The sequence below is a fragment of the Cervus elaphus genome, chromosome 9, assembly GCF_910594005.1.
Source record: "Cervus elaphus chromosome 9, mCerEla1.1, whole genome shotgun sequence".
Taxonomy (NCBI): domain Eukaryota; kingdom Metazoa; phylum Chordata; class Mammalia; order Artiodactyla; family Cervidae; genus Cervus; species Cervus elaphus.
Window position 1 is genome coordinate 39177362 of NC_057823.1, and position 288358 is coordinate 39465719.

General features: G+C 39.2%; 3 protein-coding genes and 1 non-coding gene across 6 annotated transcripts in view; 2 read left to right on the top strand and 2 right to left on the bottom strand.

Annotated features, from left to right (window-relative positions):
• Positions 1 to 45987: 45987 nt before the first annotated feature.
• On the bottom strand, positions 45988 to 224927 carry COMMD10 (COMM domain containing 10). 3 transcript variants are annotated; one of them, XM_043912321.1, is made up of 7 exons: positions 224792 to 224927; positions 222767 to 222857; positions 214929 to 215039; positions 213291 to 213446; positions 195593 to 195703; positions 47893 to 47952; positions 45988 to 47166 (listed from the first exon to the last, which is right to left on the bottom strand). In XM_043912321.1, the coding sequence occupies exons 1-7, from the start codon at positions 224830 to 224832 to the stop codon at positions 47128 to 47130; spliced, it is 609 nt and encodes a 202-aa protein (XP_043768256.1). In that variant the 5' UTR covers positions 224833 to 224927; the 3' UTR covers positions 45988 to 47127. The 3 variants fall into 3 exon arrangements, with proteins under 3 accessions (XP_043768256.1, XP_043768257.1, XP_043768258.1); XM_043912322.1 differs by lacking the exons at positions 45988 to 47166; positions 47893 to 47952 and adding an exon at positions 78248 to 78301; XM_043912323.1 differs by lacking the exons at positions 45988 to 47166; positions 47893 to 47952 and adding an exon at positions 79794 to 79836.
• Positions 224928 to 225946: 1019 nt separating this feature from the next.
• On the top strand, positions 225947 to 226019 carry TRNAG-CCC. Its single transcript has one exon. It is a non-coding gene; the product is annotated as a tRNA-Gly (tRNA).
• A 50504-nt stretch (positions 226020 to 276523) lies between these two features.
• On the top strand, positions 276524 to 285823 carry ARL10 (ADP ribosylation factor like GTPase 10). Its single transcript, XM_043912325.1, has 4 exons — positions 276524 to 276818; positions 277457 to 277658; positions 280561 to 280736; positions 282381 to 285823. The coding sequence occupies exons 1-4, from the start codon at positions 276636 to 276638 to the stop codon at positions 282552 to 282554; spliced, it is 735 nt and encodes a 244-aa protein (XP_043768260.1). The 5' UTR covers positions 276524 to 276635; the 3' UTR covers positions 282555 to 285823.
• A 1846-nt stretch (positions 285824 to 287669) lies between these two features.
• NOP16 (NOP16 nucleolar protein) overlaps positions 287670 to 288358 on the bottom strand; it is a 4865-nt gene continuing 4176 nt past the window's right edge. Inside the window, exon 5 of the mRNA XM_043912327.1 lies at positions 287670 to 288109. Coding sequence (XP_043768262.1) covers positions 287966 to 288109 — 144 coding nt within the window. The 3' untranslated portion in view covers positions 287670 to 287965. The remainder of the gene's footprint in view (positions 288110 to 288358) is intronic.

A 288358-nucleotide genomic window follows, 5' to 3' on the forward strand; every position in this document is an offset into this window, starting at 1 on the left:
CCATGGGACTTTCCATAGAGCCTGATGGGAAGCAGCTCAGACTTCTCTGCTCAGGGGATGAAAGGAGTAAGCATTTACCCACAGGCTCCTTTTCCATTGGCCACGGGTGGCCCCCTGCACTAACTGCCCTGCATCTCTGGTTATCCCTGGGTGAGCACCCAATGAACTTGACATTCCCACTCCAGGAAGCCCTGGGGCAGGACACAGTCACCCTACCATGGAGCTGAGCTGGGTTGAAGCCTGAACAGACCTGGTCCCTGAAACAGCCAGGTAGCGAGTGAGGCTGAGGGGATTTGAACGAAGGCACAGGAATGTCCCCTGCACCTCTCGTATCTATTAGAGACCCTCTAAGTCCAACTGAGTCTTTATTCGAGTCTGTGACCTTTGACAGACCTTTAATGCAAGTGGGTAAGTGAAACAAGTGCTGGTCCCCTGCCCCAGCTGATCTCAAGTCCATGACTGATACTCATCATCTGTTTCTCCCACCCATTTTCCATTTTCTTCATGCTCTGGCCACACTTAGCTGTTGTAAGTTGATGGCTCTAGGCCATGACTAACACCTTTATCCCCCGTGAGGTCTGATCCTCAATGTTATGCTCTTATCAGGTCATGACTGCTGAGTTGCCTGTTCACCACAGTTGTTGGGTAAGAAAGCATTGGAAGTCACTTCCACAGATGCCCTGGCTTCAGACACAGACCTCCTGCCCTCCCTGGCCTGTGAGCTGCAGTCAAGCCTCATGGCAACGGGGCCCTAGAGTGGCACAAGAAATGTGAGAGCATCAACCTGGGGTAAAAGCTAAGAGGGGAGGAGGTGACTCTCATGAAGGTGGCTGGGGCAGGAGCAGCCAGCTGGAGGGACCCCGAATCTGGAGATGCCTGGAGAACACAGCCGTCACCACCAAGGCAAGTGATCAGGTCTGACCTCCCGACTCCTCAGAGCCCGTCAGAAGCAGACGGTGTGGATTTCAAAAGCATCCACAAGGGGACAGGCTGGGGCAGTCCCAGTTCCCCAGTCCTCTCTTTTGCCCCTCGGGCTCCCACTGACCTTACTTGTATTGGCGCCTCGCGAGTCCTTCCCGAGCCAGCATCCTAGGCTCCTCACGCTCTTTCTTGGACTGTTTGCTGGCCCCACATCATTGCCCTTGCAGAGAGCGGCCAGGATGACCCCCCAAGCAGCTCCAGCAGCCCCTAGGCAGTCAGAGGAAGGGCCAGTGTTCAGCGTGAGCCTTCCCTGCCCAGGCCCCAGGGGCTTCCCCGCTTTCCCAGAGGCAGGAGAGCATAGCCTCGGGGGTGTAGGCTCGGGGCGTGACTGCTGCCTGGGGTCTGGGCTCTGCCACTACCTAGCCGTGAGACCACGGACAAGATACTAGCTTCTCTGTTACCGACCTGGGCCCTTGGACTCTTCAATCAATAGAAATTGGTAACAGGCAGGCACACCTCTACTGGGGTCCATGCAGCAGCACGAGGAAGCGACAACAAGGAACAGGTGTTCTTGCTCGCTCCTGGAGAGGAGCTGCTTAGGCCCTTAGATACAGTAACACGGGCCAGGTCCCTGGGTGGGGCAGGAGGCGGCTAGCTTGGATGATCTGCCCACCCCCATCGTGGTGCCGTGTGCTGGGATCATGCGCAGTACCCTGCTTTTGCTTCAGGCACCTAAGAAACAGCAATTGGTTTGTGGCCTCTTTGTATCCTATTGCTCATAACTGCCCCAACTGCACATGAGTTCCTTATAGTTTCTTTAGTCCCTCATAGAGTCCCTTGGACTGCAAGGAGATCAACCCAGTCGATCCTAAAGGATATCAACCCTGAAGATTCATTGGAAGGACTAATGCTGAAACTGAATCTCCAATACTTTGGCCACTTGATGCAAAGAGCCAACTCTCTGGAAAAGACCCTGATCCTAGGAAAGATTGAAGGCAAGAGGAGAAACAGATGGCAGAGGACGAGATGATTGGATGGCATCACTGACTCAATGGACATGAGTTTGAGCAAACTCTGGGAGATAGTGAAGGACAGGGAAGCCTGGTGTGCTGCAGTGCATGGGGTTGCAAAGAGTTGGACGCCACTTAGTTAATAAACAACTCGTTTCCTTGTATGCTGCTGCTGGAGAAGACTTTGTCCAGGTGCAAGCAATTCGGTGGTGGGTCCCAGGTCCCAGCCTGTCTCTGCCTCAGTTTCCTCCTCCATAAAACAGGATGGTCATGATGATGATGATACTACTTCCTCCTAGGTTTGTATGGAATGAATGAAGTGATATGTGTGGTCTTTAGAGAGGTATGTTTTCAAGCATTTCATTTACTCTTCAGAAAAGTGTGATTTGTCACATTTTACAGAGGGAACTGAGGTTCCAAAATGAACAGGCACTTACCAGATGACACACACAAAGTAGGAACACAATTTGAAACCCAAACTGTGTGACTCTAAGGCCCTTGCTCTTTTGGGCCTCTCAAAGTCAGAGATACAGAGGAGCAGGCAGGTGGACAGGCCGAGAGCGGCCCCCGCTGTGGCTGGGCTGGCGCTGGGTCCCTGCCAGGAATGGGGATTCCAAGTGCTTCTGCTTCACTTTTACTCCTGTCAGGCGTCCTGTAACAAGACCTGGGTCGGGGGCCAAAATTCCTGCTGCAGAACCAGATGCCCAACTGCAAACCAGATGAAAGCAGAAACAGAGACACAGGTGATCTTCTCTAGCCCTTTCCTTCTCCCCTCCCAGCAAGCAAAGCCTCGTGGAACCCTGGCTGCCTGCCCAGAAGCCCGAAGCCCTGAGCAAGAAACGATGGGCCGCCTTTGGGGCCTCTGCTGAAGTCGGAGTTGCCACTCAGTTTCAGGATCACATCAAAGTCCTTCACTTGGCCTTCTGGACAGAGCCTAGATAGAAGGATGGAGGTTGTGGGATTTCTGCTATGTGCAAGGGCTTCAACCAACCACATCCTCCACGCTCTCAGACCTTGTCTTTCTCCTGAGTTTACTTTTTGCAGCCCTGTGCCAAGCAGTCAATTAACAACCCTGCTTCTGCTCCCTCCCCAGCCAAATGGGTACCAGATGCACCTCAGACAAAGTGGGGAAGAGAAACTTTACTCAGACAAATCGGCAGAGAAAACACAATTAGACAAAACAAACAGAACTGAAGAGGCGGCCGACAAGCCAAGTGCCCTAGAGCCCACCTGCAACACATTTCCAGGAGTGCCTTGAAATCAACCTCTTCCAATGAGGGCCACTGCCCAGTGAGGGGAGGCTGTGACCACAGCAAATCCAGACAGCTGCCTGACGGGGGCAGGGAAAGTGGGAAGAGGTGAGTTTACTTATTTCCACCTTAGAGTCTCCAGGAAGGAGACTCCAGGAAGCAGCCTGTGGCGGCTGTAAAAACATGAGCGCTCGCTGCCAAGAAGCGACCAGAAAGTGGGCCCAGCTCTTTCCGTATCTTGCAATCTAGACCTCCAGCTACAGCCAGGAGTTGCAGTCACTGGAACAGAGAGGGGAAAAGGCCAGGTTTGCAATTATTCTTTCTCTGGGGGGCCTGCTCACATCACAGAGCTGGAAATAGCAGCTGCCTCCCTGAAGGAGGCAGGAGGCTCCCTGACTGCCTGCTTGGAGCATCATGCAGATTTGGAGGAGCTTCTGCCAAAAGCCGAGACCCGGAGCCCCCAGTTACATGGCCCTGCCACTCCTTGGGGAGCCCCCGCTGCAGGTAGGGTTCCTTTTCCCTCCACCAACATCACAGATACTAGAGTGAGACCTGAAGAGCCACCTCTTAACCTCACAGAGCAGGACACTGCCAGAAGAGGGTGCCTGGAGCACAGTCCTTGGGACTAGACAGATCTAAGCTCAAATCCCAGTTCTGCCACTTATAAGCAGCTATGCAACCTTGAGCAAGTTGCTGAACCTCTCTGGGCTTATTTTCTCATTTGTGAACTGGAGATGTACACCTAAAGTTGCTGCGAAGATTAAATGAGGTAAGTGCATATATGATGCTAAACAGACCCCTGGCACATAGCTAGGGTTCCATCAATGGCAGCAGGTTTGCGCTGAGCTTTTTAGAAGGACCTAAACACCTATTTAAACAAGGAGGCATGAGAGGAGTGAATATGAAGAATAAATCTGTAACTGCAAGGTGTGAGATGAAAAAGCTACAGTTGAAAAAACACAGGGAAGTGTTGATAGAACTACGTCATCCACACCCTCTTATAAAGAGAGGAACAGAGCTCTGCTAGCTTATTAGCAGGAGAAGTGTTCTATTAAAAAAAAAAAAAAATCAGCCCACAGGAGAATCAACTGTGTCGCATCCACACAGCGGCCAGGATCACCCAGCTGTGGTTCTTCCCATCTCCAAAGCCTTGCCCAATCCCCGAGCTGGCTCCCCACCGCTTCTCAAGCCTCTGATTCACAAGGACTGTCTTTCCTCCTTCCTGTTCACTCTCTTCGTCACAGAGATGATGCCCCATGGAAGTGGTGGATCCCACCTGGAAAGGAAGGGTCCCACAGGAGGCTCAGTCTCAGGAGCTGGTCGTGACACCCCAAAAATCTGGTTGACATCCATGCTGGGGCTGAGGGAGGTCACAACCCCTGTCCATGCCTGACACCCCCCACACCCCTCGAGTGTGGCCAGCATCATCTGTGAACCATTCCTCTGGGTGGACCGGAGCTACAGAACTCAAGCACTCAAAGTGAGAGATAGAGGGGGCCACATTGCTGAAATCGAGGTGAACCAGGCCAAGTGCTATCACTTGTATTGGAGGATTTAATTTAACAGTCTGACAATGAACCTTGATCTGGAAAATTTGGCTTTTTCTAGGCTCCTACATGGCCCTATGGTGGTCCCACTATAGGGAATGAATGGGTTGGCTGCTTGCCAAAAAAATACCAGGAGATGCTGCTGCTGCTGCTAAGTCACTTCAGTTGTGTCCAACTCTTAGCGACCCCATGGACTGCAGCCTACCAGGCTCCTCTATCCATGGGATTTTCCAGGCAAGAGTACTAGAGTGGGGTGCGATTGCTTTCTCCGTACCAGGAGATGAATCGACAGAAACTGACAGCCAGAGACTAGCCCCTGAATAACAGAAAGGCAGCAGAGAGTTGAGTCTTCATCTTCTGTGCCCTAGGACAACATCACAGGTACTGCTCTGAACGGCAGGTGATCAGGGGCTCTTCTACATCCAGAGGGCTTAGCGGGGCAGACAGGGTACCAGTTTTGGAATCAGCAGGCCCAAGTTTGAACTTGAGGCCAACATCTTCTGTGTGGCCTAAGGAATAGGACTTAGTCTCTTTGGCTTCAGGTCCTCATGGTGCTCAACTTTCTGCAAGGAGTTAAGTAGCATGACATGTATACAGAGCCTGCTCAGGAAGAGTGAATTCCCTTCCCTTTGGTTTGAGTTCACAGATAGGATCTGGCCAGACTTACTGTGCTGTCCTTTCATTCCTCAAGACCCCTGAGCTCAAGCACTGTCCCTGATCACTCCTTTACCCTCCCACCCAACATATGCAGCCCCTGCTTCTGCCCACAATTGCCTCAGCCTGCTCCTCAATCTCCACAGCAATGGGCTGTCCAAACCACGCTCCAGCCTGACAGCGTTTCTCCTCTTCATCCATGCTGAATCACCCAAAGGCAGCTACTCAGAAATTAGGAACAAAATGTCATCTCTGGCCAGCAGCAAAATGGTCAGAGCAAGAATCTTTTTCTGCAAGAAACTGAACAGGATAGTATAAAGGAATAGCAGTCCATCTGTTAGAGATCAAACTGCTCTGAGACCCAATCTGGACTTCCTATCTCTCAGACAGGGGCTTCAGTTCAGTGGGAAAGAAAAACTGTCAGGATGAATCTGCTGGGAAATATAAAGTTGACTTTTCTGATGAACAATAGCCCAGAAGCTCTGTCTTCCTCGTTTTCTCTTTTTGCATGCTCATCCCTGAGGCCAAAGGGGAAGTCACATCCTACCATGTAGAAAAGAGTCCTGCACGGGGCAGACGTTGAGAAGGACTCCCAGGTCCTAAACCACTTTGGCCTCTAACACCTACATCACTCACCCTAAACTGACTGGGTGAAGCACAATCACAATTGTATTTGAGACTGACACATCCTTCTAAATCCTTAGGGTACTCCAGTGCCCGAGGCAGAATTTTACCAGACCTCTTGTAAAGCCTGCCACCTGTTTCATAAAAACAGCTGATGAAGATAAGCGACAGCAGGGAACAATCCTGTCCTGTCCAGGATCATGTGTCCAGTATCTGCCCCGGTGCCTGGGACCTCAGGGATGCTCAATGAATCCCCGCGAGACCGAACTCCTCTGGGCGGCTGTGGATTCAGTTGTGACACAGACAGTTCTGAGAAGAGATATCACAGGTAGACATTTTCAGTTCTGCTCCATGGGGCTTCAAATCCAGAATGACGTCCAGAAGGGATATAGAGGTAGGGAACTGAAAAAAATGCCAGCGGAAGAGAAGAGATCTCAACTACCAGAGTGTTTACTTGTTTAGAACAAGGAGAAGTGCTTGAAAGCACTACATGAAAGGAGAAACACTTCATTTTGTTCAGTTGCTCAGTTGTGTCCAATTCTTTGAGACCCCATGAAGAGCAGCACACCAGGCTTCCCTGTCCTTCACTACCACCCAGAATTTGCTCAAACTTTTGTCCACTGAGTCAGTGATGCCATCCAACCATCCCATCCTCTGTCACCCCCTCCTCCTCCTGCCTTCAATCTTTCCCAGCATCACAGTTTTTCCCAGTGAGTTGGGTTTTCACATCAAGTGGCCAAAGTATTGGAACTTCAGCTTCAGTACCAGTCCTTCCAATGAATCTTCAGGGTTGATTTTCTTTAGGATTGACTAGTTTGATCTCCTTGCTGTCATAGCTTTGTAAAAACAAATAATCATGCTTTCCACAATGGATTTTAGAGTCTTTCCATGCACACACACACAAAAAGAAAGGATGATCTCAAATTTTAGAATTTCCAGGTGAATTACTTATCAACCTAGTCTATCCCAGCCCCTCTAATCCAGCTGCTAAGAACAAAGACTAGCGGCCTGTCCCTCCCATGCAGCCAGGATGTTGCCCGCCACCATCCAGCATGGCAGCATATTGGGACCTGCCAATCCCACTGGTGAGGGAAGCCAGTTCCTACTCTTGGAAAAGCCAAGCCCAGAGGCGTAAGGGCAGTCTCCCTTCCTAATGCCAGGCATGCAGCCAGTTTCCCACCTGGCCCCCCATTCTGGTTGCTGATCAGGACTTTAATTCTTTGCTGATCCCAAGTTAGCTAGCTGGGGTTCCTACCTCTTACTAAGAGTTTCTTGTACTAGGACATGTGCTTGACAACGTGTATTGTTGTCAAATATCAATATTTGTGAGGAGTGGGTGTTACAAGGAGATTCTCCCCAGTTCAAACCACGTGGAAGGTGAAATGCCTGTTTTTAAAAGCTATGAAGTAATGCCACCCTAACTTGGCAGGGGGAGGCAGCATGTGATGAGGGGAGAAACACAAGCTACAAAGCCAAGGCATGAATACCATGTCTCAGCAATAAACTCTACAAGAAAAGTCTCCATCAAATCCCCAGTGGGAAACACGCCTGCAGAGTGAGTGGCTGCCGTTAAGGGAGCCTGGGGCCAAACTGAGACTGATGTTACACTGATTCCCATCTAGGGCAACATTTTCTAAACATACCTGACTCTAACAACCACAGCATAAATTAGTGCTAATTTTAGCCCCTAAGAGTCAACATAGATATCCAGCAAGATTTTAGTAACTAAAAATTCATAGGCATAAATTAATGCTTTCTAACATCAACGGTTCCTCTTATGTTTTTCTATGTATCATCTCAGAAAACCCTTTATTTTAAAATCCAGTTCTCTCATTTCTCCATAACTACCCACAGATAACTTGTGGCCTTGGTACTGAGAGTTCTGTGCAACATTCAAAGGCTTCTTTAGGGTTTACACCACGAAATGTAGGTGGCAAACAAAAAAAAAAAAAAAAAAGAAAGAAAATGAAAAAAAAAACCCCACCAACAAAACCCATAAAAATGAGTTTTGAAGCAACTCCAGTCAGTAGTTCAATTGCTTTGATCCCCTCCTGATCAGTGATGTGTGCTTAGTCATATCAAACTCTTTGTGACCCCATGGACTATAGCCCACCAGTCTCCTCTGTCCATGGAATTTTCCAGCAAGAATACTGGTGTGGGTTGCCATTTTCTTCTCTAAGGGATCTTCCCAACCCAGGGATTGAACCTGAGTCTCTTGCAGCTCCTGCATCAGCAGGTGAATTCTTTACCACTGTGTCACCCGGGAAGCCCATATGAAATGTAGGTGGCAAAACAAAACAAAATGAAAAAAGAAAAAACCCACCACCACCAGCAACCCAAAAAATGGGCCTTGAAGCAACTCCAGTCAGTTGCTATTCAGTTGCTTTGATCCCCTCCGGATCAGTGAGTGTCACCTGCCTCCACTCCCTGGCTTCTGATCTGTTTATCCAGCTCAGCTGTAATAGCCTAACCTCACCCTTAGACACAGCTCTCTTGCTTGCCCTGCTGCTTCCCTCTGATTTGGCAGAACAATTAGGACTTCAACTGGCTGTGGCAAAAAAGGTAAATCTTTGGAACAGAAGGGAAAGAGAGGGATGAAGCTGACCCTCAGGGCTAATGGAACAAGGGACTTGAATGCTTCCAAGTGTTTCCTTCTCCAATTCCCTCTCTGATCCCCTCTGGCGTCCAGCTCATGTTCTAAGATCAGCTTCCTTCACATGGTTGAAAATAGGCCATCAGCCACTCCCATAGTTCACATCTTTTTATCCAAAAGGGATTAAGCTCATTCTATAGCACCAATTAAAAGAAAAGAAAACCCTGGGGAAGACTTCTGAATGACTTGGTTTAGTGCTATAGTCTGAATATTTATGTCTCCACCCTCAAATTCATATGTTGAAATCTGAACCTGCAAAGGGGATGGTATTCCTAGGTGGGATGGTTGGGAGGTGCTTAAGTCCTGAGGTGGGAACCCTCAGGAATGGCATTATACTTTATACAAGAGGCTCCAGAGAGATCCCTAGCCCCTACCCTCTTGGTGTGAGGATACAACAAGAAGTCCACAGCTTGGAAGAAGCCGCTCATTCAATTACACTGGCACTCCAATCTGCTACCCTACAGAACTGGGAGAAATACATTCCTACTGTTTATAAGCTACCCATCTGTGGTGTTTTCTTACACCTGCCCAAACAGACTAAAACATTCAAAATTATGTGCCCATCTCCATGACTGCTGGGTATTATGATTGAGAGTAATATAGATGGAGCGTACGATAAGATACCCAAAGGGAAGTGTTATTCCAAAATGAAAGGAAGGGTGATTACAGTCCAAAAAAAAAAAAAAAAGTGATGTCCACTATACCTTCCTTGATGACAATCTGGTATCTCTCTCTAAATATACTTCCCAAGGCTGTTGTGGCTCCAAGTGTACCTCAGACAATTTTCATGCACCCACCCTTCCCACGCTGACAGATGACATTCTCACCATACTGTCTCAACTCATAAGAAGGATATCTTACATAAGCAGAACATTCTTTGACGTAAGTTGTGGCAATAGGTTTTGTTTTGTTTGTTTTTTGTTTTTTTGATCTGTCTCCTAAAGCAAAGAAAATAAAAGCAAAAATAAACAAATGAGACCTAATTAAATGTAAAAGCTTTTGCATAGGAAAGGAAACCATCAACAAAATGAAGAGACAACCTACTAAGCGAGAGAAAATATTTGCAAATGAGATGACCAATAAGGGGTTAATATCCAAACTATACAAACACCTCATACAATTCAACAGCAACAAAACAAAACAGCCTGATTTAAAAATGGGCAGAAGACCCAAACAGTCTTTTCTCCAAAAAAGAAATGTAGATGGTCAACAAGCACATGAAAGATGGTCAACATCGATAATCATCAGGGAAATGTAAGTCAAAACCACAATGAGATATCATCTCACACCTGTCAGAATGGTATATCATCAAAAAGGACACAAACAAGTATGAGGATGTGGAGTAAAGAGAACCTGTGTGGCTCAGCTGGTAAAGAATCTGCTTGCAATGCGGGAGACCTGGGTTCGATCCCTAGGTTGGGAAGATCCCCTGGAGAAAGGAAAGGATATCCACTCCAGTATTCTGGCCTAGAGAATTCCATGGACTGTATAGTCCATGGGGATGCAAAGAGTTGGACACGACTGAGTGACTTTCACTTTTCACTTTCACTTTGTAAACTGTTGGTGGGAATGTAGATTGGTGCACCCATTATGGAACAAAACCATTAATTTAAAAAAATACATGCATCCCAATGTTCACTGCAGCATTATTTACAACAGCCAAGATATGGAAGCAACCTAAACGTCTATCAAGAGATGAATGGTCCCAACAAGAACCTATTGTATAGCACAGGGAACTCTGCTCAATATTCTGTAATAACCTATTGGGAAAATAATTTGAGAAAGAACAGAGACATGTATATGTATAACTGAATCATTTTGCCGTACACCTGAAACTAACAAAACATTGTGAATCAAATATACTCCAAAGTAAAATGAAAAATTTTAAAGTAAAACATTTTTTAAGAGAGCTGAATGTATAAAGAAGATATGTATACACAATGGAACACTAATCAACCATGGAAAGGAATTAAATTTTGCCACTTCCAACAACATGGATGGACTTGGAGGGCATTAGGCTAAGTGAAATGAATCAGACAAAAAGACAAATACTGTATGATATCACTCATTATGTGAAGTCTTAAAATACAACAAACTAGTGAATATAACAAAAAAGGAGCAGACTCACAGATAGAACAAATTAGTGGGCACCAGTGGTAAAAGGGAAAGGGCTGAGGGGTAACAAAGGGATAGAGGATTAGGAGATACAAGCTATTCTGTATAAAATAAGCTACAAATCTTCTTCAAGAGAGGATTTTTGTTTGCTCTTGCTCATCACCAGTCTGGAACCACCTGGATCCAAGTTCAGGGCTTTATGGTTTTTTTGGATTATCCAGATGATGTTAAATCAGGCTGCAAACCTTAGAAGAAAAGAAACAGAAAGAGAAGGGAGGTGGAGGCAGGGTAAGGAAGGAAGGAAGAAAGGGACAGAGAGGTGGAGGGAGGGAGGAAGGAAGAAAAGAAAAATCAAAAGAAGAGAAGGAAGGAAACAAAGAAAGAAACTGAATAAAGAGAGAATTACTTTTAGTGCACCCTTACTCTGAGGATAAAGCCAATCAAGACACCAGCCTGATAGGTCTACATAAGAATGAGCATCACCAATGCAATGGACATGAACTTGGACAAACTCCAGGAGATGGTGGGGACAGGGAGGCCTGGCATGCTGCAGTCTGTGAGGTCACAGAGTCAAATATGACTGGGTGACAGAACAACAATAATAAGAATGAGAGTTAGACCCCCTGTCTTGAGCTGCAAAACCTTGGTTCTCACCTCCCTTCCCCTTGTCATGTGCAGTCATCAAAAGTACAGCTCAGTTAGCAGTTGTTTCCTAACATATCAGCAAATGTTCTCTGAATCAAAGTTGCTTTGAGTGAATCACTTCACTTCTTCCAAGATTTTGGCTTGGTAATTCCTCCCTATCTAGCTAGCTCCTTAGGGCTTTAAAAATTGTGATTTTCATATTTTATCTAGAGTTTTTGTTTTCCCAGCAGAAAAGCTGATTAAATTTCCTAGCTTGCCATTTCAGGAGTTTTATCTTATCTGTTAATAAAAAATACCAGATCAGAAAATAAGGAAAAGAAAATAATCTGAAATACCACCATCAGAGATATACAGCACTAAAATTATAGTAAACATCTTTTCAGAATTCTATGCATACAAACATATTCTACATAAAGATAAACAAACATTCTACATAAATATAAATCCTGTATTACTAACTAGTCTGTAACTTTTGCTCAATATAATAATTTTCTATGTTAATATAGACATATATTATCTATAATGTTTGCATAATAATATCTAACATTTATTGTGTACTTAGTATGTACATGGACTTTCAATATATTCATTTATTCAATCTCTGTCATACTTTCTAAATAGCTTTTACAGATTATGAAGCTTGTTTTGGAGATTTTTTAAACTTTTTATATACTAGGAAACTCAGGCACAGAGATATTAAATGATGTAATCAAAATCATACTAGTAGTGAAAGTGGTAGTTGCTCAGTTGTGTCCGACTCTTTACGACCGCGTGGACTATAGCCTGCCAGACTCCTCTGTTCATGGAATTCTCTAGGCAAGAATACTGAGTGGGAAATCATTCCCTTCTCCAGGGGATCTTCCTGACCCAGGGATCGAAACTGGGTGTCCTGTATTGCAGACAGATTCTTTACTGTCTGAGTTACCAGGGAAGCTCAAGTAGCAGAGCAGATTTAAACGCAGACAGCCTGATTCCAGAGCCTATGCTTGCTTATAAGAGCTACATGGTGCATACATAGTATTCCACTGTATCAGTTCAGTTCAGTCCAGTCGCTCAGTTGTGTCTGACTCTTTGTGACCCCATGGACTTCAGCATGACAGGCCTCCCTGTCCATCACCAACTCCTGGAGTTTGCTCAAACTCATGTCCATCGAGTCAGTGATGTCATCCAACCATCTCATCCTCTGTCATCCCCTTCTCCTCCTGTCTTCAATCTTTCTCAGCATCAGGGTCTTTTCCAATGAGTCAGTTCTCTGTATCACGTGGCCAAAGTATTAGAGCTTCAGCTTCAGCATCAGTCCTTCCAATGAATATTCAGGACTGACTTCCTTTAGGGCTGACTGGTTAGATCTCCTTGCAGTCCAAGGGACTCTCACAAGTCTTCTCCAACACCACAGTTCACAAGCATCAATTCTTCAGTGCTTAGCTTTCTTTACGGTCCAATTCTAACATCCATAACTTCCACTGTATGAATGCATTTAATTTATTAAACCAAGCTCCTACCAATGGATAATTAAATATTCACAGGGTGTTGTTTTTTTTTACTATTAGATAAAAATAGCTTTTAAAAAATCCTTGCCATACATCTTTTTTAAATTTAAATTTATTTATTTTTAGTTGGAGAAGAGTTGCTTCACAATATTGTGTTGGTTTCTGTCATATATCAACATCAATCAGCCATAGGTATATATGTTCCCTTCTTCTTTAAACCTCCCTCCCACCTCTCACTCCATCCCACACCTCTAGGTCATCACAGAGCACTGGGTTGAGCTCCCTGTGTGATACAGCAAATCCCCAATGGTATCTATTTTACATGTGGCAATGTGTATGTTTCAATGTACTCTCTCAATTTGTCCCACCCTCTTCTTCCCCCACTGTGTCCACAAGTCTGTTCTCTAAGTCAGCGTCTCCACTGCTGCCCTGTAGATAGGTTCATCAGGACCATCTTTCTAGATTCCATATATACATATTAATATACAATATTTTTTTCTGACTTACTTCTTTCTGTATAATAGGCTCTAGGTTCATCCGCCTCATCAGAACTGAGTCAAATGCATTCCTTGCCATACATCTTTATGTACTTATTTGTTTATGTCCTCAGAGAAAATTCCTACAAACAGAATTACCATTTCAAGGATGTATACGTTTAAAATTTTAAATTTTGGTACATACTGCCAAACTGCGTTCCATAAAGGTTTACCAATTCACAGTCCCTCCACCAGTTTATAAAATGGCCTTATGCATTGGCATCCTTTTTAGCACTGAGTGTTGTCAATATTTTCCTTCTTTGATGCTCAGAGCATTATTATTTGCATTTCTTTTCAAACGGCGCTATTGAACTCTTACCGGCTAGTGAGCTATCTGGATTTCCTTTTGCTGATTTCTTCTATTCAGCCTTGGCTTTGTCCTGCTTTTTCTCTTCATCAGTTTGTCCCATGGAAAATTCAGCTTTTTGGTTAGGTTTCCTTTCAGAATGGAAAGCAATATTTCAGGAGGCAGGGTTATTCAGAGTCTCTCCTATACTGCATTTTCTGATTAGGATGCTGCTACCTGAGTGACTAAGATGCTAATTTCAGAGCTCTTTATGCTGTGGAATCTGCTCACTTCACTTCCTTTCTCTTCTTTCTGGTCAAAGAGCCTGAGTGATTGGCAGTATCTCAGCAGCTTTTTCCCAAGCCCATCCACTCTTCTATTTACAGTGTGCAAGGCTTTAGAGACTGCAGATTTAAAGCTGTTACACTATTAAAGGTGACTAGTGCAGTCCATCTGTTGGGTTGCACCCTGCTAGCCTGCAAGCCCTGTGCCTGCCAAGCCTCAAGACCCAAGAAAGAGCCTGGAGTCAGCAACAGAGACATCAATGCTTTAACGGATGAGGGGAGCTTACATGTCTGAAACAACGTCCTGGAACAACACCCCACACCCCACCATGTGCAGCAAATAGTAGGCAGGATATGGCAGTGGTCTTGCTACCAGGGGCAGAGAGAAGTTACCAACTATAGGGGGATGTCAGGTTGGCTCATCTGTTACCAGGGAAACCAGCAGAGGAGTATACACTTTATCACCCCTTTAACAAACTATCAGATAGAGTGGAGATGGTTGTGATCAAAGATTAGAACAGTCACTAGCTAGGGCAAGCGTGTAGACATTTCCCGATTAGGCTCAATGATTTAGAGGGAAGGTCAGCCATGTGAGTAGGTGTAGGTGAAGCAGGGACTGGTCAGCAGGGGATGTACAGAGAGCAAGAGAAGAGCCATCTTGGGTGACCTGATCACACACGATCTAAGGGATATGTTACAATCAAAGAACTTCAGCTTAGCAACCAAGACAGAATTTTCAAGGTAGCCCACTCGACTTCCATCCTTCCCTCCTCACACATTTATCATTTCTTGAGCACTACAAAGACAATATACATTTCAAAACATAAATTCTTAAAATTCCATTTTCTCTCTTTTACCTCTCTTATATATTTCATATGCCCCCTACCTTGTATTTCTCTTCCAAAATTCCTCCCAACATCTTGCCTCTTCTTTCCCCCAAATCTGCATCTCTAAAGCCTAAAGAATACCTCTAAAAATGACAGAGACTGCATTGAAGAACAAGGAAAAGGAAAGAATAGAGCAGATTCCTCTTTTAGAGGAAATGGAAATGCTGGGAAATAGGGAAAAAATTATATGCAAATAATTTTTGTCCTTCCGGAAACACAAGTGCAGTGTTGAAATGTGTATCCAAGCACTTTCTAGTCCTTGCTTTCTGATATGCTGATAGGCAGGAATGACAGCTACAGGGGTGCGTTCTCAGAACAATGAAATGATCAGGTGAGATTTCCTGCCTTGGAGAAGAGCTCTCACTCTAGTGGCCGCTGTTATAGGGAACCGATACTGAGGAAACAGACAACAACATTAGCGATCTAGGAAAGGGGTCTCCCAAATTCCTGAGCTCATGGTGCTCTCAACCATGCTCTCCGGAACACTAGATCATATTTAGATATTTAGAGAGGGGAAGGGAGGAGGAAGAGAAAGAAACCATAAACAGTTAAATAATTTTCCTTATTTCCTGATTTGCAGGATCACTCAGAAACTTGAAAATTAATTACATGTCTCTAGGAGGAAGAGATCATGAAATACAGCTTAATGTTTCTTTATTTGATCACAGAACTCTTCTCTTTCTAGAACCCCTACTTTTTACAACATAATTTGGGAAGAGGGGATATATTTGTATTTTTGTTTTCATTTTTATAGATGTTTTGCAGTGCCACACATTTTATTTAGTAACAATATATAGAGTGTACAATAGGACACAAAGTATTTCTTTACATTTAAGATACTGTAAAACATTAAATATGTTTAAATTTGAATTTAATGTTTAAACTTAGAAAAATCAAACTTTTCTAAATACCCCTTTAAGTTGATGGAAAAATAATACATACTTATCACAGAAGATTTTTAGAGCACAGGTAATTACCAAGAAGATACTGAAAGTCATATCAAGGTGAGACTAAAATTCCATAGTATTGCTATCATCCAGAGATAATTCTCTTAACATACTGCCGATCTTTTCCCTGTATGTGTATGTGTATGAGTATGTGTATATGTATATAAGCATGTGAAAGTATACACATAGCTTTTCAGAAAAATTAGGGTCACCTTGTGTGAAACTGCTTTTCTATTTATAATGTTTTGACTATGCTATTAAAATTTTTCAAAACTTTATTTTAAATGGATATTCTTTCAGTTGTATCACTAGACCAAATTTATTTAACTATTTCCATATCACTGAACATCTAGGTTATTTCTAATTTTTCACTATTATAAATAACACCATGATGAGCAGCATATATATAAATCTTTGTTTTCATTTCTGCTTATTTTCTCAAGATAGATACCAAAAAGTGTAACTGCTCTATTATAGAGGAAGAACTACTTAATGATTTTGATTAATATTACCAAGTTGCTTTTGATAGGGACTATTCCAACTCAGTATCATCAACAGTATATAAAATAGTCTGTCTCACAGGATATCAGTAAGCATTTTTATAGCACTGAAATCTAAATTTTAGTTATTTATTTAATAAGAAATACTGTGAATATTACAAAATTTAAAATTTTACAAAGTTTAAAATTTTTTTAAACACAGTGAAATTTCCCTCCCACCCTTATCCTCCAAGCCATCCTCCTCCCCAGAGGCAATTGATACTTGCTGTGAACAGGAATTCGGAAGCAAATATATGTAAATACATTCACTTCTCTCTCAACATCTTGCTTATTTCAGTTAACAATCTTGCAGGGATCTCACTTCATGTTAGGACATAAAGGATGCTCTCATCTATTTTAACAGTTGCTTTACTTTTCATTGTATAAAATGTACTACATTTTAAAAAAAAACCAATTCTCTATTGACAGACGTATGTACTAATACAAAAAAAAAGTGTATGATTTCACATGTGTTCAAAAATAACCAGGCCAGGACTTCCCTAGTGGTGAAGTGGAAGGAACACATCTTCAATACCCAGTCCAGAAAGAGTCCACATGCCTCAGAGCACCTAAGCCCATGCACCACAAGGAATAAGTCTGCATTCTAGAGCCCGAGAGCCACAAAGACTGAAACGCACACACCCAAGAGCCTCACACCAAAACTACTGAAGACTTTGTGCCCAGAGCTCGTGCTGGGCATCAAAGGAAGCTACCGCAATAAGAAGCCCCTGCACCACAAAGAAGCGAAGTCCCCACTCACCACAACCAGAGAGCCTGCACACAGCAGTGAAGACCCGGTGCGACCAAAAAGTAAATTAAATAAATAATTTTTAAAAACTAGGCCAGGCACCTAGAAGTAGCATTCTTGCTTTAAAAACTATGCAGTTAATAACTTTGCTGCATTTAAATAAAATGCTTTCTGGAGACTGTGCTATTTATATTTAAAACAACAGTAGTAGGGGCTTCCCTGGGGGTCCAGTGGCTAAGACTCCTCTCCCCCAATGCAGGAGGCCCAGGTTTGATCCCTGGCCAGGGAACTAGATCCCATATAGGGCAACTAAGAGTTCGCATGCCACAACTAAGACACAGCACAGCCAAATTAAAAGAAAAAAAAAACATGAGTATGAGAGAGCCTGTTTGCCACTACTCTTACCTGGTAGTGTGTTAGTAAATGATTAACAACCGACTTTCATGGAAGGAAAAAACTCAATTTGTAGCATATGCCAATTTCCATGTTATAAAGGGTCATGGCTGATTTTAAGCTGTCAACATGAGTTCACTATAGGAGGAGTTGGGAAGAGACATCCATTATAAGCTCTTACATTGTCCTCACCCACACAGCGTGTTAGCAAACATTTCAATCTTCATCATCATCTGATGGTGAAAATTAATATTGTGCTTAATACTGAGTATACTTTTATGTATTTAAGAACATTTCTTTTTCTAGGAGCTATTTGTCTTTTATTTTTCTATTGGGTTAGGGTCCTTTTCTTATTTGTAGAAGCACTTTATATATAATGGCTATCAGTTTCTTGTATGGTAGGAGTAGCAAATATTTTCCTTGGTCTATGTACAGTTGAATTTACTTACGATGTTTCTGCCATGAAGAAATTTTTACTTTCCTATAGTTATTATATTTACCACTCTTTTCTTTAAACTCCATGAGTTGCATCAACATACTTAAGTTTTCTCTATCCTAAGATTAAAAATATAATAAAACTCATATGATTTCTTCTCATAATTTTATAATTTTATTTTTTACACATAAAATCATTGAAACCTTTTCTTTCCTCTGTTTCATTTTGGATGGCACATCATCTACATATCCATTTGGTCAAGTTGGCTGATAGTACTGTTCAACAATATCTCCTATATATTTACTGAATTTCATTTGTCTACTAGTTTTATTAACTGAAATCTTCAACTATATCTGTGTTTTTTTCTTTTTGGTTCTATCAATTTTTGTTTCATTTTTTTTTAAGGTGATTAGGTACATATACATATAAGACTGTTATTTCTTGTATTGATTCCTTGATCTTAATGTAATAGCCTTCTTCATTCCTGGAATGGTACTTGTCCTGAAGTCCACTTTGTCTTATGTTAATATAGCCACTGTAACTTTCTTGTCATTCATGTTTATATGGGATATCTTTTCTCTTTTTACTTTTAACCTATCTCTGGCTTTATATTGAAAGTCTGTTTCTTCTAAACTGTTACCAAGTTAGTTCTTATTTATTTTATAATCTGTTTTATTTCATTTCAGTGCTTAGACCACTTACATTTAATGCAATTATCAATATAACTGGCTTTATATATACAATATACCTGTTTGATTTCTATTTGTCACTTTTGTTCTTTTGTGTTTTTTTTTCCCCTGCCTTCTTTTGGATTAATTGAATAATTTTAATATTTGCTCTAAGGTTTACCATATATATCTCCAACTTACTAGTCTACCTTCACATAATATTGTACAAATCTGTATATGGTGAAAGACTCTTACAACATAGTCCTTCCATCTCCCTCTTCCTATCCTTTGTTCTCATACATTTCACTATTACATATAAGTCTCAAAGCCTACTGTTGTTATTTTTGTTTTACATAATTATACTTACAAGACAGGAAAAATTAGAAAATGTATTTCTTTTATATCTACTCACATTATTTACCATTTCCAGTGTTCTTCATGAGTCTGTGTGTGTGCTTTCAAATTTGAATCAGAAACCATTTCACTTCAGTCTGAAAAGCTTCCTTTAACAGTGCTTCTACCAGAGCAGATCTGGTAGCAATGAATTTTCTTAGTTTTTGTTTGTCTGAAATTCTGTACTTTACCTTCATCTTTTAATGATGTTTTCATTAGGTTTAGAATTCTAGGTTGACAGCTCTCTCCCTCACTTTAAAGGTATCATTTGAATGTGTTTTTGAGAAGTCTGCTGTCATATTTTATTTCTCTGTGTGTAATGAGTTTGAGTAAACTCCGGGAGTTGGTGATGGACAGGGAGGCCCGGCATGCTGCGATTCATGGGGTAGCGACTGAACTGAACTGAATGTGTATTTTTACTCCGGATGCTTTTACCTTCTTTCATTTCTTCTCTAATGGAATTCCTTCTCTAATTATTTATTCCTTCTATAATTCCTTAATTTATCTCTAATGTCCTTCTTTTCTTTATGTTAAGTTCAAGCTTCTGACCTATTCAAGCTTCTGCTCCTTCTCTTCGAAGAACTTATTTTAACATTTCTTCCACTGGCAGCAAACTCTGTCAATTTTTGTTTGTCTGACAAACGCTTTCTTTCTTCTTTTTGAAGATATTTTCACAGGACACAGAATTTTGGGTTGGTGTTTTATTTCTCTCTACACTTTAAATATTTCACTCCATTTTCTTCTTGCTCACATGGTTTCTGAGGAAAAGTTGGCTACAATTCTTATCTTTGCACCTTTATAAGTAAGATGTGTTTTTTCCCCCACTCTGCTTCAAGATTTTTTGTTTATCTTTTAAATTCTGCAGTTTGAAAATGATTTGCCTAGGTATAGTCTTTTCATTTATTTTTTTGAATGTGTGGATTTAGGGGGAGGTTTGTTTTGTTTTGCATTTATCCTGCTTGGTGCCCTGTGAACTATGGTTCTGAGACTTGGTGTCTGACATTAATTTGGGAGAAATTCTCAATCATTATTACTTCAAATATTGCTTCTGCTCCTTTCTTTTTTCTTTTGTAGCCGTCCCACAGTCTCTGGATATCGTTCTACTTTTTCGGTCATTTTTATCTTTGCCTTATGGTTTCACAATTTTCTATTCATACATCCTTAAGTTCAGAGATTTTTTATTTAGCCATGACAGTATATTAATGAGCCCATGAAAAACACTGTTCATTCATTCCATTACATGTTTTTTAATTCGATCACTTATTTTTTACTCTTACTGAGAATTTCTAGATCTCTGCTTACATTATCCACCTGTTCTTACATGTGGTCTCCTTTTTCCAAGAGAGTCCTTAGGATATTAATCATAAGTTATGTTACATTTCCAGTCCACTAATTCCAACATCCCTTCCATGTCTGAATCTGGTTCTAATGTTGCTTTGTCTCTTCAAACTGTGTTTTTTGCCTTTCACATGCCTTGCAATGTTTTGTTGAAAGCCAGACCTGCTGTACTAGGCAAAAAAGACTTCTGGTAAATAGGCCTTTAATTATGATGTGGTAAAATATGACGAAAGAGGAAGCATTCTCTAGTTCTGTGAGTAGGACTCAGTCTTCTAGTGAGCCTGTGACTGTGGACTTCACAAGGGCTTGTCAACTGTTTTCCCCTCCTAGGTGGAACAGGATGGCTAAGAGAGGCCTGGAGTTGGGAATTGTCTTAGCCCTAGGTTGGTTTAGAGGTTGTTATAAAGTCCCAATGAGTTAGGCTCTGGTGTTGGAGAAGACTCTTGAGAGTCCCTTGGACGGCAAGGAGATCCAACCAGTCCATCCTAAAGGAGATCAGTCCTGGGTGTTCATTGGAAGGACTGATGCTGAAGCTCCAATCCGTTGGCCTCCTGATACAAAGACCTGACTCTTATCAGAAAAGACCCTGATGCTGGGAAAGATTGAAGGCAGAAGGTGAAGGGGATGACAGAGGACGAGATGGTTGGATGACATCACTGACTCAATGGACATGAGTTTGAGCAGGCTCCAGCAGATGGTGGAGGACAGGGAGGCCTGGCGTGCTGCAGTCCACGGGGTAGCAAAGAGTCGGACATTATTACTGAGCAGCTGAATGACAGCAGCAAAGTTAGTCTCTGGTGAAATATTTTATCTTAAGGGCGGACTTCATTAAGAAGAGAATGTTCCGGCATATCTCAAAATGGTTACTTTTCTACTTCCCTTTCCAGAAGCACGAGGGATCTTTCTCCAATATTCACCATGAGAACCTGGCAGGGCTCCTGGAGGTAAAACTCAACTAGTGTCTGTTTCTTCTGCTTGAGGTTCATTGAGCTTCTTGGATCTGTGGGTTCAACATTTTTGTCAAATTTGAAAAGAATCTGGCCATTTCTTCAAATTTTTTTTTTTTTCCTGGCAGGTAATTAAGTTACTCTCACATTGATTTGACCCTTTTGAAGTACTTTTTGAAAGTTCTTTTAAAGCGGACTTAGAAGAGCCCTTGTTTAGAGCTCTTTTAACCCCCTTCTAAGACTTGGCCCTTTTGAGGTCTCTGCTAAATGTCAATTCAACAAGGTCTCTTTACTCTTGCTGGACATTAGTCAACATTCTTCAGTCCTGTGTGAGCTCTGGGAACTGCTTACTCTACAGTTTCCTTGTAATTATTTTACCTTAGAGGTTGTTCTTGTCTAACTCTGTGGGATGTTTTCCATTTCTCTCCTCTTACATTCATGCTTCCTTTTAATTCTTTGAACTGAACATGCACAGACTGCTAATCAACTGAAGACCCAAGAAACCCCTATGTGCGCTTCTATAGCAGTTAATCCTTCAGGGACAGAAACAGAAGCAGCTCTATCTATGTTTAATGGGGATAGAAAGAGATACAGAAATGTACCATGTTCTTGCCCTCAACTTCACATTTCTCTAAGATACAAGGAACCAAAGGCTATTTTTAATAATATTTATGTCTTGAAGATTTAGACCATATTCCTAAAAACACACCATTCAAGGCCATATCAAAGTTGCTTTATATGCAATGTCAGTTCTCTGGCCCTTACTCTATATAAAGCAAGGATTACATGGTGAAGGGGGTAGGACTTGAGCACAACAAGTGGCCCAGCTTTTTAAAGTTATATAAAACCTATTGTGGACTCTATGCCTTTGTGAAGAGGGCTTAGCTGGCTCAATTCTCATCACTGCAAGATGGGAAATAACAGTGTCCATCTCCTCTCCTTGCCTCCTATCACTCAGAACAGAAATATTCACAAGAAATATATTATTAGAAAGACCTTTGACTATATCTCCAAATGTCTTGGGTTATCCAGACCTTCTTAGGTCAAGACCAACAGCTACTCTCCTCTGATCTCTGAACAGCTCTGGTCAGGGTATATCAGGATTTTGGAAAGAGAATCCATGGCCAGAGAGACCTTAGCAACAATTCTTAGAGCTATTTTGTCTAGTAAATGGCACAGAGCCAAATCCCGATCTCCTTCCTGCTGAAGATAGAGAAACCGAGAAAATAGTATTTTATGAAATGAGATAGTGGAAAGGAAATAGATTACACATAATCACTTTAAATGTTGGTATCAGCAGAGCCGGAAAAATCTCCTGGCTAAATCCCATGGTGCAAATCTCCTAATTTTGAAGGGATTAAATCAACTGAATAATTTTGGATAGGCAGATACTGGAAGTATCCATTTTTATAGTTAAACTACTCCAGGGAAAGAAACTTAATTTTTAAGTTTCTGGCAATGAATGCAAGTAGAATTTGGTATTTTTTAAGCTGCACAATTGGGACTGTCTTTGATACAATTTACATCTCTAAAATCTCTTCATGCCAGCTGTATTAACGTTTTATTCAGAGACAAATTCATAATTTAACTATTACTACCCAGAAATCATTAGATAGTAATCTCCCATTTACCTTAGCAAAGAAGGACCCAGGCATGATTGTATCTAGTTGATATAATGATTGCCATAAAAGATTTCCTTTCCCATTTTCAACACAGGGCAAAACTCTGAGAATGATACTGATGTTTAGCAGTGGCTAGTGGCCTGTGGGGTCAGTTTCAAGCTATGAGAAGCACAAAACTTTCTCATTTCTCTTGCTTACAGCTTTTTGCCTGGTTGGCTAGAAAGAAAGTTGGCAGACAACACCGGCAGGAAGAGAAACAAAGGCTATCTCACTAAGCATATTACTAAAACTCTTCCCTTAGCAACGGCTAGCAAGGTCCTCAAAAATGCAGAACAAGCTGTGATGAGGAGCTGGGAGCTCTTTCAAGGGTGGAGACTTGGGTTTCATTTTTACTCCTGTATCCTCGGCGCCTAGTATTCTGCTGGGCAGAGCAGAAGCTCAACACATGTGATGCTTGATCAATGGCAGAACACCAGGGGCCCTCTCTCTGAGAAGACATGTGCCCTCCTTCTTTCCTTGCTGAAGTGGTGGGCAAGAAAATGGACCCAGATGGGGCTCACACTTCCTCTTCTCAAAGACATGTTTTCCCTCATATACTTGCCCTTTACCTTCATGGTCAAAATGTGAAGTCTAACTGGTTTTTACCTGTCCTCATGTCTTGTGGGATATCTCCAGAAGAGGGAACAGCCTATGATGAGGTAAGGAGACATGAGATTCTATAGAATGTTTGTGAAACTATTGTGTCTCTTTCTCTTTTCTTTCCTGTTTCGCCTGTCAAGAGTGAGTGCAGAGGTTAAAGTGAATCATAGTCCTCTGTTCGTGGCACATTATTGTAACTGGTCTGTTCAGGTTTCTCTCTGGTTTCATTTACACATTTATTACTTATTCCCATAGACTTGCTTTTAGTTTGTGACATACTAAGGCGCCTACTGTAACAGATAACCCCTGTCACAAAAGGTCACATAATTTTTTTTTTTTTTTAAGAAAATCACTTGTATAAAGACATCTGAGAGGATTATAGGGGCTAAGATTCTAGAGAAATAAGGAAGAGAAATGAACTGACCTTCTATAGCTTATTTTTCTCTGGAGGAATTTGCTGATTTTGGCCAAAGATCAAGCACCTGATTCAGGCTTTACATGAGCAGAATGAGAGAAAGGAGAAGAATTTTTGGGCAGTCTCACAGGGCTAAGAATCTGAGTGGCCTCAACACACCTCCAGTTTTTTCCAAAGACATTTGCCAAATTCTGAAGTTAGACTGACTGTGAACCAAAACGGCTAAGCAGGGCTTTAGGGTGGTCTCACAGTGATGAAGAAAAAAGAACAGAGCCCAGAAGCATGATTCGACAGATGAATGGATAAAGAAGATATGGTCCATATATATAAATACAATAGAATACTACTCAGCTGTTAAAAGAACAAAATAATGCCATCTGCAGCAACATGACTGCAACTAGAGACTGTCATACTGAGTGAAGTCAGAAAGAGAAAGACAAATACTATATGATATCACTTGTCAGTTCAGTTCAGTTCAGTCGTTCAGTCATGTCCAATTCTTTGCGACATGCCAGGCTTTCCTGTCCATCACTTATACGTAGAATCAAAACATGGCACAAATAAATCCATCTATGAAACAGAAACAAAATCACGGACATAGAGAACAGATTGGTGGTTGCCAAGGGAGCAACAGGTGGTGGGGGAGTGTTGGAATGGGAGGCTGGGATTAGCAGATGAAGCTTTTGTATATAGAATGGATAAACAAGGTTCTATTGTATAGCATAAAGAACCATATTCAATATTCCGTAATAAACCATAATGGAAAAGAATATTAAAAAAGAATATATATATATATGAATCACTGTTGTGCAGCAGAAATTAACACAACATTGTAAATCAACTATACTTCAATTTGAAAAGAAACAAACAAAAATAACAAGCCCGTCAAGCATTATGCCCCCTCATTGATGGACCAGGATATAAGATTCAGCAACTTATCTGGCAGGTACCTGACCACTAAGCAGATTCCCATGCATTCAAGTGAGGTAGAAACTCCCTGTATTTTCATGGATGTAGCTCTTTCCCACTGGCAGGCGCATCTTTTCAATTTTTCAAGCTGTAAGCAGCCTAGTTGAGGGTTCATACCTTCTCTACAATTTACTCCAATGGACGAGTATTTTCTATGCACAGCATGATGTGAAAAAAAGTTTGGGAGGCACTGAGGTAAATAATGTGTGACAGTAGTAACACTTGGTAAAAAGTTAACATTTCCTTAGAGGCTATACTGAATTTTGGTCTAGCATGCTCTGATCAGGGGAAATTCTATATTTCTTAAAAAAAAAAACAAAACCAAAAACCTGATGCTGGGAAAAACTGAAGGTAGGAGGACAAGAGGACAACAGAGAACAAGATGGTTGGATGGCATCACCGACTCAGTGGACATGAGTTTGAGAAAACTCCAGGAGATGGTGAAGGACAGGGAAGTCTGGAGTGCTGCAGTCAATGGGATCACAAAGAGTCGGACATGACTGATCAACTGAACAATGAAAAAACACTTTCTAATTAAACAATTACAATTATGTAGAAAATACTTCAATAATAGCTAATCTAATTCCTAAGGTGAGTCTATCCTGTGCCTATTCAGCCATCATAGCCATAAAGATTCAGTGGGACAGTCACTAACCCTAAAGCACAGGAACTGTTAACAGGTTCTAGAATGTTCATCCCTATAACTGAGAAAGCTTTTAATGATGAAGAATGTCACTTAAGGAGAAAGGAAATCTTAACTGTACTTCTTAAATCCTCTAGTCACACAGCCTTGTGTTTTGGACCCAAAGTGTCCTGACATTTGACTAAAAGGCCAGAAGGTGGGGAGAGTCCTTTTATCTCTGAAGCCCCAGAACAGTGTCTAGAACCATGATGTTTGCAGAATCCTTTATCAAATCATAAACAGCTGTTTGGCTTTTTTTGTCCTGGGACTCACTTCCTGGATCGTTAAGGAGGTGGCTGTTTCCAGTTTCATATTTTCAGTTATCTCACCAGCACTGACACAGAAAAGTTGTTTGCTTTTTTTTTTTCCCCTCTTTGACTCTTTACTAATGTAAAGAGTTAACAGGGGGAAAAATCATAGTGAGATTTACAGTGCTAAAGCACAACAACCAAATAACAAGCAATTGCACATATTCCTGTTCAAAACATGACCTCCTGGGCTTTGGGGGGAGGAGAGTCACACAGGCCCTTCCCATCCCACCCTGTGATTTCCACAATGCAGGGGGAGCCTGGAGACCTCATGGAGGTCCGAGAAAGGAGACACAATGTGCTACCTTCAGTCTCATTTCTCCTCCTCGTTCCCCTCACTGTTAGGAGCTGTGAAGATATTATCCGGAGCACTTTCTTCCACAATGGTGCCTTTCCAAGCTTCATATACTCAGAAGCGGTCACAGAGCATTGCTTTCTTTCTATGCCTGTTCTCCCCTGATGGCGCAAACAGTAAAGAATCTACCTGAAACGTAGGAGACACTGAAGACCTGGGTTCCATCCCTGGGTCGGGAAGATTCCCCTAGAGGAGGAAATGGCAACCCACTCCAGTATTCTTGCCTGGAGATCACATGGACAGAGGAGCCTCACAGGCTACAGGCCATGGGTCACAAAGAGTCAGACACAACTGAAGTGAGTGAGCAAACATTCTCAACTGTAGGAACTGGCTGGCCCTGTGTACCTTTTCTATGGAGAACAGGCCTCAGAGTCCTTCTGGCTGTATTCAAATGAGAGCTAATAGATAATCTTTAAAAACATTACTCTGTACCTAACTCAGCCTTCACTGACAGATTCTCGGAGGCAGTGAAATAAACCTTTATGAGGCCCCTCTGTGAGAAGTCAGTGAGGCACACATTTCCTGAACTAAGAGCTCGGGTGGATTGTGTACTTTACTGTTTTTTGTCTAAAACAGAAATTTTCAGAATGTTTTTCATTCTAAAATCCCTCTGCATTGATATTAGGCTTACTTATTTCAATGTAAATTATTAAAATTTCAGTATTTTCAGCTTCAGGATATAGAGAGCAAAAGTCCTTGAACTGGATAGCCTAGTGAAGCACCCTCTTCAGGCACAAGTTTTATTAAGGGGATTCTGCAATCAAGATACATAATATTACAGTGCATTATTTTTTTTAATTAATGCAAAAATTTTATGATAAAATATCAAAATTTAAATAAAGATAAGATCAGTAATAGTGCCATTCTGAGCTATACTGAAACCTGAAGCAAATGAAAAACTCAGCATATTTTGTTCATCATGAACATGTGAGGTCTCTTCACAATGCACAAAGACATAAAGAAATGACTGAAACCAGACTCAAGTATGACACAGATGTTGTAACTATAAGACAGGAAGTTTAAAGCATTTATGCTAGAGATGCAGATTCAATCCCTGGGTTGGGAAGATCCCTGGAGTAGGAAATGGCAACAAACTCCAGCATTGTTACCTGAAAATCCCATGGACAGAGGAGCCTGGTGGGCTACAGTCAATGAGGTAGCTGAGTCAGACACAACTGAACACACACACATGATTAATGCTGTTAGATGCCATAATAAAAAAAGGTAGATATTATACAAGATCAGATAGATAATGTCAACAGAGAAATGGAAACTATAAGAAAAAATACATGGCAATAGAAGAATAAAAAACAGAGTAACAGAGATGCAGAATGCCTCCAATAAACCCATCAGTAGATCTAAAAAAATTAGTGAATTTGAAGGTAAGTCAACAGGATTTATCCAAACTGAAACACAAAGAAACAAGACAATGGGAAAGAAAATAAAAACAAAACTAGACATCAAAGAGCTGCAAGACGCTCCTAAATGGTGCAAAATTAGAATTCCTCAAGAAGAGAACAGGTCAAAGTACTTGAAGAAATGTCAGGACTTTTCAAAATTAATGACAGACATCACACCCAGATCCAAGCAACTCAGAGAACTTCAAGCAGGATTAAAATAAAAACAGAAACCCCAAAACCTAGGCATATCAGTCAAACTTCTGAAAACCAAAGACCAAAGAGAAAATCTTAAAAGCAGCCAGAGGAAAAAAGACACACTGCCAATAAGGGAACAAAGATAAGAGTGAGAGTCAACGCTTTGTGAGTAACAGGCAAGCAAGAAGACAACAGAGTAAGATCTTAAACGGACTCACCGAGAACGCGGTCAACTCACAGTAGACTGTGAATTAAGCACTATATACTAATCCTACACAGTACATAGTGACAAACCTGGGTTTGTCCCAGAAATGTACATTTAGCTAAACATTCAAAAATCAACCAATGTAAATCAATGTAATCCATAATATCAGTAGAATAAGAAAGAAAACATACTTCCCTCTTAATAAATGCAGAAAAAGTATATGTCAAAATTGAACATTCATTCATGATAAAAATTCTCAACAAAGCACTTTCTCAGTCTCATGAATGGCATATGCCCAAAACTTAAAGCTAACATCATAGCTAATGGTTGAAAGATAAGAAACAAGGCAATGTTGTTTGTTCTCATCATTTCTAGTTAATATTATCCTGGAGCTCACAGCTAATACAATAAGAAAAAAAAAAAAAAAACAACTGTAGAGATCAGAAAGGAAGAAGTAAAACTGTCATTTTCCCCAGAGTACATGATCACATGTACAGAAAATACAAGTGAATTCTCAAAAAGCTACTAGAACTAATAAGTGAGTTTATCAAGGTTATAGAATGTGAGATTGAAATAAAAATATCAGTTGTATTCTTACATATTAGCAATGAACTATTAGAAACTGAAATACAAAAACACCATTTAATATAGGGAAAAAAAACAAAATCCAAAGGGATAATTTTAATAAAACAACTATAAAGTGTATACCTTGAAAATGACAAAACGTTGTTGAAATTTAAGAACTGAATTCACTATTGTTAAAATGTAACTTTCTTGCAAATTGATCTATAGATTAAATGCAACCTCAAAATCCACTGCTTTTTGTTTTCCTTTGAGCAATTAACAAATGCATTCCAAAATTTAGAGATAAATATAGGGAACCTAGAATACTCTAAGCAATCTTGAAAAATTATAATGAAGTTTATTTCATGATTTATTCTATAGCTACAGTTATCAAGCAGTGTGGATTTGGAGTGAGGATAAACATGTACATGGGACCAAACTGAGAGTCTAGAATAGATCATCATAATCAATGGTCAATGTGGAAAAGATATTCTTTTAAACAAATGATGCTGGCAAAACTGGATATCTATTTATAGAAGAAATGAACTTTGGCCCTTACATCATTTATCAATATTATTGAAGATGAATTATAGATTTAAACATAAACACTAAAACTATGAAACTTTTAAAAGAAAATATAGGAGAAAATGTTTGTGAATCTGAAGAAGGCAAAGATTTCTTAGGACACAGAAAGCACATACCATAATAGAAAAACATTGGTAAGGGTAGACTTTTTCAAAATTAAGCTCTCTGCTTTTGAAGGCAAGCCATGGACAGGGAGAAAATCTCTGCAATAAATATATCTGACAAAAGAATTGTTTCCAGAAAATACAAAGAGCTCTTATTCAGAAGACAACCTAATGAAAAAAGAAAAATGAGCAAAATATTTGAAAGGACAATTCTTAAAAGAAGATACATGAATGACCAACAAGCATATGAAAAATTGCTGAGTATCTTTGGTCATTATGGCAAATTAAAACCACTACATACCTAGGAAAGCTAAAATTAGAAAGACAACACCAAGTGTTGGTGAGGATGTGACTTATTAACAGTCCTCACGGATGGATGGTGGGAACGTAACATGGTACAACTATTTTGGAAAACAGCTTGGCAATTTCTTATAAACACATACTTTCCATACTGTTTGTTAGTTCGTAGGCATTTCCACGAGAAAAATGAAAACGTGTGCTCCCAAAGACGGGCATAAATATTCACAGCAGCGTTACTCATAATAACCCCAAACTGGAATTAATCCAAATCCCATCATAAGATAAACATTTTATGGCATATCCATACAATGGAATACTCTTCAGCAATAAGAAGGAACAAACTTTGGATACATACATAGATAAATCTTAAAAAAAATGCTAAATAAAATCAATAAAATAAAATTTAAAAGTAAAAAATATGCTGAATAAAAGAAGCCTGACACAAAAGAACACATACTGTATGCTTTCCATTTACATGAAATACTAGGACAGGCAAAACTAACCTACAATGACAGAAAAGAAATCAGTGGTTGTCTGGGACTGCAGAGATTAACTGCAAAGGGGTCTTTTGGGGATGATAGATATATCTGTATCTATCTGTCTCTTGACTGGAATAGTGGTTACATTGTGTACTCATTAGTCAAAATCTCTTGAACTGTACAATTAAAATGAGTGGATTTTATTGTATGTAAATCATTTGAAGGTAGGAGGAGAAGGGGATAAAGAGGATGAGATGGTTGGATTGCATCACCAACTTGATGGACATGAGTTTGAGCAAGCTCCGGGAGTTGGTGATGGACAGGGAAGCCTGTTGGCCTGCTGTGGTGCCTAGGGTCAAAAAGAGTCGGACATGACTGAGCAACTGAACTGAACTTAAGTCAAATTTCAAAAAATTTGACTAAAAATAAAAAATAAATCCTAGTTACTTTTATATTTAGTTTTCAGACAGCGGGATCTTAACATCCAAGATGATGTGTTGCATGAAACAAGCTAGGCCATCCTAAAGCCTAAGCTCTAGCCAACTGCTGGATCATAGCCTTTCTTTCAAAAACGTTAACACCCCGGGTCTAGAAGTCAACTATTTGGAATGTCTCTGTTTACAGAATCCTATCCTAACTGTTAGGAGAGGGTGATGAGGACTTGGCTAACAAAGAAGTCCCATGAAAAGCTATTGTATTCCTAGAGCTTAGCACAGTGTCTCTTGATTGAATAAATAAGACAAAAGTAAAAGAATAAAGGCATACCTCATTTTATTGTGCTTTGCTTTACTGCGCTTCACAGAAACTGCTTTTTTTTTTTTTTACAAATTGAAGGTTTGTGGAACTCTGCATTGAGCAAGTCTGTTGGCACCATTTTTCCAACAGCATTATTTTAAAATTAAGTTACTTACAGTTTTTAAAAACATAATGCAATTGCACACAATATAATACAGAACAGTGTGAACATAACTATTATATGCATTGGGAAACCAAATAATGTGTGTGCTTTGCTTTATTGTGATATTCACTTTTTTGCGCTGATCTTCAAGTTAACCTGCAGTTTCTCTGAGGGATGCTTGTATTCCCAGAGACCCCTCAGATTTCTAGGGCAGTACATATGCAAGGACTGAGAGAGTCAGGGGTGCAGAGAGGGAAGAAAAACAGTGACCCTGAAGACAGATCACCAGGCCAGCAAGTGCCTCATACTGGCTCTTAGAGCAAGCACAGGTTATGAAGTGCAAAATACAAGCATTAGCAAATCTGGGCAGTATCCTTCCTCACTGATCTCACTGGGCCAGGTCAAAAGAGCCATCCTCACTCTAGCAGATTGCGTGTCTGTGTGTGTGCGTGCGTGCACGCACTCACGCAAAGTCATGTCTAACTCTTTGTGACTCCATGGACTGTAGCATTCCAGGTTCCTCTGTCCGTGGAATTTTCCAGGCAAGAATACTGGAGCATAGCCGATTCCCTAGTGAGGGAAATTTTATTTCCTGGGTACCTGTAACTCCCAACAAAATGCAGCTCCAGCCAGAGACAACCTACAAAGTACAACTTGCATTTCACTGTTACTCCTTGCAAAAAATCTGGCCTCTCTCAGGACACTCACAGGTGGGACTGTTTTCTCTGGACCCGTGTTGTTTCTTGCTTCCCACCACAGAGGTGTATGCACATCTGAAATCAACTAACGAGCATGGGCTTCTTTTCAATGACAGCCAACAAACACAGCCTATACATGGCTTAACTCACACAGCTCTTGTTATGTCCACATTCCCCCTTGGTTCATATGTGACCCATGTGCTGATGAAATATTAATGACACACACTGTATCACATATGCCCATACACTCATTGTATTAATAGGATTCAAGCTAGAAGTCATGCTTGGGGGAAAGTATGTTAAATAAGATCTGATGGCGCTCCACCCCGCCCCGCCCCCCCCACCCCCACTTAGTAAATACCTTGGCTCCCTGGATGAACATGTGATTAGAAATAGCTAAATGTCCTGCTAAGTAAACCAACATGTCAAAGGAAAATTGTTAGGACTAGGCAGCAGATGCTGGAAAGGAGTGATGGAGAGGCTTTCTGTGGGGGTGTAAGACCACCTCAGAGAAGTCAGTGATGTTTTGAGGAGGGTAGGACACGGAACATTTGGGTTTCCCCCAAATGCTCAGGAGGCAGTGAGTTAACTGGTGGACAATTACCTGGAAAGGTATCAAACTCTAAATTGAATGTATTTGATAGTCTGCTAGTTGCGTTCCAAGAGGTAAAAGCATTAGCAGGGCAACTTCTTGGATCCTCCAAATCCAAGAAGTTAGTTGGAAGTTAGTTAGACTCTTGAACTAACCAGGTAAGGGACAATCATTTAGGGGGTATTTCCCCGCATTTCCTGAGATGGCAGTGTATATCACCACTCCTTCTCACCTGACTTGAAGAAGCAATGTGATGGAATGGCAAAGGACCATGAGACCTGCTTTCTGCTCTGGACTCTACTGAGCAGGGGCCCCATAACCTTAGGTATTTCACTTGCCTTCACAGAGCCTCACAAGTAGTTAGACCACTTGGTATTGGGTCTTTCCATGTTGCTTTTGTTCATCTCCCAGAATGTTCTTTAGCTTGCCCTCTAGTAGCAGCCATTTACTTGGCCTCCCAGTTGAAGGTCAATGCTGCTTTTTGACCTGCCCTTGGAGTGAATGCTGCTGTTCCCAAATGACATTTGATCAAGTTTATTGAACAAACGAGTGAATAATCACATGCATAAACAAATTCCTGACTCCTTCCTGCATATAATTAGCTCTCTCAGTGGACTGCTATTACTTCCATCAAAAAGGGATGTTAAAATTAACTTAAAATGTGCTACTTAATCGGTCCTTATGCAGGATCTTCTATGTGTCAGGCATCAAAATAGGTACATGCTTATAGTGATCGAAGACAGATGACAAGATCTGGCCCAAAAGAAACTTAAACTATTTCTTGGACCTTGTCTGTGACTCCACAACAACAGTTGGTGAGTATATCAATCAGCAGAGAGAAACCACATAATGATTTAAATCGGGAAAGTTTAACATAAAGAATTATCGAGTTATAATAAAACAGTAACTCTAAGATATAAGAGAGGGCTTCCCTGGTGACCCAGTCAGTAAAGAACCCACCTGCCAATGCAGGAGACCAGGGTTTGATCCCTGGGTAGGGAAGATCCCATGGAGAAGGAAATGGCAACCCACTCCAGTATTTTGGCCTGGGAAATCCCATAGACAGAGGAGCCTGGCAGGCTACAGTCCATGGTGTCGCCAAAAGTCAGACACGACTTCATGACTAAACCACCACCAAGACATCGGAGAACTTTATAGGGTACCATAGGTTTGAGGATTTAGAAAAGGCAGGGGAACCAGAGATCAAATTGCCAGCATCTGCTGGATCATAGAAAAAGCAAGAGAATTCCAGAAAAAATATCTACTTCTGCTTCATTGACTACACTAAAGTCTTTGATTGTGTGGATCACAACAAACTGGAAAATTCTTCAAGAGATGGGAATACTAGACCACCTGACCTGCCTCTTGAGAAATCTGTATTCAGGTCAACAAACAACAGTTAGAACTGGATATGGAACAACAGACTGCTTCCAAGTTGGGAAAGGAGTATATTAAGACTGTATATTGTCACCTTGTTTATTTAACTTATATGCAGAGTACATAATGCGAAATGCCAGGCTGGATGAAGCACAAGCTGGGATCAAGACTGCAGGGAGAAATATCAATAACCTCAGATATGCAGATGATACCACCCGTATGGTGAAAGTAAAGAGGAATGAAAGAGCCTCTTGATGAAAGTGAAACAGGAAAGTGAAACAGGAAAGTGAAAAAGCTGGCTCAAAACTCAGCATTCAAAAAATGAAGATCATGGCATTCGGTCCCATCACTTCATGGCAAATAGATGGGGAAAAAATGGAAACACTGACAGACTTTATTTTCTTGGACTCCAAAATCACTGCAGGTAGTGACTGCAGCCATGAAATTAAAAGATGCTTGCTCTTTGGAAGAAAAGCTATGACCAACCTAGACAGCATATTAAAAAGCAGAGACATTACTTTACCGACAAAGGTCTGTCTAGTCAAAGCTATGTTTTTTCCAGTAGTCATGTATGGATATGAAAGTTGAACCATAAAGAAAGCTGAACACCAAAGAATTGATGCTTTTGAACCGTGGTGTTGGAAAAGACTCTTAAGAGTCCCTGGGACTGCAAGGAGACCAAACCAGTCCATCCTAAAGGAAATCAGTCCTGAACATTCATTGAAAGGACCGATGTTGAAACTGAAGCCCCAATACTTTGGCCACCTGATGAGAAGAACTGACTCACTGGAAAAGACCCTGACTCTGGGAAAGATTGAAGGCAGGAGGAAAAGGGGACAACAGAGGATGAGATGGTTGGATGGCATCACCGACTCAATGGACACGAGTTTGAGCAAGCTCTGGGGGTCGGTGATGGACAGGGAAGCCTGGCGTGCTGCAGTCCAAAGGGTCACAAAGAGCCGGACACATGACTGAGCGACTGAACTGAGCTGAACTAACAGGCTGGAGGGAGAGTTCAAGGAAGGATGAACTTGGAAGGGGAGGCCCCCATCCACCTCAAGGCTAGGGTTCATACCTGGTTGGAGAAGGCGGCTGATGTCCATTGGATGGAAGAGAAATTTGTTGTAGGCCAGAGCTTGTCTACAGCCACTGGGACAGCAGGAAGCTGCCCTCTGGGAAGTAAGCTACAGCCAGTGACCATATGTGTACAGCTGGAGAATGAACACCATTGTTTGTAGGAGGCTTGGGACACGCAATGTCGGGAGGGCAAACTTAAGGGGCAGGGGGCCTTGGGTGAGTCATCGCCAGCAGACAGGTGAGGTGCAGAGGCGCTAGAGGTGAGGCTGTGGGCCAGAAGCTTAGCGATGCAGCATTTTGTTGGGAGAGCCACAGGACAGCGTTCACCAGGCGAGGCCAGGGCTGCAGGTGGCTGAAGGATTGTGTGATCTGCAGCCCTGACTGGGGCAGAGCACAGACCTCCAAAGCGCCTCACACCCATACTGGTGAGCAGCGGGTCAGCTGGTGGAACCTGCAGAAGCCTTTTCTTCCCAGCCAGTCCCTCTAGTGCCCTTCATTGAGAAAGCTGAACACAGTGCTCACAGGAAAGAAGAACTTAGAGGGATTCCAACCATTATTGCAGGGCAGGTACTAAAGGGGACATTTTGTGGTGAGAGGCAAACAGCGGTATCCAAAGAACCCCAAACCAGGTGTCAGAATTCTGAGCACAACTTGTGTAATCTTGGACTAGTGACTTAGGTGTCTCAGCTTCAGTTTATTCATCTATAAAATGGAAATACTACTCGTCCAACTGACTAAATAAGAATACTGTGAGGATCAAATAAGATGAGGGGTATGAAGGACTTTGTCAACTGTAAGGCGCTGCACATTTCCACTGGGCATGGCTGTTAACTGTATTCAGTATTTCATGTGTTGTTCCACCAAGGGGCGATATTCCCCTGGTATCAAGGCCAAAGAGATGAGACCCTGTCTTGTTTCCTTTGAACTGGCACAAAGTAAGGAGCTACCAGAACTATACCGTTTTTCTTACTGACTGACAATCACATGAAGTGAGGAGCCGAAGCTGAAGATAAAGCTGTGTCTGACCAAGCAAGGAACAACCTCAGCTCCTCAGAGTGGCCCCCACTGATATTTCCCCATCTTTCTTCCTATTGTCAGAAAGCTGCTAGAGCAGTTAGTAGGGAGAGCCTCTTTGCCCCCTCCCTGATCAGCCTCTTCGTGAGGTCCTGGGGCAATGCCTTTATGGTAGTATCAGCTCAAGGAGCTTCTAGAAAGACCTCACTTACTGGCCTATTAAATAGATGGTAGATAACTAAATACATAAATGAATGAATAAATAGGCAGAGTTGCCCAGCTAAGGTCTTGTCGGAATCCAATTTGAATATGATAATCATAGGGCCACCAAAAGCCATTTTTCATTAAATATAAGATCTTTAAAAGCACATATGCACACATGCACCCAAGCCATTGCACATTCCTTTCTCCATTACTTCCTTAAAAACATAAGTAAATGAAGAAATTAGGCATATATGCATAGCAACTGCTAATTTACTCATTTATTTATTGCATTTTTGCAGCAGAAACCTCACAGCACAGACCAGAGCTCCGTCTGGACACCATGGGCACTGCTGTCTGAGGTCTGGAGAGTCTCTCTCCGCATAAAGGGTTCGCTCCTGGTGGTCTGTGGCCCCCACCCCCGATCCTAAGACTGCTGCGGATTCACGTGGGGAGGAAGCTGGGAACAAGCTGGGAACAGCTGGAAGGGACAAAAACTGAGGAGGACCTGCTGACTGGTCTGGTTGACAACTTCCTGCCATCTGCCTCTCCTCCCCCACAATGGCAGTCCTGAAGAGGCAGAAAAAGCAAGCAAGTTAAATTATTCTGAGACATATCCTGGGACATTTCAGAGTCCCCTACAAAGGAACTGAAATGTTGCATGCTCTTTAACACTAAACATCACTAATTAGAAATTGTTGTTGTTGTTGTTCTGCCTGTAAGACATTTTGTGGATGATGTTCAGCCCAGTCAGCACTTTCATAGATGTGGGCACATCAACGGTTAATTGTCTGAGGCAGAAACAACTTGGTGTTGCAAAATCAGTTTGCTCTGCTTTTGACACACACTGGTATGGGTTAAATACTTCAGGGTGAAACTAACACACGGAATAAGTCTTTAATTCAGTCATTCCCCCACCTGAAGCAAATCCCGTGGGTTTCCTATGATGTGACTCAACCCCACTCAGAGATAACTAAACACATTAAGAAAAGGTAGCTCTGAAGTGGCTTGGACATCTGTTACTGGAGCACATAGGGTAACCTGATCAGTCAATTAATATCTCATCGTATCCTCTCCTCAGTTTCCTACTTAGCTGTGTTGCTTTGTCATCGCTTAGTCTGGAAAGAGAGGAGCCCAGTTTTCGATTGTTCTTCTTCCCTCCACGAATTCAGCAAATGGTCAAAAGACAAAATCACGTCAGGCTATCAAAGGTACATTCCATACCTCTTTAGCTTCCTAGGGAGTTGCAGAGAGAGGCTGAGGTTCAAGTCTTTAGAAACACAGAGGAAGTCGTGAGTGTTGAGGTCACTTTCCATCCTCTAGTGAACTGGTTTCACTGTTCTATTGTGGCCTTTGAAACTGACTTAGCAATGTCTCCCCTGTTTTCAGAGACATGGATATTTTATTAGGAACGTCAAGCTGGTCTTCTTCAGAGGGAGTCAGCTATTGACTTTAAAGACTTCTCTCACTCAACACCTACCTGAGAGTTAAGGTATGGACGATGCCTTTCATATTTTGGTCCATAGCTCTCTACATGTTTACCGCTGAAAAATAAGACATTTGCAAAGAAGAGTTATAAGAGACAGAGGAGAAATTGTGATTGCATTTAACGGCACACACACACACACACAGAAAGACTGATAGCAAATGAGAAACAGACAGACACTTTAGTATTACCTTTCAGAGCTTGTTCAGACTGGGTTAGAGTACATGGTTCACTCTTAAGAACCCTCCCCACCTCCCACCAGCACCTCAGGTTCAGCTCAAATTCTGGACGATCACTAGTCCCTGCCACCATACAGCACAAAACTACAGCAATGATGCTTTGTTGTGGCAGAGAAGGAAAGGCTAGGCCTTCTTTCTCCAGGTGCTGCCGGCAAGTCCAACCCAGAGTGAAAGCAGGAAGTGCAAGAGAGGACTACCACTGCACAAACATGGGCTCCGTAAACATCACCCAGGATTTTACAGTTGACCAAACAGAATGGCAAATCCTTCACTCTTAAAAGCTGTGCGGAAGCTAGAAAAGGAGACAATAGCAAAGTAGGTAGAGAAACATTCCTTTCCCTATAAAACATTCACCCTCTACCCACAAACATGTTCTGTTTGAAAACCTATACAGAGAAGCTTATGAAATAGAGGTGGCTTCTTTAGGAAAGCCTAAAATACATGTAATTCAGTCTTAGAAAGGTGATGAAATAAGGAATAATCATTTAATTATAGGAGGATTTTTTACTTCTCAAAAATATGATTCTATGGAAAGAAAACTTGACTTTTTGAGGTCCCACCTTTTCAAGTAGATACTTTTGTAACCCTAGATCCCCCAGCATAGACTACAAAGCTAAATATAAGAAATAATAAAAATGTTTTTGAGACTACAATGATTACAAATTTAACTGAATGTAAAGCCCAAAGAAAAGGGATCCAAAAGTAAAATGCATTTATGGAAATGGCATTACCTCAAGGAAAATAATCCAGGAAACTGAGACAGGAGGAGAGGTTCCCAGAAGCCAGTAGAGAAGAACCATAGCACTATAAAATCAGAACATGTGAGCAATTTCTCACTGAGCGCCTGGAGGAATAACCCTACGGACGGTGGTCACACCCTGCAGACCCACCAGCTCAGGGCACCTACCAATAATACATCTGAGTCAGTCCAGAACTTTATAAGACCGCTGACCCAAACATGCGCTCAGTCATTCAGTCGTGTCCAACTCTTTTGTGACCCCCATGGACTTTAGCCTGCCAGGCTCTTCTGTCCATGGGATTCTCCAGGCAAGAATACTGCAGTGGGTTGCCATGCCCTCCTCCAGGGGATCTTCCCGACCCAGGGACTGGACCTACATCTCCTGAGCCTCCTGCATTGCAAACATACAAGGGAAGTTAACAGCACATCTGACAGAGGGGGCCAGTCCCAGAGGCCCTCAAGCCTGCTGAGTAGGGCCTGCCTGTGTTGGGTAATTTTCAAGTCCAGAAAGTGGGTGCACCCAACCGGCTGATGATTTATCACTATTCTAGTTCTTTCAGGTCACACAAGTACGGGACATACTCTGCAGTAAGGAACGCCAACACTCTGACACAGAGAGTCCTTTCTGCCATGAGGTAGAAAAATCAGATGTTATAAATCATGACTCTTTCAAGAAGAAACTGATCCCCCTCACACTGGGATTCTACATCTAAACACACAGTCTTGGAAACAAAGGGAAAATTTTAACGGAAGTGTTACTAAACAGCTTTCTACATGGTTCTCTGCAACTTGCTTGCCTTCTGCATTATCTATGTGAACTTTTTCAGACTTCTGTTCTAAGTGATCACAAATATACAAGCTGGACAATCTGTGTTGTAAAAGGGGAGATGTCTTTCTAAAACTTTGTCACTGAACTGCCCACATTAGTGGGGAAAGCTTCTTTGTAAACAGGGTGTTCATATCTATCTTTAATCAAGACAACTTTTTCAATAGGAAACTGAAATCTGGGTAATAAGCTCACAAAATCTATACATACTTAACAAACATCTCAATGTCAGAATGTTGCTGATGTCTCTCTGGAGTGCACCATTTGACCCTGTCGCATAAATCACCTCTGAATTTCATAGGAACATAACTGTTTTTCAGACTCTGTAGCAACAGTAGCAGAAGCACGTCTAAGTCAACCTCATGACCACCACAAACCTCCTCCCAGCAGCGGGAAAACTTGCTCCAGCATTCTGGACAGGAGAAATCTGGGTCTCTAGCAGGTTATCAGGCTTTTATTCTCTTCATGTATATTTCCTGTGTGGTGAAGGAAAGGATCAGTGACTTTAGGTAACCCTCCCCAGAAGAGAAGTGGTTACTCCCCAAGCAGATTATCAATATATTTGGCTAAGGCCATTTGAAACCTAGTTGCGTAAATCTGAGGTTTATGATGGTTTTGTTTGTTTTTAAGAATTCAGATAGCGCAGTGCAAACAAGAGAGGCAGAGGGAGAAAAACTATTAGTGCGCCCCACTGGTTCGTTCAGCCAATATGTCTTCAATACCCTGGTGTTCACAGGGCTACTTACACCAGCACATAATAGAGGCTGGAGTACAAAGCAGAGCACATGGTCTGGGATGCATGAGTCACTACTCTGTCTGATCATTTGGAAAATTACTGCGCTCTGCTGCCAGAGCATATAACAGCATTCCTGAACGAGGAGAAACGCTGAACCTTCCAAAGTTGAAGTGCTACAGCAGCCTGCTTCTGGGGACAGCTTCTGGCTTTGTTTGTAGGTTGCCTGGTTGGACCTGTAGGAAGAATCTGAACCGTGGACTAGAAACAGCACAAAGAAAATCTGGTTATTCTAGAAGCAGAGAGACAGGGGAAACAACCTTGAGATATCACTGAGCTCCACACTTCCCAGCAAATCTATATTAATTAAAGATGAGAAAAACCTTATTATTGACTTTTCCTTAAACAATTCAGGAAGGATGTGTTGTATTCTTCAAAACTTCAGAAATAAATTCAACTATTAAATTTACTGTTAAATGCTTTCCCCTTCTTTCCTTTACCCAGATTCCTTTGAAGAAAAATTTATTAAAACCCAAGTCATTTATAGAATGAGATTCTCATACTCATTAAAAGACGCTAAAAATGACTGAACTCTAGTTTTACTAAGGGAACATTATTATCTATTCATTATTTTTCCAGCTTTGGAGATTAAAACCGTTTCTCTAATCCTGTAACATCCTCTTCCTTACAGATACACAGCCTGGACCTGCTTCAACTTTCTTGTCTTTGCAGACACTTCTTTTGAAATGAAAACTAATAACTTTCTATTTCAAATAAAACAAAGAAAGCAAGCAATGAGAACTCTCAGCACTCGGATTTGGATCACAGGTCTTGAGTCAGCTAGTACAACCTTATTATACTTCAGACAAAAGCAAAAGACCTTTGATAAGATTCTAGAGTATGTTTGACAGGGGTAGCTGGGAGGGAGAGGGAAGGAAGCAATGATAAAATCCTTGAAATTCTCTAAAATTATAAATGCCATTAAGCTTTACTATAAAGTCCCTCAAATTAATGTGCTCCTAATATTAGCATTAAATGAGGCTGGTGTATTGAGTAGAACTATTTGCATAATGATGACAAAAATCAAAGTTTTAGGGAAGCAAAACTGACTCATTTGAAACTTTAATTCCTGAGCAGTTTCTGACTAATGAACCTAAACAAGTCAGAACTGTCCTGGCCCTCTTCTTCAACAGTGGAAAACGGATTATGTAAAATGTCGGGGGAAATTTATAACATATACCTATGGTTTCTTAAACTTTCCAAGGGAGGGGTTCATATATCCTCCAGTAGTCCTAAGAGCTTAGTCTGAAGTTGCAGGCTGCGAGCACAAAGTTTTTTGGAAATTTCCCATTTTCTCTTTAACTTTTATATGTACTTCCTACTAGATTGTTGTTGTTTAGTTGCTAAGCTGTGTCTGACTCTTTTGTGACCCCATGGACTATAGTCCACCAGGCTTCTCTGTCCATGGGATTTCCCTTGCCAGTATTCCCAGGCAAGAGTACTGGAGTGGGTTGCCATTTCCTTCTCCAGGGGATCTTCCCGACCCAGGGATTGAACCCACTGTCTCCTGTGTTTCCTGCATTGGCAGGCAGATTCTTTACCACTATGCCACCTGGGAAGAGCATTTCCAATTATATGCTGTAAAATATTCATCTCTCTTTAAAAATATACATGCTCTAAATTACTGGCTAATTAAAATCATGGCACCCCCATTTAAGCTACCAGCTAAGATGCTGTACTAAAAAGACACCAAATAGAGTTGTTAAACAAAATACTTATCTCTCATGTAAGGGTCTGGAGGCAAAAGCTTGTCAAGGGCATATCAGCAGTACTGCCCCATAAGCACATTTGGGGACCAGCCTCCTTCCATCTTGTTGCTCATCATCCTTATCTTCTCAGTTAAAACCGTGTGTGTGACAGTCACTCAGTCATGTCCAACTCTTTGTGACCCTATGGACTGTAGCCTGTCAGGCTTTTTGGTCCATGGAATTCTCCAGGCAAGAATACTGGAGTGTGTTGCCACTCCCTTCTCCCATCAAATCTATGTTTTAGAAAGGGCAAAGAGAAGTGAAGATGAATACAATTTCCACTCACTTTTCATTGGTGTGACCTAGTCATATGGCTGCAGGAGATACAGAGCATGAAAAAACACAGAGTCTAACTGGATGGCCAAGTGGCTGGCAAAAATCAAAAGTGATGCTACAGAAATACATACTATATCTGTCTTACAAATGTATGTACCTACCAACTGCAATATTCCTCTAGGGATGCCTTAAAGATGTGTGGTATATAAGAAATCAGTCTGTAGCTGTTTCATGTAAAGAGCCAGGTAATAAATATTATGGGCTTCCCAGGTGGTTCAGTCGTAAAGAATCCACCTGCCAAGCAGGAGACATGGGTTCGATCCCTGGGTCGGGAAGATCCTTTGGACAAGGAAATGGCAACTGACTCCAGTATTCTTGCCTGGGAAACTCCATGGGCAGAGGAGGCTGGTAGGCTGTAGTTTATGGGGTCGCAAAAAGAGTCAGACACAACTTAGCAGCTAAACAACAAGTAAATATTATAGGCTTCCTGGGTACATGCTCTCTGCTACAACTACTTAACTCTACTGTTGTATTGCAAAAATGGCCATGGACTGTATGACTATATGTAAGTGAAAGAACATGACTAGTTTTAGTCATCTGTTACAACATAACAAATTACTATAACATTACAAGTTTAAATCTACATGCATTTATTATCTCACAATTACCATGGATCAGGATCAGAGTCAGGGTCCTTCATCTGGGCTCTCACAAGGCTGCAATCACAGTCAACTGGAGTATCCTCTCATCTGGAGGCTTGACTGGGAAAGAATCTACTTCCAACCCATTCTGGTTGTTGGAGGATTTATTTCCTTGTGGCTGCAAGACTGAGGGCTTAGGGCCTCAGCTTCCTGGTGGCTGCTGGCTGCCCTCAGCACCTAGAGGTCACCTGTAGTTCCTTGCCGTGCGGTTCTGTCCAGAGCCCCTCTTACAATATGGAAGCCGGTTTCTTCAAAGTCAGGAAGGGAGAAAGTCTCTAAATGAGTTTGGTATCATGAAAGAATTTTATGTAACATAACAGTCACAGGAGTGACATCCCATTACCTTTGTCATATTTTATTGGCTAGAAGCAGGTTAATAGGTGCTGCCCACACTCAAGGGGACAGGATCAGACCTAGGTATAAATATCAAAAGACAGGGATGACTGAGAGTTTGTCCACCAAAGCTGTGTTCCAATAAAACTTTATAAAAACAAGTGGTGGGCTGGATTAGGCCCACAAGGCATAGTTTACAGACACCTGGTATAATAAATAAGGTGTAGAAGTCATTGTTTAAGGTAAGAAGAGGTAAGAATTCATTGAACAGAGTTAGAGAGGAAGAATCCTCAGAGCTAGGAGAGCTATGTAGAAAGATGGCACTATCCCATACACACCTATCACCTTGTTAATAAAAAAAAATTAAGAATGGGACAGATGGGCATTATGCTTGAATCTAGTTATCATAAGATAGAGTTGTTATTAGAACACTAATTAAATTCAGAAGGGGTTTCATAGCAAGCTTTCTCCAGGTTTACTTTAATTCACACTTTACATGGAATAATTTCAACAGAAAGCCTAGTCATTTTCTTAGTGATTATGAAAGTGACAGCTAACACTTCTGTGATTATTGTAAATCAGGAATTATGCTAAATGTTTAATTTGAAATATCTCATTTAATCATCATAATAATTCCATGTAATTTAGATTATTATTATTCCCATCACAAAGATTAGGAAACTGAGCTTAAGCAAATTAAGTAACATAAAAGGCAATAAAACTAGTATATGAGTCTTAGTCTGTCCTGAGGTTCTAAACACTTAAATGTTACTTGAAGTTTAATGTGAAGTCTTTGAAGGTTTAATGCAGGGAGGTAGTGTAAGTTAACATGGTTAATGTTTGTAGTGATATAGATGGAGCCAGAGAGTCATACAAAGTGAAATGAGTCAGAAAGAGAAATATATATGCCATATATTAATGCATGTATATGGAATCTAGAAAAATGGCACAGATGAACCTATTTGCAGAGCAGGACTAGAGACACAGACATAGAGAACAGACATGTGGACACAAGGGGGAAGGGGAGAGTGAACTGAACTGACAGAATTGCACTGACATATATACTGCACAATACGCAGCGTATGTGTACAATATGAACCTTTGGGGAAGTAATTTATCAGTATGCAAAAATGGCCTTAAAATAAATATAAATTAAAAAAACAAACACAAAGAGGGATGTGTGTGCTTACATTTACATGAGACATCTGAAATGATAAAAACCAAATGTTTTCAATGAGTTAGGTGGGTACTCCTGGGGAGAGACCTTTTTTTTACACATTTAAAAAAAATAGGCAATTTTATATTTACAATAAAATTCCATTAAAAGTAAAAATAAAAAGTAAATCTTCATACTTTTGGCATAATAATCCCATTTCTAGGAATCTGTATTAATAATAAAATAATGAAAAAATGTGGTCTACAGTTTATTTATAATGATCTTCACCAGTGAGTTCTTTAGTATTTTTTTAAATTGAAAATCATCTAAATGACCAACTCTGGTAGATTGGATAATTAAATAATAATTTTCCATTCAAATGAAGGACTACTTAATGATAGTAGAGAAAGATATGTGAATAGGAAAAAAAAAAATAACCTTCAATAAAATCTACTAAAATGTCATTAATGGCCCTTTCTGAAAAATGAGAGTATATAACTTTAGGTTACTCCTTTATGATTTTTTTGGTGTTTCCCAATTTAAAAAACCAGATTTTCTAATCAAAGAATTGCAAATATTATTTGCAATACTTCTTTCTAACAAGTAATTATATTTTTATTCAATCCTCATGACAAGCATTCACATAAAACATGTTTATCTGCTAAAAAAGAAGGTTTCAGTTTCCATTTATCACTCCACCCACCTTATTTCTGTGAAAAAATAACACACAATAATCTTTGGGAATGATACCTTCTTTTTTACTTGTGTATCATAACAATGGTAGTGGCTTAAGAAGTAAAATTATCTGCAATTAAATATGCTTCAAGAATAATTATGCTCTTAGCTGGAATTAGCCGAAGGCAATGGCACCCCACTCCAGTACTCTTGCCTGGAAAATCTCATAGACAGAGGAGCCTGGTAGGCTGCAGTCCATGGGGTTGCTAAGAGTCAGACACGACTGACAGACTTCACTTTCACTTTTCACCTTCATGCATTGGAGGAGGAAATGGCAACCCCACTCCAGTGTTCTTGCCTGCAGAATCCCAGGGATGGGGGAGCCTGGTGGACTGCCGTCTATGGGGTCGCACAGAGTCGGACACGACTGAAGTGACTTAGCAGCAGCAGCAGCAGCAGCTAGAATTAGACCTCCAATTACCCATCCTTCCTTCAATGCCTTTGGTCACACTTTCCTGAACTAAACTAATGGAGAGAAAACTATTTACCACTATTTTAAGCTACAATAGGAAATTTCATTATGAAGTGTCACATTTCACTTAGATACCTACACTGGGAATTAAGTCGGCATCATACCAGTGAAAAGTCTACCTATTCATATGGTCACTGTCAGGAAGGCCTAACAAATTCAGCTTGAAATGATGGATGTCTATTTGTACATAAGAAGAAGTCTGAAAGAATATTTACCAAAATGTTTACAGCAGTCAGGTACGCTCCTCTGGGGACCAGCAGAACAGTGCATAAAAATATAAGATAGGTCCTGCAAGCTATATATATAAACAAACCCTATTACATTATAAAAGTGTCTTCTAGATATGCTATCAGTGGAAGTTTGAGTTTAACAACTTTTCAAATCAATCAACTATGGATAGCCACTATAATATTTACATTCTGAAATAATCCAAACACCTAATCCTTCTAAGCAACAACATACAAACACACATGTAAATAAATAAGGGCATAAATTCCATATACTGAACATTTATTTGGGAGACATTTAACATTTGTATTACTCAGATACCTCATATAAGGACTGTGATTTAAATCCAATGGTTCTGTTTAACCACAGGATATTTCTGGAATCAAATTCTTTCATGTGAAGTCTTATTTGAATCTCTCTGTTGTCCTCACTTTCTCTCATTTTCTCCTCCTCTCCTGTTTTCCTTCTTTCCTCCCTCCCTTGCTGTCTGTCTGTCTCCCTAGAAAAAAAATACAGTACAGACTTTTCATTCATAAAAACTTCAAGTGATTATTTTCTGCAGGCAACTATACTCATAAGTATATATAGCCATAGCATAAAATACTGTGCACTTTAGTTCAACTAATTCTAAGACATTAAAATCTCATTGATTGAAATTAATTAACATATTTACAGAAAGAGAATATAAAAATGTTTTAAAAATTTAAGGATATTCATTTAGCACTTATTACAATTATTTTTATTCATGATCTGAATCTATCTCCCATGCTATGAAATGAATTACTATTAATTTGCAGTACAAAGAAAAGCACACAAAAATGTAAACTGTTATTAAATTATTAAACTCAGAGAAAAAAATTAAAGCATGCAGAGATGCTCATTAGAGTTGACTCATAAACTAGTACTAGCTTTCTTTAAAATTTCAAAATATACTCATTATATTAAAGGAAAAAAAGGCCATAATGTATTTAATTGAACGTGGCTACTGTCTTATGTTTATTAATGTAATTAATGACATTCTGTGTTCTCAGGTACACATTATATTGTATCCACAGATCCTCCTTAATACACCAAAGTATCATCAAGTATGTAAAAAATAAACAGGTCAGGCAATAAAGCAAAAATAAGCAGTAAAAACCACATGACAGCCACTTTTGTTTCCTTTAAAACAACGTTCTTAAACAACTGCTTGCTTTTGGCACACAGAACTAGAGAATGTATATTAGAACATCGGTACTCAGAACAATGATCTTCCTCAGCTGTTATTTGTCTAAGAAGCAATAAGCCATATAATTTACAAGGAGAAAGCGACTGAATCCTTCAGAAAACACAACCTGGCAGTTAATCTTCAAAGCAAAATAAGGAGGTGGCAGAAGCGTGATAGAGAAACCAGTCTTCAGGAACATCATGTAAGGGAGTCCAGCTGCGCTTGTATGGTCTCTAGCTGTTTACAGAGACAAAAAAGAGAGAGAGAGAGTTGGTGAAGGGAGAGAAATTCATATGAAGTGTTTAGAAACACACAAACGAAGAAAAAGAATGCAACTGGTAGCTTTGCATTTTAAATCCACTCACAGAGCAATAAATATACCACTTAGAAAATTTTTCTTTTTATGTGAAGCTATTAGAATTCCAGCTTGCTATTTTCAAACCTGTAAAGAAGGATTTCTAAATACTATTGTTTAAAACGTACCTAGCTGTTTTATTTTAAATGATCACTACATAAGATTTGTAAGGGGTGGGGGGAGGGTGGTAGAGGGAACAGTGCATATTCCTGGGTTACAAAAATCAGCATTTAAAAAGAAACACGAAATATCCTCAAAGATAAATCTTCACAGGCTTGGTATGTTCCTTTTCCCTTGGGCCAAGAAATTAAAATATTTAACATTATCTAAGGGCCAGTGTGGCTAGATAATACACAGTTTATTACTTGATGCTTTACATTAAAACAACAATCCTATTGCTTTAATTAAAACCATATCCATTTTCTTCCTGATTTAGTCTGTCAGATCCTCTTCATCTCAGCAATGCTTCCTACTGTGAAACATAAGGTATTCAAGGGAAGTTTAAGGAACTCAGCTCCATAATAGGGCACTTAAAAATAAGAATTCATGAAATGGAGGAAACATTGTGAAAAACCCCCATATAGGAAATTATTGAAAAAAATACATACCTTGTTATAGAAATCAAACAATTCCTTGTGACTGAATTCCACAAGAACTTTCTGCAGGCTCTGTAAAGAAAAGAAAGGAAGGGAGAAAGAAAGAAAAAAAATTAGTTTTGTACAGTTTACACTGCATTTCTGTTCTCTCCAGCTAGCCTCAGAATATGCCATATTATTCTCTGAGTGGTTTAAAAAAGGAAAAAAAAAAAAAACTTACCTGGTCTACTCAACCCCACTGTTCCAAGGACTCAAAAAATACATTTAATAACACTCCACTGCAACAAAAGGTTTCAACTCTACAGGGGTATCTGTTCTTTAAGTTGATTCCACAAAGGTTAACAAAATACAGGCCAACAAGTGAACACTTTCATTATCTATTTTTTTCAAGACAGAGATAATACATGAGATTGTATTTCATCTTTCTCAGCAGTCCATTTGAAATCTGGTAAATACCATTACACAAAGACACTGGCGGCAGCATATCTGATTGAACTCATCCAGCCATTAATGCTGCACACCAGCACAGCTGCTGCCTCCAAGCATTAACTAACTGTTATGATCTTAACCTGCTGAGATGGTTACCTTCTTAAATGCACAGACTCAGCAAAAGTTAACAATTAACATAACAGCTTCAAAGCTGGGACTTAAACATGCTCGTTCCTTTCCCCTCACATGCAATAGAGAACTCTTTAAGGATGCTACAGATACTGAGTGATATTATGTATGTACACAGGATGGTGGAGTAGAGTGCAACATTTAACCCAACCCACCTCAATCTGCCTGGGGTTGATTTTGTAAACTGAGGAAACAAACTAGTTTCTGAAAAGTATTCCAACATGTTTATTTTACTCAGGGTACCTTTGGGAAGTGAAAATTAACAAGGAGAGAACATCAGGAATGTGTTACCTGCTCCGACCACACTGTCATGCTCATGTGATGGAACAGGCACCATGAACTGAAGAAGTGGAAAACTTGCCAACAAACATTGATTCATGTGCTTAACTGCCTACAGTCATGGCCAACATTATATTAATTCCAAGTTCCTAGGTTCACTGCTTTTTGGTTTTACTTGTTTTAATGATTTCCATTTCTATTTAGAAAACCAACATTTTTCAAACCAGGTCTTCCCTAGCTAACTTCAGGAGAGTCAGTGGGGCTCTGCTCAGAAACGGCACTTCCCTTTAGATGTAGCCCAAGCACACAGGCTCAAATTCCTTTCTTTGGTTTCTCTTACACACTCACATAAGTACTTAAGTTTTAAAATGAATGAAGACGCATACTGGCTTTAAAGCTGTATCCTTTACAAATGATTTTTTAAAAACTATGAATTTTTCAATCACATTAGAAAAAATCAGTTGATTAATTGGCACATAACATGAAACCTCCAAAGGCTGAATCAGCATTATCCAGTGATGCCATATTTCCTCCGGCAGTTAAAGAGAGATGATAAGCCAAGGTTTACCCTAGGGGAAAGCGACGCGAGTTCATTTCTTTACCCCCACAGCCAAAAGTTAGGAGAGAATGAAGACTGAATCAGCGTGTCAACAACTGATTTGCTGTAACTTAGAGGTAGCAGCCAAGCTATGCTCTTGTTTCCTCTATTTTGCTTTGCCATCTTTCAAGGTAGTATTTTCTAGTTATGTTACGCTTAGGAAAGGAAGGTAACTTAAAAAAAAATACTTCTTAAAACAACAATAGCTAAAACAATGTGTGTGTGTGCACATGAGTGTCTGTACATAGAGAGAGATGTTTATTTTTATACACATACATCCATCCATAACAGTAGACTCTAGGTACCCTTGGGAGACTGGATCCAGGACTTGCTGTGTATACCAAACTTTGTGGTTGAAGTCCCACGACTGCCCCTCCAGATCTGTGGCTCCCAATCTTAGATTCAAACAACTGCAGATGATGTAGTGCCATAGTAATTATTGAAAAAAATCCACATGTAAGTGGATTACATGTGGATTTTTTTCATCTGCACAGTTCAAACCTGTATTGTTCAAAGGTCAACTAAATTGAGCGTCTTGCCTTACTGAAATAGCCCCAAGAAGGAAAAGAACTGATACCTTGATATAAAACTCCCTGTGTTCGGCATAATTACTGGTAGCTATTACCATGATCATTTCCCATTTGACACATAATGACTTAGAGAAGACCATGAGAATATGAAAAAGTGAGGGAATGATTTTGTTTCATGTGTAGGGAGCATTAGCCTAGATTTTGAGAATCTGTGTTTACCAAAGGGGTAACCAGGGGCACTGGTTACAAGTTTTAGAGAAATAAGGATGGAGATGAGGTGTGTAGGGTAAAAAGGAAAGGTGGGTGGGGCTGGCCAGGGTCCAATTTCCCACTATGTCATGTTCTATCTAACATGGAACCCCACAGAGTCCAAGAATATTAAATGCAAATCTGACCTTTCAGGACATTATAGAAGTACTTCACTGAGAAAAAAAGTATAGATCAAACTGTTTCATTTAACAGCTTGGTAGCTTTATCTATGACTTAAAGTTTATAATGAACGATGGCCTCCCTTTTTACTCTTCCTTCAGGTCCCACAAATATTATGAGTACACCTGATCAAAATCTTTCCTGGGATTATATCATTTTTAAGAAGAAAACACACACTTGAGCTTTCCTTGAGAATATACCAGAAAGTCACAAATTTGCTTATCAAATGAGAATCAACTCTTAAATTTCATTGTTTACTCTTCAGAAAATGTACAGAACATTCAAATCATTATGTTGTACACCCAAAACTGATACTATGTTATGAAATTACATCTCAATTTTTTTTTAAAAGTCACATGGGTGATAGCATTTGGCTGGAGAGAAGAAGCAAATCATCAAGAGACCCTTAGAGACCAAATTTGATTTAGCCAGTGTGAATGATCTGAAAGCCTGGCCAGTGATGGAATGCAAGGACTGGGGGTGAGGGGCAGATAATTAGGAACAGCCTTTTTCTTGGGAGGTTTCCTGGCAGTTCCCCTAGCTGAAAGGCTACTCATGGGCAGTCTGGACTGACAGGCTTGATCTGATTTAAGAAAAAAAAAAAAGAGCGACAAGAAGTCTTGAATAGGCACTTGCCAGAAGAGGATATCCAAACAGAGAAAAACATGAAAATATATATTGAAAGGGATAAAATTATGTATAACTATCTTGCAAATTTGTCTGGAATTATTTACTAAAGCTGAATATTTATATACGTCCTATGACCCAGAAATTCAGTCCTAAATATTAATATTAAGCTCAATAGAAATATATACATTTGGGCACCATGAGATAGATAGAACCAAAACTGGAAGTAGTAAAAATCTGTTTCAACAGAAGGATATATAAGTAAATTGTAGCAGAGGAATATAATGGAATGTTATTTGGACAGGACAACAAACTACAGCCAAGTACAGTATCATGCATGACTCTGTCAAAACAATGTTGAACATTAGGAGTGGGCACAGAAGAACATGTGTGACTAATTTCATGCATAAGAAGATTCTAAAAAAACAACAGAAAAGGTTTTAGAGACACTTCGGTGGTAAACTGTAATGAAGCAACAAAAATATTATTGAAGTATCACAACATTGATCACCTCTGGGTAACTCGAAAGAGGAGGCAGTAACTGGGAGAAAGCATAGGAGAGGCTTCTCATTTCTTCTGATTATTATTATTATAAATTATTGAATTTATTTCTTGATCTTGGTGTTGGATATAAGGGTGTCTCCTTTTTTTGACAAATTACTGTGCTATTTTTCTGCATGTGTGCTATATTTTACCAATTTAAAAAAAGACGGCACTGTTATGTGTTAAATTCATGCATTTTTATTTAATAAGATTTTATTAAAGGCATAAAAAGCCTGTTCTAGGTACTACATAAATAGCAAGGAGCAATAGAAATCAAAATCCCTCACATTCTAGTTAAAGAAAGCAGACAATAAACAAGAAATGTAATAAAAACAATAACAACAACAATAATAAAACTATCACCATAATTTACAACATACATAAAGAAATGTTTGTTGATGGTAAGTGCTAGGAAGAAAAAGCAAGAAGTAATGTGTGTTTGGGGGTAGGCAGGTGGAGATTCAAGGTTAGGTGGTCAAAAAGGATCTCAGAGGGATGATAACATTGAAGATTTAAGAGAAGATTCTATCCCATGGAATAGGAGAAAATATTCATGAATCATTATCTAATATGAATATGATACCCAGAATATATAAAGAAATCCTATAAGTCAACAATAAAAAGATAAACCCCTGTGGGTGGGTCCTAATCCAACATGACTCCTGTCCTTATAAGAAGAGATGAGGATACAGACACAGAAAGGAATGACTCTATGAAGACGATGCAGGAAGCTGGCCGTCCATAAGCCAAAGAGTGAGGCCTTAGAAGAAATTAATCTTGAGGACACTTCGATCTCAAAATTCTAGCCTCCAGACCTGTAGGGAAATAAACTTCTGTTATTATAAGCCACCCAGTCTATGGTGCTGTTATGGCAGCCCTAGCAAACTAATACAGGCCCCATCATCTCTTCTGGAAGGGAAAGAAGAGAAGATCCTTAGTCTAAGAGCAATGGAAAGTCATTGGAGAATTTTAAGAATGATGTAACTGTATTTACATATTAGCAACTCACTTCAGCTTTTATTTGTAAATGGATTAGAGCTGGACAAGCTAGATGTGGAGAATCAGTTAGGAGGGTACGTTGCATTCTTCTAGGCAAAGATATTTCTTGGAGCCCCCTTTTTTTGGGGGGGTGGGCAAGAATACTGGAGTGGGTTGCCATTCCCTTCTCCAGGAGATCTTCCTGACCCAGGGATCGAACCCAGGTCTCCTGCACTGTAGGCAGACGCTTTACCATCTGAACCGCCAGTGAAGTCAATGGCAACCCACTCCAGTATGCTTGCCTGGAGAATCCCAGGGACAGAGGAGCCTAGTGGGCTGCCGTCTATGGGGTCGCACAGAGTTGGACACGACTGAAGCGACTTAGCAGCAGCAGCAGCAGCAGGCAAAGATAGTGACAGCAGCAGTGATAGAGAAAAGTGGAAAAAAAAAACAAAAGACGGTTTGGAGGTAGAAGAGATAGCGTTCAGTAACAGATCTGGGTTGGGGAAGGAGGTGAAGGAATAGGGGAGTCAGAACGACTCTCAAGTTTCCAGCAAGAGAAACTGATGGATGCAACTGAGATCAGAAACTCTATAGAGGAGAAGATTTGAAGGAAGCGAGACTCAAAAGTGCAGTTTCAGACACAGTTAGTTTGATATGTCTGTGATATTTCCCCAAAAATATGTGAAATAAGCCTGGGAAGCCAGAAAAAGAAATTAGCTAAAAGATATACACTTGGGAGTTACTGATATATTGCTATTTAAAACTGAATAAGACTGCCCAGGAGAAGAAAGCAGTATGAACAGGGAGGGCAGCCTGGGACTGACCCCTTCGGAACACCGATATTTAGGGTAGGTAGGTGTTCCATAAATGTTCAGGTTCATAGATGTTTTTTGCATGGCACGTGAAACTGGAAGTATTTATTACATGAATCCAAATAATTTAGTAAGTTGGCACACAGGCAATAAAACTGGGTGGCCTGCCTTCAATGTTCCAGTAAGACTCATTAAAGTCACTAATATTGTTAACTAAATATATACAGACTAGAAGAATAACTCTCTTTCTTCTGCTTTATATATATAAGAATGTAACCAAAAGCCCATTTAGGAAATGCATGACTTATGATGTCTAAGCTGGTCTCATGCATTAACACCAAACAGACTTTCCGCACCCTATCTGAAAACACTGCAAAGTGAAAATAAAGGTGCAAAGACTGACATTCTGCCCATTTCTGAAAAGAGAAGGAAAATGTATTTGTTCACCTATTTCCTTTATTTTTGACTTGTACTCCTATCTGTGAGTATCTAGATAATGTTGCATATACCCATTAGCAAAATTCCCATGAAAATAAAATTTATTAAGGTCTTCAGAAAGGTCTAACTTGATGGAAGCTGACAGTAAAAATATCATTTGCTTTCCCATTAGTTAGAAATTAGGAACATACACATATTTTTCAAGACAGAAATTGGTCTCATCACAAATTATCTAACAGAATAACCTGTAAATAATATAGACATAAACTAGATAAGAATTAAACCAAATTTACATTGCTTAGCTTTTAAAATTAAGTAGGACATCAGAATTAGAAACCATACAATTATATTTATACCTAGAAAATCAGGAGTAGAGGATGCCGGTAAAAGAAATACTACTAATCTCTTGTCTTAGTTAAATCTAAAAATAATTTGCTAGGTACTTAAAAGAAATTTTCTCCTTTTCAGTTACAGAAATGGACAGATATAAAATTTAAATAATATTTCAAATTCCACTGAGTGGTTTATAAAGCAAAAATCATTAGACACCACTTTTTAAATAAATATAAATTATATTCTCTATAACTATATACAGTTACAGATCACTGTAAAAATATTCCAGTGTCTCTTATTATTTGCTGACTATCTACACTATTACTGAATAGTCAGTGCATTCTACTCATATATATGAGCATTAACCATTTCTACCACCCATAATATTCAGTAATTCAATAAATATTTAAACAGTACTGATGCAGAAATGGATAAGCCATAGGAAAGGAGTACACTCTTGACCAAAGAAAGATCCTTTTCTAGGTAGGCAGCTTGTCCTTTACAACTAAGCTTCCAACTATAAGAATGTACATAGAATAGTGAGAAAGAAGGGATTCTCTATCCATTATCAGATCAATGGAATTAATCCTGGCAACAAAAGGGGTAATAGATGTTACAATTAGCTTGATTCAGAGGATGCCAGCTTGAAAAGGTGCAAGTAAAACATTCTAGGCAGAGGGAAAGAGCAAAGTTCCATTTTTCTGTAAGGTGGCTGAACTACACAATTGCCCAAGGTTCTTATCAATTCTGTGACTTAAGGATGCTGACAGGCAACCTCTATAAACAAAGTAAACTGGGGAACTGAGGTAGAGGACAACAAAACGTCAGTAATAAAAAGCTTTAACAGTAACCTAACTCAACCATCTTACTTAATAGATGAGAGAACTAGTCTCACAAAGTTGAAGTAACTCATGTAAAGTATACAGCACTGGAACTAGTCATTGTTCTTTCCACTACATTATTATGGTAACAAGATAAAATAGCACTTTTACCTGCATATCAAGCTAACTTACAGAAAAAGATTTCTCCCCATGAATTTGCACAATTATTTCCCTTCTCTAATTCATTATATACAGAAATACATAAATGCTCTACTGAGGGTAAATAAATAGTTCAATAAACATGGCTGATAAGGTGCCAAGTAAGAGATGTAAAATGTGAGGTTAAGATCTTAAATTTCTCAAAAATTTTTTCTCAGAAAACAAAAAAGCAACTCTTTGTCTCTGTTACATTTTTTTAAAAATCTATTGTGAAAATTTCACAAAGTTAACATAATTGCCATGTTTAAAATTCTAATTCCAAACATACAAACAAACAACGTTAGCCCAAAACATACAAACAATGCTAGCCCAACAAATATAATACATCATATAGAGAAACACAGCAAGAAAAATTACTACTTTCGCCTGCATATGGAGCCGATTTCTGTTGTTCCCTCAAGCCCTGTGATTCCAAAGTCTCTTCATTAAAATACTGCCCAGCCTAGCAGGATTCAAAATCTCACAGGCATTGGCCCGGCTGTTTGAGGAGGGCAGTGGGCAAACTGAAACCCCTGAGCTTGTATCAAAGTTTGATGGAAGTTATAAAAGGACAACTGCATCAAACACATGGAATCCAAGCCACGAACAGCATTTCCCTAGGGTCAAACCAACTAAATTATAACTTGTCTTCTTCCAATCTTTGCAACGTGAAGTTTGGCAAAATGCTTATCTGTTTAGGAATAATGGCAGTACATAAACAGTGAAAGCAAATTTCAAGATCGTGAGCATGGCATTCAAGACTTACACGAGCTGACCCATGACCCCACCTCAGGCCTCATCTCCTAACCTCCTCCTCATGCGCTGCATGCACCAGCAGCAGCTGTAGCATTCTGCATGCTTCAGGTCTTTGACCATGTTGTTCCCCGTCTTCTCCCAGTAATGCTCCCAATTACTCTTGGGTGTGCGTGGACACACATACATGGACAGATACCAGCTATTTCATTTGGCTAGATTCTAATACTCAGCTCAGTTGACATTGCAGCACCCTATGCATATTTCTATCTTTCCCTTTCCCTATTTTATTTTAAAGGAAATCCCAGGTGGCTCAGTAGTAAAGAACCTACCTGCCAAGGCAGGAGATGTGGGTTTGATCTCTAGGTTGTGAAGATCCCCTGGAGAAGGGAATGGCAACCCACTCCAGCAATCTTGCCTGGGAAATCCCATGGACAGAGGAGCCTGAGGAGAGGGGTCGCAAAAGAGTTGGATACAACTTAGCAACTAAAACAATTTTTTTTTAACTCTTTTACTTTGTTTTGAAGTACAGTCAATTAACAATGTTGTGACAGTTTCCGGTGGACAGCAAAGGGACTCAGCCCTACATATATATGTATCTGTTATTGCTGTTTAGTCGCTAAGTCATGTCCAACTCTTTTGCGACTCCATGGGGTGTAGCACACCAGGCTCCTCTGTCCATGGGATATCCGAGGTGAGAAAATTAGAGTGGGTTGCCATTTCCTCCTCCAGGGGATCTGACCAACCCAGGGATTGAACTCATGTCTTGTGCTTGGCAGGCATATTCTTTACCACTGAGCTACCTGGGAAGCCCACACATGTATCTATTCTCCCACAAACTCCCCTCCCATTGTATGGAATTACTTACATTTATATTGGGTTGGCCAAAAAGTTTGCTCAGATTTTTCTGTTATCTTACAGGAAAACTTTTAAGAAATTTTTGGCCAATCAAATACCATTGATGGTAGGCTGTTCAAGAGAGGGGCTTGCCTTTATTTCCATCTAACAGCTTACTACAGTACTTGATCACAGTACTTAATAACTTAATAGATGTTTATTAAGCTTAATTTTAAGAAGGGGAGGTTGCTAAATTTAAATATGTTCCCTTTCACCCACTGGGAGTGGGAAACAATATAAATGGAGAGTATCAGAATACATGGATTTTGTCTAACTGACGAAAGTATTTTCAAAGTATTCTACAGTGTTTGCCCCCTATGCTGACAGTAATTTTACAGGTCTTATAACTCTCCCATGCTCAGTAAATATGTGGACCAAGTACTACAATAATTAAATTCTATGTACTGATTCTCTAGTTAGCTTGAAAAATAACCTCTCATACTAGAAGGCCTCTTCCTCAAACAAGTGAAAGCTGAAGATATGAGGCTTTGTAAATACACACAGAGCTAAAAACACAGTAGTTGTGGCTCTCAACATAAAAATAAACTATTTTTGGCCAGAAACTTTTATTCAATATAAAAATCATGTAAAATACATATGAAATATTGTCACTAAATGTTTAATCAGGGATATATACTGCAGCTTTTAGAACATTTACTGTTATCTGTATATGCTCTCTTCATTCTGGCTAAAATATTACTTTATTCTTGTGTAGACAAAACAATACGCTTGGCAATCATATCATCACCATATTTTCTCTCCTCTTAAAAATTAACAATGTGCTATGCCTGAGCAAATCACAAACTTGGAACCAATCAAAATGTGGCTCCTATAGTATTCATTAAATATAATTTATTATGTGTATGATGATATGTCACTATGATTTTCAGCTTTGGTATTGAAATATTTAGCTGTGGTTGCTGAATATAATCGGCAAGATAAGAGGTTTTGAATGATTACATGAAGCTTCTTAAATATAGTAAGAAATTATGTTAAGAAGAGCACTGATAACAAAAAATGGAGCTTTCTTCCTGTAATAAATATTATAGGTGATGTTATCTTTTTCTGAAAATTATACTTTATTCTCATTATAAGTACTTATCTGATTACTAAAAGCATTATCACTACAGATTCAGGAGTAGCTACATTACTTAATTTCTTAAAGCATATGTTAGCATCCTAGCTGAAGGATTCCGGGTAAACTACAGATACCAAGTGGAAATCATATTATGTTTTCAATGTGTAGTTTTAAAGACTATGAGCTCAGTATCCAAGTCTGGGTTTCTCTTTTGTTCATAAAGTCACTTTACCATACCGAGAGTAAACTCACAGAAATCTGGATGGTGTGTGTACTTTCAGCAGCTACTGCACACTGCATCCTAAATTAAGCAACAATGTAATTCACAGTGCTAAAAAAAAAAAGCAATTAAAAACAAATGTTGGTTTAATTTTTTTTCCATCTCATACTGTCAGGTCAGTTGTCAAGGTTTTAAATGTACCTACATGAGCATTAATTTCACAATTTGGTTACATTTACAGTTCTTATCAGCTAATTGGAAGCTCTGTGTCTACATAATAAAAAGTGTAAGTTCAACAATTGTTTCATGTTATGAAGGGCATTGGATTCATCAAGTAAGAGGCATCTGAAAACCTATTGTTAACCTGCAGCATAATAGTAGGAAACCCCCTATTTCACCCTCAACACATGTGGGCCCAAAACCCTAAAGACAGGCAGGCACAGTAACTAATTTGATTACGAGGTTAATTTAAGGTAATAACCATCTAGAAGAAATTGTTAATTTGTAATCATGTTGATCCACTACAAGTTTTTAACTTGTAATGCTGACAGATGAAGACTGAGCTGATTTTTTCCCATCCACATTAGTTCCCTGCTAACCTAATTACCTGATTATAATTTGCAAATTCCTCTTGGAATCATCAAATGAACTAATAATGCATATTCTAAAAAAGAAATGGTTCTAACAGGCTGGTATTTTTCTATAATCCTGAGTCTATCTGGAGTTCATAAATAAGATTTTCATTTTACATTTAAAATGTAGTATCTGAGGATTATTATTATGAATTCAAAATAGATAGCACTGGGAGATTGTTCAGTCTGTACTATGGTACTTGAGTAAAGGGTGGAATGTGAGCCTAATTTTTAACTTAGGAAAAATAACAACATTGGAGAATTTAACTTAGAGTCTTTTAACAGCCTTATGGAGATGACCATACATCATTTTGTTTGTGTTCAGTCACCCAGTCAGGTCCAATTCTTTGCGACCCCATGGACTGCAGCACTCCAGGCCTCCCTGTCCCTCACCATCTCCTGGAGTTTGCCCAAGTTCATATCCATTGCATCAGTGATGCCATCCAGCCATCTCATCCTCTGACGCCCTCTTTTCCTTCTACCCTCAATCTTTCCCAGCATCAGGGACTTTTCCAATAAGTTGGCTGTTTGCTTCAGGTGACCAAAATACTGAAGCTTCAGCTTCAGCATCAGTCCTTTCAATGAGTATTCATGGTTGATTTCCTTTAAGATTGACTGGCTTGACCTCCCTGCCGTCCAAGAGGCTCTCATACACCATTGAATGCACCCATTTAAAGTGTATAATTCATTGGTTTTTAGTATATTCATAGAACTATGCAATTATCACCACAATTAATTTTAGAGCCTTTTCATCACCCCAAAAGGAAGCCATGGGCCCTTTAGCTATCATCTACCAACCCTCCCTCCTAACCCCTTGTCCCAACAGCAATCTACTCTCTGTGCCTATAAATTGCTTATTCTGGAAACGATATAAAATATAAACAGATCCCTAATGCACGCTAATATTTAAGGAACTGGCTATTAAAAAAAAAAAGAGTAGAGCTTTGCAAAAACAAAACCTGACAAATGTCTTGAGAGGTAGGATAAAAACTCAAAAAGTGCTATCATGGACCCTAAAGAAAGATAAAAGAGTTTTAAGAAGGTGCAATTCAAGTGTCAAAGACTCCCCAAACCCAACTGAGAAAAGGACTAGGAAGTTTTTATTTTAGACTCAGTGATAAGGAAGATGCTACTGACATTGGCCAAAGTATTTTTGGTGTTTTGGTAAGAAGAAGCCAACACCAGTGGATTAAAGAGGTGGATAGAAAATGAAGAATTCAAATGAACGTAAGCCAGGGGTTGGTAAACTGGAGTCCACAGGCTAAATGTGGCTTGCTGACAGTGTTTATAAATAAAGATTTATTGGAACACAGCCACACTCATTTGTTTATATATGGTCTATGTATGGTCTGTGGTTGCTTTTGTGTTTAAAAAATATTTACTATTTGGCCCTTTGCAGAAAAGATGTTTGCCAACCCCTACTGTACACAAATGCCTCAAATTATTAGCTCTACTTAACAAAAGTGACCTAATAAGCATGCATATTCCAAATTATGTCCACTACTACTAGTTTAAAAGGACCTGTTGTTTATATGTTAGTAGAAGAAAGTAAAATCAGCTGTTTTGAATAAAGCATAATTATTCATTTCAAGGATGAAATTTCAGGCCCTCTTCACTACCTTTTGATGCACTGCTGTTTTATACGAAAAGCTAGAAACAGCTACAGAGGCTGTTAGATCATCTCTTTGGAACAAACAGAATATATCACTTAGCATCTCCTATTTATATAAATTTTCAAACAACAGTAAGATCTCATATAATGCAAACTTCTTTAAGAGAAGAAAAATGTGATTTTAAAGTTGGTAGTTTTAAAATAGTAAATTGTGCCTCCAGGTTTATCCTTTTTCTAAATTTGATTAATAAAAAATGTTTTGAATGATTATTTCCAAGCATTTTAATGAATTATATATTCATATAAAGTCTATAAAAATGTCCTTGCATGTCAATTTTAAAACTCTATAGTTAATCTACAAAGAGAAATAAAAAGCCAAAGGTTTGACTCAAACATTAAAACTGGACTGTTCAGCTCTTGCCTGTTACATGTGATGTTTGCCTGAAATGACTCATAGCATAATAAAGCTATACAGTCTGGTTTAACATTTTGTATCTGTTGATGATTAGAGAAGCTATATGCCTCTGAAGCCTAGTCATTAATGTTAATGAGCTTTGTGACCTAGGCCAAGTCAATAAAACAAACCTTTAAATAACCTATTAAAAAGTTCTCAATAATAACTGTGAACCTAAAACCACTTTATATAATTTCTAGCATTTTACAGTTCTAGAAAATAAATAGGGTTTCAAAGACATTTCCTAACCTGAATGAGAAAAAAATGACAGAATGCTAAGAGTATCCATCAAATATCACTTTTTTTTTAATGACAGGTCACATAGAGCCGCTTCAAAAATCACAGATTAATGGAACGGGAATTAAGACATAGATTATTCCATAGGTGACTGGAATACAACTTAATTTAAGAACAGGTTAAATTCTGTGTAGCTCCAAAGTGATAAGGGCCTTAAGATACTGGGGCTTAAGAAGCATCACTACGAACAAAGCTAGTGGAGGTGATAAAATCCCACTTGAGCTATTGCAAATCCTGAAAGATGATGCTGTCAAAGTGCTGCATTCAATATGCCAGCAAATTTGGAAAACACAGCAGTGGCCACAGGACTGGAAAAGGTCAGTTTCCATTCCAATCTCAAAGAAAGGCAATGCCAAAGAATGTCCAAACTACTGCACAATTGCACTCATCTTACACACTACCAAAGTAATGCTCAAAATTCTCCAAGCCAGGCTTCAACAGTACATGAACCGTGTACTTACAGGTGTTCAAGGTGGAGTTAGAAAAGGTAGAGGAACCAGAGATCAAATTGCTAACATCTGGTTAGATCATCAAAAAAGCAAGAGAGTTCCAGGAAAACATCTGCTTTATTGACCACACAAAAGCCTTTGACTGTGTGGATCACAACAAACTGTGGAAAATTCTTCAAGAGATGGGAATACCAGGCAACCTTATGTGCCTCCTGAGAAATCTGTATGCTAGTCAAGAAGCAACAGTTAGAACCAGACATGAAACAACAAACTGGTTCCAAATTAGGAAAGGAGAACATCAAGGCTGTATATCGTCAGCCTGCTTATTTAACTTATATGCAGAGTACATCATGCGAAATGCCAGGCTGGATGAAGCACAAGCTGGAATCAAGACTGCAGGGAGAAATATCAATAACCTCAGATACGCAGATAACACCACCCTTACGGCAGAAAGCGAAGAAGAAATAGAGAGCCTCTTGATGAAAGTGAAAGAGGAGAGTGAAAAAGTTGGCTTAAAACTCAACATTCAGAAAACTAAGATCATGGAATCCAGTCCCATCACTTCATGGCAAATAGATGGGGAAACAATGAAAACAAAGAAAGACTTTATTTTGGGGGGCTGCAAATGGTGACTGCAGCCATGAAATTAAAAAACACTTGCTCCTTGGAAGAAAAGCTATGACCAACCTAGACAGCATAATAAAAAGTAGAGACATCACTTTGCCAACAAAGGTCCCTCTAGTCAAAGCTATGGTTTTTCCAGTAGTCACGTATGGATGTGAGAGTTGGACCATAAAGAAAACTGAGAGCCGAAGAATTGATGCTTTTGAACTGTGGTGTTAAGAAGACTCTTGAGAGTCCCTTGGACTGCAAGGAGATCCAACCAGTCCATCCTAAAGGAAATCAGTCCTGAATATTCATTGGAAGGACTGATGATGAAGCTGAAGCTCCAATACTTTGGCCACCTGATGTGAAGAACTGACTTATTTGAAAAGACCCTGATGCTGGGAAAGATTGAGGGCAGGAGGAGAAGAGGATGACAGAGGATGAGATGGCTGTATGGCATCACCGACTCAATGGATGCGAGTCTGAGCAAGCTCTGGGAGCTGGTGATGGACAGGGAGGCCTGGCGTGCTGCAGTTCATAGGGTCGCAAAGGGTCGAACATGACTGAGCAACTAAACTGAACTAAACTGAAAGTGAATATAAGTGATTTTCACTTTCAAGTCAGCTCTAACAAATATAAAATCAATAAGGCTGGTGGGATTTACCCAAGAGCTGTGAACAAAGACCGAGTTGTGCCATGTAGTTGGAAGTTAATGATTTTGTAAAAATACAGATCATTTGTGTGGAGCAATGTTATTTAAAGTGGGTTGAAACAATGGTTTAAGAGTTTCTCTTTTAGACATTTATGAAGACACTGGCTTAAATAAAAGTGTGCAGAAACTTGTAGAAGTAGCCAAGGACAATGCTGTAAATCAGAACTCTTCCAAACAGACAAAGGCTCTTTCAAGATAGCTGACTAACTGGAAAACATATTAATGGTAACAGAGCTAACTGATGTCCTTCATAAAAGATTATCTTCCATGTGGGTGGCTTAGGATTAAGAACCACATTACTGATCATGCTCTCAGTTTGGTCTTGGCTTGAAATGGAGAGCACTTACATTTATGCAGCAGGAACTAGATTTGAGATAGGTTCTGAAGTATATGAAGTACATTAGGCAGGATTAGTAATACACCTATACTTGCATTTGGGAATGCTTACCAAAATTATTATATTAAAGAAAGCAGCAGCCCTTCCCCTTTCCTTCCCATTCCACAAGCCACTACTTGGTCTAAGCACCAATTTCTCAAAAATTAGAATGCTGTATTTGCATTGCTTCTTGGCCTTTTGCTTAAGATCAAGTGTAGAATGTTGAATTTGCATAAATTTTTTCTTCAATCTCATCATTCTCTAGATCATGCTAAATACAGATGCCATATTCAGTTTTTTAAAGTGCCACTTTTATCAAGTTGCTCTTCTAATAAAAATGGTCAGCATCTCCCTCATTACCAACACTTAAAGTTCTACCTTCTTTGACTAGAAGTCAAAGCTCTCCATAAACTTCTCCCAGTATACCTTTTCCTTTCTAACTATGAAATATTTAAAATATTAAAAATCTGCAGGGACTAACAGAGCTGATATTCAAGTAACCCAACACCCAGATATAATTTAGGTTCCCACTTTGCCCATAAAAAGAGTAAATAAAGAACACAATTAAGTCTGCCATCAAGCATCTCATCTCTCTTTTTTTTTTTCATTTCTTTACCTTTAGAAGAAGGATAAAAACGGGCAGAAACAAAAATACAAAGAAGGAAATGAGAAACAAGCAAAAGACTTAAAAATGTAAAAATATAATTCTTAACTACATCAAGATTAGAAGAATGATTTTTTAAATGCCCTCTAGTTATTAACCTTAGATTAGAAAGTTGAAAATAAAGGGGAAAAATGGAAATTAATATCTTTTACCTTCACTTCAAATTTGTAATAGAGGTAAAATTAGACCTAGTATTTGGAGATGGGACTTGAATATACAGAAATGGAATAAAGAAGAGTATTCACTATTTCTCCCATTCCTGTTCCTTATTTCTCTAGGTAAAGAACTAAGACTGGCAAGACATAGATCATTAGGGGTGGAAGATCATTATCTTCTTTAATAACCTATATGTATACAAGCGAAGATGGCTTACAATCTAAGGAACCAAAATAATTGTTAAAAAGCACTTCTCAGTACATAGCACATTCATGGAAAGTTGAGAGGGAGGTGCTTATTAGGAAGAGGCTAAAATAGCTGAAAAGAATCAACATACTGTATTTAGAGGTGATTTTATAAAAAGATAAGGGACAAATCTAAAATTAAAAAGACATCATTTTATTACATAGAAATCATAAAAAGTATCATGAAAATGTCTGAAAAAAGATACTGGACAAAATTATGGTTCAGAATATTTAATTTTTTCCTAACTTAATCTAAGTAAGATGTTTTATTTGATTTACTGCCTGAAATCCAAAGGTCAACATAACCTATGAAGTAAAATGTGAAAATCATTAAGGAGAAATCACAGTCTGCATAATGACCTCAGTATAACTTGGTTCACAAAATGGGTTAGGAAATCACAAGTTTAGTGAGTGGCCCAAATTTCTCCAACTCTATCAGCCTTCCAACTGGCAAGCATGTAGGAAATCTTTCTTCCAGAAATACTATGTTCAGAGAACACTATTACACTGCTTTGAAGTACAGGATATTCACATGTGACCATTCACATGACTAAAAATGAAATTTTGTTGTGAGTAAAACTCACTTTAATGATGTACTTTAAATACTGTCAGTTTATAGAAAGAGATTTAAAGAGCATAATAGGAGGAGTTCTTTAGAAAGTAGATTTATTTCTGTTGCATCAACTCAGACCTATTTCTTCAGCTTAAGAGAGTATCTTCTAAGATAGATGTAAAACACTAAAATCTATAAAATATTTTGTACATCATTATAAAAAAAGAGATGTCAAACCTTGTCGAGATTCCATTTTGGATAATCCCTTTCCATTCAAATAGTATCCTACAGTTAAAAAAGAAAATGTAACAATTCCATTTTTAAATAATCTATAATTTGAAGGTGGTTCAGGCGGTAAAGAATCCGCCTGCAATGCGGGAGATCCTGGGTTTGATCCCTGGCTTAGGAGGATCCCCTGGAGAAGGAAAGAGCTACCACCCCAGTATTCTTGCCTGGATAATCCCAATGGACAGAGGAGCCTGATGGGCTATAGTTCATGGGGTTGCAAAAGTAGGACACAACTGAACAAACACTTTGACTTCTGACTGATATTTTGAATCTATAATTTAATACCAGAAAATTGAGTTTTCAAGTTTAAATGAAAATCTACACATTTTATTTAAGGGTCTGTGTAAGCACAAAGATTTTTTCTTTCCCATATATTCAAATTAATGTTGGCCATCTTAAGTTTTCATTTAGTTACAGAGTAAAAATTTATTTGAAATATTTGATGCAATCACTAAATATGCTCTCTGCCCATGTTTCAATGTCTCACGGCCATTCTTCTCTTCCTCCTTCAATCCATCCAATTCTGATCATGAACTTCTTTTTCTAGACTTCAGACCCTCCAAAGATTCTTCACTATTTGCAAAAGTTCAAATTTCCCAGGTTGCCACTTTAATTTTTGTATAAAGCAAGTTGAATTATCTTTTTCCTGCTCTCTCTGCAAGGATGCCATACAAACGTGCCAGTTACTACCTTTGAACACCTGTGTATTTTCTCAAACCAATGCCTTTATCCCCACTTCCCCCTTCAATAAGAATGTACTTCTCTAACTTAAACATGGCAAAATCCTGCCATTCTTCAAGGCTCAGCTGAAGCACCTCTCACATGAGGCCTTCCCCAATCTCCCAAACAAGTCTCCTTCTGAGTTCTTCCCACACTTCAGCTAGTAGTGCGGCACCTAACACATTCTACTGTGTACTGTATTTTCCCTGTGAATGTACCATCATTTTCTAGCAGGGTGAAAGTTGCTCTAGGATAGGATCTTAAGGGTGTGACCACTGGTATCAAACTGCTTGTGTTTCAAAGCCATCTTCAGAAGTCACTATCTTGAACAAATTATGAAATGCTCTCTGCCTCAGTTTCCTCATTTGTAACACGGGGGTAATAATAGCACCTACTTGACAGGGATTCAGTTCAGTTCAATTCAGTCATGTCCGACTCTTTGTGACCCCATGAACTGCAGCACGCCAGGCCTCCCTGTCCATCACCAACTCCCGGAGTTTACTCAATCTCATGTCCATTGGGTCGGTGATGCCATCCAACCATCTCATCCTCTGTCATCCCCTTCTCCTCCCACCTTCAATCTTTCCCAGCATCAGGGTCTTTTCAAATGAGTCAGCTCTTCGTATCAGGTGACCAAAGTATTAGAGTTTCAGCTTCAGCATCAGTCCTTCCAATGAATATTCAGGACTGATCTCCTTTAGGATTGACTGGTTGGATCTCCTTGCAGCCCAAGGGACTCTCAAGAGTCTTCTCTAACACCACAGTTCAAAAGCATCAATTCTTTGGCTCTCAGCTTTCTTTAGAGTCCAACTCTCACATCCATACATGACTACGGGAAAAATCATAGCTTTGACTAGATGGACCTTTGTTGGCAAAGTAATGCCTCTGCTTTTTAACATGCTGTAAAGGTTGGTCATAACTTTTCTTCCAAGGAGCAAGCGTCTTTTAATTTCACGGCCGCAGTCACCATCTGCAGTGATTTTGGAGCCCCCCAAAAAATAAACTCTGTCACTGTTTCCATTGTTTCCCCATCTGTTTGCCATGAAGTGATGGGACCAGATGCCACGATCTTAGTTTTCTGAATGTTGAGCTTTAAGCCAACTTTTTCACTCTCCTCTTTCACTTCCATAAGGGTGGTGTCATCTGGAAATCTGAGGTTATTGATATTTCTCCCGGCAATCTTGATTCCAGATTGTGCTGGACAGGGATATGAAGATGAAATACGTATTCTGTATAGAAGGACTTAGTCAGATGCCTGGCCTGGTATTCAGTAAGGAATCAATCATCCTTGTCATCACCATCACCCCATCATTTTTTATGCTCTACACGGACCTAGCCCAGGACCTTGAATATAACAAATGTTTAATAAAATGCTTATTAAATTGAATGGAATCTTTTTTGTCTTTTCAAGTCAAGTGGGAAATAAAGCCATGTGGAATATACTGATCAGGGAAAACCAAAATCTCTCTTAAATGTAACATTTTAAATGAGCAAGTATTAATAGTAGATTAATAATTAAATACTCAGAGTTATGTAAACATTGCCAAAATAAATTGCATTTCCAGTAAGGATGTAACAACCTTTAGATCTCACCTAAATGCGGGTTACAATTCTGACAGCTATTTTCATACCTGTGGGCTGTCAGAGAGAGGCCCTTTCCAGATACATTTACATATACATTAGTTGATCCTTCAAGGACTAGGATGTGAACTAAGCGGATTCACTTAGACATGGAGTTTTTTCAATCAGTATATAGTCAGCCTCTCCATTGGAAGGTTTCGATCCACAGGTTCTGCACCCGAGGGTTCAGCAAGCTGCAGATGTGGAGTCAGCAGGTACTGAGGGCACACTGTGAGACCGGAGCATCCTCAGATTTGGGAGCCGCAGGGAATCCTGCGATCAATCCCCCACTGACACTAAGAGACAACTGTACTATAATGAAGGTCGATTTCAACAGTACTATTAGAACTGCATGAAAAATCCTGACTTTCCAAGAATGATAAAAAGCCAGTAGGTAGAGAATCACATTTTAGGCAGGAGTATGTGGAGGATAGGTCTCCTTTCCCACATAACACTGAAAGTGAAAGTCATTCAGTAGTGCCCAACTCTCTGAGACTCCGTGGGCTGCAGCCTGCCAGGCTCCTCTGTCCATGGAGTTTTCCAGCAAGAATACTGGAGTGAGTAGCCATTCCCTTCTCCAGGGGATCTTCCCAACCCAGGGATCAAACCCAGGTTTTCCACATTGCAGGCAGATTCTTTACCATCTAAGCCACCAGGGAAGCCCAAGACCTATCCCTTCTCCAGGGAATCTTCCTGACCCAGGAATCGAACTGGGGTCTCCTGCATTGCAGGCAGATTCTTTACCAGCTGAGCTACACATGACACTGCTTCACACTAAAACCGCATCTTCCAGTTATTCTTAGATGTAATGTCTTCTGTATAAAGACTACCAAATAATGCAAAACTGTGTTACTGTTTTGTGAAGTAGATAAAATGTCTTGAATAGAATGAGTCTATTTAGATCTATTTTCACTGGTGACCTAATCCAGAGATTAAAACATAATGTTAGTATCAGAAATATTTTCACTATGTGTTTTCATGAATATACAAAAACAAAATGAAATGCCAAATACTCTGAATATAGTATCTTAGGTTTTCAAGACATGAACTCATGTATGGTAAGCACTATCTGTCACTTACATAGCACAGACCTGCTTTAAAGAAGTAAATATTCTTTACGATGGCAAACAAATCATTCAACCAAGCCTTAGAGTAACAGGACTGACCATGTTTTGCATTTAGATGACACATCTTTCAAGTTGCTGAAGACATTTTGCAAAATCTAACAGAAATGTTCTCTCTCCACCAAGCTAACTAGGCAAAAAAACATGCTAAGAAGAGCAAGTGAGAAATTAGCAATATGGTGCAAGGCCCAGATCCAGAAGTCATAAAGGAGATCATAATGCTGTCTCCTGTTTGCCAACAGGTGGGTCTCAAGATTGCAGGCTGCTATTTTCAAATTAAACTTTGATTTGCCTTTTACCTGGCACTGCAGCTAATGCCCTCTTCTCTCCTGATAAGACAGGAGACTGAGAAGAGTAGAAAATCAAATCTTTGCATGCTAAGTGCTATGGTGGGGGTAACAGTGATGTGTGGTGCTGCGGAATGAATAGCAACATGACAAAGCTAGATTTTAATGAAGGAATATTCTGACTAGTGAACTCTCACTAAGCAATAATTTTTTAAACTACTAAAGGGAATGAACTAGAATATTAAACAATTTTATGGCTTCAAACATACATTCAAAATTTGACCTCAATTACTGTTGAATAAATCTGCAAAATAAAACCCTTCTTCTCCCCCAGCACCACGCCCTGCATTTTAATCACCAGGATTCATCCAAGGAAAATGTATACCTGAGAAAGCAGAGCCAGAAGGATCCTAAATGGCAGCAAGTGGTTGGGACCTGAAACCGTTAATTAGATTTAGGGACCACGATATTATTAGTTAAAGGCTCTGAAGGTGGTATTTTAAACACCAGGGTATAGGCTCACACTCTGGACAAAGTCCAGCTCTCTCTACTCTTAATCGTCTCAAGGACTGTTTTAAAGTAAGTCAAATATACCCGCTGCTTAAAACATGCGTTTAATAGTCCTCAAAGAGCAAAATAAGAACTACTCACTTTCTAAAATGTGTGTGTATATAAATAAAAGCCTGCCTATATATTACTCAACTTCTATAAAAACACAGAAATTTTTAGTCATGACAGCCAACTATGAAAACTTATTTCAAGTTTTTTTCCTTGCTACATTAACTGTTCCTATTACAGTGATTAAAGAAATAACTTTCAAAGCACTGTTTATTAATTTTATACTCATTTTTAAAAAGGAAACAACGGTTCCTGATAATACATGGTACATTTTTAATATAGAAATATTGCCAAATAAAGTACAAATGGGCCTAACTTGTACCTCAAATTATTTTGGAAATAAGCACTGAAGTCATAAAAAATTATTTTCATTCAGATGGTGCAAAATGTAAAGAACAGAATTCATAGGCATTTTATCTTCAGCTCAGTAAAAGACATGGGAATGCAAAGCCAAGAATTTGATAACCAACATTTAGACAATCATCCATTTTATAATGAGTTGAGTTATACACTCTCAAATCTGAGTGTAACACTGAGAAATCTGGCCCTAAATTCAGTCTCCACAACTCTAAGAAGATCAAATCTTAACTGCTAATGATGAAATCTAAGCATAAAAATGTCTTGTTATAGTACTGGCAAATAGGAAACTGAAGAATTATGGATATGATTTTTAAAAAAAAAACCTATACAGGTCACTTCTGCATCCTTTTAGGTCTAACTTTGCACCCTTTAATGATTGCTCTCTTAAAATTTCATTTCAAAGGACAACAAAAAGAAATTTTTCCATAACTCCAAGTGGGTTGAAAACTTCATTAACTGATATTTCAACAGTTTTGAGGAATACAGAAATACTTAACATGATAGGTAAGAGTGGGAGAAATGAAATCATCAACACCTGGACTCAAACAGAAAAAGATGAGAGGAAATGCTGATGATGAAAGCAACATCTAGAAGCTGAAAGCACCAGCTCTTGAGTCAGACTGCCTGTGTTCCAGCCCTGGCTCCATCACTTGTCAGTTGAATGGCTTCACCCAAAGTAATTAATCTCTCAGTTCCTCACTTTCCTTTTCTGTGGCTGGGATTAACAAGAGTAACTAATCTCAGGATTGTAGCAATGATTATACGTCATGAAAAATGCTTGGCATAGCAAATGACACAAACTAAGTGCTCAACAAATATTACCTAAAGTTATTATAAAACTAAGGAAAAAATAATATTTCTGAAGTCAAAACACTAAGAATGACTGGCCAGAAATACCAGAAGTTGACGAGACATCAAGAAGATGCAGAATAGGAGCACTGAGTTTGCTGTAAACTATAAATAGGAACAATTTAAGTTAATAAGTGAAGATAAAAGTCAGGCACTAAAAAATCCATGCTGGTTGATAGGAATGAAGAAGCCAGAGATATGGATATATATAAAATATGTCCATATTTGTGAAAGTTAAAAATCAAAATAAAAATGAGAAAATAAAATAAAATGAGAAAAGGATACAAACAAAGAAAAGAAGAGGCCAGAGTCAAGTATTTTGGTCAATAATCAGAAAGATGACAAATAAATGCAACTAAATGAAAAAACTTCTAGTCATGATAATGTATTCTTGGAAATACTCAGCTATAGGCTATACTGATCAATTTGATAAAAGAGTTTTACTAAGATATGATAAGAGTACACTGAACATCACTCTAATCTTACTAAAATGACAAATGTTAAATAAAAGCATCACCATCCCCCTACCCCAAAAAGAATATCCTCCCAAAACTTGTAGAACCATTGATACTTGGTATTACCCTAGAAAGATTAGTAAAAACCTTAAAAGAAAATACCAATTGTCACATCAAGAGTTTCAGATTCAGTATCTCCACAGGCAAACCTCTTATTTCTGATTGTATCCAGCTTTTCTGTTCAATAAACAGTTTTGAACATTGTAATCAACTTCTTTTTAATCAAAACCAGCCATATTGACAAATTAGGCAGTACTGAGAAATGTTACTCATTATGGCAGTTTTCTTTTTAAGTATGCTTTTAATCCGTTTTGGATGCAGGTGCACTTTTAAAAGAAAAGCAACAAATTTCTACAAGTTACTGAGGTCTCTAAAGTAGGAACTGGTTTTGCTAAAAAAAAAAAAATGTAAAAGACAAAAATGAAATCATGAAATTCATATACAAAAGCAATCTTAATGATGTGTTAATAATTTCTAACTTTTAAAAGAGAACGCTACTCCACGCCTTCCTATTTTTGAAGAATTTAATGAAAAAACATTTAGTACATATACAATAAATAAAACACAACTACATAAATAAATTATTCTCTTCTAAACACTTATTAGCAAACTTTGTTTCAAAAACAATTATGAAAAATATGACATTCAAGCCCTAATTTAAAATTACATTCATTTTCTAAAAATGTAATTAGTTAAAATGAGGTTATAAAAATCAATCTTTCCATTTTAACAGGTAGTTAATTTACTTGTACAGATGGTTATTACTTTGTATGACTATTAATATAATACCTGATTTTTGTTTTTTACTGAATCTTTTCTAGGACAAAACAGTAAAGTTCTTTTATAATCCCCATTAAAGTTCCTAAGGGTTACTTCTCTTAATATTGCTAAGTTAAAATTTATCAATAAAAATGCTGACAAGCCACACGACTTTTGAAAATAACATGCCTACTTAATAAAATGGGTCAATACTGAATATATCAAAATGATCCATTTGTTACCATAATAAAAATACCACTTAATGCAAGTTCCTCTTAAATAGGATGATTAACAATAAACATTGCCCAAGAAATTACTCCAAAGTCAGTAAGCTTTGATTTGTTTTCTGGGGGTAAAAAATGAACTCATGAAGAAGGTTAATGATAAATAAATGGCTTTTATAAACTCATTAAGTACTATAAACATTCAGTACATTTTCCTTCTTTTAAAATGTTGATTAGTCTCCATTAAATAGTTTTATTTTTTCAGTCTGTCATTTTGAAATCTGTACTCTTAACAAAAAATAAGGACACATTCACCTCTTCCCCTTTCCTTCAAATTGCACACATACAAAAAATATTTTTTAAAGGAAGAAACATTGATAGTGCAGTAAAATAAGAAAGAATACCACTTACTGTAAGCCAGAAAATGAGGAAATTCTATAAACTAAAAATCAGAGATTTAATTAAAAGAAAAAAAAATCAAATCAGCAAAACTAAATCTAAAATAAGCAAAAAAGATTGTAGAGGCCCAGAGAAACATAAAGCTTGTGGCCAAACAAAAGCGTGTGTGTCTTTTCTCAAATGTGATTTCTACCTATGCAGAGTCCCAGAGTAGATGGTGGGATGAGAGAAACAAAGCAAATAAAGGCAAGCAATTTATGGGAAAACACTCCCAAACCCAGAGGTCAAAATCCTGCAACAGGAACACCCTGCTCAGCAGTGCTTCCTCCTTTCGCCCTGCAGTCACTGGATGAAGGCTTCTGTAATAAGAATCTTATTATCCCCCAGAGGGATGGAGTCTCATCTGGCTGAAGAGTATAAATACTCTCCAGGCATGAAAACAACTCCATCTATGCTTTCAACCATACATACTAATAACCAAGAATCACTAACCATTTGAAGAAAAATTAGCAACAAAGCCATTGAATTTAAAATGAGAAAATATCATTCAGGCGGAGTAGAAGAAACAGAAGAAAACTTTAAATATAGTTGGCATTCTCAGTGAAATGAAAAGACAGTACATCAACAACAACAAAATAACAGGCTATTTTGAAAAAGAGTTATACATAATTTAAAATGTGCCTGATAAAGTAATGATAAAACAAAGCCTAAAAAAAACAGACTGATAGTTTAAAGGGTTCAGCTAAAGGAAAAAATACTGCATTAGACAAGAAGGACAAGAGAGCCTCCATAACCAATGTAAAATGAAGAAAACATATAAAGAAAGAGAAATGGAAGGTAGAGTTAGACGCTCCAGTAGGTTTAGAAACTCCAGTAAAATTACCTACCAGAATGACAAAACAGAAAGAACTAGATGAAAAAGTATTCAAGAGAAATAAAGGAATCACATCCTAAGTGTACTATCAGGATGCTATGGATATAAATTTCAAAATCTTCAGTGGGGGGAATAGGCAGAAGGAAGGAGAAAATGGCTATTTACAAAAGTATAAAAATCATATTGCTATCAGAATTATTTCTAACAAAATCAGGTAACAGAAGTCAATAAAAAGTGAAAGTGAAAAGTGAAGTCGCTCAGTCGTGTCCAACTCTTTGCAACCCCGTGGACTGTAGCCTACCATGCTCCTCCGTCCATGGGATTTTCCAGGCAAGAGTACTGGAGTGGGTTGCCATTTCCTTTTCCAGAGGATCTTCCTGACCCGGGGATTGAACCTGGGTCACACATTGTAGGCAGACGTTTTACCATCTGAGCCACCAGAGAAGCCAGAAGTCAATAAAGGAGCCCTCAATTCTCAGGTGAGATTATTTATATGTAGAATTCGGTCAAGCCCTATTAGAAATCAAGCGAGAGATTAAATACACATTTTCAGTCATGCAAAGACTCAGACGTCCCTGGTGACTCAGCCAATGAAGAGTCTGCCTGCAATCCAGGAGATCTGGGTTCGATCCCTGGGTTGGGAAGATCCCCTGGAAAAGGAAATGGCAACCAACTCCAGTATTCTGGCCTGGAAAAATCCCATGGACAGAGGAGCCTGTCCTCATAGGAACTCTCCTGTGACAGAGTTCATAGAGTTGCAAAGAGTTGGACATGATTGAGCGACTTCACTTTCTTTCTTTCTAAGACTCAGACTAGCTCAAAACCTTCAGGTACAATCTAAATGAATTATTGGCATCCCTGGGTGGGCCAGTGGTTGAGAGTCCACCTGCCAGTGCGGACTCGATCCCTGCTCTGAGAAGATTCCACATGCTGTGGGGCAACTAAGCTATGTACCACAACTGCTGAGCCCATGCTCTAGAGCCTATGAGCTGCAGCTGCTGAAGCCCACGCACCCGAGAGCCGGCGCTCCACAAGAGAAGTCACCACAATGAGAAATCCACATACCACAATGAAGAGGAGCCCCCACTGTCTACAATTAGAGAAAGCCAGAGCACTGCAAATATTTATTCACTCAGCACAGCCACAAATAAATATTTTTTAATTTAAAAAAAGAATTATTAAATTATCAATTCTAGAAAACCAAACAAAAAATGAGGAACATGTAAAAATACAAGAAACTGTAATGTCCAAAAGCTGTAAAACTCAATTTACTAAATTAAATTTTGTAAAACTAAATTTAAATCATTATTGATACATAATGTTAAAAAGAAATAACAATCTGAAATTAAAGTACAAAAGTATTTTAGAATGACTGTCAGGGAGGAATATAAGCATATATATTAAGACTCCAGACATTTTTAGAAAAGAATAAGAACACAGAGTAAGAGAAAAGCTTTTGGATGTTCTCAAAATATTCCTTTTATTCATTTACACAAAGAGATGCCTGACAATAGAAAAAAGGATCTAATTTCTATGCCTTTAGATTTAATATGAATTTGCTTTTCTTCACATATACCCACACTTGTACATCAATAAGTCCTTACTGGTGAGTAAACGTCACCACTGTACTGTTCCAAAAGGTTCTAAACCCTCTTTAAAACTAATTAGACAAAAATAGTTATATATGGCTTTGAATGTCCTATATGGAATGGAACCATATAATGAAATCAGATTTATGAATTTCTAACTCAGAAAGTTTCAGTACTAATTCTTGGAAAATTACTTCCCCCAAAGTTCATATGACCACAGAAGCTTGAGTTACATTATGTTAAAACAGTCCATACATGAGAATATTCAAATTATCTCTTAAAATGTTCCAATTAGAATTGACCTGAATCTACAACAATAGTTTTCATTTTGTTCAGTAAATAAATTTGATGTCTTATTTTTCTTCCTAAGAAATTTACCTAATATTGAAAAGAACTGGTATTTACAAAAAAGAACCTGAAGACCTAAACTGACACCATGATTTCAGGCTGAGGGCCCACTGCTAAGAATGCTCATAAAAGGTAATTTTAAAGATCTAAACAAGCCTTCAACTTGCAATGTACTCATTAAGGGCAGGCCAAGTGTCAAAAGCTGTTTTGTCTTCCTTGTTTTGTTAAAATATGCCTTCTTGTGCATTTTCCTTTTGTAAATTTCAGATGAAAATAAATAAATGTTTCTACAGCACAAGGCATCTGGGAATGGGTTAATACAGGAATTAAAATATTAAATAGGAGAAAAAAGATCTTTCTACTCAGTAGACAGTAACAAGCCATATTTTCAAGTACCTATTAAGGGTCTTTACAAGATCTAAAGAACTTGTTTGTATCTTGTTTCTAAAGTCAAAATAAGATGGGGAAATGCCTATCCTCCAACTTCTTGAAACATAAAACTAAGGACCGTTAATTAAGACTTTTCAGATCTCAACTGTCGTGAGAATGCATGAGGATGGTAATTTCTCTAGCACCCAAAGTACAGAATACAAAAGTCTATTACAGATTAAAATCAATATCCAAAATATACTTCAGCATGACCATGTCCATGTTTATTGACCTTCAGGAACAGCTATAATATATTTTTCATACACTTAATAACTCCAAAATGAATGGAAGTTGGAAACTACCATTTGAAGTTTCCACTAGTCTCCAAGGTCAGTCTCATTCAGTGATACAAGCTCATTTTGGACTTTTACAACAGTATAATTAACTTTCATTAAGTCTGAGATTCTTTCTTCTGATCATATATCCATACAGAAGCTAGGCACAACATTTAAATCAAGTAAAATATGATAGACTTAACCACCCTTGGGCTATTTCTCAAATGCTTTTGGAAATTTTTATGGAAGGTAATTTCAGTCATGCATAGTTAGACTAATTTATTTAGCTGAAAATGAATACAAAAATAAGTCCATATGCATATCCATGAAAATTTAAGGAAATGAGAAAAATTAAGATTGAGTTTAACTGCAGTTGTCTGAACACTACAACCCAATTCACATTACTAAATGTTTTAAAGACAAGAAATATATTCTTCTCTTCCACTTAAGAAGATCAACATTTCTCATTGCTTTAATAAAGCATTCTATATCTCTTATAGGCAAAAAAATGATATAACCCAAGAGGCCAAATAAATCTGAATAATATGTGCACATTATTAAATATCAATATTAGCCTATGCTATCATTAAATTTAAGCTAAGATTATTAAATATAAAGACTAATTGTTCCTAAATCATACCCTACTAATATATTAGCAAACTTAAAACATCTTGGGAGGAAAAAGCAGTTTTTGGTAGCTTTCTGAGTTACCAAAAGTGAGATACTCTTGAAAATAAAATCTGCTTCCATTTGTGAAAAATCTGTCACACTGTGGAAAAATATTCAATGAACAATCAAAATGATGATAAGAACATAGAAATTTAAGCACTTGTAATAATATGAGGGCTTCAGAGACAATAGACAAACATAACAATGAAAACAGATTTCATCTGTCTTCTTGCCTCCTTGGCACCATTAACTCGAGCTCTGGACACATCAGCGTGTTTGGACACAGGCAAGCTTCACTCTAGAGCTACAGTGAGCGTGCAGGAAGCCAGCTGTGAGGCTGCAGTCCCTCAAAGGCCAGAATAATGCAGACTTACTTGTAGAGTGCCAAGATGCACAACAGAAACCTTACTCCTTCCCATATGGTTCATTGCCTTCCTTCTGAGATGAGGCTCTGGTTTCTGGCCTGGGGATGAGAAGTGCAGCAGGGGAGCCAACTGTTCTGGTTTCATGGACAGACCTTTGATTAATCCTCCTGTTTCAGCTCTATATCTTCTTCCTGCCCTACTTCATACCTGGCAGATTCTCAGTTCAGGGGCTCTTTCAGGCTCAGACAGACTGGTCAGTTTCCTCTCACCTCCTCTGTAGCCTCCTCACAGCTTGTTTCATCAGTCATCTCACTCCCATCTTTCCTTCTCCCAGTCATTTGTTGAAAACTTAACAAGTACTAGCGAGTCTCTGATTTTCTTTGCTTCATCAATCTATTCTTTCTGTGCTTCTACGCATCTATTTCAGTGACGTCTCAGGAGGGACCGGAAAATCAACAGGTGTGCTCAGGCCTCCGTCTTACCCTACGCAGGACTACTTTTTAAACTTTTCAACGAGACTACTTCCATCTGGTGAATAAACTTATACACAAAAACCTTACCTGCTCACTTGTATAATAGAAGAGCTAACTTTTCTGAGATTCACACAAAATTTAAAACTTCACAGCATTTCAATTCAATATAAATTGTCTACAAATGGGAAATCAGTCATTTTTATATCTGAAGGGTAAAAATTTACTATTATGACACTCAGTGCTTAATTAAGAAAACCTAATCCATGTAGTGAATTTCAAAAAGACAGTTTCTGCTTCAAGTTCAAAGGATTCCTTACAAAATAAAAGATAAAATGCATTTTTTTCAATTATCTCAACAACTGAATAATTATCAATAAGCTGCAAGATAATGAAAACTAGATGTCTGAAAGTAAAAATTATGCTCCCCCCACCAAAAGAAGGCATGAGTAAAAAGGATCAACTACAATTGCTTAGGGAAGTTTGGGGTAATATATAGTATCACTATTCATAAAATCAAATTTGAAAAAATAGCAATAATACAATCCTTAGAAACTGTTGAAACATATTAACTTTATGACAAACATACCACTGAATAACAAATATGACTGTTAAGTGACTTATGTGAAGCACAATTAATTGAATCAATATGTCGATTTAAACTTTACTGCCATTGTCTCATTGCTGGTTCATAAAATCAGATGTGGAACTGGTCTCAAGCCCAGAAACTGCAAAGAAACAAAAATATAATAGGAAGTACAAGTCATCTAAAGGCAGCTTAAAATCTGCACTGTATTAAACACTTTAAGATTTTAATTAAGTATAGAAAGAGAAAAACTGTTTTTTAAAAATCACAAAATAATATAGTTTACTTGATGTAAATCCACAGACCATCTCAGCCACACTGGAATATCTTTTAATCTTTTAGAATTCAAATTTTATGCAGTGGAGAAGGAGGGCCATGGTGGGGTTGGGGAGAGGGCATAAACTGACCTCAACTATCTTTCCTCACTTCAAAATTCTCTAGTCAACTTCACATTCTCAATTATTTATTTACTAATACTTTAACAGTTTATTACCATTACAAATAAAAGTTACGTTTTATCTATATCATGGTAACTTCAAAATCCTACATCAGACAAATATGTTTAGATTTAAAACCCGACGTTAAGACAAATGAACACTAGAATATGAGACTCAGCAGTTTACCATGGCCAGGTCATCTGATCTACCCAGATGTCTGACAGACGAATGCTAGGGCATAGTAATCTCTGGAATAATGTTTGGGAACCTACTTGTTGTCATAAAACAAAAAGTAAAGAATTTTTCAATAAAAAGTAAGGACCTGTAATCACTCATATATTTGACACAGCCCCAACCACACGAGTCCTGAATATACTAAGATAAACAGAATAACATGGTAAGAATTTTGACTTTAAAGGAAGAAGATAATGAACTAACTAGTCTAATATTCCTTCACTACAAACAATAAAAACTGGTAAAGATAGTATTACTGAAATTTACCACAACATAAAATTGTAATAACGGATATTGTATTATTTTTTAGATTTTGTTTTAGTGTTGTTTTAAAAGATTGGTGGCAAAGTGAAAAAGATAAGATGACTTGCATAGCCATGCTACAACAGTTCTCAACTTTGGCTCTAACAGAACCAAAAACAGGAATACAATTTTTCTGTCCTCAGAGCCACTCCCAAAGATGCTGTGAATCTTGAGGCCAGGGCAGATGTATTAAGTCTAAACAAAATTAACATCAACAAAAAGAAAGCTGCAGAAGGCTATCCTGATGCCTATCTAGGATCAGGCATACCTGGTCTGACGTATTTTCTCTTAACCTTTCCCAAGTCTTTGTTGTAAAAATCTCCATTCTTTGTCATCCAGTTTCCCTTCCTAACTTTCGTGTTACATTTTTTCTAACTATTCCTCACAGGGTTGCCTTGCAGTTCATCTATATCAGAACTGAAACTTTCAGTGTTGCCCCAAAGCTACACGGAAGTCAATTTATGCACTCTAAATTTTTATTTATGGAGAATTCAAGGTCACAGAGGTATAACTGTTTAATGAATATTCTGATGTGAGCACAGAGCATAGGGGTAAATACTCAGGTTTTGATCCTTTATTCATTGAAGAAAAGCAATACAAAAAGCATGAAATTCTGGTGAAAAGTAGTGCAGGTGAATTCAAAGACAGAACAGTTCATACCTGGCAGATTTCAGTACCCCAAAACATATTGGTTTGGAACAATCTGAAGGGAAAAAAAACAATCTTTTTTATCAAAAGCAATCTCTCAGTGATAGGAAAGTCTTCATCAGTTATTACAGGGGATCTCTTACAGTGGCCTTTCATGAGCACCCCTCTTTGGAGTTAAAAAGATTACATGATCTAGAAATGGTTAGATGCATTGCAGTACAATTTGAAATTCATGTTTCCAATCTGTCTTTTACATTTTTGAGATACTTACAATGCTTTTCCAACAGATTTCATTTTACTTCAGTAATTCCTAATTTCTTACCTATTTTGCAATTAGTAAGCTCACTATCATAATAGCTACTACTGATATTATGACACTAACATACACAATTTACCAACTTTCAGATTATGCATGCATATTAACAAAATGTATTATACTCTAGAAGTTGCCTTTAGTACAATAAATTTTAACCATATCAAACTTTTGCCTTTGTTTTTCACTTTTTACATCCAAACTTTTTACTCCGGCTCAAATGCATTAAAATTGCACCTCCTCAGAATTCAATTTTTCTGATAACTGTGTAACCACCTTTAAAAACTAATGGCTAATATGGCAAAAAACCATCACAATGATGTAAAGCAATTATTCTCCAATTAAAACAAACAAACAAAAAAAAAACTAATGGCTACCTAGTAGAGGTTATTAGGAAACCAGATGCTTAAATAATTCCAGGAAACCTATCTCATTCTTGATTGTTTTGAAACCTAATTAATAGTAAGGTGTTCTTCAAATTGTTTTTCTTGAGACCTTACTTTCACATACAGGTTAAAGAAAAAGTTCATAAGACTTTATTTTTGATACAGAGGAATATTCTAACACTAAAAGGATAATAATTTAAGAGCCAGAAATAGCCCCTTATTTTCTATTTTTTGCTGGGGGCAGGGAGGGAGGTAAAGATTTCAAATTAACTTGTCAAGATATGTATAGATTAGAAGGTTGAATAAACAGGCAAATCTGAGTGTTTAGAGCTGCGTTTCTTTTCTTTTAAAATATGTCAATTCTTGCAGAAAAAAATATGTGATCTAATTCTAAAACACCATTTAAACAGTCTAATATGGGGAGTGCCAATGCCACATGTAAGAAACTTTCTGAGACAGAGAGAGAGAGTTGGAGGATATTTATTTGGCTTAGTGACTAAAGCCATCTTAAACCACAAACTTACATACTGAAAAATAGAACAATTTTAAAAAATTTTTTAAGTTATTAAATAGAAAAGAAGGAAATCTGTGCAAGTTGTATCCTTTAACTTTTTGTGATTAGTTTCTATCTGAGCAAATCTTATAAAAATAAGAAAACCTTTAGACAAATAGTTAATGTAAGGAGATGTCTGTTAAATTTGAGAACTCAAAGCAGGGAAATAAAATGATTAAATCTACATTTTGGAAAAAAAATCAAGTATTTGCTGAGTCTGTCACATGCCTAACTAATTTGAGACTGTGGTATTTCCTAAATTACAGTGTGTGAAAATTGAGGAAATAAATTTTCTCTATAAGGCACATAGCCTTATAGAAAACGTTTTCTCAAATTTATACCAATTAAAAATTCCCAAATAAAGTTTTCTGATTGGACTATCAACAGGTTAAGTTTCCTATTCAACAGTTTAAATAATTTACTTGATAATACTATTTGGTTCTAAAAAGGCTGACATAAAATGTAGTGTGTATAAATCAGAAAATGCATAATACTGGCTGTATCATAATACTAGAATGTGGAAAAAAGGACACAACTCCTTTCGTACTTACCTAATTATTTTCTATTTTCTTTTTTTCGTTCCTGTTTTATGTAAAAGTGAGTATATCGTACATATATGATCCATATAAATAAATTACATGTATATAGAAGGGGGCATACACCTAAATTTTTATTGATAGAGTATATAATTAAGGAAGACTGAGTAATACAATGAAATTTTCCAACTATAACACTGGGAAATATTCATGACAGAAGATTGTAATTATTTCTTTAGTAGGGCACAGAAAGTAGGAGCCATGAAGGAAAAGATTGAGAAATACATCAGAGAAATAAGATCATATTAAAATTAAAAATTTCTTTTCCTCAAACAATGCCTTAAGACAGAAAGCAAGCCACAAAGCATGAAACAATAATCTATAATCAACAGTGGGTTAGTGTCTAGTATATCTACAAATAAATATGAAAAACAGACAACTTGACAGATAACAGACTTGAAAAAGCACTCTACATAAGTGGGTTTCTAAACAGTCAATATACATATCAAAAAGTGCTTAACTCACTAATAATCAGGAAAAACAAATTGAAAGCTCATTGCAATGTCTCTCTACAAACTCACCAGCATGGCTGAAATTAAACACAGTGATAATATCAAGTTTTGGAGAAGACATGTTATCAACCACAGCTCTCATACACATCTGGTAATAAGCAAATTGGTATAGCAACTTTGGGAAACTTGATTACCTACTAAAATTGAACCCATGATCTAACAATTCACATCTAAGTATATGTTCAACAGAAATGCATGTGTATGTGCATCAATCATAGCACAAATTCAAATTTCCATGAATATGAAAAATGGTTACACACACCACGGTATGGTCACACAGTGCCATACTATGCAGCCAGGAACACAAGTGGTGCTATGCAAAACATGGAGGAATTACACACAAGCAATGCTGTGGGGAAAAAACACCCAGAGACAAAACAGTAAATTCTGACTGACTCAATTTATACAAAACTAATCCATGATATCTAGATGGGAGAGTGATTAACTTTGGGAAACAGGAAAAGGGCAGTGGTTAGGAATCAGTAAGAGGGCTTCCAGGGATGCAGATAACACTATCCTTCGTCAGTGGTTGGTGGTTACACAGGAGTGTTCATTTTGTGATAACTCACTGAGCTATACTGTTATACTTCTTTAAAACATATGGAGACCAAAAGCTAACTTTAGCAGCTTTACTCTGAAGATGAAATTAATATTTTCTTAAACATGGGCAAGTTTTTCTTCTAACTTTTCACAGAATCCTACTAAGAGGAAAGGCAAGAATTATTTTAGTATAATAGCTACAATGTCCTCAGGCTTTAAAAATCATTAGCAAGTATAGTATTTACTTTATAGTCTATATAACTTTAAAAGTTTCCAAAGAATTCAATTGGGAAATAACAGTTGAACATGAATACTGGAGTAATTACTTGAATATAATCCAGAAACTAAAAAATAAAGAAGATAAAAATGAAATGTTTTTAACAGAAAAGTTCAGTTGGAGATATGTAGAACTGTTTGAGATATATAGAAAAATAATTTCTTCTGAACTGAAGGACACTCCCTCCAAGGCAGAGAGGTTATCTTAATCAGTGGTATACAACTGTGTCAAGCTAAAAAGCCGCTTCACACTGAACTGAATTGTATATGGGAGCTAGAGAACCACAGATTTCACTGCCACATTGCAAAAGGCAGCAACCCTATTTCTGACATGACACAGCCTGTCAGGACTGTACATTATATTTCAGAAGTCCAGGTTATGTTTGCATATTTGTTTTGCTACCAGCAGCAAGTAAGTTTAACCTGCCCTCTGTGATTTATCTGTTGTCATACTGGTTTGAACCAAACTGAGTCAAACCAAAGCAATCGCGATTAGAAATAAAGAGCTCCGGGGTGTCACAAGTGGCGGCCCAGAAGTGGATATATACTGAACACATACAAGTTGAATATCTCTGTCCTAAAAATGTTTTTTATATTAAAGTATCAAAATCATGATTTAAAAATGATATTTGTCTTTCTCCTTCTAGTTAGAAAAAAATTCAATCCCTGGTGTTGAGACTTCTCCCTTAAAACAACCTTAGCATAAATATTCAGAAATAACAATGCTCAGTAAGCTGAAAGAAAAGACAAAACCAACTTTGACGTTGTTGAACATTTCCTTAGATATCAAACTACAGAGTACTGTGTCTGCCGTATACTGTTAAAATTTCTTTACATACATTAATTCATTTCATCCTCAAGCAACCTATGAGATACAGAATGAGACAGAGAAATTAAGTACTTGTGCAAGGTAACAAAAATGACATTTGAACCCAGGCAATCTGATTGTAATTTCTGCTCATAACAGAAGAGACTGGTCAACTCTAGCTAAAATTTATATCCATATAAAATACTGAACACAGGAGCATTTATAATATTCATTGATTCAACAAATACTTAACTGAGTGCTTAAGACAGGCCAGGAATTACTCTAGGTGTTTCAAATTCAACAGTTTATAAAACTAAAGTTCCCTGCTGCTGTGGAAGTTTTCATTTGGTGGAAGCTGACAATAAATAAGTAAAATACATCTGTCTAATAAAACAAATGGCTTGTCTGAAGCTACAGGGCATGAGATATACTGGAAATACGCTGCACTGTTATTCTTAGGGTATAAAGAGAAGGTTTCACTGATGAGGTGACATCTGAGTAAAGATCTGCAAGAAGTGAAAGGATAAATCATGAGAATATCTGGGAGTGGAACGTTCCAGACAGAAGTATCAACAAGTACAATATTCCTGAGGAGAATGTGTGCATGGTATCGTAAAGAAACAACAAGGAGACAGTATGTCTGGAATACAGTCAAGTAAGAGGGAGACGATGAGGTGAGAGGAGGAGAGGGAGAGGCTTTGTTTACATAAAGGCACCGTTAGATTTTACATAAAGGCTACAGTTTCCAGATAGGGAGCCATTTAAGGGATTTGCACAGACAACCAAGACTGAACTTTGGGTTTTAAGGGTTCTAGAAGACTCTGTGGTACCGGGGAAAATAGTCTCAGAGGTTAAAGCGTCTGCCTGGAATGCGGGAGACCCGGGTTCGATCCCTGAGTTGGGACTATCCCCTGGAGAAGGAAATGGCAACCCACTCCAGTACTCTTGCCTGGAGAATCCTATGGAGGGAGGAGCCTGGTAGGCTACAGTCCATGGGGTCACAAAGAGTCGGACACGACTGAGCGACTTCACTTCACTTCACTTATGAGGTAAAAAGCAATGAACAAAAAGAGAAGGGTCATAGTCAGTGAGGTTAACATTTCTAAAGGGTCAGGGTCTTTACTGGCAGAGATAAAGAGAGAAGAGGCTAAAATTTCCACCTGCACTGTGGTTGGGAAGAATCCAATCTGAATGACACCTGTTATGGAAGCCAAAGAGACAGTAGAGGCAGACACGACAGAGGAAAAGTGAAAGTCACTCAGTTGTGTCTGATTCTTTGAGACCCCATGGACTGTAGCCTGCCAGGCTCCTCTGTCCATGGAATTCTTCAAGCCAGAATACTGCAGTGGGTAGCTGTTCCCTTCTCCAGGGGAACTACCCAAGGGATCAAACCCAGGTCTCTTGCATTGCAGGTGGATTCTTTACCATTTGAGAATAACATCTGTTATGGAAGCCAAAGAGACAGTGGAGGCAGACATGACAAAGGAAGATAGGGAAATTCCCAGCAGCATGAGAGTAATGTAATGGGTTCCTCATGGAAATACTCACAGGGAAAGACAGTGAGTGTCACTGAACAGCAATGCCAATCAACAAGGCAGCTTTGCTAGCTAACACTTGCAAGCCAGGCATTTAAAAGACTTGCCTGCTTTAAAAATAGGCAAAAAGTCCTAGATAGCACGGAAAAGAATACGATTTCAATTTTGTAATAATCATTAAAAGAAGGTCACATAAAGAGAAAAAAAATACCCCCAGTTTGCATATAAATTCTCATGGGAGTAATAATCTAAAGCATATTGTTTTGAAGATGGGTAAAATTATTACTTTAATACCATAAAATGGATGAGTAAGGAATGATATAAGCTGCTTATGCAAATATATTTGAAATGAAGTAAAATTCGGTGTTCAAATGGAGAAGCTATTGAAGTGTCCAGTAATGATACATTTAAATAAAGCAATTTGGCTGGAAGTGCATTCATCTGTAAATAATTTACACACAGATCGAGTTATTAACTAGCTTTAAAAAAAAAAAAGTATGAGTTCTGAAAGCATACCCAAAAGGATAATTTCGTCTCTAAGGATAAAGAGTGCAGATTTTAAAAGGGTCTTAGAGTTCCTTCAAGAAGAGATTCTTTGAAGTATAAATGGCTGGTAGGGCACAGGCAGAAGCTGACGTGGAGCCTCGGGAGTGCTGGGGAAGAGGGCCCACATCTCTACTAACTCAGTCACTCAGCAGAGTCTGGATCTCGGCCATCTCAACAGGTCTGAGACTTTTCATTTTGCTGGAAAACCCTCCCCTGGTCTAACCAACTGTCTACATCCCAACCGTGAACTTCCACCTTGAAGGTACTATTTTTGTAAGATGACATAGAGGTCGATGGTTTCTATATTTCAGATCTGTGCTTTTTATACATATTTTGCAGTTTTCTCCATTTGTGAAATGTGCCAAAATCTACTCACTGACTTAAAAAAAAAAAACAAACAAACACAGGTACAATGAAGAAGAGAGTATGAGCTAATAAGAAGAAGCTCATCAGTTAAAGACATTAAATGGAGAACAGGCTGATAATGAATACTTTTAATTCCTTTGTGGAATCTTTTCGGTTCTTCAGGATTCAGCATTATAAAAGCTGTAATTCCCTTTGACTGCTAATCATAGGATTGCTGCTTGCTTGTTAGATTTTGAGTTTCAATTTGAATCAGTTGCCTTTCTGGATAACTGCTTACCTGTCACTTATATTTTGGGGGTATTTCATCGTATACTCTGGGGTTAGAGTCACTGCTTCTTTACTCTCCTCTTATCATCTATTATGTTTCTTTGGAGATGCACTTTTAGAGTTCCTGCAAGTCTGCCTCATACATGTTTGCATTCACATTTCATGGACAGTTTAGCTCAGTATATAACTTCTAGTTTCAAAATAATTCTCCTACAGAACCCTAACAACATTTTCTCCACTATGATCTAGTATTCAGGGTTGCCACTGTGAAGTGTAATAACTGTCTAATTCAGGTTTTTTTGTTGGTAACTTATTTTTCTCTTCAGGATCTCAGGACTTTCTTCTTTAGTCAGTAGACTAAAATGCCAAAAATATGTATTTACAAGGGAGTATTTTATATTCATTCATTCTGTTTGATACTTGCTCAGCCCTTCTATCTAAAGATTAATACCCTTCTTTAGGTTTTATGATTTTGTAATTATTATTTCCTTAACTTCCTCTCTGGATTTGACATACATTATTTGTGCCCATTCATTATCTTTGAACATGCTTCTGTGTTTTGTTCTGTTTCACACATTATGTTCTTTAAAAATAAGAACATGTTACAGTTTGTTAGAAAGTGAGAGATGCTACTGAAATGAAATGAAATGAAAAAGTGGAGCAGAGTAAGTAAGTTCAGGTGCTGGAGGCAGTGGGAGAGTAAAGGTGGTGATTTTTGAACAGGATGATCAAGGCAGGCCTGCCTAAGCAGCTGACATGCAAGCACTGAGAAAAGGCTACATGGCTGTCTGACGGAAGAACATTCCAGGGAGAGATACAACTAGTACTGAGACTCTAAAGCAGAAAGTTCCTGGAATGTTGGAGGAGCGGTAAGATGACCAGTGCAACTGAAGTAAACTGAGTGAGGGAGACAGGGTGGTAGAAAACAAGATCAGAGAGAAAACCTCGAGGCGACCGTGTCATTTAGGATTTTGTAGACTACTGCAGAGACCTCCCAGTATGTGTAAAAGGGGTTTCCCTTGTGGCTCAGCTCATAAAGAATCTGCCTGCAATGTGGGAGACCTGGGTTCGATCCCTGGGTTGGGAAGATCCCCGGGAGAAGGGGCCTGGGGAATTCCATCGCCTGTGTAGTCCCTGGGGTTGCAAAGAGTCTGACACAGCTGAGCAACTCTCACTTTCACTGCATGGTAGAACAGTGATGGTTAAATTTGAGCAATTCCCCTTTGATTGGTAGTATTATTAAAAACAGATTTAATGTTCCAGTTATGAAAACTATTATTTATTTTGACTTTATTTCCACTGTAACTTCAGAAATTTTGGCAAAAAACAATACCCCATCATGCTTTTATTCTAAACTATAGATGCTATAAGAAAAAAAAATGTATGCAATATTTGAAACTTAACTACCCCTGCTTTTTATTACCTGGTCAAATTATTACTTAGTAAAGTTCACTTGGTTATATTTATTTAAGAAAAAAGGACACTGCATTTCTTGTAAATCAGCAGTGATGCTAAATTCTACATCTCTTGATTTGTACCAACACCATCATCTCCTGCTGAAAAGAGAGAGTAACAGGAGAAACCTTGGGAAAGATTAAATGACAGCAGAGCTAAGGGGTCAGAATATAATATCTTAGTTGTTTCAAGGCAATTTTCTTGGTTGTAATCAAAGTAAATGTAATAAAACTAAAAACAATCTGCCCCTAGAATGTTACAATCTCCTGTTTTGAATAAATTCATATTATCTGGAAATCAATATGGCTCATGTTGCACACAAACAAGGTCTGAAAATAGTAACACCCCAGAGCTCCAAGAGGATGCCATAGCCTTGAACTTTTTAGATCAAAATGAAAGGCTATTTCCTGGAAGAAATGATGCTTCTGAGCAAGACATTTCTTAAAATACTATTTCCAGAATTACTTGCAACCACCATAATGAAGCATTAAGTCGTCAGTCTGATTGTTAACAGCACCGGTGACACAGAAAAACTGCTCATATTTACTGGACCACATGACAATTAAGAACAGAGCATTTTTATGATTAATAGGTTAAAAGGCAGGAGTTTTCAATGAACTAACTGGAGCAACTTTCAATTCTTTGATGATTGCCCTGACCAGTTTTAACTAGATTAAAGTAATTTGAAAATGTTTCTCTAAAAGTTACATCTGTTAATAGTTACAAACCAGCTTAAATTCCCATTAAGTTTTATTCAACAAATCTCAAGATTCTGTTCTGAGAACCTCATAAGTACCCACTATTCTATAACAGGATTAGCAGTGCATTTCCACATTATGTTGGTTTGGAAAAATTTTTTTAATGTAGGCTCCCTAGGAGTTCATTTTCAACCAAACAATATCAACCCACTTAAGCCATAAAGACCCATTTCCACTGGCAACAATATGAAAACCAAAACGTATTACATGGGGCAAACTTCCAGGGAATAAGCCCAGCAAAGCACAGAACCAGGATTGTGAGGGAGACTCAGCTTTGATAAAATACCACTGAATAATACTTAAACCAGAAATTATTTCTGTCATTTACAAATACAGATCTGTTTAACATCTTCAGTTCTGTAGGCTAACCATTTGGATGATCCTAAATTTCCTTGAAGCCTTTGCACTTAGCTTTCCAAGTATTTGGTTCTGGTTTTGCTTCAAGCTTAAAGTAATTCTAGCATCCTATAGCAACACACTGCAACAACAAGTTGATTTTTAACAATGTCTTCTATATAGAGATCACTGTTTTTAACTGTTGTCTCTTCAAGAGAAGGGAACAGTAAAGTGTGTCTTTAAATGTCAACCACAAACAAACATATACTCAGTCTGCATGAATCATGGCTTTTAACCAAAAATGCAATACTAACATAACTCTTCATGCAAGGATCACGGTAGATTTTATATACTTGTAGTTAACAATTCTCACAAGATTTGTTGGAATTAATAACATATTTTTGTAAAACAAGCCTCTATTTCTCCCATCCAAACTTATTTCCCTTCAACTCTGTTTCATAAAAATGAGCACAAGGAAGGGCAGACAAACAAAAGGTCACTATATGAGACAGGGCATGTACCTTCTTACACTGTACAAAGGGAGGACAGAATGGCAAATGAATGAAGTACATCAATGTGAGAAAGGAACTGAACAGAGGTGAATGCAGAAAAATAGGGGAGGAGATGGAAGAGGTAAAATGGAGAAAGAGAGATAGCTAAGTGGGAAAAAAAACACAGGAAGAGAAAGGAGAGGTTAGGAGGGCAAAAAGAAAACAAAATGAAAAAGAGAAAAGAATGGAAAGCCTTCAAAAAATATTTGAAGGTTCATTTGAGGTGGACCTTAATAAGCTGATAAAATTCTGATTAAGTTGAAGGAATTTACTGGGAGCCACATTTGATGAAACTGCTTGAATTTTCAAATACTAATTAAAATGTTTGTTTTTAAAATGTTTCCTTTAATCCTCTCATTTATGTTTATAAAATAATGCTATAGACAGAAATTAAGATACAGCCGGAAGTGACTATGATATCCAAGAACTTTTGGGGAAAAAAGAGAAAAAAATTTGTCATATTTTAAAATTATGATAAATACTAACCATACTATGTATGAACTGAGAAAAGTGAAGTTGTAGCTACTATATACTGCAACACACAATATCCTAGATATGATTTCAGAGCTTTTAAGACTACTACGCTAAGGCTTCTCTGGTGGCTCAGTTGATAAGGAATCCACCCGCAATGCAGGAGACCCAGGTTCTATTCATGGGTCAAGAAGATCCCCTGGAGAATGGAATAGCAATCCACTCCAATATTCTTGCCTGGGAAATCCCATGCACAGAGGAACCTGGCAGGCTACAGTCCATGAGGTCAAAAGAGTCGGACACAACTTAGTGACTAAACCACCATACTACATACAGTTAGAAGAAAGCCAAAAACCATGTGATCAGGGAAAGCATAGTTAACAAAAACACAAATTTAAAATTTCACTCTTTTGAATTGAACTGGAGAATTTCTTATATTCACTGCCAAGAAAAAACACCTAAGAAGTGAAAACTTAGATACCTTCATTGCTGAAATACTGACTTTGAAGAAAATACAGTTCAAAACAATAAAATAGAAGAATTCCCATTTGCCAGAGAGGGTATGATTCTCCAAATACTCTGATGTTTAAGAACTTAAGAAATACAGTTGGGCCAAAAATAAAGTAGCTGACACTAAAAAACTCTTATTATAAAAACTGCAACAGAAAAATTCCAGATGAACTAGCAATTAACTATTTCAATTATAGTTATTTCATGTCAATTATATTTAGCCAAAATTATAGCACTATATCTAACACGAATAGGCTGTGGAATCAGTTTGATCTTATTTTACGAGGCTCTAAGAGCTGGCTTGGAAAAGACCCTGCTGCTGGAAAGACTGACGGCAGGAGAAGGGGATGACAGAGGGTGAGACGGTTGGATGGCATCACCAGCTCAATGGACATGAGTTTGAGCAAGCTCCAGGAGTTGGTGATGGACAGGGAGGCCTGGCGTGCTGCAGTCCATGGGGTCGCAAAGAGTTGAACACAATTGAGCAACTAAACTGAACTGAAAAGCTAGCAAAACCATTTTTAATAGTATGGAGTGATGGGGAGTACTCCAAGTCAGCCTCAGAAATAGCCTTAAAAAAGAGGAATTAAGGACAAAAAAAAATTTTTTTAATGCAATTTACAACTGTATCTGAAATCATTAAGTGGTAAACTGGGAGGAAGGCAATGTCAGTTAACATTTAAAAAGCTGTTTCTAATGAGGATGATATACCACACACACATTATACCTACATATCACATTGATATTTGAACTGATTCAAGTAACTTCAAGAACTGTTGATGGTGTGGAGAAATGAACAACACAATTTTTCATATTAGCTTTCTTGGAGAAAATTATATGGTAGAGATGGGGCTGTAAAAGAGGGAGACTTTTTATTTTTAACTTGTATATATCACTGGATCTTAAAGATCCATATCCACTGGACATTTAATGATAGGATGTACCCCATGTTTACTGTAAGAACTAAATGTAATAACAGATTTTTCACTAGTAGTCTAATAAATAACAAAGTCATATATTTTATTCATCCTATAAATGTTTAAGGGTCTACAATATACTGAGAAATATGTGAAGTTCTAGTGATCTGGTAAAAAAAAACAATGTCAATCTAATGAATCAGACAAATGAATTTATTAAAATATATTAAAATACAATGACATATGATAGATGTGCAACAGGTCAGGAGGGACAATGGAGAAATACCTAAGGAGAGGCACAGAAGAGAGAAAGCTTCCCAGTCAAAGTTGAATCTTAAAAGTATCTTAAGAGCATACTAAAAGAAAAAGTAAAATTATCTGTTTTCAAATGACTAAACTCTAGAGACTGCACAAAAAAACTGAAGAGAATAAAGAAATTCAATAAAAATGCAAGATTAAAAAAAAAATCAACATGCAAAAGTCAGTCACATCTCCATACACCAAAAAGGAACTATCCAAAAAAGAAACTAACAACAACATAACAAAACATTTATAATACCATTAAAAAGAATAAGATAGTTAGGAATAAATTTAACCAAGGAGGTAAAAGATTTGTATACTGAGAAGCACAAAGCATGATGAAACAAATTAAAGAAGGTATGAATAAATGGAAAGACTTGGAACATTTAATATTGTTAAAGTGTCTGTGCTACCCAAGGCGAGTCACAGATTCAGTGGCATTTCAAAATACCAATGGCAGTCTTTATAGAAATAGAACAAACAACCCTCTAATTTGTATGGAAACACAAAAAAACCCTGGATGCCCAAAACAATCTTGAGAAAGAAGAATATGGCTGAAGGCATCACATTTCCTGATTTCAAAACATATGACAAAGTTACAGTAATTGAAACAGCAAGGTACTAACATAAAGACACATATACAGACTGACGGAAGAGAACAGTGAGCCCAGAAATAAACCCATGTATATATGGTCAACCGATCTTCAACAAGTGTACTAAGGAGAAAAGGAGAGTCTCTTCAGTAAACCGTGTTAGGAAAATTGGATATCCAAATGTAAAAGAATAAGACTGAATCCTTATCTTACACTGTACACAAAAATCAACCTGAAAAGAAGTAATGCTTCAATTATGAGACCCAAAAATTTAAAACTACTAAAAGAAAATTCAGGAAAAAACACTTCTTGGCAATAATTTCTTAACAGGACACCCAAAAGACTGGTAACAAAAGTAAAAACGGACAAGTGGGGCTACATCACGCTAAAAAGCTTTTGTACAGTGAAGGGAGGAATTAAAAAGTGAAAACAGTAACTTACAGAATAGGAAAAAATATTTGCAGACCATATATCTGATTGAGGAGCTAATATTCCAAATATAAAAGGAACTCTTCTAACTTACTAGCAAAAACAATCAAACAGAAAACAAGACCCCAAAACCATAAATAACTAATTGAGAAAAAGGCAAAGGATCTGAATAGACATTTTTCTAAGGAATACTTACAAACGACATGGATGGACCTAGAGATGGCCATACTGAGTGAACTAAGTCAGGTAGACAAGTATCACATATTACTTACATGTGGAATCTTAAAAAAAAAAAAAAAAAGGTACAAATGAACCTATTTACAAAACAGAAATAGAGTCAAAGATGTGGAAAGTATCTGTGGGGGGGATAAATTGGGAGACTGAGCTTGATATATGCACACTACTATATATAAAATAGATAACGAATAAGAACCTACTATGTAATCACACAAGGGACTGAACTCAACACTCTGTAGTAACCTATGTGGGAACAGAATCTAAAAAACAGTAAGTCTATTTATATGTATAACTGATTTACTTTGCTGTAGTGCAGAAAACTAATACTACCTTGTAAATCAATTATATTCCAATAAAAAATTTTAAAAAGAATACTACAAATGGCCAATAGGTATATAAAAAGATGTTAAACCTCACTAGTCATCAAGGAAATGCAAATCAAAACCATAATGAGACAGTTAACAATACTGTATTACACACTTAAAATTTGTTAAGAGAGTAGATCTCATGTTAACTGTTCTTACCATGATGATCAACAACAACAAAAATCTTCTAGACCATTACCACTGAGAAAGCAATAAAAAAATAACATAAACAGAATGTAATGAGGCTGCTTTGCTACAGGGTCTCATAACGCAAAGTAAAGCAGATGATTGTGCTCTTTAAGGCCTACTTTCTAAAAAATATGATCCAGAATACCTAGATATTGGAAAAATGAACTGTATTTAGAATATAAAGAAGACTTACTGCAAAAATAGAGTGAATGAATTTTTAGGATATTAGTAGCAAAGAAAGAAGGCTATTTTACTTTTATGTCACCTAACAGAATTTCACATCATATAGGTATTTCTTTTCACTTGCTGGACAAATAACTGTGCTTGTATTTTTGTTGCATAAACAAACCCACATGTGATTATATATTGTCATATTGTGTTCTCCAGCTGTTTCATATATGAATGACTTGTCTCCCAAATTACATGACAAACTTCTTTAGGGCAAATTATACTGTCTTCTCCTTTTGTATCTATTAGTAGCTAACACTGTGCTGGGCTACAGAACTGCTCAATAAATGTTTGCTGAATTGAATGGTACCCTTAATCACTGCCATTTCTTTTCTCTGAAGTACAGTTGAATAGATTTAATGCCGTGGTGCTGTCAGCCTTTATACTTCATCCTGCTTCTGTGACTACCTTGCTTGCTAGGAAAAGGCAAATTCAATCCTCACATTTGTTCAATCAATGCTACTCCTGCCAGGATTATCAACAATAATGACAATCAACGCTAAATCAAGTGGTGAGTTTTATTACACACAAGTATCTGTCACCTAGAGACTGAACCCAAAATACCTACGTTAGATAGAGTCATTATTAGTCTGTACCTGATTCAAAACAAATGATCAATCTTAAATACAAGTTCACTACCTGTATCTCATTCTGTTAAGTGGGAATAAAAAAAAATAGTAAAAAGGGAAATAATAAAAATATTTTTAAAGTTAATAAACTATAAATGTCTTCTACATACTGGCATTTTTATGCCTAAATGTGAAGACAAATTAGTTTCTTATAAAGTGAAATTCTTCTACTCTAAACTGTAACATCTACAAGTACACATTTATTTTATACTATTTTACAGAAAGATAAAACAATCAACCTTAACCCTATCAGAAGTTGAGGTCAAAATCAAAAGTATGATTCTCAAGTTAAGTTAATCTTCAAAATATAAGCTATGTCTTAATGCTTATTTACTGCAGTGAAGAATTTTTTCTTTACAAATGCAAAAAGATTAAACTGAATTAAGTAGTTCAAAGCTTGCTTATAATCAAGGGTAAGTTATAATATATAACATGTAACTAACAAAGAGATAATCACAGTGATCCTAAAAGGTCCTATTTTAATAAGCATGAATCAGAAAAGCAAAAAGATCAGAATCCAGATATAACCGTCATTCACAATCCTACAATTTATGACAAGTCACGATTTATGCAACCGTGAAAAGATTCATTTAAAATCATAGTGCAACTATATTATTTCCTCAGGTTTAATTGAAACTTTGAAGGAAAAAAGAAGTATCGGCCAATTAAAGGTTCTTTGACAAATCTATTTTACTGCACCTTTTATATCTATAATTCTCTTGAAATAATGGAAAAAATTACTATATATGAACATGAAAAATGAGATATTTCCTCTCTTCAATTACTTTTCCTAAATAATTTAAAATTAACATCTAGTTCAGTTCAGTTCAGTTCAGTCTCTCAGTCGTGTCCGACTCTTTGCGACCCCATGAACCGCAGCACGCCAGGCCTCCCTGTCCATCACCAACTCCCGGAGTCCACCCAAACCTATGTCCATTGAGTCGGTGATGCCATCCAACCATCTCATCCTCTGTCGTCCCCTTCTCCTGCCCTTAATCTTTCCCAGCATCAGGGTCTTTTCAAATGAGTCAGCTCTTCACATTAAGTGGCCAAAGTACTGCAGTTTCAGCTTCAACATCAGTCCTTCCAATCTAGTTAGTGTTGTACAAAATCAACAACAATGAATAAAATTTTTTTTAAAACTCTGGCCTAGAATATGAATAATGTTAATGTACTATCAAGTGGTGGTTCTGTGGCTTACATTATATCTCATCCTCTTAACACAGTTTTTAAAGGTGAATTGGAAATATATTTTTCTATCAAGCAACTACAATGATTTGGCTGAAAAACTCTTATCTATACTAACCTCCCATGGCAAAAATTGAGATTTTCTTTCTAATTTAAGGAAACCAGGGATGAGGCCAAATTGAACAGTTAGGAAAAGAGTCACAGTAACAGTAACTATATTCATATTTATCGCTACAATGAAAAAAACACCCTTCTAATCTTGATTCCCATAAAAGATTTAAAGTTCCATTGAAATGTAAGCACATGTGTATTATTCCGATGACATTTTATTCCCTCTCTCGCTGGCTGACATTTATAACATGACCTAGTTGAGCTAAAATTGCCATAGTAAAAAAGTAGCTGCATTGTGATAAGTGATTTTACCTAGACATGCTGTCTGGTTCCCACTGGTATACACACACTGACATCCCTGGGTGAGAAAGACTAATTCCTTCTACTTATCTTTTTCATGACAAAAGGCACTGATAATGACTTTTAAAGTTTCTTGCTTACTAACTGAAAAGCCATGAATGTTCAGCATCACCAATCAAATCAGAAAGCTAAGCCCTGCAATATTACAAGATTAAAAAAAAAAAAATCCTGAAGCCAATACCTTGGGAAATGAAGATAAAAGAAATGAAATCACATAAGTGGGTGGCCTTAGTATTGCAGGTCACATTCCCTACTCCCTGCAAGTAATAGTGGACCTGTAGCTGGGAGGCATATGACACAAAACATAAATATGGAATTTCTTTTCATTCCAATCCCAAAGAAAGTGCCAAAGAATGTTCAAACTACCACACAATTGCACTCATCTCACGTGCTAGCAAAGTAATGCTCAAAATTCTCCAAGCCAGGCTTCAGCAATACGTGAACCCAAAACTTCCAGATGTCCAGGCTGGATTTAGAAAAGGCAGAGGAACCAGAGATCAAATTGCTAACATGTGCTGGATCACTGAAAAAGCAAGAAAGTTCCAGAAAAACATCTACTTCTGTTTTATTGACTACGTTAAAGCCTTTGACTTTGTGGATCACAACAAACTGTGGAAAATTCTTCAAGAGATGAGAATACTAGACTACCTGACCTGCTTCCTGAGAAATTTGTATGCAGGTCAAGAAGCAACAGTTAGAACTGTATATGGAACAACAGACTGGATCCAGATTGGGAAACCAGTACGTCAAGGCTGTATGTTGTTAGCCTGCTTATTTAACTCATGTGCAGAGTACACCATGTGAAATGCAGGGCTGGATGAAGCACAAGCTGGAATCAAGGTTGCCAGGAGAAATCAATAACCTCAACTATGCACATGACACCATACTTAGGCAGAAAGCGAAGAAAAACTGAAGAGCTTCTTAGTGAAAGTGAAAGAGAACAGTGAAAAAGCAGGCTTAAAATTCAACATTCAAAAAACTAAGATCATGGCATCTAGTCCCATCACTTCATGGCAAATAGAAGGGGAAAAAATGGAAACAGTGACAAGACTATTTTCTTGGGCTCCAAAATCACTGCAGATGGTGACTGCAGTCATGAAATTAAAAGACGCTTGCTCCCTGGAAGAAAAGCTACGACCAACCTAGACAGCATATTAAAAAGCAGAGATATTACTTTGCCGACAGAGGTCCATTTAGTCAAAACTATGGTTTTTCCAGTAGTTATGTATGGATGTAAGAGTTGGACTATAAAGAAAGTTGAGCACCAAAGAATCGATGCTTTTGAACTGTGGTGTTGGAGAAGACTCTTGAGAGTCCCTTGGACTGCAAGGAGATCCAACCAGTCCATCCTAAAGGAAATCAGTCCTGGGTGTTCATTGGAAGGACTGATGCTGATGGTGAAACTCCAATACTTTGGCCACCTCATGCAAAGAGTTGACTCATTGGAAAAGACCCTGATACTGGGAGGGATTGGGGGCAGGAGGAGAAGGGGATGACAGAGGATGAGATGGCTGGGTGGCATCACCGACTCGATGGACATGAGTTTGAGTAAACTCTGGGAGTTGGTGATGGACAGGGAGGCCTGGCGGGCTGCAATTCATGGGGTCTCAAAGAGTTGGACACGACTGAGCGACTGAACCGAATTGATTGAATTAATAATGGAGCTGAGCTTAGAATTTACCTTACATAAAAGGTAAGTAGTGGTGGCAGCCGTTTAGGGGCATTCTGGTAGGACCTCTGGCAACCCAGTCCAGTATTCTTGTCTGAAGAGCCCCATGGACAGAGGGGCATGGCGGGCTACCGTTCATGAGGTCGCAAGGAGTTGGACATGACCGTGACTGAACAACAGCAGCAGCCCCCGAAGCTTTCTGTTCAGCATCTTCTCGGGGAGTGCACAGAGGGGAAACCTGAGCATCAGCCAAAGCTAGAAGCAGGAACCGGGCTATGAAATTAAACCATGAACTGCAAGTACCCTGCACAGAGCTGTGTAGTACTTAAAGTGTTTCTGCTATATGCTGCAAATTTCCAACTTTTCTACCCATACCAAGAAGAGTTACTACTTTTCAGAAAAAGGGCAGAAGATGAATTTGCTCAAATTCAAGTGACTCAGAGTGAGGGTAAGAAAGGAAGATCACTTACATCTTATGGGGCTTACCTCATGCTTCTCCTCAAACCTTAGGAACTCAACATTCCACATATTGAATGAATGCATGAGAGGGTGGATCCCACAACTTCAAGATTCTTCCCACAACCAAATCACACTAATATACCCAACTGTCTGTATCCACTTCAAACCCAAACACTCCTCAGCTTCTAAAAAGTGAAAGTTAGAAAATTATTTATCATTTGAATTATAAAAACTCTCTTAGTAGCCCATAGGAAAGACTACATGACAGCCTCAAGATAAGTAATAAATGATAAACATACGTGACACGAAAAGCTACAAATGAGAAGACCAAATACAAAGTGGTCAAGCTAATTTATGCATCATCATTTAAAAATGATAATTCTTTCACCTTTAAACAACACAAAAATTTTTCAGTTGATAAGCAGTCTGGAACACTAGAACTTAAAGTCTGAAGACACATTTATAGTCTAATGTGACATTCTGAATGCCATATTTAATAGTGGTAAAATTTATTTATGGCCACATTCAAAATGTAAGACTATATGATTACCTTTTATAGATTCTTTTAATTAATTAATCATATTTTACAAATTCCCTCCCCCCCGCCCCCACACACACACAGACTCTAGCTTAAGCTGAACTACTTGTCCAAAAACTTTACCTTTTACTCAAACAGTTGGTAAAAGCCAAACGCTTATCATGAACGTGACAGTGTGTTTAGGGTATTTTACTCTCATGAACCTTAAATTTTAGAGAGATAAAAATACAAGAAAATAGGCAAAGTGCGTGCAAGCTGGTAAAAAAAAAAAAAGAAGGAAACTAACAATGAACTGGGACAAGCATGGTGCTCAGGGTATGCCTCCCTAAGAATGTAACATCTGAGTTGAGAAAGTGAGAGAAATAAACTATGTGCAAAGCCAGAAAAAGAGTTACAGGCAGATGAAAAAGGATGTGAAATAAACTACAGAAGAAAAATACTAGCATTTGAGGAACTACAAGGATATCAATGTGATTGTGGTCAATGAACAAGATCAGGCTAGGGAGCTAGAGAATTGGGCTCAATCATAAGCCACAGAAAAGAATCCGGTTCTTATACTAAGGACAATACAGAGTTACTGAAAAGTGTTTTATGCAGGGAGTAATGTGATTCAAATAACATTTTAAGAAAGTCAACTTTAAACTGTGCATAAACTGTGTATAAATAGATTAGAGGGGCTCCAGTAGGAATCAGGAAAGTTAAACAATGATGATACTTTGAAATAGGTGTCAGGAGATACAAAAAGATGAGAGTAGATTCAAGACAAAATTTGAAGAAAGAAGCAATAAAGCTAAGAAATGAATGGAGATACAGAAAAAAGAACCTAAGGAGTAAGTCCTAGGTTTTTGCCTTGAGTAATTTTAAGGTAATATTATACCAAAAGTTCTTCAAGACAAATATCCAAGTCCTACACACTCAAAAGGTCATTTAGGAAAGGAAATAAGATTTAGAACAAGTATTTTAAATAACCCACTAACTAAATAAAGAAGGATGAAAAGGAGGAAGGAGGAGGAAAGGAAGGGGACAAAAAGAGGAAGGAAAGGAGGGAGGAAGGGAAAGAAAGAAGGAGGGAGAGAGAGTGGAATCCCTCCATCATTTGGGGCATTTCAATGTCCCCACTGTACCTCACAATCACATCTAAGCTGATTCCTGTTACTTACTTGCTCATCTCCATATTTATTTTCCATTTACAGATAATTTGCATAAAGTAAGCATACTCTAAAATGAAAATTAATGTTGGAATTAATGTCTTCTACAGTTGTTAGAAGAACCACAAACTTACTGATGTTTCATTCTAAGTAAAAATTTTAAATATGAACTTGCAGGATTTCCCTGGTGGTACAGTGGTTAAGAATCCACCTGTCAATGCAGGGGATAGGAATTCGATCCCTGGACTGGAAAGATTTCACAGACTGGGGGGAGAAGGGGTAAACTAAGCTTGTGCCCGCCTGCCACAACGACTGAGCCCACGCATCTAGAGCCCATGCTTCACAACAAGAGAAGCCACTGCAATAAGAAGCCCATGCACCACAACTGGAAAGCAGCTCCTGCTTGCCCCAACTAAAGAAAGCCAGTATGCAGCAAGAGACTCAGCAAAGCCAAAAACAAATAAGTAAAATGAATAAATTAAAAACAATATGAATTTCCAGCTTATAAATACTCTGAAACCTGAGAGAGAAAAAAAAAAAAGGAGCTATATGTGCTACTCAAATCTAAGTAAGAAAATTTTTAAATTGTGGGTGAGATGGTTTCTTGAAATGGACATGAAAGTTTCTTAAAAGTGACAGTGTTATAAGTTTCTTGAGGAGGGAGTAGAATTAGATGTAGTAGAATAGCTAATGAAGCAAGGTTTAGGAGACTTGGGCTCAAGAATTAGTTCTAATACTGTGTATTAATATTTAACCAAACGAAGTATTATTTAACTTGCTTGTACTTACTTTTTCACCAATAAAGTAAGGCGGCTGTAGTAGTAATTATTTGTTTCTCTTCCAGAACTAAATCCAACGCTTTTATGAAACTACATTAATAGAGGTAACACGTTAGACAAGTTTGAGAGACAAAAGGCCTACTTTCATCAGAAAAGCACATTCCCACATGTGAATGGGGGTATTAATCTACATCAAATACTAAGGATAGTAACACACTGTTTACTGATTTAAACTGGGAGTAATTCAATAAATTGATTGCGTATTAGTAGGTACAAGGCTAACCCTTAAAGAAAATATAAAAATGGTTTAGTTTATAATAGAAGAAAGTGTCCAACAACACAGTGTGACACAAACTGTTCCTTTAGGAATAAGAATATTTGCACTGATTTTTAACTTCTCCAATTAATATCACCAAGACCAATGCCAAGCAACTTTCCAATCAAATGCCTTTCAAATGACAGAGGTGAAGAATGAACAATGACCTTAATTAATTAGACTATTAAACACACAAGCACACACCTGAACATGCACGCAAGCACACACACACAGACACACCTTACAGAAACTTAAGAGTCTATCAGCTAAAATATGAATTTGCTGTCCCTTAAAATTATATAAACTGTCAACATGAACCTGGGAGAACTGAGGTGTAAATGAAGATTTAAAAACTTCACTCAAATTTCACTGAATGTTTAGCAGCTTTAAAAAAAAAGTATCATTAAAATCAATAGAGATGAATATGTTCAACTTCTGGTCACACTAAGTGTCAGAGATAACACTGATAAAATATAAGATTAATACAAACAAACTACATTAAGACGATGGAAAGTATTCAAAAGCATACATAAGACTGAAGAGAGTTCATTTTAATTTTGAAAAATGAAAGTAGAATGGGTAAGAGTTCATGGCTTGCTGATTCCCAGGCACTGATCAAGCTTCACAGCTACAACTATAGTTGCAGAAAATGGAGCGGGGGAAAAGGCAGCCACTCTGGCTAAACATGTTAGAAATTAAGAGTTTAGGGCTGGAAAAGCAACTGAAAATTTAAAGAGGAAATCCTGACAGAAAGTCAACCTCAGACCCAAATTCAGAACATAAGCTACACAAATTCATGGCTGGTATCAAAATTACACATGAACATAGGAGGCCCGTGAAGCCTGATAAAAAAGAAGGAAGAGAAAAAAGTCAGGATTTTTATTTGTAATGGTACTATTAACTGAGTTAACTCATCAATCATTTGTAGTCTGAGTGTGAGAAAGATGGCTCTGGACAGACTTAACTCTCAGAGGAGAGGGCCCAAAGTCATCAGAGCTACTATCATTTAGGAGGGAATCCGTAGAAGCAAAGCAACAATACAAAGGATGAACACCATTTTAGCCTAAATCTTTGGGCTAATGGCCAAATTTCGTAGTCACAGGAGAGACCTACAAGGCTTTGGGCTATTTAAAAAAACACAGCACCACCACCACCACTGACAGGAAGCTGTATAATGCACAGAAGACAGTATCTGCAATTTCAGCTCAAGCCAGCCTGCATGCTTAGTTGCTCAGTCGTGTCCAGCTCTTTGTGAGCCCAGGCTCCTCTGTCCATGGGATTCTCTGGCAAGAATACTAGAGTGGGATGCCATTTCCTACTCCATCTAGCAAGCCCACTGGTTCAAAACACCAAAGTCCTCTAAAGAATATGACAGAAGGCAGAGTTACTTCAACATAGAATCTACAATATCAAGTTTACGAGCAAGAATTTCCAGACATGCTAATTAATACTCAGCAAAAATGTATACCCTGGTCTCAGATGGTGAATTTAGCAGATAAAGTAATTCAAAGAAGCTATAATCAAAAAATTTAAGGAAAACATGCTATTAGTGAGTGAATACAGAGGAAATCTCAAGGGAAAAAGGGAAACCAAAAAAAAAGAGAGACTCCAGACCTGAAAAGTATAGTAACTAAAATAAAACATCCCCAAATGAGTCCACAACAAAGTGGAGATGGTAGGGGAAGAGTCAGTAAAAGTGAAGTTGGAGTGATAGAAATTACCCAAATCAAAGGCAAAAGAGAAGAAAGACTGAAGTAAAATGATCAGAATATCAGAGACCTATGAGACAGTACGAAATGATCCAATACATGTAACTGGAATCTCAGCAGGGCAGGTGATAAAAGAGAAAAAAAAAAAAAAATCCAGAGATATAATGGCTGAAAAATTCCCAAATTTGACGGAAAATATAATAGGCTAAGGTAAACACAAGGAAAATTTATACTAAAAATAACACAAACTGCTGAAAGTCAAAGATAAAAAACAAATCTTGAAAGGGGCCAGAGAAATTCCATAAAGGGGAAAATGATAAGGCTGACAGCTGAATTCTCTTCAGAAACTATGGAGCCAGAGATAACTGCAACAACAAAGTACAGAAACCAAGAACTCTATTTCCAGGAAGTCCAATCCTTCAATAATAAAAATAAGTACACGTTCAGATAAAAACAGAGAATATGTTGTCAGCAGGCCTGAATAACATGAAACACTGAAAGAAACTCTTCAGTCTGAATGACTGAACTCAACTCAGGTCTACAGAAAAGATGGATATGAATAAATAAATGGGTAAAAATAAAAGTATGCAAAAATGTTCCTTTCTTCTCTTAAAGAAAATATATGATTATTTAAAGCAAAAGTTACATCACTGTATGGATTTTATGTTAATAATAAAGTATTAATATTGGTTCATCAGTTGAATCAAATGTACTCACTAAAGCAAGATATTAAAATAGGAGAAACTATGCAGGGAGAGATGGAATAGATGGAAACTCTACTTTCTGTTCAGTTTTTTTGTAAACCTAACATTGCTCTAAAAATAAAGTCTATAAAAATTTAATTACTGACATACGGTAATATAATAGTGATTACATCACAACTCCAATTTTTAAAAACTGTTTGGGGTAACAGCAATCCTAACATTAAGCAAAATCATCTTTAAAACAACAATAATAAAATGTTTGTATTCTAAGACATATGTAAAAACTCCTAAGAAATTTTCAAAACGAAACAGTAGAACCAGTAAATGCATTTAGCAAAGTCACAGGTTACAGGGTCAATATTCAAGTATAAACTGGGAGAATGGGGTTGACATATACACACTACTATAGTGATAATAAATGACTAAGAAGAAACTACTGTACAGCACAGGGAACCCTGCTCAATACTTTGTAATAATCTCTTTGGAAATAGAATTAAAAAGAGTAGATATATGTGTATGTATAACTGATTCACTTGGCTGTATGGCGGAAACTAACACAACATTGTAAATCAACTATACTCCAATAAAAATTAATTTAAAAAGTAAATTATAGCTCTATATACTACCAACAATTCAGAAGTGATATTAAGAAAATAATTCCACTCACAGGAGCTTTAAAAAATTCCTTAGCTATAAATTTAGCCACAAAAGCACAAGATCTATGCACTAGGAACTACCAAACATGATTAAGAGAATTTAAAGAAAATGAAAATACATGGCTACATTCCATATTTATACACTGAAAGACTCAATATTGTTAAAGTGGAAAATGTCCCCACTTCATCTGATAAAATGCAATCTCTAACAAAGTCACAATAAGTATTTTTTGTAGAAATTGACAAGCTGGTCCTAATTTATATATGGAAATGCTAAAAATGTAAAGCGGGCAAAATAATTCTGAAAAAGAAGAACAAGGCCAAAGGAATTACACAACCCAACTGAAGAAACTTGCTATAAAGTTACAATAATCAGAATAGTGTGGAACTGGTCTAAAGATGAACATATACATCAATGCAGCAGAAGAGAAAGTCCAGAAACAAAGTCTTTCATTTATGACAAATTGATTTAAGACAAAGGTGAAACCCCGAAATCATCTGGAGAAAAGGCTAATTCATGTAAACGTCTAACTGTCCCAACACTCCTTGTTCAAAGACTACCCTTTCCTGGATTAAAGATCTAAATGTAAGACCAGAAACTACAAAACTCCTAGAGGAGAACATAGGCAAAACACTCTCTGACATAAATCACAGCAAGATCCTCTATGACCCACCTCCCAGAATATTGGAAATAAAAGCAAAAGAAACAAATGGGACCTAATGAAACTTAAAAGCTTTTGCACAACTAAGGAAACTATAAGCAAGGTGAAAAGGCAGCCCTCAGATTGGGAGAAAATAATAGCAAACGACGCAACAAAGGATTAATCTCAAAAATATACAAGCAACTCCTGCAGCTCAATTCCAGAAAAATAAATGACCCAATCAAAAAATGGGCCAAAGAACTAAACAGACATTTCTCCAAAGAAGACATACAGATGGCTAACAAACACATGAAAAGATGCTCAACATCACTCATTATCAGAGAAATGCAAATCAAAACCACAATGAGGTACCATTACACGCCAGTCAGGATGGCTGCTATCCAAAAGTCTACAAGCAATAAATGCTGGAGAGGGTGTGGAGAAAAGGGAACCCTCTTACACTGTTGGTGGGAATGCAAACTAGTACAGCCGCTATGGAAAACAGTGTGGAGATTTCTTAAAAAACTGGAAATAGAACTGCCATATGACCCAACAGTCCCACTCCTGGGCATACACACCGAGGAAACCAGATCTGAAAGAGACACGTGCACCCCAATGTTCATCACAGCACTGTTTATAATAGCCAGGACATGGAAGCAACCTAGATGCCCATCAGCAGACGAATGGATAAGGAAGCTGTGGTACATATACACCATGGAATATTACTCAGCCATTAAAAAGAATTCATTTGAATCAGTCCTAATGAGATGGATGAAACTGGAGCCCATTATACAGAGTGAAGTAAGCCAGAAAGATAAAGAACATTACAGCATACTAACACATATATATGGAATTTAGAAAGATGGTAATGATAACCCTATATGCAAAACAGAAAAAGAGACACAGATGTACAGAACAGACTTTTGGACTCTGTGGGAGAAGGCAAGGGTGGGATGTTTCGAGAGAACAGCATTGAAACATGTATATCATCTAGGGTGAGACATATCACCAGCCCAGGTTGGATGCATGAGACAAGTGCTTGGGCCTGGTGCAACGGGAAGACTTAGAGGGATCGGGTAGAGAGGGAGGTGGGAGGGGGTATCAGGATGGGGAATACATGTAAATCCATGGCTGATTCATGTCAATGTATGACAAAAACCACTACAATACTGTAAAGTAATTAGCCTCCAACTAATAAAAATAAATGAAAAAAAAAAAGACTACCTTTTCCTCTATAAAACATCTAGAAGAAAATATACATACAAGAAAATCTTTTTGATCTTGAGCTAGGCAAAAGTTTTCTAGATATGACACTAAAAACAATCATATGAAAGAAAAACTTGATAAACTGGACCACCAAAGTTAAAAACTTCTGCTTTTGAAAAGACATCACAAAGAACGTGAAAAGACATACCACTGATGGGAGAAAATACTTGCAAATCTGATAAAGTACTTGTATCCAGAATATGTAAAGAACTGTAATAATTCATTAATAACACAGTACAAGAAAATTTTAATTCCAATACTCAAAACTAACTTTTTAAAGATCCACATAAGCTGTCTTACTATTTATTCTTTACAACTTTGGGAATATTTTCATGAGAACAAAGAGGTTTCAGCTGGACTTAACTGTCAATAGACAGTAAGTCATCATTTCTTCTTAATTGTGCTCTGGGCCCTCCTTAATACCCCAGGGAACATTAACATTTTCTTTCTCCCTTTCACCATATCTCTCTTTGGAATTATCACACACTTATCAGTGCTGGCTGATGCTGACGCTTGCCCACATCCACCTTCTTGCTAAAGGGCATGCACAGATCAATGGACTCAGTACATCTTCTCACAAACCTGCTACACAGTTTTTTTTTTTGGAGGGGGACTGAACTGTCTTCCTGTCTAGTTATTTTCCCTCTGGTAAGAAAAACTCTGAAAAATAAACAAAGGACTCCAAAAATTCACCCTTATTTGCTTCTTGACTTGCTATCCATTTAAACAAAGAATGGTGCCTAGAACTAAAACATAACAGCCAAAAGAATCAACTGGACCATCTCAAAGAGTTTACTAAACTGAAAGTATGAAAAAAAAATTAAGAATAATTTTATAAAAGCAGAGATACCTCGTTAACTTTCAAAATGCAGCAATGTAAGATTCACTATGCACAGCCCAAGGTCAGAAGATGCAGATATCCTTACTTTTTCCGTTAAAAACTAACAATTAGTGCTACAAATCTAGGAACGCTTCTTCATAAAACTTTTAAGGAATCTTGAACACAGAGGCTCTGACCAGGAGTTTGACTGACCAGCAGTGTAAGCAACAGTGACAGCATAACCATGAACATCCTCAACAGTAAGATAAAGCAACTGGTGTTTAATTAGAAGACAGTCCCTTTAAAACAAACCAAAAATTTACAAACTATCATGGGATAGTAGGCAGGTTAATGGTGCTTCAAAACATTAACAACCAAACATACCATAAATTTAAAAATGTAATTGCTGGGACTTCCCTGGTGGTCAAGTGGTTAAGAATCTGCTTCCTAATGCAAGGGATATGGGTTTGACCCCCGATCAGGGAACTAAGATCCCACATGGCACAGGGGAACTAAGCCAGTGCCTTCTAGAGCCTGCATGCCACAATGAAAGATCCTGCCTGCCACAACAAAGACCCGATGCAGCCAATTAAATGAATATTTTTTTAAAAATAAATAAAAATTAAAAAAATACATAACTGTTCATTTGATGATACAGATTTTTTAATGAAATAATTGTGCATATTTGAAAATCTGGACTAACAGGTGAATGTTAATATTATTTTTTTAGTGTTGAGATAAATGCTTGGGAGAACGGGATGACAGAGGATGTGACAATTGGATGGCATCACCAACTAGATCGACATGAGTTTGAGTAAGCTCCAGGAGTTGGTGATGGACAGGGAAGCCCGGCGTGCTGCTGTCCATGGGGTTGTAAAGAGTTGGACACGACTGAGCAACTGAACTGAACTGAAGGCTTGGGTTACATATGGATCCATAGATCCTCAGTAAGATCTCTACTCTTGCTTTTCTCACAGAATCCAAGGCCACAGTTCAGAAACTCTGATCTACACAGACATTTTCGTATCGTTCCCTAATATTCCCAAAGTTTGTAACTCTATGATGCCTATAATTCCTATGATTCTCTCCAAGAACAAAATGGAAAAAAAGAATCAAAAGGCAAAGGTAAGTACGGTCACCTTACAGTCATTCACTCTTGAGTGGCTTAGAATTCCTTGGTTTCCCAATTGAATGTTTCAAAACCCACATAAGTCTCCTAAAGAACATGAACACAGTGGAATATGTTCAAGGGAACTCCGTTCCTGAATTTCTTATATGGGACTGTAATACTTGACTCTTGTTTCATAGATAACTATAGACGACTATTAAATGCACTGTTCTGTCTTATTTTCTAAACCACCCCTTTCATGAGGCTTCCACTGATTAAGAACCAACAACAGCTCTCACAACTGCTTATATCAGAAGATTCAGCTTTGATGTCTGGCTTTTAAAGTTAGTATAATCTGGATTCTAGCCTCACATTCAACAAATTTGAGATAACCTTAAGACCAAAACTTGACAAAAACAGTATAAAAAAGGAAAAATAGAGACTAATTCCATTCCTTAATTTAAAAAAAAATTCTAAGTAAACTATTCTCAAAATATTATCAAATTCACTAGTATATTTTAAAAATCAGAAATATAAATGAGTTTACCCAAGAATAAGATGATGGTGCAACAACAGAAAAATAACCAACAAAATTCACCACTTCATAAAATAAGAAGCAAGTATCACAGGGCACAAAATCCTAAGACTGCTTCAACAGATGCTAAGAATTATTTGGTATTTTTACTAGCTATTTGTTTTAGTTTCCTATGGCTGCTATAAAATATTACCACAAACTTGATGGCTAAAAACAACAGGAATTTATTCACTCACAAAACCTGAAAACAGTGACATGGGGCCAACATCAAGGTATTGGGGGGCTATGCTCCCTCCAGGAATCTATTTCTTGTCTCTTTCAGCTTCTACTGACAGACAGTATTCCCTGACTTGTGGCCATTATCACTCTGGTCTCTACCTTAGGGACACCATCAGCTTCTCCGCCTGTGTCAAATCTCCCTCAGCCTCTCTTACAAGGACATTTTTTTTACTGTGTTTAGGGCCTATCCAGACGATCCAGAATGATCTATCGCCAGACGTTTAACTTAAAACTACAAAGATCTTTTTTCCTTATAACATTACAGGGTCCACAGATTAGCAACTGATCTCTTTGGGGACCCATTATTCTTTAAAAAAAAAAAGAAAAGAAAAAGCAGTTTTACTCTCTATTAGTTGGTTAGGGCTATCATAATAAGCTACTGCAGATTGGGTGGCTTGAACAACAGACATATACTTTCTCACAGTGCTAGAAGAAGCTCAAGATGCAGGTGCCAGCATGGGTGGTTTCTATTGAGGCCTCTCTCCTTGCCTTGCAGACAGCTGTCTTCTCGCTTTGTCTTTTCTCTGTCACATGCATGATCTTTTCTCTGTGTGCATGCAATCCTGGTGTCTCTTCCTCTTCTGAGGACACCCCTTATATTGGTTTAGGGACTCACCCTTACAACCTCATTTAACCCTTTAAATAAAGCCCCTCCCTATCTCCAAATACAATCATACTAGAGGCTATGGCTTCAGCATATAAATTTGGGGGCAACAGAATTCAGTCCACAATGCTCTCTAAGTAGGTTCACATCAGGGAGGAGTCAAGGCCCTGTTCAAAGCTAGCTGAAATTTTCTAACCACAGAAGACTGAATGGAAGTTCTATTTGAGTCTTTATTACTTTACTACACAAGATTGGGCCAAACAGGTTCTTATGGTATCTATTCCTTCTTCTATCCTTGCCTCAGCAAGATACAGCTAGGATAAAATATGGTTCCACTTTTCCTGTTTTCTTAAAATGTTTCCCAAACCTCAAACAGAAAAACTCCTTCCTAAAGCTAGCCCATATACTATTCGTGAACTTTCAAATAAAAACTGTAGGTTTTGTCTACCAAGTTGGATCAATTTATTTAGAAAACTGTGTTGTGCTGTCATTAACAAGTATCTTCAGAAACTGTGCAAGGCAAACTATTTTTGTGAAAAGCTATAAACAACCCAAATCTACATAGGAATCAAAATCTGTAAGGAGTTCACTGTTAAGCAGTTGATTTTAGGTGGTAGAAACAGGGTGGATTTTTTTTTTCTTTTATATTTCAGAATTTTAAAACTCTTTCATAAAAATATACACATCTTTGGGCTTTTTACATGGCTATTTAATGACTATGTTTACTCAAAAGGACCTTCAAAAGGATCTATTAAAATTTTTTGTCTGCACCCCCTTTGCATCTTTCTGAATCTTACAGTCCTAATTTAAGTGTTCATCTTTTTTGTACTAAAGATACAGCACAGAAAGTATAAGCTATAATAAAAACGTGAATAAAATTATAATTTAGAACTGCTATATTTAATTTATATCCACTTTAGAAAGTTCTAGCTGGACATGTGTAAAATTTGCTGGTGATGAACTATGAAGTTTGTAATAATTTTGGTGAAAATACAGGTCTAAAATAAAAACACAACCTAATATTTTGGAAACTGTTTCAATGAGAACATGAGATTTGTCTTATGTTTCTACTGAAAGCACAAGAACAAAACTTTCTGGCTCATAAAAATATTATATACATGCGACGTGTATTTTATGCGATCAGACTTCCCTCACTCTTGTAAAGTACATCATTGAGAAGTAAAAAATCTCCTGAATCAACAGAAAATCTTACTAACAAATACTAACAAAATTTACAGTGAAAATTCAAATTTTCCTCTCAATGTAAAATCATCTGATCAGTTTGCTATCTATTCCTTTTCCAACAATAAAAACTTTTACATAATGGCTAAAAATATAAATCTAAGGAAAAAGAATTGCCTTCAAAATGCTTCTTCTATATGCAAAAACATTGTATCAAAAATACTGGACACTGTGTTCTTTTATGATTAAACCTCTAATCTAACTGGGAAAAGTTATTAATGCTGTAATGGTCTGGGTTGTCTTACTTCAAAACAACTGCCCCTGTGGCATCAATTCTGTAAATGATAAGGCTTCTCCTTTCCCCCAGGGGCAACTTCAGGAGTGACTTTTCCAGTCTGACCTCTATATTAAACAGGGAAAAGACTGTTTTTCTTCTATATACTCAGTCTATCTTCTACCCAACCAAAATTTCCTTCACAAAGGAAATCTTTGTTTGAAATAAAAAACATATTCTAGATTGACCTAAACAATTAGGCAATACTAAAATAGTGATATAAGGAAATGAGAAAAAGGGAAAAATCCATTTATTTTTAAATATAGCACCAGCACTACATCTGCATAGGCTTCCCTGGTGCTCAGACGGTAAAGAATACATCTGCATTGCAGGAGACCTGGGTTCAATCCCTGGGTCGGGAAGATCCCCTGGAGGAGGGCATGCAACCCACTCCAGTGTTCTTGCCTGGAGAATCCCCATGGACAGAGGAGCCTGGAAGGCTACAGTCCCTGGGGTCACAAAGAGTCAGACACAACTGAGTGACTAAGCACACACATGCATAAACAAAATACAACATCTTCACAAACTTTTAAAAACTGCTCCCTTCTATAAAAGTTAGATGGAGTAGGGTATCACTTAATAGTATTTTCTATCACATTCCCTTCAACTAAATGAACTTGACTATAAGGCACTAATACTAGCTATAACATTTAAAATATGCTGAGGTATTATCTATTATATAAACTTTCTTCATAGGCTTAGATCTTTATAAAATGCTCATTATACAACATTTTCATTTCTTTTTCTCATATTCCACAACACACAAATTTGATATCATTCACAGAATTAACTAACCACTACTTTAAAAAGAGGTTACAGCAAAATGAGAGAGTGCAAAAGTAGAATTATGGTATATCTACAAAATATACTCTCTCCAAAGAAACCAAATCAAAGTAAAAACTATATTACAGATGGCTTAACTACCCAAATTATTAAGAAAAACAAGGAACTATCTCTAGTGACAAAAAAAGCTATATAGAAAAGACATTCACCATTTCAACCAATTTCCAGTCTAGTAATTGGTGATGAATAAGAAGGAATAGAGGTATAAGAAATCTATTGCAAAAAAAAAAAAAAAAAGAATCTATTGCACTCACCTTTTACACAGGGTTATGTAATATAGGTCACATTTCTCGCGAATGATAGAAAAGCTTGCTGACAGGGTAGCACATATTTCACTGGGAACATTTGCATGTTATATATATCAAGGCCTGGGGTCTTAGACCTTGATTTAACCACAGATAAATGGGGAAATGGAAACACTGAAAAGGGAAGGGATCGGAGATTCACAGATATCAATGCAATTCAACTTAACAAATACTGACCACCTATTACTGCCTGATTTTGAAGGTCTCAAAGAACACCTTGAACAACCTACTCTGCTTCAGTTTCCTCATCAAAATGGCAGTATTATTTATCTCAAATGAGTGATAGGTAAGTAACAAGCCAACACTCCAAAATGGCTATTAATTCTAGTATTTTCACTAATTAACATAGCCATTGTGCTCTCTTTGGTGACAGAATAAAAATTTCTTGTCTTTAAAATTTTAATCCCTAAGTCAGCAAAATAACTCCACATTTGCTCATTAATGTAGTGATAAATTTTATGACCTTGGGTGTTGGAATTTTGAAATAAATTACTCACTGTCTAATTAAAAATATTAATTAATGTTAGATCATAATTACATCTTCTAATCCTCTTGTTCATTTTCAACTCTAGAGTTCCACTTTCTAGGAAGTTTGTTTCCCTTTAGGCAACACAAAGGTCAAAGGAGCAACAGCTAAGTTTTAAAGAATTCTGATTCTATCACCAAGTCCAGTTCAAATAGAACAAAATATTCACAAACCCTGATAATAATCAACCATGGTTTAGTCTATATACAATACGACCATTTTCTGTATGATAAGATCCTATTTCTACAGGATGTGTTAGGGTTTAGCACTTCCATAAAAGCCAGTATTTTCCTTATTAAAGAAAAAAAGATAGGTATTTTCTGAATATGAAAATTTTATACAGTCCAAAACTTTTTTTAAATTGTTCTACTCCATGAAAAAAACTGCATGTAAAAATATGATAAATTCCTTCTTTCCCCCTTTAATAATGAACTCAGGTACATAAATAATAAAACTATGCAAAGCATCATTCACATTTTATCAATCACATTCACTCAGTGACACTGCATTTGCATTAAAATATGAATTCACATAAAAAGAAATACCACTATAGTATGAAAAAGCCACAAATTTTCTGGACTGTAAAATTAAAATAAGATTGATAAATAAACACACGTGGTATCCTCATTTCTCCAGAGGTATATGCTGTATATCAAGGAAATGAGATGGCAAACGTTTACTCTATGTAAGAAACTTTGAAGAGGTTTCAAAATGAACCCACTGGTACTTAACCCATCTTGGGTTACAGACTTGATAGTACTCATAAATGATACAGACATCTTCTCAGAAAAAAAATGTATATGTGCATATACACAAAATGTAGCAATTTCAGGACTTTCACAGACCTTCTGGAGAAAGAACCTATACAGATTAAATATCCTTACACAGACCTTTGATATTCAGTGAGTATTTTCATAGTGACCCAAAGAGTCAACGCCTGTGGTAATTGGCCATTTTGTAGAGGCCTACATTTGAATCAAACTAAAATAAAGCTGGAAACGGATATGAAATAGCAAATCACCCAGCTAGTGAAGGAACCGGGCATTCACCTCTCAGTTTGACTCTGGCATCTTTACAACTCATTATTAGTAGAATAAATATCAAGGAGTGCTTTGGTACTGATCATTAATATATTCAGAAGGTCTTTGAACTTCTCACAATAAAAAGAGTACACTGTGCTTTCATATCCTAAGTCTCCTTGGCAAGTAATAGCATGATGAGTCTCTAAAAGATAACAAGAAATAAAGTATATGATCTTCACAGATAGCTATTTGTTAACATATTTATTAAATTCACATCTTCTAGAAGGAGCTTTAGTCATAGTGTAGTTTATAGAGATAAAAGATACAAACCCAATCTTCTAAGAGAAATCAATATGATACACCAAGTTTATTCCTGAAAACACTGACCACAAAGAACTGTGTGATGGATATTTTATTATAGACACCCTAAAACAATTTAAATGTCAGATATATTTACAAAATTCTTTACTTCTTATAAAGTTCTAACATGGGTTTACTGATAGCCTTCAATGTCTGTACTAACCTACACAACAATTTCACATTAAAACAAATGATTAGAAATCCATTTAATTTTCTTAAAGAAGATTGGGATGAGAAAATGTGATATGTTGTACTGTGCTTAGTCACTCAGTCATGTCCAACCTCTTTGCAACACCACGGACTGTAGCCCACCAGGCTCCTCTGCCCATGGGATTCTCCAGGCAAGAATACTGGAGTGGGTTGCCATGCCCTCCTCCAGGGGATCTTCCCGACCCAGGGATCAAATCCAGGTCACCCGCACTGCAGGCGGATTCTTTACCGTCTGAGTCACCAGGTAAGTCCAAAATGTAATATAATCATTATCTATCATAATTTCAACAAAATGCCAAGAGTGTTTCTTGAAATAGTGCACAGTTGGCATGATTATTTTTTAAAAATCAGAACTTCTATTACACCTATAACCCTGGCCTACCATTTTATATCTTCCATTATTTACCTCCCCACCCCAAGATCCTTTCTGCCAGGACAACATGGCACTTCAGTGCCTCCTGTCATTGGAACCCCTTTTTTAATCTTCATTCCTCTTATAAGCCCCATACTGCAAAAAGCCCCAGGCCCAAGCAAAACGAACCACTGCCACAGGCTTCGATATGTGGGTATATTCATTCTTACTTCTCACAAGATAGAAGGGTGCCCGGGGAGAGGATTATCACTTTTACTCCTAGAACTTTAAGAGGGTAAAGTACAGTTGACCCTCCATATCAGCAGGATCTGCATCTGTGGGTTCAATCAACTCCAGATCAAAATCATTTGAAAAAAAAAATACAGAGTTCCAAAAAAAAAAAACTTGAATTTGCCATGCACCAGCAACTATTCACATAGCATTTACATTGTATTCATAACCATTTACATGGCATTTGCATTGTATTAGGTATTAAAAGTAATCTAGAGATAATTTAAAGTGTATGGGAGGAAGAGTGTATGCTACATGAAATACCACACCTTTTTATAAAATGGACTTCAGCATCCGCAGATTTTGGAATTCACAGTAAGTCTGGTAACCAAAGGACAACTGTATAGTTTCAGGCTTTTCAAATTGAAATTCTAGCTATATTTTTCCATCAAACCACTGCTACAGATGGTTATTTCACTCCAGGTACTATTTATATTACTCTGGTTACATTAGGAATCTCTTCAACTTTGAGAGCTAAATCAGAAACGCAAATCATATTTATCAAATTGTTTTTCAAGAGAAAGAACTTAGAATTAAAATATCAATGGCTTTCTGAGTATGCTGTGTAACTGTACTAAGTAGTTTACACAAATTCTCATTTAATCAACAAAATGAAGTGGAAATTATCTCTATTCAACAAGACCCAAGAAAACCAAGGCTTAAACGGATAAGTTATAATAACTTGCCAGGGCTAGAATTCAAATGCAGTTCAATCTGATTCAAGTCTGTGCTCTTAGCCACTACACCTCATTATCTTATATATATATTTTAAGTTTCAAATATCACTGTATAATATAATCTTATATCATGAATTGTTCCATGCATGTGTGCATATAAAATGCAGTTACAAACAGATATGCATTAAACTTTTCTGACCTTCAAAATCAATGTATTTTAAAATTTCCACATACTTGAAAAGCAACTGAAAAATTTCATCTACCTATGTGATATGAGCCTCACTAGAAATTCCTTTACACAAATTTATATTAATACACAAATGAATAAAAATAGCAGGCTAACTAAACATTACCAAGCTCTTTCACATAACATGATTTCCTGGTAATGTTCAGTTCAGTTCAGTTCACTCAGCTGTGTCCGACTCTTTGTGAAGCCATGAACTGCAGCATGCCAGGCCTCACTGTCCATCACAAACTCCCAGAGTCCACCCAAACCCAGGTCCATTGAGTCACTGATGCCATCCAACCATCTCATCCTCTGTCATCCCCTTCTCCTCCTGCCCTCAATCTTTCCCAGCATCAGGGTCTTTTCCAATGAGTCAGCTCTTCGCATCAGGTGGCCAAAGTATTGGAGTTTCAGCTTCAGCATCAGTCCTTCCAATGAACACCCAGGACTGATCTCCTTTAGGATGAACTGGTTGGATCTCCTTGTAGTCCAAGGGACTCTCAAGAGTCTTCTCCAACACCACAGTTCAAAAGCATCAATTCTTTGGTGCTCAGCTTTCTTTATAATCCAACTCTCACATCCATACATGACCACTGGAAAAACCATAGCCTTGACTAGACGGACCTTTGTTGACAAAGTAATATCTCTGCTTTTTAATATGCTATCTAGGTTGGTCATAACTTTCCTTTCAAGGAGCAAGCATCTTTTAATTTCATGGCTGCAGTCACCATGTGCAGTGATTTTGGAGCCCAAAAAAATAAAGTCAGCCACTGTTCCCCCATCCATTTGCCAGGAAGTGATGGGACCGGATGCCATGATCTTAGTCTTCTGAATGCTGAGCTTTAAGCCAACTTTTTCACTCTCCTCTCTCACCTTCATCAAGAGGCTCTTTAGTTCTTCTTCACTTTCTACCATAAGGGTGGTGTCATCTGCATATCTGAGGTTATTGATATTTCTCCCGGCAATCTTGATTCCAGCTTGTGCTTCATCCAGCCCAGCGTTTCTCATGATGTACTCTGCATGTAAGTTAAATAAGCAGGGTGACAATATACAGCCTTGACATACTCCTTTTCCTATTTGGAACCAATCTGTTGGTCCATGTCCAATTTTAACTGTTGCTTCCTGACCTGCATACAGGTTTCTCAAGAGGCAGATCAGGTAGTCTGGTATTCCCATCTCTTGAAGAATTTTCCACAGTTTATTGTGATCCACACAGTCGAAAGATTTGACATAGTCAATAAAGCAGAAATAGATGTTTTTCTGGAACTCTCTTGCTTTTTTGATGATCCAGCGGATGTTGACAATTTGATCTCTGGGTCCTCTGCCTTTTCTAAATCCAGCTTGAACATCTGGAAGTTCACGGTTCACGTATTGCTGAAGCCTGGCTTGGAGAATTTTGAGCATTACTTTACTAGCGTGTGAGATGAGTGCAACTGTGCAGTAGTTTGAGCATTCTTTGGCCTTGCCTTTCTTTGGGATTGGAATGAAAACTGACCTTTTCCAGTCCTGTGGCCACTACTGGGGTTTCCAAATTTGCTGGTTTATTGAGTGCAGCACTTTCACAGCATCATCTTTTAGGATTTGGAACAGCTCAACTGGAATTCCATCACCTCCACTAGCTTTGTTCGTAATGATCCTTTCTAAGGCCCACTTTACTTCACATACCAGGATGTCTGGCTCTAGGTGAGTGATCACACCATCGTGATTATTTGGGTTGTGAAGATCTTTTTTGTACAGTTCTTCTGTGTATTCTTGCCACCTCTTCTTAATATCTTCCGCTTCTGTTAGGTCCATACCATTTCTGTCCTTTATCGAACCCATCTTTGCCTGAAATGTTCCCTTGGTATCTCTAATTTTCTTGAAGAGATCTCTAGTCTTTCCCATTCTGTTGTTTTCCTCTATTTCTTTGCATTGATCACTGAGGAAGGCTTTCTTTTCTCTCCTTACTATTCTTTGGAACTCTGCATTCAAATGGGAATATCTTTCCTTTTCTCCTTTGCTTTTCCCTTTTCTTTTCACAGCTATTTGTAAGGCCTCCTCAGACAACCATTTTGCCTTTCTTTTCCACGGGCATGGTCTTGATCCCTGTCTCCTGTACAATGTCACAAACCTCCATAAAGAGATACCCCACGTTCAAGGTAAGAGAAACCCAAGTAAGATGGTAGGTGTTGTGAGAGGGCATCAGAGGGCAGACACACTGAAACCATAATCACAGAAAACTAGCCAATCTGATCACAGGACCACAGTCTCGTCTAACTCAATGAAACTAAGCCATGCCGTGTGGGGCCACCTAAGATGGACGGGTCATGGTGGAGAGGTCTGACAGAATGTGGTCCACTGGAGGAGGGAATGGCAAACCACTTCAGTATTTTTGCCTTGAGAACCCCATGAACAGTATGAAAAGGCAAAATGATAGGATACTGAAAGAGGAACTCCCCAGGTCGGTAGGTGCCCAATATGCTACTGGAGATCAGTGGAGAAATAACTCCAGAAAGAATGAAAGGATGGAGCCAACGCAAAAACAATACCCAGTTGTGGATGTGACTGGTGATGGAAGCAAGGTTCGATGCTGTAAAGAGCAATATTGCATAGGAACCTGGAATGTTAGGTCCATGAATCAAGGCAAATTGGAAGTGGTCAAACAGGAGACGGCAAGAGTGAACATCAACATTCTAGGAATCAGCGAACTAAAATGGCCTGGAATGGGTGAATTTAACTCAGATGACCATTATATCTACTACTGTGGGCAGGAATCCCTTAGAAGAAATGGAGTAGCCATCATGGTCAACAAAAGAGTCCGAAATGCAGTACTTGGATGCAATCTCAAAAATGACAGAATGATCTCTGTTCGTTTTCAAGGCAAACCATTCAATATCATGGTAATCCAAGCCTATGCCCCAACCAGTAACGCTGAAGAAGCTGAAGTTGAATGGTTTTATGAAGACCTACAAGACGTTTTAGAACTAACACCCAAAAAAGATGTCCTTTTCATTATAGGGGACTGGAATGCAAAAGTAGGAAGTCAAGAAACACCTGGAGTAACAGGCAAATTTGGCCTTGGAGTATGGAATGAAGCAGGGCAAAGGCTAATAGACTTTTGCCAAGAGAACGCACTGGTCATAGCAAACACCCTCTTCCAACAACACAACAGAAGACTCTACACGTGGACATCACCAGATGGTCAACACCAAAATCAGACTGATTATATTCTTTGCAGCCAAAGATGGAACTGACTGTGGCTCAGATCATGAACTCCTTATTGCCAAATTCAGACTTAAATTGAAGAAAGTAGGGAAAACCACTAGACCATTCAGGTATGATCTAAATCAAATCCCTTATGACTATACAGTGGAAGTGAGAAATAGATTTAAGGGACTAGATCTGATAGACAGAGAAACCTACTTAACCAGCTAGAATACGCCATAATACAGTTTCACTTTGTCACTATTGCAAATATTGTTACTGAACTCAGGTTCAGCTGCTCACCGCTCAAAAGCCAACAGTGGAGAGGCAAATGTTGGCAGAAAGGAAAGTTACTTTAATCAGAAAGTCTCCCTACTAAGGAGAAGGTGGACTCATGTCCCCAAAACCAACTCTAAAGATTCTGCTCAGCTATGTGATTTTTAAAGGGAAAAGGGGGAAGTGATCTCAGTTAATCACTGAAGCAGATGGTTAGGTTCTGCATCATTTTTCATTGTGTGCAGGATGGCTGACTCCTAATGATCTTTCTTTAGATGTCATCATGCCCATGTGGTCTGCCTGCAGGATTGCTAAGGGGGCCACTGGAATTAGCGAGTCATTCTTTAACTACTTAATTCTTCACTCCTACTTCTTTTAGTCGAGGGAAAAAATCAACAGGTTAGGCAAGGTATTGTGTGCATTTCGTAGAATGTAAATCAGGAGTTAGGTTAAATGTTACCTAGTGATCTCATTTTTATACTGAAGGCTTAACAGGAACAAAATCAGACAAACAGGAAAGTGGCAAAGAGCTACTTACAAATCCCTACTTGTCAGACATCATTTCATTTCTATGGGATTAGGGGCAAAAGTCCATCTTTCATAATTTCTTCACACTGACATATGATGTCATATAACTAAAGTAGAAGACAGGTCTGTGGGGCCTCTTTGCTCGCAATTTTAGTTGCTTTCTTATAAATACAGGCAAAACAAGGTATAATTATTTTGATGCCCACAAAAATATAGATTATTAAGAGCAATAGTGTTAATTCCATCCTCTGAAGATCAGTTCTTCAAATAGTGCTAGCTATAGATTCAGTACTGCTCATGATGGAGCAGCTTATGTTATGGTTACAGTTTGGTCATCGTGCAGTTAGCTTTTTTCCTCTGATGGTGGTCATAGCATCCGTAAAACAACTAAGGAATGTGCATCAGACACTGAGTCTGTGACTCTATTGTCCTAACCGTTAACTGCTCAAACCCGCTCTTTTGTGACTCAGGGATGACTGAGAGATTTCTGTTTCTCTACAAACAAGAGGCTAGGGACAAAGAGAAGCCTTTGTACTTCGGGGAGTCTTGCAGGGTTCTGCTCAGTTCCACCATACATGCACAATATTTGCTCAGGTTGACATCTGGAGGGATAAACTGCAGGGCCATATCGTTTGTGCATCTTCAAACTTACTAGGCACCATACAGCTGCTTTTCAAAGAGGGCTGTACCAATTTACATTGACACCAGCAATGTATACAAGTCCTAATATCCCTGCAAAAGTATTTGGCAAATATCAGAACTTCACATCAGAGAAGGAAATGGCAACCCACTCCAGTACTCTTGCCTGGAGAATCCCATGGACAGCGGAGCCTGGTGGGCTGCCATCTATGGGGTCGCACAGAGTCGGACACGACTGAAGCGACTTAGCAGACCTTCACATCTTTGTCAATATGATGGTTGTGCCAATACTATCTCATCCATGTTTGTCACCTGACATGCCATTGATTCATCAATGATATTTATTATTGATATAAAATTTTATTTTTCTTAGTGCTGACACTGTATTGTAATAGTGTTTACATATTTTATTGATCACTTCCAACTTGCTGTGATTTAAAACATTTAAAAACTCAGTTTGTAACTCTGGAAATAAAATTTCTCTCTCTTAAGGAATGTTCTGGTTTGCCATAAGTTATGACAATATCTGTTAAAAAGAGTTAAACCTCTTCATCATTAAGTTATCTGGTTTAAAAAAAAAAAAAAAAGTTATCTGGTTTTTGAGGAAACTATTAAATAAAAAGAAATTATTTCATCCTCTGCTCATTCAAAGCACTTTATACATCAGTTATGTTACTTAGCCTAATGTTAGCTGCTCCTTCGTTAAGTTAATTCTTTTAAGGCTAGGACTGTCATGTTGCACTAATGTCATGTTGTACTATCTTTAAGATATAAAACACCACAGCACCCTAAAAGTCCCTCCTCATTCCCCTTCCAGGGCCATCCTTTCAAGGATAAACACTATCCTGACATCTAAAAACAAATTTGAACTTTATATAAGTAATATTATATAATATGTGTTATTTTGCCTCTGGCTTCTTTCAGTCAACATTATACAATTCATTCACAGTCTAACAATACTATAGTTCATATATTCTCAATGATGTATAGTATTTTGTTGTACGACCATACTACAATTTATTTATCCATTCTACTGTTTACATGGGCAGTTTCTACACTTGCGCTGTCATGAATAGCATTGCTATGGACACTGTCATTCATGGCTTTTGGTGAACATATATCTGCATTTCAGTTGGGTATATACCTAGAAGTAGAATTTCTGAGTTACATGGTATAAGTATGTTCAATTTTAGTAGATAACAACAAACAATTTTTCCGAAGTGGACTACCAAAAGCCTAATTTTTGAATTCATTCATTCACTCACTCCCTAATTAAAAAAAAAAAAATATGTTAAGCAGAAAATTGTTAGATGGCTCACACCAAGTTTCTGTATCTTCACAGCACTTGCTCCTTCCTGTATTTTCTTAAATACCTAAGGTGTGCCAAGCACTGTTCTACATTTAGTGACCAGTGGATTAATAAGACAGATTCCTCACCCTCATGGTACTTACATTCTAATGGGGAACAAACAATAAATCACAGGTGATAAATAAGCTTTTTTAAAAAGATATAATATCAAAAGTGGAAGGTTCTACTAAAAAAATAATAAAATGGAATAAGGGGAAATAATATGGAGATGGTAAACAGGGTCCCAATTTTGATAAAATGTGTCAGGTATCTCTAAAAAAAGTGAAATCTGATTTGAAGTAGGTGGTAGTCAGAATAATTACATTTAGCACATATTCTGAAAGTAAGATAAAAGGATTTGTTGACAGATTTGATATGGGGTGTGAATACAATAATTATGATAGTTATTCATATATGTTTGGATGAATAACTCTATCTAATAATAAGTCTGTAATATGAATATCTGCCATCGGATACAAACTCATTTATTAGGTGGTTTTTAGACAGCTGTTAAAGTACTGAGTATATCCTCTATAGTAATACTTAGAATGTATTTCAAATCTTCCTCTGTTGTCATTCCAACAATCAGTCAACAATAACTCTGTAAATACATATTCTTCTTTTTAGAGGAAAAGATCTACAAATAACACAAATAAAGATAGACCCCAATCCAATACTCTTGCCTGGAAAATCCATGGACAGAGGAGCCTGGTAGGCTGCAGTCCATGGGGTCGCTAAGAGTTGGACATGACTGAGCGACTTCACTTTCACTTTTCACTTTCATCCACTGGAGAAGGAAATGGCAACCCACTCCAGTGTTCCTGCCTGGAGAATCCCAGGGATGGGGGAGCCTGGTGGGCTGCCAGCTATGGGGTCGCACAGAGTCGGACACGACTGAAGCGACTCAGCAGCAGCAGCATGTCTGAATGTGTGTGTATTTATATACATATATATGTGTGTGTATATATATGTGTGTATGTATATATATATTATAAAGATTATATATCTATAATCTTAATAACATCAAATGCTTAGAAGGTTTCTTTGTTTTGTTTTTTTAGCAGTGCTGCATGGCATGCAGGATCTTAGTTCCCTGACCAGGGATCAAACCCATGCTCCCTGCAGTGAAAGTGCAGATTCTCTCTCTCTTTTTTTAATGTTGATAGCCATTTTATTTACAATTGCCAAAATCTAGGCTAGGCTTCAAAAATACGTGAACCAAGAACTTTCAGATCTACAAGCTGTAATTAGAAAAGGCAGAGGAACCAGAGATCCAACATCCACTGGATCATAGAAAAATCAAGAAAAACATCTACCTCTCCTTCACTGACTACACTAAATCTGTTGACTGTGTGATTTGAAATTGTGATTTGAAAATTGAAATTTTCAATTGAAAATTTTTCAAGAGATGGGAATATCAGACCACGTTACCTGCCTCCTGAGAAACCTGCATGCAGGTCAAAAAGCAATAGTTAGTACCAGATATGGAACAACGGACTGGTTCCAAATTGGGCAAGGAGTGTGTCAAGGCTGCATATTGTCACCCTACTTATTTAAATCATATGCAAAGTACATCATGTGAAATGCCAGGCTGGATGAAGCACAAGTTGGAATCAAGATTTCAGGGAGAAATATCAATAATCTCAGCTAGTGCAGATGACACTACCCTTACGGCAGAAAGTGAAGAGGAAGTAAAGAGCCTCTTGATGAAGGTGAAAGAGGAGAGTGAAAAGGCTAGCTTCAAACTCAACATTCAAAAAACTAAGATCATGGCATCCAGTCCTATCACTTCATGGTAAACAGATGGGGAGACAATGGAAACAGTGACAGACTTTATTTTCTTGGACCCCAAAATCACTGCAGATGGTGACTGCAGTCATGAAATTAAAATATGCTTGTTCCTTGGAAGAAAAGCCATGACAAACCTAGAGAGCATATTAAAAAGCAAAGACATCACTTTGCCAACAAAAGTCCATCTAGTCAAAGCTATGGTTTTTCCAGTGGTCATGTACGGATGTGAGAGTTGGACCATAAAGAAGGCTGAGTGCCAAAGAACTAATAATGCTTTTGAACTGTGGTGCTGGAGAAGATTCTTGAGAATCCTCTGGACTGCAAGGAGATGAAATCAATCAATCCTAAGAGAAATCAACTCTGAATATTCATCGGAAGGACTAATGCTGAAGCTGAAGCTCCAAGAGTCTGGCCCCCTGACGCCAAAAGCCAACTCACTGGAAAAGATCCTGGAAAGGACTGAAGGCGAGAGGAGAAGGGGATGATAGAGGATGACATGGTTGGATGGCATCACCAACTCAATGGACATAAGTTTGAGCAAGCTCCAGGAGATGGTGAAGGACAGGGAAGCTTGGCATGCTACAATTCATGGAGCTGCAAAGAGTTGGACACGACTGAGCAACTGAACAACAACAAAAAGGAAAACAAGCATCCTTCAACAGCTGAATAAACAAACTGGTACATTTATAAAATGGAATACTTTCAGCAACAAAAAAGCAACAAACTACTGATGCATGTAATATCTTGAATGAATATCAAGAACAATATACTGATAGTGTGGATTCTTAACCACTGGACTACAAGGGAAGTCCCTGAGAAGTTATTTTTTTAATTAATATGTCACTATTTCAATGAATGAGTAGCTAACAATAGCTTAAAGAAGACTGACAAATAGATTGATCAATAAAAAAAATTTTTTTTTAAGTACAAAAAAATAAGTCCTACAAGAGGCACCTTGAGGAAGTTAAAATGTTAAATGTTTTAAAGAGCATACTATGACTGAAGGTAAAATTTCACTCCCGGTGCTAATTACTAATTGCCTCTGTATTTTTAATGTCAACTTTTTTTCTTAGTGTTTTTATTTGAATTTATAACAATTCAACAGGAGACAAGAAATTTGGGTTGAGATTCAATAATACCAACACATAGTAGCCTATATTAACCATACGAATGGAGAAATAACATATTAGGTCTTTTTAATTCTCCTAGTCTATTTTTTGCTCTTAAAAATGAGAATTGTAATACTCGCATTCTACATCCTAAGAACTAAAAATCACACAGAGTGCTCTATACTTGGTTTTGTGTTACCAGGAAATACTAAGAGGAAAATCAGTCTTAACAGATTTGTCACATCAAACTGGCATCTTATATGATTGGTAATCAGTTGACAATCTTTTTCTCTTTAAAAAAAACAATGAAAATATTAAGGGCCAAGTATACAAAGTCTTGTGGGCGTCCCCAGTGGCTCAGCAGTAAAGAATCTGCCTGCAATGCAGGAGATGCAGGTTTGATCCCTGGGTCGTGAAGATCCCCTGGAGGAGGACATGGCAACCCACTCGAGTATTCTTGCCTGGAGAATCCCCATGGACAGAGAAGCCTGGTGGGCTACAGTCCACAGGGCTGCAAAGAGTCGGGCATGACTGAAGCGACTGAGGATACATGGACATACGCACAAAACCTCAGGATGTACTTATCCGCAAAGTTTCACACTGGATCTCCAGCTTTTGTACAGGAAGAAAGAAAAATAAATGAAAACGAAGATTTCCACACAGAGTTATAAGCAGGAAACTAATCGTTTATTAAGTGAGTCAAAATAAACATATAATATATAAATTACAAATAAAAAGGAAATAGAAGATATGGCTTACTTACAGGAGGGTCAATAAATAGAATCTAACTGTAGAGCTTTAACAGGCTTCAGAGTAAGACTTGGAAGAAAGCAAGGGGCTATGGGGAACAAGCCAAAACTGAGCATGCTAACATCACAGAAAACAGAATCGAAAAGCAAAACAAAAGTAAAGAATTTAGAAAATTATTATTCACAATAAAAGAAAGTCCCAAAGCTTAATCCAACCAATGAGCTACACTGGAGAAACAGTACACAGTTGAAACTGCAGACGCTTAAGAATGAAAGACGTAATTCATTTTACAAAGGGTTCAATTGAACTTGGTACACCCCTGCATCTAAAGGCTAAGACAGTAGAACAGTTCTTACAGTCCTATTCTCAACCACACAGCCTGGTGAGAGAAAGCTCTATTCTCCTCTACTGAGAATGGAAATTGTTTTCACTTATTTCAGTTATTAAATACCTACTATGCAGACTGCTATGGTTTCCTCCCTTCAAGGTATTTACAACAAGAAACCGATAATAAATAACTGAAAAGATACCCAAGAGTCACACCTCAAATAAGCAAATAAACAATCCAAGGAAGCAACATGTCATGGAAGAAGTAACTGTACATCACTGCACAGCATGTGATAAGGGTCATGAGTATTACATGGACAGAAATGTCTGACCAAGAGATGCTAAATGACGAAGCTTCCAAGACATGATAGACTTTCAGGAGCTTTTTGAAACAGAAAAGTTGACCAGAGTACATTCCAGAGGACACTACAACTGGGAAAAGGCTCTAAAAGTAAAATAGAAACATTATAACTAAATAAATAAAGCTAGTCAAATCAGCCTTTTCTAAAAAGGGTTAGAGATCCTAAGGCAATGGCACCCGACTCCAGTACTCTTGCCTGGAAAATCCCATGGATGGAGGAGTCTGGTAGGCTGCAGTCCATTGGGTCGCTAAGAGTCATTGGGTCGACACGACTGAGCAACTTCACTTTCACTTTTCACTTTCATGCATTGGAGAAGGAAATGGCAACCCACTCCAGTGTTCTTGCCTGGAGAATCCCAGGGATGGGGGAGCCTGATGGGCTGCCATCTATGAGGTCGCACAGAGTCGGACACGACTGAAATGACTTAGCAGCAGCAGCAGAGTTAGTAAACTATAAGCTTCCTCTCCTAACATCTGTGCTAAATGTTTTACATGCATTACCTCATTTAATCCACGCATTTTTCTCATTTAGAGCTGTTATATTCGTTTTAGCAAGAAGGAAATTGAAACAAACGATGAAGAGACTTGTTCAACATCACCAGGAAGTGGTTCAACCAAGAGTAAAACCCAGGCGGTGGGACTTAGGAATCCTGATTTACCTGCCCTCTCTACTAATGGTCCATAATGGCTGAAATAACTAAGGTCACTTATTGTCAGAGTTTTGTATAATGTCTGGGCCACAGTAGGTCCCTGGTAAATGATGGCCAAAAGAAAGAATGGGAATGATAAAGGTGGGCAATGTGATACAGAAAAACTACTAATTCCCCTCTCTCTCTGATGAGGCAATGTTCCGAAATCAATGAATAAAACCTGATGAATAGAACACCTGTATTATCTCTATGAAATCTCTTGAAAGACTAATAAGGAGGAGCAAGGAAGTCAAGAAGTCTCTAATCTTACTAACGTCCTTTCCTAATATAGAGGATTATTCATTTCAGTGGGTTGACTTGGATATACAGATACATCTAAACTATTAGTAAGAATAAAATACAATTCACATTAATTAAAAATACAGCTATTGGTATTTTTAATGGCTAAAAATGAAATGTTTATTTCAAGATTACAGGAGTAAAAAGACCAAGTATTCTAGACTGCATATAACACAATAGACATGGCAATGCAGTAACTGCATCTCTCTAGTCTGGTTCCAAATAGGAAAAGGAGTACGTCAAGGCTATATATCGTCACCCTGCTTATTTAACTTACGTGCAGAGTACATCATGAGAAACGCTGGGCTGGATGAAGCACAAGCTGGAATCAAGATGCCGGGAGAAATATCAATAATCTCAGATATGCAGATGACACCACCCTTATGGCAGAAAGTGGAGAGGAACTAAAAAGCCCCCTGATGAAAGTAAAAGAGGAGAGTGAAAAAATTGGCTTAAAGCTCAACATTCAGAAAACTAAAATCATGGCACCTGGTCCCATCACTTCATGGGAAATAGATGGGGAAACAGTGGAAATAGTGTCAGACTTTATTTTTTGGGGCTCCAAAATCACTGCAGATGGTGATTGCAGCCATGAAATTAAAAGACGCTTACTCCTTGGAAGGAAAGTTATGACCAACCTAGATAGCATATTAAAAAACAGAGACATTACTTTGCCAACAAAGGTCCACCTAGTCAAGGCTATGGTTTTTCCAGTGGTCATGTATGGATGTGAGAGTTGGACTGTGAAGAAAGCTGAGTGCCAAAGAATTGATGCTTTTGAACTGTGGTGTTGGAGAAGACTCTTGAGAGTCCCTTGGACTGCAAGGAGATCCAACCAGTCCATCCTAAAGGAGATCAGTCCTGAGTGTTCACTGGAAGGACTGATGCTGAAGCTCAAACCCCAATACTTTGGCCACCTCATGCGAAGAGCTGACTCATTGGAAAAGACTTTGATGCTGGGAGGGATTGGGGGCAGGAGGAGAAGGGGATGACAGAGGATGAGATGGCTGGATGGCATCACCAACTCGATGGACATGTGTTTTAGTAAACTCCGGGAGTTGGTGATGGACAGGGAGGCCTGGCGTGCTTCGATTCATGGGGTCGCAAAGAGTCGGACATGACTGAGCGTGAACTGAACTGAACTGAATCTGAGTAACTCACCTGAAAGTAAAAAAAAAATGAAAAAGTACTTTTAGATTCCCAAGTTTGCTAACTTTAATTCTTAAAAAATAAAAAAGCATATTAAAATAGGAAAAGGCAGAAGCTAGATTGTATCTCTGCAGTTATTTGGACACATTTCTATTTATAATTTGGGGGAAAGGATGGAAGAGGAGAAGGGTGATTGCTTCCTCATGCCTGCCAGCCCAACATCACAGGTTGTCCCTGCTTCTCAAAGAAAAGTCAAACTAAATACTCTACTGTGGTTGGAATATACCCGATTCAAACATCCACCAAAAAGGTTAGTTTGCTTTTGACAGTCTATCTCCCTTAGGGTGAATATAAACTTTTATTTCACCAATTCTATTTTCAGGAAAACTCCTCCCAAATATTCTCCCTCCTTCAAATACAGAGCAAACATCCACTTTCTACATTTTTCCAGTGCTAGAGATCAATGATAAATGTATGCATGGGTTCATTTACCCATATGGGAAATGGAAACTGCTGTTTAACTCTAAGACTGTTCTGTGGAACAAATGGATTAGGAAGTTTAAGCAGTTCCACTGACCATAAATTCATGATAAATCTGTAGAAAATGCCTTCACGAATTCTGTAAAATGCACAACCATAAGCCCACCAGAACTCAATGTGAAGTGTCTGGTGACTGATATCCTGGATACTTGACAGGCAGATAATTGGACAACAAGATAATAACCTCAGTAAACACTCTCCAGAATTAAGAACAATAAAATCTTATTCAACTTTACTTCTAAATTGCTTTTTTTCTTTTAGATACTACCATGTAAGTGATGTACATAAACAACGGAGGGAAAAGAATCAGTGGAGGGGGAAATCAAAGCATTTTAGAGAAATAAAAAACCCTGAGAATAACAGGAAGCAAATATGTAATTGAACAGGTCAAGAAAACAAACCAAAAAACAAATAGATGCTAAAAAATGTTTAAACCAAATTAAAAGTCCTCAAGTTTTCTTAATATCTGTGATGTTAAGGCAAAAAAAAAAAACAAAAAACAACACTGGTTTAACAACTTAATTTATCTTCATCTTATATTTTTTGTTATTTATATTTTCCAAAGTATGAATAGTATTTAGAATACTATTTAGTATTTAGAAAGGAACATTAAGTATATACATACAAACAAAATACACACATATGCATGTGTGTGTATATACATATATGTGCATATACAAATACACACATATCCAAATGTGTATGTAAAAATATGTGTATTTTCTCAACAAATCATGTTAACTGAATACATAATTTTTTCCCCAACAGTAGTACGGCTAATTAAGATTTTCTGCTTCAACAATTAAATGAGAGGAACTGCAGGGAATTGTTTCGTACTGCTAGGAAAACCATACAATGGTCAGAAATGTGAAAATAAATTTCAATGAAAAATTGTTTTCTTTCATAAGTTTGAGGAACATTTTCACTTATAAAGAATCCTCCTCCTCCCTTTAATTTGGAATTTAAAATTTATGTTGTAGATTTGAGTGTTTTCAGAGCAAGAAGACTCTGGACACACCAGATGTATGACTATCTAGGAAACTGATATTTAATGGAATAAAAAGAAGAATCGCAGAAGCGAGGCAACCATTTTATGAACATCTGATTTAGCAGCATCTAACAGAGATGACAAGTTTTATCATGCATCTTTAACCACTAAATTCACAAAACAAACAGAAGGTTTACCATGGGAGGTACCGAATGATCAGACTATATCCTCTAGTTACTCTTCCAGTAAAATAGCATGTGTTGTCTAAAATTGCTATGGGAACATGGGAGCTTATAAGAAAAATGAAGTTCTAGTCGAATATCTTCTTTAATATCCTATACTACGACCTCTACAGTAAATGAAAAGTTTACATACAGACATCCATTATGAGTAAGATCAAATATTAACATTAAGATGGAGTACAATGATGTTCAATTTTGCAATTATGGCGTTAACCCTTATTAAGCATGTAAGCAGTTTCACCGCATGAGGGTTCTGTTTGCATGTTACAATTGACTTTTAACACATTCTGTTATTCAAATGAATTTAAGAGGGAAAACATTTATGCTCCAACTCTCCTTCTGATTATAATATAGAGAATGATGGCAGGTATTTCTCTAAACAGTCAACATAATCAGGAATAAGATCCAAAAGAAAACTTAAAGCAGAAGGTACAGAAAAGAAGGAATGAGAAAACATCTAAGTGAATATGAGATAAGAAACAATAACTTAAGACTCATTGTAAATTTACCTAATATGAACCATTCATATAACTTTTCAAGAAAATGTAATCTAGTGCAGTAAAAAGAGAATTTGATTGAGAAGGCAAACATTTAAGTTCTAGTCCCGTCTCTGTACTTACAGGCAGGGTAACTGTTGGTTGCTGTTGTTCAGTTGGTCAGTAGTGTCCAGCACTGCTTTGGGACTCCACTGACGGCAGCATACCAGGCTTCCCTGTCCTTCACAATCTCCCTGCTTGTGAAAACAGGAGTTTGCTCTACTTCATGTGCATTGAGTCAGTGATGTCATCCAACCGTCTCATCCTCTGTCATCCCCTTCTCCTCCTGCCTTCAATCTTTCCCAGCATCAGGGTCACTGCCTGATCAGCTCTTCCCGTCAGGTGGCCAAAGTATTGGAGCTTCAGCTTCATCATCAGTCCTTCCAATGAATATTCAGGGCTGACTTCCTTTAGGAGTCACTGGTTTGACCCCCATGCTGTCCAAGAGACTCTCAAGAGTCTTCTCTAGTACCACAATTCAAAAGCATCAATTCTTCGGTGCTCTACCTTCTTTATGGTCCAACTCTCACATCCACACATGACTACTGGAAAAATCATAGCTCTGACTATATGGACCTCTGTTGGCAAAGTGATGTATCTACTTTTTAATACACTCTCTAGGTCTGTTACAGCTTTTCTTCCAAGGAGCAAGTGTCTTTTAATTTCATGGCTGCAGTCACCATCTGTAGTGAATTTGGAGCCCAAGAAAATACAATCTGTCACCGTTTCCATTGTTTCCGCCATCTATCTGCCATGAAGTGATAGGATCAGATGCCATGATCTTAGTTTTTTGAATGTTGAGTTTCAAGCCAGTTTTTTCACTCTACTCTTTCATCTTCACCAAGAGGCTCTTTTTTGTTCCTCTTTGCTTTTGCCATAAAGGTGTTGTTATCTGCATATCTGAGGTTATTGATATTTCTCCCGGCAATCCTGATTCCAGCTTGTGCTTCATCCAGTCTGGCATTTCGCATGATGTACTCTGCATATAAGTTAAATAAGCAGGGTGACAATATACAGCCTTGACTTACTCCTTTCCCAATTTGGAACCAGTCTGTTGTTTCATGTCTGATTCTGTTACTTCTTGACCGGCATACAGATTTCTCAGGAGGCAGGTAAGGAGGTCTGGGATTTCCATCACTTTAAGAATTTTCTAGTTTGTTGTGATCCATACAAAGGCTTTAGCATAGTCAATGAAGCAGAAATAGATGTTTTTTCTGGAATTCCCTTGCTTTTTCTATGATCCAGTGGATGTTGGCAATTTGATCTCTGATTCCTCGCCTTTTCTAAGTCCAGGTTGTACATCTTGAAGTCTTGGTTCACATACTATTGAAGCCTAGCTTGAAGGATTTTGAGCATTACCTTGCTAGCACGTGAAGTGCATGCAACTGTGTGGTAGTTTGAACATTCTTTGGCGCTGCCCTTCTTTGGAACTGGAATGAAAACTGAACTTCTACACTCCTGTGGCCACTGCTGAGCTTTCCAAATTTGCTGGCATATTGACTGCAGCACTTCAGCAGCAGCATCTTTTAGGATTTGAAATAGTTCAGCTGAAATTCCACCACCTCCACTTGCTTTGTTCATAGTGATACTTTCTAAGGCCCATTTGACTTTGCACTCCAGGATATCTGGCTCTAGGTGAGTGATCACACCATCATGGTTATCCAGGTCATTAAGACCTTTCTTTGTAAAGTGCTGTGTATTCTTGCCACCTCTTCTTAATATCTTCTGGTTCTGTTAGGTCCATACCATTTCTGTCCTTTATTGTGCCCATCTTTGCATGAAATGTTCCCTTGTTATCTCTAATTTTCTTGAAGAGATCTCTAGTCTTTCCCATTCTATTGTTTCCCTCTATTTCTTTGCATTGTTCACTTAAGAAGGCTTCTTATCTCTCCCTGCTATTCTCTGGAACTTTGCATTCAATTAGGTATATCTTTCCTTTTCTTCTTTGCCTTTCACTTCTCTTCTTTTCTCAGCTATTTGTAAGGCCTCCTCCTAAAGCTATCTGTAAGACAACCATTTTGCCTTTTTGCATTTCTTTTTCCTAGGGATGCTTTTGATCATCACCTCCTGTACAATGTTACAAATGTCCATCCATAGTTCTTCTAGTATTAGTATTAGTCGCTCAGTCGTGTCCGACTCTTTGCGACCCCATGGACTGTAGCCCGCCAGGCTACTCTGTCCTTGGAATTCTCCAGGCAAGAAAACTGGAGTGGGTTGCCATTCCCTTCTCCAGATAGTTCTTCTGGCACTCTGTATATCAGATCTAATCTCTTGAATTTATTTGTCACTTCCACTGTGTAATAATAAGGGATTTGACTTAGGTCATAGCTGAATGGCCTAGTGGTTTTCTCTACTTTCTTCAATTTAAGTCAGAATCTTGCAACAAGGAGTTCATGAATTGAGTCACAGTCAGCTCCCGGTCTTGTTTTTGCAGACTGTATAGAGCTTCCCCATCTTTGGCTGCAAAGAATATAATCAATCTGATTTCGGTATTGACCATCTGGTGATGTCCACGTGTAGAGTCATTTCTTGTGTTGTTGGAAGAGGGTATTTACTACAACCAGTGCGTTCTCTTGGTCTCTGTTAGCCTTTGCCTTGCTTCATTTTGTACTCCGAGGCCAAATTTGCCTGTTACTCCAGGTATCTCTTGACTTTCTACTTTTGCATTCCAGCCCCCTATGATGAGAAGGATATCTTTTTTTGGTGTTACTTCTAGAAGGTCTTGTAGGTCTTCACAGAACCGTTCAACTTCAGCTTCTTCAGCATTAGTGGTTGGGGCACAGACTTAAATTACTGTCACACTGAATGTGTAACTCTGAGTAAAGCAAAAACATTCCTGGCAATTGCTTTAAAGACTTAAAACCAAACAGCAAGCTGTCATTCTTTTCATTTAATTTTGCAGTGTAGTCAAAGTGTCAGTTCATGACATTAAAATGACTTCCACAGCAGCCAATCAGTGTCAGTACAGTGTATTTACAATTTTTTATATTCAGTCAAAGGCAAGAGACTGACTTCCAAAGGTAAACATCTACTAAAAGCATACACCTCTAATATACAGCAAGGAAAATACCAAAATGTACTTGAAAACTACCCTGCTCCTTCTATGTTCCTCTTATCTCTCCAGCTATGACTAGTATCAGTGTCTTTCTCTTTAAGACAAGCAATGGACATTTCTGAGGATAACTTGACTTAAGGCTGTGAAACAAAGTTTTAAAAAAAACTCATCAAAACTGTAAAAGGTAGTGCATATATGTGGTTCCAGATATATACATATATACGTATGTATGTCTCAAGCTAAGACTATGCGTGTGAGAGAGAAGAGAAGGTTAGAGAAGAGAAGCAAAGAGATGCATCTGAAACAACTCTCTTTACATCTCTGGTAATCAAGCTTTTCACACAATAACCACAAGGAAAGCATCCATGGCTCTGGCTCTGGGCTGAACTAACTTGGGAATTGGAGCCTAAGATAATGGAGCAGGACCTTATGGGGCTTTCCTAGGACAGAACCTCCCCCTTATCCTCTGCTCTAGTTACTCTCTGAAGTACCTAGATAACAGTATCTGATGCACATTTTCTGAGTTGTTTGACAAATGCTAAAACCACCACAAAAGGAAATAACTACTTGATGATCATGACCACAAAGCTCCTCCTGCGCCATCCCCTCTCAGATCTATCAGTGCCTAAGGGCTAATAATGCTAACCCCTGTGATAGCACCCCTTTTACCTCACAATTGTCCAATCAGAGAATTGTGCACGAGAAGACCACAGACCCTGGGATGCCCCTCCTTCACTTCCCCTTTAACAATGCTTTGCTGAAACTCCTGGGGAGTTTGGGTGTCTTTAGCCTAGCTGTCCTGAACTCCTTGCCTGGAGCCCTGCAATAAAGGCTACACTTCGCCACAACCCAGGGTCCACAGATTGGCCTTAGTGCGAGCAGACCCAAGGTTGGTTCCAGTACATTACTATTTCAATTCTACTCTACTCCTAGTTCAATATATGACACAGGCAAATCATGTAATCTCTCTGTGCTTCAGTATCTGAACTGGATTCTATTCAAAGGCTAACTGGCTCTTTCCATAGGTGCCTATGGCAATTTACATTTGAATGCACTTTTAGAAAGATAGGAAAAGTAGCAGAGTTCTTTCACAGATTTTCTATTTCTTTAAAAATAAAATTTAGAATTCTTACTGGCAAGAAAGACAAAAAAAAAACTGTTTACATGAAATAAAATGACACTTAAGAAAGTAAAAAAAATGTCGCCTAAGGTGTTAATTTCATATTAAACTGCAAAGTACATTACCATCAACTGGAAGGGGATGAATGGAATGACCTTTTATGTTCTCTTCTAAAACTGAAGACTATGACTGTGAACTAGACTCTGCAAAATGTGGCAAACAACCCCACATATTAAAAATACCATAAGTGTTTGGACCTCCCTGGTAGCCCAGACGATAAAGAATCTGCCTGCAATGCGGGAGATCTGGGTTCAATCTGTGGGTCAGGATGATCCCCTGGAGAATGAAATGGCAACCCACTCCAGTATTCTGGCCTGGAGAATTCCATGGACAGAGGAGCTTGTCAGGCTACACTCCATGGGGTCGCAAAGAATCAGACATGACTGAATGACTAACACTTTCACAAGTGTTTACTGCAAGAAAGATTAAAAAAGGATAGATATTTATTTGGCAGAAACAATTATCCTTCCTTGATTATCAACTTCTGGTATAAATTACTGACAATCTATAAAAAGAAAGCTTTCATTATCAAGATGTTATTTTTGCACATACTGAAAGAACAGGTATAGCAGTGTTTCTAAGCTTTATTTAGAAAATCATATGTCACACAAACAGTATCCATTATTTCTTAGGTTTTCCTTAGGGTCTCCTTTTCCCTGGTAAATTTGAAAACCTATCCTTTTACATATATAGAAAAGGTATCCTTTATATATAAAGATAAAAATTAATCACCATTTAGAGTATATTACTATTTTTCTGATCATTATATTAGGTCATGAGAAGCCATCTACACACAGAGATATAGTATTTCTGTGATTCATAATAGCAGGAAGGATCCTTGAATAGAAGTATGCCATGTACTGTCTATAGCCATAAACAAAATATCTTTCTTACAAGTAAGCCAGTACAATATCAACTCCATAACTCTGACTTCTTAATATCATGTGATAATCACGTACATTAACCAAAGCAGAGATGGGAATGTTGGCTATTAAGATAGAGTTGGCTATTAAGTTGGCTATTGAGAGTTGGCTATTAAGTTTTTTATACTATAAAATCATCACTTTAGCTATGTGTGTCTTAGATTTATTCATCTATGAAGTTATTCTCATATTAATAACAAAGCAGTTGAATTCTCTGCCTGCTTACCATAACCACTTTTCCTCATAATGAGTCAATCACTCCATCACTGTAAAGGGCCACAAGTTATGACAGGACTTTTAAAGTCAAATGTTAAACACCTGACTACAAAAAAAAAAAAACGAAAAGCCTTGAAATTTCATCTGTGACTATTAGGCTCCAGATTAAGCAACACCTCCCCAAACAAGTCACATGGCTATGACACAACTTCTTATCGCCATCTCTGCAAATATATTTCATTTTGCTAGGTACACTTTAATTCTAGTATTTTATTAAATAGATTCTGATCCTTACTTATTTGTCTGGCCCTCATAAAGGGAAAAACTAAATATAAACAACAACAACATAGCAAAGAGAAGAAAATTCCTCTGAAGAATGACTTATGTAACAAAAATATATTTTCTTCAAGTTCAAGAAAATTTTCCCCATAGAACCAATATTATGAACAGCAGTTAGACTTCCAGACTCATTTGTAAAGTTTGATGTGAACCTTAATGTAACTGAACTACAGAACCTTTTCAACCTCTTAATCCTAGGTAGTTGGGAACCATCTGGGAACAAGGGTGGCAAAGGACAGTATTTATTACTATTGCTACTACTAGTGGGACTCATAATATCCAGGAAGCTATCACTTACCAAGTATCCACTTTGTGCTAGGTATTGTATTAAATGCTTACTTGCCTCATTTAACTTTCATAGCTACTCTATATGTATTATTTTCATCCCATAGTTTTAAAAAAATGAGGATTTGAAAAATTAAGGGACTTGCCTAAGGGCACATAGTTAGGAAGTTGCAAAGTCATACCCAGGGCCACGTGGCTTCCACGCCATCTACCACTTTGCGACACTGCTAGGTGTCGTACCTAGCAAAAATGCTTACTTTCTTTTTCAGAGTCAAAATTTCCAGTCCTTCAGAACAGGTGATACCAGCTACACACCAGAAGAAACCTTTCTGATCTAATTTGCACTGGATATAAACAACCAAATCCTACCAGAAGTAGCATTTTCATCTTATCAAAAGGAGGCAATTTAATTCAACTGAACTTAAAAATGGTATATTAGATAGTGAAACAAGAGTAAGCAGAATAGCTTGCAATGGGAGGTAGATGAACCCTTCTGGAAGAGGACATCTATACCTGTCTCACTAGCATCTTTTCTTTTGGGGAAATATTACAATTCCATTCAGTGCAATACTGACAGAGCCATCCATCATGGCGCCTTCCATTCCCCAAGCCTGGTGGCCATGAGAACTAAACAAGGTCAACAGTTATTTGGGTCCCCACCTCCACATATTTAATTGTCATGGGGGAAAATGATAGTCATTCACATTTATCTGAAGCCTGGAACTATAAGAATGACAGACATTTGGATATACACAGTCCATAGGGAGCACTTGCCGGGAAATAAAGTCATCACAGAGGAAAGCAAATGGAACAATATGGAGACGAAGCCCTGGTGACATCGCTTGAACCCCTGCATTCTGCCATGATTGAGGTTAGAGATTCACCTCTCATTTCCTGGTAGCTATTTGAGCCAGTATATTTTGATTAAGTTAATTTGTGTCAGATCTCTGACATGCAAACCCTGAGAATGTCTGAGAGTTTGCTCCTGAGGTCATCTTCCTCCTGGAATGCTTTCATTAGTTCTTTTCTTTATCCATCCAAGCAAGAAGGAAATGAAGAAAATCACCTTCAATTTCAGATCAAGGATGATTAGCAAAGGGAAAATATAAGGATACTGAATGAAGTTGGGACTGTTAAAGGCAATATTAATAAACACATTTTCCTATTTAAAATATTTATGTACAATAATCTGGGAAACAGCCATGACTGTCATCCACAAGCTCATATTTTCAGTCACGATGTTTGACAGAAAACCACAATATTATAATGTCAAAACTTTAGAAAGCTATATAAAAGGCAATAACAAAGCATAAAATGTAGCAAAGTGCTTATTACAAATCAAATTCAGCAAATGTCTGAAATGTGTTTAACATTTTAAAATATACATTTTACAGGACTTAAATATTCTTTTTAAGATTTTGTTTCTCAGCTTGTATTTTACAAGGAAGTCACACAGAAAGTAAAAATGCAGCTATCTCGAAGTTTTCTAGAATTTAAGGTTTGAATTTTCATGCTCATTTCTTTCTGGAGTAGTTCTTCACCTTCAAGTATTAGTTGCTTTTCCTTATTAATATTTCATGTACAAAAGGTATATGCAACTTATAAATAAAAAGTTAACCTTAAAAATATGGTGACAAAAATCCATGATGCCAATTCAAGATGGTTTAGCATTTACATTCCAAAGAAACAAGGACTCTTGGTTGCCAAGGACAGACACCTACCCCCTAAACTAGCATAAGCAAAAAGGTAATGTACTGACTCAAAGGATTAAAAGTGTAGAAGCAGGAACGGCTTCAGGCATAGCTGGATATAGGCTTCAAGATATATCATGAGGACTCCACGATGTTAGATTTTGCTTTCCTTCATGATGACTTTATTCTCCAGCAAGCACTCCCTATAGGCTACATACGTCCCAAACGTCTCCCCCCCGTCCTCTCAGTTCTACTTTCCGATACGCTGGCCTCCTTCTCAAGTTGTACGTGATGTGTGAGGCTGTAGTACTTGAAGCTGCCACAGCCGTCTTTCAATGCACACTGATACATACTCATCCAGTCAGCCCTCCGCGCGTGTAAGGAGACACAGTGTGCGGACTGCTTAGGTGTAGGTCACACACCATCTCTGAGTCAGCTGGTGGGTGTGGCCTTACCCTAAGAGCAAGGAAGGGGTGGATTCTTCAAAGGAAAATCAAAGGGATGTTTTTCAGAATACCAGGAATACATGCCCAATACAAATTACCTCTTTGCAAAATAAAAATGATGCGAACAAAAATAACAACTACAAAAACAATGCTTGAAGGTTTTTAGAGTGCTGAAATACATGCACAATTTCTTGAGAAGTGTTCTTAATTAGATGCTTATTGTTTCCTTCTGATACCACTACTGAAATAATTAAAACTTATATTTTCCCCCTTTCAAATTCCCTTTTATTGTGTTAACTGAAACTCAGGGTTTTGACAGCTGAGGTTACCAAAACAAAAGGGATGTATTTCCAAATAGTTAACGATTAAGCCCAATTATTGCCGCTAATAATTGTACCAGAGTTCTTGGCTGCAAGAACAGTGCAATTTCTATTAAGTAAGCAGAAAAGGACACGTAAACAAGCTGAAGAAATAAACTTGGGAAACAAGCTGAAACTAAAGAGCATTAGGAGGCTAGAACTGCCACCAAAATCCACGCTGAAGGAAAGAAGAGTTGGCTTAGGAAGCCTCTGCCGACAACGTTGGCACCACTCCCACTGCTGGTACCAGCACTTCATTTGTAACTGTCCCGTTTCTTTGTTTTGCTTTTTTCAGATGTGAAGTTTCATGCAGAGTTTTCTAACCAGCTGAGCATAAATCATGTGCCATAACTCTAGCCGTATCATGAGCTATGAGAGGGATAATCTGTAGCATTTTGGCTTCCACAGTAGAAGTTAAGACTTTAGGCACTTAGAATAAACCCTAACATATAAAAAGCCCTTGATAAATGTGATTTATTATTCTCATAAAAGCATGGCTTAAATCACTATGTGGCAAATAATGTTTTTAACATGATGCTATATGATTGGTAGATCATCTTCACTAAAAACAACAACAACAACAAAGGTATTTCCCAAATCACATAATTATTGGTAGAAAACGGGTAAAAACTGGACTTCCATGATAGTCCAGTGGCTAAGACTTCACAGGCCCAATGCAGGGGACCTGGGTTCAATCCCTGGTTGGGGAAGATCCCACATGCCACATGGCATGGCCAAGAAAAAATAGGCAAAAATTGATTATTCTGAATCAACTCTTGGCTCCAATGCCAGTAGAAAGAATTCCTGGAAAATAAATTCAATCTCCTCCCCCTCCAAACATATTGTGCCTCTACAACATAATTAAGTCAAATAGGCTTAATAAGGGGCTTCCCTGCTGGCTAAGATGGTAAAGAGTTCACTTGCAATGTAGGAGACCCAGTTCAATCTCTGCATTGGGCAAACTTATTGCAAGAGACAATCAAAACTTGACTTTCTGGGGTAGATTATGGCAGGTCGTGGACAAGTTATTAATATTTGTTTCTCCACCATGAGGATAATGGGGGGTCAAATAGTCAGTCACTTCCTGCAAATTAAGTACCAATGTGCATCTAGGTTAGTTTCCATTACAGCTCTTGGAAACTGACTGAATCAACATTCTGTTGTAATCTAACAGAAAGATGTATCTCACTCGTAAAGAAACCCATCCAGAATATGGATCTATATACTTAAGAGGGAAAAGCTGTCACTTGCTCCTGTATTACCACACTACTTTTTTTTATCATTACAGGATAAGAGTCCATTATCATCTTCTTAGAATTTTACCCAAGACATGGAGCTATAATTTAAAGAAAATAAAGTATAAGATACAAAGGAAATATTTAAGAGGAAAATTTGGCTTACAACATACAGTCGTTTTAAAGTACTTGGAAGCCAGCAATTTAACTTACAGAAAAGCTATGTTTAAAAAAAAAAAAAAAAAAAGACAGAATTTAATTACTACAATATGTTTTCTCAACTCAGTTAAATAAACTACATTCATTTCTACATTTCTATTTTGAGTTTGAATTAGAATATGCTAGGAATATAGTTACACGTAAATGTCATTACATGAGATAATTAAGAGGTCATTTAATCTACTTTGCAGTGATAGTTCAAATTCTGTCACTCTTCTTTGTCATAGTCATATGTACACAGGTTGATAGCGATTTTTTTTTACAGCAATAAAGTAGCTGTGGAAATAATATAATGGTTACTTTTAAACACTAAATATCTTCAGAATTTCACTTGACACTATTTACTAATCCATAATACATGGAAGCAATCTCTGCACATATGTGCAATATTCAATTGTACTTAACTGCACATACTATTGTCATTTAGGGTAGAAATGAGAAATTTACAAAATGAGTACAACGTCACTGCTATCCATTCCTTTATATATTCATTAGTTTATCTTATATACTTTTAGCTATACCTTCACCTGTCAAATAGTTCTTCACTACTAAAGTTCTGTAACATTTTATTTACTAGAGTATTAGCGGCTGAAAAAGTCTAATAAAAGTCTAAAATACAGGAAGAAAACAGAATTACTGTCGTCTCTTTTGGATATATGCATTTCTTAACTGCTTTTAAAGTATATTTTATTTTTAGGAAAAAAAATTTTTTTAAATAGATAAAAACCTTCTATCTATATGTTAGCTTTTCATTTATGGGCATACACTTAAATTGCAGTCAATAAACACGTGATTTAATTTAAAATGCCATAAGTAACAAAATACTCAGCTTCCTAATATAGAAGTTTGAAATTATTACATATTTCTAGTTTGTTAAAAAGCAAAAAGCAGCAGAGGATGATAAAGAAAAAGTGTATATGCCATGCAGCCATTATGCACTACTGAGTACACTGCTTAATAACTCTAGTAGAGGGACTAGTTTTTGAACTTCCACTTAAAACTTATGCTGTCAATAAAAAGAAGTTTCATAAGGTCAGAGACATACTGATCTACAGAGCTATGGAGAAATAAAGTTGTTCACTTATTCAGTCATTTCTTCAACAAATATTTCTAGAGCTCCTTACAAATATCAGGCTCTATGACCAAGGAAATACCTACTCTCTAGAAGCTAAGATTAAGAGATATAGGAAGAAAGACATTAAATAAATTACTACAGTTGTGACAAGGGCTATAAAGGAAAATGTATAAAGTAGGAGGACTACGTCAGGTCAGGTCTGATCACGGAAAATCTCTTAAGAAATGACATTTGATAACTGAACAGTATGCTCAAGGACTTGGGGAAGTGGAGGAGGTAGAAGAAACGAACCTGTAAAAGCCCAGAGAGGCAAGAAAAAATTTAGGTGTGTCTGATGAAGTGAAGGAAGCACATACAACAAGAAAAGAGGAAACAGAATGACATGAATATAACGCTGGGGATACGAGACTCTCATAAAGTAAAGTTGTTAAACACTATTAAGCAGGAAGGTAAAATAAATTTACAAAGCAGAAACAGCATTGGAATGGTCTAAAGACCACGAAAATAAACATCTTGTTGAAAAAGTTTGTGAGAATATGAGAAAGAGGGTGGTATCTCAAATAGCAGATGGATTCATTACTTCCATTTGATGCCTGGATTCATTTGAACACGCTTAAATGTTAATGGTATGATGCCAACAGAGAGAACATGGAGGAGAGGGAAGTAACTGGTAGAGAAGGAACTCAGAGCTCAAGAAATTATTAGGCAATTCATCATCATTAGTCAGTGTGTTATTTTCTCCAACAACACTTAATGCCTGATGGCAGAGTAAAGTCAGATAGATTTATACAGAAGCAGAGTTCTTGCTGGTGGGTTCAGGGAAGACTAGGACACTGAAAAGAGAGTAAGTGATAGATCTGAGTCTTAGATAAAGAAGAAAATGAAAACAGTAAAGGTCAATTCAAGCATTCACTTCTGCTTCATGGGGCTTCTTCCCTGGTGCCTCAGATGGGAAAGAATCCACCTGCAATGTGGGAGACCTGGATTTGATCCCTGAGTTGGGAAAAGCCCCTGGAGGAGGGCATGGCAACCTACTCCAGTATCCTTAACTGGAGAATCCCCAAGGACAAGAGGAGCCTGGCAGGCTTGACTATGCTAAAGCCATTTATTCTGAGGATCACAACAAACTATGGAAAATTCTTAAAGAGATGGAAATACCAGACCACCTTACCTGCCTCCTGAGAAACCTGTATCCAGGACAATAAGCAACAATTAGAACCAGACATGGATAATGGACCAGTTTCAAATTGGGAAAGGAGTATGTCAAGGCTCTGTAGTGTCACCCTGCTTATTTAACTTACATGCAGAGTACATCATGTGAAATGCCGGGCTGGATGAAGCAAAAGCTGGAATCAAGATTGTAGGGAGAAATATCAGTATCCTCAGATATGCAGATGACACCACCCTAATGGCAGAAAGCGAAGAGGAACAAAAAAGAGCCTCTTGATGAAGATGAAAGAGTAGAGTGAAAAAACTGACTTGAAACTCAACATTCAAAAAACTAAGATCATGGCATCCAGTCCCATGACTTCATGGCAAATAGATGGGGAAACAATGGAAACAGTGACAGGCTTCATTTTCTTGGGCTCCAAAATCACTGCAGATGGTGACTGCAGCCATGAAATTAAAAGACACCTCCTCCTTGGAAGAAAAGCTATGACAAACCTAGACATCATATTAAAAAGCAGAGACATCACTTTGCCTACAAAGATCCATATAGTCAAAGCTATGGTTTTTCCAGTAGTCATGTATGGATGTGAGAGTTGGACCATAAAGAAGGCTGAGTCCCAAAGAACTGAGGTTTTTGAACTGTGGTGCTGGAGAAGACTCTTGAGAGTCTCTTGGACAGCGAGGAGATCAAACCAGTGAATCCTAAAGGAAATCAACCCCGAGTATTCATTGGAAGGACTGATGTTGAAGCCGAAGCTCCAATATTTTGGCCACCTGATGCAAGGAAGTGACTCATTGGAAAAGACCCTGATGCTGAGAAAGACTGAGGGCAGGAAGGGAAGGGAACGACAGAGGATGAGATAGCTGGAGGGTTTCACCAATTCAATGAGCATGAGTTTGAGCAAACTCTGGGAGACAGTGAACGACTGGGAAGCCTGGTGTGCTGCAGTCCATGGGGTCGCAAAGAGTTGGATATGACTAAGCAACTAAACATCAACAGGGTTCTCAATAAGGACAATTAGGAAAGGTAATCAGAGGCAAGATGTCTGTTTTAGTTATTTCAAAGTTGGAAAACTTCTTATGATGGCCCACCACGTGCCTCTGCATGGGTGGAGACCAGTCCCAGAGCTAAGCAGGTCTAGGAACTTTTCCACCAGAAGTGCCCTCTTTGCATAGGAACCTTCTTCTATGGTGGTTTGTTGGCTGAGAACTAAACCAAGAAGACAGCCTAGGAAACTCCTCCTCCCTCCTTGCCCTACCAAGGCGAAGGAGAAAACAGAGTAGCACCTGAGAGAAAGGGAAGTCAAAGAAGGGTGTGCTTGAGTCTGCTCTTGTTTTTCCAAACTTTTTTGAAAAACACTGATTCTTTTGTTCAAACAATATCTTCTACAGAAATACAAAAGTTAAAACAGAAAAATACAGGTGGAAGTGGAACCAGGGGCCCATTAAACTCCCCTTGCCCATCCTCCATCTTTGCCAGGGACCTTAGAGAACAAATTGACTTTCTGTTCAAAGTGAACAAAAGAGTAAAAATTCCACAACTTCTTAAAACACACTTACTTGTTGGAGTCATTATGGATCACTAGGTTAAGATAGTATAGAGATCTACGAGCATAAACCTCTAGTAAATAATGAAGAAATATTTTCACATCTCCCTTTCTATACTTACCAATAGGATCTATTTGTCTTTGCAGAATAATCTGTATGTGCCAAAAGTTTCATTAGGCATTTTATGTATATACTTGCATTTAATTCTCTCAAGATTCTGGTAAACAAATCATATTATTTCCATTTTTCAAAACAAGAAGTTGAGGTCCAAAGAGGTCAAATAACTGGCCAACAGTTACAAAGCTATTAAGTGAAAGGGTCAGGACTCAAAGCACCTGATCCCAAAGCCCCAGAGTCCATTACCTCCCACTGCCTCCAAGTTCATAAATGTTACACTGTTCCTCAATTACCATTTATACATAACTTCCCTGGCTAAAAGCCCATAAAATGTTTTCTCATTAAAAAACATTAAAAGCAGCTCAATCCTTGAGAACTATCATTTAACTTTTAAACACTAATAATAGTACATAACATAGTCATTCTAACAGATCTCTGCTCAATCTATTTTCTTTTGGTAAATAATGATTCTCTTCAGTGTCGCTAGAATAAAAGTTGATGCTGCTTCTTCAGTGTTCTTTATGTACTGTGCTATATCTACATGATTATGAGGTTCTATCCCAGAGGTTAGGGTAAACCAGCAAAATTTAATCCATAAAGGTTGGCTGCAGGTGAAATGACAACCATGAAAATATGGCTACATAAAACTAACAAAATTTTGAGAAATAATCACTAAAAAACAAGATCATGAGAAAAAGGAGCCCAAGTTAATTTTAATTATTCCAGAGGAAAGTTGATTTTAATCAAGAGCTTCAGGGGAAAAAAAGTCAGATATATAACTAAGCAAAAGAAAGGAAGTATGGATACATAACTAGGAAGTAAACACAAAAGAACTAACATGCTAGGTTTTTTTTTAATGTAGAACTATGGACCAGGTAGGAATAGCTGTCATTTTTTTACACGTGACTAGAGGGGTACATCTACTGAACTTTCAAAAATAATTCAAGTAAAATGAGGTCCCGGGATATCTCATTATCCATATAACTATTTCCAATAGTATTTCTTCTCAAAAGCATCATGAATTTAATCTTTTCATATTTGGAATGTAGGAGCAACACAGTCAACTATAGATTATTAGCTGTAAATAGGAGACTGATCAAAATAGTTAAAATTTATACAAATTCTAAAAGGAATTTATATTTGGCTTGAAATAAGACCAGTCTCCTCTGTAATGCATGGAAATACAATCTCAAAGATGTTTCTGATCAACATATCTGATCAACACTAATACTATTTAGGTACAGCACCAAAAGTGAAAGTGTTAGTCGCTAGGTTTTGTCTGACTTTACGACCCTATGGACTGTAACCCAACAGGCTCCTCTGTCTATGAAATTCTCCACACAAGAATTACTAGAGTGAGTTGCCATGCTCTCCTCCAGAGGATCTTCCCAGCCCAGGAATCAAACCCAGGTCTCCTGGATTACAGGAGGATTCTTTACCATCTGAGCCGCCAGGGAAGCCTAGGTATAGCCCTGCTACTGCACAATACTTGACCACACTAAAGGGAGAGAGATCGCCTCACATACCAAACGATCTGCTTTGTAGATTATCAGCTTTCCAGAAAGTCTAAAACTGAATGAATTAAAATTTATATTCATTCATTCACTTATTCATTCAACTACAGATTAAATGTTTACTATGTGTTCTGGCATTGTGGTTAGGTATGATGAATACATACTCTGGTGAACAAAACACCAATGTCTATTTCTTTTAAATGTAAACAGTGTTCTCTCAGAACAGAGCTTTCTTCTGCAAGAAAGCACAAGTTTAAACTGAACTTGTGAGTTTAAAGACTACTTGGAAAGTCTTTACCCTTATTAAATTCAAGGACGCCTATAATTCACTTTCATAAGGATATGGATTATTTAAATCCTTCGATGGTCCCTTGGAGATCTGGGAAATATCACATGAAAAATAAAAACAAGACTGACTTTCATTTTAATGAGTAGTCACTGAAATTCTAGAGCATTGAGCTAGCTAAACCCAGATTTTAAAAACTATTTTAGGCATTTACATTTTATTATCAAGGAGTCTGCTAAGATTTTTAGGTCATAGAAACTGCTTTTTCCTTTCAATTCTGACACTGTCCCTTTAGTATCCTCTATGAATACTAACATTTCATATTTCAACTATCATGTTAAATATTCTGTATCTATGGTAATTATTTTTCTATACTCTCTGAAGAGCCAATGGCCTCTCTTACCAACAATCTATATGATTACATATTATTTTATTATTTTCACTTACCTTCTGGACAATCTGCCTTTTCTCCATTTGATTAAGAATTTTAATCTTTCACTTGACTTTTAAACTTTTTAATCTTTGTGGGTACCAATATTGCTTTAAACACCCCCAAAATTAGGGAATTTCTTAATCTTCCTAGCAATAATGAAAGCCCTTTCTGTGTAATCTTACTGCATAATCTGACTTTAATGTAGCAATGATTTTAATTACCTTAACTGACTGCTTCTTTGACCAAAGTTTCAAAACACAGCTGAGCTCTCCCTGACCCTACACACACACACACACACACACACACACACTTCTCATTTCCATAAACAAGACCACCATTCATCCATTTACACAAACCAGAAAGCCAGGGATTGCCCTTAATTTCTCTCCTCTCTCTGCCTTACCTCTTCCCCAAATTTACAAGCAGGCTAAGTCTACTTTCAGTTCCTAGAATAAAGATTTTCATCTTGCCTTAGGGTCTATAAATATTTAACTGTGTCTACTAAAATAATACCCCACTCCTATCAGCAAACCTAGTTCCTTCTCTTTTTTGAGGTTTCAACTTCAATGTCGTCTCTTCAGAGACCACCACACCTAACAGAGTCTGGTCTCTGATACTCTCAATTCTTCCCCTTGTTTCTGCCCTTCACAGACATACTTCAACTGGCATTTGCCTGACTCCCTATTTATCTATATATGGCCCCCCGGAGAATGTAAGCTCCATGACAGCAAGAGTATGTGAGCTATGTCTGTCTCACTCTTTATCTCCAGTTCTAAATATGCCTAGCCCTTATTAGATATTTAGTAAACATTTACTGAATAAATGAACAAAGAATAGAAAGTTTAGATGAAAAGATACTGAGATGGTGGCCAGGTTCATAACACAATACCATTGTGGTAAACAAGACCACCGATGCCCAGAAGTCAAAGATCACTTTCTTAAGTTAAAAAGCCTTCCTTCCCATTCTCATCTGGATAATTTCAAATGGGTCTGTCAAGATCTGTAACAGTGGTCCTCAAAGTATGTTCCTGGGTCAGCAGCATCAGGATCACAGTGCTTTTTCAGAATGATACTTCTCTAAAAATGTTTGTTGAATTCAACTGAACAGACTTCCTATTATTATTTCCTTCTTTCTTTATGTGGATTTTCATGATTAACAATGCTCTATGCCTTTTAAATTCATGACTCAGAAGTAATACACACTGTACATATGTATGTGTTAGTTGCTCTACATAGGTTTACACTATTCTGACTTCTACTAATTTCTTTCACATTAGTAACAAATTACTAGCTTAGTTCTAATTCCCTTTATTTTGCTGTTTCATACAATCTCAAAAGATGAAAGATACAAAACGCAATCTTGGTCTGTAAAAAGGCCATATTTCTAAAGATCTCAATTTATGTAACAAAGAAGTAAAATTGAGAAATAAAATTAATTTTTGATTAAAATAGATGAATGGCAAGAATAATAAGAATGTTTAAACAAACATTTCTCCATTTTCTTCTCAAAATAACAACAAAGAATTCCCTTTTATATGACAAGAATAAAAACGCAGTCAGCCAAGAGGATACTACAATATACATAATTCCCCTAAATGTCCCAAATCAAAAGGACTGACTTTATGAAAATAGTTTTTAAAAACTCACTGTTTTTTAGTCAGGAAAATTTCTTTTTTATTTTATTTTTACTATGTTTATTTTTCAAGCAAACTGTATGGTTACATGCCACAAAAAGATAAAAAGCTCATGATTTCTGAAACATTTACGAATGAATTACTAATAGAAAATGTCACAAGTTGTAATCTCATTTAGGTAATATTATTAACAATGTGAGGAACCACTAGAGTCTACTGTGAAAAAGTAAATCCATATATTCCAGAAAATATAGGATAAAAATGGAACTGGAAAAAAAGGTCCATTTCTCCTATTTCACTCACTTCTATGTGGAATTTGGTGCTAAAAATTCATTCTAAGCAATAGAGCCCTGACAATTAGAAATTCAGCTATATTATGGCTATTAAGGGCGTCTCTCTTAGCTCAGTCAGTACACAATCTACCTGCAATGGTGGAGACCAGGGTTCAATTCCTGGGTCAAGAAGATTCCCTGGGGAAGGAAATGGCAACCCACTCCAGTATTCTTGCCTGGAAAATCCTGTGGACAGAGAAGCCTGGCAGGCTACAGCCCATGGGGTCACAACACTCGGACACAACTTAGCAACAAAACCACCACCACTGCTATTAAATTTAAATCATATTCCATACCACTTTTTATAAACCTCAGTATAAGTAGCCTTCCACTCAAAAACATTTATTCATATAACTGAAAAATGTACACAGATAACCTGTCAGTTTCTAAGTGTACCCAATTGGTACAAATGATTATTAACCCTGAATTAGAACAAAAAAAAACTTCATTACTGACTGTCCAAAAATTATAGAAAACTCAAACGAAAACCTAAAATCATATTTTAGATTAAAGGTTAATACATTTATGGTAAGCCTTCATTAGCACACAGCATTAATCCTTTTAATATCAAGAAAACAAACAAATAAGAAAAGCTTCCATGGTCCTTATTCTTTGACTCAAATATACTTAATTATACTTCGAAGCTGACTTACCACTATACAACCTACATAGAAATGTTAGTCAGATTTAACAGTACTGTGACTCTATTATACTGCTTTATCCAAAATTCACCTTTTAGCTGAATTATTTGTTAGTCTCTTTTTTATTTTTCAGACCCAGTGGCATTCTTTTATTCTTTGAAGATTCTTTATAAGGTATAAACCTTATACCTTATAAGGTTTACTGACTATACCTGAGTGCAAGCACTGAACTAAGCTCTTAATATTGACTTTATTTAATGATCATAGTAATTCTTACCTTAAAATGTAGGTACTATTACTATTCCATTTTACATAAGAAAAAAATTGAGTCTATAAAAAAACATTCCTTACTCAATATAAAGGATGGTAAAGGATGAACTTCAACCTAGGTCTATGTGGGACCAAAGTCTATGGTGCTCTTAACTATTTTCCCTCCACATTTTCTGTCTCCTTTTTAGTTACTTTACTTCTCCCTCACCCCTTCAAATATCTTCTACTGTTTATTTCTATTCCTATTTCTTTAGTAAGCTCATGTATCTTAACAATTTCAACATGATCATACAGACAAGATTCTAAAAATCTATACTTTGGTCCTTTCAATTTACTGCTATATTTCTAATTCCCAAAGGAATATATTCACCTATATAACCTAATATTATCTTCAAATTCAGCACAGATGATTTCCAAAGTCCTTTACAACTTAATTTCACACACACACACAAAAAAACCCCAATTCATCTTAGTCCTCATCCAAGTGATTGTTTCTGTCCATGGAAATACTATTCTTCTATGTTCTTCCCTTCATTCTCTGTATTAAACTAAAATCTACTGCTTTTCCCCCAGGTATGCCTTGTGACCTTGAATTTTCTATTTCATTCCTACTATCACAACCTCATGACTCAACCTACCCTGCCTTTCTGCCCCCTTCATGCTCACCATCACAGAAGGATCTTCCCCAAATACAATTTTTATCAAGTCATTCTGTTTGAGAAATCTATATAGGGACTCCAGTGTCTGCAGCATAAAAACAACATGGCTTTCAAGGATCTTCTTAATCCAACCCCAGGTTACTAACAGTTACTATGTGCCTTCCACTCTCATTAGGCTGCTCTCTTTATTCTTCCCAAATCTTCTAAGTTCTCTGCCTTAGGGAACACCCCACCACCTATCCATTACCTTCAGCATCCCACTTTTTTCCACATGTCTTGAATGTAGCCCACTCCACATAGGCTCACAGGTGTTTCCAAACAGAAAACACTCAGCTACAGTCAGGAAATATGCGTTCCAACCCTGGTTCTGACAGGACCCTCAAGTGTGACTCTGGGCAAATTTTTGAGGTAACTAGTCCAGACTGCTGTTTCTTCATCAGTAAAATGAGAAGCTGAATTAAATTATAAAATATTTTTATTCCCTGTCTTACTATCTTAATGCTTAATCATATATTAAAGGTGTTATTTATATTTAATCTTCCTTACTAGATTATGGACTTCCCAGGGATAAAAATTATATATCCTATGTTTTTGCAAACTCAACAAGACATAGCATTGTGTTTGATAAGTAGATCCTTAATAAATACCTGTGACTAATTAATTCTGACTCTTCCTATATCAAGCAAGATAAATACAGCAATACCCTTTTAAGTAATAAAACCTTAAAATAATTTCATAATTTTCAAAATCATGAAATCAGGGTATGAGAAGAAGTTTGTATTTTTCCTTTCCTTTTCTTCTGTTTTCTTCAATTAATTTAAGAAGCAAAAGATAAAACAGGATCTGAGAATTTCTTTTTTATGAAGCACATAATAATGTATTTGCTAATGCTTAATTATAACCAGTATTTCAGAAAATAACTCTGTGGAAAGAGAGGCAAACTGCAGCTCAGCTTTTTTAGGAACTTCTATAGCAAAATACTGCTCATTATATATTGGTTCCTTTCAGTTATTTTGTTTCTGGGATTATAAAATTATACATATAAACATGGAGACAAGATTACATTTTAAAACTTGGTTACTTTGTATCCCTTTAACATAGAGTATCTGAAATCCCTATGTCTCTGGTCTAGGTGCATTACAGAATACCATGCAACTGAAGGATTAAGACATACAATATTACAGTTTTTGAACTCTGAGGAATGGGAGATATTTCTCTGAATACATTCTGGTGACTGTTTTCATCAATTAACTGTAACTGACCCCTCCTGAGAAAAAGGGCATCAAACTTTGTGTTAAAAATCCTATTATCAAACCAGTTCTCCTTAAGGTTACTAGAAAAAGCAGAACCAACTACAAAAAGCCTTATCTAGGCTAGAAAGCACACTAGTGGCTCAGGTGGTGAAGGATCTGCCTGCAGTGCTGGAGATCCAGGTTTGATCCTTGGGTTGTGGAAATCCCCTGGAGAAGGGAATGGCCATCCACTCCAGTATTTCTGCCTAGAGAATTCCACAGACTGGCATGCCACAGTCCCTAGGAGTCAGACACTACTGAGACACTTCCCAGCACTTTCAGCAGGCTAGAAAACAAACTGCCATAGAGGCTGTATTTCCTGGTACCATAATTTCAAGTGCTTCTTAGCAAATAGAATGGTACAATATTTTCAGAGACAGGAACTCAAAAAAAGGCACCACTATCCATATTATGTTGTTCAGTCATTCAGTCATATCTGACTGTTTGCAACCGCATGGACTGCAGCATGCCAGGCTTCCCTGTCCTTCCCCATCTCCCAGAGCTTGCTCAAACCCATGTCCATCGAGTCAGTGACGCCATCCAACTATCTCATCCTCTGTCGTCCCCTTCTGCTCCTGCCCTTAATCTTTCCCAGCATCAGGGTCTTTTCCAATGAGTCAGCTCTGCCCATCAGGTGGCCAGAGTAGTGCAGCTTCAGCTTCAGCATCAGTCCTTCCAGTGAACACCCAGGGTTGATTTCCTTTAGAAATGACTGGTTTTATCTCTGTGCTGTTCAAGGGATTCTCAAGTGTCTTCTCCAGCACCACAATTTGAAAGCATCAATTCTTCGGCACTCAGCCTTCCAACTCTCATAACCGTACATATACTGGAAAAACCACAGCTTTGACTACACGGACTTTGTCAGTAAAGTGATGTCTCTGCTTTTTAATATGCTGTCTAGGTTTGTCATAGCTTTACTTCCAAGGAGCAAACTTTACATGCTAATTTCAAAAATCATAAATTTACATGCCAATTTAGGAAATCATTTAGGCCACAAAGAGTCAGACATGACTGAGCGACTGAACTAAGAAATCATAAATATGCACTCATAAGTCAATAAATGTGCATATGCAAACATATAAACATTTTGGGAAATCTTCAGGTAGTACAACACAGGTTCACTGTATATTATAAAACTTCACTGTATTTTATTTTACTGTATTTATATAGCTTCATATATATAACTATGTTATATAACTTTACTGCATTTTATTTTATTTTATTTTATGTGATACTCATAATAATTTTATAAGTAATTCAAACATTTGATATAACCACCTACTTTAGAAAAATATTTAAATACGTTTTCTTTATTTTCAGTATTACTAAGTAATGACAGAATCTTGGATGTGGAAGAGAACCTAGAATCACAGATCTAAGAAAGCATCACATAATAAGAGCTCAATAAATAAATATTTACCTACTTGATTTTCAGTACTGGAAAGAGTAAAGGAAGATAATCCAAGAAGAGGTGGTTTCTAATTTCAACTCCACCATTTCACTTAAGCAGCTGTCCGCTTGTCATCTCATTTTCCTCATTTCTAACTTGCTCTCCATGTCACATAGTAAATATTAGGGAAATATCACATTTAAATATTAGGGAAATGGAAGAACTAGAGAAATTAAGCGGGCCTCCCTCACAGCTCAGTAGGTAAAGAATCCGCCTGCCATTCAGGAGACCCCAGTTCGATTCCTGGGTTGGGAAGATCCCCTGGAGAAGGGATAGGCTACCCACTCTATTATTCTTGGGTTTCCCTTGTGGCTCAGCTGATAAAGAATCTGCCTGCAATGCGGGAGACCTGGGTTCAATCCCTGGGCTGGGAAGATCCCCTGGAGAAGGGAAAGGCTACCCACTCCAGTATTTTGGCCTCGAGAATGGACTGCATAGTCCATGGCGTCACAAAGAGTCAGACACGACTGAGAGACTATCACTTTCACACAAATTAAGGTACTATTTTACAGGTATAAACAAATGGAACTCAAATACTTCTCAATTATACTGTGTATTCTTCTGAATTTTAAGTTATGAAATTGAAAGTGAAGCTTGCTCAGTTGTACCCAACTCTTTACAACCCCATGGACCATACAGTCCATGGAATTCTCCAGGCCAGAATACTGGAGTGGATAGCCGCTCCCTTCTCCAGGGGATCTTCTGAAGCCAGGGATCGAACCCAGGTCTCCCACATTGCAGGTGGATTCTTTACCAGCTGAGCCACCAGGAAAGCCCATTTTAATTTTAAGTTATGGCAAGTGAGTATTTAAAGCTAAGTATGCAGAGATACAGTTTATTTATTCATTCAACAAAGTAAAGCTTTTCTCCAAATGAGAACTCAGCTCTGTTTTCTAAGGCATCACCCTAAAACTGCAGGACTGAAGAAAAAGCACTTAAATGTTTTCTACCTAGGACAGACCATGAGGTAATTAGTCAGTCTGAGCTAATGTGTCAAATTTGAGGGAAGTCTATGCTTCTGTAGAACCCCAAAGCTAAAAAGGCCTTATAATTCAAGGTAGCAAATTTAGAGAAAGGAAAAAAAGGCAGCATCAACATTCCTGCAAAATATAACTAGCATCGAAATAGAAATTTTCTTCATGTAATATCTCTCCCTCTCCCTACCTCTCTCGCTCTTGCTATCACTGAGGTAGTGTAAGTAATAGGCTTCCTACTCCTGTAATAATCAAAAGCTTTTCTCTACTTTTCTCCCCACTTCTATCCAGCCTGAGATATTAAGTTAAATCAGATTTCTCTCTGTAAAAGTGCCAGTTAGTAAGCCAATATGGGATATTTCCTTAACATTTTACAGACTTCTCAATGCGATATATAAAGTGGCTGGGCTAAGAGATGCTTTTTCCCAGTCTTGGATTATTCTTCTATAAGCTCTAGACATATCATTACTATTTTGAGCACTAATCACCAGCGGCTGAATTTAGATAAAATTCACAAAACAAAGCACAGCATTTTGGTTTATTTGCATGAGATGGTATAAACAAAATTAAAGGGGACTTTCCCCAGAAGAACTGGCCATAGAGAACTACAATTATTTCTGGGAAAATGGGCATGTTTGACCACTTATGGAGTCCTACTCTTAGAATTAGTAGGTCTGGGTTCAAGTCCTTACGTCTACAAATAATAATAAAATAACACTGCCCGTCTTTACAAAAAACCTCATCACTGCATCTTACTTTACAGTTTTTAACATATTTTTCCTCTTAAAGAATCATGACCAATAACAATTCTGTGCAGCAATCATGACTGCCATTTTACAGAGAAACAGACTCAAGTTCACAGAGCTACACATTCTACAGTCAAACCTGAAGCAGAAATATTTTAATGTGCTGGCTTTTCCAGCCATACAGTGTGTGAGTATGACACAGGTGATGCAGAATAGCTTCCAAAAAGCAAAAAAGTGATATGCATAGCAAGTTTGCCACCAAAGTATGCCACTCTTAGCAGTGGAAGTCCCCAAACCTAATTTGATTAAAAACAAAACAACAAAAAAAGGCATAAGGGCAGGTCATCTCTCTGAGACGGATACATGGTAACCAAGCATTACAGACTAAATGTTTATGCCCCCCAAATTCACATACTGAAGCCCTACCCCAGTGTGGCTGTAGTTGGATGGGATCCCTACAGAAGTAATTAAAGTTAAATGGGGCCATAAAGGTGAGGCTGCAATCTGAAAGAATGAGCGTCCTTATAAGAAGAGACACCAGAGAGCTACCTTGCTCTCTCTGAGCACACACACTGAGAAATGTCCATGCAAGGACCTAGTGAGAAAGCAGATGTTTACAAGCCAGGGAGAGCCCTCTGTTATGCTGTTCAGTCACTAAGTCGTGTTTGACTCTTTGCGACCCCACAAACTCAGTACACCAGGCTTCCCTGTCCTTCCCCACCTCCCGGAGCTTGCTCAAACTCATGTCCATCGAGTCGATGATGCCACCCAACCATCTCATCCTCTATTGCCACTTTCTCTTCCTGCCTTTAATCTTTTCCAGCATCAGGGACTTTTCCAACGAGTCAGTTCTTCCCATCAAGTGGCCAAAGTACTGGAGCTTCAGCTTCAGCATCAGTCCTTCCAGTGAATATTTAGGATTGATTTCCTTTAGGATTGACTGGTTTGATCTCCTTGCCAATTCTTACCAGAAACTAAATTTACTGGCACCTTCATCTTGAACTTCCCAGCCTCCAGAACTACTAGAAATAAATATCTGTGGCTTCAGCCACCCAGTCTGGGCTATTTGTAATGGCAGCCTTAGCAAACTAATATACATGTACGCAAGACCTACAGAAAGTGAAAGTGAAGTCGCTCAGTCGTGTCCAACTCTTTGCAACCCCATGGACTGTAGCCTACCAGGCTCCTCCGTCCATGGGAGTCTCCAGGCAAGAATATTGGAGTGGGTTGCCATTTCTTTCTCCAGGGGATCTTCCCAACCCAGGGATCAAACCCGGGTCTCCCGCATAGAGGGCAGACGCTTTAACCTCTGAGCCACCAGGGAAGCATAGGACCTATGAGAATAGCTAATTAGTAATAAGAGGCATTTCATGGCAAACAGATGGGGAAACAGTGACACACTTTATTTTCTTGGGCTCCAAAAATCACTGCAGATGGTGACTGCAGTCATGAAATTAAAAGGCACTTACTACTTGGAAGAAAAGCTATGACCAACCTATACAGCATATTAAAAAGCAAAGACATTATTTTGCCAACAAAGGTCCGTCTAGTCAAAGCTATGGTTTTTCCAGTAGTCATGTACAGATGTGACAGTTAGACTATAAAGAAAGCTGAATGCTGAAAAATTGATGCTTTTGGACTGTGGTGTTGGAGAAGACTCTTGAGAGTTTCTTGGACTGCAAGGAGATCCAACCAGTCCATCCTAAAAGAAATCAGTCCTGAATATTCACTGGAAGGACTGATGGTGAAGCTGAAGCTCCAATACTTTGGCCACATGATGCAAAGAACTGACTCATTTGAAAAGATCCTGATGCTGGGAAAGATTCAAGGTGGGAGGAGAAGGGGATGACAGAGGATGAGATGGTTGGATGGCATCACCAACTTGATGGACATGAGTTTGAGTAAACTCTGGGAGTTGGTGATGGACAGGGAGGCCTGGCGTGCTGCAGTCCGTGGGGTCGCAAAGAGTCGGACACGACTGAGAGACTGAACTGAACTGAACTGAACATTTACCAAAACTATAACATGGTCAACTGTATTCCTAGTGAAAACTGTGCTTAGAGCCAAGAAACAAAACCTGGGGAGCTTGATGAACAGGGTACTTTAATGGCCTGAAATATCCTTCTCACCACAGGCAACTCCCTCAACAATGGAAGTAGATTATTCAGACTTTTCTGAGTTAAATTTCCTGTCCTCATGCACTGACAATTATAGTTCTTGTCTCAGAAATCTCTCTGAGCTTCAGCAGTACAAGGCCACTTCATCAGCTTCAAAGGAGCACAGACTTCTTTAAATATGTTGATAAACTGAAAAAGTTAGAAGCTACAGACTAAGATAAATATTGACTTTATCAGTGACTTTCCATATTTTAGCCATGATTCATTTTGTGTACACAGAAGATAACTATCAGAGGGTAAAGTATTTTCTTCATTTCCAAGTTTGTAGGCAGTGCTTCAGTCTAGCCTCCAAGAACTTTATAAATAGATTCCAGCGTTCAGACTGCAACTCCTGTTCATTCTAGTTTACCAAGAGCATGTTATAGCTTATTAAGCGGTTGTAGAATATGTAAAATGTTGTATTTGATCTGTACAACATAACCCCTTCTAAGAATGTATATACTTTCCCCCCACAAAATTATAAAACTGAGTTTCTTAGTAAGCGGTAAAGCCCAGAAAAACGTTCTTTTTTCCTTTTTTTTTTAACTACTTCATATATTATGAGTTAATAAATGAAGCATCCTAAAATTTCCTTGAAATAAAGATATCTGTGGTCATTTGTAAACAATGACAGTTAGCTTTTATAATCAAAGTTTAAAAAGCTAGACAGGTACTAGTTAACTTACTGTTTTCATTTCATTAGTAGTCATGACATGAAGATTTTATAACATGGGTATGCTCATTAGGGCTTTTTCTAAATTAATGAAATTTCATCACAAATCTACCCAAAGCTTTGTACAAACCATTATCTATTACCCACACTTACTTGGAGGTACAGGAAAACTTAATCAGTAATTTAAAATACAGACTAACCCACAGTTTGTTTATATTAGTGAGGGAAAATAGAGTAATCTCAATCAGCCCTTGTGTAGCTATAAACCCGTAACTTCAGTGGGAGGAGTCATTTACTCACCTATAAGACATAACCAAAAACTTACACATAAATTTCATTCAAATGGAAACTGGGTGGGTTTTTTCTTTTGCACATCATTTACTTTCTGAATTAAAATAAATACATCATTTAATCTATCTTTAAAAACACAGAAAGTATTCTATACTCAAAAAAAAAAAAAAAAGGTTTTAAAAGTAAAATAGCACTATTTGGTGAAAGTAATCTCTAGTTCAAGAATGTAATGTCACAAAATAAACCCAACCATAAACTACAAATTATTCACAAAATAATTAAGACCTTCTCCTCACATTGGTTCAAGGGTTTTTTGTTTAGTGTGTGTGTTTATTTATTATAAGATGCTTTCAAGAAGGAAAAAACAACATTTAAAAAATAAAACTTAGGAAGATACTTTAAAAAGATCTAAGCAGACCTCTATAGATAAGACATTCTAACAGATATGTTCTATCTGTTGACATTAAAAGCATTTGTGTATATCTTAATTGCTGTATCATTTCAAAATTTCTCACTAAAGTAAGTAATTATTTCCCTTTAACTTATTCTTTAAGTAAAAAGATTCCTCTTTTCTTATCTGAACCTCTGAAGAAGTGGTAAGGAGTCCCAACGGTGGCAGAGATTTCTAGGAATTAAGGGAGGCGTATAAATTGGCCAGAGTAGAACATGACTGTGACTAAGCAGGAAACACAGGATTGATCTCTGCGTAGGGAAGAGCCCCTGGAGGAGGAACTGGCAACCCACTCCAGTATTCCTGCCTGGAAAATCCCATAGACAGAGGAGCCTGGCAGGCTACAGTCCACGGGGTCTTAAAGAGTTGGATACAATTTAGCAATTCAGCAGCATGAGCAGGCCAAATTACTATCAATGCCTGGCCCCCTCACTCCAACAAGATTTGCTCAATTTTTGTCAAACACACACACACACTCACACGGTATGGGGCCGGGGGAGATGAATCACACACACACACACACACACGGTACGGGGCCGGGGGAGATGAATCACACACACACACACACACACACACACACACACACACACACACACACACACACGGTACGGGGCCGGGGGAGATGAATCACACACACACACACACACACACACACACACACACACACACACACACACACACACACACACACACACACACACACGGTATGGGGCCGGGGGAGATGAATCACACACACACACACGGTACGGGGCTGGGGGAGATGAATGACACACACACACCACACACACACACACACACACATACACACACGGTACGGGGCCGGGGGAGATGAATCACACACACACACACACACACACACACACACACACACGGTATGGGGCCGGGGGAGATGAATCACACACACACACACACACACACACACACACACACACGGTATGGGGCCGGGGGAGATGAATCACACACACACACACACACACACACACACACGGTACGGGGCCGGGGGAGATGAATCACACACACACACACACACACACACACACACACACACACACGGTATGGGGCCGGGGGAGATGAATCACACACACACACACGGTACGGGGCTGGGGGAGATGAATGACACACACACACCACACACACACACACACATACACACACGGTACGGGGCCGGGGGAGATGAATCACACACACACACACACACACACACACACACACACACACACAGTATGGGGCCGGGGGAGATGAATCACACACACACACACACACACACACACACGGTATGGGGCCGGGGGAGATGAATCACACACACACACACACACACACACACACACACACACACACGGTATGGGGCCGGGGGAGATGAATCACACACACACACACACACACACACACACACACACACGGTATGGGGCCGGGGGAGATGAATCACACACACACACACACACACACACACGGTACGGGGCCGGGGGAGATGAATCACACACACACACACACACACACACACACACACACGGTATGGGGCCGGGGGAGATGAATCACACACACACACACACACACACACACACACACACACACGGTATGGGGCCGGGGGAGATGAATCACACACACACACACACACACACACACACGGTATGGGGCCGGGGGAGATGAATCACACACACACACACACACACACACACACGGTACGGGGCCGGGGGAGATGAATCACACACACACACACACACACACACACACACACACACACACACACACGGTATGGGGCCGGGGGAGATGAATCATACACACACACACACACACACACGGTATGGGGCCGGGGGAGATGAATCACACACACACACACACACACACACACACACACACACGGTATGGGGCCGGGGGAGATGAATCACACACAGACACACACACACACACACACACACACGGTATGGGGCCGGGGGAGATGAATCACACACACACACACACACACACACACGGTACGGGGCCGGGGGAGATGAATCACACACACACACACACACACACACACACACACACGGTATGGGGCCGGGGGAGATGAATCACACACACACACACACACACACACACACACACACGGTATGGGGCCGGGGGAGATGAATCACACACACACACACACACACACACACGGTATGGGGCCGGGGGAGATGAATCACACACACACACACACACACACACACACACGGTACGGGGCCGGGGGAGATGAATCACACACACACACACACACACACACACACACACACACACACACACACACACACGGTATGGGGCCGGGGGAGATGAATCATACACACACACACACACACACACACACACACGGTATGGGGCCGGGGGAGATGAATCACACACACACACACACACACACACACACACGGTATGGGGCCGGGGGAGATGAATCATACACACACACACACACACACACACACACACACACGGTATGGGGCCGGGGGAGATGAATCACACACACACACACACACACACACACGGTACGGGGCCGGGGGAGATGAATGACTATTGAAGACAAGGTGCTGCATCTAAAACAGATGCTCCAAATTAGATCCTACAAGGTGTCCTCCATGTGATAATTAAACACTGATTAGGACACGTACTAGTATCTCTTCCAAAAGACGCATGCTTCTTAAATCTCAGACAGATTTGATGAGAGCATACAAACTGTCCTTTCAGATATCAAGGTGCACATTTTTGCTGCTCATTATACTGCTGTGATATCCATACTTTAAAGTCTTTAACCAAAATTAGTTCTAAATTAGCCAAGTTCAATTATGGAGAATGATGAATATACATAATCCATCCAGCTGGGCTTGGGCATGGTTACTCTCCACCTTCAACAAATACATTCTTTCTTAGAGCAAAGAGATTTACCAAAAACCTACTAGGTTAGATCACAGCCTATATGGATATCTGATTATAGAGACAACAGCTACCAAAGCTTACAGTTCACACTCAATTAAAATTGTAAACATACACCCTATATATACATAAGATACATATATATCTTACATACAAGATACAGTTGACACTGTATATACATATTTATATCTATATGTGGTCACTAAATGAGAGCTGCTTTGCATATGTTTGGTCCAGGTAAATTATTTTACACAGAAATTTCCAGGTGTTTAAAGCAATTTGAAAAGGTTCTCTAAAATATATCAATCAAAAAACACAATTGCTCATAAACCTGAAAAAGGGTATCTAGGTCATCTATTTCAACTGTCGACACCAAGAAACATTTTACTTTGGCTGATTTTATCCAACTGCCATGACATCAACCGATGCCACTGTAATTCAGTGCAAAAAGGGACTTCAGTGGTTAGATGTACTCTGCTTCAGAGTTATAAGGTCATTAATGTGACCCTGGGGAAATCATTCTTTTTTTTATCAGACTCTGAACTTATAAAATAAGGATTAAAATGTTTCATAGAAGGCAAAGAGAAAATAAAATAGTTAAAATATACTGGGTCCTCATAAAGTTGTCTTTGTCATAATAGCAACAAAAATGAAAGACAATGATATCAGCTATCTTAAGATTTGGTTCTGATTATCACTTTATAACCATGACTAACTATGCTAGTCACTTAATCATCTTTCAGCTTTCTCTCATCTATTAATCTTAATAAAGTATTAACATGCATAGTACATACATAGTTAGAAACATCAATGGTATAATGTGTGAAAACACTGTAAAACAAAAAAGAACACATGTGAATTACTATAAGTTATTGTTATAAGTATAATAATGAGATTGGAAATTTTTTTAATACTTTACTAAAATGTGTAATATAAATGGGGCTTCCCAGGTGGCACTAGTGGTAAACAATACACCTGCCAGGCGTATTACATCTCCTTCAGGAGACGTAAGAGAGGTGGGTTTGATCCCTGCATCAGGCAGATCCCCTGGAGTAGGAAATGCCACCCCACTTCAGTATTCTTGTCTGGAAAGAATTCAGTATTCTTGCCTCCCTGGGCAGAGGAGCCTGGCAGGCTACAGTCACAAAGAGTTGGACACGATTCAGAGGCTGAGTACAGTAATATGAACGATGGATTCTTCACCACAGTATTTTGACCATTGCCTGATTCACTTTACTACAACAATAAAATTTTAAATCTTTCAACTTTTCTCAAAATTGGATTTCTTTTCCTTTATTTTATGACTCAAACATTTATTAACTTCCCTATTCAACATTTTAAAATAATTTAAAATCAATACATATTTATTAAATTTCAAATATGTACAAGGTACCATGTCATACCCATTTACTAAAAGGCTCATCAAACTGTGGAATGCCAAAGCTTTTTCCTTTCTTCATTTTTTCCTCTTGGATTTACATTCAATTTAAGTGGTAACTTTACCTGAGATTCCCTCTACCCTCAACCACTTAAGAAAGAAGAAACCAAATTTATTCAGCTCCTATTATACACTTGGCACTACATTTACATTTATATTATCTCAGACAATCCTCACAACAACCATAGGAGATAGGTATTCACATCCCATTTTAGAAACAAAAAAAAAAAGATAACAACCATAGCAGAGAAAAAATTTAAACCAGGTTTGCTGAATGCAAACCCTACAATCTTTCTACTAAGTTAGCACTTTCCAGACTCAGATTTCATAAACCAGAACAACATACACACATACACATACACACACCACTGGTGGTCCTCATGTGGCTAGCAACATTTTACTTTCTAAGAATTTATATGTATTTTAAGTCCTACTATCTACCATCAGCATTACTGTATAAAAGAGAAGGATATTAACATTTAACAAAAAGGAAAAGAAAGACAATCTCAAAATAAGAAGCAAGCCTTCTGAAAAAGAACAGCTGACAATCTTACAGATATTTTCACCACAGAACAGGTCCTCCAACTGGCAAGTGAGAACAAATGCACTAAAGCAAGCTGTTTCCCATAGGAGTGAAGCAGAACCTAAAACAGTGCCCTCCTTACTCTTCCGAACTTCAGCACAAAGTGAAAAGAATGCATGTTTCCTTGACTAAAGCCATGGGCTTTCTCAAAGGTTCTTATGTTCCAAGACTCTGACGACAGACAATTTCAGAGGCTTAAAAGTAAGTTAAAGCAGCTTCTGATGTCAAGAGATCAACATCTGCAGTATTATTGTGTATTTTCACAGACAGCGGTCCTTCTTTAGGTTTTTTCCTTCAAACAAAATCTTTATATCTGAAGCAATTGAAAGAGTGGTTAAAGAATACATATCTATTACCTCACACTTACTAAGAGACTCATCCATCTTCAGGAGCTTTCCTGTCTTTACAGCCTTATCTATCACACTTAATTAAAGAGTGCAAGGACCTTGTCTTTCTCATGTTTTGAGGCAGGATCTGATATTAGGATGTTAAGTTACCATTTCAGGGTCAGTATACAATGAATTGATTAGCTCAATGCTAGGAAAAGTGTGAAATATAAATAAGTGAATTTGAACTAAATTTTATTAATAAATTTACATTTTTAAAAAATTCATAGTTTGTCCTTCAACAGTGACCAACAGGAAAAATCAAAATAAATCTGAGACACATATAACCTAAGTACTATAATCTCTTCCATACTCTATTTCTTTTTATTTTAGTTCTTTTTTTTTTTTAAATTGGAGGCTAATTACTTTACAATATTGTGGTGGTTTTTGCCATACATTCACATTAGGTACTTTACAGCCTCCAATCCCTGCTCCATCATTATTCCATCCTGAATTATCCTAAAAGTCTTAAGAAAGGAGCATACTCACTAGACCCCTGAAAATTCTAAATGATCACTTGGCAATAAAGTTCAAAGTTTTATGAAATAATTCTTTTAGACCAATAATATTAGGCAAATCCTCTCTTTTAAGGATTAAAGAGCATCCTGATTGCTTTACTACATTTTATATGGTACAATTGGGTTAGGCATCTACATTTCTCAAAGCAATCTACATTTCTACCTACAATAGGCATCTACATTTCTCAAATTTTATATATATATATAAAATCCTGATTTTGTCAGTGATTCCCTTTAAGGCCATAATACAATGTTATTGAAATAATCTACTCATACAGAAAATGAAATGGCTTCTAACTGGTTGGGTTTTTTGTTTAAGCTACAAGGGAAGTAAATGAAGTATCTTTGTGGGCAAAAGACACAGGTTTTCATCTTACTAAATTTAGTCACTGTATATAGTCTTCCCCTGACTCAGACTATCCATTTCTTTTTTCACTCACATTTTAAGGCCTAATTCAAACATATACGCCACAGCAGACACATCCCTATGAATCTATATAAAATCATATCACACATGGTATGTCAGACAGCACTATGAATAAACCTCCCTAATTCATCACTTATTTGTAACTTTCTAGTATGTCAGGCACCATTTTAGGTGTTTAACATATCTTCCAATTAAGTGTATTGTTTTCAAGCCTTATCTATTATATCCAAAAGAAAAACCTGAGTCTATCCAAAAGAAAAAAAACTTGAATGTACATTTCTATCCACCCAGCACCTATCACAAAGCTTGGTACAGAATGCTTTTTGAACAAACATTCATACTTTATTAAGAATATACATCTTATGAATATTACTCAGCCATAAAAAAAGAATGAAATACTACCATTTGCAGCAATTTGGATAGACCTAGAGAATATTATGCTCAGTAAAAGAAGTTGCAAAGAGTCATACATGACGAGGCGGCTGAACAACAAAACAGACAGAGTCAGACAGAGAAAACCAATACTGTATGATATCACTTATACAAGGAACCTAAAAAAATAATACAAATGAATGTATATGCAAAACAGAAACTGACTCACAGATACAGAAAACAAACCTGTGGTTACCAAAGGGGAGGGAAAAGTGAGGAGGACAAATGAGGGGTTTGGGATTAACTGATACAAACTACTTTATGTAAAACAGATAAGCAACCAGGATATACTGTATACACAGGGAATTATACCCATTATCTTGCAATAACCTAAAATGGAGTACAGTCTGCAAAAATATTGAATGACTATGTTATACACCTGAAACTAATACTGTAAATCAACTATACTTCAATAAAAAAAAAAGACTACACATTTTGTTAACAGAAATATATAATTGTATTCATCCAAAATATAAGGACTATAATTTGATCAGAATCTTCAAGTTTTATTATTCTAATGCAAAATTTGGTCCTTGATTTTCTTCGAAAATTGAAATTTATATAAATATTTACTTAGCTTCAACATGTTTTCTACACGTCATATCCTCATTTCTGACCTTTTCCCATTTTATATAGAAAATCAATTGCTGAAATAATTTTGTCTCTAAATCAGAGAGGGTTATACATATTAAACACTTTGTTAAACTGGAGTCAGACCTGTGTTCAAATCTCAGCTCAGCTGACTCAGCAGCCACATGATCCTGCTCAGTTTCTTCATTTATAGCATGCAGATAACAAGCGTTATCTATTTCACAGAGTTACTGGGAAGAGTAAATCAGATGAAACATTTTAAGCAAGGGCACACACTAAACATTCAGGAAATAGGCAGCTGCTGTTCCTATGATATAGATTTGTCGCTAACTCAGCAATGATTACAGTCTGACTTTAAACCAGTGGTACTCAAACAGATGTGTCTAACAAAGAACACAAAAAATACTTGCACAACTTATAAAAATATAACCTATATCCCATACCTCATTCTGAGATTTGTTATTTGTAGGAGAGAGGAAGGAAGGTATAGGCACACAGAGTTAGAAAATGACCCTCCAATGACTTTGAAAACACTATTTTAAGTATTAAATTTATTAAACCTTTCATATGAGTCTATTGTAAGTCCATTTATTAATAGTCAAAATGTTGGATTTGTTAACATAAAATTTGAATTTTCTATTTACCATTAGATATATTTTGTTCAATAAAATAGCTGTTTATACAACAAGCTCTCTTAGTAGTAACTGCTTAATTAAAATAACTGTATTGCTTTTAAATCCATACGTAAGATTAACTGAAGGTCTACTGTCTGGCTGACATTGTTTTAGGCATGTCCCTGCTCTCATGGAGTTTACTTTCTAGGACAGGGAAACAGAAAATAAACATAGTAATAAATAGTTATGTTAGGAGATGACAGTTATATAAAGAAAAATAGAGTGAGTTAGGGGGATAAAGAGTGATAGGAGAGATGCTGCCATTATTTGTAAAGTGTTTGGGGAAGGCTTCTCTCTAGAAAGATATCTGAGCAGAGACCAAACAGAGGGGAAATAGCAATCCATGTAGCTAACAAAGGATGAAGCATTCTAGAAGAGGAAATAGAAAGTGCAAAGGCCATGAAGTGTACCAGGAAAAACAAGGCAACTTCTGTGGATAGAGCAGAGGGAACAGACAGGAAAGGTATCAGATGAAGTTAATTAAACAGGCAGCATGGGGTTATGAGGGCTATGCCTGTGGCTCAGCAGTAAAGAATCCGCCTGCGATGCGGGAGACCTGGGTTCAATTCCCGGGTCGGAAAGATCCCCTGGAGGAAGGCATGGCAACCCACTCCAGTACTCTTGCCTGGAGAATCCCATGGACAGAAGAGCCTGTTCTCTGTGGGCTACAGTCCATAGCGTTGCCAAGAGTTGGACACAACGGAAGCGAGTTAGCATGCAGGGGGTTATATCTGATAGGATCTCACAGACTATGCTAAGGCCTTTGGGTCTTTGAGTTATAGGGGAAGCCCTTAAGATTATACTAAGCAGAGGTATAATATAATTTGAATTACGTTTAAAAATTCTGACTGCCACATGAAAAATAAGCTACACAGAACAAAGGTAGAAGCAAGGAAGCTAAAGGCACAAAAGACAGACTCATGTCAAACGTAAATGATTAGCCACAGGAGAAATAAAATTTCCTGGACTTAATTAATGAACATAGTGACCTAGACCCTCTAATTCCCAGAGACAAGATTGCAAAAGACGTTAGCACCTGTTATATGTCAAATACAACAAAACTGTTTGCCAACAAATCAGACAGGCCTCAGGAAAAAAAAAAATCACTGTTTGCAAGGCAAATGATACTTCACTTACAAAAGGCCTTTCCATAATGTACATTAACCCTTAAAACTTTAGATTGCACCCCCAGTTCTCCCAGATTCATAAAAGTCAAAACTCCAAAGACATAGGAATACAAACATTCTACTTCCGGGAATGGGAGACTCAGACTAACCCTCCCACTGAGGATTCACTAAGAAAATTTACAAAAAAGTAATTAAAAGCAAAAATTTACAAACATTTGCTTGAAGGCACTGGAGGGCTAACAACAAAGTAATGATTTACAGTCTAGGATCCAAGAGCAGCCTAGAAATAAACTCAGCCTTTGGAGGCGCTTCTCCCCTTGCCTTTAACATAAGTAGATACTCAAATGGCCAATAAAAGGGGAAAAAAAGAAAACCATAAAAGAAATTCAAGCAAAGAAATATTAACACCACAATAAAATACCACTGGGCACTCACCAAAATAGCTACAAGTAACAAAGATGCATTACTAAGTTCTGATGACCATGTAGAACACAACTTTTACACATTGTTGGTGTGAGTACAAACTGTACAACTACTTTAAAATTAAACAGGTATATGCTTTGGAAGATTGCAAAAATGACTCCAATTCTCCACCCTTTACTACAGACATTATTGCTAAGACATGACTCTACAGCATCTCTCATCAATAATTAGAATCTATTTCCCTACTCCTTAGATTTGGCCTGTTCGTGTGACTTACTTTGGCCAATAGAGTATGTTGAGAATAACAGTGTGCTGGTTCAGCCCCAGGGTTTCAAGAAGGCTTGTGCCGTTTCATGCTCCCTGTGAATCAAGCGAACAAGCCCAGGCTAACCTGCCACATGGTGGAAGACATGAAGCATGGTCACCTGAGTCAGCACAGTGACTAAAGCCGTCGTAAACTAGCCTGCCCCCGGCAAACTGCTGACACACGAGCAAGCCCAGCTTCAAACTACCTTGCCGACACACAGACCCATGAACAGTAATAAGTGGGTACAGTTTTAAACCACTATTTTGGAGTGGTTCCTTCGGCAGCAATAGCTAACTGATGGTACCAGAAAGAGGTACAGCCATAATTTTAAACATAAAGTATATAATATTGCTTTTGAAATCAAACAGTGGCCTAAGGCTTAAAAAATGGTGAGCAAACTCTTAGCAAAAGCTGAAAAAGGTTAAGAAAATTTTCACTGGAGGCTGAAAAAATGGAAACTTATGCTATGTAGTAACAAAATAAATGGCAAAATTGTGTTGCCTATGGTACTCTGAAGATGAAAAAGTTACTTAATAAACATTTAGATTTGTCTCAGATCTCCAGGCAAATGTTAAAAGTCAGCAGGTTGTTCCCAGCTGTGTGTGATAAGGTAACAGGGCAAAAAAGAGATGAGCTGAAGAAAAATGTGATCAATTTACAAGCAAAATTTAGAAGGAATAAAGTGGGGCCAAGACTTGTTGGGTTGAAAAATAACTGCTTCTCACCTCCAGTCTCTCAGCTGGCAAAACATTCTTCAAACGTATAGTCTGGGACCGCAGGTCAAATCAAAATGTAAAAACCCCTTGTAAGTGTCTCTAAGAGAATAATGAAGGGGCCTACAAGACCCTCTCAGCTAAATAAAAAGACTTCTATAGTCTTAAAGGAGTTGTCTCACAGTCTGACACACCCAAACTATGTCTAGAGAAAGAAGTGTTGTCTCACACCAATTTTAAGTGTGACTTTGGCTTATATAACACCCAGCAATTCCACTCCCAGGCAGATACCAACAGAAACAGATGCTCCTATGCAACAAAAGGTATGTATCAGAATGTTCATAGCAACAGTACTCATAATAGTTAAAAACTGGCAACAACCCAAATGCCTATCAACAATGTAATGAATATTAAAATGTTTTAATTGTAATGAATAAATGTGATCTATTCATATCATAATATGCTATACAGCAATGAAAATGAAACTGTATACATACCAATAAGAATAAATATCAAAAACATAATTTAGAAGCAAGCAACACAAGAAAATAACGTAATGCCTTTTAAATAATGTCAAAAATAAAACAGTCAATAAAAACAAACAATATTATAGAAGGTACACCACGTAAAAGAGGGAGAAAGAAGAGGAAACTATATAGGAGAGGCCAAGAAAACTGCTGGAAAGCTGGCAATAAGTTATATCTGGAATGGAGCTGGATGGTAGTTACACAGATGTCAGCTTTGTGATTAACTGTAAATTTGTGTTTTATGCACTTTTCTGTACATACATAATTCAGCATGCATAAAAGATGTGCGTCAGCGAGGCCACAGGACAGACTGCGACACCCAAAGAACTAGGAACACGTCCAGGTTCGAAAGCCCGTTAGACAGAACTATTCTGTTTAAGTGACATGCTCTGCAGAGATTTTATTTAATTCATGTAATCAAAGCAACACTGATTCATTCTGTCAGCCTGTTTAAGACTGAAGGTGCAAAGCGGATTCCCTGTGTTTGCTTCACGATCAGTAAAATCTGGCAGGCACTCTAATATGAGATGAACTGTCATTGTCTCTCATCAGGAGCACCATTCACTTTCCGTAATAGTTTTTTTTAAGATGTGTGTTCAACAGTGATTCAAAAACTCCTGCTAAATATTATTCCTCCATCATTTATCTACTTCTTCCTCAGAAGTTCCTTGTGAAATCTTACCGTGATGAGAAACGTTTGAGTAGAATTGCCTCCTAGGCCCACTAGAGCTGAAAGCCAAAGTCCTAGACTTTTTCGGCCAGGGAAAGCCCAGAGATGAGAGAAGCCGCAAGAGATCGAGAGAACCTTCCCTCAAGGTTTCAGTAGGTACCACAGCTGACGACCAGCCGGACTCTGGTGAGAAGAGATATGTGTAATACAAAACAATAATAAGCTACACGTAGAACCTTCTCTTAAAGAAATAGGCACCACTGTAAAAAAAAAAGCTGAAAAATCATACATCAGAACTTGTATCTGTTCAGTTCATATGCTACAGTTTTTGAAATCTGTAACACGAAGTATAAAAGAGAGTTACAGATTGACTCAGTTAAGAGAATACTTTTCTTTAAAAATCTAAACTCATTAAACAAGAAAAAAGTCAGCTTGAGCTCAGTTCAGTTCAGTCACTCAGTCCTGTCCTACTCTTTGTCACCCCATGGATTGCAGCACGCCAGGCCTCCCTGTCCATCACCAACTCCCAGAGCTTGCTCAAACTCAAGTCCATTGAGTTAGTGATGCCATCCAACCATCTCATCCTCTGTCGTTCCCTTCTCCTCCTGCCTTCAGTCTTTCCCAGCATCAGGGTCTTTTGCAATGAGCCAGTTCTTCGCATCAGGTGGCCAAAGTATTGGAGCTTCAGCCTTAGTCCTTCCAATGAATATTCAGGACTGATTTCCTTTAAGATTGACTGGTTTGATCTCCCTGCAGTCCAAGGGGCTCTCAAGAATCTTATCTAACACCACAGTTCAAAAGTATCAATTCTTCAGAGCTCAGCTTTCTTTATGGTTCAACTCTCACATCCATACATGATTACTGGAAAAACCATAGCTTTGACTAATTTCAGCTTGAATTCCAGAAAATAACTTTAATTAAATTTAATTTTTAATTTTTTAATTAAAGAATGTACCAATTAGCTGATGTCAGTATTGGATATACTATAAGACTATTATAAATAAAACTTTAGATTTTCCTATAAATCTTTAATTGTGAAATGGGCTACAGGGTTGGTAGCATTATATTTTGAAAGACCATTACAAATCAAATAAAATGCAATTTTAAAATGCAAGCTAAAATACTGAGCTCTGTGGTAGATTTAATTCTCCAAATATAAACACAGTATCTTTCACCCAACAAGGGCCTTTTTCAATATGACCTCAACACTTCACCCGTACAGAAGTGTGGTCAGTACCCCTCCCTGCTGAACCTGGCAGACATTGTGACTGCTTCAACCAATAGAGAACAACAGAAATTATGATTATGTGACTTCTGCGTCAAGGTCATAAAAATGTCACGCACTTCTGCCTTCAGATGTTTGCTCTTGAATTGAGGTGGAGATTGAGTTAAAGCCTTCAGGGCACTGAGTACAGCGTTAGTGGAAACCTCAAAGGCCAAGAAGACTTCCTTCATGGCTTAGGTGTAAAAGATCCACCTGCCAACACAGGAGACCCAGGTTCAATGCCTGGGTCAGGAAGATTCCCTGGAGAAGAAAATGGCAACCCACTCCAGTATTCTTGCCTGGAGAATCCCATGGACACAGGAGCCTGGTGGGCTACATACAGTCCCTGGGGTTGCAAGAGAGTCAGACACAATTGAGTGGCTAAACAACAACAATAACAACAAAGGCCCAGAGGGGGTTGTTGGTGAGGGTTTAAAAGTACTAAAATGTGATTGGAAGCTGCAAGAAAGAGGTTCCTTGTTTTGTTTTGGAGAGAAGTTTAGAAATACTGTTGTTCGAAAATGGGAAATGTTCCTAATTAACTCAATGACTAAAAGTGCCACTGGGCTTCTCGTTGCACATAACACACGAGAGGAAAGAGATGAACTAAAGAATGAACTTTCAGGGCTTCCCTGGTGGTCTAGTGGTTAAGACTCTGCCTACCAATGCAGGGGACATGGGTTCGATCCCTGGTCCGGGAAGATCGCATATGCTTAGGAGCAAATAAGCCTGCATGCTGCAACTGCTGTAAGCCCATGTGCCTAGAACCTGTGCTCCACAACAAGAGAAGCCACCGCAATGAGAAGCCCACACACCACAACTAGAGAGTAGCCCCAGCTCGCCACAACTAGAGCAAGCCCTTGTGCAGCAATGAAGACCCAGCACAGCCAAAAATCAATAAAATAAATCTTTTGAAAAAAAATGAACTATTATCTCCAAAAGAGTGAGGACTTGTTGGGTTAAACAGTAAAGCTATGCCAAGCTACAAGCGCCTCCAGGTGACAAAACCATTCTCAAATAATGAAATGGCTTTCAGGTAAAGATCCAATCCAGAGTAGGGCTGTATGCCATGTTAAGACGTCTGAAACAGCGAAGACAGAGCCTCATAGAAATGTTCAGACTGACAAAAGACCTTATAAAGTATATTTGTTTTTCTTTTTTGCAGTATAACTAATTACCACAAACTGAGCGGCTTAAAACAAGATGCAATAACTAGTTCATAGTTCCACAGGTCAGTAGTTGAGACAGGTTTGGTTGGCCTCTCACTGGGTATAATCAGGTGTCAGGCAGGTAGGGTTTTTACCTGGAGGCTCCAGGAAAGAAGGAGCTTCCACACTCATTCAGGCTGGTGGTGGAATCTAGCTCTTGTAGCTAATGGTCTGTGTTCCCTGTTTCCTTGCTATCAACCAGAAAACACTCTCTTCTCCTAGGGGCTGCCTTCATTCTTTCTCACCAGTGTCTCCATCCTCAAATCCACAACACACAGAGTACTTCATACACCTCAGATCTTTCTGATTTCTCTTCAGCTACCAGCCAGAGGAATTTTTCTGCTTTTAAAGTGAACAGCTGATTGGGCCAGGCCCACCCAGAAAAAATCTCCATAGCTTAAGCCGATTTGGGACTTTAAATTTCTGTAAAAGATAATTATTTGTTTTAACAAACATATTAGTATAGTGAAAGGCCTATAACATATTTTAAAAAACGTATGATAATAAAAGCAGAAGGCCAGGGGTTGAGGGAAATGGGTGTATTGTGAAGTTCTTATCAGTGCCCAGAACTTGAGGCTAGAAGAAAAATGTGTTCCCTAGTCGTACGTTTTAGTGTATATTTTAAGGGTTAGTATTTCTGCAGAACATTATTGAGAAATTGAAATTTACAACATTTTAAGTTTAAATATTTTATTTATATCAACCACAGAACATTACAATTTTACTCTCCTGGTTTTATGGAAGCAAATTCACCAGTAATATTTTTAAAATCTACTTCTTTGCTTATGGTATTTTCAATTGAGGGAAATGCCATGTTAAACAATTTCTCTTGACTAAGTGACAATCATAAGTAATTTTAAATTAACTACAGTTTACTGAAACTTCTTTCACAGAACACTGCTGTGACTGGTAGTCTGTCAAGGTCACCAATGTAACTGGGTAAAACTGCAAAAGCAAATTTCAAACCAGTTTTAGAAGAGCCAAACATGCTGACTTCACACGATGATTACTGATACTGCATGCTGCTAAAACTATTTCAGATGAAATTCTTACAGGACTTAAATAATCTAAATTTTTTTAGAAGCAAGTCAGTGGCTGTTTTTTGTAAATAAAAGTAGTCACAGAAAATAACTTTTCTCTGGTTAAAAATACAAAACTGGAAGATATTTTCACTTAATTTTTTATATCTTCATTATAGATGTAACATTAGGCTGCCCATAACCTTCTAATTTCTATTTTATACACACTTTCCCATAATAATTTATACCCTTACCTGGAAATCTGTACACTTTGAACTTTTTTATTTTAAAATTGAACAGGTAAAGTCACAACTCTTATGAAAGTTCTACATTCATCAAACATGCAAACTTATATTCTCCCAGTTTTAAGCAGAGGGGCAGGCTTTCTATTAAGTATGCAGCTTTATTTTTAGTCAGATTGTTTTACTGTACAGCTTTATTAACCCTTTTCACTTTCAAACTGCTAGCAAAAGGTCACCAGCACCAAAGAACAAAATTCAGTAAGGTCTTCTAATATACCTAATCTTCCCTTAAACATTTTCTCCCTAAATTTACCCCAAAGATAAAAAGAATATTTTTTTTTTAAAAAAAAAGGATAAGAAGGAATTATCTTCTTTATGCTTTCTACTTTCACAACTAGTTCCACTTTGGGCAAAACTCAACAATAAAAAGGCCTTATAAACAGCTGATAAAGGCCTTATAAAGAGCTAGGCATTTTGATTCTCCGGCCCTAAACTGGAAAGATCTCTTTAAGAAATGAAGATATCAATGTGCTGTACTGTAATAGATGCTTTTACACTTCCTACCATATTTAAGGGGTTCCCAGGTGGTGCAGTGGTAAAGAATCCACCTGCCAAAGCCGGAGACGAAGAACAGGCAGATTCGATCCCTGGGTTGGGAAGATCTCTTGGAGGAGAAAACGGCTACCCACTCCAGTATGCTTGCCTGGGAAATCCCAAGGACAGAGGAGCCTGGCGGGCCACAGTCCCAGGGGTTGCAAAGGAGCGCACGACTGAACACACACACAGTATTCAATTCCAGAAAAGCCTTGGGAGGTGGCTATTACTGTCCAAACTTTCAGACCAGAACTTAAGTTTCAATCAAGTGAGTATCCTGCCCAACATTCTTCAACTAGTCCCCAAAACGTAAACAGTGTGATCCCAAAGTCTGTGATCTTTTTACTACATGTCAATGCCAACTCCAAAGTCCTCCACCTTATTCTCTATTATCTATCAAATGTAACAGTTAGTTTTTAGCTGGATGGTAGAAATCACCAGGATCCAGAAAAATGTCTTGTCCCAGGACACACACTGATTTAATAAGGTGTGTATTTAGTAACAAAGACTAAACCTCCCTACAACAATATTAACAAGGGGACAAAATTAAAATTAAAATCTTCAGTCAGACCTTTTAAAATATAAGAAATTAAATACCACAGTTGTTCTCAAATCTTTTGGTCCTTAAGTTAGGAGGATAATTGATTTTCTAATTATGATACTAATGAATGTGACATGTTTTAATGACCTAAAATGAAAAATTAATACTATGAATATAAATAAAGGCAAACCCCTACTGTACAAAGCAGCATAAGTAGAGCCTACAAGAACAGAAGCCATGGGAGACAGTCATGCCTGAATCTAAATTCAATTAAAATAACTTGGCTTGCAGCAACAGAACCCAACTCAATACAATTTGAAGGAAAACAGGGAATCACACTAGAATTCTTCAAATTGGCACCAACTAGGTCAATATAGCAGAGAAGGCTACGGCACCCCACTCCAGTACTCTTGCCTGGAAAATCCCACGGATGGAGGAGCCTGGTAGGCTGCAGTCCATGGGGTCACGAAGAGTCGGACATGACTGAGCGACTTCACTTTTACTTTTCACTTTCATGCATTGGAGAAGGAAATGGCAACCCACTCCAGTGTTCTTGCCTGGAGAATCCCAGGGATGGGGTCGCACAGAGTCGGACACGACTGAAGTGACTTAGCAGTAGCAGTAGCAGGTCAATACAGCACATGCCTCCTAGTCAATTTTAAAGTTAGTACCTATCATCTATACTATCTTATCCCTTCCATTTTTCATTTGGACACACTGAATATTTGTTCACCTACAAGATTTTTATAAGACTAAACTTATTTGACAAATATAGAATATCAGTGAATTTATGTTTAAGAAACTTTTATCTCTTCTAACAGGCTTTAAGCCTATAAATCAGTAAGAGATTGGTAACAGGTAGGTGGCCTTCTTTAATGTACACAGTAGTACTTTTAAATTCTAGGACAAGAGAACCTGAAGAATCTGAATGCACAAGTTAGTAAAATAGAAAATGGACAAAGCAGACACAAGTTATCAGTTAATACAACACAGTGACATATTTATGTGAATTTAACCACAATTCACTTATATAACTTCAACTATACACTTGGCAAACAGAGACAGAATACCAATTTAAAAATGCAAGCAATTAGGTCCACTATTCCTTGAATAAGGGTAAGTCCTGGAGTTAGTGTGAGTGTGAGATGGAAAATGTGAATCTTCTGTTTCCTGTCAATGGATGCTGACGTCTCATAAGTGCTAAGGTGATTTTAGGGCTAAAAGACAAACATGCACTCCAAATCTAAATGACCAACTAAAGAAACAGCCAACAGTTCCAACAAACCTCTGAAGAAAAATAATATGACTGGAACTGACTTACTAAGAAATGTTATGTTGAGAGTCTATGTGGTACTTTCCTAAGGAATTTCCTCTCCCTCCTCAAATTAGAGTCTTATCTCTATGAGATCATCACCTTCTACACTGACCTTAGAGACTGTAAAACCCATCTCTCCGTAAGACTCTGCATATGTAAAAGGAAAAAAAAAACAACAGAAGAAACCATCCATCACTCTTTTTAACATTAATATGCAAAAAATAAAAATAAGTTTTATAGGAGAACCTGTAGAAATGAGGATTAGGGGAAACCATGTGGGTTAATAAAGGCACTCTTTGAATGTAAAGACTTGGGCCAACGTGAATTACGAATTGCTTAATGTAACTTAAATTAATTATAAACTCTCTGAAAGAAATTTTATGTCACAGAGTTTCAATAATTAGCTAAAACTACTTGTAAGCCAAACTTCCCCAAAAAGAAAATTGGAGGTGAAAAGCATTCTCAAGTAAACAGGTCAAGTTTGTCCTCCATCAACTGACACTACAGATTGGTAAACACAATCTGGTTAGGAAATGTTTATACTTTTGTGCAAGTGGCTGCCGTTAAGCTGCTAACTATAAGGTTCAAGCTCTAAATTCAACATCTCATCAGCAATTAAATAGGAGAGAATTAGATATTTTAAAAAAGATAAAATATTATATAATTTCTACTGCTTCACATTTCTGAAATAGTTCCCTAAGGCCTAACTCACATTCTGGCACTGACAAAAAAATGATGCTGTTTATACTTCTTGTTGTTATTGTTCAGTCGCTAGGTCATGTCCAAGTCCTTGTGATCCCAGGCTCCTCTGGCCTCCATTATCTCCCAGAGTTGGCTCAAATTCCTGTCCATTGAGTCAGTGAGACTTACTAACCATCTCATCCTGTCGTCCCCTTCTCTTTTTGCCTTCAATCTTTCTAGGCATCAGGGTCTTTTCCAATGAGTTGGCCCTTTACATCAGGTGGCCAAAGTATTGGAGCTTCAGCACAGTCCTTCCAATGAATATTCAAGGTTAATTTCCTTTAGGATTGACTGGTTTGATCTCCTTGCAGTCCAAGGGACTCTCAAGAGTCTTCTCTACCACCACAATTCAAAAACATCAAATCTTCAGCAATCAGCCTTCTTTATGGTCCAACTCTCACATCCATGAATGACTACTGGAAAAAACACAGCTTTGACTATATGGACCTTTGCCAGCAAAGTGATGTCTCTGTTTTTTATACACTGTCTAGGTTTGTCATAGCTTTCCTACCAAGGAGTATGCATCTTTTAATTTCATGGCTGCAGTCACCATCTGAAGTGATTTTGGAGCCCAAGAAAATAAACTGTCACTGCTTCCACTTTTTCCCCTTCTGTTTGCCATGAAGTGACAGGACCAGATGCCATGATCTTAGTTTTTTGAAGGCTGAGTTTCAAACCAGCTTTTTCACTCTCCTCTTTTATCCTCATCAAGAGTTTCTTTGTTCCTCTTCACTTTCTGCCATTACAGTGGTATTATCTAAACATCTGAGATTGCTGTTATTTCTCCCAGCAATCTTGATTCCAGGTTGTTAGTCACCCAGCCCGGCATTTCACATGATGTACTCTGCACATATGTTAAATAAACAAGGTGATGATATACAGCCTTATCGTACTCCTCTTCCAATTTTGAACCAGTCAGTTGGTCCATGTCCAGTTCTAATGGCTGCTTCTTGACCCACATACAGGTTTCTCATTGTACTCTACAATATGGTTAACCAACAAGGCAGCTTGAGGTTAGGTGACAGGCTAAGGCCTCCAGGTCCCCCACACACTGCTTGACTGCCCCAAGAGCAGAAGCAGTCAATCAATATATTAGCTAACCTGTTACCTACTCGGACTTCAACTGAGCAGTTATAGTCTAGAAAAATCCAGTACAGACTCTATTTTCCTACCAGCAATGCCCTGATTTCCGAGTACTGTGAGTACTTCACCCAGACAGCCCTGCCAGAAAAGAACAGGAACAACTCTCAATGCAATCCTGTATCAAGGTCATTCTCTCACCCCTCACACTTGGCAAACAGAGGTAAATCACCTACCCTCAGGAGAGCTTCATGACTATCAAAACAAAATGTTTAAGAAAAAGATAAAACCATAATGACTATGAGAATAGGCACTAGTCATGGACCTCACTAAAGACAGATGGCACAAAGTAATCACTGTGGAAGCATAGTGGCTACTTTATTAAATTGTACATTATTTTCAGTCCTTCTGAGCAAATTAAAAAACGTGACTTATTGTTTATTAATTTCAAGGGTCCAATGAGACAAAGTATAAAAGCACATAGGATACCTGGCATATATTAAACAGTCAATAAAGGTTATCTATTATCATTATCTTCTTAATTGTTTAAATGTGGTACTACCAGACATAGCGCTTACTCTCTATGCACTGCAGCCATCAAGACACTCAGCTTTGATGAGCTCCATCTACCTAGAACATCTAGAATTCAGAAAAATATAAAGTGGCAGCACTTACAAAAGAGACAATGAGATATCTTGGCCACCTGCAAATTTCATATAATATCATGAAGAAATTAGTTGTCCTCTCAACCTCCAAAAAGGTCCTAATCCATAAGAACTGACCCAAAGCAACTTATGAGTGTACTTCTTAAATAAATAAAATTTCCTTATGAGGAATCTTTATTTTTTTTTAGGAATTACCATTAATTAGATCCCATTTTAAAACATATTTTTAAACTTGTTCTTATTCTATGTAATAGTCCTATAGGTAGAACTTAATTCATAAAGGACATGTGTACCATAAAAGAGAAGTGTAAATACACTTAATGGCAGCAGTCTTATTATTAGTATTAGTCATTAGCATGCCAACCTAAAATACCTAAGGAGGTGACTATAATTAACTTATAAGTGAATACACAATACCCATCTCAAAGCTAAGAAATCTACAAGCTATATCTAAATATAAATTTGTCAATAAATCTATAAATTACTTCCCTGTCTACAACAAAATATTTGATAAATTTAAATCATTCAATCAAACTACTTTAGGTACATGCTTACAGTGTTCATATTTTCTTATACTTTAGAGTCAAAGAAGGTTAACATACAGTACAATCAGTTGAAAAGTAGAGAAAATACCCAAACAAGTAAAATGTAGATAAAAATCTAAACATTATTTACATGAGGCAGAAGAACTTTTCATTTCTTAAAAATAAGACTATCCTATAACTGCTTCCCTGGTGGCTCAGTGATAAAGAATCCACCTGAAAATGCAGAAGTGGGTTAGATCCCTGGGTTGGGAAGATCTCCTGGAGAAGGAAATGGCAACCCACTCCAGTACTGACTGGGAAATTTCACGGACAGAGGAGCCTGGCAGGCTACACTCTATGGGGTTGCAAAAGAGCCGGATACGACTTAGTGACTGAACAACAAATCCTATAACCAGTGACACATTTTTAGCAGACTATTTCTTCTGTTATTATAGCAGTAACAAATAATATCATCCTCCCCTTTTCTTAACTAAAAAGGATGATTATAGTATGCCTACCTCACTAGAGTGCTTTGAGTCTCTGTAGAGCTTTGAGCCTTGTAGCTAAAAGCTACAAAGTAAATACGAAGTATTATAATTCAGAATAGTGATATAAAAGCAAAGATGGTTTAATATAATAGAAAATTACATTTGTAATTGGCACAATGCCATACTACCCCTGTGGACTTGTTCCTTCAGAGCACATACTCTATAAAAGGTCACTGTGGGTGAAAAAAAAAAAAAAACCCACAGGGAGTTCAAGTAGCCTATAATGTAATATTAGTAATTAAGGAAGTGGCATTCTTCCTCTTTATTCATTTGGGAATCTTTTCTACTAATTAAAAGAAAAGAAACAGTAATTTGTTAAAAAATGATGGCTACAGATAAATTCAATCTCAATTCCAACAGCCTGGTCACAAAGGAGAATATTGTAACACTGAACAATTTTTTAAGTAAGAGCAAAATACTATATAAGCCATCAAGCCAGTGTCAACTGTCTTCTAAAGTAATCTTTTCCTAAAAATATTTTCCAGAATAACTTATGTTCTTTATACAATATTAAACTATAGCACTTCAAATTCAAATTCAATTACACTAAGTTCCTACTATGTGACAGTCATTCTAATAGGCATTTCACAGATACCTCATGTAATCCTATCAATAATCTTAAGAGGCAGGTATTACCAACCACATGTTCAAATTGAGCAATTTACTGCAGAAGAACTCTGATTTTTGCCCACAGTCTAAGAATTTAAACTCAATCATCTCACTTTAAATCTTCTGTTCCCCCCATTCTGTCAGACTAGGGTCTTATCTGGCTATGCCAATAATCAAGTGATAAATCACTTAACCTCACTGGGCCTGAGTCTTCTGATCAGTAAACTGGGAGGGTTAAAATATTCCTAGTCAGCCTTTCTCTCTCTAAAATGTACTATTTTAATCCATTTAAAGTATACAAGTCAGTGGCTTTTCTTCCCCTAAGAAAAAGATTTTTAAGGTACATATATATTGTAGCATGAATCAGAACTTCATTTCTTTTTATGGCTAATAATACTCCATTTATGTATATACTACCTGTTTATCCATTCATCCATTGATGGGCATATTTAAGTTGTTTCCACCTTTTGGGCTGCTATTATGTACTACTATAAACATGTATATAGATGTACTTATTTGAGTCTTTGTTTTCACTTCTTCTGGGTATATATCTAGGAGTGAAATTGCTGAGTCATTTGATAATTCTATGTTTAAATTTCTGAGGAAGTAACAAACTATTTGCCATAGTGGCTGCACCACTTTACATTTCCACCAGTGATATATGAGGGTCCTAATTTCTCCATATCCTCACCAACACTTATTTTATTGTTTTAGTTAAAGCCATCCTAATGGGTGTCAAGTGATATCTCATTGTTTTGTGTATCCCTAGTGACTAATGATGTTGAGTATCTTTTCATGTGCATATTGGCAATCAGTATACCTATTTTGGAGAAATGTCTATGCAAGTCCTTTACTCATTCTTTGAGTTGTTTTATCTTTTTGTTGGTAAGTTTTAGGAGTTCTTCACATATTCTAAATAGAAATTCCTTATCAGATATATAATTTGCAAATATTTTATCTCATTCTTTAGGTTACCTTTCCTTTTTCTTCATAATGTCCTTTGACACACAAGTTTTTAATTCTGATGAAGTCCAATTTACCTATTTTGTCATTTGCGCTTTTGGTATTATATCTAAGAATCCATTGCCAAATCCACCTAAGATCTCTTTTTGCTGGAAAATTCCATCAGCCTTTGCTCATTCTATAAATAAAGTTGCATATGAATAATTCTATTTGTTTTATTGCTGAAAGTTATTAAAGGGTTATTTTGGGAGCTTTTATTATATTGCCTTTACCAAAGAAGTGGCAGTATTTTAAGTTTGGATAAAATTGCCCTTTAAAGATGGATAGGTTGGAACTCCTTGAGATAAAATGGAGTAACTCTGAAAGAAACTGCACTTTTGCTTGTTTATTAAAAAAAAAGAAAAGAAAGAAAGAAAAAAGGGGAATGGGGAAAGAAAGGAGGTTCAGTTCAGTTCAGTCACCCAGTCATGTCCGACTCTTGTGACCCCATGAACCACAACACGCCAGGCCTCCCTGTCCATCACAAACTCCCAGAGTCTACCCAAACCCATGTCCATCGAGTCGGTGATGCCGTCCAACCATCCCTTCCTCTGTTGTCCCCTTCGCCTCCTGCCCCCAATCCCTCCCAGCATCAGGGTCTTTTCCAATGAGTCAGCTCTTCCCATCTGGTGGTCAAAGTATTGGAGTTCCAGCTTCAACATCAGTCCTTCTAATGAACACCCAGGACTGATCTCCTTTAGGATGGACTGGTTAGACCTCCTGTCAGTCCAAGGGACTCTCATGAGTCTTCTCCAACACCACAGTTCAAAAGCATCAATTCTTTGGTGCTCAGCTTTCTTTATAGTCCAACTCTCACATCCATACATGACCACTGGAAAAACTATAGCCTTGACTAGACGGACCTTTGTTGGCAAAGTAATGTCTCTGCTTTTTAATATGCTGTCTAGGTTGGTCATAACTTTCCTTCCAAGGAGTAAGAATCTTTTTAATTTCATGCGACTGCACAGAAGTGCGGCCGAGAGGAGCTACCCCGCATCAGAGGTAAGGAGCAGCGTCTGTGCTTTGCTGGAGCAGCCATGAAAAGAGACCCCCAAGTCCAAAGTAAGAGAAACCCAAGTAAGACGGTAGGCCCTGAGAGAAGGGATCAGAGGGCAGACAGACTGAAACTACAATCACAGACAACTAGCCAATCTGATCACAGGACCACAGTCTCGTCTAACTCAATGAAACTAAGCCATGCCGTGTGGGGCCACCCAAGACTGCCGGGTCGTGGTGGAGAGGTCTGACAGAATGTGGTCCACTGGAGGAGGGAATGGCAAACCACTTCAGTATTCTTGCCTTGAGGACCCCATGAACAGTATGAAAAGGCAAAAAATAGGACACTGAAAGATGAACTCCCCAGGTCGGCAGGTGCCCAATATGCTACTGGAGATCAGTGGAGAAATAACTCCAGAAAGAATGAAAGGATGGAGCCAACGCAAAAACAATACCCAGTTGTGGATGTGACTGGTGATGGAAGCAGGGTTCGATGCTGTAAAGAGCAATATTGCATAGGAACCTGGAATGTTAGGTCCATGAATCAAGGCAAATTGGAAGTGGTCAAACAGGAGATGGCAAGAGTGAACATCAACATTCTAGGAATCAGTAAACTAAGATGGACTGGAATGGGTGAATTTAACTCAGATGACCATTATATCTACTACTGTGGGCAGGAATCCCTTAGAAGAAATGGCGTAGCCATCACAGTCAACAAGAGTCCGAAATGCAGTACTTGGATGCAATCTCAAAAATGACAGAATGATCCCTGTTCATTTCCAAGGCAAATCATTCAATATCATGGTAATTCAAGTCTATGCCCTGATCAGTAATGCTGAAGAAGCTGAAGTTGAACAGTTCTATGAAGACCTATAAGACCTTCTAGAACTAACACCCAAAAAAGATGTCCTTTTCATTATAGGGGACTGGAATGCAAAAGTAGGAAGTCAAGAAACACCTGGAGTAACAGGCAAATTTGGCCTTGGAGTACAGAATGAAGCAGGGCAAAGGCTAATAGACTTTTGCCAAGAGAACGCACTGGTCATAGCAAACACCCTCTTCCAACAACACAAGAGAAGACTCTACACATGGACATCACCAGATGGTCGACACCAAAATCAGACTGATTATATTCTTTGCAGCCAAAGATGGAGAAGCTCTATACAGTCAGCAAAAACAAGACCGGGAGCTGACTGTGGCTCGGATCATGAACTCCTTATTGCCAAATTCAGACTGAAAGAAAGGAAAGGAGGGAGCAAATTCTCTTCATTTGAGAACATCATCAGTTAGTAATCACACATAGACAATTTTAAAAGGCACTATATGTTTAAACTATATGTTGAAACATGATTATTAGAAAAAACAGTTTATCCTGCAATATAAATACTCCAGCAGCTACTAAAATCTTCTCTAATACATGGATAGCATTTCTATGATCTACTTCCCTCACTTCAGTCAATATATTAGTATCTGTCAACTGGCTTAGACATGGCTTTAAAGCAAATATATTGCTAAATAATTACTAGAAAAAATAAACCATATTTACCAAAAAATAGAATATTCCACAGCCATTTAAAAAATTCATCTATTGACAAAGATATTTATAATGTAATATTTCATGGCGGGGGGAAACTAATTTATAATTGATAGATTTAGAAAGCTATATGCCAATTAAGTATGTCATTCAAAATTATTATCTTTAGATAGAATTATAGATGAATTTTATTTTCTTACATTTTCTGATTTTTCTACAATATAAATTACTCATGTAAATCTAGCAAAATACAAAGGAATAAAAAAGAGATAAAACTAAAATTCCCTAAAATGAGTTTGGATAAAATTGCCCTTTAAAGATGAAATTAATAAGTAAGAATTTCTTTCTATACATTTACTTGTTATTACATTTCATCTTCACCCATTATGTATAATTTGTCAGCTATATGTTTTGGTTAACTAATGACAACAATAACAACAAAAAATATACAGAGTTTCACTGATGTTTTAATAGCACAGTTATAGAGTATAAGTAAATTTTACATAAACTCCAGATTAACATCAACAAAAAAATTTTTTAAAGCTTAATATGATGTTTTAAAAACGGTGTATATGTTACTTCATTAATTAGACATGGGGATCAAAACCTTCCTGAAACAAGCAAATTATCAAGGTTTGTAAAAAGTAGATTATATTAATTCTCTTTGTTTTTGCTAGTAGCAGGAGGTGAGATAAGTGACACAATAAGTGCTCTACCAACCCTATTCCATCTGTGGCCCTAGTTGTTATATGTTCCCACTGCCTATGGACACCATTCTCGATTAAATGATGTGGTGATTGAAACTGGCTATTTTCCGTGCACTAACTGAACAACTACCTTCAGATCCTCAAAAACACCATCCAGCTCTAGAATTAAAACAGAGAACTCATGATGCTGAGTTAATGTTAAAAACTAACAAGAAAATAGCCAAATCAGATTCACAATCATTAGGCATTTTGAAATGGCAACATTTCCAAGTAAGTAGTCAGGTGATACAAAATTTGGGGATTTAATTAAATCCTTAAAGTACTTCATATACAAATATGAGATTTATTCAAAAGATTAGTAATTTTAGATAAATATTAAAGACAGTTGAAAAGTTCAGAAAGTAATAACATATAAAGAATTTTATATGTGAACTTATTAGAAAAATCTTCACTTTTCCAAATACCATAAAAACAGCCAATAGTGCCCAATAATTTGTTCTGAGAAATGTATTATACAGTAAAATTGATTCTTCCTCTTCATAAAAGTTTAACTTCCCTCCAACTAATAAAAATAAATAAATAAAAAATAATAATAATTAATTAATTAATTAATTTTAAAAAAAAATCATGGAAAACTGGAAAAAAAAAGTTTAATTTCCCCTTAATAATTCTCATACAAAGAAAGAAATCTGAAAGAAATACAATTTGCATAACATATTCAAGATATATAAACTTCAGCTTTTATATGATACCTAACACCAAACATGCTTAAAATCTCATTTAAACTAGGCCAGGAAAGTGTTTGCCAGTTCCTCTTCTGTCAAAATTATTAGGCCTGAATTCAACATTCAAAAATGCAAATTACTCATAAGAAAATAATCTAGTCATCTTTACTTTGTCTTCTTGAATCTAAAATTTACATACCATGCCAAAATCAGAATATTAGCTTTCAAAGAGCAATTCAGAAAGCCATCAAAGATGTAGTTAATATTTACCTAAGAGTAAAAAAAAAAAAGTTTACATTTTAACTGATTTCCAGGTATAGTATCATGGAAGAGAGGGTTCACTATGAACTACTCCAGTATTTTCCACCAGACTGGGTATATCATCAACCAAAGAAGTAACAGATCAAGTAGTAGCCACTAGTCACACATTAAGAACTCCTATGATATGGAATAAATCTTGTATTTAGACCACTTCAGTTTCCAAGTTGATGCAGGGGACAAAGTTCAGAGACCAGACAGCAGCCTTCACATTTATGTTCTCCATTTTAAAGAATAAGCTATACACCTGACCAAGTCAAGAGGTCTGAAGATTCAAACACAAAACTCCTGAGTGATCCTGGAACTAAGGCGTCTGAGGGTCCTCTGAACCACAAATGACTCTAACGAGGGTGCGGCACGGGTTCCAGTTCTATCATCGGTCAGTTTCTCACTAGCCACCATGCCACTCCCAACAGACACTATATCCTCACTTTCCAACTGACCTGATTTAGAATCTGTGGTCCATCACCAAAATCACTCCCTTGTATGCAAAGTCAATCCTTTGTCCCTTTCTCTCTTCATCTGATATACTTGGCAAAGATGAAACCCTGATTAAACCTAAATGTCTACCTACTTCACATCTGCACTAGAGCAACGAAAAATGGATGAAAGAAAATATATACCCTTTCAACAGTTCTCGTTTCAAATTCGTGGTCACAAAGCTCAAATGGGCAATGAGCACTGGTCAGTAACAGTGAAATAGTCTAAAATAACTAGGGTGTTCATTTTCCCAATATCCAAAATAACTACTTCATACTTTTTCCTCTGTTCTCAAAACTCGAAGACCTATCTGCTCCCCGAACAAATAACTACATTCAGAAAACAGAAGCAGTCAGTTACAGCTTTCTCTTCTACCACCAAAACGACCTACCTGGTCCATTCTGTGTTTTTTGCTGTTACAACAAATAGTATGTTCCTACTCTCATCACAGTCCAACGGTTTCATTTGTGCTCTGGCCCTCTTATCTTCTCCCTTTCTTAAGAAACTCATACCTTTCTCTGTCCAGCAGCATCAATTTTTTCCCCAATGGATGTGGCACTGGCATACAAACCTTCTCTAGTATCTTCAGCCACTGAATCCACATTCCTCTACATTGACTGACTATTCTATTTTGCTTTCACTTTCTTACCTCATTTTCTTTCCTCAATTTATTCCAGTCAGGATTCTTTTCCCTCTCAATTGTTACTGAGATTACAATTGTCCAGGTTATCAGCGAAGTCCATCTAATCAAATCCAACAGTCACACAGATGTCTGCTCTTCTCTTTCCCGACCTCTGAATAGTATTCAATACCGCCTTCCATCTTGAAACACCTCCTTCTCCTGCCCCACACAGTGATCACCAGTGACCCCCATGACGCTAAATTCATTTTTTTTTTTTAACTACCATGTGGTGACTTTAAGTTCAGGCTATTGTGGCAGGAGAACCTAAGTTCAAATCTTGCCTACATCACTTTTTAAAATCCAATCTGAAAGAGTCAGTGGTTCAGTCGTGTCCGACTCTTTGTGACCCTGTGGCCTGTAGCCTGCCATGCTCCTCTGTCCATGGAATTCTTCAGGGAAGGATACTGGAGTGGGTAGCCATTCCCTTCACCAGGCGATCTTCCCAACTCAGGGATCGAACCTGGTCTCCAATCTAGGGAAAGATATTTAACCACTGAGACTAGGTTCTCAATCTACAAACTAGGAAAAATATTAGTGCCTAATTCCCAGCTGTGAGGGTTAAATTAGTAACTTTAATTCTCTCTTTTACCTATTACACCATGTAAAGTAATTCGCCCTCCAGGAAATGCTCTCTCCCTTCAGTTGCTGGCTGCTCCTTTCCCAATCACTGTGAAAAGCTCCTCCAGCTCTATTTGCCTTTTAAATTTGGGAATTCATAAGGTTCTATACTCCTTCCCGAGGCGACTAAGCTCTTCCATCTCTTAACTGAAATTATAATCAAAACCTCAATGATTTCCAAGGCTCAATTTCTGGTGTATAACCCGCCCCCTACCTCACCAACTGCCATCCAAAAATCTCTAGCTGAATCTCTCAGCTATCTCACACTCAGCAAGCTCAAAAGCTAAGGCTCTCTCCTTTTTCAGCTGCTCTTCCTCCCCCTCAAACTCCCCTTTCTGGTGCAGTCTCCAACTCCTTGCTGTCAGTTTCCACAGTTTCAGTATTTCCTCTTTGTAACAATCACTAAACTTACATTTACAGGCTTAGAACATGTATTCCCTTTTAGACCATAAGCCCCACGATGGAAAGTAAAACCTGTCTATATCAAAAATACCTTGCCAAGTATCCCAAGCATGTGTGTGTATGCGTTCTGGCGCTCAGTCGTGTCCAACTCTTTGTGACACCATGGACTCTAAGACACCAGGCTCCTGTGTCCATGGGATTTCCCAGGCAAGAATACTGGAGCGGGTTGCCATTTCCTCCTCCAGGGATCTTTCCAACCCAGGAATCGAACCGATGTCTCCTGCTTTCTCCTGAATTGGCAGGCAGATTCTTTACCACTAGGCCTATCCCATGCATAATAAATGTGTTTAATAAGTGTTTCTTGAATTGAATTTGAGATATTTTAGACGTGTGCTTATTTAACTTACTGAACTTACCAGCATTTTATTTGTTTAGATGTCTAATTCATTGTTAACACTTTTATTTCAAAATACTTAAGCCACTCATTTACATTAGTATTATTTCTAATCCATAAAAATATTTTAAAGAAAATTTAAAGGTACTCAAATATACTATATTTGAGGAATTCTACAATTATCAATTGCCACTGGATTTCAAAAAATAAAGAAGTTCAGAAGCTAAGAAAGGCAAGTGAGGGTGATACTATTTGTCTCCCTACTTTGGAATTTCACAAAATTTTTGAAAAGAATTTCAGTAAAAAGATGATTTTTTAAAATTATGAAATGCATGAATGGGGTATTTTTTAAAAAAAGGATTTACTCCTACAAGACATTTTTAATCTAACTACCATCATACTCTTTGTATTAATACTTTGTTTTCACTCAAAGATATATAGTGTCTAAAACAATATTTTTGCTAGCTTAGAAAGTCTTATTATGGATAAACGTGCACTTTCCATGAGGCAGCCTAAAATACAGATAAAGGCTTACACATACACACTCTTCACCTACATCAAAGGGGTTCATTTTGTGATATCAAGGACTTTATACACATATGATGTGAACACTTCAATATACTTGAATACTAATGATCTTTCAGAAAGTCATATTAATCAGGAAACTTAAAAATAAACCAAAAAATAAAAAAATAAAAACCCACTAAATTGAGGAAAGACACTTTTGTATTGCTCTCATTTAGAAAACATGACAACTTAAAGGATACTATCATTGAGAAATTCATTACAATGAAAAAGGATAGAAAACAAAATTAAGAATCAGAAAACCACAGCCACAAAGTCTTAGAAATACTTAAATAAGTAAATATGACTCCAAAGAACTAGGCTTTTTTTTTCCAAAGTATATGTGCAATTGTCTACCAAATAGGGGCTGTTTTATTTTCTCTAAGCTAGCTGCTAGAATATTTTATAAGATTGCTTCCACATGTTCTTTAATAATGTAGAACACATATAACAAAAGCTTGTTTAATGTGTACACTATTAGAATAAAGAAATTATAAATGAGAGGGCTCTATAATATTATAAAAATACCTGGGTTTTCACTGTTTTCCTAAAATTACCCAAAGTATAATTATTAACTAGTTATCAAAGAACTTATTTTTGAGATAGTAATGTTATACCTTTCTCTAGAAGATTTTAAATCCCTCAAAGGCAAACTAAAATGTTCCTAGAATGATTATGAAAAGCCTATTATCTAACTATAGTCAGATCTTTTTTTTTGTTTACACCCTTCACCCAGTAATTATACTCCTGAAGAATAACCGTAAATTCCAAAGATGCTTTATTCATTCATTCATTCATTTGAATATGGAAAAGATCTGTTACAGAGTTAAGCGAAAAAAGCAGAATATAAAATCAAAGAAGACAAAAAATAAAATAAAAGAAGACTTTCAAAAGAAAGTTCTACTGAACAAACACTGAAATAAAAGATGTCTGCATAGTCATGGTAAATCTGAGTTTTTCTTTCTATATCTCTAAAATTTTCACAATAAACATTTATAACTTAGGTAATTAAAAAAGACCCAAAAAATCTTTTAAAGAGATAAGCAATATTCATCAATCATTTCATTTCAAAAGTAAAACCACTGACCAATCTCAAAATTTTTCTGAACCCTGAATAAAACCATCCCAAATGACACAAATAAAAGTTAGTATCTTGACACAGACCTGCTCATTAGACAAAGCTCATTTTATAAATTTCTGATCAGAATCAGTGAGTAAAAAACCCAAGACTTTACAGAGTAACTTTTCAGATCATAAGATAGTATACTGTATAAAAGGGAAAAAAATTCTGACTGATGAAAGAGATTATCTTCTCATACCACATCTAGTATTGAGGAGTAATAACAAAACTTCAATTCTTTCTCCCAAACCAAAAGCAAACATCACTATTTTTAAAAAAATCACTCATAACAAAGGTACAAGAAAGAGCAGCTGGAAGGTCATACAGCAAAACATAACAAGCCTATGGGTGAAAAGTGAAGTGGGTTCTAGAATTATACATGATTTTAACTGGCTTTTTTCCTATATTTTCCAAAATATCCATTATAAATATATGTATAGCTACTGTAACAGAGAAAAATGAACTTAAATTATCAAGAGAATATGTTGAAACATATTCACTATACAGATATTAGATTAATAAAAATACAGCATTTGTAAAATTTAGACCTGCTCATCAAAGCAGCTCAGAAAAATCTGAAGGTCCTCCAGAATCAGTCACTATGAACACTGTCCTTAAGGAAAGCAAAATACTTTAAAGTTCTAATACAAAGAGCTCACGATTTGAACCACATATGCTTTTCTCTTACTGAAAAATGTGTCATATACAGAGCTAAGGATGTGTTTTTAATGACATACCCTATTTCTTTGTTCATAACACATCAACATCAATGATGTCATACAGCCCTTACAATAAGGTCTGTCAATAACTACAGCCTCTACTGACTGGGATAACATCAAAACATACAACCTTACTTACTATATAAAGGAATATATTAGTGTCTTCCTTTGACTTAAGTATATGATTGTTCCAACTTAATCAAATAAGAAAATGCAAAGGAAATTTAGAATCCACATAACTATACTTTTATGAAGAACAACAATAATAAAACAATCATTGCACTTTAGAAAAGCTCTCAACACCCTGAAACATATACACATATTACAGGATAAGTGTTAAATTATTAAATAAGCAAAATGATACAGTATCCTAGCAATAAGTATAGCATAAGACTCAGAAATAAAACTGCCTGACTTCAAATCCCAACTTTGTTTATTGTGTGTTAGTCACTCCGTCATGTCCAACTCTTTGTGACCCCATGGACTAGAGCCCGCCAGGCTCCTCTGTCCGAGAAATTTTCCAGGCAAGGATACTGAAGTAGGTTGCCATTTCCTTCTCCAGGGGATCTTCCCAACCCAGGGATTGAACCCAGGTCTCCTGCATTGCAGGCGGATACTTTACTGACTGAGTTACTAAGTAGGGAAGCCTTGTTTATTAGTTAGGAATAATCTAGGAAAATAAATTAATTATACATGTTTCCATTTCTCCATCTATCTATAAAATACAGATAATAATAAGAATTTATACCTGGAAGACATGTTTTAAATATTAAAAGAGGTAAGCCCATCTCTGCATAGAGTAAGCACTAAAAAAAGGCTTTTCCCCCTTTTCTCAATCTAAATAGAATTTGTCATACATTTTGCAAATAAGAATGAAGACCTCTAATTTTTAAAATTAGTATTAAAAGTCCTAAGTTTACTGGAGATCATAATTAACCTTCTACAACATGAGCACAAACCAACTGAACAGTTAGATAAAGTCTAGAAAGCTTTCTTGTCAAGATTTTATCTCAGCTGTTTCAAAATAAAGAAGAAAAAAAGAATGAAACACAAGAATTCTTTCTTAAGAGATGTACAAAAAGAATTTAGAATTGCTGTATTAACAAAATATGATTGTTCTCAACAGCAAATTTAATGAGGAAAATGAAAGATTAACAGTAAAATTCAAATATTTTAGTGTTTTTAGGATATTCAAAGTTAAAGTGTTGATGCCATTCAAAATTACCAGATCTGTTACGTATAAATTGCTATTCTCTATAAACAAAGAAATTTCAACTGTCTATGACTAGTCTGGAATTAGTTATTCTCTAATCTAACACAGCCATTCAACTATCTTTGGGAATATTGTATTCTCTTCTCTCATAAAGAAATTAATACAAGTGACAGAAGGTAACCAAAAAATCAACAGTGTGGAAGGCGTTTTAATAAATTTCATTTTGGCAAATGATCACAAATAAATTAGCAAACATTGAAATCATAATGATTTCATTTATTTGTTCTGTACATATCTGATTAACAGGCACTAATTTTGTTGATGGAAACAAGAGAACTCTATTGTTATATACAGATTAGAAATGTAAACACTTAGCATTTCCCACAACTACTGACTTCACAAATTACTTTGAATGTTATTTCAAATAACATTTTGAGTGCCAGAGATTAGGTAAGCAAAGAGCTCTACTGCCCCCTAATGAAATAAACCAAAAAAAAACAAAAGCCAAAAAACTCAGAAAACTTGTTTTGAGCTATGTGTGGAATAGGAAAATAATCTTCCTTTGCTAAATCAGTAGACAAACACTATGAAAATTAACTGAAAACGACTAGAATATATATCAACGTACTATAAGAAAAGCTAACATCATCCAGTTTCCATGATAAAATTAGTAGCAAAACAGGAAAGCCTTGAGACAGAAATGTTCTAAGAGAAAGGAGGTCAGTACAACAATGTTATCTAAAGTGATAGCAATTAAACCTTCACTGCAGGCTACCCTTTTCATGTGTATGTTGGGAGGGAAGGAGAAGAGAGAGATTCTTAGAAACCACACTTTACACTGAATTACATTACAGTAAGTTTTCAGTTTAGCAGCTTAAAAGTAAATACTATCAAAATATTCTCTTACAATTTGCACTGACTCTAATCCTCTCAGAATTATTTTAATAATGTGTACTTTCAAAATAACTACACTATAAAGCATACATATGAAAGAATTTTACCTGTTTCCTGTTTTTAAAAAAATGACAATTTCTTAAGCACGACAACTTTGTCCTTCACGATACTCTGCATCATACACTAACCAGTGATAACTTTCAATCTTCCTTTTAATAAAAGTTCTCCCTTCCTTTAACCAATCTGGTTTTTAAAACACATTCCATACTCGTGTTCCTTTAACCTAATATTCTAACCTGTCTAGAATTTCCAAATTCTCGTTTCAGAAGAGACCAAATGTTTGGGGGAAGAGGAGTGTGTGTCCTTAATAACCAGAGTTATATAAAAATTAACATCAAGGAATCAGATATAACAAGAGTACAAAGAACAGAATGACAGATCATAGAAACACGGAGAAAAAGTAAAGCCTCCCAGCATCAGTTCATGAAGGGCACAGCGGTGTGGTGGTTCTCTGGCCCTTCAGGGATGGGGCACACATCCCGTGGAGAGGGCGTGTTTCCATCCAGGTTGATCATAACTGTACATCCCATTACGTGTCTACTGTTTACAAAGTATAAGGAATAGGGGCTAAACCCATAAAACTGCCACAGGAGAGACAGGCAATACAGACAAAGAGGTTCACTTAAATCTGCAAACAAAAAGAAAATATCTTGTATACCTGCGTGCTGCAGTTCTCTTCCCAAGTCCCTGTTAATGAAAATGGTTCTCTAGCCATACAAGTCATGCACGTGTGAGTGCTAAGTCACTTCAGTCGTGTTCGACTCTGTAACCTACGGACTGTAGCCCACCAGGCTCCATGGGATTCTCCAGGCAGGAATACTGGAGTGGGTTGCCATGCCCTCCTCCAGGGGATCTTCCTGACCCAGGGATCAAACCAGCATCTCTTAGGTCTCCTGCATTGGCAGGAGGCTTCTTTACAACCTAGCCTAAGGGTAATCAAATGTCCATTCAAAATCTCAAAACAGCAGCAAACAGAAAAATACAAATGTGCTCAATCAAGCCTCTGTCTCAAATGAGCTGGCTCTCACATAGGTATGGATTTCCTCAATAATATGAATTAAAAACATGACTCTTTTACTTGAAGCATTACTCATTCATGTCTACTGCCTAAAAATATAACGGACACAGACACATTTTGAAGACATAACAAAGAAGCCGGGAAGACTCAAGCAACCCAAAGTCAAGCATCCCAAAGTTCATCACTGCCAACGTGATGATGCTTAAAGGATATCCAGTAGAGGGGTCAAAAACAGTACCCTTCCAACCTGTAAATTTCACATAGCTACTCAGATTTCACACACAAGAGTCATGAGAAATAAAGTGAAGGTACACTGGAGAACATATACTTGTGTGTGAGAATGTATAGGTGTGTTTTCCCTTATGGAGCAGTCCAGTCCATACCAGTGAGCTCCAGATTATTACCCTAAACCTAAAGGAATGTTTTCCTTAGTTCACAGGGGGGAAAAAAAATAAAGGACTTTCCAGGCTATCCTTTACCTCCCTATGCCCACTAAGCATACATATGAAAAACACGATCAAGAAATAAGAGGGAGAAAGATTGAAAGAAAAGAGGAAAGGTTAATTTCCTTAAGAAATAAAGTTGGTAACAGTTTTGGTTTAAAACAAAGAGCTTTATTTATTCATTAGCCCCAAAAAATTTTTAGTGATGATGATGAAGATGGCAGCGGACAGCATTTATAGAGCATGATGTACTTCACAAACAATGAGTATTTGATCTTCCTTAGAGCCCTGTGAGGCAGATAATACTATTCCTATTTTACAGATGAAGAAACTGAAATTCATAAGGATTAAGTAACTTGCCCGAGGTTAAACAGCTACTAAATTGCAGAGCATATTTAATATACCAGTCAATTCAACACTTAATTGTTACGTTTATGTTATTTTCTGGTGAAAATGTGTGAAATGAAATGACTCTTTGGAAACATTGTAATAAATTAACAGATTTTATGTATGTATGTGCGTGTGTTGTGTGTTAAAATCCAACTCAAATGCCTCAAAATTCTGTAGACATGTACTAGAGATAGGCACTTATGCCAGTTCTTATGAAAGACTGAAACATACAATCCATAATAGTGGGTTGGCCAAAAAGTTCATTTGGGAAAATCCATACAAAGTTCTGGGCAACCCAATAAACAGTGAAAGTGCTAACAAATAAGTAATAATATACACACCTTTCAATGACCATTATTTCAATAAATAATATTTCTTTCATTATTCTCCAATTACATACAGTCATGATAATCTCTTCTTCTTCAGATCTTCCTCACTCATTCTCACCTCTATTTCACTTGTCTTATAATGAACATTTTCATTTATTTGAGGAAGAGATCACTCCCTTTTCTCGCTATTAAGGATACTCAATTATAGTAAAAAAATATGTAAAAAATAGCTCTGGTTGACATGTGAAATATACATTTCTTTAAATGTTATAATAATAAAAACTATTCCATAGCAACTCTTTAGCCTCTGATAACATGTTCAAGTTTTCTGAAATTAATACTAAGGAAGAAATCACCATGCAGTATCACCAAAATTCTATTTCGTAAGAGCTGAGATTTAAACATACCTACAAACATACTATACATACACAAACACAACTCAGGTCACCTTCATATTCCAGGCATTGGCTGGACAACAATATTCCCTCTGCCATATGTATGCAGGTTAAAACACAAAACACCCAGAAATGTTCACAAATACCTAAAACATTAAAATTGTAATTTTATTATGACTACCACCAATTTTTTCCCATTGCAGAATTCAAAAGAATATGTTATAACATGTTCTTGCAAGAATGCCACCTTGTAAGAGAATCTGGTTTCTCAAATAAAAAAAGTGAAGTGTAAATCTGACATCAAAACTTGTACAAATAAAGATCTGTCATGTTGTTAATCCTTGTCTAATTTTAATTAAATTATTTTTAAATTTTCAATCCAGAGAGCAAAGACCCTGCCGACAATAAAGTACAAGTCGGAGGAAACAAAATACATCATTTCAATGGGATACTCTTTCTCACCTTCGAATCTTCATTGCTCACTCCGAGCTGTAGCACAGCTTGAGGAGATTTTAGTTTTGCTTCGGCAGAGTGAGCCATCTGAAGGTTAAGCTGCCATCCAACCGTCTCGAGCTACAAAAGACAAGTGTAGATTGGAATCAGATGGTACAGAAGGAAGAAAACACTCAACTTTAAGCAAATCTCCAGTCAGCAGGAATGAACATGGGTAGCCTGGACTTTGTGGAAAGTCCGTTCCTGGGCTCCTTCAACCTGCACACTCTGAACATTCTCCCTTTGGGCTCATTAGACTGGCCTCATGCCATGCCTGTCGAATTCAAGCGTAAAACTGGCCTTTAAATACACTCTGTTCTAAAAATAAAAGTTCTGAGAGGAGGCAATGAACTACACTAAAGGAGTCAATGGTTTTTAAACAGTAAATTACTATTTTAAAACAGTGTATTTTAAAGCCAATGGTTTTTAAATAGTTATAAATTGTAACTAGTAAATAGCATATATATGTGATAACTACTCTAAATGACCTCCCACTATCTTTCAAAACTCTTTGCAATAAGTAGAACAAGGTAAAACTTTTTTTTTTTAATTTAGTGGAAAACTGAAGTGCCCAGATGGTAAGAGGTTCACACATTTAGACACAGTTAGTGAGACTGGAAGAGCGCCAGACAAAGAATTGATATCTACTTACTAGTGAGCAGGTGTTATCATGCTTTCCAAAGTATTCTAACCTACTATGGTTCCCAGTTATGACAGAAACTAATTAGAATACTTCCTTTGAATTTATTAATTAACACAACAGCAAGATTTAATCAGGAAGGCAAAGACAGCAGACGCTAAAGCAGTTCAAGTTTCAAAATATTAAGCAACATAAAGGCAGCTTTACTGAACATGACAGATTACTGATTTTTCCAACCTCAAAACTATATGTATGAAGTTGTAAATCTAATTTCCAGTAAATCCAAAGTTATCAATATTTAGGGAAGTTTTGTGACATGCAATTGTCATATACCTCTGACAACTCGACTCTAGTAACTGATTTACTGAAACTACCTCAGCTACACTGGTAAGAACGGCAGACTCAAAACAATTTTTACTTAACTGGAATACTAATTGCTAACTTGAAAGACTGTTCAACAGCTAGAATCACAGCAATGACTCAAAGCCAAATTGGAAAGAGAGCAATGAAAGTATTATCTATTCGAGAGAGGATGTGATGAGAAAATAAAGATACAGTTCTGTTCTTCCTGGCACTGAACCTTTAAGAGGTTATGGCTAAAAAGAGCGAAGATGTTGCAGAGACATAATCCATAATACCACAAATAAAAAAATCAATTTAATGGTACACATGAAGCAAGGATCCGTAATGTACTGATTTTTAATACTAATTATAGTAAAACAGTCTCTAACACCAGCTCACTACTATTTTTCAACAGTCCACGGAGTCCACAAAGACTCAGATACGACCTAGCAGACTGAACAACAATTATTTTCAACAGTTACAGCAATAGATCCTCCAACATAACAGGAAAACACATGTCACAACTACTCTCATATATCCAAGCATTTTGATACACAGTCTTAATTGAAAAACACCCTCTAGGTATTCATATAAACCTACAAGACACTGTTTTGATCTAACTAATCCTATACTTATCCTTTAAGCACTTAAGATAAACGACAAAGATAAATATTAAGTGAATAAATTAAAATATGGTCCCACTACGGTCAGGCCTTTGCACAAATGAATGTATACTTAGTCACTGCATAGAGGTGGAATGGGGCAATTAAGATCACTGAACTTAAAGCTTATGCTTTAGTTCATACTTAAGCCACTACTCACTACCTAGGTGGCCCTAATAATTAAGTCACAATCTTTCAAGATCTCAGTTTCCTCATAGGAAGTGGAAATAAATCTATCTGAATTATCTGCTTTTTCCCTGAGTTATTGGCAATATTAAATAAGAAAATGCATATTCAAACTGTTTTGGAAACTCCAAAGCATTATAAACATAAGGCATTTTGATTACCTAATTTTTCCTATCCTATTTTTAATAGTATCTTTTAAACAGAGTAGGCACTCTATATGCTGAATTGAATTGAAGCAAATAAAAAATACTAGCAAAGGTAATTTTAAAAACATCATAACTGAAAACATTGTTGACTGACTTTCTTATATTTTAGAGCCTTTTCTATTGTTTTGTGATTTAAAAACATTCATCCCATGCCCACAAGAAACAGTAACTTAAAAAGTTTAAAAAAAAAAAATGTAGTTGTTGTTCAGCTGCTAAGCCTCTCATATGTAGGCATATGCACATACACACACCCATACATAAAATTTCATGTTAAAAGAGCAGTATCCAGAAACCGCAAATGAAGAGGGAATAAAGGAGAGCCACAATTATATTTTTTTTAATATTTTACAGTTACACAGAGCAATAAGAAAAACAAATCTAAGAAAATCTTCCGAGTGAAACTAGGAAACAATACCAGCACTACTCTTATTATCCCCATTTTACAGATAAAATATGTAAAAGTAAACAACTGGTGAAGAGAAGAGTATACGGAGGCTCCTTATGCTTGTTACTATTGCCACTTTTCTCTAAATTGGAAATTATATCAAAATCAAAAGTTACAAAAATAAACTGTAGTAAAAATCATCAATGGATACTAAATTTAAGTGGAGAAGGTCTGATATGAAATGAATAGTCACAAAGCTTCTTGCCCACAATTGCTTTTTAGGTACAAAAGAAAAAATAATTATGCAGTAGAAAAAAAAGCAAAACACCTTAACCAAGAGATCAAAATTAACATCACCAAGCAGTGGCAAACAGACAAGATGTGCCTCCAGGTACGATATCCTGCAAGTACCATTCACAAAAATTTTTAGCGAAATTATAACTAAATTTGATCCTGAAGAAACTAACAGAAAATATAAAAATAGACATAATAGGAATGTACACTTGAAAAACATCAATGTCCTAAAAGACAAAGGCAAGTTGAAGAAAGATGGAATTCCTTAAACTGGTTAGAACATATATTATTTTCTGAGTCTGTAATAGACACTGGTGATATAAATATGAATAAAACAAAAGCCTTTTACCAAGGTGAAGATGTTATAATATACTCTAATTATTCCTCTGAGACTCCTAAGAAACAAATATGAAAGTCATCAACATTTTAATTACATAGGAAACAAAATCTAGATTGAATTTTTACTTAAGTTAGCTAAACTACATTGCTTCTATTTAAAATAAAATTCTGTATTGTGTATATCAAACATTTGTACATTAAAATAGCAGGAATCATTTAAATATAATTAGATATCTCACATCCAAATTTAAATCTGAGGGTCTTTATACCTTAATCAACATTCTGCATTTAAATGTCACCAACATAACATAAAACACAAGGAGAATGAGCCACTAATATTTTTAATGTTTTCTAACCCATGCCAAAACTGTTTAAATGATAGTTCTTAGGCATCTCACTTACATTACTTATTATCTGACAATGTCACTAAGATGTCAGTTCAAAACAGATACAAAGACTTCATTCTCCCTCTAACATCCAGGTAACAACTCCAAGCTTAACTTCTCGTAATTGCTTTGTAAATCACAATTCCAAGCACATGCAAAATCGGTCAAAATTACAATAATATTAACTCTCTTAAAATGAAAATGAAAACGTAATGTTAATCACCACACTTTAACTCCTGGCTCCCTATAACAGTAGCTTCTGCTTGGATCATATCACATAGTAAGAAATACTTCTTTATGTTGCAAATTGATATAAATATACAAAAGTGTCACCAGACAATTTTTCACCCAGAGCAATGATACATAAATTCTGTTAAGTTTCACTCTTAAAATACTAATTCAAAAACCCTCCAAATTGATTTCATTACCCACTAAACCTCTAACAGCTCAGGCTATCTACAGTAGGAAAAATACTGCTCAGAAATACTGAATGAGTTTTAGGAATTATGTGTGTGTGTGTACTCATGAAACAATTACTGTTTACTATAATCAATCATGAAAACACATAAAAACAGAACTCTAACTGCTAAAAGAGAAAGCACTATCTATATTCTGTTGCTATAATCCACCATTTATTTTATAACTGGCAAAGACTACAAGCAGAAATTCCATATATAATATATATACGGCTTATTACAGAAACTATACATTATTATTTACTCTTATGAAATGTAAAACCTGGAAGTTGACTAAACATTTAATACAAGAAGAACATGAACTTATTTTTAAAGCTTAGCTAAATACTTATTCCCCAATTTCCTGACCACTTCTCTTAACCTCAGTGATTTCTTCCTATACAATCTACTGACTAGTTACAGGAAATTCCCCACTTAAAAAAAATTCTAGTTGGTTTATTCTGTGTTTTCTAAAATTATACACATAGAATGAAGCATGAAATAAGAACTTTTTCTAAATCTTTCATACAGGGGAGAAGGGCATTTTTCAGTTCAATGTAATCTGCTTAATAAGGTTAGCTTTTAGACACATTTCTCATTATAAACCTGTATCACCAAGAAAGCAATACCTGCTGGGAAAATCAATTTATGAATGTATAAGAGGTCATACTTATGATTCCTCAATAATGGCATGTGTATATGAATGTGTATATAATTAAATCTTTAAAATAATAGATTAACTTTACATTTGTCTAAAATAGAGAAGTTTCTAGTATTTCCATTACAATCAATAAGAGATTTATTTTCTTCAGCAATATATGTACCTACAGAGTCTGCCAAAGGACAGAAGATGACAGGATCAATTTAGAAGTACATTTTATTGGAAACATTCTATTAATATAAACCAGTGAACAATAGGGGCACTGATGTTTATACCTCAAATTTTACCTTTTTCCTTCAAAAGAAAATGTTGTAGAAGAAACCCGAAGGGTATTTATAATCCACTCAAATAAGTCCATTAATCAAATCAGGAAATTTTTAAACAACCTGTCATTAGGAAGCCCTCCAAGAGATGCCAAGTTTTACTCCACATCTTTAAGCTGACAATGCCCAATTTACAAAGTCAGATTAAAAAAAAAAAAAAAATCTATTTGTTTGGAACTTGGAACAAATTTGCAAATACAATGAAATTGTTAAGTGGGGATTAAATTACCAAGTAATTTAACAGAAGGAATAGAAGTGCTTCCCTCCTTTTGTCCTAACCAAAGGAATATCTAAAATTCAAAAAATAATGAAGAAAATTCTAACCCCTAATGGTTAAAAATAAATAATACCTTGGCATTAAGAAAAATCAATTTCCAGCATTTTATATATGTGGTTTTCTTAACTATTATTTACATCGGATATCAGCCTTAACTCAACAAGCATATAGTTTGACAAAAAGCCTGTCACTTTCAGAAGATTCCCATCTTTATGTGAATTCTTTAAGTTGTAAGTTGATGAAACCTATGTTTCTTTTCAGTAGAATCATACTTTTATCCTGGTTTTCTATCTATTTTTAAATAATAATGGCAAAATTATATCATTTTGATCTGTGCAAATTAAAAAAGAAACCTTAACCATTACCTAAGACAGGAAAACTACAGGAACAGTTTCAAGAGGAACGATCCAAAGAGCGATCCAGTAAATAAAAAACATTTATTTTTTAAATGTTAAGTTTGAGATGCCTATTCTACATCCAATGAAATTATCAAATAGGCTAGAGAAAAAAATGTTTTATTAGAAAATAGTTTTTAAACTCAGAAGCCTGAATGTGATTGCCAGGCAAGAACAAAAGAATAACAGAAGAGGACCGGCGGCTGAGTCCTGGCACAGCAAAAGATTTACAGGTTGTGGAAATGAGAAGACAGTAATGAGTATGACTGGCCAAAAGATGCAGCCAGAAAGGAGAAAAATCAGAAGAGCGTGAACCTGACCTTTATACCATCATAGATGCTGGGGACATAAAAGTCATCAAACTGAAATCTCTGTTCCAAGCCACATGATGAAGACAAACATATGCAAAAACAACTTTGCCATAACATATACATAAGAAATCTTAGGTAATCTGCAAAGAAAGCTACTAAAACTAATGGCTGATTTTAAGAAAGTTATGACAAATGACTAATATAAAACATCAGTAGTTTTCAACATACTAGAAACAAACAACTAGAAATTATCAAAAATGCAATTCTATCTATAGTAGCAACCAAAATCAGGGAAATACACAGTGCCTTAGTCTGTTCAGGCCACTAAAACAAAATACCACAGACAGTATGGCTTAATAATAACAAACATTTATTTCCCACAGTTGTGGAGACTGGAAGTCTAAAATAAGGGTGCCAGCAAGGATGGGTGAGGGCCCCTCTTCCAGACTGCAGACTTCTTGTATCCTCACGAGACAGAAGGAGGCAAGGGAGTTCTCTCTTTATAAGGGCACTAATCTCACTGATTAGGTCCCTTCCGTATTAACTAATTAATTCCCAAAAGCCCCACCTCCTAATACTATCATTTTGGGGGTGAGGTTTCAATATATGAAATTTGAAGAGACACATTCAGTCTATAGCATAACTTTAAAAAATTTTGTGAAAATTCTGGTCATTGGAAGACTACAAACATTGCTTGAATAAATTAAAGAAGATATCAATAAATGGACAGATATACCATGTTCATGAATTAATGATTCAATATTGCTAAGATGTCAGTTCTTTCAAATGTGATCTACAGATTTAGGGCAATCCAATTAAATTCCAGCAGGAATTTTTTTTTTTTTAATAGGAACTGACAAGTTGATTCTAAATTTTAAATGGAAATGTAAATGACCTAAAAGAGTCAAACCAATTTTTTTCAAAGAGTTGGAGGAATCATATTACCTAACTTGAAGAATATAAAGCTACAGCAATAAAGACAAAGGCCAAGGACAGACTTAAAGACTCACAAAATGGCTTATAATGAAAGCACCAAGGTAAATGATGCTGGAACAACTAGATATCGGCAAGGAAACAAAGCAAAAAACAACCTCTACCTAACAGATGGGCTTCCTGGTGGCTCAGATGGAAAATAATCTGCCTGCAATGTGGGAGACCCAGGCTCGATCCCTGGGTTGGGAAGATCTCCTGGAGAAGGGAATGGCAACCCAATCCAGTATTCTTGCCTAGAGAATTCCATGGACAAAGGAGCCTGGTGGGCTATAGTCCACGGGGTCGCAAAAGTCGGACATGACTGAGCAACTAACACCTAACAAGCACCACACACAAAAATGAACTCAGAAAAAAAAAAAAAAAAAAAAACAGAAAAAGAGACACAGAAATACAGAACAGACTTTTGAACTTTGTGGGAGAATGTGAGGGTGGGATATTTCAAAAGAACAGCATGTATACTATCTATGGTGAAACAGATCACCAGCCCAGGTGGGATGCATGAGACAAGTGCTCCGGCCTGGTGCACTGGGAAGACCCAGAGGAATCGGGTGGAGAGGGAGGTGGGAGGGGGGATCGGGATTGGGAATACATGTAAATCCATGGCTGATTCATATCAATGCATGACAAAACCCACTGAAAAAAAAAAAATAAAAAAATTAAAAAAAGCAAAAAAAAAAAAAAAAAATGAACTCAGAATGGATCACAGACCCAAATGCAAGTGCTAAAACCATCAAACTTCTAGAGGAAAACACGAAAAGAAAACTTTTGTGATCTTAGGATGGGCAAAGATTTCAGAGAGAGCCATAGAAGGATGAACCATAAGAGAAAAAAACTATAAACTGGACTTCATCAAAACTAAAAATCCTGTTCTTCAAAAGTTACCATTAAGAAAAAGCCAAGCCACAGACTAATAAAATATTCACAATACATATACCTGACAAAGAACTTGTATTCAAACTATAAAAAGAATCCTTACCACAATAAGACAAAAAAACTCTACAAAAACAGGAAAAGATTGGAATACATAATTCACAAAAGAAAACAAACCAATAAACACAATAAACACATTATAAGATATTCAATCTCCTTATCCCATTAAAATGCTAAAATTTTAAAGAACGGCAATACCAAGTGTTGGCCAGGATGTGAAAAAATTGCTGGCTGGAATGTAAAATAGCATAACCTCTTTGGAAAACTCATTAGCAGTTTCCTCACAGCTAAATACACACTGACCCTACAACTCAGTCAATCCATCCCTAAGAAATTACTCAGGCAAAGTGAAAATATATGCCCATAAAAAGATATGTATTGAGAATATTAACAGATTTATTCACAATAACCCCAAACTGAAAACAGTACAAATACCATCAACAGGTGAATGGATAACAAATTGTGATATATTCATATGATAGAATACCACACTGCAATAAAAAATACCAACCCACAATTTAAAAAAAAAAAGAACAAACTATTAACACATTCAACAACAAGAATGAACCTCAAAATCATACTCAGTGGAAAAAGCCAGAGAGAAGTACATGTATATGATTCCACGGATTAAAAATCCAACAAAACATCATCAAGCAAATCAGTGGTTTCCTGGGGCCAGGGTTAGAGGAAGAAAGAACTGTCAAGGAGCACGAAGTAACTTTTGAGAATGATGAAAAAGCTCTGCCTTTTGATTATGACAATGATATCATAGATATACCTCTATCAAGATTCACTGAACAGTACAATTAAAAGGATATAGATTATACTATTTAAATTATAATTCATTACTGCAAGGAGATCAAACCAGTCAATCCTAAAGGAAATCAGTCCTGAATATTCACTGGAAGGACTGACGCTGAAGCTGAAGCTCCAATACTTGGGCTACCTGATGGGAAGAAATGACTCACTGGAAAAGACCCTGATGCCGGGAAAGATTGAAGGTGGGAGGAGAAGGGGACAACAGAAGACAAGATGGCTGGATGGCATCACTGACTCAATGGACATGAGTCTGAGCAAACTCCAGGAGATAGAGAAGGACAGGGAAGCCTGGCGTCCATGGGGTCACAAAAAGTCAGACACGACTGAACAACTGAACAATGACATGCAACATTATTTCTTAATAGACAGATAAAATATATGAAAAGCTGTAACAGAGGACTATATAGGTGCATTCAGAGAACATCTTCAACCTCCTTGCCATCCTTTAGTCATTGGCAAGAAGGGGAGGCAATAAGCTTCAAAAAATCCACACTACTCCTTGCCTCCCAGAGAAAGAATTCTACACTGTAACATCTGTAAGCATACAAAGACAAGGTCAGGATCTCAGAGATGACTACTGTGCAGTTCAGCATTGACATCATAAGAGGTGTAAATGCTTCATTACAAATATCACAACGTAGGGATACTCTCTAACCTACATCCTCAAGTTTAGATGCTACCGAAGTCAACATAGCATCACTGCCAGGGTGGTATGAAACTTCAAACTATATTCCTTGACTCACAGACTTGGCCAAAATACCTAACTGGTCATCATATCCAAGTTACTGAAGTCAACATAGCATCACTGCTAGGGTGGTATGAAACTTAAAACTATATTCCTTGACTCACAGACTTGGCCAAAATACCTAACTGGTCATCATATCCAAGTTACTGAAGTCAACATAGCATCACTGCTAGGGTGGTATGAAACTTAAAACTATATTCCTTGACTCACAAACTTGGCCAAAATACCTAATTGGTCATCATATCCAAGTTATAAGGTGATGAGGGAAAACATCAATGAATCATCGTTCAGCCTGTTTTCCACCTCTGCATACCATGAATATATGAACACAACAGTACAAGATTGAGGACACTGAAATGTCATTCAACTAATGCTCTCACTATTGGCACACTCTGAAAAAGTACATCAATTCTATTTAGCAAGTGCACATCTTTGAATACTATGACATAAGAGTAATTTTGCTAATAGCCCAGTTCTTTGGCATTAGTAAAATCTTTATTTAATTTGTTAATGGCTCTGGTTTTAGTCAATTATTTATAAAGCATAGAACACATTTCTGTTTCAAATTAGACTGATTAAGGGCCTCTTAGATCTAAAGTTCTTTAAACTGATTGCTGCAGCAACAGCTAATGACATCACTTTTTTTCCCCTGGAGAATTTTCATTCCAAGCTAAAGCAATTCTTATTATATATACATTCCCACTTTTAAAGAGAAAAAATGTAAATGACTGAATATAGTTTCCAGTGAAACTCAAGAATCATGAAATAAATGAACCACAAAAAGTTTCAAGTACAACCAAAATGAAAACACAAAAGAGCACTAGGAAATACAAAATATAATCCATACCCTTCTCTCTTCACTGTTCTTTCCTCCACCTATAAACACTGATATCCCTCTTTAAAAGAAAACCTTATACACAGAACTTCAAAATAGCACAATTTTTAAAAGCAGGGATACTGTCCATTTATTCAGTCAACAACCAATTTTTGAGAACCAAGTCCCAAGGGTCACTTAAAGTAGTGAAAATACAGTAGTGAACAAAACAAACAAAAATTCCTGTCCTTCTGGAGTTTATAGTTTAGTAGTAGAGACTGACAATAAAAAAAAATAATAAGTAAGTACAATACACAGTGGGTCAGATAAGAATAATAAGTATGATAGAAAAAAAATGAAGTAAGAAATTACCATAAAGATAGAAGCACTTTTCACTATGATGATTACTAGGAGGCTCACTGATAAATGTGACACTTGAGCACAGGGCTGAAAAAAAATAAGGAAGCCTACCTCATGAACACCCAAGAGCTTCTGAGGTAAAAAGAATAAAATTATACAAAGTGAGCCAGGTGGAGGTCAACAAGAGAGCAGACGAAGAGGGGTTTACTGATCACATAGGGTCTTAAAAGCAACTGTAAGAACTTTGACTTCTATCATAAGCAACATGGAAAGACTGGTGGATGTGGAACAGAGAAGGGACAGAATAAGACTTACAATTTAAAAGAAGCACTTCTGGAGTTCCTGATCTGATAATGGCAGGAAATAGTTTATATGACATAAACTTCCCTTGCAAATAAAAAGTACAACCTCTAAACAAGCTAGTTTAAAAACAGACTTGAAGGCACTAGAGAATGACTAAAAAGTAAGCAGAAGTTAAAGGGAAGGGATCCACACATGACAGATTCACATTTCTTTGCCTTTTTGTATTTTTATGACTTTTCCCAATCCATGCAGCATGGGGTGGCTGAAACTCAAATAGAAAGCCTTAAATTTGGCTAAAGAGTCAATCACCCCATTCCTAGACATTTACTCAAGGGAAATGAAAACATATGTCCACAAAAAGACTTGTACACGAATGTTAAGTGTTAGTCACTCACCTGTGTCTGACTCTTTGTGACCCCATGACTGCAGCCCACCAGGCTCCTCTGTCCATGGGATTTTTTCAGGCAAGAATACTGGAGTGGGTTGCCACTTCCTACTCCAGGGGATCTTCCTGACCCAGGGATCGAACCACATCTCCTGCATCTCCTGCAGTGGCAGGTGGATTCTGGATGCAGGTTCAATTCCTGGTCTGGGAATTAAGATAACACATGTCACAGAGAACTAAGCCAGTGCACCACAGCTGCGGAGCCCGTGTGCTGCAACTAAGATCCAATGCAGCCAATAAATACATAGAGCTTGAAAAAAGCACTCAGATATGCACTCATAGTTATATATTTAGATTTAGCTCTATGAAGTATGCTTTTTCTGTTCTCTTTATAGTAAAACACTTTATCCATTCTTATAATTCCAAAAAGAAATGAAACAAGAATACTAAAGAAAATAATAAAACTAAAAGAATGCATCAAATTTTTAAAATGTCAAATTGAAATTTCTGATTTCTTATATTACATTTAAAAAACAGATATTTAACAGTTAATAAAGCAAACAATTAGCTGCTATACTTAACAGTGAAGTAAATCTTACTACAATGGCTTAAAGAGAATTTTTTTAAACACTATTTAGGAACATTATTATCTTAAGAACATTATCCATCCATTTTTAAATGCAGGTTTCTCAAGAACATGAGAGAAGACATGATGAATTTTCACTATATAATGAGATGAGTAAATATTATAAATAAATTTGTCATATAATTGGTAAAGTTAAGAACACTATTAACAGGAGGAGAAAATCACATTACACACATTTTGAATATTCAAAACAAATACAACTGTCAAATATATCTTTAAAAACTCCCTAAAAATATGCCTTATATATATTTCTCATTATCAAATCTATTACTGAGGAACAGGGTGAACTCTAATACAAAAATATTTTTTTAAAAATCATAAAACAACACAATTATTTTCCTTAAGGTCTCAGAAAAAAAAGAGATGTGTGCCAAAAATATTTGATATATAGGTTACAGTTTGTATACTAAGAATATACATGAACTCTCACCAGAATTTTAGGACTAAAAGTAAACACAGTATTCAAGTTCTGTCTGAAAGAGTATTCATAACTAATAAATTTGTTACCACACAGGCATTGTAACAAAAATCAAACAGAAAACCCTGTTAGAAGGACACTGCTAACATAATCAACACTGGTGAAAGAGGGAAGAATACAAATTCCAATAAGCTGTGTTAACATCTCAGTCTCTGAAGAGGTTAAGATAAAGTGCACTAAAAAAAAAAAAGAGATGGGATAAAATTTAAAAATCCTTTCAGTCGTATCCTACAAAAAGCTACCAGATTAATTTTCAATCTGCTTCTCACTTATTAGATCTAAGTAACAGAAGATGAAAGGAGGTATTTTTAAAAATTGAATTAAAAATAAGCTCTTTTTGATTTTTTAGCTTGTTATTTAATTGACTCTGACTCTCTCTGCATTGATAATTACTTACACAGATGTTCCACGGCACACACGGCACAGACAGTTCATGAGAACCTCTAAATCACTGTAAAACAACAGTCAGTCTCTGTAAATACATTTGCCCACTAGTAACTACTGCCATATATTTTTGTTATAACTTAAATGACATGATTTATTTTCACCCATGGCTATTTTAGTCACCATACCCTAAATAGCCATCAGGGCAAAAAAAAAAAAGATAACATTATAGCTGCAAGAGATGCCATGACATAAGAAGAACAAGGCTTAATTAAGAGAGGGACCAATCTGATCACCATCTCAGCTTCGCCATGGACCACTTGGGTTAACACAGTTAAGGCACACTTTCAAGTTTTATTTCTTTTTCAAAAATACAAAACACACACCTACTATGTAAACCACTGTGCATAATGCCTGACAGAAAAATTCTGCTGCTAACATCTAGGTGGGAGACTAGCACGGTGGTTTAGAAATGTTAACTACTTTGTTAACATTAAATCCCAACTCTACCACTTATTTAGCAGCATGACCATGGATCAGTTATTTAATCTAAGTTCCAGTTTAATTTTAAATATGAACTAAAACTATTAATGAGTTTTACAAGCTATTACTACAAAGCGCTGAGTAGAATATTTGGCCCACAATAAACACAAGAGATGTTTGCTATTATTATACAATCTTAATTAAGCACTGAAGGCATTAAAATAATGCATTGATATTAGCTATCCTCTCATATACTCTGTATTGGCAAAAGGTAATTTTCTACATTCTCGGGAACCAATGTACAATTAATCACACTCTTCCAACTATTTTTTTTTGCATATTTTGTATGACAACTGATCAAACCACTTCTTAAGACAGAAGTTAATGCAATGCAACATAACATGGGGAAGAAATATTATTCTTTAAAAGAGTAACCAACTATCATCCAGAAGGTATTAGACAATGACTTACTATTGGAAGTGTCAAAAAGAGTCCTAGGATGAGCTCAGGGAGGACAGAAACCTCCCGTGAAGAGGGGCAAAAGCTCACTTGATCTTGATTTTCAGTATGAATAAAGACCCTGAAAGCAGAGCTTCACATCCTTCTGACCTTTGGGGTTTTAAGCAGGAAGTGTCAGAAAAGCTAACACAGGGATAACTGGCTTGTGGTCGCTAAGCATTCACAGCAACGTCGCTTTCTGATCCTTCTTTGTCTGCTCTTCCTATCACTGAGAGGCAGGATTCACCAAGTGTTGGATTGTTCACTCACTAATATGGAACGTGAGTTGGGCTTAGACTGCTATGAGATAGGTAAATTTTACTCTACTAATGATGTGCTGTTGCCATGGTAACCCTGCTCTGTAGGAGAGGAGCCACAGGTTCGGACATTTGGCGTATGCGCTTGGCTGAAGAGCCAATAGGGGGAAGCCACCATCTGTAGGATTCTGATCACTTCTAGGTCAGAATCTGACCCCACGTCAATTGATATGGCTGCACCCTGGGAGCCTCAGTCACCCTAAGCAAGCCGGTCTCCACACCCAGCATCCCTCGGGGCACACCGTGCCACACCACACGTTGGGACTGGGGTCTGGTGTGGACGGCCCTTTGCCGTGGGACACACGGCATGGCCAGAAAGGTGGCCACCCCCTGGCCCATCACACACCACGCATTCATGGCAACTTAGTGCTAAACCATCTGTAGCTGACCTGCTTCTAGGTCAGGGTTTCATGCCTAGGACAGCAGCTCCCTCACTGTGATCTATTTAAAGTCAGCCCTTGACACAAGGTTTTGTAAAAAATAAAAACAAAAAATAAACAAAAAAGAAGTGAAAAAAAAAAAAACACTTTTAACTATACAAGTATACTGTACTTATATAATACAAGAAAGAAAAACAGAAGAAAATTAAATAAATATAAAACAGGAAAATATTCAAAGGCAAGTGGAGATTTTTTTTTTTTAATGAAGATGTTTAAAAATAATTTCAGGAACAAAGAATGGAAAACAAAATCTGGATAAACCTTTAAAATAGGATAGGAGAAAGCAGAAATTTAAATGATGAAAAATGAAGCAGTGATATGGAGCTTCACATCCTTCTTGAGAGCTCTTGAATGTGTAAGTCAAAAAAATTAAAGGAAAGGAATGAAAATAACACAGGGGCATTTTGTAAAAACCCACAGTTAGTGCCTTACTTATGGTGAGGAATGCCTTCTCTCTAAAACCACAAACAGAGCACAACAAAGTACAAAGTTACCAATCCTATTCAACACCATGCCAGAAGTCCTAGTCAGGGCAGTAAGGGAAGAAAAACAAAAGCTGGACAAACAGGAAAGGAAGAAATAAAACTCTCTCTTCATGGACAATCTGACTGTAGACAAAATCACAAGGAAAACAACCAAAAAAACTGCTGTAACTAAGTTTACCAAGGTCTTGAATACAATAACAATATACAAAAATTAACTGTGTTTCCATATACTAGCAATAAACAATGGAAACCTGAATTTTTAAATCAGTACCATTTACAACAACTCCAAAGGGGAAAAAAAAAAGGTCAAGAGTGTTCAACTCTAACAACAATGGAGATATACTCAATACTGTTAAGAAGTCATTTCTCTACAAAGTGATCTATAAATTAAACATAATCTCAATCAAAATTCCAAAGGGTTTTTTGCAGATTTTTTTTAAAGGTTTTCACTAAAAGGTAAAGAAACTAGAATACCTGAAACAATTATTAAAAGGAATAAAGTTAGCAGATTAACAATACTTGATTTTAAGACTTACAACAAAGCTATAGTAATTATGGCAGCATGATACCAGCATAATGACAGACATAAATAGATCAGTGAAACCAAAAAGAGAGTCCAGAAAGAGACACACAAATATGTCAAATGATTTTTGACAAAGGAGTTAAGGCAATTCAACAACAAAAGAATGTTATCAATAATTGCACTGAAACAAATGAAACATTCATATCAGAAAAAATGTAAGAACTTAGACCTATACCTCATATCCTACAAAAAATTAACTCAAAATGGATATTAGACTTGAATGTAAAACACAAAACACTTAGAAGAAAAAAGAGAACATTTTTGTGACACTGCATCATGCTACAAACTCAGACCCAAACCCAGAAGCAGTGTTAATAAAAGAAAAAAGCGACAAATCAAACCTCATCAGACTTTAAAGCTTTTACTTTGCAAAAGATACTATTAGAAACTGAAAAGGAAAGCTATAGACTAGGAGAAAATAACTGCAAATTACATATCTGACAGAGGACTTAAAAATTCACAAAACTCAACAGAAAGAAACCAAACACCCTCTACAAATTGTAACACCCAAAAAACCAAGAACAAAACCAAAACCCATGCATTTTGATATGCTGGGATTTACACTTATAATTGTCCTTTATATTTATATTACTATGATTCTTTATCTGTCATAATCTGGAAATACAGTTACATAAAAGATCTGAACAGACACTTTACCAAAGAAGCTCTACGGATGACAAGTTAAGTACATGAAAAGATCATCGTCATAATTTGTTACTAGGGATATGTAAATTAAAAACACAAGATACCTGTGAAGTAATTAGCCTCCAACTAATAAAAAAATTAAAAAAAGAAAATAAAATAAAAAGAAAAAATAAATAAATAAATAAAAACACAAGATACCATTACAAACCTAATTGAATAGCTTTAATACAAACTGATGATATCAAATGCCGACAAGAATTTGGAACTACTGGGACTCTCATATAATGTTGGTGAAAATGCAAACTAATACCAAACCTTCACACATAATTTCAGAAAACAAAAGAGGAGAGGGGAACTCACTTTGTGAGGTCAGTATTAACCAGATGCCAAAAAAGACATCACAGGGAAACTACAGACCAATATCCCGCATGAACATAGATCTTTACCAAAATATTAGTAAAGCAAATACAGCAATATACATCCAGGATTATATACCAAAACCAAGTTAAATTTATCCCCAAAATACAAAGATGGTTGAAAATCTGAAAATCAATTATGTAAAACAACGTATTAATAGAAAAAGGGGCAAAATCTGTATGATCATCTTAATCTCCATTAAGAGTAACTTAGAGTTTCCCAGGTGGTGCTAGTGGTAAAGAGCCTGCCTGCCAATGCAGGAGACTTAAGAGATGCTGGTTTGATTCCAGGGTCAGGAAGATCCCCAGAGGAGGAATACGAACGCACAGCAGTATTCTTGCCTGAAGAATCCCATGGACAGAGGAGGCTGGTAGGCTATGGTCCATAGGGTCACAAAAGTCAGACACGACTGAAGAGGCTTAGCGCACACACACACAGAGGTTATTAAGGAGCTTTGTGATACTGCTATTATTTTACATTTTTCCCTAAGAGTTCGTTTTGCTTACTATTTGCTATTCAACAAATGCTGAGCACTTTCTGCATACAAGGCATTCTGCTAGGCCCTAATACCAGCACACAAAAACAAATAAGCATGTGATTCAGTAAAAAATTATAGTAAGTCTGGGACTTCTCTGGTGGTCCAGAGGCTAAGACTCTAAGCCCTCAAATAAGGGGGCCCCGGTATGATCCCTGGTCTGGGAACTAGATCCCACATGCTGCAACTAACAGTTTGCATGCTGCAACTAAGACCTGGCACAGTCAAATAAATAAATAAATACTTTAAAAATTATAGTAAGTCTTATACATAAGATACACAGTTAACAGAATAACCAACTCTGACCAAGGACTCGGAAGGAAAAAAGGTCTCAAAAGTTACAGAAGCATATTTGAAATTGGCAATTAAAATTATGCATGGAAAGCAAGCAAATATGCATGGAAATACTTTTATAGGAATATCATATACATGCTTTCTATTGCCTGATTTACCTCTTTACAAAAATTATCACTTTAAAAACTTTTAGGTATAATAATTTATGCCATACATTACTGAAAAATATCCTTTGAGCAATATAGCCTGTACCTTGTGGGGAGCAAGAATCCTCTGCCTGAATTTTTCAATTGTTTCTTGACCCATAGAAGACCAAGCACTGGCAAAAGCTTCTGCTTTGTCTTGTCTAAGATGAATGTTCTCCAACTGCTGCTGCAAAGCAGCCGGCTTCACGTTGTGATACACTGCCTAGTAAAGAGCAAAAAAGCCACATATATCCCTAATGTTCACACAGAGACCTTGAGCTATAATTAAATACATTACTTCAAATGATTTAAATTTTTAAAAATCTTATATTTCTACTGCATAAATTTTTTGTTATTTTACAAATAACAATATACACAACCAAGGGTGGAAAATTCAGAATTAAAGGGCCCAAATTTTTCATGCTAAACTTCATTTTTGTCTGTGGTTTAAGTAATATTAAATCTACTTATCAACTTCTTTGCTCCAGTTATGTAAATAGTATCCTAATTAAAATTTAATTTCCTTATTTCACTTAATTATTTCAAATAAGTACACAGTGGTTTTGTTTCCCAACTAACACAATTTTTCCAAGAAACACTTTCTCAAAACCATCTTCATCTACCAACTTCCTAGGTAAATACATTAAAAAAAATTGAAAACTTTCTTTACAGTGATACCTGTTCTATTTTTTACATTTTGATGAAACAATTTTCTCACAAACCCCATGCTGTTCTGTCCTGTCTGGTTGTCCTTTTCTTCTACGGAAGGTTCACCAAGGACAAGAACATAGTCTTCTTTATGATCTGTAAACTGTGTAAGTCTGCATGTAGTAAAGCCTAGCATTTTGTCCTCAACCGTATCTGTTCACTAGAATGCCCAAAAGCTGCAGTGCTGTTTAAATTTTTATTTCCCAAGTATTCTTCTACTTAATCAAACAACAGGAATTTATTAAGAATCTACTTCTAGATTTTTAATAGATTTAGCCTAGCAATGTGCTACAATGCACCAAAAATGTGATCCTAGCCCCCTACAAATTCAAAACCTAGTGAAGGAGATGTAACTGATATACATGAAATAATGAAAAGACTTAACAATGGGCTCAACCATGCTGAGCCAGGCATAAAAGGAATCCAAATAAGGGGAGGACTGCGAGTATAACGGGTCCAGGCTGCAGTGGGAGGAGACGTGATCTGAAGGGAACTTAAACAATGAACTGAACTTAGATGTAAACAAGGGATGCAGAAGGGCAGCTCAGTAGGAAGAAAGACTATAACAAAATGTCCTTTGACAACTATTTCTTTTCTAAATGTTTTATTTATCATCCTAGTCAAATAAATTCTCAAAATCAATTATTAAATTTCTTAAATAAAATGTGTGCATTTTTCCAAATTACTATACCAAGTAACAATAAATTTAAATCTTTTTCAACTGTCTCAAGTCAGTGAAGTCTTGATTCATAATGTCAAATATTAATACTTTACTCATGCTCTTCAACACTAACACTGTGTTGTAGAATGCAATACCATGAGAAAAAGCCACACATTCAAATACTTTTTTACCACATCAAAATTTTTGATAAAACATATTCACAGCTTTTACCTGTACACTTTAGAAAAATAAGCTAAAATGCCATAGATGTCACAGCAATGCAAACATGTAGTAAATAAAAATCATGGTTAGGCTGTTTTGCGGCAATAAAAATACCTGTTCTAAAATGAATGATATTGTTTCAAGAACTAGGTGAAGATCTTGTTTCTCTAGAGAAAATGCAACTTGAAGTTTTTCTTCCTCTTCTTCACTGAAACTACTTTCAGCCTACAACACAAAAAGCAACCTATTAACATACATTCAGGTATTCAAAATTCAGATACTCAACAGAGGATTCATTTATTCATATGAAAATGAGAACTTGAAAGAAAAAAGTAAATCCATCATTAACACAAACTGATGTGTCTGTAAATTTCAATATCTTAAAATCACATAACAGTTCATTATTTGGATCTTGCCAAACAAATTTCATTTTTTAAAAAAATCTTAAGTTCTATGATTTATAGGAGGTGGAAAATAATAACAAAAAATGGACATTTAGAAAACACAATACTACAAAGTAAAGCCCTAAAATGTTAAGAATTTACTGTTGTTCAGTGGCTAAGTCATGTCAACTCTGCCACCACATGGACTGCAGCATGCCAGGCTTCTCTGTCCTTCACCATCTCCCGGAGTTTGCCCAAACTCACGTCTATTGCATCAATGATGCCATCCAACCATCTCATCCTCTGTCACCCCATTCTCCTCCTGCCTTCAATCTTTCCCAGCATCAGGGTTTTCCCCAATGAGTCAGCTCTTCACATCAGGTGGCCAAAGTACTGGAGTTTCAGCTTCAGCATCAGCCCTTCCAATGAATATTCAGGACTGATTTCCTTTAGGATTGACTGCTTCGATCTCCTTGTTATCCAAAGGACTCTCAAGAGTCTTCTCCAGCACCACACTTTAAAAGCATCAATTCTTTGGTGCTCAGCCTTCTTTATGGTCCAACTCTCACATCCGTACATGACTACTGGACTACTGGAAATAACTATAGCTTTGACTAGATGGACTTTAGTCAGCAAAGTGATGTCTCTGCTTTTTAATATGCTATCTAGGTTGGTCATAGCTTTTCTTCCAAGGAGCAAGTCTTTTAATTTCATGGCTGCAGTCACCATTTGCAGTGATTTTGGAGCCCACGAAAATAAAGTCTGTCACTATTCTCATTTTTTCCCCATCTATTTGCTGTGGAGTAATGGGGCTGGATGCCATGATCTCAGTTTTTTGAATGCTGAGCTTTAAGCCAGCTTTTTCACTCTCCTCTTTCACCTTCATCACTCACTTGTAACACTGTAAATCAACTATACTCCAGTATAAAATAAAATCTTTTAAAAAATAAATAAAACATTGTGGGGGAGAGCACCTTCTCTGTAATAATACTAACCAATTATAATGGGTCCCAGCAACTTTTCTAAGAGCCCAAGCAAAATCTTCTTAAGAGAATAGCATTTTAAGATAGAAAATACCTGGGAGTTCCTTTCCACTGTTAGCTCTTTCTTTCCTCCCCTGAACTCACCCCAAAACCTCTCCCAATATATGACCTGACCCAGCATTAAGCCCCTGTCAGCATTTATAAGAGGTAGGATTAAAGAGATAAAATCCGTTAACCTTAAGAACCTTTATCTACAACCTCCATTACCTAGCACCAAGATTCCCATCAGATAGAGAGGTGGCAACTAGTTTGAGCCTTAGTATTATTTTGTTAAAAGTCAACGGATTACGGGATGCAGCAAAAGCAGTTCTTAAATAGAAGTTCACAGTGATACAGGCCTTTAAGAAACAAGAAAACTTTCAAATAAACAACCTAAACCACCACCTAAAAGTATTAGAAAAAGAAGAACAAAATGTAAAGTCAGCAGAAGGAAGGACCTAATAAAGATCAGAGAGAAAATAAATAAGAAATTTTTTTTTAAATAGAAAAAAAAAAATCAATAAAACCAAGAGTTGGTTCTTTGAAAGGGTAAACAAGATTTACAAACCTCTGGCCAGGCTCACCAAGAAGAACAGAGAGAAGACCCAAATAAACAACATAAGAAATCAAAGAGAGAAATCACAACTGTTACCACAGAAATACAAGCAAGTAAAACAAACAAATAGGACAGGGAAGCCTGGCATGCTGCAGTCCATGGGGTCGCAGAGCTGGATATGCCTTAGCAACTGAACAACAAAACACATTTACTGAGTATTTTCTATGTGCTACACAGATGGCTCGTGCCCTCAGGTATACTATGCTCTAATTAGAAAGACCTTACAAACAACTATTCCAATAATTTCCATTTTAATAAGTTCTGCAAAAGTATGGGTTACTATAAGAGTACACATAAATCAAGAAATCTTTTTGATAATTTTAACATTTTCCAAAACTTACACATTACACGCATTACTTTCATAAGCAATATGTGAAAAATAGAAGTGAGTCATCTGAGTACAACCTCGTGGTTGCACCCGTACAACTCCTTGTACAACATGTACAAGGAGTACAACCTCCTTGATCCAAAGATCGGTTTTTCACACATGAAAAATGTACACTATTAGAACTGCTTTCAAATAAAAATACTCTATCCCCACATACCAAACAACTTTCCCAGTTGCTGCCTCTCCCCAGTAGCTACAAGGAGAAGTTTCAGAAGTATCATGAGTCCCAGCCTTGATGGCTTAGGATGAGATACAATTTTACAACTGCATTCTTGTAGTGAAGCAGCAATGAGGTGATGCTTAGAAGTCTAAGTTTAGAAGTGCAGCTCAGAACTGCCACATTTTCGGTTTGGGGAGGTCAGTCAGGGGAACTCCAGTCTCTACTACCTATTTTCTGATTAAGAAAAGCATGAACCCAATTTGGCTAAAATGTCAGTCACTTACCTCAAGACCAATGTTTTGATTTTAAAGTTCCAGAGTTTCTGTGACTACCACATACCTTCTTAAAATAATGACCTACAGTACCAGAGTTTTATCAATATAAGGAACAGAATAATAGTATTACTCACATATAATCACTGAACCACATGTTGCATTAAATTCAATGGATATGTACAATCTAACTTCCAAGTGTGTCGAACTGATTCCTTTTAACGTACACCAAATGAGTTGTTTTTGACAAAATAAAGATAGTGACTGGGCACACGGAAAAATAAACTTCAGTGTCCTCAGATGTACAAGAAAGGGAGATTTTTTAAAAAGAGGGCAAAAAAGGGACATTCTCAAGATCTTCAGGAGCATTATATTAATAAAGTGGTTTGGAGTGAAGGGGAGCAAGGGAACATTTATCTCCCCCCAACCGCTAGTACATGAGACATGCACCCTTAAAATAAGGTTCAGTTCAGTTCAGTTCAGTTGCTCAGTCATGTCCAACTCTTTGCGACTCCATGAATCACAGCACGCTAGGCCTCCCTGTCCATCACCAACTCCCGGAGTTCACCCAAACTCATATCCATCGAGTCGGCAATGCCATCCAGCCATCTCATCCTCTGTCGTCCCCTTCTCCTCCCGCCCCCAATCCCTCCCAGCATCAATATGTGAACAGAACAACAAATGCAGAATACAGCTACAAAACAAAGTTCCAAACACATATTCAATATCTTGATCTGACAACAACCCTGGGCAGATAAATATTAAATGTAAGTCATGGCATTTGCTTCCAAACAGCAGCCGGTTAACTTCTTCCTCTATACCAAAAGTAACCCACACATATCTGGGCACTGAAAAAGTTAAAGACATATATTCATTTTTATCCTTTCAATGGGAGAAAAATTTAAGGCCCAGGTTTATAAAATCAGAGATCAAGGGTCTAAGAAACTTAAATTTTTAATGGAAAGTGGATGTTAATTTTTCTATATATTTAAAAAGCATACCCCATAAACACAGAACATAGAACTTCCCTGTAGTTTACACGGTAAAGAATCTGCTTGCAATGCAAGAGAACTGGGTTTGATCCCTGGGTTGGGAAGATTCTCTGGAGAAGGGAATGGCAACCCACTCAAGTATTCTTGTTTGGAGAATCCCATGAACAGAGGAGCCTGGTGGGCTATAGTTGGTGGGGTTGCAAAGACTTGGACACAACTGAGCGACTAAGCACAGCACACATAAACATATATAGACATATACAGGTAAAAAGGAAAACCAATACTTTAAAAGAATAAGCACTATATGCACTGACAAGGAAAGATTTCTGGTAAAAGTGATAAGAGGAAAAGGTAAACAGTAGGTCAATACACACAGTACAATGCCACTTATGAAAACATTTATTTACAAACCAAACAGTTCTATGTGTATATGCATGCACATACGTGGGCACATCTGTATTTATTAATACTTGAAAAAAGGCCTGGAAAGATAAAAATCAAATCGACAACAAAGATAGCTTCGAGGGAGGTGTGATGGTTTTCTCACGTCTGCAGATTCTTTAACACGCCTCCATTCAAAAGATGGGAGCCTAAGTTCCTCTTCCTTGAATATGAGTCAGACTGACTTACTTTTAAGAAGAAGAATATAGTGAAAATGAAGTTATATGATATTCAAGGTTAGGGCATAAAAAGGACAGCACCGTCCTCTCCTGGACCACTCATTCCAGAAGAAGCCAACCTCCACCCGTGTCAGGAGCACAGGCCCACGTGACAAGGAGCCACAGCTGCCACCAGCTAGCCATGTTAGAAGGAAATCCTCCAAGCCCAGTCAGCACTTCAGGTCACAACTGCCTCCACCAGAAGCTGGTAGCAATGTCATGAGAACCCCAAGTCAGAGCCACCCAGCCAAGCCACTGCTAAATTCTTTACTTAGAGGAGGTGTGAGAGACAATAAATGATTATTGTTGTTTTAAGCTGCTAAATTTGGGGGAAATTTGCAATTCAGCAATAGATAACTAACACAGCAAAGAACCAAGGTGGAGAAAGAAGCAACAGTTAATCAAGGGGGCATTTCAGTTCATTCACACTGTTTAGATGTCTTAAAACAAACACTCATAAACTATTTGTGAAATAGTTTATGTTATTAAAACAACTTAAGCACTCTATTTTGAACTTCAAAGGCACAAAAAGAGCAAATCAAACAATACATTCTTTCAACATTTCTTTTTCTTTTTTTTTTTGAAGAATTCATTTTCTTAACATGCATAATGAGTGAACTAATCTCAGTTCCACATATAGTTAAAATCAGGTCACATTCCTCAGAAAGTTACAGAGAATTTCTACTCTATGAAGGCAGAATATTATTGAACTAATTATAAAGGCAATTGCTTCCCTGGTGGTTCAGCTGGTAAAGAATCTGCCTGCAATGCGGGAAACCCGGGTTCGATCCCTGGGTTGCGAAGATCTCCTGGAGAAGGGACGGCTACCCACTCCAGTATTCTGACCTGGAGAATTCCATGAAGTCTCAAAGAGTCAGACATGACTGAGTGACTTTCACTTTCATTTTCAACTCAGCATGGCTTTAGAGAGAAGAGAGGCCTTTGGTCCAAAATTCAAGCTCTGATTTTCAAACACAGGCATACACACACACCATCACCGAGGAAAAACATATGATACTAGTAGTCTGCATACGTCATAATTTAGTGTACATATATAATTTTAACCTGATAAACTTAAGTTGTAAGAAGTCCTCCAGCTTATATTAAGTACAAAATAAATGCTTTTTCAGAGATAAGCTATGCTTTTTCTTGTTTTTGTTCAGAGATAGGGTCAATCCTTTGTACAGGACTGTGCTGCACATTATTAATACATTTAACTTCCCAGGGCATTAAACAGCAGCAGCACCCTAAACACAATAACAACAACAAAATCCTCACATATTTCTATGTGCTGGGGTTTACACCTGTGATTGTCCTTTATGTTAATGTAACAAGACCTCTCTATCATAATGGGGAAATATGGTAGCACCCACAAGTCAATCTATCAAATAACTTTTAAAGTTTTAAAAGCAATCTTTCTGAAATGTATGGCACCCATTCTAGACTTTTGTAAACAAAGGATATCGGATTACACTGTGTGTTGGTTGCTCAATCATGTCCAACTCTTTGCGACCCCACAGACTGTGGCCCGCCAGGCTCCTCTATCCATGGGATTCTCCAGGCAAGAATACTGGAGTAGATTGCCATAACCCTCTCCAGAGGATCTTCCCAACGCAGGGATCGAACCCTGGTCTCCTGCATTGCAGGCAGATTCTTTACTATTTGAGCTATAAGGAAGTCCTATGTTTCTGAAACAGTTTTAAGGAAAAATATACCAAAACATAGAAAAAAAATTTACAGTTATCAAATGGGGATGTGTATCCTCAGCCTTTCAAGAGGAAAGATCTTGATTAAAATGTACATGGTTTTTCAACACCTTGAAGACTGCATCAGAAACACTGTGCAGGAAATTCTTGAAGTCACAGTGAGTGATGCAGAGAATTAGCCACTGAAGTTAGGGGTTACATGGAGGGGTTCTGAGTTCAGATGTAGTGAACTTTTATTATGTAAAGTGTTTGCTGTATTAGGAGTTGAAAATAAAGACCTCAGTATTTTTGTCTGCTCACTTGAATCCCTCTGAGTAGAAGAACTGAGAATAGGTAGGAAGAAGCCGGGTCTTACTTTGCTGTTCAGGCCATGGGGAGTCCTCAGAGTAAGAAGGGGCATTGATTGTCGTCTGGTGCCCCTCACTCTAAACTCACACTGATCGTAGAAGTGGATCATCCTCCATGGAAATCAGGTCTGACTAAGGTTAAACCTGTTTTCTTTCTGCTCTGCTTTTACATCTGGGTATAATGTATGAATAGAGAATATTGTACCAAACAGACTCCCTTATAGTGCTGTAGAGCTTAGGTAAGGAGACACCTGTAAGTATTCTATAAATGCTAAATAACATAAAACTACTGTTTTCTGCCCAAAAAAAAAAAAAAAGAAAAATATACCAAAACATAGAAAAAAAATTTACAGTTATCAAATGGGGATGTGGAGGGAGATAAATTAAGATTTGGGGATTAACATACACATACTACTACATATAAAACAGATAAACAACAAGGACCTACTGCATAGCACAAAGAACTATATTCAACATCTTATAATAACCTATAATGAAAAATAATCTGAAAAAGAATACATGTATATATCAACAACTTTGCCTTACACTTGAAATATAACATTGTAGATTAACTATATTTTAATTTAAAAAAAGGACACATCAATAGTCTTTAACTTTTTTCTTCTCCATTGCCAATAAACTTAGGTATATGTAGGTATAAGTTTCATTGTGATGTTCCAAATACACCAAACTCCAGAGGCTACAGGTTTTATTTCTCTGAGTGAATAGTTATATTTCAAAGATTTATTTGGATTACACTAGTTTCTTGTAATGAATCAAGTATTTCTTTTTTTTTTTTTTGAATCAAGTATTTCTTATGTCTGATTTTCATAATTCTTCCAGAACCTGATAAAGAAATTAACTAATACTGGTGACCAAACAGTGAATTACTAATTATCAATACTTTCAAGATAACCACACCCTTGAAATAAAAGTGGAAGAGAAAGATTATATACCGGTTGACAGCAAGACTACAGAAATATTTTTAAGAGGAAGAATGAAATCATAATATCAGAATTTTCCCAAAGCATGTTCCACAGAATCTTAATCCCAAAATAAATACCATGATAAAACAATTCCATGGTCAAATACATATGGAAAAAAAATACACATGGAAAATTCTGCAGACAATAGTCACCCTTAAACATTTACTATTAACGCTACCATAAAATATACTCTGATAAGTTCCATAATATAAAAAAAAAAAAAAACCACACATTATTTTGAATGAAAACAGAACTTCCCAAACTTTTGACCATAGGATATTCATCAAATTTTCTGGAGACTCAGTGTTCCCCAGTATTGCTGGAGAACAATACCTTGCAAAAAGTTATTCAAGTGGAAACCTGGATTTGCAGTAGAATCATAAGAACAAATTATAAGCGATAGAATTACAAACATACAAACCTTCAGGTGAAGTTTTTGAAGAATTCGGGTGAGCAGTCGTGGAAATCTTCCTATATCTATTTCATTTATCAGGGACACTGCTTTTTTCATGCTAAAGAAATTCATAAAACAAAGTTTTAAAATGTGTTTTCCCCAAGTGGTACTGTCATTGCTCTAAGTATGGTTGATTGTAAATTTTCATTTCAACAACTGATTGCTATAAAGGTAAGTCTGAGTGAAATAAAGAAAAACACATGATGGCCAGCAAAGAAGACAGGACATTTCCAAAAGATACCCCAAAAGTACCTCTGTTGAAAAGCTCTATTTGGCAAATTTTCTCTTTCTTCTGGGCCTGGCAAACTACTTGGGAAAGTTTGCACTCTGTGGGGAACAGTATCAACTTAGGAGTGGGAGTTTATGTATCCATGTAACTCAAAACAGAACTCTGAAAAGAGTCCGGGGAGGGAAGTGGCAGCTACACCAAAAACATATAAAAAGACTGATGCATTGCAGATAATGGAATTTTAAAAAACATGAACATACAATGGTGTTGGAGAAGACTCTTGAGAGTCCCTTGGACTGCAAGGAGATCCAACCAGTCCATCCTAAAGGAGATCAGTCCTGGGTGTTCATTGGAAGGACTGATGCTGAAGCTGAAACTCCAATACTTTGGCCACCTCATGCGAAGAGCTGACTCATTGGAAAAGACCCTGATGCTGGGAAAGATTGAGGGCAGGAGGAGGGGACGACAGAGGATGAGATGGTTGGATGGCATCACCGACTCAATGGACGTGGGTTTGGGTGGACTCCAGGAGTTGGTGATGGACAGGGAGCCCTGGCGTGCTGCGGCTCATGGGGTCGCAGAGTCGGACACGACTGAGCCATTAAACCGATACTGATACTGAAGTGCACACTTGTTTTAAAACCCTGTTTAAACTAACCAACTTTAAATTATGTGATAAGAACAATTCTACTGCACCGCGCTGGATATGGTTTACTGATGTGGTGTGTTACCCAGGACACTGGTGTTAGAAAAGAAATTGGCTGTCAGAAAGCAATCAAAGAAGGAAAAACTTCAAAATGACAACTCTCTTCAAAAAGATTCTTGTCCCTTCTAGGCCCGAGATGGGCTTCCCTGGTGGCTCAGACCGTAAAGAATCTGCCCGCAATGCAGGAGACTCAGGTTCGATCCATGGGTTGGGAAGATCCCAAGAGAAGGGAATGGCAACCCACTCCAGTATTCTTGCCTGGAGAATTCCATGGACAGAGGAGGCTGGCGGGCTACAGTCCATGGGGTGCAAAGAGTCGGACACGACTGAGCAACTAACACTATGCACAAAGAAGTTATTCTCCAGACTCAGTGATACTTCTGCACTTTTCTGCATCCACACACTACGTGCACTATTATTTATCTTTCATTAAATGGAATCATTTTTGCCAAATTTTATTTTAAAACAGAACTTTATATCACCACTATAGACCGCCAACCTTACCTACCATGAATAGATATGAACTAAATATATAAATGGACAAAAGGTAAATAAAGTGAAAACAAAAGCAATGTTACCAAATTCTGGTCAGATGCTGTTACCAGCCAAAAAACTCCTGGCCTGGGGCCTATTCGATCTTGACTGAAAAGCTGTAATGACACGTGTTAAGTACTAATGACCACTCAGGACAAATGGGAGTCTCTCTCATAATCAGAAAGTATGAAAAGTATTGAAAAAGGAAAGGGAACACCTCTTCACGTGATTTCAGAACTACCCCAGGACGGCTTGGGTACCAGCGATACCAGGCTCAGGGAACAGTGACAGTGACCAGACACCGACGCACTGACTTCAGCTGTCGGACTCATAGCAAGCCCACGCAAGTGAACCACGGTGCAGGCGGAGGCGCCCAGGGGCCCGCGGTCCCGCATTCCCGCGGGGCCCGCGCAGCGACTCCGCCGGCCCGGCGCCCCCGCGACAGACAGCAGCAGCATCCTCGGGCCGGCCCTGCCCGCGCCACCCCGGTGACCGCTGTCCCCCCGCGCCCAGCCGGGGCTACCTGGGGCTCTCCCGCAGGATCAGCGCCGCGGACGCCGCCATCCTTGAAGCTCCCTACTAGCCCCGCCGCCCGAGTCAGATGCCTGGAGCCCAACCAATGGCGGAGGCGGCGGCGGACGGCAACCCGGAAGGGCCAAGCCTCGCCAGGGCCGCGCCGCTCCGCTCCTGCAGTCCTGGAGCGGCGAAGGGGCGTTCCCAGCCGTCATACTCCGCGCCACTCCCGCAGTTCCGAGTTAAGGCTGTACACATTTTAATTTACTTATAGGTATATATTTCGGAGAAGGCAATGGCACCCCACTCCAGTAATCTTGCCTGGAAAATCCCATGGACGGAGGAGCCTGGTAGGCTGCAGTCCATGGGGTCGCTAAGAGTCGGACACGACTGAGCGACTTCACTTTCACTTTTCACTTTCATGCATTGGAGAAGGAAATGGCAACCCACTCAGTGTTCTTGCCTGGAGAATCCCAGGGACTGGGGAGCCTGGTGGTCTGCCATCTATGGGGTCGCAGAGAGTCCGACACAACTGAAGCAACTTAGCAGCAGCAGCAGCAGGTTTATATTTACCTATTTTATATATACACATACCTGGATATGGAGTGTGAATATTTTTAGGTATTAATATAGGTAATGTGTGTGTGTGTGTGAACATATATTTAGCAGTGCGTACATACACAAATAATTTTTGAGGGGTGAGGAGGAAAAGTTTAAGCACCCCTGCAGTGTCTGGCCTGCGCCACAGCTGGGCAAGTGGTGGAATGCTCTCCGAAGGAGCCCGGGGCAGCTCCAGCGTGTGACCAGTGCCACCAGCTCTTCCTGTCCCCTGGCGCTCTGCAGTGCCCTAGGGGAACCTGTGCTCTTAGTACCTTTATTCATTCAGCTATTTCAAATCCTGAAAGATGATGCTGTGAAAGTGCTGCGCTTAATACACCAGCAAATTTGGAAAACTCAGCAGTGGCCAAAGGACCGGAAAAGGTCAGTTTTCGTTCCAATCCCTAAGAAAGGCAATCCCAAAGAATGCTCAAACTACCGCACAATTGCACTCATCTCACACGCTAGTAAAGTAATGCTCAAAATTCTCCAAGCCAGGCATCAGCAATACATGAACTGTGAACTTCCAGATGTCCAAGCTGGTTTTAGAAAAGGCAGAGGGGGGACTTCCCTGATGGTTCAGTGGCTAAGACTCTGTGCTCCCAATGCAGGGGGCCCAGGTTCAAACCCTGGTCAGGGAACAAGATCCCATGTGCTGTAACTAAGACTTCATGCAGTCAAATAAATATATATTTAAAAAAAAAAGAAAAGAAAAGGCAGAGGAACCAGAGATCAAATTGCCAACATCTGCTGGATCATGGAAAAAGCAAGAGAGTTCCAGAAAAACATCTATTTCTGCTTTATTGACGACACCAAAGCCTTCAACTGTGTGGATACAATTAACTGTGGGGAATTCTGAAAGAGATGGGAATACCAGACCACCTGACCTGCCTCTTGAGAACCTGTATGCAGGTCAGGAAGCAACAGTTAGAACTGGACATGGAAAAACAGAATGGTTCCAAATAAGAAAAGGAGTACGTCAAGGCTGCATATTGTCACCCTTTTTACTTAACTTATATGCAGAGTACATCATGTGAAATGCAGGGCTGGATGAAGCACAAGCTGGAATCAAGATTGCTGGGAGAAATATCAACAACCTCAGATATGCAGATGATATACTTATGGCAGAAAGTGAAGAAGAACTAAAGAGCCTCTTGATGAAAATGAAAGAGGAGAGGGGGAAAGTTGGCTTAAAATTCAACATTCAGAAAACTAAGATCATAGCATTGGATCCCATCACTTCATGGCAAATAGTTGGTGAAACAATGGAAACAGTGACAGACTTTATTTTCTTGGGCTCCAAAATCACTGCAGATGGTGACTGCAGCCATGAAAGTAAAAGACGCTTGCTCCTTGGAAGAAAAGCTATGACCAACCTAAACAGCATATTCAAAAGCAGAGATATTACTTTGCCAACAAAGGTCCATCTAGTCAAAGTTATGGTTTTTCCAGTAGTCATGCATGGACGTGAGAGCCAAACTATAAAGAAAACTGAGCACCGAAGAATTGATACTTTTGAACTGTGGTGCTGGAGAAGACTCTTGAGAGTCCTTTGGACTGCAAGGAGATCAAACCAGTCAATCCTAAAGGAAATCAGTCCTGAATATTCATTGGAAGGACTGATGCTGAAGCTGAAACTCCAATACCTTGGCCCCCTGATCTGAAGAGCTGACTCACTGGAAAAGACCCTGATGCTGGGCAAGATTGAAGGTGGGAGGACAAGGGGATGACAGAGGATGAGATGGTTGGATGGCATCACTGACTTAATGGACAGGAGTTTGAGTAAACTGCTGGAGTTGATGATGGACAGGGAAGCCTGGCATGCTGCAGTCCATGGGGTCACAAAGAGTTGGACATGACTAAGTGACTGAAATGAACTGCAGAAGGAGGGCTATTTCATGTTCCCTCTTTCCCCTTGTCTCACATGCAAGCCATTTACTTCCAAAAGCAGTAGCCTCCCCCAAAACTCAAGCTCTTGCTCAGGAGTCAGCATCTGTCCCAAGACATATATCACCAAGTAAGCCCATAAAGTTAGTCCTGTAAAGGCTTCTATGTACTTGTTGGATCTTCTAGATAGTTTTGACCACAATTGGTACTGTTTGAATTTCTACCAAGACTGAGGCAACCCATCCTAGAAGGGTGTCCTGATTCTCAGCCTGTTCAGTTGGGAGCCCCAGATCCAGGGTCAAAGTAAGAGAAGAGGAGGGAGCTGAAGGTTTCACACCCAAATCTGTACCCTTAGGACATAAGCTTGGCATGTCTGACAGAGAGAGAAAGAGAAACATATATGTCACTTCTACCCATTTCTCTTGTTTTCTACAGAACCAATCTAATTGTAAAACAGCATTTTAATTGAAACCCTTTAACAGGTCAACGATCCCCATCTTCCAAAGGATACTGTGGCCATTCATTATCACAGAAGAAGATCAGACGTGTGTTTTTAAACTCTGGGGATCAAACTTGTCCCAGTTTTTAAAAATAAATTTTAAAAGAGTGGTTCTGGAACTGCTGGCTCCAATCTGTAAGAGAGAAAAAAAGCGGCATCCACAGCCGTGGCTTCTTTCCACCAGAGGCATTCCTCCCTGGTCTAGATGGCGGTGTAGACAGACTTTCCACCGAAGATTTCCTTCCCTTGTCGGGCTTAGTGTGCCGCTTACCAACGCAGGTGCCGGATTCATCCCTCCCGGTTCTACCACTGAGGTGGGGTGGAGATGCACCAAGGGTAGACCTGATGGAATCCCAAACTGATTTAGTTCCTTACCACCAAAAATTTTGTTTGATGTGCATTCTTCTGATGTGACCCAGTAGAGCAGAGTAGCTTTCCCAGAATACTCTCCAAGGGACTCCTAGGGGAAGCTTCCGTCTTACATGTGCCTGTGCACAGTCCTGACCGCAGTAGAAGCAGTGAGTCATAAAGGAATGAACAACAACCACGATGTCTCCTCTGAGTGTCGCCACACCAGTACATGTGCTACCAAAAGGGTCAGCCAGCAAGGAAAAAGTGATTTTTGTCCTCAAGCTATTAGGGCCAATCCTTCCAGTTCATTTCCACAGATTCCACAGAAAGAATATCTAAGGAGTTGAGACAGAAGCCACCAGAGAGCCTCCTCTGGCCTACTAAGAGCTAATGCTACCAAAGGAAGAAACCCATTGCACTTCCAATCTGACCAGACTCTGCAATTCCCAATCTGTGTCCTCAAAAACCTCATGGTCACCATCAGGGCTTTTGTCCACAAAGATCGGAGGCACAGCCATGACAAAGTCTCACTTTCAGGTCGCTGGCCCTTGAGGCAGGCAGCCAAGAGAGTGACCTCTAGCCTGAGAGATGTTCCTGGAGCTAGAGCTCCGCCTCGCTCCCAGAAGTGCTCTTGTAACTTTTGGCTCCTAGCAAGGCTAGGCGCTTCCATACATGGGGTCTAAGTAAAAGTGCATAGTAACAGCATGGATCACAAGTCCCTTGAAAGTCTATGATCTGACAGATGAGGTTAGTAGTTCTATTTCCCCACGAAATTACGAAATGGCCAAAGAGACCAGGAAAAGGTGACCAAAAAAGGAAATTTCGGTCCACCCACTTCTTCCATTTCTGGCCGCTCCCCTCGCAGGGAGGTTGGGTGTCTTTTGGCATTGGCAGGTCGGCATAAACCCCTGACAAGGCTCCCCTTTTGGGGACTGCATTCAGTCACTCAAGAGCTTTCTCTGTCCCTTTCATACTTTAATAAAACTCTGCTACACAAAAGCTCTTGAGTGATCAAGCCTGGTCCCTGGTCCCGAAGCTAAATCTTCTTTGGAGATCATGAATCTGACACTGTTCACCATAAGCTATCAAGACTTTGAGTAATATTAAGGCATATATGTGGAATCTAGAAAAATGGTATAGATGAACCTATCTGCAAAGCAGATATGGAGACACAGCTGTAGAGAACAAATGTATGGACACCAAGAGAGGAAAGGGGGTGGGGGTTGGGACGAATTAGAGGACTGAGATAGACATATATACACCACTATGTAAAAAAGGAGAGAACAAGCGAGAACCTGCTGCAGAGCACAGGGAACACTACTCAACGCTCTGCCGTGGCGAATAGGTGACCCATGTCTACACATAGCTGGTTCACTTTGCTCTACAGCAGAAAGTAACATCGTAAAGCAACTGAACTGCAGTAAAAATAATTTTTTAATAAGGTAAAAAGAACTCACAGGAGAGTAGAAAGACAGCATGACTTCAGGAATACCTTAGTCTCCCTTACAGGAAAATACCGAGTGCATTATGAGGATTCAGAGGTGGGAAGAATGATCAGACATCCCCGAGGTATGATCAGGAAAGCTTCCTGGGGCAGGTGGCGTGAAGAAGCCTTAAATGTTAGGTTGTGGCATGTACATTCAATTTGATGAGAAATGGGGAGCCATTAAGTGTTTTCAAGCAAAGAAAGTTTTGTGATGAGAGCTGCGTTTGTTTGTTTGTTGAAAATTACTGTCAACAGAATGGTTGTTGGACAGGGAAGTGGTAAGCAAGAAAGCCAGATAGGGAACTATTGCAATAACCTATGGAAAGCAGTAAAATTCACTGTAGTAAAATGGCATTGGAGAATGAAAAGACAGTGAATGAATTAGAGTTACATTTCAGCTGCAGAATCTTCAGGAGCTTAGAAAAGATTGAATTTAATTTTCGTACCTAATTATGTTTTACTTAAATTATTTAAATTAGTTGGCATTCCTAGAGCAGCCCTGAAACATCCTAACTGAAAGGAGAAGCCAGATTGCAAATTAAAAGTGAATAATCCCCACATGGATAATTGAGTCAATTATACAGCGTGTTGAACACATACAAATACATTTGGTTCCACAACACTCCACACACTTCCCAATTCATGCAGTATCTGGAAAAAAAAAAAAGTGCATGTGAATCTACATAAATTATAGGTCTGTGATACAAACATAGATTACCTTACCCGACACCATTTTAATAAAGTTCCAGTTCCCGCAACTTTTGAATCGTTTCCCTCATTCCCTTGAATGATCCGTTCGATTCATTGCCTGAAATAGAGCTGCTAACAACTAAAACTATTTTGAATCTCTAGGAGGAAGAGGTGAAGTTTATCTCCTCCTCAGTTCCCATCAAAACTATAGCTGGGATTTTCAGCCAAGGAGCATCAGGGTGGTTTTGAGAGTCAATTCTTGGGCAGGCTGATAAGTCCGGGGTTTCCGAGGGGGAGATAGGGGTCTGGAATACTCAAGGAGGAGGAAAAGACAAACATCTTTTTTTTCCTCTACATTCCTTACTCTTAGCCACATAAAACGTTTTTTTTCTTTAAGCCCAGGGCTGATGCTTACATAACAAACAACTCAGTTTAAACTCTGCACTAAGGATTATATAACAACAATGTATCCTGCTTGAGGGCATGTTTCCTAAAAACCTTCTGGCTAATCCTGTAATCTTAACATGTAATTTATGGGAGTTGGTCTAGTAAGATCTTTACAACCTTGAGACATTCTTTGGATTTATTGTAATAACCAATTTAAAAAGTATATATAAAAGTATATATAACTAGGGAGGGGGGCACTTTCCATCCCCCTTCTGAGGTCTATGTCAGAAGCTTTCTCCCTTTCATACTTTAATAAAACTCTGCTACACAAAAGCTCTTGAGTGATCAAGCCTGGCCCCTGGTCCTGAAGCTAATTCTTCTTTGGAGATCACAAGTCCAACCTCATCTGAGCCCTGAATTCATGTAACCTGGAACAAAAGTTTACTGCACCAAGTTTCCTCTTCTTGATCTGCAAAATAGAGGTGAGAATAACGTTTGCCCCCCTGGGCTGTGGTGAGAATTAAACAGCCTGATTTGTATGTGCAAGTGTTATAGCCATGCTTTCCGGGAAACAAACTCACTCAGAAGGACAATGCAGATAGTGGAGTGCAGTTTATTACACCAGCAGGCCCAAGGCAGAGTCTCCTCTTAGCCAAGGGCCCCGACCAGCATTTGTGAAAATCTTTTATACCCCATGTGTACATGTCCAAACCCACCAGCCCAAATCCCTTGAGGTTTACAAAGGAAGGGTAAATACAATCACAACAACCCCATCATTCACGTGTTATGTGTTCAAACAGTTAATAATCAATAAGCCCGAGGTTATATTCCAACCAGTTAATAACCGATAAGCCTGTGGTTACATTCTGATAGATACTGTCCGGAGGCAGGGGTGATTAGTGTCTGCTTTCTCTTAACCTGGATGTGATCTTCAAGATTCCCCTGCCCAGAGGGGGTCTTATCCTTCCATTGTCATTCCCACAGGCGCTAAGCACAGAGTTCAGAGTCCATTGGAGAGGCGGCCTAGCACGATCAGCACGGACAGGCCTGAGATGGAGTCCAGGCCCTATGAATTCCTTCTAAACAAGAATCACTCTACTTTCCCTCATAAAACAAAGCACAGACTTCCAAGGTTTAGCAAAATAGTGTCCAGTGGATACAGAAAGGTCTCTCATTATTTTTCTTCATATTCACTGATAGGAGTGATCACTTCTTATCACTACTTTTTCCTATATAGTCTTAATGCGGTGAATAATTCCACCCCCTAAATGAGACTCTCAGCCAAAATACTTCTGTAATCTCTGGAGTGTGTGTGTGTTAGTCGCTTAGTCATGTCTGACTCTTTGTGACCCCATGGGCTATAACCCACCAGGCTCCTCTGTCCATGGAATTCTCCAGGCAAGAATACTGGAGTGGATTGCCATTCCCTTCTCCAGGGGATCTTCCCGACCCAGGGATTGAATCCAGGTCTCCCACATTGCAGACAGATTCTTCACCGTCTGCGCCACCAGAGAAGCCCAATCTCTGGAGTATAGGCATACACATCCGAAACTACATGGACAAGTCCTTTTAGTTGTCTTCCTGTTGCCAAATGCTAGAGAACAGGATATGTACCTCTTGAAGCGTAATTCCATAACCACACTTCATTCCTAACTCCCAAAATTGTCAACCCATCTTTAGAATGGATCCAGAGCCTAGACTGTTGTGGATTCACCTCAGAGGACACTCAAGGCAGTAGAGTACAGTTTATTATGCCAGAGGGTCCAAGGGGAATCAGTTCCCAACAAGGACCCTGATGTTTCTGAGAGGCCTAGTTTTATACCCCCCGCTTTGTGACAGGTTACATGTTAGCAACCTCTGTTGTATATGACTGAGTTTTACAACAAATAGGTGCTAGGAGAACAAACAATTAAGGTTAAAGGGGGGAAACAATGATTATACATCAAGGGTGGGATGTCTCCTTGGTTAATCTAACAGGGGCAGCCTGAGCTCAGTTACAATCTATTTGTCATCTGTAGGGAGGGATGTCTCCAGGAGGCCTTTTCATTAGCAACTGTTTCTCACTCTTGGGCAAAGTTCATGCCCATTTCACATCTTGTCTTTAAGATGGATGACAGGCTTCATGATGGAGTCTCTCTTGCTTCTCCCACACTGGCCCCAACATTCCCCCCTCCTGATGCTTCTCTTATCTTTAATGATGGGCATCAGTCATGGGTGTGTATGGTACACGGGGACTGTGTAACTGCAGCAGAGCTATCAGTCTGGAGGTTACGCATTGAGTTATACACTGGAGAATACAAGGCCCAAAAATTAATATAATGATTAACAAAATAATTACAAAAAGATTTTTCCACCAATCACCTTTGATCCAAGAAAATACCAATGTCCAAAAAGAAGGATTATCATTAGACATAGCTTTTACCTGGTTTTACATGGTCATCTACAGTGGCTGATACTTTGCCAGATAAATCAGGAATATATACACAACATTCAACTTTAATTATAGCACAAGTCCCTCCTTGGGCAGCTTTAAGCATGTCTAAAGCCATCCGATTTTGAATCACTGCCTTTCTCATTCATATTTGTTCTTCATTTAAAGCTTGGATTGCCTTTGCGTGATTGCCTTTGCCTTGGATTGCCTTTGTGTGTTTCATGAAGTTAGAGCTTCTACTTTAATCTTAATATCTGTTGTTCCTATAGATGGTACAAACAAGGCAGCTATGTAATCATACCATTGAAACACAGACCTTGCCCACCGCACAGGTAAATAAGGCAAATTTACTGGGGCCTGTTGTAAGCATGGCTTAATACGTCCATGAGCAAAGGCAAATCCTAAAGTGCAGTGGCCGACCCAACCAACTGGAAGCCAAGGCCATAAATTCGATCCACACAGCCATTGGGTACCTTTAGGGGCCACCCATCAGATCCCAGGGTTGTTCCTCCAGTCTGAGCCAGGCCAGCGAGCTGGTAAATCTGGGTGATAGGTGACCTCTAATATTTGTTCACATTGCTCTGGGGACAAGTATCCCACATACTTTAATTATTTTGGATCTATGGGATGGTCACCAAATCCAATATTCTGTTCACTTTGCTCCCAACAGATGGGGCAGGGACAATAGTCTGGCCTTTTTCTGAAGTCATCCAAAAATATTCATTTCATATCTGGTAAAATTGTTCAAAGTACCTGGTGAATTGGCCCTTTTTACTGGCCATAGATTTCTTATCTTTTTTATTTTTTAAGTGTAGGCTTTTGTTACTTCTGTTAAGCTTGCATTTACTTCAGATGTCGCCCCATGACCTTGATCAATCAGATTAGAGTCCAGTTTACACCAAGAAAGAAGTGACAGGTTGTGAGTTACCGAAGAAAGAAACGTTTCTTGTTGTTGTCTCAAAAAGGAACAGAGGGGAGACACCCACCAAGGAAGTCCATCCATCACTGACAAAGGCATGGCCCCACAAACCCAACAGTTAGAAGTGTTATGGAAGTTCGCATATGAGTGGGCCCAGGACAGGAACACATTATCCTGAGTTTGCAGTCCAGGTAGGGTCGTCATGCCAATCAGGAACAGCAGAATCATTTGTAGTGGTTCCATCCTGGATCTGTAGTCGTCAACAGAAGATGAGTCGGGTCTTCAGTGGTTCCTCTGGGTTAGTATGGGTGGTCCAGTGTCCTTTTTCCTCCGCTGCTGTCTTGAGCTGAGTGTGGTAAATCCAGGGAGTGACACCTGCAACTTTAACTGCAGTGGGAGTGGTTAGTACAATAGTGTATGGCCCTTTCCAGGTGGGAGATAACGTCTGCCATTTCCAATCCTTTACCCATACTAAATCTCCTGGTGAGTATGGGTGTATAGTAGTACCTAAACAAAAGGGAATTCTTTCTTGAACATAAGGGGTGATATCATAGATTACCTTCCCCAACTGTTACAGTTGCCACCACACCTCCACCCCTCCTTTTTGTAACAAATTTCCCTTTAGTTCCCCAATAAGTGGGGGAGGCCTCCCAGACATTATCTCACAGGGAGAATACCTGTGTGACGGGGGAGGGTCATTCTGATCCTCATTAACACAATGGCAGCACGTCCATCCAGGGGGCGCCAGTTTCTTGCACCTATTTTGCCAAAGTCACCTTGATGGTCCAGTTCATTCTCTCAACCATTCCTAAGCTCTGTGGCCTATAAGCTATATGTAGTTTCCATTTAATATTTACTGCTTTGCAGACCAGTTGGAGTAATTCAGCCACAAATGCGGGCCCATTATCTGATCCTATACTCAGAGGGAACCCAAACCTAGGAATAATGTCTCTCAGCAAGAATCGGGCCACTTCCTTTGTTTTTTCAGTCTTGGTGGGGTAAGCTTCTACCCATCCCGTAAAAGTACATATCATCACCAGCAAATATTTGTATCCTCAGCATGGCTTTACCTCAGTGAAGTCCACTTCTAGATGTTCAAATGGAGTGGTGCCCTTTAATTGTATTCCAGTTGGTGCTCTCTCCTTTGGGGCTGGGTTATTCTTGGCCCAGGTTATGCATCGGTGGCTTGCATCTATACACAAGGCTGTTAGACGTGGTATGACAAAATAGAGCGCTAAAAATCTCACAAGTCTTTGTTTTTCCTAAATGGGTGGATTGATGGGAATCTGCAACCAGTTGAAATGCCAACCTAGAGGGGACGAAGAGTCTCCCATCTGAGAATTCCCACCATCTGTCCTCCCACAGTGCTCCTTGCTCAGTTTGTGCCCAAGTGGTTTCCTCCTTGTCATAGACTGGGACTGCTTGGGCAGTTAGTAGGCTGGACACCACAGGTGTTACCGTAAGTTTGGTTGTTATATTGTCTCGGGCGGCTGCTTGCTGTGCCAGTCGGTCAGCCAAATGGTTCCCTTTCGCCTAAGGCGCGTTCACCCTCTGGTGGTCTCACCAGAGGCTACATTACTGCCACTGCAGCAGGTTCCCATACTGCTTCCAACAGCAACAGAAGTTCCTCTTTATTTTTCTTATTTCTTTGCCAGTTGTAGTTAATAGCCCCCCTTTCTTTACATATGGCCCCCTGTACTTGTAAGGTAGCAAAGGCATACCATAAATCACACTTTACTCCTAACCCCCAAACTTGTCAACCCATCTTTAGAATGGATCCAGAGCCTAGATCTGCTGCCCCTGATCTATTATGTCTACTAAACCTGCCCAGAGCCCCAAAGCTTCTTCCATACTCTTGATTCTATTGCAATCTCCTGCCAAATTCACCTTTGTTTTTATATTATTCTAATATAAGTAAAATATATTTATAGAACAAAGTATATTTTGTTTTATATTCTATATATTGTTTTATAAAGTATAAAACTATATTTTGTATTATAACTCAGCATGTAACAGCCTGAGTTACATGCTAGCGTTTCCTTGGGGGCTGTAATTGTAGGGAAGTAGGAACAAGTGTCCTTTCCATCATAGGGGCTTCCCTCATAGCTCAATTGGCAAAGAATCCACCTGCAATGCAGGAGACCCCGGTTTGATTCCTGGGTTGGGAAGATCCGCTGGAAAAGAGATAGGCTACCCACTTCAGTATTCTTGGGCTTCCCTTGTGGCTCAGATGGTAAAGAATCTGCCTGCATTGCGGGAGACCTGGGTTTGATCCCTGGGTTAGGAAGGTCCCCTGGAGAAGGGAACAGGTACCCACTCTAGCACTCTGGCCTGGAGAGTTCCATGGACTGTAGAGTCCATCGAGTTGCAAAGAGTCAGACACAACTGAGCCACTTCCACTTTCAGGAACAAGGGTAGAGGAAGGAAGGAGGGAAGCAAATACAAGGTGGCATGTTATCCAGCTTATTACAGCTTCAAAACCTAGTTTATTTCTGAGAGAAACTATTTCAAGGTACTGTATCTTGCAACAGCCAAGAGATAACAGTGGAGAGGAGATTTTTGTCTGCAAACTCTTTACAATCTGCCATCTTATTTTGGTCCAAATTTGTCCAATGGCTCACGCCACCCTTGAACTCCTGAGGTAGGTCACCTGGAGCCTCTAGTCAGTCACTGGAAAATCCAGAGCTTCGACAAGTTGGGTAGGAACTGTCCTAGAGCCCACAGCCCAATCCCTGCCCACACCCACCTTGGAGGTCTCCCCAGTCCCTGCCCTACACGGCTGGAAGCAAGTGGCAGGGGCTTTAAGATCACAGGAGTAATTCAGCACTCCCATGGGTCACATTATTGAGAAAGTCAGCAACAGCCTGAAGCCTGGGACACAGAGGGCTGAGTGTATCCATGGAGGTATATAGCTAGAAGACAGTTTTACTCCCGAGTGGACTCTCAACACAAGAATTGGCTTGGGCCCTGAGTGCTTCAGCTCTTAATTGATGCAGCTTTTTCAATTCACATATGCCTAGCTGTTTTACCAAAATATCAGAACACAGGTTGGAGTGAGGTTGGTTACACCACTGCCCTGTGTTCTGAGAACTAGGTGTGACCTTTGTCCCATTTGGAGCCCCCCACTTTTTCTGGCCGTGCTGCAGAGCATGTGGGATCTTACTTCCATAACCAGGGATCAAACCCTCACCCCCGCACTGGAAGTGCAAAGTCTTAACCACTGGACAGCCAGGGAAGACCCTGGAGCCCCTCCTTTTTGATGATTTCCTTCTCAACGGCCCCATGGCAGTGTCTTGCAATGTAATCTCAGTCTGCCCACTGCGGCTGCTGCCAAGTCACTTCAGTCGTGTCCGACTCTGTGCGACCCCATAGACGCAGCCCACCAGGCTCCCCCGTCCCTGGGATTCTCCAGGCAAGAATACTGGAGTGGGCAGTCTGCCCACTAGGCATGACCTATATCTTCGTCATTCAATGAAGTAGAGCCAAAATATGGGCCTTTTTCCCCCAGAAGTCTTCTCCAACACTTAGGTAAACCCTGAGTACATCAAGGAATCCACCCCAAAACCATTCCAGCCAGAAAGGTGAACAATTATCTTTGGAGGAAGGGTAACACCTACTCAAGTGTTAGAACAGCACCTGAGCCCAAGGAGTCCAGACTAGCTGAAATGACCGTTTAACCAAGCTCTTGATATATATTATCAAATTGAGGGGTACAGGCATTTTGTTACAACCTCAGATTTTTCTGGCAATGGGTTAGCTAAGGATCTGACCCGGGTCCTTAACAGTGTGAAAGCCTGTAATCCTACAACTCACCTTGAGTTTCTCAGGTAACTATCAAAGGTTGTTTAGAGTCACATCGGGGCAGGGGACAAGAACTGCCTGCCACCCATGCGCCATCCCCAGATGATGAGCAAACACAAAAGCCACATTCAGCTCTTGGAACAGTCACTTGCAGCAGCCATTGGCCCAGTTTTCCTCCTTCCTGTCACCTCCCCATTTCCACACCAGCCTCAGTCACACTTTCTAGCCCTATTTTTAGCTCTGTTTTCAGCACTTGCCTCATAAGTGTAAGTGAATCAGTTGGGGTATAAGGGACAAACAGCCTTCTAGATGGTAAACATGTAATGTTTCCACATTTTCTCCCCAGATTCTCAGGGGAATGAAGTTTTAAAGTCACATATTCTAATTTATGAGTTGGTTATGTGACTGTTCCTGTTTAATGTAAGATATGTCAGGAATCAAGAAAGCATAAATGTAAACTATTCCCTGAGTATTTGCATACCAGGCTGTGGTGTGGAAGGAAGCAAGAAGCTTAGGGGAAAGCAAAAAAGAAAAGAAGGAATAGTATCAGACTTCGCTGGTGGTAGAGTAGGTAGCACTCCACCAACCAATGCAGGGGACGGGGTTTGATTCCTGGTCTGGGAAGATTTCACTTGCTGCAGAGCAACTAAGCCCGTATACCACAAGTACTGAGGCCACATGCCACAAATACTGAGTTAGCGCACCTACAGCCCACGCTCTGCAACAAGAGAAATCACCACAATGAGAAGGCTGTGCACTGCAGTGAAGCGTAGCCCCCGCTCATTGCAACTAGAGAAAGCCCACACACAGCAACAAGGACCTACTGCAGCCATAAATAAATTAACTAATTTAATTAAATTTGTTAAAAAATAAGGAATAGCATCAAGGGTGCAGGCCACATTTGTTCACACAAACAGTATTTATATTCACCCACCCTTAACTGGAGACTAGGGAAGGGAATCGGAGGAAAACTTTTTTTAAAAAGTAACAAAAATATATTGTGATATACGAACAGTTCCCCTTTCTAATCTATTCTCAAGCTTAAAGTTGAAAATCATCTGAAATTATCACCCCTCCATTTTCATTTGCACCTAGTTTCCTCTTCTCAACCTCTCAGAGACCTGTGCCATTCACAGGATTGATATTTACACATAGGATGTGTGAACCATTGAGTGGTTTCTTCAGTAATTTTCACCAGTGAGCACAGTTTGAAAAGAATTAGATGGTGCTTCCGATATAGACACGTCCACAAGGGACAACTGCAGACTCCCCTTTATTCAGTGACTAGTAAAGGAAGTAAAAACAGTAAACCCACAAATAGGCAGCAGGGGGAAAAAATCCACCCAGCAACAGCAAGCAAACAGGGAAACACCAGGCAGAATTTAATAACAGACATGAAAGAAAGGTCTGCCAAGACAAGAAAGAGTGTCTGTATTGCCTAACTTGCATCCTAGAGGTGATCCCCAAACTGCTGGAACAGTGCTAGGGAAAGAAGACATTTACAAGCCAGGAGAACTCTCCTAATAACCTCCAACTTGGGGAGGAGGGGAAGGTTGGGGGGCTGTGTAAATTGTCAGCCAAGGGGACTCATGGAACATCCGTGAAGGCAGATGCAGGATGCTATGAGGGATGGAGGAACATCCAGGAACTAGTCTTCTGGTGCCCCTGGGGGAGGGGGAAGTACAACAATAAGGCAGAAAGAAACAGAAATATATAGCATACAAGAAACAGATGAAAAGTTCAGTTTAGAATAAGATATAATCAAATAGAAGAAAATGCCATCTGCCATGTGATTGCTCAAGATAGAATTTAATACGAAAATAAATTCAGTGGAACAAGAGCTAAAAGACAAACTTGATGAAACAACACAATTAGATGTAAAATGCATTGCAAAAGCAAAGAAAGAAATTGAGGACTAAAAGTGCATCATTTCCTAATATGTAAATAAGAAACCTTCACAGAGTAGGCACAATTGCAAATTGAATTATTGGCAGAAAGGAAGGGCTGTTCATAGCAAATGCAAAGGAGAAACACAAAGTCGATGCTGAGAGCAAAGAAAAGTCAGCCTGAGAATAACTGTGTCCCTAAAGCAAGACTGAGGACAATAGGAGAAGCGGCGACAAAGGAGAAGACGGTAGGATGGCATCACCCACTCAATGGACATGAGGTTGAGCAAGCTCTGGGAGATGGTGGGGGACAGGAAAGCCCCCTGTGTTTCGGTTCGTGGGGTTGCAAAGAGTTGGACACGACTTAGCAACTGAAAAACAACAAATAAAAACAGACACAAAGACACATCCAATCACTGTAACAAGAGTCTGACAAGTCTGCCTCCATTTTTTATGTGACCACTGACAGCTTTCAAGCCCTCTTCCCTTCTGACCCACATCTGGGCAAACTGATGAAGATGGCCCATCGCTCCCTCCTTTGGCTCTGGCAGGACATTCAAACCATGCAAGACCCCAACTGTGTGGGAGAACTGTCCTCCTGCGTCCCCATCCCAAACACAATAAAACTCCAAGCCAGTCACCTTCCCTGCTCCCTCCAGACATTGCTGGACCTGTTGGGAGCCTGTCCTGCTCACCCCAGAAAGCCACATGATGTGAGTAATAAACCTTTTCATATCTTCTTAGAGTGTGTGTATGATACCATCCATCTCAACAGCAAATGAAAACTGGGTTGGGGAGTCTTTCTTCTGTGAAACAGTCACAACAGATATACACTAGAAGACAATTTCCCTATCATGTGGGGGAAATTGACTCTTCACTTTGATGAAAGAGTAAAATTGTTATCAGGAAGAACCTGCTATAGAATAATAATACTGGGGGGGGGGGAATTCTGGTGAAATAATCACACTCCAAGTATAAAGGAGACGTTCTTCAGTAATCTAGGTGAAAAAAGTAAATCACAAGAGAAAAGAAATCAACAACTGCTCCACAGCAACGTCTATGAAGTTTTGAGAAAGGCGTGTTATGTTCAGCCATGATGCTATTCAATTGTTAAAGCAAAAGTCAGATATTCTCAAATATGATTGTATTTGTAATTCTCAGAGTTCTTTTGGGAAAACAGATAGTTAAAAAACAAGCCAATCTAAAGATAAACAAAATAAAGAACACAGGAATGAATATGCGACAACATGTAGTGAACATTAAATCCATTTAGAAATAAGAGTTAAAATGGGAATTATGTTTACAAAATTAAATCTAAATATTTTAATGTTTGAAAATGTAAAATTAATATATAGCTAAGAGAACTAATTTATATAATGCACATGATAAGTGAAATAAAATTTTAGGAGTACAGATTTCTTAATTTTTCATGGCATGGTATCAATCAATTCTATCTTAAGTGAAATATATCACTTAAAAAGTAAATTAACTATAACTTCTTAATCTTTTTTTAATCTTTGAAAGGGTAACAACCTAGAGAACTGTCATCTGAATATGGTTAATTGACTATGAAAATATTTTGCTCCTTCATTTTCTTTGACCTACTCAGTGATGACATAGGCAATATAATCAGAGAGATTTTTATGTTGAAAACAATACTAGCAATTTAATATCCATTGCTTGCTTCACAAATCATATTGCCACTGCTTCTAAAGCCACTTGAGTTTGTGACCTCTGCCTGAGAGGACTATTTTAGGAATACACATAGCTTTGTTAAAGAAACAACTTTTTTAAAAGAGCAATTTCTTCCATTTCTTTTCCTTCCTTATCCACTTTGATAAAGCTATTTCTATATAGCCATATTTAACTTTCAAAGACTGCATATAGACTGAGATCTAGAAAAATATCCATCTAGAGGTTACTGGAATTTGGTTTGGCTAATGTTTACAGTTTTATTTCTGGTTGGTAAGATTTTCTATAATTTTTTTACCTTCTACTTTGTACTGCTTGAATTTCTAATTAATATAAAAACAAGAAAGTCATTTTTCAAAATATAATGAAAACAAAGTGAATTTGCTATGCATTCAGATTATTTTTTAATATATTACTAAAAGAGGTCACATATAAATAAAAGTTCTTTCAGTGACCCAAGTATTAACACCATTCTCATGGTAATCTGTAAGTAGTATTAATTCATTAATTATTATCAAAATTTACTTAAGTTTTTTTGTACTCAAGGAAAGGTCCAAAATAAATGATGACTACTACTTGAATTGAAAAGAATGCAATTGCACATCTCTCCAGTGTAACTACCCTACTATTTACACAAGATTTTAAAAGCTTTCTCTGTACTGTTTGCTTAGATTAGTAAATTGACCAGACGGCATAGTTACCATCCCCAGAACAGTCAGCATAGTATTATTAAGACAAAGCAAAGCTTCTAACAAGCCAAATAGCCAGAGAGGACCCAACCTGCCTGGTTAGGGTCACATGTAACAACAAACGGTTTGTCTGACTCTTTACCCAGTTTCCTCATTGTTCCAACCACACACCTGTCCATTCTCAGTTCTATATCTAGAATTAAGTAGTTTCTCCTTTGCAATCTGAATAAAATATGGATTTTAGTTGATAGTAATGTATCAGTATTGGTTCATTAACTGTAATAAATATGCTATATTAACCTAAGATGTTAATAACCGGGGAAATTGGGTGTGGGGTACATGGGAACTCTTTGTAATGTCCTTGCAATTTTTCTGTTTTCTAAAACTCTTTTAGAAGAAATTTATTTTTTAAAAACCTATTATCTATTTGCAACTTTTTGAACTATAAAGGAAACACTGCTGTCAAAAGGACACATATAAAACTTAGAAACACATCATCTCCTTGTGCTTTCTCAGAGCTGCATCACTAGAGCACGGGGATTGTTAGGGGTGGTGTGCTGTGGAGCCCATTTCCTTCCCCAGGAAGGTGGGCTGTATCCCCTCAGCTGCTGGGAAGGTTGCTATCGCTCTAAGCTGTCAGCCTTCTCTGGAGATCTCCTCTCCTAAAGAGCCCCACCCAGCTCAAGGTCACATCCACTTCTCAGGGCAGCCCGTCTCCAATTTCCATAAGGTAAATGCTCCTACCACGGCCCATTTCAAACCAAAGGCTTGTCAATGAATGCACACCTGCAATGTCTCCTCTCTGGAGCTAGTAGGAGCCTGCCGGGAGCCAGCACATGAGATCCCACCCATGACAAGGTCATGAGGAGGAGACCTGACAAGCAAGGCAGGTCAGGACTTCAGGGATTTCGAAAAGCTGCCCCGGCGCTCACCTTAAAGATGATCTCGGTCTTTCTGATGCTTGCTATATTAGACTACTCCCTAATTTCTGTGACACAGGTAGAAGGCCTTCCCTGATCTCTCTCCAAACAGAATCAACCTAGAACTTTAATCAATATGTCCCCTGGACGGTGGTATCCTATAAGATTATCCAGGATGAAAGGAGTGTTTCAATTTAGACCCCTTTGCTGGCATTCTAGCCTGCTTGGCAGCATACTAATGCACATGACTGCTCACAACACCTTAATCATAAACAGCATAAAGAACCTGATCACACAAAAGGCCCTAATAGGCACAGAGCCCTTCGGGAGGTGAGGAAGCCCTATTAGAGAACATAAAAATATTATTCTAAAAGTGGTTATATTTAAAGATTTAGAAAAATAAGAGCTCAGAATTGTTCATTTTAACCAGGAATGCTAAACAGGGGCTGCCTCACCGGAGCTGCAGAGTCTTTGTGTTGTAAACCTTTTAGATAAATTTAACTGATAACTTCTGCAAAAGGACTGACCTTTGTGTTCATTAAAAAATAGATTACGGAAAACAGCTTTGCATTCACCTAGGTCATAAAATGTCAATAGGCCCCAAGGCCAGAAGATAATGTACAAGACCCTCATAAACAAAGAAGTATGCAGAGAACACCCTGGTTTCGTGAAGAACAAGCTGATGTAATGTTAAACTATCTTCCCCTTAGAAATGTACTAACTTAGGGTATAAAAGCTATGGTAAAAAATAAAGCATTGCCAGACTCTGCCAGACTCTGCACCCCCCGTCTGGTCACTCTCTCTCTCTCTCTTTCTCTCTCTCTCCCCCTCTCAGACTTGGCCCTATCAAGGCTGGTCTCACTTGTCTTCTCTCTCTCTCTCGATGATGCCCTTCATCCTGAGGGTGCCCTCTGGATCTTGCCGAGGCTGGACCCCGGCAGGAGCCAGCTCCAGGACACCTCTGTGTCTCCCTGAGGTCAAACGGGGACAAGGTCAGAGCACCATTTCCGCTCCAGAGCTCCCTGGGGCCCGCTGAGAGCTTCATCTGTCTGTATCACGGTCCTTCCTCTCCCTCCAGCTAGTCTTGCTTTCTTCCCACCCCTTTCCAGGTGCTGAACTCAAGAGCCTTTCTTAACCAACTTCCCACATGCCAATTGGGGCTTCCCTGGTGGCTCAGAGGTTAAAGCATCTGCCTGCAATGTGGGAGGCCTGGCTTCGATCCCTGGGTTGGGAAAATCCCCTGGAGAAGGAAATGGCAACCCACTCAGTATTCTTGCCTGGAGAATCCCACGGACAGAGGAGCCTGGTGGGCTACAGTCCACAGGGTTGCAAGGAGTTGGACACAACTGAGCAACTTAACTAACTTTCACTTTCTACATGCCAACTGAAGCTCAGATTCTACTTCCCAGGGAACCTAAGTTGCAGCACAGATTCTTATTGGACAAATTTTCAAGATTATTACTCAGTGGTTGCATCAGGCACTTGAAGACAATACTGATGGTGATGATGATGGTAGTGGTGATTATGATGATGGGAAGACAAAGGAAAGGAAAAGTTTTTGTCTGATAGATTCTTGAATTTTATTTGAACAAGGGTTTGGGATATTTGTCAGGTGGGACTGAAAAAATTAAAATGATAGCCAAGCATTTTAATGAAAAGAATTTATGTTACTATCTAGGAAATCTGGAAGACCTTTCCTAACCATGCCAAATTTACTTTCATATTCCCCTTAATACATAATCCATGATGTCTATCACCTTCATCCAATGTGCACTTATGCAGCATCTTCTTTGTGCTAAGCTCTATGCTAAGGCTCTGGTGTCCAAAAAGTACAGTCCCGCCTTCCCTATGCAGATTACATCATGTGAAATGATGGGCTGGATGAAGCACAAGCTGGAATCAAGATTGTTGGGAGAAATATCAATAACCTCAGATATGCAGATGATACCACCCTCATGGCAGAAAGCAAAGAAGAACTAAAGAGGTTCTTGATGAAAGTGAAAGAGGAGACTGAAAAAGCTGACTTAAAGCTCAGTGTTCAAAAAGCGAAGATCATGGCATCTTGTCCCATCACTTCATGGCAAATAGATGGGGAAATAATGGAAACAGTGAGACACTTTATTTTGGGGGGCTCCAAAATCACTGCAGATGGTGACTGCAGCCATGAAATTAAAAGACGTTTGTTTCTTGGAAGAAAAGTTATGACCAACCTAGACAGCATATTCAAAAGCAGAGACATTACTTTGCCAATAAAGGTCTGTCTAGTCAAAGCTATGGCTTTTCCAGTAGTCATGTATGGATATGAGAGTTGGACTATAAAGAAAGTTGAGCACCGAAGAATTGATGCTTTTGAACTGGGTGTTGGAGAAGACTCTTGAGAGTCCCTTGGACTGCAAGGAGATCAAACCTAAAAGTCAATCCTAAAGAAAATCAGTCCTGAATATTCATTAGAAGAACAGGTGCCGAAGCTGAAACTCCAACATTTTGGCCACCTGATGCAAAGAACGACTCACTGGAAAAGACCCTGATGCTGGAAAAGATTGAAGGCAGGACAAGGGGATGACAGAGGATGAGATTGTTGGATGGCATCACCGACTCAATGGACAAGAGTTTGAGCAAACTCCGGGAGTTAGTGATGGACAGGGAAGACTGTGCTGCAGTCCATAGGGTCACAAAGACTTGGACACAACTGAGCGACTAAATTGAACTGAACTGACTTCCCTAGTGGTCCAGTGGTTGAGACTCTTTGTTTCCAATGCAGGGGGCACAGGTATGATCCCTGGCTGGGGAAATGAGGTCCCACATACCAAAAATAAAATAAATAAATAACAAAAAAACACAGTCCCCCTGATAAGGAAGTTACAGACTGATGTAATGAATGTGAGGTCTAAAAAAAGACACTACAAAGGAAGAAGTACCATGATTGATGTGAGCATGGGGCAGGGTAGATGTTCTGAGTACACAATGATAGCCACCATTTATCAAGCTACACTTACTGTGTGCCCAGCATTGTTTTGAATGCTTTGTGAGCATTGTTTCATTAAATCCGACGACAACCCTGTTGGCAGGTCCACTCTCAGATAAGGAAACTCACAATGAGAGTCTGAGTGGTTTTCCCACGGTGATTCAGCAAGCTGTGGGTCGAGCCAGGATTTGGATCCCACGTGCTAATTCAGGACCTAGGACTCCTAACCTTGGTCCTGCTGAGAGATGGAGAATGACTGAATATAACAAGCAGTGTACAAGTGGGCTGAAGACAGAAACTCTGTGATGAAAGAATAATAAGAAGACCACAAGAGAGACTGGGAAATAACAGTTGAGAGAAAGGAGAGGAAAGAAACAAGAGTAGAGGTGGTTCAAAAAGCAGAACAGAGCCAATAGGGTCAAATACCGAAATAAAAGATTTAAAGGTCCATGGACTATAACCACAGTGCCATCCTTGGGGATTTTGGTTGAGTAGGGGGAAGGCAGAGCTGATTTCAGACAGCAGTGAGTTGAGAAATGAGTAAATAAGTGACTGGGAAATGGACTCCGTGAATGTTGAATATTATTTCTAGAAGCTCAGTTCTGGGGAAAAGGGGAGGGGTCAATAGACAGGATCAAAGAGAGACTTTTCTATAACAGGTTTTGCTTTGCTTTTTCTAAGAAGGGAGAGACTTGAACATGGGTAGTGTGATGACTCTGAGTTAACCTGCCTCGCTTCTCTTTCACCTTTTTTTGCAACAGTCCCTGATTTTATCTGAGCTAACCCTCTTCTCCCACTCTATGCTGTTTGATGGGACTGCTATACTGGGTGGGTTCTGACCCCGGGATCTGACTGACATCAGTGCTTAGAGTTGATTCACCCGCACAATGATGAGGAGTCCAGCTCCTGGTTGAAAAACACAAAAACAAAAAAACCTACATGTGACTTTTCAGGCCTGACCATGGGTAATTAATTACAAGAGCTCTCCCTGGGTGCCTCACGGAGAAGGCTGCCCTTCCCGCCCTCCTGGCCTGGGTACACAGCTCAGTTCAGTTCAGTCACTCAGTCCTGTCCGACTCTTTGTGACCTCATGGACTGCAGCACACCAGGCCTCCCTGTCCATCGCCAACTCCCGGAGCTTACTCAAACTCATGTCCACCGAGTCGGTGATGCCATCCAACCATCTCATCCTCTGTGGTTCACTTCTCCTCCCACCTACAATCTTTCCCAGCATCAGGGTCTTTTCCAAAGAGTCAGTTCTTTGCATCAGGTGGCCAAAGTACTGGAGTTTCAGCTTCAGCATCAGTTCTTCCAATGAATATTCAGGACTGATTTTCTTTAGGATGGACTAGTTGATCTTCTTGCAGTCCAAGAGACTCTCAAGAGCCTTTTCCAACATCAAAGTTCAAAGGCATCAATTCTTTGGCACTCAGCTTTCTTTGTAGTCCAACTCTCACATCCATACATGACTACTGGAAAAACCATAGCTTTAACTAGACGGACCTTTGATGACAAAGTGATGTCTCTGCTTTCGAATATGCTGTCTAGGTTGGTCATAGCTTTTCTTCCAAGAAACAAGCGTCTTCTAATTTCATGGCTCCAGTCACCATCTGCAGTGATTTTGGAGCCCAAAAAAATAAGGTGTCTCACTGTTTCCATTATTTCCCCATCTATTTGTCATGAAGTGATGGGACTGGATGCCATGATCTTAGTTTTCTAAATGTTGAGTTTTAAGCCAACTTTTTCACTCTCTTCTTTCACTTTCATCAGAGACTGTTGAGTTCTTCTTCACTTTCTGCTGTAAGAGTGGTGTCATCTGCATATCTGAGGTTATTGACATTTCTCCCGGCAATCTTGATTCCAGTTTGTGCTTCTTCCAGCCTGGCATTTTGCATGATGTATCTGCATATAAGTTAAATAACCAGGGTGACAATATGCAGTCTTGACATACTCCTTTCCCAATTTGGAACCAGTCTGTTGTTCCATGTCCAGTTCTAACTGTTGCTTCCTGACCTGCACATAGATTTCTCAGGAGACAAATCAGGTGTTCTGGTATTCCCATCTCTTTAAGAATTTTCCATAGTTTGTTGTGATCCACACAGTCAAAGGCTTTGGCATAGTCAATAAAGCAGAAGCAGATGTTTTTCTGGAACTGTCTTGCTTTTGCAATGATCCAAGGGATGTTGGCAATTTGAACTCTGGTTCCTCTGCCTTTTCTAAATCCAACTTGAACATCTGGAAGTTCATGTTTCATGTACTGTTGAAGCCTGGCTTGGAGAATTGGGTGTTGGAGTCAGGGCCTTTCAGACCCTGTGCTTTGCAGGTTTGCATTCCTAGCCCCAGGGCCTTCAATCCTTAGTCTCTTTACCTGAGGTCTTGAGCAAACCTCTGCCAAGCTGCCGTTACCGTGAAGGAAAAGGGAATCCTGAAGATAGATTTCCCCACTCTGTCTCAATACCCAGTATTCATCCACTCCTAATCCTCACCCACTATCCCCTACCCAGCCCAGGGCCCAAAAAGCTGTAGGAGCCTCTTGTTCAGGATTTGTGGATGGTAAGGTGCCCCCTAAGACTGCCTAGATCCACCTAGCCCTCCACAGTGGGGAAAAGAGAATGGGGTGGCAGGGGGCTGGTGCTTTGTTTGGTTTTAGCCCCTTGCATATGACCATACAAGTGAATATACCCCTTGCATATTCCCTTATAGCTCAGTTGGTAAAGAATCTGCCTGCAATGCAGAAGACCTGGGTTTGATTCCTGGGTCGAGAAGATCCCCTGGAGAAGGAAATGGCAACCTACTCCAGTATTCTTGCCTGGAAAATCCCATGGACAGAGGAGCCTGGCAGGCTACAGTTCACGGGGTCGAAAGAGTCGGACACAACTTAGCGACTAAACCACCACCACCACCACCATTTTACCATCACAGTAAGTGATAATGACTTAACTCTTTCCTTTTTGGCTCCTTAATCAGCTGCTCTGACTTCTGACAACTCAGCGCTCTCTCCCAGCTCAGCGAGCTCCTAACAATTTGTCCTGAGGACTCTGTCCTCTCTGCACTGCTCCCCAGCTCCACAGAGCACCTGCTCTTTCTGAGGTAGGCTCTTGTTCATTACCTCACACGTGGTGGGCCCTTTTTTAGCCTAAATTAGCCAGAACTGTTTGCAGTTGAAAACCATAGCTGACGTAAGCATGTCTAAATGCTGATCATGAAAAGCCAACAAAGACTAAGAGTGCAGAGATATAGAAAAGAAAGAGAAATCATAAAGATTAATACAGTGGGGCTCCAGATGAATCAGGGGAAACAGGATCCAGAGGTCATCCTAACTGACTGGACTTTGGCAGGATAGAACACAGAGAAATGGGGACAAGAAGAAAATAGAGATTTTTATGAAGATTTGAGGCAGGGGAGATAATCAGGATGTCAAAGATATCTGTGTTGGGAGACCTCTATCCTTTCTAAGAAAGGTGAAACATTGCTCAGACGATGAAGAGGTGGTGAGTTTAGATGGCTAAAGCTTAAATGGTTGCCATGTGAATGACTGAGGAGCTTGTTGGGCCAAAGGAGGCATTGGCATGGGAACAGGCAACAGCATCAGTCTGCATAACTGGTACCTTCACCACAGACAGCCTGAGAAAGAGACATAGACGGAGTCACACATTTTATTTGAAATATTTCCTAAACTTGATGTTTTTGCTAAATGTAGCCTTTATTTTCAGGCTGCCCGGGTGGCGCTAGTGGTAAAGAACATACCTGCCAATGCAAGAGATCTAAGAGATGTGGGTTCAATCCCTCGGTCAGGAAGATCCCCTGGAGGGAGGGCATGGCAATCCACTCCAGTATTCTTGCCTGGAGAATCCCAGGGACAGCGGAGCCTGTTGGGCTGCCATCTGTGGGGTCGCACAGAGTCGGACGCGACTGACATGACTTAGCAGCAGCAGCAGTTTTGTTCTCTGCATAAAACTTAAAGTACATATGACTGGCCACCAGAGGGAGCCAAAACCATGCCTACAACCTTTTCTACAAAGCTTTTTAGGAAAGTGAATTATTAAAAACTGCAAAATGCAAATGAACCTCATCTTCCAAGAATATATGCAAAAGTTGTAGAAATCATACAATTTAATGCTACTCTGATGCCAAATGTATTAGAAAAAATGTCAAACTAGAAGAGAATTCTGAATCTCAAGTAGTTCAAAACAGCGGCATCCCTTCCTCCCTCCATCCCTGTGTTCTTTTTCTCTCTCCTCTCTCTGGGGCTGGGTTATAGTAACTCCCGAAAGCTAGGTCATTTCAGTGAAAACATTCTGTGAGTTGTATCAACACTTCTTCAGCCACTGCTACAGGGAGCATACTGATTAGAGGTATGTTGACAAGAAACAGGTCTGGCTCAGACCTCTTAATTCAGGCTTCAGGTTAACTTGGGAAAGAGAGGGGAAACATTTCTAGTGGAAGTTTGTTTTTTTTTAATTGCTGCCATTAAATAGACGTCTTTCCATTTTCTGCATAATATGTGCGTTAGTTAGGATAGTTTGTTTATAAGCAAGAAAATCCAACTTTGGCTAACTTAGAGGGGAAAGGAGTTTATTGAAAGGATATTAGTTTCTACTATCCTTTGAACAGTTTATAACTAAAATCTGGGAAATGTTTTATACTGAAAATGATAACTAGAGATGATTTTGAACTAACTTATGTTCACAAATTTGAAAATGTGGATGAAACAGATAAATCCTAGGAAAAGAAAACTCTCCAAAATAGACATTAAGATAGAATAAAATAGAATATAACTGTTTTTATAAATGCATATATTATTAAATACCTTCTTATAAAAACCAACCAACCAGCTAACCTCAGATCCAATGGCTTAACTGGTAAGTTCCAGCAAATATTTAAGGAAACCAGTCATCTGAAACAAAGCCTTCTAGAGAAGAAAAAGTGGACAGGAATCCACAGTTCCTTTTGTGAGATGAACATTACCTCCATATTGAAGACCACAAGGGGCTTCCACTTCCAGAGAGATAAGTAGGAGGACTTTTTTCTGTTTCCCTCAGTAAGTACAGGTTAAAAGACTGGACATGATAAATAAAACAAAGGATGACTCTGAAAAGTTGAGAGAGGTAGGCAGACTGAATAGTCAACACAGTTGAGGTAGCCTGGGTTTTCTTTCTACTTCATATATCCCAGGTTTACGAAATTTTTTCTTATTCATTTTACCCTTTGCACCTAGTAAAGTAACTGGCAGATAGGTACTTGATGAATGAACAAATGAATGGTCACTAAGCAGTATATCTATTAAGCACTCAGGGCTATTGAATTCACTATCAAAGGAAAAACAATTAAAATCAGTCCCTGATCTCTTTGAATTTACTATAGCTGATTTAAGCATTGGCCAATTTTAAAAGAACCAAAGAGAGTGAGGAGGGAAATGCTGCCCAAACTACAAACTATGAACACAAAATAAACTACTTGTTAGACAAGAATAGTGATGATAAAATAGTCATATTCCTTCCACAGAGTGAAAAAAAAAATATTATGGAAAATGCAAAATTTTAGGAAATCTATGAATATGAAAAAGAATTTCCCATATCTAAGATTAAAGCATAGATCATGAAAAAGAAAGTATGAAAACTGGTTTGGCTACATAATATATTCAGAGTACTGTTCAAACTAACCTGGAAATTGTAGTATGCCATTAGGGACATTGCAGAGAATAAAGGAAAAAGAAACAGTAGAAGGGGGAAAAGCAAGATGTAGAGATGTTTTTAATTATTTTATACAAAGTGAAAGTGAAGTCGCTCAGTCTCGTCCGACTTTGCAACCCCATGGACTGTAGCCCGCCACACTCGTCTGTCCATGGAATTCTCTAGGCAAGAATACTGGAGTGGATTGCCATTTCCTCCTCCAGGGGATCTTCCTGACCCAGGGATCAAACCCAGGTCTCCCGCATTTCAGGCAGACTCTTTACCATCTGAGCCACTAGGGAATCCTATTTTATATAGGATATATGCTAATGGAAATCACTCAATGCTGAGAACATACCAAATGTCCATAAATCCTAGACAATCAAGAAAGTCACACATCAAGGGCACCTGCTATCATAGAAGAGCCGCTTTACTGTGCTCCCAGGGGCGTGGCGGCAGCGTAGTCCACATGAAAGGCACCCCTGGACAAAGCAGCTAATTGTTTGCGTGGCCAAACACTGCAGTCCTGCTCACATAAGTGTTTACATTTCCAATGCATAACAGAACTACAATCCATGATAGCCACAAAATGCCCAAGTTGGCATTGTTCACTTTCCAGGACAAGCAAATAAATACATAAAGGAGAGCTTACATGATTTTTCTATGAGTTCACATCCCAAGGTTCATACCTGTAAGAGATCCAGGATACTGGATTTTGGGGTTGGGGGTGGGTGTGGATGGATTGTCTCAGATGCTGTATGGATTCTCTTACAAATTAGACACAGATAAACTATTCTGCAAATCAATGAGATGTGACATTCCATTTGCATTGGAATAAATCCTTGTGTAAAGGATACTGAGTGACTTTAAATCCTTCAGTTAATATTTTAATCAACCTATGAAATTGCTTTCCTTACAATTTCTATACATATTCATGAAGACACACAGTCAACACTGAAAGATCGCCAAGCAGAAAGAGAAAAAATCCTATTACACTGACATGACAATTTCCTTAATGTAATCAGATGGTACAGCGCTATTCCTTGTTAATCTGAATTCAGTTCAAATAACTAAAGAGCTTTGTTCACTCTGGGATAGAACTAGACACTTCCAAAATAAGTTTCTGACAATTCACATCAATTTATTTTTGCAATAATCATTTAGTGCAAGAGGCTTTTCAAAAATGCATTGAATTAGCATTAGATCAAAATGAAATAAACTGATTCACAGGAAAAAAAGGACTTCACCAAAGGTTTTACTAGGCTTCCTTAACAGCAGTATGGGATGTCTGCTTAATAAATATGTGCATTTATTTATTTTTTGCTTTACTTGGAAAACTTACCATTGTAATTTGCCAACACATGTTTTAAATCAGATCCTCTCATCTAATGTTTAAGACAGTAGAACAAGAGAAGACAAAAAAGAAGGGCGGTTTAATGTTCATTTTCCTGATTTTTTTTTCTTTTTTTTTTCTTTTTTTTCATTTATTTTTATTAGTTGGAGGCTAATTACTTTACAATATTGTAGTGGTTTTTGTCATACACTGACATGAATCAGCCATGGATTTACACGCATTCCCCATCCCGATCCCCCTTCCCACCTCCCTCCCCATCCCTCTGGGTCTTCCCAGTGCACCAGCCCTGAGCACTTGTCTCATGCATCCAACCTGGGCTGGGGATCTGTTTCACTCTTGATAATATATAAGTTTCAATGCTGTTCTCTCAAAACATCCCACCCTCGCCTTCTCCCACAGAGTCCAAAATTCTGCTCTGTACATCTGTGTCTCTTTTTCTGTTCTGCATATAGGGTTTTGTTACCATCTTTCTAAATTCCATATATATGCGTTAGTATACTGTATTGGTCTTTATCTTTCTGGCTTACTTCACTCTGTATAATGGGCTCCAGTTTCATCCATCTCATTAGCACTGATTCAAATGAATTCTTTTTAATGGCTGAGTAATATTCCACTGTGTTTATGTACCACAGCTTCCTTATCCATTCGTCTGCTGATGGGCATCTAGGTTGCTTCCATGTCCTGGCTATTATAAACAGTGCTGCGATGAACATTGGGGTGCACGTGTCTCTTTCAGATCTGGTTTCCTCGGTGTGTATGCCCAGAAGTGGGATTGCTGGGTCATATGGCAGTTCTATTTCCAGTTTTTAAGGAATCTCCACACTGTTCTCCATAGCAGCTGTACTAGTTTGCATTCCCACCAACAGTGTAAGAGGGTTCCCTTTTCTCCACACCCTCTCCAGCATTTATTGCTTGTAGACTTTTGGATAGCAGCCATCCTGACTGGCATGTAATGGTACCTCATTGTGGTTTTGATTTGCATTTCTCTGATAATGAGTGATGTTGAGCATCTTTTCATGTGTTTGTTAGCCATCTGTATGTCTTCTTTGGAGAAATGTCTGTTTAGTTCTCTGGCCCATTTTTTGATTGGGTCATTTATTTTTCTGGAATTGAGCTTCAGGAGTTGCTTGTATATTTTTGAGATTAATCCTTTGTCTGTTGCTTCATTTGCTGTTATTTTCTCCCATTCTGAGGGCTGTCTTTTCACCTTGCTTATAGTTTCCTTTGTTGTGCAAAAGCTTTTAAGTTTCATTAGGTCCCATTTGTTTAGTTTTGCTTTTATTTCCAATATTCTGAGAGGTGGGTCATAGAGGATCCTGCTATGATTTATGTCAGAGAGTGTTCTGCCTATGTTCTCCTCTAGGAGTTTTATAGTTTCTGGTCTTACATTTAGATCTTTAATCCATTTTGAGTTTATTTTTGTGTATGGTGTTAGAAAGTGTTCTAGTTTCATTCTTTTACAAGTGGTTAACCAGTTTTCCCAGCACCACTTGTTAAAGAGGTTGTCTTTTTTCCATTGTATATCCTTGCCTCCTTTGTCAAAGATAAGGTGTCCATAGGTTCGTGGATTTATCTCTGGGCTTTCTATTCTGTTCCATTGATCTATATTTCTGTCTTTGTGCCAGTACCATACTGTCTTGATGACTGTGGCTTTGTAGTATAGTCTGAAGTCAGGCAGGTTGATTCCTCCAGTTCCATTCTTCTTTGTCAAGATTACTTTGGCTATTCGAGGTTTTTTGTATTTCCATACAAATTGTGAAATTATTTGTTCTAGTTCTGTCTGATTATTTTTTAATATGAAAATGAGTTTTCACTGAACAAGATACAGATACAGATTGAACGGTGAGATTAATATGAACCAGTTCAGTATCTATTCCCCTATTTCAAAAATTTATCACCAAAGAATAGTTTACCATGTTCATGTTGATTCTAACTGTTCTAAGTTTGAAGTGACCAAATACATGTATGTTAATAAAAACATTTTTTAAATTAAAAAAATATATATGATAAGGCAGTTTTCTCAAACTTCCTTGATCATGAGACCTACTTGGGAGTGCTAGTTTTAAAGTATGGATTCCCGGGCCTCCCCGCTAGAGATTCTGATTGCTAAAGTATGGGGTGGGGCTCAGGAATACACATTATTAGCAGCACCTGGATGAGCTCTACAATCAGGTCAATTAGGGACCTATGTGGTGCCATGACAGCAACTGACCTAGTCTTAGGGTTCAAAACCCTAAGGGCCAGGGCTTCTGTTAGTCCTTAACTGAGTCATTTTAATTTGAGTCTAAATTTCCTCAATTGTTAAAAAAAAAAAAAAAAGACTGTTTTCAGTCTATAGACTCTGAGGACAGGACCAGCTGAGTTCTACTCACAGCTCCCTCCCGATGCCTGGCAGAGGACAGCCTCTTGGTTATTACCTGTTGACAAAACCCTAGTTAGACAACCCGTAAGTTTCCTTTTCAACTTTTAAAATTACATGATTCTAAAATAAATAAGTAAGGAAACAATTCACTTGGTCAGTCATTTACAAAATAACACTTATTCTCAAAACAAAACATAATATAAACCAAAAAAAATGCCCCCATTTCTTTGGACTGGTCTCAGGGTTGTATGGAGAAGGCAATGGCAACCCCCTCCAGTACTCTTGCCTGGAAAATCCCATGGATGGAGGAGCCTGGTAGGCTGCAGTCCATGGGGTCATGAAGAGTCAGACACAACTGAGCGACTTCACTTTCACTTTTCACTTTCATGCATTGGAGAAGGAAATGGCGTTCCCACTCCAGTGTTCTTGCCTGGAGAATCCCAGGGATGGTGGAGCCTGGTGGGCTGCCGTCTATGGGGTCGCACAGAGTCGGACACAACTGAAGTGACTTAGCAGCAGCAGCAGCAGGGTTGTATGTTCCTGATGGGCATTTCAAAGGACCTGACTAGGGTGATTTGATTTCTTCCTCCCAGGGCTGTGATGGTTAAAGGTAGTGAATTTGGAGCATAGAGTACAAAGTTGAGTCTAGAAAACCCAGTAAATTCTGTGAAAAACATAGTCAGTTCTCCTGCTACACACATATGAATACTGGTGTTACAGCATGAATTACAGGGTTTTTGTTACTTTAGCCCCAAAATATACTGTTATATAGCCCCAAAATAACAAGTCCGGAATTATCATGAACCTTCCCTGGCATGTGGATTGTACGGTAATAAGTACTTTTGAAACTGATTACACAGGAAAAACAAACTCGAAACTGTATGTTTCCAGTCCCCACACAGCAGCATCAACCTCACCTGGGGAATGCAAATTCTTGAGCTCTGCCCCAGACCTAACAAATGAGAAACTTGGGGAGTGGGACAGAAAAATCTAGCATGTTACCAGTCTCCCAGGTGATTCTGATGTACACTGAAGGATGAGAACCACTGAGTTAAACAGGATTCATAAAAACAAATTCAAAGTAAGCTGAGTCCAAGTTTCTATAAACCTAAAATGAATCAGAATTGAAAAAAAAAAAAATACATCATGAATCTACTCAGTTGGGTATCAATACACTCAGTTAGTCAACACACAACAACATGCTTCCACAGAATAATTTAAGTTTCCTCCTTTTGGGAAAAAAAAAATCTGAAATACTGATTCTGAAATGAAAAAACAATGAAAACCAATGACCTTTAGGATATTCAAGTCCTAATGTTTCCATGTTAAAAGTAAAATACAAAAATTTTTAATAAAAATGTTGCCAAGTATCACCAAATTTCATTTTAATATTATTAAAATAATAATGATAATAAATGAGACTATGGGTATACAGTGCCAAGTCTAACCCAAACAGCAATTCTGATTTAGAACTGGTGATATGTGAGATTCTAAGGGTAACTAGCTATTATAAATGTCTGAATTTATGTTCTTCTATGTCAAGGCAAGCTCCCAGCTACTGAATTCTGAAAATCCTCAAACTCCAACTCCTAAGGTACCAGCAAAGAGGAAACGGACTTTTACTCTGAGAGCAGGGTAGTGATGGAGGTGCTGGTACTGAGATCCATCCACGGGCATGCTCTTGGGTTACCAGGGGGAGGAATTTCAGACATCACAACAGGAAAGTTAGAGAAGAACGGCGCATTCTGCGTGGTTCTATGGCTTCGGAGAACACAAGTCTTAAGTATGTTTTTTAAAACTTTTTCTCCCAGCCCTAAAATTCCCCTAGGAGAAAGAGGCTGGCTTAAATGCAAAAAAGAAAAAACCAATCAGCCCCTAGGGCAGCTCCTAGTCCGGAACATCGAATGGCAGCAGGCTGATGACCTCCCCAGACTCGGTGATGATGGCATTGCTGGAGCGGCACTCAGGCCCCACCTGTTGGAGTTACACGTGGGGCAGGGGTAGAAGCAGCCCAGGCAGTCACACAGGTCTGCGTTGTTGCGGATAAGCCTGCCGCTTTTGTCATACTTCTCCATGACTCTGCAAAGATAAAGAATGATGCTAACAGGACAGTTGGCTTCCCTTTGTAGCTCAGTTGGTAAAGAATCTGTCTGCAATGCAGGAGACTCAGGTTTGATTTCTGGGTCCGGAAGATCCCCTGGAGAAGGAAACGGCAACCCACTGCAGTATTCTTGCCTGGAGAATTCCATGGACAGAGGAGCCTGGCAGGCTACAGTCCACGGGGTGGCAAGAGTCAGACATGACTTAGCAACTAAACCACCGACCACCACCACCAACAGGACAGAGCAATTTCCCTCCACACTCAGAATAGATTTTTGTGTAGCAATCTTCCTAAATAAGCTCCCTTTACTCTGAAGAAGCAGCACCCTAAAAATGACCCAGCAGTACTTCAGAACATTATAAGGCAATGTGTCCTGGGAAATTCAGTCAACATGTACCCTTACCAGGGCAGTCAGGCTTGTCACGGAGAGGAAGGCTCCATTCTTCCAGCATGCTGGGTAATGTTAATATCCAACCTAAGCCAGTTTTGAGGAACAGCTGCTTGAAAGATATTAAAAACTTCCTTCTACAAAAATTTTACTTAAAAGTGTAACCATTCTTAATGGAATTTTTCCTAATACAGTACATTCCCTTTTTTTTTTTTTCTTAAGGAAAAGCACTGGTAGTTTAGTCGCCAAGTCTTGTCTGACTCTTTGCAATCTCATGGACTGTAGCCCGCAAGGCTTCTCTGTCCATGGGATTCTCCAGACAAGATTACTGGAGCGGGTCGCCATTTCCTTCTCCATATACCTAAAACTGGGCTTCCCTGGTGGTTCAGTGGTAAAGAATCTGGTTGCCGTAACTACTGAAGCTAGACAAGGCTGTGAAATTATGACCTTCTGCACCCTTGGTCCCTAAGCAGGCATAACACCTCCTTCCCTTCCTGTTAGGTAATGCTGTTCCATGAGGCTCAAGAAGGGTGCTTTCAGAGCTGTTTGATCTCAAGACCATTTTTCTCAGCTCCTGAGTTGGATCTCTTGTGGCAACAGAGGTTCCCCTCCACTGCCTTTTCTGTGTTTTTTTCTGACTCTGGTTGTGGTTCTCAGCCAAGCCTATTTTTTAATTCTGTCATGGCCACTTCATTTCCCCAAGGGTGGCAGCATTGTTGGGAAGCTGGTCTTCGAGGTCTGACTACTGGTTCTTATCTGGGGGCAGAGAACAGTCGAGGGTCTATCTGTGTGGCTCATCAGGGAATCTGGTTGACTTTTTACATATGTTTACAACATACACTTAGCAAGAAACTAATTTTCTAAATACTTTCGACTCAGAACTTTCTTTTGCACCTCCTTGGGCATTTCATACTGTAATAAATTTGGAGCCTCAGAAATTGAAATTAACCAGAATCTCTCTTATACCCACCCAGGATACCCCCAAATAGTCCTGCATTTCTACTTCACAGAAGAAGGGCAGAGGGTGGGACCAGACTCTGCCCACCTGCCTCCCTCTGGACATCTGCCCTCTCTGGGCAGTCCAAGCACTCAGATAGGTCCAACCCTAGATAGACTTGCCAGCATTTTCACAACCCATCAGCAGACTGAAACTTGGTCCCTAGGATGGCAGCAAGTGGGGCATTCGTATTTCTAGGGTCTCTATCCTGGGAACTCTATATGGAAACCTGCCCCCTATAACATCATGGATGAGGCATGCCACCTAACTGTGCCCAGGAATTGTCCATTTCCATTGCCCATTTAGCAGCAGAGGAAACTAACACTCTCGAAGGGACTTAGGAAAGATACCTCAGCCAGGAAGTGGCAGAGTTGAAAATCAAGACCAGGGCTGAGTGCCCAGCTGATAGTTGGACGGTGGCTGTCTTTGACTTCAGCATCTTCACTTTGAGGTCCCTGATGCATGACAGTTGAAGGCACTGTACCAAGGAAGAAACAATAAGAAATAACACTGCCCTCTAGTGGTGAGTGGGGAAAGATTTCACTGAAGAAATGTCAGGATGCTCGGTCAACTGTCAGACTGTCCTTCGAAACCACCTTCTGCCTCCTGATATCATAGATAATGCAACTAAGGTGAAGAGAACAGAAGGAACCCAGGAATTGTCACACAGCTAGTCCTGGGCAGTTGGTTACATAGAAATGTGTTCTTGTGTCTTACTTTGGGTCAGGTGCTACGCGTGGTACTCTGGGTACACTGGGGAGAAAGACACAGTCCCTGGCTGTTAGAGGCTGAATTGTGTCCGCCCAAAATTCATCTGATGAAGTCCCAAACGCCAGTACCTCAGAACTAACAGTATTTATAGGTAAGGTCTGTAAAGGAGTGATCAGGTTTAAATAAGGCTGGTGTCCTTTTAAGAGGCCCCAGGGTTACAGAAGCACGGGGTAAAGGCCACATGAGGTCACAGTGAAAATGAGGCAGTCTGCAAGCCAAGGAGAGAGCCTGCAAAAGAAATCAAACCTGCCATCACCTTGAGTTTGCCCTTCTAGTCTCCAGAACTGTGAGAAATGCATTTTTTGTTGTTGAAGCCACCTAGTCTGTGATACTTTATCAGGGCAGCCCTACCAAACTAATGGGCTTCCCTGGTAGCTCAGCTGGTAAAGAAGCCACCTGCAATGCAGGAGACCTCGATTCAATTCCTGGGTCAGGAAGATCCCCTGGAGAAGGAATAGGTTACCCACTCCAGTATTCTTGGGCTTCCCTGGTGGCTCAGACGGTAAAGAATCCGCCTGCGATGCGGGAGACCTTCATTCAATCCCTGGGTTGGGACGATCCCCTGGAGGAGGCCATGGCAACCCACTCCAGTATTCTTGCCTGAAGAATCCCGTGGACAGAAAAGCCTGGTGGGCTGCAGTCCACAGGGTCGCAAAGAGTCGGACACGACTGAGTGACTAAGCACGTAGCACAGCACCAATACGAGGAGAGAAACAATGAATGAAGGATTATAAATAATTAGGAGTCAAACATCATGAAGCAACAGCCACAGGGAGACTGACTTTGAAACACCAGGGAAGCGTGCCCAGAGGAATATGAGCTACAGAGGTGAGGAAGTGAGTGGAAGAGGGTGCTACACGTGGGGCTCCAAGGCAGGAGAGCTCCTGCTCTGAAAGCAGGAGAAAGCACGTGTCTGAGAAACCCAGAGGAGGTAGAGCTGGGGGGTGGGGAACCATTAGCAGCGTCCTTGAGGTTGGCAGAGTCCCCACCAGCTCAAGGTTTATAGACCAAGGTATGGGTGTTGGTCTTTACCCTGAGAGCAATGGGGGTGAGGGGCCATCTGGAAGTGGGTATAGTGTAAGCAACTCTGTAGTCAGCTTGAGTGGGGAGGGAAGGCAGAGTTAGAAAGGTTAGTTGCAGTGGGCCCTGGCGTGACTTTGTTAGGCCAGGTTTTATTAGGCTTGGTTGGGGTTTATCTTGATGGCAGTTTGAACACATTTAAATGCATTTGGGGAGAAACAGCAAAGAAGGAAGTGTGAAAGATGCAAGGCGAGTAAGGGGTTGAGACCCAGGAAGGGGCACCTGGCATTTGATCCATTACCTAGAGCCTGCAGGCTTTTCAGGAACCCACAAAAAAAAAAAAAAAACTTTGAGCACTAAAAGTTAAAGGATTGGCTCAAAAATTTATTTTAAAACTGCAGAATCAAAATATGTTTAATTAAATGTATGTACAACGGAGTATTATGTCAACTTCCTTTTGATAATATTTAAGTTTCATAAAGATGGCATTGTATTTAAAAGCAATTTGGGAGTTAGATTTTTCTCATCTTGAAAAATACTCCCCCAAACCATCTTTGTTTAGTTGCTAAGTTGTGTCTGACTCTTTTGTGACCCCATAGACTGAAGCCCACCAGGCTCCTCTGTCCATGGGGATTCTCCAGGCAAGAATACTGGAGTGGGTTGCCATTCCCTTCTCCAGGGGATCTTCCCTACCCAGAGATGGAATCCGCTTCTCCTGCATTGGCAGGCAGATTCTTTACCACCTGAACCACCGAGGGAAACCTGATGAGCATTTTGGTGCTCAAAAAAAAAAAAAAAAAACCCACACACAGTCAATCACAAATTAGACAAGTTATCTGTAGCTAAGTAATTTTTAAAGAAAAACTTTCTTAAATTACTTTAAAGTTTTACAGCAAACGTGTGTATGTGTGTGTGTGTTTTACATGGGAAGTAAACACATTTGAATATATTTGGTACAGTCTGTAGTGGAATGTTCTAAAGGGCAGACGAGGGCCAGGGGAGACCTAAAAAACAGGCTGCAGTGGGCCAGAGCATGTGACATGTGAGGGGCTGGCCTGGGAGAGCAGGAAGTTTTCACTGGGGTTGTTGGAGAAGATTAGCAAGCCCCCCTCTGTTGGCTCTTTTGTTCTCTATGAGGTAGGAGATGAGTTGTTTCTTCTGTCTGCGAGCCAAGAAGGGGAAGGGAGGGGAGGGGCAAACAGAGAGGAACATCAAGATTTGAAACTGTCATTTCAGAGAGTGGAGGAGGGAAACTGACTGGAAAGCATGGAGCACCCAGGTGAGGTTGGCCACCAAGAGAAAGTGGTTATGTCAGTCTGCCTAGTTGTGTCTTCAGGAGCATAGTCAGTCTGGAAGCTGGAACAAAGTACTTCGCTGGATTCACCAGGGCTTGGGGTTCAGTAGTGATAGCTGACGGTGAACAGTGTCGGATTTGTGATCTCCGAAGAAGATTTAACTTCAGGACCAGGGACCAGGCTTGATCACTCAAGAGCTTTTGTATAGCACAGTTTTATTACAGTATGAAAGGGCCAGAGAAAACTTCTGACATAGACATCAGAAGGGGGACGGAGAGTGCCCCCATTGCTAGTGTTAGCAAGGGAGTTATACACTTTTAAATTAATTATTACAATAAATGAAAAGAATGTCTCAAGGTTGTAAAATTTTACCAGACCCACTCCCATGATATACATTCTAAGATATCAGGATTAGTCAGAAGGTTTTCAGGAAGGAGAAACTGTCCTCAAGCAGGACACATTGTTGTTGCATAATTCCTAGCACAGAGTTTAAACTGAATTGTTTGTTGTGTAATCATCAGTTCCAGGCTTAGTTGTTTGTTGTGTAATCATCAGTTCCAGGCTTAAAGGAAAAAAAAATTTTATGTGACTAAGACTAAGGAATGTAGAGAAAAAGAAAAAACAAAAGCTTGTCCTTTCCTCTTCTTGAGAATTCCAGACCCTTATCTCCTCCTCAAGAACCCCAGACCCCTCTCTCCTTGGGGACTCCTGGATTTATCAATCTGCCTAGGAACTGACTCTCTCCGTAGGATAGGCAGGATGAAGGGTCAGAGGTGGTGAGGAAGTTAACATCATTTGAGTGCCTACGTCATGCACAAGAATAGACACTCTTACATACGCCGCCTCATCCAGAAACATCATTATATCTATCGGGTACAACACATTTGGCTGCAATCAAGAGGAAAAACTCAGCTAACAATGGCTGAAAAGTATTTGTTGTTTACTCACCAAGGAGTCTAGGACATTAGACCTAGAATTGGCTTGGAAGCTCCATGATATCCTCAGAGACTTGGGTTTTCCTTCCCATTCATTCATGCCTTCCCTCAGCAAGGGTTTCATTTGCAGGCTCGGAGCTGATGTTTGCACCGGGATTGCCCCAGCTCACAAAGCATACCTTCCTTACATGACAGCACTCTCTGTGGGAAGGGAAAAGGATACTTCCTAGAAGGCTAGCAGCCTTCTACCTACATCCCCTGGGCCAGAACTGAGCCAGGCACTCACCCCTGACTAACACTGATCAACAGGAATTGGAAGGCTCCACTTTTAAATCATGACTCCTCCTGAGGCTGGTCACATACCAAGGACAGAGTTGGGATTCTGTTAGCAAGAAAAACAGAGGAAACGGCTGTTGGGTAGGCCACCAACAGTGTCTGCCACAATCACTATCCTCATTTTGCAGTTGAAGAAACAGGTTCAGGAAGGTTATATGGCATGATGAAGGCCATAGGGGGTCTAGAAATTGAGGTCTTTTTTTTTTTCTTTGTTTTCTACTTTTTGGCCACACCATGCACCATGTTGACTCTTAGTTCCCCAAGCAGGGATCAAACCCACACCCTCTGCAGTGGAAGAGCAGAGTCTTAACCTCCGGACCACCAGGGAAGTCCCATGGGTCCAGAAACTTAGCCCAGATCTTTCTGATACCACTATGCTTTGCTCTGTTCAAGTCTTGCTGACTCCAAGACCAATTTTCTCTGCACAGAAAATGGTTCCCAACCAGGATTTTAGGACACTAGGGATCAGTATAGCCAGTAATGAGATCGAAGTCAGATAGAAGAGGGAACATTCTGGGTACTTATTTCCAGTGTAAAAAATTAATAAACAGAAATCTCAAATAAATAATCAGGAGACCAAACACAGGAGACTCTCACACTCTGTTGATGATGATAGCAGAGCCCAACAGGAAGAAGATTCCTCTTCCTTCCTGACGAAGACTCATCCAATGAAAAGCCATGGACTCTTTGTTTACTGTAGCCATCCTAGCTTCCTTTTCCCCTTTATAAAAGAGTTCTTCTTCCCTTGCAATGCAAGGACTTGTACATGGCTTCCCACAGTAACAGGCCCCAAATTGCAATTATCTACTAATCCTGAATAAGCCCACCTTGGCTGGAGAAATATCTGGCAGTCTATTTGCTTTAAGTCAACATTTTGGTGGCCCATAGAGGGGCCAGAGGTGACCCCTGTGGACTCTGAGACTGGTGAGCAAACAGGTGCAGTACCCACAGTTGAGCCCACTGTCACTTACTGTCCTTCTCATCAACCCTGGACTTGAAAGGTATATCTTTCTCCTGGATCAAGCTGACAACCTCTTTGCCTTTGACACTCTTCAGGCTTTGGGGTGGGGGATCTACTTAAAGCTTTCATCTTTGTGGTTAAGGTCTTGTTTCTGTATGTGAGTCCCTGCTTGGCCCTTTGGTCTGATTTTTGAGATCAGAGTGTTTCAATTGAAGCTAGCTGAGAGGCTGTGGGCCCTTTCCTTTGGGAACAGAAGCTGCTTCACTGAAACTGCCAGTTTCACTGTCAGCACGTTCTTTAGGAACAGGGGCACTTCTCAGGAAACTCAGAATGTCTCTAACCTGTCTTCTCTGGGACCAAGGTGTTTCCTTAGAACTGGATGATACCATCTTGCAAGTTGTTTGAACTGAGTTGTTCGAGCTGTTTGGAAATTGTCCCTTTACAGAAAAACCTGTGAGTTTTTCTCAGCTATCAGTTACCTGAATATTTTGAGGGTATCCTCACTATAGGGACTCTGGACGATTTTATGTTTAAAAACTGAATCATTCTTGGGATTTCCCTGGTGGTTCAGTGGCTAAGACTCTGCACTCCCAATGCAGGGGGCCTAGGTTTGATCCCTGGTCAGGAAACTTGTTCCCACAAGCCACAACTAAGAGTTTGTATGCCACAACTGAAGATCATGCATGCATGCTGCAACTGAGACCTGGTGCAGCCGAGTAAATAATAAATTAAGTAATTACAATGTTTTTAAAAAGTAATAAAAATAAATAAAAACTGGATAATTCTTCATCCACATTTCAACAAATGGACCAACCTGACCAAAGGCAATTTAGAGTATCAATGACCATTTAGACGAACTTTTGAAATCCTCAGACTTAACTTCCTTAAAACCAAATTGGACTACAATAGCTCAAAAAATTTCCAGAACTGAGAAGTAGGCCTATTTCGACTGGCATCTTGAGGGTTCCCAATGTTCTCAGGAGTCTGAAATTACCTCTCTGCAAAATAAGATATTAAGATTAACTGAGGCAAACAAAGAAAAACAGAATGTTTCCCAAAGCCTTGGATTCTTCTTGCTTGGTTTGTCTCCCATTCTGCCCCTGGTACCATGCTGTGTCTCCATCGGTTCCATTCCAGCGCCGTCTTCCTCCTTCCCTCGTATCCCGCTCACGCCTCCTCTGTTCTCTCAAGTCCCCCATGCTCAGTCTCTCACCAGCCCTTCTCTTTTCTCTGAAACTCTCCAGACCTGCTTTTCCTTCAAACCTATCAAAACCTGTCTCTTTAAAATTAAACGTCTTGAGGATCCAGCGGTTAAACACTTAATTTCTTATATTCCCTGGACTTAAACTGAACTTCAAGCCACAGTTCAATTTTACTTGAACTAGCTAATTGAACATAGTTCAATTTTACTTGAACTAGTTAATTGAACATAGTTCAATTTTTCATAGTTCAGTTACTTAACGATTTTCCCAAGTAAATGAAAAACCTCACAGATTTGCTGAGGAATTTAATATAGTCATTCAAACTTACTTACCTGGTTTCTCTGACCTCTATTAGCTAGTTCATACGCTTGTCAGTGAAGGCCAGGCCCCAGCACTGGATAAAAACCTGGGTAAAAAACTGGAAAAATCATGAATGGTCTCTAGAATGACAACTGGGAAAGCTGTCCACTAAATTATTATATGATTAGGCTTGGACAACCTTCCCTCTCCAGTATCCTGGCCTGGAGAATTCCATGGATTGTATAATCCATGGGGTCACAAAGAATCAGACACGACTGAGTGACTTTCACTTTTCACTTTTGGACAACTGCTTGGTGACTTCATCAAGCAATTTCTAGGGCTTTTTCAAAGCATATCAATTGGGACAAAATTCAAACTTGCCCACAAAAATCTGAAGAACCTGTTCATGACTATTACAATCAACTTCAGATTATTTTTTAAAAACATTCTCATCTTTCAGCTGTTGATCCCTCCTGGGTAACTTTTAACTCTGTATTAGTGGGCTGAACCAGGCCCCTTCCCTTCTAATAAAAGGACCAGGATGAAGTGGAAAACTATGTCACCTCCAGATTGAGGAAATCTGGCAAACCAGCCCTCACACTCTACATGAGTCACCTAGAAGTAAGACACCAGAATTCTTAATCTTCAACTCCACAAATGAAGTCCCCTAAATAAAATTAATACCCTTGTGAAAAAGTATAAGTGTTAGTCACTCAGTCATGTCCGACTCTTTGTGACCCCATGGACACATGGGGTCCTCTGTCCTGCCAGGCTCCTCTGTCCATGGAATTCTCCAGGCAAGAATACTGGTGTGGGTAGCCATTCCCTTCTCTAGGGGACAACCTAGGGATCGAACCCAGGTCTTCCTGCATTACAGGCAGATTCTTTACTGTCTGACCGCCAGGGAAGCCCAAGAATACTGGAGTGGGTAGCCTATCCCTTCTCAGGGGATCTTCCCAATCCAGTAGTTTCTGCTATTATTGCAAAAAGCCAGGACACTGAGAAAGAGGTTACAGACAGACAGGAAGGAATCCACCTGCAACACAGGAGACCCTGATTCGATTGGGCTGGATACAACTGAGCAAGTTTCACTTTTCACAGACTCAAACATGCCAGACATCAGCCCTCTAAACAGCCTTTCCAACTTTCTCCCAACTCTTAATGATGGGGCTCCAAGGAAGTACAAGGGCTCTTCCCAATCCTCCTTCTCCCAGCTTGGAGAAACATTCCTCCAGACTTGGGATAGATCTCTTCTAGTCCAATTAACATAGGAGCCACACTCTCTGTGCCCAACCCCACTACTATAAAGCAGCCCCTGCCTTGCAGGACTAATACAGTTCAAATAGTGGGGATCTCTAACAAACATCAACAGCTTCCTGTCCTTTATTCTTTTTTTTGTCTAGGTCCTTTGAAAAATATACATCCTTTTCTTCATAGCTCCTCCACTCATCCATTTATTAGGCCTAGACTTCTTACAGAAGTATCATGCCAGAATTTCTTTCTCCCTAAAAATGTAAATAATTCTAGAGTTTGAGAGTAGTCATCAAAGTCACCCACCAGTGAAGTAAATAACCCTTTGATATCTTTTATCTGTTCCATTTCTGATAGAATTAGAGCTTATTCTAGAAACATTGATCATTTGCCTCTATTGAATCTTCTACCATCCTCTTTATGAGCAAAACTAATGTTTGCAACTAATGTTTGCAAAATTCATAGTACACCTCCCTTCAAGATTCATATAGACCCCTCAAAACCTCTCCCCAGAACTAATTAATACCCTGTAAAAAAAAAAAAATTACCCTGTAAGAAATTCTTCAAGGCCCATAGTAGTTGCAAGGCTCAAAGCCTCATTAGCCCTGTAACACTCCCATTTTATTAGTGGGAAAACCTGAGAGTCAAGGGTGGAGGTTTGTACAGGACCTCAGAGCAACAAACACCCTATTGTTCCTAACCCTCATATGTTGCTAACATCCATCCCCAGCAGATGTAAATTTTTTTACTATAATTGATTTATACGGTGCATTCTTTAGTACTCAAGTTGATGAAGCTAGCTAACACTACCTTCTTGCCTTCACTTGGGAAGAAAAATAATTCACCTGGAGAGTAATGTCTCGAGGTTTTACTGAGTCCTTATTTCTTGCAAATCCTAAAGGTTGATCTGGATGGTATAAAGTTTAAAGTCCCTAGATGTTCTACCTTGTTGCAGTGTATAGATGATTTGCTTCTTTTTTCTCTTTCTCAAGTTTTCTCACAGAAATAAAGCATCCACTTATGAAAGCTTTTATGTATTTACTTTTAATTTTTTCTGGTTTTTTTCTTTTTTTTTTTTTTGGCTGTGCTGGATCTTTGTCGCTGTTCCCGGGACTCCTCTAGTGGCGGTGAGCGGGGCTATTCTTCACTGTAGTCTGTGCGAGGACTTATTATGGCGGCTTCTCTCGTTGCAGAGCATAGCTCTAGGCATGTGGGCTTCAGTAGCTGTGGCTCACAGGCTTAGTTGCTCTCCTGCATGTGGAATCTACCTAGACCTGGATCGTCCTCTGCATTAGCAGGTGGATTCTTATCCACTGTGCCACCAGGGAAGTCCCGCTAAAGAATTATAACCTCAGAGGGACTGAAGGTCACCAAAGAAAAATTGTAGTTTGTCTAAACCCAGGTTCGATATTTAGACCACCTGATACCAAACAAGGGCTACACTCAGGTCCAGACTTCATGGTGTCCCAAGGTTCCCCAAACCAAATGCCAACTGGGAGGTTTTCTTGGGCTAGTTAGTTATTGCCAAAATTGGATAACCAATTTCTTAAGGCCAAACCTCTGTAATATCTTACTAAACAATAACAACTGGACCCAATTTTATGAGAACAACCAGACACCATAGTTTCCAAGGCCTTAAAGGAAAATCTGATGAACCCACCTGCTCTTGGACATTGGATTACCAGATTCCCTTTTCTCCTTTTTGTAATATGAAAAGGAGAATGCCCTGGGGATTTTTACCCCAAAACACGGGACCACCATTGACCCTCAGGGTATTATAGCCAGTTAATGGATCCTGTGGCATGGAATACTCTCCTTGGCAACAGGGTCATTACCGCCACTGCCCTTTTGGTTAAGAGCACCAAGAAAATTACTGTGAGATTCCCCTTTAACAATCTTTGTTCCCTAGACAGTAGAAGCCCTCCTGAATTCTCACCACACTCAGCATTTCTCAGTCAGCCGCCTCCCCTCCTATGAAGTCGTTTTGTTAACTGCTCCTCACAGAACTCTGTTATGCTCTAACAACTTTTAACCCTGCTACTCTTCTCCCTTCCGACACGCGTGAGAGACTTCAGAGTGAGAAACTTCAGAGACTCTGAGTTTCGCTTCTTTTTCAGAAGAAAAGTCTGATACAATGAGTGGACCTAGGTTCCAGCAACTGTAAGGGAGGATACAGGATATTTAAAGCATGGGTTTGAAGTCACACAGACCCGGTGCAAACCCCAGTGGCATCCTTTATTGACTATACGATGTTGAGGGAGTCACTTCCTCTCCCAAGGCTTGTTTTCTTTTAGGAGGTGGAAGTAAGTTGACAAGTTGGCAGACAGCAGAATCCAGTCCTAGGTCAGGAGGATACCTGAGAGTCACAAGGAAGTTGGCAGATCTGAGAAACTAGCTCTGTGGTTACCAGAAGAGGGCCAGGCTAGGGTGTGGACGATGGTAGCCCAGGAGCATAAGAACACAGAGCCCTATCAGGGTTTTCGGATAGATAGACCTTTGTTTTCCCCACCTTGTCTGGGACAGACCTTGACCAGCCCTATAGCTATCATCATATCATGACTGCAGGCAGAGAAGGTGCTGGCGGGCTGTGGGTGGCTTTAGTGCTCAGGGGCTGGGGGGAGGGTGCGGGTGTCAAAAACAACCACAGGGCAGTGAAGTAGCCTGTGCCTTAGCCTCTCTTCCACCACACTTTATTCCCTCTCCCAGTTCCCTAGGTGCCAGGTTACAGCAGCCGTGAGAGGCAGCTTTTCTAGTAAGAGTCTTATCTGGACAGAGAGAGGTACGGGGAAGTTCTCTGGGGATGCTCAGGACCAAATAGACCAGACTACACCAGCATCTCCTCAACTCACCAAAGTAAGTTCAAGCTACACTTGGGCTTTGCTGCCTCCCTCAGGCACTCAGTTCTGGCCCCAAAGAAATAGAAGCCACAGGCCAGATAAGAGACACAGCTGAGGGACACACACCCAGCCGGAGAAAGACAACACACAGGGCAACCTTATCCGCAAACAGCAGAGTTAACCAACTAGGCAGGACAGGAAATGAAAATACACATTTTAAGTATTATTCTAATCTAAAAGGCATTAAAAAGGACAAAACCATGCCATTTGCAGCAATATGGATTGTCAGACACAGAAAGACAAATATCCGATGATATCACTCACATCTGAAATCTAAAAAGAAAAAGGTACAAATGAACTTATCGATAAAACAGACATGAAAAATATCCTAGATGAAATAAAGACTTCAAAGAGTGGGGTAAATAGCAGAGTGGATATAGCCAAAGACCAAATAAGCAAGTATGAGGGTCACATTGAGAAAATTTCCTAAAAAGCATGAAGAAGATATAGACATTTTTAATATATACAGATATAGATGTGGTGTGTCCGACTCTTTGCGACCTCACAGACTGTAGCCTACCAGGCTCCTCCGTCCAAGGGATTTTCCAGGCAAGAGTACTAGAGTGGGTTGCCATTTCCTTCTCCAGGGGATCTTCCCAACCCAGGGATCGAACCCGGGTCTCCTGCAATGTAAGCAGATGCTTTTACCATCTGAGCCACCAGGGAAGCCAATATATATAGATATAGATATGGTACCTCAGTACAAACACACACGCAGACACGCTTAATACAAAAGTTAAAAAATCTATATCTTTAAAATATCTATATTTCTATATCTATATTTTTGATATCTATAATATTAAAACTATCTATATCTTCTTCATGCTTTTTGGAAATTTTCTCAATGATAATCCTCATACATACTTTTTGCCCTTTGGCTATATCCACTCTGCCATAAATTGATTTCACAATTCACTAATGGCCTTAAACTACAGTTTGAATCACAAGACTGGAGTCATACTCTTAGGTTCCCTTGCTAAGCCTTATTCACTTCTCCCCAGGGGAGTGATTTGTTTGAAAGGGGTTTGGAAGAAAGCAGTAGGTATGCTCAATCCAGATGCTTTGGGGCTCTTCCGCCCTGCCCATCTGTAGAGAGGGTGGGTCATGATGCCCTCCCTCTGCTGGGGAAGAGACTGGCCCTGTAAGGTTCCTAGAGAGTTTCTATTCTCATATCAGTGCCTATCCCTTTTCTTGGGAGTCTCTGCCATCTTGGCTGTTAATATTTTTAATATTCTCCTGCCCTTGTTTGATGTGCTATGACATTAATCTGGTGGGTAGTCCATCTGTTTCATGGAAAAGGATTAGCAAGTCTACTTTAACCCCATATCTAAGCCACTTTCTCTAATCCAGCCTTTATTGACAACAAAGATGACATTTTTTTCTCTCCATTTGAACATCTTCTTTGTCTCACTTCTCCGTAGGTTCTAAACTTGGGAGACAGGAAACAGTCTTTATTAACTGGTTGTTAAGGACTGAATGGATGTATTCCCCCCAAAAGGATTTATTGATGCCCTAACTCCCAATATACAAAGGCTAACAGTTTTGCCAAGAGAACATACCGGTCATCGCAGACACCCTTTATCAACAACACAAGAGATGACTCTACACGTGACACCACCAAATGGTCAGTACTGAAATCAAATTGATTACATTCTCTGCAGTTGAAAATGAGAAGCTCTATACAGTGAGCAAAAAAAGACCTGGAGCTGACTGTTGCTCAGATCATCAGCTCCTTATTATAAAATTCAGGCTTAAATTGAAGAAAACCAGTAGGCCAATCAGGTATGACATAAATCAAATCTCATGATTATACAGAGGAGGTGATGAATAGATTCAAGGGGTTACATCTAGTAGACAAGAGTGCCTGAAGAACTATGGACAGAGGGTCGCAACATTGTACAAGCAGTGACCAAAACCATCCCAAAGAAAAAGAAATGCAAGAAGGCAAAGTGGTTGTCTGAGGAAACTTTACAAATAGCTGAGAAAAGTAGAGAAGCAAAAAGCAAGAGAGAAAGGGAAAGATACCACTGAAAGCAGAGTTTCAAAGAATAGCAAGGAGAGATAAGATGGCCTTCTTCAAGGAACAATGCAAAGAAACAGGGGAAAACATAGAATGGGAAAGACTTAAGAGACCTCTTCAAGAAAACTGGAGCTACCAAAGGACATTTCATGCAAGGATGGGTACAATAAAAGACAAACTTTAAGGACCTAACAGAGGCAGAAGATATTGAGAAGAGGTGGCAAGAATACACAGAACTATACAAAAAGGTCTTAATGACCCAGATAATCATGATGGTGTGATCACTCACCTAAGGCCAGACATCCTGGAGTGTGAAGTGGACCTTAGGAAGCATTACTACCAACAAAGCTAGTGTAGGTGGATGGGATTCCACCTGAGCTATTTCAAATCCTAAAACATGATGCTGTTAAAGTGCCGCACTCAAATGTGTCAGCAAATATGGAACTCAGCAGGGGCCACAGGACTGGAAAAGGTTAGTTTTCATCCCAATCCCAAAGAAGGACAGTGCTAAAGAATGTTCAAACTACCAGACAATTGTGCTCATTTCCTATTCCACTAAGGTTATGCTCAAAACCCTTCAAGCTAGGCTTCAGCAGAACCTGAATCAAGAACTTCCAGAGTACAAGCTAGGTTTAGAAAAAGCAGAAGAACTGGAGATCAAATTGCCAACTTCTGTTGGATCATAGAGAAAGCAAGGGAATTCTAGAAAAACATCTACTTCTGCTTCATTGACTGCACTAAAGCCTTTGACTGTGTGGATCACACCAAACTACGGAAAGTTCTTAAAGAGATGGGAATACCAAACTATTGTTTGTCTCCTGAGAAGCCTGTACGTGGGTCAAGAAGCAACAGTTAGAACTGGACATGGAACAACAGATGGGTCCCAAATTGGGAAAGTAGCCTGTATATTGTCACCCTGTTTATTTAACTTATATACCGAGTACATCATGCAAAATGCTGGGCTGGATGAAGCATAGCTGGAATCAAGATTGCCAGGAGAAATATCAACAATCTCAGATACACAGATGATACCACTCTAATGGCAGAAAGTGAAGAGAACTAAAGAGCCTCTCAATGAAGGTAAAAGAGGAGAGCAAAAAGTTGACTTGAAACCGAACATTTGAAAAACTAAGATCATGGCATCCGGTCCCATCACTTCATGGCAAATAGAAGGGGGAAAACGTGGAAGCAGTTACAGATTTTCTCTTCTTGGGCTCCAAAATCACTGCAGATGGTGACTACAGCCATGAAATCAGAAGATGCTGCTTCTTGGAAGGAAAGCTATGACAAACCTAGACAGCATATAAAAAGCAAAGACATCACTTTGCCGACAAAGGTCTGCATAGTCAAAGCTATGGTCTTTCCAGTAGTCATGTACTGATGTGAGAGTTGACTAGAAAGAAGGCTAAGCACTGAGGAATTGCTTTTGAAGACACTTGAGAGTAAAAAAAAAAAAGACTCTTGAGAGTCCCTTGGACTGAAAGGAGATCCAACCAGTCAATCCTAAAGGAAATCAGTCCTGAACATTCATTGGAAGGATTGATGCTGAAGCTGAAGTTCCAATACTTTGGCCATCTGATGTGAAGAGCTGACTCATTGGAAAAGACCCTGATGCTGGGAAAGATTGAAGGCAAGAGGAGCAGGGGATGACAAAGGATGAGATGGTTGGATGGCATCACTGACTCAATGGACATGAGTTTGAGCAAACTCCAGGAGATGATGAAGGACAGGGAGGACTGGGGTGCTGCAGTCCATGGGGTCACAAAGAGTCAGACATGACTAGTGACTGAATAACAACCCCCAATGAAATATTAGTGATATTATTTGGAGGTGGGGCTCTTGGGAGGTAATTAAATTTGGATGAGATCAAGAGGGTGAGGCCCTATCATGGGATTAGCATCCATATAAGACAGAGAGAGAACAGGGCTTGCTCTCTGCCATGTGAGGACACAATGAGAAGGCAGCTGGTGGCAAGCCAAGAGGACTCAAGCAGGGAAATGAATCTGCTGACCCCTTGATCTCAGATTTCCTAGCCTCCAGAACTGTGAGAAATAAATTCCTGTTTTCACCTCACCCCTCTATGGTATATTGTTATGATAGCCCAAGAAGACTAAGACATCTGCTAAGATTTAACACTATTAAATGGTGCCAGGAAGTCAAGCAAGATAAGAACTAAGATGCTACTGTTGCTACTGAGTTTAAGTTTCTTGCTTCCTTGTGAAAGAATTTGGAAACGAAGTGATAGGTAAGAAGTGAATTTATTTAAACAGAAACACATCCCACAGAGTGTAGGCCATCTGGAAAGGCAAGAGAGAGGAAGAGAAGGGAAGGCAGAGTCTTGAAATATTGATGCCAAAAGCTCAACTCCTCTGTACACCGGTGCTGAATCAAATCACAGAGAGTTTGGGGTGAAGTAGGAAAAAGCTATATTACTTTGCCAGGAAAAGGGGGGCCACAGTGGGCTATGCCCTCAAAGCTATGTGTTTCAACTTGGGGAAAGTAAAAGTTTTATAGTAATTGTTCAAAGAGCGTGGACATTCTTCTGATAGGTTGATGGTGAAGTAAGTTGGAGTCAGCAGCATCAACCTCCATGGCCAACTGATGCCAAGTAGGACCCTGTGGGGTTCCTGGGCATGGAGGTCCTTTTGTCCCCATATCTTATAGGCAAGACTCCAGCCTTCATGACCTTCTCTCAATTCCAAACAGCAGAACAGTTGCTAATCAAAGGAGAAACAGCAACAAAACCACCTGAAGCAAGATTAAAGGACCAGCGAGGCTCCTCAAGATTAGGAGACTAGACCACCTAAGACCCTGCACACACCCTAACCTTGTCAGCAGACCCACCCTTTTGAAACTTTGCAGAAGAAAGAATAGAAGAATAGATTATTACTACCTTGATCCTTATCACATACTCTTGCTGACCATAACCTTTTCCTGCTTACCAGGGACAGGGCACAGTTCTTGAGTCCCTAGCCTACTGTGTTCCCCCTTTGCCTAGCAAAGTAATAGAGCCACCCTTTCCTTCTCCGCCATAATTGTGATAATTGTGTCTCCATATCTCTTTTTTGGCATTGGTGCACACAGAGCCAAGATTTTGGCAACAGGACTGGTCTGAGGTCTACATCCTTGGGGGCAGCATACCATGTTAATCTTCCTTACATTCTCCCACCTTGAGGGGGTTTCAGTATCTGTAACATAGCTCAAAGATAGTGTTGTGTGTATCCTTTGATAGGGAAACAGGACCTTGCCATAGGCTGCTCTTGACTGTTTTGTTTCTCCCTGGTATCGAAACCCCTCCCTTATCTAATTAACAACTGCTTGAATCGGCCCATTGGAACTCAGGGAGGGTCATGGAGGCCCAACGAAGGCTGTTTCCTATAATCAAAGAAGTGGGGGATACAGAACAGCCTTGTGCCCAAGAGCCCCCACTGACCCCTGCATGTTATCAATGTTAGTTTTTATGGGCTTATTAATTTCATAGGCTAATGAGCGGGAGAATTATCCAGTTTTGGGGGGCAAGGGCAGGCAGGGATTTCCAGGAATCAAGCCACCACCCACTTTTTGGCCTTTTACGTTAGCCTCAGAACTGTCATGGTACTGGTGGGTATATCATTTAGCATATGCATGGCTGAGCGTATGATGAGGCTCAAGGTCTACTGGAAGTTGACTCTTCCACCATCTTGGACCTAGCTGGTTCTAACCAGTCTTTGTAATGTCTTACGCTAATGGAGTACAGTCCATGGGGTCCTAAGGGTGGGACACCACTTAGCGACTAAACCACCAACACTGGCAACATCTTCTCCCCTCTTATTTCACTACCAAGAAATTTAATGAGTTTGTTAGAGACCCTGGTAAGAATAGTTTCTCTGGATTGGTGGGAGTGAGGAATAGAAAATGCACAATATCTAGAAGTGGGTCTGAAATGGAAAGGCGAGGCAGAGGAAACAGGAGAGATCTGAGCATACCTGCGGGTGACTAGAAAAAAGCCCAGGGTCCACCCTGGTCTATAAAATGGCTTGAAGTTGTTTACAATAAAAATAAACCCATTCACCCCAGAGTTTCTCATGGGATTCCTCCTCTTGAGTACTCCAGGCCCGTTTCTCCTGCTTCTCCTCCTTGAGCTACACCCTGGACTTTGGGTCACGGAGGGTCACGGGACAAAGTGGTCAGGTCTAAACACTGATTCCCTGCCCCTGCTGGCTTCACCAGGATGCCAAGGGCTTTCAAGAGAGCAGAACCCCTGGGAGCCAAGCAGCAGCCAACAGAAGGTAGGCAGTACTAAGAGTCAGGGACCTGGGTTCCAATCCGGCCTCTGCCACTCCATAACCTGCCAATACCATAGCAATTCCTCTCGGAGATCATGAGGGATGCCCAGGAAGCATACGACCTGGGGTTGAATGCAGGCAGCACCCACACACGAAGGTGCGACTAGGGCCTCAGTTTTCCCTACCAAGGGGCACTGTTTCAAGGGGTAACCTAAGACAGTCTTGAGCTAACCCCCTAACAGCAAGTACTCGGTAGATGCCAGTGTAACCACGTCTCGTCCAGCCCAGGCACAGCCTCTCGCTCCACACCGCACCTAGCGGAGTGGGCGGGAGGACCCCGCGCTCCGGGCCGCGCCCCCCTGCTCCCGCCGCCTGTCGCGACAGCGGCGGTGCATTGTGGGGCTTGTAGTGCAGGGCTGGGTTGGTTGGGTGGGTGGGCGCGGCCGAGGCAGTCGCAGCGGGGCCATCTTCGGCAGGCCGGCTGGCTCGGCCTGTGCAACCGGCACTCGCGCCCCTCACCCGCCCCGATGGCGCCGCGGCCGCTGAGCCCCTTGGTGCTGGCGCTGGGTGGCGCGGCGGCCGTGCTCGGTTCGGTGCTCTTTATCCTCTGGAAGACCTACTTCGGCAGCGGACGGGAGCGGCGCTGGGACGGAGGCGAGGCCTGGTGGGGCGCTGAGCCTGCCGGCCTTCCACAGTGGGACGAGTGGGACGTGAGTGCCCGAGGAGGGTCGGCGCCTCCGCGCGTGCAGCCGAGGGGGTGTGACCGCCGCCCTGCGAGTTGGGAGCTTGGCGCCGTAGGCGCCGCGCTGGTGGGCGCGTGGCGGGCGACTGGGAGTCCCGGAACCCTGGAACCGGTGGGCGTTTGGGGGCATGTGCTGTGCTGCGCCGCTTAGGCCCCCGGTTTACTCGCCGGGGCTGGGGCCGGGGCGCGAGCGCGCGGCCGGGGAACGCTGTCCCGCCCGCGCCGGGTGCAGCCCGTGTTCGGCTGGCGACTGCGCTGTGCGTCCAGCCCGGGATGCCCTCCGCCCCCTCCCCGCGTCCTGCCGCTGTTTGGCTTGTTAGCGCGATTCGGCGCGTCCTGCCTCGGTGGAGTGAGGAGGGATTGTCAGTCTAAGGAGGCTGAGGCTCCGCGAAGGGGAGGAATTTGCACGAGGTCACCCAGGGAAAGCCAGAAGAACGGCTTTGGGAAATTCAGGACTCTTGGCAGCACTCGTGCCTGTGCACCAGAGCGGGCCTGGCAGTCCCTTGATGGCGGGAGGGCGGGGATGTGCGCTTTGGGCTTTCAGTCTTCCCTGCGGGAAGGGTGAGGCGGGAGGGTGCCGATCGCAGCCTGACCCGTGCTCCGCAGCCCGAGGACGAGGAAGACGTGGAGCCGGCGCTGGAGGAGCTGGAGCAGCGCGAGGTGTTGGTGCTGGGGCTGGACGGCTCCGGGAAAAGCACATTCCTGCGCGTGCTGGCGGGGAAGCCACCGCTGGAAGGCCACATCCCCACCTGGGGCTTCAACTCCGTGCGGCTGCCCACCAGGGACTTCGAGGTGGACCTGCTGGAGAGTGAGCAGACACCCCCCCTCCCCCCGCACCCGTCTCCCCCGTCATCTCAGCTGGACCCACGTTGGGGCTTGTTAATTAAGCAGGACGCGCCCCTGTAGAAAATTCTTCCCATGTGTCCCTGGGGCATAGGATGGAGTCCAGCACCGCTCTGTTCTCTGGTTTGGTCGCCGCCTGTCCGTCACCCTTACTGCAGCCCAAGTGCCTAACCCTGATACACTCACAGCTGAAGTTTCATGTATGCCAAACACTTGACAGACAGCACTTTAAAAAACCCTCCCAACTGGAAAGAGTTATTACCTTCATTATGTATGTCCTGCATGAGGCAGTGAGGCCCAGAAAGTTAAATAATTTATCCAGGCTCAGGCAGCTTGCCAGTCAGTTAATGCTGTCTGTCTGGCTCTGGGCTCTCGATGTTAAGTACATTGCTTGTTTCTGAAGTGAGTGAGTGAGAGTCGCTCAGTCATGTCCGACTCTTTAGGATCCCATAGGACCTCATGGACTGTGTAGCCCACCAGTCTTCTCAATCCATGGTTTCTCCAGGGTTTCTGAAGGGTGCTTCAGAAGGGTTTCTGAAGGGTTTTCTTTCTTATCATCTGTGCTTTGCATGCACTGTTAATCCCTTTATGAACTGCTGTTCATCCTTCAAGGTTTAGGTCAAAGGTGATAACCCATGAAGCCTTATCTGACCCCCAGGCTAGCTTAAGAGTTCTTCCTTCTGCCCTGACTGGGCATCTGGGGCACAGATAAGTCTGATCCAGCTGTGGCCCCTAGGACCCTGAAAGAGCTTGTTAAGTGAGTGATCAAAGGAGAATCTGAGTAGCCTCCTGCCCTCAATGTTAGGCTTCTTGGGATCTCAGGAGAGGATAGGAGAGAGGGTATTGAGAGGGCAGCAGTACTTTACTACCTGTGTCCAGGTAGAGGGACAGGTAGATTTCTGCCAGCCATAGGACTCAGACCATAAAGACTCAGTGGGTTTAGTTAAGTGCCAAACTGGTGGGATCAGACTCAAGGCCTGGCCGTTGGCCTGAATGGGCCAGTTCCTCTGGTCTCAGGGCCTTGCCTGCTAGCCTGCCCTGGCTACATCTTTCCTCCCTGACTGTAGCAAACATTGATATTTACCTGAGATTCAGTCCTTTCAGCATGCTTTCCATGTCTCCATCTCATGCCCAGGACACAGAAGATTCAGATGGGGGTTCTGCAGTTGAGGCCCACTCTGTCTGGCAGAGACAGTATCCAGGCTCAATAAGGTCACTCAACCTGGATTCAAACCCGGATCTCCTATTCAAGTATGGGGCCTTTCCCCTGCCACAACACTCAGTTTGCTGTGGTTGTCTGCATTGCTTGGCCTGGAGCCTGGCTGAGAATGAGCCCTTTGTGGGTCTTTGACTTTTCCCTCCCCTCCCCTGCCCCTGCCCACCCACCTCCTGTGTCTATTTTATTAGCTAGTTCTGTCAGCTTTATCCTCCAGTAGAGTTTGCATCTGTCCATTTCTTCTCACCTCCATCTCTTCCTGCTCGTCCCAATCCACGGTCACCTATCAGTACTACAACAGTCTCCTTGCTGGTCTTCCCTGATTCCACTTCTGTCCTCAATGTTGACCAGCAGCATCTTTCAGAAATCCATATCACTTCATGTCATTCTTGCTTAAAATGTTTAAGGGGCTCCCCATGGCCTCACTGTGGCCTTACAGGCCCTGGGTGGTCCAGCCCTGGCCATCCCTGCTGGTTGTGGCTCCTCCCCCTCTGGCGATGCCTCAGCCACCCTGAATGCCTTCTGTTTCTTGAACATGATCTTGCCCTGCCTGGTGCCTATAACGGTTTTCTCTGCCTCTCTTCATGACCAGCTCCTTGTCATCATCCCAGATTCAGCTCACGTGCCACCTCCTTAGGCCACCTTCTCAGACCACCCAATCCAAAGCTACCAGCAGACACCACCCCCACCCCGCCCCACCACTTTCACTTTTCCTGTTTTATGTCCTTCCTTTGTGGAATGTGTTTTTGTGTTACTGCTGTGTTGGTCTTGGTTACAGAGGGAGCTCCTTGAGAGCAGGGCCCCCCTGCCTGCCTTGCTGACCTCTGTGTCCCCAGCACCCAGATCAGTGCTTGGCACCTAGTAAGTACTCAGTATATACTTGTTGAGTGCCTGCTATGTGCCAGGCATTGTGCTGAGGGCTTTGGAGGGATCCAGAGATACATAGCTCTAACTCTCAAAGAGCTGAGTCCACAAGTGTCAGAAGTCTAATCAGAAACACTAGGATGCGGGGGTGACCATTGAGGACTTTGCAGAGGGACACAGAGGAACAGGAAAGCAACCCAGGTTGGGGGAGGTGCTACTTGGACAGCCACATGGTGGCAGGATTGAGTATGGCCTTTCCAAGGAAAGAAAGTGGGGCAACCAGACTGAACTAGAAAAACTGAGTGGAGAATGGCTGTTCTCAGGCAGCACAGGGGGTCCTGGCTGCTGACCACAGCCACTGACCTGAGAGGAAGCTAGGGATTGGGAGGAGGCAGGACAGCCCAGGAGGAAGAACCAGAGTACTGTGTATTAAGGACATGTTATCCCCAGTCCTGTGAAAGGTACATTGCGTACAGTACTTTGGGGTTTTGCTGCAACCTGTTAGGTAAGTTCAGTGAGGAGGAGACTGATGCTCAGAGGTGTTGACCTGCTCAGGGAGATATAGCTGTCAGAGCTAGAGCTGCACCCAGGTCCGATTGGCTCAGGAACCCGTGGACTTTCCCTTGCTAGAGCTGCACCCAAGTCCAATTGGCTCAGGAACCCATGGACTTTCCCTTGCTCCACTGGCCAGCGGAGGCTTGGGAGACTGGAAGTGAGGTGGGGGTGGGCTGTAAGTAGAGAGCCCGGGCCCAGGGAGGCTCTGAGCTGGCCCCTGGCCTCTCCTCAGTCGGCGGCAGCCAGAATCTGCGCTTCTACTGGAAGGAGTTTGTGAATGAAGTGGACGTGCTGGTGTTCATGGTGGACTCCGCTGACCGGCTGCGGCTGCCGTGGGCCCGACAGGAGCTGCACAAGCTGCTAGACAAGGACCCTGACCTGCCTGTTGTGGTGGTGGCCAACAAGCAGGTGAGGGCCGTGGGAGGCTGGCCGAGGTCGGCTGGGCTTGACCCACGATGCCTGGGGCCGGGAGCACCAGAGAGGGGTTCGGGCCTAGACCCGTGGCCTGCGGCACAAGGCTGACTGGCACCCCCACTGCTACCTGGGCTGCGTCCTCATTCCTCACCCCTCATCCTCTCTGCCTGCCTCTCTGCCTCCCTGTCATTTGTCATCCTGGAAGAATGAGAAAAATAATTTCTCTGTGTCCACTGTGTCTGAGGTGTGGTTTCAAATAATATTTCATCTGATGTTTCTATTCACTCTGTAAGATATGGGATACTGTTTCCATTTTACAGACAGGGAATCTGAAGCTCAGAGACAGTTTGTACACCTTGAAAGTAGTAAATTGGGAAGTCGTACTCCAATTGCACCTTTTCCACTCTGATATGTCCTTAATGATGTCTGACTCGATCAGAGAGCCATAGCTGGGAAGTGGTAAGAAGTTAACAAGTTTAATAATAATAACTAATATTTACTGTGTGCTCATAGCATGCTAAGCACACTGTAATCATGACCTCACTATAGGCCTTGACGTTAGCCCAGAGTTACAGCTGCTGTGTGGCAAAGCCAGGTCTTGAGCTCAGATCCTCAAATTTCCTGCTCTTCACTCTATTCTATATACATCTCCTGGCCCAGTAACTCTTGGCATCACATACTTACGGTGCCGTTCTCTGCCTCAGTAGAGCCCTGTTGTGTTTCAGGTGGTGTGGGCTCTTGACCCTGAGAGCTGTGGGACCTGTTTCCAGCCTGGCTTGGAGACATGCTGTCTGTCTTAGACCTCAGGTTTCCCCTGCCTATCAAGAAATACCTGGCACAGTTATAAACAGGGTAACCTTAGGTTCTGGTCTGCCTGGGACAGGCCCCAGCTATGCCTGTTGCTCTGATATAACTATACTAGTTCCTACTTTGAGTCTCAGATGTGACCCAGTTTGGACAATGAATCATGCCATCATCTTATATATAACTATGATTTTGAACTTTACAGGAGACAGCACCTAAGGTCCCATCATTCTATGAACTGCTTCAAGAAGAAACCTTTTAATCTTGGGCCAGGCTTGAAATTAAATGTACCAGCCATGTTGAGTAGTGGCCTCTGTTTTTTCCTCAGCAGGTTTCTAGGAGTCTAGCGGAGATGAGGCCTCTGTCTGAAAGTGACCTTACCATAAGATCTCTCCACCATTGAATTTAGGAAACTGAGCTAAGATTTCTATAAAGATCATAAACTTGGTCATCAAACCAACCTGGGTCTGAAACCTGGCTCTGCCACATATCCCTGTTTTCCTTTGCTAAATGGTATCACCTCCCTGAGCTGATTTCCCCATCAGTTTAGTATGGACAGTGAGTTAAATAAGGTAAGTACCTATCACAATGCCTGACCTAGAGGACGTGCTGTTTCTCAGCACAGTGGCTGTGGGTGAGAATGAGGGGATGGAAAGAAGTTGATACCAAGGAAAGTCAGAGATGAGGAAGTGAGTTTAGACCAAGTGGCCAAGAGAGAACTTAGGCCCCAGTGTTTCCCCCCAGGGAGCCGTTGAACAGTTTATTTCACAGATGACAAGGGTGGGTTGTTGGGACACGTTCTGAGTCCAGCCTGATGTCTCCGTTTCATCCCAGGACCTGAGCGAAGCCATGAGTATGGTGGAGCTGCAGCAGGAGCTGGGTCTGCAGGCCGTCGACAGCCAGCGGGAAGTTTTCCTCTTGGCGGCCAGCATCGCCCCTGCAGGAACCAGCTTTGAAAATCCGGGCACGGTGCACATCTGGAAACTGCTCCTGGAGCTTCTCTCCTAGGCCGGCGCCCACCCACTCACCAGCCCTGGGGACCCCAGCTCCGCTCCTCCTGCCTCTTCATCTCCAGCCGAGGCCTGGGACACGGGCCACATAGCATCACTTCCCTTTTTCCTTCCTCACCCTCGAGAGCAGGCCGGGGTGAGTGAGGCCAGGAACCACACAGAAGCCCTCCTGGCGAGCTAGCCATGAGGCTGAAGCAGGGAGGCAGCTGAGGCCAAGGCTGGGAGATGGCAGTGTCTCGCTTGTTCTGAGCAGCAAGTGGATCCCACTTTCATCAGGGAAGGCGGCCTCATCCTCTGACCTCTACAGCGAGCTGCTCAGCAGGCTCCAGTCTCCCCGCCCTGCTGGTCCCAGGGGGTGAGGACTGGTGTAGGTGTCCAAAGTACGCCCTAACCCTAGACTGATCCCTCCTGGTGATTTTGCACCCTCTTGTGTGGGCAGGTTCTGGGCCGTAATCCATGGGCTCAGACTCCCTGTCCTGCCTTATCCTCCAACCCCAGCTGGCTCGTGGCCTTGTGCAATCCCTGCCTCTCTGGGCCATCCCTTTTAAAGAGGGGTGATTTAGATGGTGGCTTTCTAACCGAGCCATGAAGATAGGAAGCTTGAGGAGGAATCTAGAGATCCTGGCAAGGAGCTTCCTGAAACCTCCCTGCTTTCCCAAGGTTGAGGTCCAGCCCGATAACCTCTTAAATACAGAGCAAGTGGTCTTCACCCCCTAATCAGAGAAACTGAAACCCGCACCCACCCCAATCTGGAGTCAGAAGCTGCTACTCTTACACTTAACTGTGCCAATGCCCATGTTTACATAAGTCTGGGGAAGGAAGGAGCCTGCCTGTGTTCCTGGGAAAACTTGTCAGGGGAGCAGGATGTTGGCCTCCAGACTTCATTTAATTATTTATTTATTTATCAAAGGAACAGGCCCAAGTTTTAGGCTCTGTTTCTAGGTGCTGTTATCCAAACCCCAGATGACTGTCATGGAAAATTTGGATCTTTGAGGAAAATAGCTGGAATCATGAATGACAGTGTGGTAAGCTACGTGTGTCAATGGAGACAGAGCTCTCGCTCCCCCGACCCTTTGTGGCTGTACTTGATGTCATAGAACTTCACGATGACCCACATAAACTTGAACTCCAGCACTTGGCCTAATATGTCAAAGGGACACAAACTCTGTAGAGGTAACAAATGACTCTGGGAGAGGCAATTTCATCATAGTTACTCTTAAAAAGAAATAAGAATGAGGAGACCACCCGATGGGTATCCTTGAGTATATCGCACAGCCTTCCTGGACCTCCTGATTGAGCAGCTCAGGCAAAGCTGGACAGAGTAGCTGGTGTCCTCTCCAGCACACATTCCACTATTCTCCTGTTTCCAGTGATCAGCCAGTTAAAGACTGTCTGTATTGACTCTTCAGTGCAGGCAGAAGGAAACTTTTGTCTGTCAAGAGGCCACTGAACAGTCAACAGCCACAAATGGGCCTTTTTTTTTGAGGAGGTAACCAACTCAGTTTGCTTTTTAATTGAGAATAGAGATCATGTGCCTTTGTTTCATTTGACATTTACTCAGCGTGCTACAGTTTCATACTGTGGCGGGTGCAAGAAGGGCGGGCCGGGAAGGTATCTCAGAATAGAATCACTTTTCTTTGAAATTCCGATTAACTTTGTCTTAAGAAGTGATTTGACTGATTTTATTTTGAATATTTTGGGAATGACTTGGGTTTTAGAGTAGCCTTTGAAACTCTGCTGACAATTCATTTTGCTGGCAGAAGTTAAGACTTGACTTCTCTGTTCTGTGAACTTCACCTTGTCCTCTAGTGTTAATACTTGAAAGTTACTCTTGGAGCCAGCGTTTTGGAGAGGGGCGCCCTTTTCTACTAATTAAGATCTGCCTTTGGTCTAATGCATATCACTATGTAGGACAGTTTTTAAAGTCCCCGCTGTCAGGAGGTGAACCTGAATAGAGTTATGTACTTGAGCAGCTTTCAAAGACCAGTCTCAGAACCAGCAGGTCCCAGGGCACACCAGAAGACACCATTGAGGAGCACCGAAGGTCCAGGGTACCTGTACAGACTGGATGGATGTCCTGTTGGCCTGTGGGTGTGCTCATGTCTGTGGCTGACAGCAGCACTCAGCTGGCCTGGCCTCCAAGCGGGGTGCCAGACACTACTTGTGTTCTGGTCCCTACCAGGACCAGACTGGGCAAGGTCGGGGAAGGGCCTTTATTAAGAACAGCTAACTACCTTGTGCTCTCACATAGTTGTTCCTGAATGTGACTTTGGTTCAAGAGCCTAGATGACTGCTCTGGGGAAACTGTTCATCTCCAAGTGCAGTTCCTGACTAACCTGGATGACACCATGTTTCCCCCTCTGCCCCACCTGAGCTTGGGAATAGTGAATGGATGGCTGGGCAGCTCTCGTACTCTCATGAAGACCATACAGTGCCCACTCGTGCTTGGGAAGGAAGCTGTCTACGTGCCGGTTGAACCTATGAATCACATACCCTGACACTGGGAGCTTCTGTTCTTAAGGTTGTTTGAATGAAATCATGGCTTCTGACCTGCTACTGTCCTTCTGAAAAGAGGTCAGCCTGGCCCAGATCCTGGACATGTGGATGGTCTAGGCAACAGGGCTCTTGAGGCTACTGGGACCACCACCTTGGACCAGCTGCCCATCCCAAGAAGCCTCCTCTGGCACCTCCTGGTGCTCAGAACCATCCATTGTAAGCTTGTGCCAACAGTGGTATCCAGCTGTGAGGACTGGAGAGGAGGCGAAGTTGGTCCCTCAGGGCCTCCGGACCCTCCTCAGAAAGCTGGTGGAAAATTTCACAACTCTAGCGTGTCTGAATGAGACCCCAGATTCTCCAGAAAAATGTTTCCACTTGCCTTTGGAAAATATTTTGTTCTTAGGCTAGTTTAGTAGCAACTGCCAGCATCTCAAACCAGCCGCTGAACCGCGTCTGTGGTGTCTATTCTCGTCCTCTCACAGCTGCCCCAGACCTCAGACCTGCATGGTCAGCAGTCTGCCTCTCACCCTCGCCGTCTGCTGTCACATTCTCCAAGTCTTCTCTAGTAACTATTTAAAGGGAAACCTCCAGCTTTCCCTGCTGCCTCCTTCTCCTTATGGAGATGGGCCCATAAAGGGACAAGGGGAAGATTGTCATTAAAGATCTGAAGTAAAGGAGCCTTGCTGTCCCAGCCCATGCCCTGTGAACCCAGGCCCACAAACTGCATAAAATGGAGTGTTGGTGGCTGTGTACAATAAATGCCAAAAATTCGGTGGTGGTTTCATATAAATTCTGATTTTGAGGAACAATCATGTGTTTGGTGCTTAACTGTCCCAGGGAGGGACAGCTATGGAGGGTGGTCCCAGAACACTTCCCACAGCAAATCTCAATTCCTTCACTCCACATTGGGGTGGGTGGGTACATCAGCTTTGGCCTAACAGTACTTTTGGGGAGATAACCAAACCCTTGTAGGAGTTCTAGCTGACAGGGCCAGAGCTAGGCATGAAAATGGAAGTGAGAACTTTTTAATGGTAGCAATGCTGTTTTTTAATTTAATTGAAATTTAATTGCTTTACAGAACTGGAGAACAGCTCTGACTGCCTCCACACCAGAGGTCAGAGTGGAGGTGGCACCATTCCACAAGTGTCCCCCCAACACCTGCCCTTGGGCTGGGCTCTCTAGTTCCCTCACAAGGTCCCTGCACTCAAGCCCAGTCTGGTAGGGGATGTCCAACCAGACTAAAAGATAGTTACTGGCACTGGCTACAGGAAGTCGGGGCTGTGGGGACTCCAGAACACTGACACAGCCTAGGGGCAGAGGAAAGTGGTATGGAAGGCTTCCCCAAAGCCCTATGGTATGGGAGCTGAACTGGATGAAGAAACAAGGTTAAGGGCCTGGCCCAGTCACAGGCCTGATTTCAGAATGCTCTGAAGGACTTGCATTCCTAAAGCCTGTGCTCACAGTGACAGTCACTGCTGAAGTCCAGCAAGCCGGGTCCAGTAGGCAGGTTTCTGTCCAGTGTCCAGCCTGCCTTAATAGTGTGAGATGGTGGGCTGCCTTCAGTGGCCGAAGAGAAGGCCAGCAAGGGAAAGTCCAGGCTTAGTCATTGGACAGACTGACTTCAAATCCCATGTTAATGCCTCTCAATCCTGCTTCCTTATCTGCAAGAAGATAAAACCACACAACTTTGTGGGTTTTATGTGAAATGTTCTATGTAAAAACACAAGTCCTTTTCTAGAGTAGTGAGGGGAGACAAATTTTATGTGATTTCAGGAGAAACCTCGGGAACAGAGGGCTTTTGTATTATTAATACCTGACGATAATGAATCAAGAGAAGAAAATGCCCAGCACCCACCTCACACTGTGACCATAATCCTACTACATACCAATCATGCCACCACACTACACAGGCCAGGCCCGAAGGAATGCCACGCAGTGTGTAGCCCGGGACTTTGTACACGGCAGAGTTGCATTCAGCAGTCCAGCGGACATCTCAGAAAGCAGGCTTGGGGACCTCAGGCTCAAAAGACATGCCGCAAAGGCAGGTCACTTGAAGGCGGATCAGGAAGCAGCTGCAAAGCATCTTACCTGCTGGCGCTTGAGCCACAGCTGGCTTCAGACCAGGGCACAGAAAACCAGTCCACCAGCCCCCAGCCTGGGGTGGGGCCGGCACTGGAGGCCCCTCCCAAGCAGCCCAGCCTTCCATAGAAGTATTAGTCAGCTCAGATGGTAAAGAATCCGCCTGCAGTGCAGGAGACCCAGGGTCTAACCCTGGGTCAAGAAGATACCTGGAGAAGGGAATGACTGCCCACTCCAGTATTTTGTCTGAAGAATCCCATGGACAGAGGAGCCTAGCAGACTACAGTCCATGGGTCACAAAGTCAGACATGACTAAGTGAGTGATTCACTTTTTTATATAAGTGATAGTGGAACTGCTATTCAGGAAACCAAGGTAGCGAGCAGTAGAACCAGAACAGGGGAGAAAAGGGAGGGCAGCTGTGCCTAGGAGGGTACATGAATGTGCAAAGGACTGAATGGCCTCTTTACTTTGGTTGAGGAGGTTATTGAAGGGGCAGCCCCAGGGCTTGGCTGGGAGGGCAAATACAAAACTGTCAGAGAAGTAAAAATAACTATTTTATTGTACACAGACTATATTCAAACAAACTGCCCGCTCAGAAAACAACAGGTTCTGGCTTTTCCCAGAGCCCCTAGAATATAAATTGGAGCCTCTGGGAGACAGTATCTTCTCCAAAGTGAAATGTGAGAGGGATTGTGTGTGTCTGTGTGCGCGCGCGCACATGCATTGTAACCTTTTGATTCCATGGGGTTTGGCCGGCCTCATGTGTAGATGCACACCCCTCCTTGCTTCTCTGGTCCAGGAGGAAGCCTCATCCTGGGGCAGGCATAAACCAGTCACTCAACCTCCATTTTATTCTTTTGCAAAGAATCGGTGAAGGCTTGCCACTCTGCTGGGTAAAAACGCTTGTACACGTTGATCTTATTCCGAATCTGTTTTGGGGTATCTTGATAGTAATTCTTCTCATCCCGCGCCATAGCCTAAGGAAGGAAAAGGGCCACTTGAATGAAGAAGGCTGGACAGGCAAAGTTCAAATCCCTAACCCTGAGTTGGGCAAGGTACTGCCCATCCCTGAGATTCAGATTCCTCACGTCAAAAGACAGTGTATGTGGGAAAATGGGTACAGGTGCCCTCAGGGACTAAGCAGGAGCTGAAACAAGCTGAGTAGCTCATTTTTCATCCATCACCAACTGATCCCACCTGGGCACAGGGGTCCAGTGTAGCCAGAT

Bases quoted from the DNA above. Each gene is read 5' to 3' on its own strand.
- COMMD10 (XM_043912321.1), bottom strand. From the start codon at position 224,832: ATGGCGGCGTCCGCGGCGCTGATCCTGCGGGAGAGCCCCAG. The intron at 222,858-224,791 runs GTAGCCCCGGCT...GAATTTCTTTAG, and splicing joins ATCCTGCGGGAGAGCCCCAG to CATGAAAAAAGCAGTGTCCC. The intron at 215,040-222,766 runs GTTTGTATGTTT...TTTGTGTTGTAG, and splicing joins TTCAAAAACTTCACCTGAAG to GCTGAAAGTAGTTTCAGTGA.
- ARL10 (XM_043912325.1), top strand. From the start codon at position 276,636: ATGGCGCCGCGGCCGCTGAGCCCCTTGGTGCTGGCGCTGGGTGGCGCG. The intron at 277,659-280,560 runs GTGAGCAGACAC...GCCTCTCCTCAG, and splicing joins CGAGGTGGACCTGCTGGAGA to TCGGCGGCAGCCAGAATCTG. The intron at 280,737-282,380 runs GTGAGGGCCGTG...GTTTCATCCCAG, and splicing joins TGGTGGTGGCCAACAAGCAG to GACCTGAGCGAAGCCATGAG.